The 288,358-nt window shown below is 34.1% G+C and overlaps 4 protein-coding genes and 1 long non-coding RNA gene across 9 annotated transcripts; 2 read left to right on the top strand and 3 right to left on the bottom strand.

Moving 5' to 3' along the window:
- The first annotated feature begins 83,052 nt into the window (after window positions 1-83,052).
- On the top strand, window positions 83,053-83,526 carry LOC129949087 (uncharacterized). Its single transcript, XR_008782003.1, has 2 exons — window positions 83,053-83,152; window positions 83,346-83,526. It is a non-coding gene; the product is annotated as an uncharacterized LOC129949087 (long non-coding RNA).
- A 32,656-nt stretch (window positions 83,527-116,182) lies between these two features.
- Window positions 116,183-117,271, bottom strand: LOC129947461 (uncharacterized). Its single transcript, XM_056058027.1, has one exon. The coding sequence runs from the start codon at window positions 117,269-117,271 to the stop codon at window positions 116,183-116,185; it is 1,089 nt and encodes a 362-aa protein (XP_055914002.1).
- An 810-nt stretch (window positions 117,272-118,081) lies between these two features.
- LOC129941246 (integumentary mucin C.1-like) lies at window positions 118,082-119,077 on the bottom strand. The gene has a single exon (XM_056049831.1). It carries the CDS (start codon window positions 119,035-119,037, stop codon window positions 118,141-118,143), a length of 897 nt encoding a protein of 298 aa, XP_055905806.1. The 5' UTR covers window positions 119,038-119,077; the 3' UTR covers window positions 118,082-118,140.
- Window positions 119,078-121,385: 2,308 nt separating this feature from the next.
- LOC129947452 (proline-rich proteoglycan 2-like) lies at window positions 121,386-121,814 on the bottom strand. Its single transcript, XM_056058016.1, has one exon. The coding sequence runs from the start codon at window positions 121,812-121,814 to the stop codon at window positions 121,386-121,388; it is 429 nt and encodes a 142-aa protein (XP_055913991.1).
- An 18,099-nt stretch (window positions 121,815-139,913) lies between these two features.
- LOC129939356 (putative uncharacterized protein DDB_G0282133) lies at window positions 139,914-287,909 on the top strand. 5 transcript variants are annotated; one of them, XM_056047338.1, is made up of 8 exons: window positions 139,914-140,906; window positions 171,006-171,158; window positions 261,349-261,452; window positions 267,031-267,127; window positions 284,442-284,579; window positions 284,895-285,450; window positions 285,521-286,063; window positions 287,559-287,909. In XM_056047338.1, exons 1-8 carry the CDS (start codon window positions 140,682-140,684, stop codon window positions 287,666-287,668), a joined length of 1,926 nt encoding a protein of 641 aa, XP_055903313.1. In that variant the 5' UTR covers window positions 139,914-140,681; the 3' UTR covers window positions 287,669-287,909. The 5 variants fall into 5 exon arrangements, with proteins under 5 accessions (XP_055903313.1, XP_055903314.1, XP_055903312.1 ...); XM_056047339.1 differs by having other exon boundaries at window positions 261,346-261,452; window positions 285,521-285,958; XM_056047337.1 differs by having other exon boundaries at window positions 261,346-261,452.
- The last annotated feature ends 449 nt before the right edge of the window (window positions 287,910-288,358 follow it).

Below are 288,358 nucleotides of genomic sequence, written 5' to 3'. Positions count from 1 at the left end.
AGAGTGCGATTGAGTACTACTCCTAGGTTTTTAGCAGTGCTAACATATTCAATGGTTTCGTCGTCAAGTTTCAACGGGCTTAAACCCGATATATCAAAATTCTTGCTATAGATGGGAGGTATGTTGATTTGACAGGGTTAAGGCGGCGATCGTTCTTTTTGGCCACAGTGAAGTGCGGAGTAAATCCTCGTTTATTAAAACTACGGCATCATTTTCAGCCCCAAAAGGTCGACTTATCAGGAGCTGCACATAATCAGCATAAAGATGAATTTAACAATGTTTAGCATGTTTTGGTAACTCATTTATGTAAAGTGAGAAGAGGATTGGTCAAAAAAATTATCCCTGTGGCACTTCACTTAAAACATTAAGAAATGTGGACGAGTATCCATTGGCTAACACGCATTGTTGAGTTTCCCTTAGATACGAAAGAACAATCTTACAAGACTCTAAAGAAAATCCAAAGTTAATTCGCAGCTTGAGTGGTTTACCAAAAGCCTTTGAATAATCTAACAGTGTTAGCAATGTAACATGATCAATGTCCATTGCCATTCTTATTTCATCAGTTACAAAATTGAAGGCGGATTTGCAGCTGCGCTTAGGACGAAAACCAGTCTGAGAGGTACCTAACAGGTTGTTGATTGTAAGATATTTTTGGATCTGCCCCAGAATAGTTTTTTAAACAACTTCGAAGGAAGCAGAATAATGGGAATCGGTCGAAATTCTGTAGCAGTATACCTGTTTGCTTTTTGGGTATGGGGATAATCTTAGCCTTCTTCCATTCTAAAGGAAACTCGGGAATAGTCAATATGCTGTTAAATTTGAAGATTATAGACCGCAGTATATATGGAAGCAGTAGTCTCAAGAACTTAGGGTCCATTTGGTCCAGGCCAATAGTATTAGATTTAATCGATATTATTGCCTCTACAATGTCTTCCTCTCGTATTCTTAAAAATTTGGAAAGCATAGCAGTTGGTTCCTCCTCAGTAGGGGAATGAAAGGGTGAAGCAAAGTTTAAGAAACGAAAGCTTTTTGCTGAGAGCATCACAATCAACGTCACCAGCAGGATTTTTAGATTGTTTGCCAAATCCGATTTATGCAGGTTATTCCATAATTTCCATCCAGATGTTAAAGAACAAAGTTTATTTTCATAATAAAGTCTTTTTGCCGATCTGACCATTAGACAACTTTATTACGCAGTCTGAAATACAATTTGTGGAAGTGCTCCAGTTTGTAACGTTTCCATTGAGTGCAGGCGGCATCTCGTCGTAACATCAGTGCGGAGATGTCGCTATTCAGTCAAGGTGGAGCCGTAGGCCTAACGAGAAGGGTTTTAAAAGGAACACGCCTCTCAATTCTCAAAAATCTGAAAGACGTTAAGCCGTAAAAACCTGACTTGATCATTTACATTTTGCATATGGAACAGTGAGTTCAATTCTTCGCAGTCAAAATCACGCACTAGATAAGATGTGTTTAAGTTTTTGAAGTCTCGGTATTGAACAATGATGTTCAAATGGTTACATGTGCATTTAAGAGGACACAAGCGTCGACAGGTTTTTCTCAAAATCCACCTCTGTCTATCAACTCTTACTCTCAACTCCCCGTTGTGAACATCGGGTGCCTAGTACCTCAACTGGAGATTGGGTTCCAACCCCAGTGGAAAGTTGTTGGGGGCAGCAAACGAAAGAGGGGAAGAGGTGTTTCCCCTAATGCACCTCCCAAGATGGAATCAACGGCGGCGCGCGTCTACAGTTTCAGTAAGGTCGACCTACTTAGTGGACACCTTATAGGGCTTCTACGAATTATTCAAAGCCCAGGCCTATAAGAAGCGGTTTTATCCAGCTCCCCGTCCTTGGAGTTATACTTAGGATCTGGCCCTCCAGGTTGGCGGTTGTGCTGTCGGGGTGACTTCATGGCACGGTAAAAACCCCATAGTTGCGAAGCACCAACAAGCCTCGAATAAGGACGGAGTTACTGGTGACAACCTACGCAAACGAATTAAGAACAACGAACTTCAGACATGCACGTGGAATGTTAGGTCCCTTAACAGACAACGTGCGGCGGAAGAACTAGGGAGGCCCTAGACTGCTATAAAGCAGACATCACCGCCATCTAGGAAATACGATGGGAAGGGCCAAGTAAAAAGAGGATGAAAAACTGCGATACATACTATTGTGACTGCTACCACGAAAATCAGCAGCGCTTATTTGGATGCGGCTTTGTCATTGGAGTATTGAGCTATAGGTGCAACAAATAGCGCCTCATCACTATCCGCATCAGGGCTTAATTAAGCAACATTAGTCTGATATGCGCTCATGCCCCCACAGAAGAGAAGAATGACAACCAAAGATATGTTCTGCGAGCTTTTAGACAAAACATATGAGCAGTGTCCTAGTTTCAATATTAATGCCAAGCTAGGAAGGGAAGACATCTTTGGTGGAATAAGGAAATAATCATGAAAAACAGCCTGCACGACAACACTTCCGACAACGGATTCAGGCTCATAGATTTTGCTGCGGGGCGAAACGTCATGGTAGCCAGTAAGCGTTTTCCACACCTCAACATCCACAAAGGAACTTGGAGATCTCCAGATAAATCTACGATCAACCAGATTGACTATATTGCGATCGACGCTGGACACGCTTTCAGCATCATGGATGTCCGAACTTTCCGAGGTGCTAAAATCGACTCGGACCACTACCTTGTTGTAGCCAAGGTAGCACTTCGAAAACAGAGAAATGTTGGGAGTACAAGTAACCTCTCTCGAAGTTCTCTGCCGCCAACACAATGTATCGAAAACCAGTAGCAATATTGCCAAGATGCAATCAGAGAAGCCGCCTCTGATGTGCTGGGTTTCAAGCAGCCACCAACAAGGAACCTCTGGTTTGATCAGGAATGTCGGCAGGCAAATGCAAATAAACAACAGGCACGCAAAGCGGCGCTGCTCATATGCTCTATGAGCAGAAGAGGTGAGAGAAACACCGACTTCTCAGAAGGAAAAAGAGAGGGTATGAGAAGCGTGCGGTCAAAAATGTTGAAAGGTTCAAAAGCAGGAATGAAACAAAACAATGTACATACTGTCTTCAAGAAAGGATCTCGGTCAAAACGTCACCATAGACAGACGTAACTTTGGGGTAGTCAAGGACTTTGTCTACCTAGGCTCCGTTATAAACACAGAAAACAACACCAGCGCTCAAATTAAGATCAATCGAATAATAACTCCTGCTAACAGCGGTTTTTTTGGGCTAAGAAAGCAATTGAGTGGCAAAGCCCTCTCTCATAGGACCAAAATGTCACTACATAAGTCCCTCATCATCTCCGTCGTGCTATACGGTGCAGAAGCATGGACTATGACAAAAGCGGATGAAAGCATATTTGGTTGTTTCGAGAGGAAAGTTCATCGTGTGATCTACGGTCCCGTATGCTGTACAGTGACTTAGACTTAGCCAGAAGGGTGAAAGAATATAAAGGCTAAGATGGATGGGTTCTGTAGACCACATGGAAACCAATGTTCCAGCCCGAAAGTCTTCGAATCCCCACCCACAGGACAGCACAGTGGAAAGTGACCTCACCGAACTAGTTAGGGACCGAGCTAGATGGAGAACTTTTTTGGGTGAGGCCCTAGTTCACACAGGACTATAGCGCCATCTTAAATAAGTATTTGATTTTAACATCAACACCTATAAGCTCAAACTCCTGTTGACCCACTTCCACGCCCACTTACAGTTATAAGTTTACATTTAAAAAAGATTTTAGGTTATACTTGTAGCTTGAATTAAGCGAAATAAATAGAAGAAGCTTTGGAATCGTTGCTATAGTTTACTGAAAAGTAGCTGAAAATTTGTTTTTTGTCTCCTGATTTAAAATTGAATTAAAATGTCAGATTTTTCTATTCGATGGGGGAATGACTACTAGAAAGAGACTGATTACAATTATTATATGAAATTTTGTGTAGACTGAAGATTCTAGTTCAATTAGACCATTTTTGCCATATTCGACATCGAAATAAAAAATTGATCTTAAATATCATATATTTAAAAAAAAATTGAATTTGTTCAGAAATAATCTAATCCCGTAAATGGCTCTTAAAATAATGTGTCCATAGCTGGACAAATTCACTTCTTCAAAAATACAAAAAAAAGGAAGATTTCAAAACGCAAATATCCTGTTCAGTGTCCATACTTCAAAATATAAACATAAAACATCAATCGAAATCCAATAGCAGTGGTCAATCAAATATTGACACTCAATTACCCAAACACATCAGACTCTTCAGAGTTTCTCAAGTGGATGGCCTATGGCTCTGTGCCTGTGAGAATGTGTGTGTTTGTGTGGCTGTATTTACTTGTTTAAACAAATCTTGGTTTTACCTGTCATTTGAGTTTGCTTTGGTTATAGAATTTCGAACTCGTATCTAGTATAGTATGTAAAACGATCCTAATAGTCGGGTTCCTATCCTATTGATCTTTCACACTCCTCTCGATGTGTAGAATCCAATATGCAAATTCATTATTTCGTCATAGCATCAATGCCTCTTTGAAAAAGACAAAAAGGATTTAAAGGACGGAAGAAATCCTATTAACCAAGCACACACCAAACCGCACATTCTCTTCTGGATCATCCTTCCGGTTGGTGTACAGTTATATCCTCAAAAGTCATGATGATGATTCAATTTTTTGATATCGACACCATGAATGGGATTTTGACACACCTTGCATCACACGGATGATCCAGAACACAGCTCTCACATCCGTAGGTAACTTTTCCTTTGGTTTTGTGCTACGAGTAAATGTGAAAGTGAATGTCTCAGGACATCTTCTTTATTGAAGTTTTTCCTTTCTTTATTTTTTGGAAATTTCTGCAACGTCAGCCTACACTAGCTGGTTTTTTATTCGTGTGCACTCTAAGAATGTCAATTGACTGTCTCTATCCGGAGCCGGAGGGGTTGACTTGACTTGACTGCCTGTCCAATAACCAACATCCTTTCGTGTCGACAATGACTACAGCATCAGCGTCTGAGATTGAATCGAAAGTATGTCTTTCGGCAGCAAAGAGAGAAGAAAGAAAAAAACTAAATAAAAATGGGTAATGGGTAAAGGATCCAGCAGAACCCGTTTTATATCGAGCAGACAACGGACGATTGCTGCCTGGCTGGCTGGCTGACTGTGTCGCCCTTTGCTCTTTGTCGAAATGACAAACAAAAATAAAACGAAAAAAGCAAACAAACAAAACGGGAGACTCCGCAATTTCTAGACAAAAGGATCAAATTTCGGTTCACTATGTTTTGCTTGGCAATTTACGGAACAAATTGTTGTAAGGTATAATAAGCGGGTGTGGGCTTCTCCTCGAATACCCTCTCAGTCAGCCAGCCACCTCACCGCCGTATACTACACCGAAGATTTCTTGTTCTCTTATTTTCGTTCGGTTCGAGAGGGGTGACTTTTCAATTTCAGACCAATTGACAAGCTCATTGAAAGGATAATCAAACGAGACATATACCAATTTGATAATTTGTGTTTTTGGGTTGGATGAAGGTGTAGGTATAAGGACTTAAATCGAGATGGTAAAACTTTGTCGTCTTAAGTGGGAATTTCCGTAGTTGTATAGCTGTTATGGCCGGTAGGGATGGATTTTTGTAGTGTGGTTACCATTTTAAGCTTTAAAAAAAGATAAAGGGTCAATATCGATATTAGTATCTTGATGGTCTAAAGTATGAACCCCATTAATGGCTCATTCAGTTCAAGGTCATCAAGGGAATGTTTTGGGTTATCTGTCGAAATATGTCTCGTCTAGTGGTTCGGAGTCACTGCAGTATGTTGTCCTTTTATATAGTTTTTTAAACATAATGCTTGGCCAACGCCCTTACAGGTCATTTTATTGGAACTGACAAGTTTAGGTTGTTCAAATGCATAAGTTGAATTAATAAGACTATGTTTCAAGAATATTTGAAATAGATTTTCAATGGATGCTTAATTTTCGTATGTTTTTGTATCTGATGGAAGATATTCTTGAAAAGATGCTCGATAAGAATCTGTAGGGAGTAGTTTGACACTCTTACCGTATACTTAAACCACCACTGGTTGATCAGGACCACTCTAAAAAAGATGGAGACATTATTTTTCTTTCTTAGTTTAAAATGTACTTTAAATTAAGTTTGTAGTTTTAATACTTTTACATACATAGTTTCTAGACCATTACCTCAAGAGGCTTGATTATTATTCTCCGAACATTGTCCCGTACATTTCAAATAGTTGTTGTGTACTTGCAGTCGCTGATTGTGTGTTACACCAAGTTTTTTTAACCGTTTCTGTAACCATTTCAATGTTAACGTCACGACGTAGATATAGGGGTTACTTGAATGGTTATATTCAACGAAACAAAGTTTAAGCTTGACAGATTATTTTAGCTTTGCAGCAATGACGGCAAATAAATAAGGTAGTACAAATCTCTGTTGATTTGGTCCTAGGTTCCAACGCTCGTTCACAATGAAACTTCCTAAGAAAGCCAATTTGCTTGCTTAATTTGACGCTTCCGGAACAAAGAGTGTCATGAGCCCTCCTGTTCTTAAGGAACAGTTATTTGGAAGACGTGTTCTTCAAAGGTAACAAAACCACTGCGCTTTTCCATCTTTCCTACTCTACAGGTCTCTTATAGAGCGGATTAAGAACAGTATTTGTCCAGCCTGTCTTTAATTTAATTTTCAGCTTAAGAAAGTAAGATTATTGGACTTGATATTTCAAAAGAAGTTTGTAGAGTTTGGCACCAAGGTCTCTAATCACAAATGCGTGCTTTTTGTATTGACGAATCTCTTCTTCCTTGAATAAGACACTATCTATCAAATCATTTAATACAAGTTGTATTGATAAGCTCGTTAAATTCCGATCTCGACAGCTTTGTCCAATTGGGAATTATTAGCCGTATAGAATTAAATGCTTCAAAAACACAACAATGTCCATAGAAATTGCAGCTTCAGTAATGTTTTTGTTACCTAAATTAAATTGCGTCAGTTAGGATTGATTGTTTGATACGTCAATATTTTTTGTTTTGGGAAGCCTTTTCTACTTTTGGATCTATTCGGCACCAATATTACAGCATTGTTAGCAATAGCAAAGGCAGTCATGATAGTATTGGAATTTATTTTGTATACAAAAGATAAAAGGTTGGTCAGAGAACACTTCCTTGCGGTACGCTGGCTTCAATTTTTTATTATTGGTCGTATCGTACTATAAAGACTTGATTCGTAACGTATCATTTCAGTATTTCATAACAGAGCCTGTAAAGGTCATTGTGCAGTTTGTACTTTTTACTACACCATATCCATAATTCGTTGTACTTGGTGTATCGTGAAATGTTTATCTCTAAATCAAATGTAATGGTTCGAAATTAGTTTGTCTTATTATTTTGCTGAACCTTTTCAATAGCAGTTTTTCGAAACTTTTGAGACCACTCATATAAGCGGTAAGCTTTCATGATATCATGATATGAACATCATGATATCCCAAATAAACGCGGAACCCACAGCATTTAGAACTATAAGTTAGTCAGTGATCTAAGCTAGTAGTCACGCTAGCGTCTGGTACAACAACCAGCTCGTAACCATAGGTTGGGATCTTGAAAAGATGGAAAGCAAATTAAATGAATGAAAGTACATTTTTCAATCGCATTATCTAATAGGAATTTGACAACTCTGAATTTAATTTGTGAACACATCCCTTTCACGAATTATCGAACTGGCATTAATAATTTATTAAGTGAACTCAGAATTTTCATCATAGTAAGAAAGTCACGGAACGAGCAACTTAAAATGATGAACATTTTCTACCGAAACAGGAATTCGGTGAGACTTACTTTGAGAAAGTTAACTCCAAATATCGGTCGTAATTATCGTCCCATTAGACAAGTAATATAAGTTTTAGTGCAAAAATGTTGTTCTTAGTATTATGTTACCGTATTATTAAGACGTGTTGGTCAAATTGTCGAAAATATTTCTGGGGTAGCAAACGTCCTAAATAAGTATCACGGCGTTTTTGAAAAAATTGGGCATTGCTCAGACTACATTATGGCATAATTTAGTTTAAATTAATATCTATAAGATCAAGTTTACTCAAGAGTTGAAGCCGATGTACCGTTTGAAAAGACAAAAGTTCTCTGACTAGGCAAGTCCGTTTTGGGAAACCATTTAATCTATGTAAACCAAATAAAACGAAAAGTCCAGTCAATGAACGATAAAAATTGGCTTCACATAAAAAAAAAATCCAACAGTTATGAAACTTTGCACTTCTACTCAGGGATGCCTGGTGATGACCCAAAAAAAAGTCCCCAAGAATACAACGTGAGCTCTAGCGGCATTTAAGAGAAACATGAAGTTTGTTTCAGTTTTTCACGTGTATCTCGAAAACTATTTGTTATATCAAAAAATTTTATTCTACAAAATTAAAGCTCATTACATTTTATAAAAAAAGCTTTCATGAATTTGTTCGTATCTCTTTTAGTTCATAAAATAACTCTAGCGGCAGTGAAGAGAAACATTCGGTATTTTTTAGGTTTTGTGTTTATCTTGAAAACTATTTGTAGTATCAAAAAATAATCCTCTTTAAAATTTCTACTTAAATTTCCGAAAGAAAAAACAGTTTTATGTTATAAATAACTCCATGCACAATTAAAGGAAAGAAGTATTTTTTTTTCATGCCGGAAACGGTTTCTTGTATCATTAGGTTTATTTTTCAAATATAAAGCAACATAATTTTCTAGAAGAACTATGTTTATAATCTTTATAGCAAAATCGAACTTGAAGCAAATTAAATTTATGAATGGCTGATGATGATGTATGATGTTAAGGTGGTGTCACTTCCACTGAACCCATGAAAGAATAGAATGGTTTTGAATAAATCTTCATTTTGCAAAACTTTACTTGAATAAAGTTTCCTTTCAACGTTGCCACGGCTTGGCTTGATGAAAATTGTTTCCTTATTTGGTGGTTTTAAAGCTATAATTAGATCTATCAGACAAGCATCTTCACCTATCATTGCAACGTTTGCAGTCTCCACAGATGTTTCTATTGGAGTTTGAATAATTAATAGGTCAGCATATTCAGGTGTTTCTCTCACCTCTATTTCTCGTTTCAGAAGTACAGTGGATAGAAAAGATATCAATTTTGACTTATTCTTTTTGTTGGAAAGAAAATTTATTTCTTTGATGATGAAGCCACCATCCACAATAATGTCAAAGTCAAGGAAATCAATATTTCTTGTGGATACTGTAAATATGTTGTATATATTTTGAGATCCAAATCATACTCCTTATAAGTGTTTAAGTCTTCATCGGACTGCTTACTTATACTTATTCTTTGGAATATCATCAAAGGATCTATTACCACAGTTTCACCTTGAATCCTTACAGAATTTGACATAAAGACGAAGGGAGTGCTCGATTTTTTGACAATTTTCTCATTGCCTGCATGCCAAGAGAATAAGCATTGTAGCAAGTTAACTTATCACCTTCAATGATGCCACACGCTATTTTTCATTTTCATTCATTCATTTATAGCTCAAAATGGATGATGACTTTCTAATTTAACGTGCCTCCCCAAAATCTTTATGTTGAAAGAAGAACGCCAGTGAATTCTTCGAGGGATGAGCAAATTACATGAGTAGTAGCCAGACCTAGAACTCATTTGCTAAGTACACTGTCAGTGATTCCACGGTCTCGTGTCAAGCCACCCATACTCTTCATTCCACGCATTGGCCAACGTTGGTTATTTCTTCTTATAGCAAAGTAACCCTCTTGCACAAAATTTTAAAATTAATCTGCAAATACAGGTGACATGACTTGGCATAAGAGAAATGTCCGGTGGCATGGAAATATGAAATCATATTCTTCACACAGTTAATATGACCATTCTTATTTCAAAACCGTTCAGCGTGAATAAAATCTTTAAGCAATGCAATCATATTTAACAATTGAATCCATAAGGCTTCTGTTGGTCCATTAGATTTAAGTTTCTTAAGATTTGTTTGTAGTTTCATAATAAATACTTGAGGAAGAGTCAAATACAGAAAATAAATTACTTATCATTTTCAATTTAGAGATTGTATTAATTTTTGATAAATTTTTAGATTTAGAAGTTAAAGGAAAATATACCAAATAAATTATTATATTAAATAAAATAAAAATAATTCTAAATAATAAAAATAATCATCTAATAGGAGCTATTTGAGGATGGATCAATTTCTTCTAATTCATGTTAGCTAATGTCGACTTTTTCCATTATTTTATTAGCTAAAGATGACTGTATTAGTATTAAATCACAAACTGCTCTATTGAAAGCTTATCCTTGCAGCATCTTTGAACGTTTCAACAGAAAACTCATTAACTCTTGCAGGCCACTTCCACTCATCGGAAATCCTATTGAACCAATATAGGACATTAAAAGGTGAAATCCACCCAATCCTTAAATGCCGATTTGGTTATTTTACAAACTAAAATAAGTGCAAGCAAATTAATATCATACTTCTTTAGGAAATTCAATAAGCTTTAATTTTGTAAATGATTATTTTTTAATAGTTTTCAAGATAAACCAGAAAACCCGAAAAAAACTGTTTGTTTCTTTTCATTGCCGCTAGAGTTTTTTTTATAAACTTTAAAAGATACGAACAAATTTATAAATCTTTTTTTTTATAAAATTTAATGAGCTTTAATTTTGTGGAACAACATTTTTTTGATACGAAAAATAGTTTTCGAGATAAAAATGAAAAACTAAAACAAACTCAATGGTTGTCTTAACTGCCGCTGGAGAGCTCACGTCGGATTCTTGGTTTTTTTTTGTTGGATTTTCTTGAAGTGAAAACCTTTATTAACTGGACTAAATCCACAAAATATTTGAAATTCTTAAAATTTAAGCTTGTCGTGAACATACATGTGAGCTTAATTTTCCAATTACATTCTTCCCAAAATTTTGAAACCACTCTTAAATATTTCCCTAAGGGTCATATAATTTACTTCCTGCAATTCAATTTAAATACATTACTTGAAAGTACAAGTGAACATATACCTTAAATCCATTTCTGATATTATAATTCACACTTGTGCATAAAAAACACGGTGGCTTATAGCTTTTTTGATATCTTACATATGTACTGTAAAGTGTACATTTACAATACATTTGCAAGTCTACACTGTTAAATTATTTTTCATTCTCATTTTACATCACCAACACGTAGAGTATAGGGATTTTATTATTCCCAATTCCAGACATAGCTTGATTTTATGTATGTACCGTCCAAACGAGGTGTTTACCACCATCAACACTTCACAAAAATATACATATATTCTGTCCGATGTCTAGCCCCAAGGAAAGAACCCAACTTATCTCCGAAAATAGAAGCATTCATCTATTTTGCATGAAGTTGAAAAGGAGATGAAGGTGAAGTAGAAGGATATAGCCGACTACTCTAACGCTGTTTCGTCAGTTGGATTAAATTGAAATTATTGTTTTATTCTGTTCTTTTTTTTCTCTCTAGAACCTAAGACTTCTTATATAGACATCCCTTGAAGGACATGTAAGAAAATGCAGTCCTTTAAAGTTCTCCCTATTGGAGCAAAGGATTATATATTTTCAAATTTATATAAAGGATCATAGTGTAAATGGCTTGTTGGTTCATTTTAAGAATTAAATTCAATTTAAGAAGACAATTTTCCCCAAAGACTTGAGTTTGGAACTTTAGAACAATGAAAAGTGTTTTTGTTGTAGCTGTTTCTTCTTTAGATATAAAAAGGTCTGAAAAGGCAAAAGATGAACAAAATTCAAATTTGAATCATAAAACAAAGTATTCAAAACATAACAAGCGAGACTTATTTCAAAATTTTAACGACGGAGGCATGTGATCGGCTTTAAAATTAAATAAACTAAGTGGCGAAGGAGTTCATATAGATCTAGTTTTTAGTGACTCACACCTTTCAATCATTTCTGTGTGTGAATAATTTCAGAGATGGAGGTGACCTAAAGTTTTGACGCCCAATCCATACGGCTTGGTTGCCGGTGTGATTGGCCTTATTGACAAAAAAAAGGAAGAACGCACCAGTTTTCTTTTGTGAGATTTCGATCTCAGCCAAGAAAGAAAGGAAAGCCGTAGATGGAAAGATGTTATCCTATAACAATTTGTTACATTTGTTATATTTTACCTCCTTGAATTCGATTGATAAAGTTATTGTTAAATAATACAATTTTCTTTGAATTAAATCTGCAAACGTAATCATCTGCAAATAAAATCTTTGATGAAATCCTATTCTTGTCTCTCTTTCTACCTTAATTGGTTGATACTTTTTGTCAAGACTTCTTTCGTTTCTCAATTTTCAATTATGAATTCTAATTAAATGTCAATCTTATTTTCTAATACAAATTATCAGTGTAGCCTCCATTTCCTTTCTGATTTCAACGCTTGTAATTATTGTTGAAGAGATGAAGTAATATTTCCATGATCAGATATTCTTACTTATACTTTACCAGAAGGTGTTGCTGGAATGTGCTTGGTTATGTTTTGGACGAATAAGTGGAACTTTAGCGTCATTCAAATGGTGACTTGTTGATATTTTCGGGCTGTACCTCGTAGATTTCTTGAATGATATTGGACTTAAAAGCTTAGACAATACTGCGTATTGTTGGAACAACATCTGTCCTTCAATTTGTTCACTGAACAAAATTTAACTTTGCAGTTCCGAAGCGATCAGCTTGCGCCTCCAATAGAGAAATGAATACGTTTTGACAATTGGGTGTCCGAAAAGTGGATTGTGTTATGAGCTAACGTATCATTCTACATGAATTAGATAAGATGAAAATAAGTGAATCCAGGTTTTAAAGAAGATTGAAAGAGGGCGAAACGCACACCAAACCGCAGAATATATTTGTCAGAGGTTAAATGCTAAGCCTATAGTACAGCTAAGAATAGCTAAACAAAATCGGACCTTCTAACCAACAGCATTCGTTTTATGTTTTTCAGGATATGATGTAAAAACCGTTTTATCTTCATCGAACCGTTGAAAAAAATATCAGTTAATAAAGACCTTACATTGAATGAACTATCTGAAAATTTCTATCTGCGTCATATGAAAAGAGTGCTGCAGATTGGGTAGCCTGCTTAAACTAGAGTTTAAGCATTGGACACTATCAGTTGATAAGCTTCAATATAAATGCAACAAGGATGGTATAACCACTTCATTTAAATGAAGCCGATAAGGCGTACTTGGATCATCTTTTAAGCAAAACCAACATGGACTATCCTGTCAATTATTTTAATTAGCAACGCATTGCCTGTCAGGTTTTGTAGAATTATGCAATTTCTTTAAATATATTTGCTATATATATTTTTTATATTTGTTATACATATATAATTTCAAACTTTCTTTTTATTCGAACTTTAAAAATTATGAAAAATACTTCGAAGGCTATAAATTTTAATGGATATCTGCTACAAAAACGCTCAAATTTAGAAGAGACATTGGGTGATGCCTGTTTGGGTATAAGAAAAGTATTGCACCCATATACCAACTAAAATTTGTAAAAACGAATGATACGATTATGCTGCAAGGATGTTTCGCAGGAGAACAACTAAATTTAATACCTTTTTACTTGAATTGTAGTCATTGGAATAGAGACTTAGACTTTGCACTTCTTAAAAACATTCTTTTCTGAGTTTGATTCCACCAATTTCATGCTCGGAGGGGATTTTTCAATGTGAGAACAGGCACAAGAGGAATAGTGAACTGCAACTTGATTTCTACATCTTATGGAAAGAATATATTCAAAAGGTTCTAACTGTGACAGTAACTGCACCAGATCTATTGAATTTCTAGATGATATTGGTGCATTTATTCTTAAAGGAAGAGGGTTTAGTGACAAAAATGGTGAATATACTTTTCTAAGTAGTAGAGGGGTTCTTCAGTAATTGACTACTGTTGCCCTTTGTACGCAATCTATAAATTGGTTAAAGTTTTTAGTGTAGATTGTGTTACCTTCTTAGATCGCATGCCATTAATTTGTTCCCCCAAAATCTTCAGTAACAGCAGAAAATACCAACCAAAGAGGTATCTCTACAGAAGAAAATTTCATGGCTGGGTGCGGCATGCTTTCCCATGCTCAACTTCTCAACGTTCTTAACGCCTACTGCTACTCAAACCTATATTACTCCTTAAAAGCGTTAATATCGCAATCTTATTATAAATAAATTTTCATAACATTTGTATGTAACTTAACCTACTTACTAAGGTTACATATTTTTAAATTTCATTTTTAACCTGACAAGTTACTGGCAAAACTAGTTATTTATTTTGTATCTATCTATCAAAATTGATCCGTAATACGCTCCGATACCAAAGCGGATGATAAATTGAATACGCGAATAATCCAAGTGCTTGAATGGTTGAGTTTTTGAGAACCATAGCGTGTTTATGTTTATGAATTGAGTCTCACACTCTAGGCAACCACAACATCACGAACTGTTGGTCATTAAATTACAAAACAACATGAGTTCTTTATTTTGTCCAAAACTCCTTTAAAAAAAAAGTTTTTTTTCGATTATTGTGTTATAATCATCATATCTTTACCATTTCAAGGTTTGTGGCTACTTATTAGCAATCAAAATTTGTCTGGGAGATTTTATTAAAATTTGGATAGCTAAAAGATCTAAAATATAATCATTTTACCGAAATGATATTACAATAATACTTAATGACACAACACCATCCCCCACTTGACATTTTTCTTGACTTAGGTGGTTATTTACTAATTCCCGTGAGTATTTGTATTCTATTGAATTTCGGAAAGCCTTTTTTCCATTAATTTAACTTTTTGTTAAACAATAACGGTAAAGTTTAATACTTTTACAATGTATTGGAATCCTGCATACTCAAATGCTTTCTCAAATTAGCCGTTCGGATTTGGCCTAAGATTGTAGGTCCCTTCCATTCCTGACAACAGTACTTGTACACAGGAATGGTTGAGAGTTGTAAGTCACTAGGCCCTGGTTTACATCGGACTGTTGCGCCACCCAATTTAATTTAATTTAACCTATAAAAATGTTTGAATGGCTTAAGACAAAATTGTACATTTCTAGGTCTTACCTTAAAACTATCATGCCCCTGGACCAGATGAAATTCTTTCAATTTTCCTCAAAAAAATGTAAGTCAGTAGTGGCATTTTCCCTTGTACGTATATTTGCACCAATCTCTACATTCCTTACCATATAGAAGAAATCATTTACTACAACAGTTTTTAAAAAGTGTACAGGTAACAAGTCTGACATAACTAATTACAGACCAATCTCTTAACTGATCGGTATTTCCAAACTATTTGAATCACCTGTTTGCGATAGGTTATATTTTAACTGCAATAATATTAAATGTAATCAATAAAATGTTTTTATGTGAAAACGTTTGACAATTATTAATCTACTTGCATTTTTTCATAATGACTTAATGCATTTAAACTGATTATTTTAAAGTTTTTGAACAACTTTCTCATGATATCATCACATTTAAGCTTATGGCAATCGGGTTTCCACCTCAGTTAATCGCATGTATTTCTTCTTATCTTCAAAACTGATCTAAGCAAGTTAAATTTCATTGTCAAATCAGGAATTCCCCAAGGTGGTCATTTAAGAACTCTACTTTTCACAGTAGATTTCAATAATGCACCCTTTAATGTACGATGACAATCTTCTAAAGCATTAAATCCTTAAACGATTGATCAAAACTCTAATTAGATATAAACAGTTTTTGTTCTTGATGGAAATAGAATGGGCAAAACCTTAACCCGTATACGTACTTCTAGTTTGATTGATTATAAAATATCGCAGCACTCTATACGCGTCCATAGTTTTTAAGATATTGAAGTGCTTTTTAATTTTAATCTTGATTTCACGGATCATATTAATTTTATCGTCAGTAAAAACAATTCTTTGTTAGTATTTGCTAAGAGTTGATCTAAAGAATTTCAGAATTCCTATTCTATTCTCGCTAGCATCTTGAGTACGCATCCCAGGTATGGACTCTTTTTTATGAGGACCACAAGAATAGGATGGAATTTGTTCAACGCAACTTCACACATTTCTCCTTAAGAGGGCTACCATGGTCTGCTCCTTATAACCTCCCTCCTTAATACTTGATTTATTAAATTGTATAAGTTAAAACTACCATGGAACAATTATAGCCGTAGTTTACAGTTTTGGCTCGCATATCTAAACTTTTAAATAATTTAAATGACTCAAACCTTTCTGATTTCAGCATGAGGAAGATTACTTTTAAAAATATAAAAAAGACTAGTAAACAGCTCACTTAAATGTTGTAAAGGGTGGTCAAACATCTTCAGTTTGGTCTATAATTTAACCCTGAATCACCTTACAAACGACAAACACTTGCAAATTATTGAACTTTATTATCAAAATGCGTGCTCTGTTGAGAAAGTTTAATGGCGCACTTCTTCCATTTTATTGTCAGTTTAAGCTCCATTGAAGCGGCTATTCGGGCTATTGTGACCAAATTTCGCACCAAATTTACATTGTTCGACATTAAAAAATTGAAATGAAAAAAATATCACAGCTGTATCGCCGAGTGTTAATGATAACCATCAATGATTTATTCATCGCAGTTCGGAGCAATCGGGCCTCTGCTACTCAACCACCGTAAAGTTTTTGAAGAATGGGCTCCTGGAAAGTTGGCCGAAGTTCCACTTTTTTACCGAAAAACTGTGTTCAGCGTAGCTCATTTTTGGCTCAATGGGTACGTAAATAAGCAGAATTATCGTTTTTGGAGTGAATATCAGCCCAGAAGCATTTCAAGAGCTACAAATGCATCCAGAAAAAGATACAGTTTGATGGTGTTTTTGGGCTGGTAGCATCATAGACCGTACTTCTTCAAAGATGATTAAATCGTAACGTAACTGTGAATGGTGAGCGCTACCGTGAGATGATATCCATTTTTTGTTTGCCCAAAATGCAAGAGATTGACATGTGGATTCAACAAGACGGGGCCACATGGCACACAACACGCGCAACAATGGACTTATTGAGAGGCGCGTTCGGTGAACATTTTATTTCACGTTCGGGACCGGACAAATAGCCGCCTCAATGGTGCGATTTAACGCCTTTGAACTGTTTTTTGTGGGGCTATGTTAAAGCTCATGTCTATACAGACAAGCTCGCTTCAATTGACGCTTTGAAAGACAACAAGTGGATGGGTTATATGGACTGTACTATCGATTCAAATAAAGATTTCATGCATTTTTTTTAATTGTATGTGCTTTTTTTTAAAACGTTCGTATAGGTTTTAAAAAATCACACTTTATCCATGTTAATATTTCGTACTAACAACTAACATTGCTCTAAATAATGACGTCCAGATGAGCACAATTTTTGTGTTGGCAATTCCTTGGTCGTTCGATATAGCTTTAAGTTTCCTTAAACAAAGAAATGATAGTGTAAACAAAAGACACCTGGGTGCATTTTTATATGCTACATGCTATTACTCTTATTCGTTGTCGTCGTTGTCTCTGAACTGTAAAATGCATATTTTCCTTAAAACTTTATTTGTGTCAGAAATATAAGTGACAGAAAGCCACCACCCATCTTAATAAACTTTATAAGCTCTAACATAACTTCTACAAATGTGAACACATCACATAACATCAAGAAAACAAAATTCAATCATCTACAAAGTTGTTTTTCCGAAGAAAAATTTCCCTCCTTCTTGCATCAAATTTCAAATAACATAAAATGCAATTTATTTTCCTTATTTTCATCTGCAATATTGCAGTGCAGTATTGTTTCAAAGAAAAGAAAATAAAAACAAGGAAAAATATCATCCCTTACGATTTTCTCTCTTCAAACAGGCACGAAAAGGATTCCAACAAAAATAAATAAAAAGAAAAATATGACAACATGAGAAAATATTTTTGCATTGGGTTTGGTTCTTGGTAGAAAAATTGTTTTCAAAAATGGTTTTTCCTTATTTTGTTCCTATTTTCTTTTTGTTTTTTTGTTTCTATCTTATTTATTCACCATCAACACCATCAATGATGCCTGAAAACAGAAAAAGGATTCGGATCACGTTCAGCCACTCAAATGTGTTACGTGTCAGTGAGTAGTTATCAAGGATAAAGGAAGTGAGTGATAGCACAAAATGTACCTACCTACATTTTTCTCCGTAGAATCAATACACACACACACACGATAAGAAAAGAAAATGAAGCCAAAACTTCATCGAAGCTTATTTGAGTTTTTTTTTTGATGTCGGTTGTCGGTCGGTATTGGAATTCAACCGAATCGAAGTGAAGTGAAGATGGGAAGGATCTCTCCTCTCATCGATGAAAAGATGAATGGAGATGGAATATTGAATCAAAAAAAGGAAAATTCATGCGGATATGGAGATGGTGAATAGATAGATGGATGCACGACTTTGTGATGGTTGTGACCACTTTTCATTGAATGTGTTGTTGATTGGATTTCTTTCTTTTTATCCTTATTTTTCGTTATACTATTTACATGGCTGAGTCCTGAACGAATTATGTTTAAGTCTTGCGAAAGAGGAAAACAAAATAAGAAGTTTGATGGTTTTTTGCACACTTTATTGGCCATTGAATTGATATTTAAGTTGATTCGATTTATCACTGTGTGAAAACACCAAAAGTGCCAGATAATTGTTGAGAAATATCTACATAAATACATTTTTGCAAATTTCGTTTCATTTGATGAGAAACTGACATCATGTGGCATTGAATGATCATTTAAATAAGCACGTATTTTATATGACCTGTGAACTGTGTATTTGGAAACACAAATTGTGGGTATTTTGAAAAATAAATAAAATAATGCTTTGAACTCAACTTTTAGTAAAGCTCATAGAATGAAACGTTTAAAGGAAATCTACCGTAAATATTTCTGGTTTCTGGTATCTTTCCGTTTGGATGGAAAACAGCATTTGGTCCTCTTCATTTAAATTTCCATCTGCGCTTATATCCCTTTCTATGAAGGTCATTGAAACGCTGATCAATCTGCTTAAGAAATATCTTGAAGAGTGAAAGCTTCTTAATGAAAAAAAAAATAGGATTATTACACTCGAATTTGAAATAAATTAATTCGACAGAGTTTATCGACAAGCTCTCTTATCGAAAATAAATTCAATTGGTATTGATGAATCTCTGCTCTGTTGAATTAGAAATTACCTATCGTTCAATTTTCGATTTTCGTTTTCGACGGGCTTAAATCTCATATCCACACAATGAATGCTGGCGTACCCCAGGGGTCCGTTTTTTCTCCGATACTCTTCCTTATTTTTATAAATGATCTCCTCGCTAATTATATCCTCCCTTTCTAATTGCTGGATTAATTGCTGTGTTTAATCATTATAAAGGTATTTAAACGCCCTTGAGTGCTCACGCAATATAAAAAAAGGCGTAATTTGGTTTCAAATCTAAAACTCAGAAACTAAAAAAGCGATAATCATCCTTGTCACTGTTTCACTGGTGACAGTACCCTTAGATTTTCGTATTTGTTTTCAGATCTACATCCTTGTTCTTCTCTTCAAATTTAAAACTTGAATTGTAGTTTATTAAATGTGGCTTAGACAAAATTATCTAACTGAGAAGATAATTACGGTGTTGAATGGTTCCAAAACTAAACGATACCAAACCAAGAAGCAATACGTCTCAAACACTACGGCGTTCTCAAAAGAGTGATGTATACACGCTATGGTTCTGGTTACGTTTAAGAGAGCGAAGAAGGAGAGACAATACACATCCACAACTATAAAACATTGAATACTACAACAGAGTTTGATGAAAAGACTGATGAATTTAGATTACTTTTTGAGGATTCGCAAATCGACGTGATATGTGTTTTCGAAACGTGGTTCTCTGCATTTGGGAAAGATGCAACATACTCTTTAAGCGGATATAGGATCTTCCGATCTGATAGGTGCAAACGCGGAGGAGGTGTTGCTATATATGGCAAGGAAAACCTTATCTGTAAGAAGGCTCTTCTTGCGAGTATTTGTTTTTGGAGGTAAAAGGCTTTGCAGTTAATCTTTTCTGGTTAACTATCTATAGACCAAATAGGTATATCGATTTGGAACAAATCTATAGGATTATAGAAGAAATGACTGCTTTCTCTTCAAACATTATAGTATGCGATGACTGACTTGAGATCCTTCGCTAGCATCCAGTCAACATTACTCAGCCAACCAATCTTTCTCAGTCATGTTGTATGCTATTAGATAATTGCTATGTGAGTGAAATAGATCGGGCACTGTTATATGATCAGCTCGAAACTTCAGTTTTTTTTCAGGCATGATCTTTTTTTTACCTATGATTTTGATTCAAGTGTAAACCAAGTGATTTCTACAATTCAGTTCAGAGATTTTAAGAATATCAATAATACACATCTTGAAAATGATATTTTCCTAATGCCTTCACCAAATGAACAAATTGAGTTTTAAATCACAAATCTTAGTATTTATCTTATTAACACGTTCCATTGCAAACACAAATAAGGATTCGCGAAAATAAGCAATGGTTTACTAGTAGAATTGAAGACCATATTATCGGCGTGATCTAGAATATCGACGCTAGAAACGCTTCCGTGTTAACGAGCTCAGTGAGTTGTACAAATCATTACGAAATAAAGTAGTTCAAGAGGTAAGACGCGCAAAAGTACAGTTCTACTTTTACTTTCTAGATTTAAGATTCGATGGTTGTAAACTATGGAACAACCTCCGCCAGCTAGAAATAGGTAAACAAAGAAATAATTTCGCAGCAATTAATATAAATGAGCTAACCAGTAAATTTGCTTATACTCCTTTGGTAACACCAAGAGATCATGTACCCTTCAATACCATACCACCACCTTCTTCAGACAATTTGTTCGGTTTCAAGTTGCATAAGTATAATCTGCAATACCACTGGTGCTGATGATTTGAATACAATTTTCATTAAAGCTATTCTTTCATTGCTGCTACCCTACTTTACACATGTAATAAATACAATCCTTACCACTGGCATTTTCCCACATCAATGGAAGAAAGCAAAAATAATTTTCTATCTAAAGTCTGCAAAAAACTTCATTAGCCACAACAACCATTTAGTCAATATTCTATTAGGTTTTCGTTCACACCATAGCTGTATAACGGCACTAACTAAAATAATCGACGACATAAGGACTGAACTCGATATTGATAAAGTAACTTTTTAAAGCCTACTAGACTTCTCAAAGGCATTCGAAATGGTGAACCACTCGATACTTCTGAATAAACTGCGCCACAGATTGAACATAAATGCAGAAGCTATTAAAATGCTTTTTTCCTTTTTAAATGATAAAAAGCAAGCCATTTTCATAAATGGAAATTTCTCCGATTTTCTTCCAATTCAACAAGGAGTTCCCCATGGATCAATTTTATCCCCCTTTTTTTTCATTATATGTAAATAGAATCAGTTGCAACATAAATGAAGTAGAAGTACCTAAATATCTTTATGCTGATGACATTAAAATTTACAAAAACAGTCCTTTGGCTTTAATTGAAGACGTTTTCACCCTGAATCAAGAACTATAAAAGATATCCTACTGGGCACCCTGCAATGGGTTGACTCTCAACGCAAGCAAATGCAAATGCCTGGTTACATCAAGATAATAATTAGATTCATCATACTTTGATTCCATAATTCTAAATAAGAACCCATTAGAATTCGTAAATTCCAGTAGAAAACCTAGGTATAACCTTCAATAGAACATTGACTTGGAATGATCACATCAACCAATTGATAGGTAAAACTAATGGAACGCTTAGAACGCTATGAACCGCCTAAAATATCACTCCATTTAAAACCAGGCTAACGCTAGCAAGGACCCTATAAATACCTATTCTCACTCATGGATGCGAAATATTTTACAACTGCGATTCCATCAGCAAAAATAAACTAATAGTATCATTCGATACATCTTTGGGTTATGAATTTACGACCATGTTCACATTTGCAAGAGATTTTCTTTAACATGCCGTCATGAAGCTTCGTACATTGATACTGTTTTTTAAAATCTTGGAAACACGTCAACCAGCGAGAAAAAAATCAGAATGTCAACATCAAACAGATCTACATCCGTAATTTTGCCCCGCTTTTTGTGCTTGACCTCGGAAAGGCAATTTTCATCGCTGTATGTCTCCTCTGAAATTCATTTCCTACTCATCTGCGGGATAAAAGTGATATGCACATTTTCCAAAAAAAGTTTTAAAATCTTTTTTTCTAACCAAAGTAACTAACTTAACTTAGCTAATCTTTTCTTCTAAACTGAAACTATCATTTCTCTTTTTTTCTTCTTCTATTCTCCCTTGTTTCTAGTCAACTAATATTTTATCGATGAATGTTTTGTTTTCTTTTTTTATTTAATTCTTTTTATTTTGAATTGTTACTTAAAGTTAAGTCATATGCTCTCACATATTTATAAGATATCTGTTATCTTACTGTGTAAGCTTTATAAATAAATAAACTGAAACTTATAACTAAAACGTCCGAACATTTTGACAAATTAAAAATATAAGTTCTATCGCAGGGAAATAAGTCCCAGTTTAATATGTAAGGACTTATGAGCCACATAATTGCGAGAACAATCTCGTAACCCACCGAAACAACATATTACGCAAAGGCAAGATATTGCAAGGGGCAGTATACTGCTCATATATCCGACTCTTGAGAAAATTTGTTGCCGTTCGCGAATAACTTTTTGCCCAATATTATCTATTATAAGATTTGGGAATTTTGTCCCACTAAAAAAAAATAATTTAAAACCTTTAACAAGTCCTCCTGCTTCTCCTTCATTATTTTCTGATAAAATTTACAGATGAATTACTTTAACAGTTCATAAAACACGTTCGGTCTTTTCGGTCCTAAGCTAAAAATGTTTGTTTCAACTTTATTTATTTCAACTAGTTTTTATTGTGTTTTAACTTTATAAGACCTTAAAACCTCAATCCTTCTTCAATTTCTTTTAGTGTTGCATAAACAACTATTTATCTTCATTTAATTTAAACATAGATATACTGTTAATCGCATTTCTTCATTAAATACTCATTTTTCTCAACCAATTATCATTTTAACCCTTGGTAGATGTCTTTCTTTGGAACTCAAACCATTCGAATCAAGTACTCCTCCCCCTCCCATCCATTTAACGAAATCCTTTTTGGTTCATATCAAATCAAAATAATTGCACAAAATTTATGGTCACGCATGAGAACACTCACTTTATACATCTGTGCAAGTTCGAGGGCAGATAATATTAGACCTTTCCTATTTACCTATTGCTCCCCCGTTTCATAAACATACCTTACAGAGCTACCTTCAAAAAGCTTTGCTTTTCTAACTCATCCCTTTCAAATAAAACCCAAACGATACATTTCTAAATGTGTGTGTGGCTGATGGTTTGATGGCGTCCTGGCTCCTGTCATGGCTTAATAGGAAAATGGGATTTTGTTGTCCTGATGGCACACGATGATAATAATGAGATATGCAACAAGGATGGAGTGGCAATATACGATAAATACACCAACAACAAGAACGTCACTTCTGCTATACCACTCTTCAGTACCTACATATAACACTAGGTATGCATATTGTGAAATAGCAAATCGAGACTTCATCCTTGCTATAACACCACCACCATCTGTATGTTTATTGGTAGGATGCAAGTGGATAGATATAACGTGTTTATATGGAATAAAAAAATTGTGCAATATGTAATCGCGCGTTTTAAGCCAAACAAAGTGTAGATATACCTTGGCTTACATTATTGTATGACAAGTGGCAATTTTCTAGCCATTTGACAGGACACTCCAGGGAAGGAGGACGAGAGTCTGGTCTAGCTGAGAGTACACAGCACACCCGCACATACATACACACATACTTCTATCATAGATGGTGCGTGCAGATAAACGACGGTAGCGACAACGACTACGACTACGACGCCAACCTACCGTCAACCGACAAAGTTCCACTGGAGCATGTTATATAAGTAATAGCTTTTATGAGGTGAATATTATCTAAATGACGGATGGTCACGCAAAGTGGTTTTTGTGGTTTTCGAAAAGACACACATACACGTATTTTGAAACTCGAAGAGGGGTTGTTAGAAAAGTCCTTCTACATAGTTAAATTAAATTGTATGTTGCTGTAAGGGTATTTTCTCTGCGAAGAGATGCTATAAGCGGTTTTAAATTGAGTTCATAATTTTTTTCTGTAAAATCAATTAAAAGTTTAAAAAGTATGAAAAAATGACTTAAAACAGGCAAAAAGTGGTGTGTGCGAGAGGATCCAAAACTAAGTATATCCTTACATTTTTACAACAAAACTAAATAAATTAAAAACAGTTATTGAACCCGTTTTGAGCTTTTAAATGAACACAAACAAATGTCTTATTTTTAAAAAGTCGATAATTTGTAACTCTTGTACTTGTTTTAATTTGAAGGATCTGCCCATATGTATTTTAAATTAATGTCTAATAAAACGTATAGTTCAATTTCAAAATTTTCGAAATCCTTAAAAACTTTAATAACTACTTATCTGGTTACTTATGAAGATATAAATGTCCAATGGATCTAAGAGATCACTTCTAAAGCAATAACTTTAATTTCTAGATTAAAAACCAGAAAAGCAGAATTTAGCAAAACACACACATTTTTCAATTTCTTACAGGAAGCAGTTAAATCTTTATAAACCACCTTACCACAATTAATGCCAAACTTTGAGATTACAGTACATTCTGAGTGAAGGGAAAGTCGATAATTTTCCAGCTTTCTGTTATATCAGTGCCTTCAGACAGCAAAAGTAGAAAAAAATCTCTAGTAAATACCTCAACAGTAATTTCGAATTAGAAAAGAAGAACTTGACAAGTGCACATCAACATAACTCAAAACTTAAGCCACATTTGAAACACGAAAGAACTGCAAACATTATCAATCAAAGAAAAAGGCATAAAAAGCTTCCCTCAAAACTTTATTTGTAACTAATTTCTCATCAACCACACCTTTCACCCAATAAATCCTAAGAAGTAAAATTAAAAAATTGTCTTTTAAAACGTTTGTTCTTCCCCCACTGACCCTGTTAAACTTCTTGATGAACTTTAGTGGCACAATGATTTTCTGGAATTAAATGTAGACAAATGTAAAAATATAACTTTTTTTCGAAAACGACCACCAAAAACCCCTAGAAATCATCTCTTTCTTTTAATGAAACAATACAAATAGTTGATTTTTTCTTAATTTTAATACCCACATTGATCATACTGTGACGTCAACCGATCTCTTGGTTTTATAAAACGTTGGTCTAAGGAATTTAATAACCCCTATGTAACTAAAACTCTTAACATCATTTTCGTAAGGCCTATTCTTGAATATGATTGGCAAGTGTGGACACTATATTATACGTTAATATAATTCCCGCCGAATTGAAAACGATCAAAGATTTATTTAATTTGATTTACGTGACATATCATGGGAAGATAGACTTTAAAAATCCTAAAAGAATCTTCTAAATCTTATAAGTCTCCAATCCCTAAACCAACGTTGCTAAATAGCTGACATTCGGTTTGCACCACAAATTGCTAGTAGGCATGATTGATTTTTCAAACCTGCTAAATTAATTTAACATTAATGCCTGCGTTCCTCAACAGTCCGTTGAGAACTAGGACCTGGTGACTAACAACTCTTAATCATTCCTGTGTGCGAGTACTGTTATCAGGGTTGGAGGGGACCTACAGTTTTGAGCCAAATTCGAATGGCTAATTTTAGAAAGCACTTTCCATGAAAAGGATTATTTTTGGAGAATTTGTCAATTCCTCGCAAGAGGCAGTACCCGTAAAAAAACTTTAGATGGCATAGGCAGGGATCGAACTCAAGTCCTCTGGCATGACCAATTATTTGCCATCATGCCTCGGGTGCTACAATATTAGATATTATGCATTTATTTGATTTTAATCTAAGTAAAAACTCACTTAAAACAGCAACAATAATTCCTTATCCTATTATCACTTTCTTAGTTTTGGGCCGTTGGGTCTAAGGTTAGCTTAAAACGTCTAGTTCATTTTAAGTTTATATTAGATTGCTAGCTCTAGGTCAAAGCTTGTACAAAATTTAATAAATAAAAGTGATAAATCTACTCAAAGTGGTGTTCCCCAGGGAAGTCTTATTGGTCCTTTCCTGTTAATTTTTTCTGTAAACTTGTCAACAACGTACCAACACGTATGCCATTCGTATTTTTGCTGATGACTTGAATAATAGATTCCATCCATGACCGTATACTTTTAGAGGCTGATATTGATTATTTTTATATTTTGGTGTAAGAGAAATACATTTTCCTTTAACCCTTCAAAATTCCAGAAGAAAGCTTTTACTAATTTTGAAGTAACGATGCAAAGGTGCCTGAGTACATTTTAATTTCTACATTGAAGCTCTTAATCGAGTCTTTATCGGCTGAATTAAATCTACATAAAGGGGGATTTTTGTTTGTTCAGTTTTTGTCTGAGTTATTTCACGTTTGATGTAAGTTCAAAAATGGTGTTCTTTTAAAAGCCGTGATTGCAAAGTTTAATTATTTCTTATGAAACCCTGAATAAGGCGAGGAAACTTCGTGTCCTGTACTCGTGGAATAACCATTGTCATTTAACGTTGAAATAATTAAAAGTTGCTCTCATAGAGCTTTTTGAAGATATTGATACATACCCCTTACGCAAAAAACGTGCCATGATTGAAACTCCATTAAAACACACATTAAAGGAGTTGCTAACCTTTGACAAGTTTAAATAAGAAAGGATTTAAAACGAGATACCGACACCAATTGGACTTAAGATTTTAAATTTCAAAACGAAAAAAATAATAGAGTTGCATAAAATCTTTCATATTCTTAATGTGCAGCTAAAAATTAGACTGTGTGAGTAGTTTAAAAACTAAATACAATTTTTTTAAACCATTCCTCACAATAAATTTAATAAAATATGGAACAAACAGACAAATTAATGTAAAATTTTTTGTTATGGGTCTATGGCTTCTCATTTTTAACTCAACTTTCTTAACTTGGCCTGTCGAATTGAAAATAATGACATTTATCGACATTAAAAGGTTCTTAGAACCGAAATAAAATGTTTTTGGAGATAGGTCTCTCTGTGTACGTGTGTACGTACATTCGTAAGTCCGTGTACCCTAATTCTTTAATTTATACAAATGGAGTTCAAAAATAGTTAGTGCGTTATTTTTATTAATTTTGTATAAATTAAATTTTTAACTTCATATAGAAAGTTATTGTAATTGGTCCGATTTGTCGAACTAAAAATTTTGACTTTTCTCGATTCGATAATCGCACGCCTTCAATCTTATATGCAGCTGTTTCTTCTTCAAGAAACCTCAAAACCTTATATATACCCATCGAAAAACAAACTCCGTGGTTGCTAACACCCAGTACCATCGACACTTCCTTGGAAAAATATCCAAAAAACAACACAACACTGACTCTTTAGCAAATATCCTGAAAGCAAATGAAATATTCTCTACACGGATGGCTCCAAGTGTGACGAAGGCTGTGGTTTCGCAGTTGTCAACAAGCTTGGTGACATTAAATCTGATGAAAAAGTTCCGGACTATTTCTCAAACTTTATTTCCGAAGAAAAGAAAATAATCGAAGCGAAAATCCTTGGAGAAAAATGATTTATAATTTTTTAAGAGAAGTATGTAAATACTTTTGAAAAATGGTACTAAAATTAAAAAAAATTATATTTCGAATAAAAGTGAACAGATATTGAAATCAAACTTATTTTTTCATATGCAAAATATTGTAATTGAATTCCTCAAGAAAAATCCCACTGACAACTTTTTTTTTGCAAAAACCGAAAAACTATAAAAACCGATAAGAAATGGATTGATGAGAAATGATTCATTTAGCTCGGAAACAATGAACAAATTTTGAAACTAAACTTTTTGTATCTGACACAAAATGTTAGTATTAACAATTTTAGAACTTCTCAAAAATATCGCAGGTCTTGGACTTATTTGAATACATCGGTATGCGTCGCATCTCAGCCTCTTTTTGTTTTCTGTCCATAAGACTAAAGTTTGTTATATTGACGTCTGGACGACTTTAATCTTTGTTTTAGGGAAAAAATGTTTTTTTTTTTTAAATCCCTTTTGAAGAAAGCCATTTTAATCAAATTTACATATGCACCAACCACTTTTTGTATTGTATAAACTTTTTCCCAAAAATTTAAACAAAATAAAGATTAAATAAATTTTGTTGAGCAAAATAACTTGTTGATCCTTTTTCTAACACCATCTTGACAGTAGTTGATATGCAGAACAAATTTTAAATCTCTTTCCAAAAACAAACAAAGCGAATCCGAATCCTATAACAACAGCAACAAAATCCTTCCCACAATATTATTTTAACAATATCACAACCGAATAAAAAAAGTTAGAAAATAAAGGAAAACAAAAAGAATAAAACTTCTTCTCCATTGAACAAAAAAGCTTTCAGCAAATTAAAATTTATTGCTATTTTCAAAAACTTTTGTTATCCTTTTCTTCCTGTTCTCTATATAGAGATACTATGTCCTATCCTTTCCTGGCGTCCTGTCTGCCACTCATTTTGTTTTGCCAGGAAACACAAATTGATGTTCAATAGTATTTACCTTTCACACTTCCAACTGTGACGATGAGGGTACAAATATCTCTTTCTATTTCTTCTCACTTTGCATCGACCCCAATTTCGATAAATTTTAATTCGATACACTTTCTCAAAATCAGTATCAGAATATTCATTCCATTTAGTGTTTATTTCCCACCTCGGTTTTGGGCGAAAAAGGACATTTTCTGAAAATTATCCTGCCACTTGCAAAATATTTCCCTCTCTTCTCGATTGCAAAGATATATAGAATTCCGCAAGCATCATTGTCACTTCATGGCAAGAAAGTGTGTATTTGGGAGGGCTCAAAAGTGGGGCGGCGGTAATGGAAATGGTATCTACTACGTCAGACCTTGTTGTGTAAATTTCCAACAATCTATGAGTATTGTGTATATTTACTGCTACTGGTTGACTATGTGTTTGGTATTCAAATCAGGACATTCGTCAGTCTCACCAAGGAATAAATATTCGAAGGAAGCACATTTTGTTTACTACCTCGCATGCATGTACCTTGGTTGGTATTTTGTAAGTAGCAAATGTGGAAAACTCAAACTCAGACCGACACACGACACGAGTGCTCCAGCAGACAAAGTTCGTAGGAAATGCGAACGACGCGACGATAGACGAATAATATCAATTCGAATGGAAGGAATTTCCAATTCAGAACTTCTCGCTGAATATTTCAAAGTGAATTATTTATTTCACAAGTATTTGGAGAAGGATGCATATTGGCAAATCAAATTTTTATATTTTGGAGAAATTCTAAAATTCAAAATATTCTATGACGTTGAAATGCATATTGCACACAAGTGTTACACTGGTTTTGAGACTTGAGATTGTGAGTATTGTTTGTCCAACACATGTGCTTCAGGAATAATTTAATACTAATAATTTGTAAGTTTTGAGGGTTTCTGGTTATATTTTATGGACTTTCTTGCTGAATGACTGGATTTTGCAACAAAGTATAAAATATTAAATTAGCATGCAGCTGTTCATGGTTATGATGACATTACATTTGATTGAAGAATTTTCTCATATTATTTCACACATATGGTGTATCTTGCTTGCCATTACAAAAATAACCAAAAGAATGTTTCAGTATTAAAACCTTTAAAAATTCAGCTTTTTCAAATAATGTTCTAGTATTTCAATTAATTATTTGGAGTGATATTGAAGCTGACTTACATAAATTGGTTCATAATAAAATTAATCAACATGTGAAGGAAAGCAATTTATATGTGTATCTATAAGAATATTTTATGGAGAACTTGCTCTTATTATACAAGCTTATGCAACTTCATTACTTTAAGCCGATTATCTATTTAAGCTCAAGAGTTACAAGACCGCGAAATAAGGTGTTATTATATAGAGAGGATACGTTATGATAAACTTTGAAATCAGATATAGGATGTTACATAATGTTTCTTAAGTAAAAAAGTTTTGTAATTAAGTATTTGTAAATATTAGAACAAGGAGGGTAATGAAATGCAGGGTCCTTCATTACCATGTCGTTGGTTAAGGCTGAACTTGACCGATTTCAAGTGATGGATATATTGAAAACTTTTGTGGTTTATTCGAAGAAATTTATGATGGGGTCAGATGGCACGACCTTGCCGGCCTGTTCATATAACATCTGTCTCTAATTTGGATGACAAATCATCAAATAGTTTGTTTAAAATTTGAAATGGATTTATAAATAGTGATCTTACGGTAAAAGGTAGGTGAAATTCAAAACTGCTGATGACCGTTTTCAGCCACTCGTCGGTTCAGTTTTGTAATTGTGCAGGCTCACGTAATGACACCGACGAACAATTGAGATCTTCAAAGGACGAGTTCTTGTGAACGACATAAAATCGCATGAATCGATTCTGCTTCAAACATGATTGGGTCCGGATAACTGCGATATTTTCATTAGATCTTGCATTTTTGCAGCAACACACAGGTAACAGAACGATAAAGTTTATATTATTAAGCTACAAGTTCCTTAAGTTTTAATTTCATTAAGAACAAATATTTAAATACATACATATCATTTAAAAATTTCAAACTTTATTCATAAATGATACCCATTCCTTAGCCAAGCCATTAAAGAAAGTCATATTAAAGCAAAGTTTCGACTTTAGTTTAAACATTGTTGAGCCATTTTAACCTCAGAACCAATAAAGGTAAACATTTTAGCTCTGAAATACAGCATGAATACAAAACGTAGTAAAGCCCTCTGTCGAGCATAAGTAAAGGTGCATGTCCATTTGAGAGTACTTCTGCTAGTTAACTCTCGAGAGCAAAAATATTGGGAGACTGTCTATTTGAGAGCTGGAATATTGAAAGTTTTCTTGCTTGAGGGTACTCTCATCATCGTGTCCACTTGATAGATTTCTTCTGCTTCCATATTATTAGTTGGCCATGTATTCTTACAAGCGAAGGTGTGGGGTCTGCTCTTTCAAGAGAACTTCAAATTGAGGATCTTCAACTGTTTCGAAATTTTTACGGTTTGTCCGTTAGTGTACGCGAGCGTATACTGTTAACACTTTGAGTTTTAGCATCCGGTAAGCATATGAGTCGCAAATCATTCTCGAAGGAAAAACTACAAGTTAATTGTATGGTCTGTGCAAGTGATTCATACGGCAGCCGTCTATAACTTCAATTGAAATACAATTCCTCCACAATAATTTTACTAATTCATATTTTTCAATAAGTTGATTGGTTTCCTCAAATGTCCACTTCTTTGCCATGTTTACTCTCGACAGCTACTCGCAAAATACGAACTGTATTGGTATTCTGCGAGCATATCTCGGATAGTGGTAAACACGTGTCCACTTGCGGTTGACTTTCAAAAGGATCGAATGTTGAGAGTACTTAATCAACTCTCCGCGAGTCCACTTGCGAGATCGTTCTCGATTACAGCTTAATAACGACTCGGGAACGTCCACTCCTTAATATGTAAATCTCTAATCCCTTTTAATACGGTGAAGACGCAAACTATGGCAAAAGCGAAAGAAGGTAATGGGATGACTACAATGCCTAAAATGGCTAGATCACGTAAAGTGCAGGGAAATCAAATCTCCAGCCGGAAAGTGTTTGAATTTACGCCCACACGACAGCGCAGTAGAGAAAGACAGCGGATCAGGTGGCGCGCACAAGTGGAAAGTAACCTCAGTTAACTGGAGGCATCTAGTTAGGGACCGAGCTATTTTTGATAAATAAGTAAGATACGGAAATCGAAAAACTGTTACTGATTGAACAACAATCAGAATTGGCAAACCATTTCAGAAATGTATGAATCTTGAAATTTCGTGTTTATGTGTTTAAAAGAAATGAATAAATCAAACAAATCGAGGTCTTGATATCCTCAAAACAATTTATACAATTCTAATCATTGCAGTTCTGAATCATTAATTATCTAAACTCATTATTTGTTAATCTTTTTACTTATTTTAAACTTCATTATTTAGAAATGCGTTAGTGTTCAACTCATAATTGTACTCTAAGTCTGGCGTAAGACATGGAAGTCACGTAGGACCTTTACTTGTAGTTGTGTATTTGTAGTTTCTATATTTCGTAAAAAATATTTAAAAAAAGTCTATGACCGCTCATTTGACAATTCAGAGTTTTAATAATTATATCTTACAACTTTTCTGTGGAGACTTAAGGTTAAATAATGCCAAGGAAGGTTTATCATCATTTTTAAAACCTTGTTTTCTGATAACAGTATTGCTTGGAATAAAACCTTGTCGAAGATTATCTTATTTTCATTTGTGAGGAGAGATTGTCGGTTAATAAAAGGGTAAAGCTTCTTGATAGCAATACTCATTTCTTTTAAAGTATTTGAATATGTTGGTTAAAAGTTAGTTTTGAATCGAGATAAACACCTAGGTACTTAACAGACTGCTTCCCTTCAATTGTGGTATCATTTCAATTTAGCTGATTGCTGGGAAGATTTTCTTGTTCGTGTAAAAAAGATGGCTTGCGTTTTTCCAACATTAAGCTTGATTTTCCTTTTTGTATTATATTTTTCAAGTACTTCAATCGCATGATTAAGATTTGTCTCAGTGTTGAGAGAAAAATAATGTGATGAAAATACTGCAGTGTCATGGGCAACAATAGGTGATTCACATTGTGGTAGACTTGAAAAATCCGAAGTATAAATATTTTACAAGGCCGGACCAAGTACTGACCCTGGGGTGACGCCGAAATCGACAAATAACAACTTAGAATATCATAATTGACATGAACTTGATAACTTCTATCAGATAAAAAACTCTGAAAAATTTAAAAAAAATTTAAAGGGTTGTCGAACTGTATTAAAACAAGTTTAAATCTCTTGGATATAATTCAAAAAAGGGCTTTAAAAATGATAGGCGAAAGAAGTATAATCGAAACATTTACATCGCTAGAAAAGCGTCGCAATGTTTCATGCCTTTCGTTATTTTATAGATATTTTTACAAACAATGTTCTGTCGAATTAGCCAGTTGCATTCCACCCCTTAAACAATTCAGCCGCAATACTCGCACTTCTAGGAATGCTCATCAGTTTACCCTTGAGCTCAATTTCGGGCAGTTACAGAGATTCTTTTTTAAATCGCACATCGAGAATGTGGAATGCTTTGGCCAACTCTGTTTTTCCCTCCCATTTTGATGTTCAGAACTTTAAGACCAATGTGCACCGGTATCTAATTTTAAATCCTACCCTATTTTCCTAACGCTCGCACGGAATCAAAAGCCTTTTCGATGTCATGCCCGTTGATTGACCACGGAACCGATGGTCTAGAACATGATTGAAAATTCATTTAATCAGGTGAGATGTGCTGTGAGATCTGAAAGCAAATTGTATATCGGGGAGAATGTCTTTATCTGAAATAACTTTTAAAATATGTTGTTGAAGTGTTTTTTCAAAAAATTTACTTATGCTGTTCAGTAAACTGATTGGTCTGTAGCTTTCAGGATTATCTGGAGCCTTTTCAGCCTTAAGCACAGGGACAACCATTGATTTTTTCCAATATTTAGGGATGCATTAATTATAAATGTTAAATACTTAGGCAGTTGCATTGAGTAACTATTTTTACTTTGTCCAGACCTTCTTTTTCGAGTATGCAATATCTTGATTACATTTTTTGTATTTACTTCTTCTACAATTAATTAAGAGGAGTTATTCCATTTTTAGTATCGAATCTTTTAATTATTTACTGACAAGTTCATTAGTTACGAAGTCCCCCAAATGCTGAGAAACTAAGTGATTTTTTGAAAAACTTGTACAAAATAGATTTGCTATCTCAAAACCTTAACAAAGGTTGTAGAAGAATCCTTGAAAAATTGTATTTTACGGTTTTTGTTATCTGTTCAACAATGTGTATATTAATGGAAAACCATTGATAGAGAAAAGGGATGAAGGTAATTTTGCCAAATTTTTCGATGAATGTTTCTAACTTTAATAAGTTCTTAGAAATGTATTGGAAGTTTTTCAAATTCTTCTTTTTTTTTCTTTTTTTGGGAAAAGATTCATCAACCGAAGAAGTGATTGCTTAAGTAAAGTTTTGTACTATAAAATCGACATCACCTTTACAAGCCACGATTTCAAAGTTTGTGGTACTATTTTGAAGGCTCATTTTAATTTTTGATTTGAATAATTTCCAATTAACGTTTTTTATGTCTGGGAAATATTGACTTTGTTTCTCAGCTAACCAAGAAAGATTGCAAAAAACTGAATTATGATCTGAACTGAGAGCACTTAACGAAACGGGTTCTGATTAAAGACCTGGGACATTTTGACACAAACAAATCGAGGACAGAAGGGACGTCACGAGAACCTGCGAGAAAATAAGTTGGACAATGTGTATACAAAATATTAATTTTTAGTGCCAATGAAAGAGCAGCTAGTATATTGACCCAAGTATTTGCTCTTAGACAACCCTAATCTATTTGTCGGCAGTTAGCAGGGCCTTTACTGTTTATTTCATAGAAAAGCGATTTACCTTCCATTATGAAACAATATTTCCTTTTAATTTACGCTGATGACATATACATTTCTAATCCCCTTTGCGACTGTTTATGTCTACAGGATGTTTTTAAGTTTTTGGGAATGGTGTTATATAAATAAGCTATAACATAGACAATGTAGGGCAATATGTTTTACATACAAACACAATGTTTTTACTTCCAAATCGGAACTGCTAATTTAAGAAATGATTTTTCATGACAAAAATTACTATTGAAAGATTGTTAAATGCCTCGAAAGAGGTAGTACCAGTGAAACAAACTTTATGTGGCACAGACAGGAATTGAACCCAAGACCTATGGCATGACAGTCTGCCTCAAAAATTGAAGCCGATTAAACATTTGATGCGAATTACGTTTTCCCATTAGGATCTGGAGGAGTTTCTCTAATATGCTGAATTTCATATTAAAATCGTGTTCAGTTCCGAAGCTCGTTTTTGGCTCAATGGGTTTGCCAATAAGCTAATTATGCGTTATTTCATAATTCAACACTTTATATACAAAATGCAACTGTTTAATGCGGTTTAAAAGTCCCAGTTGGATGAATATTTATTAATAATCTTTTTTCCTAAAATCGTACACTAAAGCGTATACGTATTTTTATGAAATTAAAACAAGATAAATAACAGAAACCAATATTTATATACTTGGGTTATAAAACTAAAAATTAACAAAATTTGTACAGCCAAATAGTTGTAACAGAGCAGAATCACAATTATTCTAACCTTTTTAAGGCGCTAAAACAATTTATATTCCTGTTTTGGATTCTTCTATTTTTTTTATAGCAACCTAATTTTCCCGATTTTAAATAAGAAAGAACTTTCACAATAGCTTCCCAAGTACTTAACCTATTAACCATTAAAAACTGGTCTAAAAAGCACAATAACTTGACTCATTAAAAATTCGTTAAAAATTACTTCAATAAGGTAGGTATTTCTTTTGAATTCAAAAAATTAAATAAAGAAACTTCACACCAAATTAGCTCATCGCTCCTTGGATGACAAATAAACTTAGAAAAACACCAATACTTCAAACAAATAACTAAAAGAAAACGAAAACTTCCCAATCAAGCCTCTGAAACTTTGTTCCTTTTGTATATCCTGTCCCCTATACCGTTTCTCGCATTCATGTCATTCAGTTGTTCTGTCTCAGAAAAAGGACACAAAAAATAAATCTCAAGAACAACGAAACCATTACTAACTAATTCATCTATTCCACCATCTGTCGCTTGTCTTCTGCTTCATTTGACTTCATTTTGAGTGTTCTATTCCCATTTTCCCACACCCAACTGCCCCAATACCCATCATAGCCACAACCAACACACTAACTTTTCTTATTTTCCTGCTGAGCTGTCAGTTTATGCTGCCTCCATTTATACTTCTTCGTATAAATAGAAAAGAACAAGAAGCAGAGAAAAGTTGTTCCTATTGTTATGTCCAAAACAGTATAGAAAATACAATTGAAAAGTTTTCTCATTGTAGACGTTAGACTAGAATGTTAAGAGTATAAATATACGCGAATCGGTATAGCCACATTCAGAGAAAGAACAAGAAGAAGAAAACTATTGTCATCCTTCAGGATGACGATGATGGCACTGAATCATTATTTTTGTGTCAAAAAACACAGAGACTCCGTTAAGTAAGAAAAAGAGATAAAATACAATGGAGAGGAGCCAATGGAAACCATTATTTTTATCTCGACATAATTAGAACCAGAGACTAGACTTTAGATGTCTTCACTGCCATTAAAGTATGCAATTTAATAGTAGGTTAGATAGATGAAATTTACTCCCTATAACTATGCAATGCATGCACCTAAAAGTATGCTCACTAAAATCTTATCTTAATTGTTAATAACATCAAATTTTCTTCTCTACTCTTGTAAAACGAGGAAAACATTCTCGCTCATTAATCATGAGAAGGTATGTCACAGCCACACTCAACAGGAAGGAGACTGTTTTCTAGCACTTGGATGTCTTCCTTTCTGAATGCTTGTTCGTGCACCTTTAAAATGGTGGCAGAGGCGCCGTAGACGAAGACTGTCGCCGCCACCACCGTTGTCGGTATAAATGTTTACATTTTCTAGCTCTCCACATTAACGTGAAGGATAATTACCTAGATAGATAAGCCATAGTCAACTTCAACACCTAAGATATTTGCTAAGGGTTTTCTTTCTTGTTGTAAACCAACACCGAGAGGAAGGATGTTAGAAATGTGGTTCATTTAGCATAAATTGGCTTCTTATTCTCATGTTTTTGTTTCGATGTAAGGTGCCGTTGTCGTAGTCTTTTGTTTGTTTGGTTAGTCGCAGAGGACATGGATATTGTCTTAACAAAATATCCTCATTTTTCATGTTATAAATGTCTTATTCCAGCTCTCTATCTTACTCTCTGTGTCCTTGGCGCATTAGAGATGTGGGATATCCTTTTCTAAAACTTAATTAGATTTTCAAAGGATTTTTGATGATACACATCAAAGAATTTGAAAGAAAACATTTGTTATAGAGGAGGTTTGTTTTTTTTTCAAGGATATATGGATGCATGGTGGTTATATAAACTTGGGAATTTTCCCAGGACCAAAAAGGAAATCATCTTAATGGGTCCTGAATATAAATATATATGCATGTTTATATAGAAATTCCTAAGGACATTCCTTAAATAGATGAAAATATTTTTGAAAATCCTCATCATACTATATACTACTCATAACATTCGTGTTATTACTTTTCATTCCCATAAGGATCCAAAATTATATTATATCCTTTTATCTATTGCTCGCTCTCTTTCTCTCACACTGTTATTTTTTCTCTCTCTGTCAACATATAACTCTATCTCTGTGTGACCAAATATATGAGATGATATGTCGTTCAACCCAATTTACAAAACTCCCTCCTCCTTCCAACTCCCCTCTAATATCAAATAAAATCGGAACCAATGACCAAATTCAAGTTGAATATTTCATTCATGCTGATCCTTTTTTCCGCCTGAATGTTTATTGCTTTTTCTGAACTGAACAGTGGACAGGGCACAAAACCATCATCAACATCACCACCAAAAGAAAAAAAAAATGGAAAGGATAAAAGCCGAAAAACTCATAAGATAAGAATCGGCAGTCGTCCGTTCAGCATCCCGCAACCAGCTTGAACCTTCCCACCCTCCAATACCATTTAACCCAATTTCATGTTGATGCATTCTTATATTGGCAAGAGGATAACCATCCACATATAGACAGAGAGTAACCTCATTGACACTTTCATTAAAAGGATAAACAGAGAGAGGTCCTGTATGTATTTTTTTCTTTTCTTTATTTCATCTATGATGCGATGAAGGGGGGGAGTGGTTGTTTATAGAAAGAGAATCTGCTAAAATAATGTGAGTCATTTAATTTTCTCAGCAAAATGATGTGTGTATGAATGAATGATCCAGATCCTTGAAGGTATTCCTGTCACATACTTATCATAAATGCTTTTTCCTTCAATCACACAGCGAGTCTATGCACAACCAACTACGAGTATAACCGCTTTTCCTACACATCCTATAGCTACCTTCATTTTTTTCATCCTTGTTTATTGGTTTCGTCAACAAGGACTATAAAAAACTCACAAGGATAAAAAAAGACAACAGAAAAAAAAACCTACGAACGAAAAAATCAAAAATTCTAAACACGGCTGTCCTGAAAAATAATTTCAGGATGTGAGAGAGGATCCTTTTTCACACCCTATCACCAGAGCACTTTTTACCACCCGCACATCCTTATTCAGTTAAAAACGAAAAAATGGTAGAATTTATACGCTCCATCCCATACCTATCCTGCTTCTCTGTATGCATCCCTATTAAGCCGGAACTATGGCATAAAGAGGCATTGCTCCGAGCGAAATTGAGACAATTTTTGGGTGATTTAATAAATTCGTATTGGCCTAGTTTTTGTGATGCCTTTAGCGGTAAAAGTGACAGTTTTTCCAGCTCATGTATGTTTAACACGCCATATACTCTTATGTACATATACGCTTTGTAGGTAAGGTACCTTACCTATAAGCATCATCAGTATAAGGATTTATATACGAAGGAGGTAGGTCGGTCTCTGTGTGTTATCCTTGAAGAAATTGATATAAATTTAAATTCCCAGCATGAAAGGTGTGTGATTTGATTTTCGTCCTTTTTTTACGTTTTCTCTATAGGCAGGCATGTCTCGATATACATACGTAGGTACCTTTTCTTTTTCTAATGACATCATAAAATAATGTTTGAACTGCGGCGATAACATCGTCCTTTGGGGAATTGAAGGACTATAAGAGAAAAATAAAAATCAGGACGAAAAAGCACCATCGCCTGATGATTCGTGTATATAGAGTGTAGGTGTATCGCTGGTGTATCATAGAATCGGTACTCTTATGTTATGTGATGTTGTTGTGTAATCTCTAGAAAATATATTGAGTCAATATAAAATGTCGCCAACATGGCCTCTTTGGAAAATATCCTTTTTAATGGATTGTTTTATGTTTTGTTTTTATTTTTGTTCTCGTTGTCGTTTTAAGTATTGTGAACAACATAATAAAAAGATATTTTTGTAGCGGTCAAGAAAATTGCTTGCACCAAAAGTGTGATGTGTGTTCGATATACAATAAGGAGCGAGATTGAGAGAATCGATATAGAAATGGCTTTTTTTGTGGCCTTCCCCTCTGACTCCGACTCTGACTCAAGGGATAGATTTCGTTTTATTAAATCCTTGAGAAATTAAAGGACATATAGTAAAAGGAGTAGATATGTGTGTATGGGAAATTATGATTTGGAAAATGATACAACCTCGTCGTGGGTATATAGACATTTGGAATGAAGACATTGAGTCGCCTTTTTTAAAGCTATGACTTTTTTCCTTGTGTTTTCTTGCTTTTTTGTTGAGTCTTCAGAAGTGATTAGAGTCAATGTTTGTCCTAAAAATATTACCTACTCGACAATAATCAGGAAATCTGATAAATTATTATTTGGAGAGTGTGTCCTTAAGTCCAGGGGATTATCTTTTTTAAGAAATGAATGATTGACTGAGCAATCAGAATGCGTGCTAATTTTTGTAACTTCAGCAGTCCCTGGGAGTTTGATAGATATTTCAAAAATTCATAAATTGTGAAAGTTTTGCTCTACTTGGACGATTTAGTTTTAATAGTTGACAAACCGTTCACGTTGCAGCTGCAAATCAACAAATTAAAATAATTTTGCAAGACAAGATGCTTTTATATAAATACAAACAGAACTAAAATAATGATCTTAAAAGCATCTCAAAAAAGAAAAGAATTGGTCACTGATGTAATGCAAGAGTTTAAATATCTCGGAGTTTTGCTAATGAATAATTTAAACTTTTCGAAGTACGCCAAACAAAAAAGCAATGATGCAAAGATAACTTTAATTTTGATGCGGACAAAGTTTTGTTGAAATCCAAAAATTAATCTAGTGTCTAAATACCACGTGTTTCAGGCGACTTTCAACCTCTCTCTCTCCAGGAGTTCGAAGCACTTCAAAGGCATTTTTTTAAACGCTTGGCGGATAGCACATCGGAAATCCAATACAAATTTTACAGAAAACCAGTACATGCAGTATAATCAGAGTTAAAAACGTTTATGGCTCAAAAAGAAAGAAAAACAAGCACGTCAGTTTGCAAGGCGTAACAAGTCGTCTGAATTTTTTTTAACCTGGTCAAAATCAAATGGATTTCAAACATATTTCAAGCAATTGTTAAACCCCGATGCGCCATGGAAGTTTCTGAATCAGTCAGCCAAACCTGACTTCAAAAATAATATTTTAGATGCACCAATTTCAAAGGAAGAATTCTTTATATCGATAAACAACCAAAAGGATGGAAAGGCTGCAGATGGTATACCCGCAGAATTCTACAGATATGGTACCAAACCTCTTGTTGTATCTGTCTCATTTTTGAACTCACGACTCTGCTCAGTCGTTTAAATGAATGGATAAATTTTAATAATCTACTCAGTGAGTTCCAAGCTGGCTTCAGATCGGGATACTCCACCTTTTAAGCTTCGCTCGATTTCTGACTCGTTTCTATCGAGAAATAAGAAACTATTTGCATTGTTCGTTGGTTAGAAATCTGATTTCGATACCGTATATTGCAATGCTCTATTTTACAAGCTTTTCCAGATGGGAATGTCGCTTAAGTTCGTTACAGTATTGCAAAATTATACAAAACTACCAAAGCGTCAGTGTGGAATGGTCAATGCTATACAAGGTACCAGGAGTTAGACAAGGCTCTGCACTCAGTCCAAGTTTTTTTTGCACTGCACATGGAAGATATAGTAGGAGCATTAACAGCAGAATAGAGTGCACGGGCGTTAAAATTAACGCTATTTTTTTCACTGACGACATTGTCCTCACGTATGCTGCACAGTCCCTTCAGCTAATGATAAATAAGCTTGCTGAATATTGTAAAAGGTGGGGAGGTCGGAAATATGAATAAATGAAAAACTGCTCAGATTTTACATAAAACGGATTTTCGACCTTCCTTCGGGTTCGCGAAACTACATGATCATGTTAGAAATGGGTTTATCAAGCTCTCGATATGCCAAGTTATCGTTTTCCAGGAAAGAAGTTCTTCAAGCAATTCAATCCCGAAGGGAATGGTTTAAAGACTGGATAAAACTAGCAGAGCTGGTTAGTATTGACCCGAACTATAGTAACCTTGCTTAATGAAAACCAACTTTATATCGCTTAATTGCTCGTCTGGATGAAGCCTTAAGAGTCCAATACACGGAACAAGCCTAAAGTTCACTGCATCATATGATTTACAGTAGAATAGACTACGATCTCCGGGAAGGAAACTACTTCCACAACAAATATACCATTGAACAAATTTCGTGCATGTTCAGGCTAAGAGGAGAAAGGCAGTGACTTTCTTTCAAATATTGAAATCATAAGCCTTTCATAGGATATGGATGTCACAAAGTTATTTGTCCAATTTTAAATGAAGCATTTTTATCTTACATTGTACTTTCTTTTCAAAATCTAATTAAAGCTTTATTTTTAGTTGTCAATCAGGTAGACGGCAATGCCATCATCATATTATTGTTTTAATCCAATAATTGTTAAAAATATATGGTTACATAAAATCAACCAAATCTAATCTAATCTAATCTACACGCAAGGCAAACAGATTTTGTCTCAAAATGCATCTCAGAGCTAAACTTGTAGGCGTGTCAAAGAATTCCTAAAACTTCGAACCATCCCATACAGAAAATTTTGAACAACAATTAAAACAACTTCCAAAAATATAGTTACCCTTTGCAGTTGCGAGTTGTGAACTCCTCATGACTTTTTTCAAGTGAATATCCTTACCTTGTTTAAACTTAAGAAGCCCCTTGCAAGTTTGTTTTGCTCTATTCAACCTGCATTGGTTGTTTGTCTGGAGGAAGGTGTATCACCAAAGAATATTTTTTATTTTTTTTTTGAAAAATAATTTGGGACCTAAGCATTCACACCACTCCGTCATCGCAGTCAGTTTCTTACTTTAAAGTGAGTTCGTCGGCTTTTTTGGCTCTAAATCCATGGATAAGGATGTGATATCAAATTAAGTGGCTAAATCTTTTATTTGCTCTGCTATAGTCTCATATAGGATGTATTGAAATTATGCAATCGACATTTTACCAACTTCCATCATATTTAAAAATGAATTTAAATTTGTTTTGTTGGGATGAAGTTTCGGTTATGCTCCTTTTAATGCCGATTATAGAGAAGTCCCATTTTACAAAATTAGTAAAAGTGATATTTTTCCTTAGCACAAAATAAATATGACGTGCAAATAATAAAATTTGAATTAAAAGTTCAATATTATATAAAACTAAAATGCTTTTCAGAGGCATACATTTTATTACAATTCTACTAATGGAAGTTAGAATGTGTGACTTCCCAGACCATGCTACGAAATACTAAAATCATTTATTACGAACCGATTCGTTCAAGATAGGCCCATCATTACTCGCAATTAAAGAAAATCAAAGACGGTGTACTGCAAGGAAGTGTCCCAGGACCAATCTTGTGTATTTTATATACAAATAATATTCCAAGAATTTCTTTTTTGATAAAACTTTGATAATATTTGGGCCAGATAGATCCAAAAGTAGCCAGCCTTATGAGCTTTAAACATCCCCTCAAGTAAGATTTGAATTGAGAAACCAAAATCATTTGTCAATCTTTCAATCAACCGGTGGTTTTAATACGATGTGCGAATGGTAGATCAACTATCAACTCCTACTCTCACCTCCCTTATGGTGAGCATCGTGTACATATGACCTCAACTGGAGATTGGATTCCAACTCCATTAGAAAGTTATTTAGGGTAGCAAACGAGATAGGAGGGAGAGGTGTGAACTCCTTACAGTCTACTCGACATATTCGAAGCCCATGCCTTTAAGGAGCGGCTATGCCGGCTTTCCCCTTGGAGTTATCAAGACCTGGTACTTCAGGTTACAGGTCGTGCCGTGGCGTCGGGGTGACTTCCTGGCCACGTAAAAACACCGTAGTTGCGAAGCACCAACAAGCCTCGGATATGGACGGATGAACAGTTGAAAAATCACGCAAACGAATTAAGGACAACGAATTTAAAACTGTCCTGGGAGATTTTAATGATAAGCGAGGAAGGGAAGATATCTTTGATGGAATAATCGGAAAAAACAGCCTGCACGACAACACTTTCGACAACGGATTCGGGCTCATAGATTTTTCTGCGAGTCGAAATGTCATGGCAGCCAGGACGGTTTTCCACACCTCAACTTCCACAAAGGAACTTGAAATTTTCTAGATCAATCTACGATCAATCTCGTACCGTTAACCAGAATGAAAAGAACCTTAGTATTGTTTGCCCGATTCTGAAAAAAGGAGAGATTCTAAAATGCACCAACTAAAGATTAATCAGTCTTCTTAACATCGCTTTCAAAATCTTCTCTGCCGTAATATGGCATCCCTGCCAAATTCGTCCGTTTCTGCAGCATGACTATTAAGAATTCACGCTGCTATATAAAGGTTGGAAACAACTTCACAGAACCTTTCGATGTCAAAAAAGGTTTTAGACAGGGTGATGCGCTCTCATCATACCCGTAGCATGATGGTTAGTGCGTTGGACTGTCATGCAAGGGGTCTTGGGTTCAATCCCTGACTGTGCCACCTTAATTCAAAAAAAAAATAATAATTTTCGCGGGTACTGCCTCTTGCGAGGAATTGACAAATCCTTCAAGATTAATTCTTGTCATGAAAAGTGCTTTCTCAAAACCAGCCGTTCGGATTCGGCCTGAAATTGTAGGTCCCTTCCATTCCTGACAACAGTACTCGCACACAGGAATGGTTGAGAGTTGTAAGTCACTAAGCCCTGGTTCACAGTGGACCGTTGCGCCACCCCATTTAATTTTATTTAACTTCCCATAGGAAGTTATTGTAATGGGTCCGATTTGTCAAATTGAAAATTTTGACATTTCTCGACGTTTCAAGGTCCCTAGAGTCGAAATAAAAGATTTTTAGAAAGATGTCTGTGCGTGCGTGTGTACTTACGTTTGTACGTTCGCGACGTTATTTTCATCCTCCATAGCTCAAGAACCAGAAGAGATATCAACTTCAAATAAATTTTGTTATACAGATAAGGCAGAAAGATGCAGTAAAGGCCCTCAAGAAAATTGCGTGGGTGGTTTTTTTACCACAGCAGTTTTAAAAAAAGGTGAAAATCTAAGTTAACCCTAAATATCTTACGAACCAAAAACGCTAAAGACTTGAATTAAATTTTTAATAATATATTGTAACGTGATACCAAACAGGTATATCTTCTGAAAAAAACAATATAACGGTTCTTTTTAAAGATCAATAAAACTGAAAAAAAAAATTTGTCACCCCTAAAATTTTACAACTGAAATATGATTTCATCTCTAAAACAATTTTGTGCAACGAAGAATAATGTTTTTGACATCTGATAAAATTTTGAGAAAAATCTAATTGACAGTTTTTTTATAAAAAATAAAAATCTAAAAAAAAACATTACTTAAAGTTGGTAAAAATTGAATATCGATTCAAATATCTTTTCAAAAACTTGAAATATGGGGTTCAATCTTATTTTATCTTATAAGAAATATTGTTTTCAACATTTTGAAAAATGTTAAAAAAAATCAAACAAAAATCAAATATCTTTTCAAAACTTTGAAATATTGGCTTTAACTTACTTTTATCTTTCAAAAAATCTTATTGTCAACATCCAGTTAAAGTTTGAAAAAAATCGAATTGAAAGTTTTTTTACAAAAAAAAAATAAAAACCGAAAAAAAATTAACAAAAGTTGGTAAAAAATGATTTTCGACTCAAATATCTTTAAAAAACTTTGAGATAATAGGTTGTAACTAATTTTTTCTTATAAGGAATATTGTTTTTAACATTAGGACAAATTTTGAGAAAAATCGAATTGATGGTTTTTTTTACAAAAAATAAAAGCCTAAAAAAATGTATACAAGTTGGTAAAAATTGATTTTCGACTCAAATATCTCTTTAAAATGTTTAAATATTGGCTTCAAACTAATTTTATCTTGTAAGAAATATTGTTTTCAACATTTGGTAAAATTTTTTAAAAATTCGAATTGACAGTTTTTTTTTACAAAATATAAAACACTAAAAAAAAACAATTCTAAAACTTTGTAAAAATTTACTTACGACTCAAATAGCTTTTCAAAAATTAAAAATATTTTCTTCAAACTTTTTTTATTTCACAGAAAATATTGTTTCCGATATTCAGTAATTTTTATTTAAAAATCCAACAGTCCGTTTTTTTCTTAAAAAATAAAATCTACAAAAAATAGTACGCAAATTTGGTAAAGATTGATACGACAAACTTTTAAGCAAGACAAATCGACAGACGGGATGGGAAGTTATCAGTGTGGGTCGCATCCCAGCCTCTTTTTTTTTTTTTGATGCGCTCTCATGCTATTGTTTCAACATTGTACTTGAAAGAGTAGTGCAGAGCTCACACGTCAAACATTTCAAAAGTCTGTCCAATTACTAGCATATTCTGATGACACTGACATATTCGGAAGAACTCAACGTGATATCAATGGGGCATTTATAAGTATTGATGCGGCAAAAAAGGGTTTACTGGTTAATGATGGCAAAACAGAGTACATTTTGTCGTCAAGAAAGGACTTGCAACACGAACGTATCGGTCAAAAAGTCAGCATTTAGAGACGCAAATTTGAGTAAGTCAAGGACTTCGTCATCATCCCCGTCCTGCAATACGGTGCAGAAGCATGGACTATGACAGAAGCGGATGAAAGCACCTTGGGTCGTTTCGAGAAAAAAGGACTGTAACGCCACTTTAAATAAGTAAGAAAGTTGAATACGATAATATTCCCAAATATTGCCACACAACTCGGTGGAGATTCATATCGAAGGACTTTTTTTGGTTGAAACGTTTCCGTCAGACAAAAATTATGTCGAACAAAACTAACTTTTGAGGAACCTCAAAAATGATTTTATGAACACCAGGACAAAATTACAGTTATTATCAAATACAATTTTCTTAAGATTGTTTATTTTTTTAGCATTTTGATTTTGTTTTATTTAAAACAAACCAAATAAATTTGTTCATAATATTTGTATAGATTATGTTCTACCGTTGCCTAGTTTTTTTCAACAAACTGAATAAACAAACAATTTTAACCTTAAACTTTATCAAGGTTAAACTACAATTTTGAATTACTTCTCTGAATGAATCTTTGATAGCTTATATTGTTTAAATTGCTATTTTTACATCTGTTCATAAAAATGTTCTTGTGTATATAAGAAGAGTTGACAATCAAACATGCGCCTCACTTAAGTATTGGCCAAATATGAAACTTGTGCAAATACAAATTTTGTTTTGAATACGAGTATTTTTAGTTTGTTATTGTTATTCTTATTTCATACGTAGATAATGATGAAATATTTATTAAAAAAACAAAGAGCTACCGCGTGCATTTTAGAGACGTGTGTTTCTAGCCACATGGTAAATAAACGTGTATCAACATTGGTAAATTTGCTTTCTATTAATATCTTATTATAAACAACATGCGGTTCGTGGGTTTAAATAAATGAAAAGCTGGCAAGTAAGCAAAAATTAATTTATCAATCAAAATGTGTTACGATTATTAAAAAGCGATTTATTAAATTAAATTTGACAAATTCGAATTTGTCATTTTAGGTTCATCAAAAAAGTTGAATAAGATCACTTTAAACATTCCTGATCCTAGATCTTCCTCTACAGTGCTGTTCAAAACCGCAGCGCCTTTTGCAAGCGCTCTACGTGATTCAACTATCTCAGTCGTTGGACTATTATCCTTCTGGCTAAGTCACTTTACAGACCGTACAACTCGTACAAATTCTATGCATACGAGACCGTAGATCACGCGAAGAACTTTTCTCTTGAAATGACCCAAGGTGCTGTCATCCCCTTTTTTCATAGTTCACTATAGTAGGAAACGGATGATGAGGGTAGGACGATGTTAAAACAATCGCATGAAAGCGTACCACCTTTTTCGAAAATTTGGTTGTTGTTTTCAATCTTTATCGTACAACCACAAAAGTTCGTCACCGAAAATGCTGTAATACGCTGCCTCGAAATCGTTCAAAAGATGGTGGTGGTCGATTTGATGTTCTTGGGTTTTTTTTACAGGAACTGTCGTAATGTGAATAATTGATCGGATGTGGACTTTCCTGGTCTAAAACAATACTGATAAGGACTTATAAGGTTGTTTAGGATGGGCTTTAGAGCTTCAGGTAAACACTTATTATGGCAGACAGATTCTATAAGCGATGTTTAGGAGACTTATTCTTCTATAATGGGTGCAGTTTTTTCAGTATGGTTTTAATTACGCTTAGGTTCTATGCTTTTGTCCGACCACGTTTTACAGATAAGTTATTACATAGTCCTAACCAAATTATCTCTAGTTGAGTTGAAAAGCTAAGCATTCAACTCACCTGCCTTTGTTAGATTTCAGCTTAAATATGGCGCTCTTTACTTTGACTAAGTCAGAAAGACGGGATTGCTGGCTTTTGTCGCCTATATTTAATGGACCATCAATTCATCATACCTGACAGTGGAATTCGGTTCGTCGTCGATGTTACGCATGCTGCAAGAGTGGTCCTTCCATATCCGCAGCGTTGACTGCGATTTCAATACGATGTTTTCACCATCGTTCTTGCAGCCTTTGGAGCTGTACAGCGACTTGCCACTGGTCAAAAAACTGCTTGAGATGGCTAGGGCATGTCGAGCGAATAAACATGGAAGCTTAAGCCCGTAAGGTATTCAACGCCAAGCCTGATGGATATATAGAGATATTTGGGGTCAACCAAAACTTAATTTTGTTTTAAGATTGCCAAAGTAGAAAAAAAAACGCACACAAAATTTGTAAAAACTGTAAAAAAAACAATGTATTTGAAGTCTTTATTACTGCCGGTTCCTGGGATATAGTAGACGAGACGAAATAAGGTACCCCGAACGCATAGGCCAACAAACGTACACAAAAATCCTCCTTTGTTTAAGATTCTAGCGACCTTGAAGTGTCAAAAAATGTCAAAATCGATAATTCAAAAAATCGGAATACATAAACTTCCTATGGAAATCTTAAAAGTCAAAATGAAGGAGTTTTTAACTACCTACCAAACCAGCAAAAAAAAAAAATTTAAATCCAAAATTTTCTTACGTCATTGAAATTTTTTTCGGAACACTGCACGAATGAATTTAGAAAAAAAAAACTTGAATTCATGAAGAGCTTCCTTAATTGTTCCCAAATCTATCGTCAGCCGGTGGCGGCGATGTTTTCAAGCGAAACAATTTGAAAAAGGCTGCTTCATATATACATACCTATACACATAGGTATTTCTCAGCATTTCTATGTGCTTCCCAAATTAGTCCTCAACCAGACAACCAACAACTCTCGAATAAACCTATTTATAGCCCTTTTTTTATAAAATTTTCCATTTCCATGCTAATATTTTGCGATTTGTAGTGAAAAAGCAGAAAATTCCTATATCTACTCATCTCGTCTAACTCAATCCCAGAGATCTCTTTGTCATCTAAATCCTTTCATAAAAATATACCCGTTTGTACAACACAACCAACATGGGTAGGTATGTACTAAACTACGAGTGTACAATCAAAGTCTTCTCGTACATTACCATAAATTTCTTCTTCGCAGAATATTTCCGCTTAGCTGGGCAACAAACAACAACCCGCATTATACAGTGAGAAAGAGTGAGAGACAGAGACAAACAAACCTACCTACGTAAAGTCCTTTTGATAAAAATTCAAATTAAATCCTTTCCAGAGGCGAGAATTGCACCCACACAGACGATGAGCACAAATCAGCTCAGCTCAACTCAGCTTAACCCATCCCTAGAACATAAAAAAATACCCTAGAAAACCTCTTCTAGCATGCGGACTCGGTTCGTCAATCAAATTATCCTCTATTCTGAGTACTGACGACGACGACCTCGAATGCCTTGGAAAAAAGCCACAAGGTTTGTGTTTGGTAGTTGCGTCTGATTTACACTTTTATTCTGCTTGGTTTCCCTGCAAAACTGCGTTAATCTTCTTTTCTTCGTCACTTTTCTTTAAACTATGGACAAAACTTGCAGATGCAGCAAGACACATAGTTTAAATTTAGTCATTTCCTAAAGGTCGCTTGTGTTCGCACAAAATATAAAACATTGAAAAATAAACGATTAACATGCAAATATCCTTTCTATAGTTTACTTTTCAGAGCTTCATCAGACAATGTGATGAAATTCCTTTCGTCCTTCCATTTTGAAAGGAGCAAACTTTCATTATCCTAATGAGAATGTCATCAAGCAAAATCATTTGTCACTCACCACTACCACACCATTCCATTAAATGTCATGAATTCTTTGACAAATGATTGAAAAAGGATACATAAATGTCCTTGTTCTTTTTTGTTTTCATTTTAATGAGAAAACTTCCGGGAAGCAGTAGCATCCAATTTTCCATAATTTGCCATCCAATCAAGCACACAAAAGCGACAATCCTTCCGCATTCTATGATTGTGATGAAGATGATTTTGCCACCAAAATATAATGCACACACATCCTTTCTCGGCATCAAGGATATTTTTGGCTTCATTTTGATTTCAGACTTCGAGAAAGATGCATGCGTATGTGAGTTTTGTTAAGATTATAAATGAGAATTGCTGTAAATCAACGGCAAAAACGTGCTAGAAAAGTTATATCCTTTGCTCTTCTTCACCTACGTTCTACATACATTGTATATGGCACCTTTCGCATCTTTTATAGCCAATTGTGTGTCCTTAAGCTGTTTACAGACATGGTTCTTCGTGTATATTTGGCTTGTTTTTTTTTGGTAAAAAGCAACAAACTTATACAACAAAACTGAAGGATCTTAAGAGGAGACAATTTTTGGCATTCACTTACAACACATCTTGTGTTCACACACACGCTCCTTGTTCTTCCTATCCTTTACTATATTATCCTTTCGATGTTTTGTTAAACACGAACATTTGAAATGATGCATCCAGGATAAGGCATCAGGTAGGATGCACCCTTCTAGTACAGAGAGGTTGACAAGATAACAAGACTTGAAGTAACAGAAGAGTTTTTAATGTAATTCCATACTTACAACAACGTTTAGATAGTTTCAAGTTTTTGAGGAAGAATAAAGGTTGGAATTTTGTATTATTTCTACCTCTTGGTTGAAAGTTTTTGGAGCACCTATGTATGTGTGGTGTGTTAAGTTTGTCACGTTTAATGTTAACATACAGAATTGGAAAGATTTAAGTTCACTAGAGAGTACTCTTAGAAATATTGTGGTCTTAATTTCTTGAACTTAAGCTAAATTGTTTTTCTGGTCATGTTTTTGAGTACATAGCTAGGACTTAAATACTTATTTCTGATCTGAGAACATTTACTTTAATTTCATGAAAAAAACACGAATATTTATTTTTTTCTTAGATTATTAGTTTGATAGTTTAGCAATTACCATTGTATGCTTTTTTCTTCACTCTCTTTTTTTCAGCAATCGCCAAAATATTAACGAAGAGTAATTATTCTATCTCTTTTTTTCAGCAGTCGCCAACATATTACGGAGAGTGTTTATGAACGCATAAAAGAGCATTTGAAATATTGGATTTGCTTGCTTTTAGGGTCTTTCATAAACCTGCGTTTTAAACACTGTGCATCAAAATTCTATATTATCTAAAACAAATTGTTTGTATACAATTCTTTAGTATAACATTCTATATTTCAAAATATTGGTTGGTCAACATTCTTTGAAATACAGAATTTACGAGATGCAAAATTATGTTTATGACCAAACAGTATCTTACAATATCAAACAGAATATCAAACAGACTGCTAAAGGCAGTTTTAATAGCAAACGGACGAATAAGATGGACTGAGTGACCACAAAACACCTAGGCAGCTATCCTACGTAGACGCTAACTATGTTGCTCTGTCATAGGAACATTAGTTTTTGTAAATGGTGAAAATATGGAGAGAGAAGTAGAAATCATATGGCTAAGGGCTAGAGATGTTTAGCGAATGTTTTATTGATCTTCTCAGATAAAAAATTCCCAACAATCAGTTGAGAAGGTAGATATGTTCCAAAATTTTGAAAGTATGGTATCTACCGAAGTCCAAAATCATATCGCCTGATGTATTATGAAATCAACGACTGTCTCTGGAAGAAGTGAAAACTAAGCTACTTCTGTTGGACTCAATCATCGATTCAATAATGTAAAGCAGATGAAACACCGATAAAATAACAGCATGTATCATTATCTGCAATTCTTCAATAATAGATATTTATGAAATAATTTATGGGTTTTTCAGCATAATTGTACTCCTAACGAAGAACTGTATAAGAAAATGACAATATTTTACAAGTGCCTGAAATGCTTGGACAAATACTTTTGAAAAGTTATAAATGTTGAATGTTAAAAAAAAAATAGAAGAAGAGTCTGGAGACCAAGAAGAACTTGGAGAAAAATAGTAGGGAGCAATAGAAAAGACTTCGGGAGAGATTATCATGACACTGCCAAGAAAATTTCTCTGTACTGAAGTTAATGATACATATCTTCTTACTTAGTAACTTAAGGGGCGCTATAGTCTTGTGTGAACAAAGGCCTCACCCAACAAACTTCTCCATTTAGCTCGGTCCCCAGCTAGATGTCTAGATCGCCAAACAACTCGTCGTTCCATCTTCTCCTCCACTCTCTTTCGATGCATACGAGACTGTAGATAGTACGAAGAACATTTCTCTCGAAACGACCCAAGGTGCTTTCATCCGCTTTTGCCATAGTCCATGCTTCTGCACTGTAGAACACGACGGGGATAATGAAGGTCTTATATAGCGACACTTAGGTCTTTTGAGAGCGAGCTTTGCCACTCAATTTCTTTCTAAGACCAAAGAAACAGCGGTTAGCAAGAGTTATTCTTCGTTTGATCTCAGCGCTTGTGTTGTTTTCTGCGTTAATAGAGAAGCCTAGTTAGAGAAAGTAAGTGACATAGTTACGTCTGTCGATGGTGACGTTTTGACCAAGAAGTCGGTGGTGTAAGTCCTTTCTTGATGACAGCATGTACTTTATTTTACCCTAATTAACCGTTGAAAACATTTTGGCCCTTTCTGCCTCAGTACTCACAAGACTAAGAACCCTAATGACATCACGCTGAGTTCTTCCAATTATATCAATGTCATTAGCATATAAGTAATTGGACAGAATTTTGAAAGATAGTGCCTCTAGTCTTGACGTGTGAGCTCTGCACTATTCTTTCCAGTACGATGTTACAAAAAAAAAACGCATGACAGCGCATTACCTTGTCTAAAACCTTTTTTGACATCGAAAGGTTCTCTTAAGCTTTTTCCAACATTTATCGAGCAGCGTGAATTCTCCATGGTCATCCTGCACAAACGGACGAGTTTGGCAGGGATGCCAAAACAAGATATGGCTCTAAACCGTTCGTTCGAGTAGATGATACATGTCATCTCTTGCTGCTAAATTACACAGACTGCAAAGTACTGGCAAGTCTTTGTGAAGTGGTATGAAGTTGAGTCTTATCAATTCTTCTAACAACTTTAACATTGCATATATTTTTTTCCCACTGTCAATATGCTCTAAGTTGTGCCACGAACAGAAAAAGTTGCCTTATCAGTACATTCTATACTATATTTTTCATCAACTTTAGAAACTTAGTCATGAAGGAAATCTTATACAACCTTTTTGTCAAATATCTGTTAGTTTTGATTCAAGTAAACGTTACGATAGTCTTCAATATTCATCATTTAGTTTGGTGTGTTGCTCTGTAGCTGGAATCATCTTTTTACATAATACCTCAACTATATCAATACGGATTCCGCAATTGCGATGAAAACATTTTATTAACTTCCCATAGGAAGTTATTGTAATGGGTCCGATTTGTCAAATTGAAAATTTTGACATTTCTCGACGTTTCAAGGTCCCTAGAGTCGAAATAAAAGATTTTTAGAAAGATGTCTGTGCGTGCGTGTGTACGTACGTTTGTACGTCCGTACGTCCGTACGTCCGTACGTCCGTACGTCCGTACGTTCGCGACGTTTTTTTCGTTGTCCATAGCTCAAGAACTAGAAGAGATATCGACTTCAAATAAATTTTGTTATACAGATAATAAAGCAGAAAGATGCAGAAAGGGCTCTCAAGAAAATTGCGTGGGTGGTTTTTTTTACCATAGCAGTTTGAAAAAAAGGTGAAAATTTTGGTTAACCCTAAATATCTTACGAACCAAAAACGCTAGAGACTTGAATTAAATTTTATATAATAACTTGTAACTTGATACCAAACAGGTATATTTTTTGAAAAAAATCAATATAACGGTTTTTTTTTTTAAATCAATAAAACTGAAAAAAAAAAATTTGTCACCTCCAAAATTTTACGACTGAAATATGATTTCATCTCTAAAACAATTTTGTGCAACGAAGTATAATGTTTTTGACATCTGATAAAATTTTGAGAAAAATCTAATTGACAGTTTTTTTTATAAAAAATAAAAATCTAAAAAAAACATTACTCAAAGTTCGTAAAAATTGAAAATCGATTCAAATATCTTTTCAAAAATTTGAAATTAAGGCTTCAAACTTATTTTATCTTATAAGAAATATTGTTTTCAACATTCTGAAAAATTTTGAGAAAAATCGAATTGACAGTTTTTTTTACAAAAAATAAAAACCTAAAAAAAAAATGTATAAAAGTTGGTAAAAATTGATTTTCGACTCGAATATCTTTTCAAAACTTTGAGATATTGGCTTTAATTTACTTTCATCTTTCAAAAAATTTTGTTGTCAACATTCAGTTAAAGTTTGAAAAAAATAGGATTGACAGTTTTTTTTATATAAAATAAAAACCTAAAAAAAAAAATTTATAAAAGTTGGTAAAAATTGATTTTCGACTCAAATATCTTTTCAAAAACTTGAAATTAAGGCTTCAAACTTATTTTATCTTATAAGAAATATTGTTTTCAATATTCTGAAAAATTTTGAGAAAAATCGAATTGACAGTTTTTTTTACATAAAATAAAAACCTAAAAAAAAAAATTATAAAAGTTGGTAAAAATTGATTTTCGACTCGAATATCTTTTCAAAACTTTAAGATATTGGCTTTAATTTACATTCATCTTTCAAAAAATTTTGTTGTCAACATACAATTAAAGTTTAAAAAAAATCGAATTGACAGTTTTTTTTACAAAAAATAAAAACCTAAAAAAAAAAATTTATTAAAGTTGGTAAAAATTGATTTTCGACTCAAATATCTTTTCAAAACTTTGAGATATTGGCTTTTATTTACTTTTATCTTTCAAAAAATCTTGTTGTCAACATTCAGTTAAAGTTTGAAAAAAATCGAATTGACAGTTTTTTTTACATAAAATAAAAACCTAAAAAAAAAATTATAAAAGTTGGTAAAAATTGATTTTCGACTCAAATATCTTTTCAAATCTTTAAGATATTGGCTTTAATTTACTTTTATCTTTCAAAAAATCTTGTTGTCAACATTCAGTTAAAGTTTGCAAAAAATCGAATTGACAGTTTTTTTACAAAAAATAAAAACCTAAAAAAAATAATTTATAAAAGTTGGTAAAAATTGATTTTCGACTCAAATATCTTTTCAAAACTTTGAGATATTGGCTTTAATTTACTTTTATCTTTCAAAAAATGTTGCTGTCAACATTCAATTAAAATTTGAGAAAAATCGAATTGACAGTTTTATTACAAAAAATAAAAACCTGAAAACAAATGTATAAAAGTTGGTAAAAATTGATTTTCGACTCAAATATCTCTTTAAAAATTTTAAGTATTGGCTTTAAAGTAATTTTATCTCATAAGAAATACTGTTGGTAAAATTTTTAAAAAATCGAATTGACAGTTTTTTTTTACAAAAAATAAAAACAATACTAATACTTCGTAAAAATTTACTTTCGACTCAAATAGCTTTTCAAAACTTAAAAATATTGGCTTGAAACTTATTTTATTTCACAGAAAATATTGTTTTCGATATTCAGTAATTTTTATATAAAAATCCAACAGTCCGTTTTTTCATATACAAAATAAAATCTACAAAAAGAGTACTCATATTTGGTAAAAATTGATACGAGTACATAAAGACAAACTTTTAAGCAAGACAAATCGACAGACGGGATGGGAAGTTATCAGTGTGGGTCGCATCCCAGCCTCTTTTTTCAATATAACATTGAAGTTCCCGAGCCATTTCTTCGGCATGTCATGCTAATAGCGCTTTTACCTTGTACATATAAGTTTAATTTGTAAATGGTCTGCTATGTTTACCTTCCAGTTTTTAAAAACACTAAAATATTTGTATGATCTTACAGCCTTTTATGGGTTATCTATATTTAAATGCGATTTCTCATTCCTGGACATTCTGTCAGACCACTTTTTAAATACAGTAATTTTTGATTTATTTAATTTTACCACCAAATCAACAATTTTCAGTACACACCAAGCTGTTTTATCAGTAAAATTGTAATTTTATAGACAAATATGGAAAAAGCACAATATCATTGGAAAACAGTAGTACTTTGATCACCATTCCAGCAATCTTTATCCCTCCTGATAAAATTTCAATAACATTGTCGTCTCCGAAGTTTCTTCACCGGTCCATAATGTATAATTTTCATCGAACTTTGATGTCATTTCGGCGCTGTTATAAAGTTTAGTGTCAAAGGCTGCTTAAAAATCATAACTTCTTTGTTTTTGGTCTAGAAAAGTTCCCACAATGATTCTTAAGATAAAGATGTTGTCGTTAGGTGGTAGCAGCTTTTAAATCTAGACTGAAACTTTTAAAGCTTCGAATTACGGTGACAACAAACTTCGTATTGAGAAATATTCCACTGTTCATTGATCTGACATGTCCCTTTTTATGAATAGGGAAAATATTTTGACTAACTAGACTGCAGCGGGTTGTTTCTAGTTTCTAAAACGTCATTGAAGAAATATGTGAGTTTGTTTTTCTAAAGGTGGGTGTCCATTTGGGAGTAAATGTGCTACGAATCGCTCTCAAGCTGCTCTCGAGAGCGATCTTGCAAGTGGACATTGTCTGGAGAGTAGCTCGCATAGAGTTGACTAATTAGTCTTGACATTCAATTCTTTTGAAAGTCACTCGCAAGTGAACACATGTGTTTACCACTATCCGAGATAAGCTCACAGAATATCAACCCAGTTCGTATTTTGCGAGTAGCTGTTGAGAATAAACATGGCAAAGCAGTAGAAATTAAAGGTAACCAATCAACTTATTGAAAATATGATTCCGTTGAATTATTGTTTAGAAATTGTACATAATGGAATCCGAAGAAGGTACTGAAGGCTGCCGTATAATTCACCTGCAAATATTATACAATTAACATTTAGTTTTTCCTTCGAAATGATAAAAATCTAGGTGTAACCAGTATACGCTCGTGTACTGGTATGGCTTTTCTTAATTGGGTATCTTTTTTAAAAATTATAGGTCCAACGTTTTGTATGAAAAATTCAATTTAACTATTTGACAAACGGCAAAAATTTGGGAACTGTTGAGGATCTTCAATTTGAAGCTTTCTTTAAAGAGCAGACCCCGCACCGAATTGGCTACGACAATCTACCCACGGTTTGACCCAATTTTTTTTTATTCTCTTTTCTTTTTTAAGAAAAGTGCCGATAATCAAAGCAGCGGCAGCACTTCGCTTGTAAGAATACATGGCTAGCTAGCAAAAGAAACTATCCAATGGACACGATTATGAGAGTACCCTCAGCAGGAAAATTTTCAATATTTTAACAGAGAGCTTTTGGTAACAAACTTTCTAAAATTTGGCAATCAAATGGACAGTCTCCCGAGTTGTTCTCGATAGTTAACTAGCGTGTCAAATGGAGGCACACCTTAAGGTCTATCATTCCATATTTCAGGAACTTTACTGTGATGCTATGAGACATATGTATGTAGGTATTTTCGGATCTTTAAGATTGCTGATTGTCAAACGTAACTTTTCATCATATGCAGGTGACTCCAGATAAGAGTCAGATAGAGAATGTTTTGTGTATAAACAGGCTGGTAAAACGAAGTTTGAATTTAAAGTCTTCTGGTAGTGCTTTTAGAAATGTTACCGTTAATTTTTTTTATTTTCCAAATTTTTTTGGTGTCTCTACATTGCGTCAATTGTAGGAACGTGATTTTTTAGTTTTTTGTTTTCTTTGTAGATTTCCTTATACAAATTTTTAAGTTCGATGTAGTGTTTTTTTTTATAACTGGAGACTTACATGTTCGAAATACTTCATATCATAGCACTCCTTCTTCGTTTTCTACGTTGGAGTATGTGATGGATTATAAATCGAATATGAAGATTTATTGAAGTTTTTAATATACGTTACACCATGTTTTGCTTTCTTATAAAGATTTTTATTTAAGTTCTGCTGAAATTCCGTTTTCTTAATAGTTTAGGAGGCAGATTAAGTTTCCTTTAAAAATCGTAAAGTAAATTAATTTGATTACAAGAAATGTTGATTCTTTTTTGGTTTTGTGCTTAGCTGACATATAAAATAAGGTTTAAGTGTCAATTCAAGCTAAATTAGGTAGCGCAACAGTCTGTTGAGAACTAGGGCCTAGTGTCTTACAACTCTCAACCATTCCTGTGTGCGGGTACTGTTGTTGTCAGGTATAGAGAAGTCTAAAAGATTTAAGCCGAATCCAAACGGATAATTTGAGAAAACACTTTTCATGGAAAGAATTACTCTTGGAGAATTTATCGATTCCTGGAAAGAGGCAGTACCTGTCTTTAGGTGGCACACGCAGGGATTAAACCCAAGACCTTTGGCATGATAGTCCAATGCATTAGGCATAATGCCATTGGTACTACCACGGGTCAAGTCAAGATATTGAATACAAATCAAAATATCATATTACTTTGACAAGATGTAGCACCTAGAATTTGAGTAAAAACTGCAATGGGACCTTCCCACTACGAAATACTATTATAAGTTAAGAACTGACTTTTAAGAGTACGGTATGAACAAAATTCCTCGGAACTAAAGAAAAAAGAAGCAGAAGTAATGCAAGGAAATGTCCTTTTACCAACATTGTATCTTTTATATTTACAAGAGATATTCCAGTGAATATCAAAACTATCTTAGCTACCTCTGCTGATGATACTACAATGTTGGTGCCATAGATCCAAAAATAATACAGGCTACACAAAAACTAGAAACGCAGTCTATAAAGTAAGTATTTGGACGCAAAAATGGCGTATGAATTAAACAAAATTGATGCATGTACATTTTACAAACAAAACCATACGTATTTTTCCAATTTTTATAAATTGTACAGAAGTAAACCTTACTCCAATACTGCCTAATAGCTGCAATGACTTTGCATGCAAATCTTAAATGGTAAAAGCATATCGAAAAGAAAAGAGAAGAGCTAAACTTGAATTACAGAAGAATGTACTGGTTAATAAGGAATAACTCTGGCCTATCTATCTTGAAGAAAGAAATGTTATATAAGCAACTATGGGACTGTACAAAGAAGATAAATGCTGAACCTATCCAACAATTCCAAAACTAACTCCGCCATAAATAAGAACATTCTTTTGGTATACAAGGAACAGCAATCTTCATCGTGAAGTTAACGAAATGGTTTTGAAATTATTACAGATGTGGTGTATCACTGATCACATAATCATAGAATTCAAAGTTATACCAACTACGAAATGGAGTCAATACTAAATGTACGAGACACGGTTTGAAGATTAAAAAGAACCAATACTCATGAACTTAAGAGAAATGCAAAAGTATTGTAGCTATATAGTTTACCTAAAGTGAATTTGATTTCTCATAGATTGGTCCGGAACTATTCGGTACCGATTCTTTCTGCAAATAAAAAATAACATACCCATAAGTTAGGCTTTTTTCAAGATCAGTTCTGAATCTTAAACTTGGCTTTTTTGTCAATTTTTCACCGTTTTTTGGCCTATTGCAATTTAAAAACTTCGAAGGAATTCTGATCCTGAACTCCATGTCTAAACTTATTGACTAATTGAGGTGACGTTTAATATAACATTTTTTTTATTGTATTGTTATAAGTTTTCAATCCAAAAACTATCTTAATGCCAAAACTTTTCAACCAAAATATTCTCGTATAAACCTCAACTGCCATCAATTGTTACCAACTCCAGACATACCTCTATAAAAGCTACAATATACAAGAAAGAACGAAATTAATCAATGCAACTCGAACAGGTGAAATACGTGCTCTGCCAACGGTTTCAGAATTGACTGACGGCGGTTGCTGTGGTTGGCGCCATTTGAACTACCGACAACGTCGACTACGAATACCAGCGACGCGACGTACTTTTGACCTTTTCAACGTTTATAAAAAAATCACTTTACGAGACGAGAATCTCGTTTTCGTCTGAGTTTTGACTCTGACACCTGAGGTTCCGTCCAAATTACAGTTTTAAACGATCCCCGCACGAAAGGCATATCGTCATTCACTCCCACAAAACACATCAACAGAAAAAAAGGAACTTTTCAAATATGCAAACTTTTGTGCTTTATACCTACCATCGTCGTCGCTTGGCAAGGACCACTTTAACAAAAGTTCGGTCCGTTTCTGGTTGAAACTGCTGCTAGATGGAAGCTAGTGCATCTCATCTCATCTCATCATCACTTCAGGACGACAACGAACGGAAGGATAGTGGGTGCATTCAGATTTATAAATGATTTTATTTTCTGTTGAAATTCTCGACCACGTTTTATCAAAAAGGTGGGTTGGTACTTTAAAGTACTTTTACGTGCTGGCACAGTGCACATGCACTTAAGAGCTTCTCCTCCGTTGGGTAAACTAATGAAATAGGCACACTATACTCTTCTCTTTTACATAGATATATAAAGTCTAGGTTATAGCTTATGTGTAGGTACCTTTTCGGGGTCCTTTTTGGGTCTTTTCAGAGAGCACAACCACTTGACAAGATACGATGGCAGACAAAACCACATTCAAGAACTCGATGGGCTCCTGGAACGTGCTTTCGTTTTAATTTCGCTAATCAGTGGAGTACTATTTGCATAAATATGACTTTCTTTTTTAAATTAAACCAAAAAAGTATAAAAAAAAACACCATCTTGTTATAATAACGCATCTCATTAAATATGGACCGTGTGAAGTCCGCTTGATTTCTTTTCTGATGTGTTATCGAAAAGGATAAAAGCCGATAAAGCTATTTATTTATGTTTTCAATTGAGAGCAGCATCAAATTTCACTTGATACTTAAAACACTTGAATAAAATATTGTCTCTTCGACTTATAAAAACTATAAATACTTTTGAAAGTGTGTTTTCTTCTTTTTCATCTTGAAGTTCAAAACTTGGGCATAGAAATAGCGCACATATACAAATCTAATACAAATCTTATACAAATCAAAGGTTTAGAAATTAAAACTTTTTTTTAACACAGTCTTTCTATTTACCTAGTAATACTTTGTGGACTGGCCACGCTTTTTTAAAGTAGCTTGGATCTTCTTGGTGAACTTTAAACTAATTTCCGGCATTTGCTCTGGGGAATTGAGTACCAAGCTTCCTGAATTTTTCCGAATTTTAGATTTTGTTTGCCTTAACTTTAACATCACTCCACAAGTTTTCAACTGGGTTAAGATCGAGATTTTGTGAAGGCGAGATTAAAACCTCAATATTTTCATGGGTAAACCAAACCTTGACCACCTTGAATGCATGTTTCTGATCATTATCATGCAATAAAATCCAGTTGACTGGCACTGACTCGAACGCGAATGGTTCCATTATGTTTTTTAATATGTTAAGGTATGAAAAATTATCCATCCGTCCATCTATTTTCACCACTGGACCCACCCCAGACCATCACACTTCGTCCAACATGTTTAACAGGTTTTAAAGTGTACTTTGAGTTGCAAGCCTGACCTTCTGGGCGATGAACAAAAGTTTTTCCATCTGATCTTATGCGGTTACACTTTGTCTCATCACTCCATAGCACTCTTTTCTAAAAGTTAAGGTCTTTGTTCAGATGGGTTCTGGCAAATGCCAAACGAGTCTTAATATTTTTTTTCGAAAGCAAAGGTTTTTTCTGCTAACGCGTCCATATAATTTAATATCTTACTAGTCTACTGGATACATTAATACCAAATTAATTTCGGCTGTAATCGATTGACAGAGCCATTTTCTGTCAACGCGTTCTGAAGTCTTGCGAGGGGTGGGCTTGCGTATTTTATTATTAATTTAACATAGGAAGTTATTTTAATGAGTCCGATTTGTCAAATAGAAAATTTTGACATTTCTCGACCTATCGAGGTCGATTTTTAGAAAGATGCCTGTGCGTGCGTGCGTACGTACGTTTGTACGTCCACGACCGTACGTTCGCGTTTTTTTCGTCGTCCATTGCTGAAGAACCAGTAGAGATATCGACTTCGAATAAATTTTATTATACAGATAATAATGCAGAAAGATGAACAAAGGGGTCTCAAGAAATTTGCGTTCGTGGTTTATTTTACCATAGCAGTTAAAAAAAAGGTGACCATTTTGGTTTACCCTAAATATCTTACGGTCGAGACTTGAATTAAATTGTATGTTATAAATTGTAACGTGATACCCAACAAGTATATTTTTGGAAAAAATTCCATAATAAACTGTTTTTTTTTAAATCAAAAAACTGAAAAAAAAATATGTCACATCGAAAATTTTAAGAATAAAAATAGTTTTATCTATAAACAAATTTTATGCAACGAAGATTAACGTTTTTGTTATCAGGAGCTAAACCGAAGTGACAGTTTTTTTATAAAAAATAAAAACCGAAAAAAAAGGAAAAATTGAATTACGACTAAAATATCTTTTTCAAAAATTTAAGATAGAAGCAAAGAAGTTTAAGATTTGACTCTTGTCTCGTTAAATCTCTCAAATAAAATATTGAATTGGAGAGTATCAAAGGAAGAATCGTTATCCGATCGTAGGTACTTCCAATTCACACTTATTGAAGGGACCCCAAAACCGATCCAATTCCGGAATTATAGGAAAACAGACTGGCCAAAATATAGGGCGACTCTGAAAAATCTGATTAAACCAGAAATGTCGGACCCGCCCTTGTGCGCTCTTGAACTCGATCAAAAAGTCGATGAGCTTACAGCAGCCCTCAACAAAGCCATGAAAACTGCCTGCCCCCTCACTACAGTGCGGGGAAAGAAGAAACCATATTGGTGGGGTGCTGAACTAGATATACTCAGGAAAGATTGTAGAGGGCTTTTCAATCGAGCAAAAAAGACTAGACATCCCCAAGCTAGGGAATCCTATAAAGAATCCCTCAAAAAGTATAAACTAGAATTGAGAATAGCCAAAAGATCCTCATGGAGATCCTTCTGTAACTCCATAGAAGAATCCTCGGAGGCATCAAGGATAACGAAGATTCTCTCGACAAATCCAACCATGCCTAGTTGTCTTAAAAACTCAGATGGTACATGGACTAACTCTTGCGAAGAAACGCTTAACTTGCTATTAGACACCCACTTCCCGGAAAGCTCCCAATCCGTTGATACAACAAACAGTCCTGGGTCGGGTATTAACTTAATCTTTCCTCAAGGTCTGGTTACAAAAGAAAAATTGAAATGGGCTCAGAATAGTTTCAAACCTTACAAATCTCCATGTCCAGATCAATTCGTACCAGCTGAGCTACAATATACCATTGATATAACTTCGCCCATCATTGAGATGATCTTCAAAAGTTGTATAAATCTGGTCTATATACCTCAGCGATGGAGTGATGTAAAGGTAGTTTTCATTCCCAAGGCGGGCAAATGCTCGCATGTCAACCCTAAACACCGAAGACCTATTAGCCTATCATCTTTCATTCTCAAAACTCTGGAACGATTGATCGATATCCAAATACGTTACAACATTGAGAAAAGACTATCAATGACTCAGCATGCTTACTGCGAAGGGAAATCGGTAGAAACAGCCTTGCACACTCTGGTAAGAACTATCGAATACTCCCTAGAGAAAAAGGAATATACTATGGTGGCCTTTAAACAATGTTGACACATCCGCTATCACTTCTGCTATGACGACCTTAAACGTCGAATACTCAATCTGTGAGTTGATTAATCTAATGCTAAAAAGCAGGATCATCAACTCTAGTTTGGGAGATTTTTGCACAAAAAGGTCTGTCAGTAGAGGCACTCCGCAAGGTGGTGTTCTGTCCCCTCTCCTGTGGAACATAGTGGTTAACCAACTACTAATATCTCTTGAGAGCGAAGGCTACAGAGTGGTTGCCTATGCCGATGATGTTGCTATCGCCGTTACAGGGGAACAACCTAATACACTGAGAGACCTCCTCCAAAACGCACCCAATATGCTCACTAGATGGGCTGATCACTGCGAACTTAGTATTAATCCTCAAAAAACAGACCTCGTCCTTTTCACACGGAAATACAAGATCCCAGTAATTTTACCTCCTTCAATAAAAGGTATACCACTAATTTTTACCAATGAAGCCAAATACCTTGGTCTGATATTGGACAAAAAATTAAGTTGGAAATCCAATATACAGGAAAGAGTTAAAAAAGCTACAGCAGCTCTTTTCCTTTGCAAGAAAGCTATAGGAAGCAAATGGGGTTTTCAACCTCGCATAACCTACTGGCTATACACATCGGTCATCCGAAATATACTTATGTACGGGGTTGCAGTATGGTGGACTGCACTGGAGAAAGTCACATACTACGACAAACTCAGCAGAGTCCAACGCACTGCATGTCTCTGCATAAGCGGGGCATTGAGAACCACACCCTCAGCAGCGTTAGACACTCTCCTCCATCTGACACCCATTGACATCTTCAAGAAACAAGTGGCAGCGAGTACAGCGATAAGACTCGACGCCTCATCTCAATGGACCAATAACAATGTGGGGCACTTCATCATTTTGAACCTCTTTGGTTCTATACCAAAGTACATAGACTACACTATACCTAAACCCCTATTTGGAAAAAACTTCCAGGTATCCATTCCATCCAGAGATGAATGGGAAGACAAAAAACACCTGGATAACAAAAGTATTCATTTTTATACAGATGGGTTCAAGACAAATGAGGGAGTTGGTAGTAGTGTGCACTCTGAAAAACTTAATCCAAGCATCTCATTCCGCCTCCTTAATCATTGTAGCGTCTTTCAAGCGGAAATTTAAGCGATCAAAGAGGTTCTCTTCTGGCTAAGAGAAAACGTGATATCAACTTCTGATATGCGCATCTTCTCTAACAGTCAGGCTGCTATCAAATCCATTGACGGTGTCTCAACCAAATCTCTAACGGCCCTCGATTGTCGATCGTCTCTTATGGAGATTGCGCAGCAATTTAACATTCACCTCTGTTGGGTGCCGGGCCACACAGACATCACAGGAAATTGTAGAGCCGATGAACTTGCTAAAAATGGAACCGTCGTACCTATTTTACCTGAAATGGAGAAGATAGGTGTACCAATAGCTACATGTAAACTTATGCTAAAAGAAACAGCTTTTGCGATAGCAAATTCTAGGTGGCACAACTTACCAACATGAGCAGCCACAAAAACTCATATGGCCTTCACTGGACCTAAAGCGCTCTAAAGACTTGTTATCTCAAAGCAAACTTCATATTAGCTCCCTAATAGGTGTCTCTACGGGACACTGTCTTATAGGCAGACACCCAATACGACTTGGTGTAGCCTCAAATGACTTCTGTAGGAGCTGTATGGACGAAGAAGAAGAGGAAACAATCTCTCATCTCCTCTGCACTTGCCTTGCTCTTTCACTCAGACGCAAAATTCATCTGGGGGACTACTCTTTTGATAATCCCAGTGAACTACCTAAAAAGGATGTCAAATATCTTCTTCGCTTTATAAAAAGCTCAAAATGGTTCGACTAGTAAGAAGTAATTCTCTAGATTCATGTGGTATCACAATGGGCCATTCTCTTGGCCTAAGTGTGTGGATTTTGAATCCGCAGCCACGTTAACCTAACCTAACCTAATCTATCATATGCAAAATATTGTTGGTAGTTTTTAAATTTTTTAGAATAATTTAACTGATAACTTTTTAAACAAAACTCGAAAACCTACAAACTTATTCAGCAAGACAAATTGATAGACGGGACGGAAAGTTATCAGTGTGGGTCGCATCCCAGCCTCTTTTTTTGTTTTAGATGGAAAACAGTGGCGGACTTTTGAAGCTACTTTAAGGGGAGGATGGAAAAAATATGATAATCCATCCAGATATTTGTTTTCAATTGAGAATGTCTTAAACCGGAAAGAAATTATTATTTTAAAACTTAAAATGAATACTGCAATCGTTGCTTTGCTTCAAGATATTTTAGGTTTTTAATCTTAAATACCTATCAGGACCGTCGGTCTTTGTTTGGACATTTATTCAAACAAATTTGTATGGCTTCACAACTAAATAAGATGTCGAAATTCTGGCAATACATTGCTTATTTTAATCACGCTTATTTTGAGATTCGTTGTCGATCGAAAATTATTTGAAGGCCGGATTTAGAGGTCCAGAGGCGTCGGGCAGTAAAGAAGCGGAGGCCCTCTCACCCCAAATTATTTTCAAAATACCCTTAAACCATTTTTTTCACTCGAGTTTTTCAATAAATAATTTATTTCTTTAGTATTGAACAAACACGTATAAATATACATCGATAAAAGATTTATCTAAAATTAAATTTTATGGTAAACGAACGGAAACTTTCGAGCTTTTTTCGCCGAAAAATCTTTGATGATTTCGTTGAAATTCAGTTCTCGGAGTAAAATCGCTTTCAATGCTAAGGAGAGAAAGCTTCGATAGATGGTTTTGTCCCATCGTGATTCGAAGTTTATTTTATATAATTTTCATTTTTGAAATAGAGCGCTCTCCAGTGCAATTTGTTACCATTAAAACCAATTACATTCTCAATGCAATTTCGAGATATGGGAATATAGTTTTGAAATTTGGATTTTCGAGAATTTGGTACTAAAACAGTTGCGGCGATTGATCTGTTCAATAGTCTTTTCCTTTATGTATAAGTCAATCAAAGACATAAATTGATCAAACTCATTACAAAGACTAGGCTCTGAATCATCCGAATACACTTTCACTAATGATTCTGTTGCAACGTGCAAATTTTCGGCATCCATCTTCTTGATGTGATTCAGAAATCCAAACTTCGAACGTAAAATCACTGCGATGAAGGCGGATACTTTGTATTTTTCCTTCGGTGACAGATTTGCGTCTTGTGCTTTCCCGTAATCGAGCGGATTCAACCTCACATTTCTCCTTCTGGTGCGGATGCGTGATTGAACATATTTTTCAGTATGGTATGTTTTTTGGCTGCTTCCTTGTATTTATCAAAATCATTTCGTTTGGATTCCACGAATGATTTCAATGATTCTAGTACACGCATTGTCGATTCAAGAATCATTTTCGGGTCTTGCAACATCTTGCTTGCAGCGTTGAATTGCTTCTAGATATCGTTCCAATGTAGCATACAAAGCGGTTTCGAGACCACTCATCTTCTGTAGAAGGTGCGTTGCTTCATTCCTCACGATGTCTTTTTGCTCTTTCAGTATTCGGTGCTGCTCTGTACTGGCTGTGAAAAACGTGTAGAAATTCTGCACGAAATCAAAAACTTGAACAACCGATGAACAAATTACCAATTAGTCAATAATAATTTATTTTTCCAAGAATTGAAGAACACCGATTCTCCATAGGTATACAACAATTAATTTATATTTACATATAAGAAAAAAAAAATTGTCGAGACACGGAATTGAATGCCTAACCTCTGAGGTTGTGGGGAAGTACCATTCCACTCAGACACTAAGCGATTGGGGTACTCCCTCAAGACGGGTTGTAAATTGGAAGTGCTTCCATTTGAAATTTTGATATTCACTGATGGCCTGATTGGAGTGAACAAATATTTACTCCTGATTTCAGTTATTTTAGATTAAATAATCATGAATGTACAAAGTACAGTAGGCTGTAGGTAAAGGTAAAAGATATTAGTTGGAATTTAAAACAAACATTTCCCGAAGTCACTGTTGTGGGAGCCCCTCTTTTGTGGAGGCCCCGGGGCTTCCGCATCAGTTTCCCTCCCCTAAATCCGGCCTGGTTATTCGAATTCGAGAAGATTTTATTTTGAGATTCGGTCGATTCGAAAATTCATTTAAAAAAAAAAATAAGTAAACTTTGACTTTCGAGTCAAATGGTATTTTTTGTGTCGTTCAGATATTTTCTGGTGAATAGCTAGAGAAATATGATAGTTTTAACAATTTTTATAAGATAATTAAACAAAATTGGATAAATTGACGAGTTTTTTTGTTGTGTTATTTTGTAAAGGGCAGAGTCACATTTTAATTGGGGCAATAGGGAGCAAAAAGAAGTCCTGATAAAGTTGACGGAATAGAATCTTGAGGTAGCAAAGGGATTTTCAGTAAACCGTGTAGATGCTGACCGGTTTTAGAGACATGCTGCCGTGAAGCTCAATAGCCATGGACCTCCATCTATAGACGGTGCTATATGGAAAAAGGTTTGTAAAAAAATAAGTGAAGTAAAAGATAAAAATGTTTGTGTTTAAGGTCTGGGATGATTTCAAAAATAAATCCATAAAGAAGTTGGTTGAAACAAAACACAAATGAAGATGTCAGGTTTCAACGATTATAACTCAAATCTATTATTCGAATTTGAACAACGTTAGAATTATATCGCTTAGACAATTTGTGAGTATAATCAAGGTATTTGGACTGAATTAAATTCGTATTGAGGAGTCTCATGTGGCAGAAACGGCATCAACATCAAACAATAACATATCAATGAGCTCTATTAATGAAGATGAAGAACATTTGGTGAAGGAACAGCGATCTGAACGAAGAAGGACACTCCGGTTCAACTGCTTCAAAAGCAAAACGAAGTCTTTGAAATTGTTGTTTACTTGTCCAAAATAAAAAAAAAAACTACACCGATTTAAAGTTTATAAACTTTTATTGTTTTTATTTCAATTGAAAGTGTGACCATGAGTGACGAAGTCTTTGAAATTGTACACAACATTTTAAACGGTATAAACACAACATGGACATTGTGTGGTCACACTAAATCAAATCATAATGTCAAATTATTTAGAACAGCTGATTTCCAAAAGAAGGTTAATTTCGGTTCATTTTCTGCAATGAATATTTTTCATTGAAATCTCAAAATAAACTAAATTCGTTCCAACAAATATTGATTGAATTAACGTTTGGTTCGAATCTCAATATAAGTATTAATGTTTAATGTTAAGTAACAACTTTAAAAATATTTAAAAAAAAAAATTATTTAACAAAAAATAAAATAATTTCAAGAAATGTCGTTGTTGACGTCACTGTCTTTAATTAAAAAATCAAAGATTCGACCATGAAGAAAGTTTCCGTTTCAACAGTTATCCAGATGTTCTACCATTCCTGATTCTCAATTGAATTCGAACAAATTTTCCAGATTCGATGAAAGCGTTTTGAGAAAATGAATATTTGTTTTGTTGAAAACATAAACCTTTTAATTCAAATCAAGCAAAATAAGTTTGATTGACTAAGGTTAAACTTTCATTAAGAAATTTTCTTCAAATTCACAACTTACTTACTTTACTTTAGTTGGCGCTACAGCGCATTGTGCTACTGGGCCTCAAGTAATAACTTTCGCCAGCTTACTCGATCTCTAGCTTGCTCCCTCCAGTTTCGAATACCAAGTTGACGTGCGTCGGCCTCAACTTGATCACTCCACCGGAGATGAGGCATGACTCTGCTTCTTGTTCCCTCAGCCTTAGCGTTGAATACCTTACGCGCTGGAGCTTCGATGTTCATTCGCTCGACATGCCCTAGCCATCTACCAGTGGTAAGTAGCTGTACAGCTCGTGTAGCTCATGATTATATCTTTTTCGCCTGATGTTACTTTGCCTGTCGACAAAAAACGGGACCATAGATCGTACGCAGAAACTTCCTCTCGAAGATACCAAGACATTTTTCGTCTGCCTGGGAGATGGTCTATGCTTCTGCACCATACAAGCAAGACTGGGATGATTAAAGTTTTCTCAACTGCTTGATTAGGCGATAAGCGAGGGTAATTGTAAGTTTGATCTCCGCGCTGATGTCATTTGCAGAATTAACAGCAGTGCCCAGGTAAACAAATTCGTTTACCACCTCAATTGTCACCTTTTGACCAAGTCTACGGTGTGAATCGACTTGATTTGACGACAGTAAATACTTCGTTTTATCCTCGTCAATGTTAAGACCCATTTTCTTAACCTTAGACTCTATATTACAGAAGTCTGCCTTACAGTTACCTGGAATGTCACTATATGGCCCGGAACCCAGCAAAGGTGAATATTTAACTGTTGTGTCATCTCCATTAGAGATGATTGACAGTTATAAAGTTTGTGGAGACAGAGTCCAGTGATTTGATAGCAGCCTAACTAATCTGAGAAGATACTGATACAGATGTTGATATCACGTTTTCTTTAAGCCAGGAAAAGCCATCTCTAACGCCAAAAGTAACGCCTGGAACACGCTACAATGATTGGGAAGGTGGAATAAGAGACTTCATTTCAGTCGTTCAGAGTACACACCTCCACCAACCCTTTCTTTTTTTATTGAACCATCTGTATAAAAATGGATTTAGTTGCCCACCATTCTTTCAAGAACAATATTGAAGCAGCTACAAGCCAGCGCATCGCTTTGTCGAAGTCCTCTGGTGGTTTCTAAGGTTTCGGTCTAGTGTCTTAAAATTTTGACGCAGCAACGAGCATTTTCCAGCATCCTGATAAGTCGTATCAGTTTGGTAGGGATAAAAAAACTCAACATGGCACGGTATAGTTCGATCCTGTCTACACTGTCAAAAGCTGCATTAAAATCGATGAAAAGATGGTGTGTTTCGATGTTATGTTCTTGGGTCTTTTCCAGGATTTGGCGTAGAGTGAAAATTTGGTGATGGTAGATTTTTCAGGCCTGAAGCTTAACTCGTAAGGGCAAATTAGTTCGTCAGTATATATCTTCAAGCGTTCACATAATACCCTTGTATGCGATGTTTAAAAGACTAATGACTCTGTAGTTGGGACAGAGAAGGCGGTCACCTGTTGTATGGATCGGGCACATGGTGCTTAGGTTCCACTCGTGGCGCGTGCTTTCTTCCGACCAAATTTTAGTAACTATCTGGTGCATGCTTCTTACCAGATCTGCTCCAGCGTACTTTAAAAGCTCTGCCAGCAGACTGTCATCACCGAACACTTTGTTCGACTTCAGCCTGGCGATGGATAGTTTGATCTCATTCTGGTCGGGGGGGTGGAACTCTCGCTGGTGGAATTTTCGACTTCATCACAATTAAGCAGCTGGTTGAAATGATCTCTCCAGATTATTAGCACTGACTGCGTCTCGACTACCCTGTCCCCCTCCTTATCTTTGCAGGCTCCAGTTCGGCTAGTAAATCCCGTTGTTTTCTTTTTGACTCTTCTATAAAAGCTTTGCACCTCTTTTCCTGTTGAAAAATCCCTGGATCTCCTCGACTTAACGTTGCTCATGGAGTTTTTCTTTCATCTGAGCAAGCGGTTTTCATCCCTTCTCTTTTCAACGTAGACGGAGAGCTGGCGGGAAGATCGTGTCCTCCTTTGCTGTCACAATCTGTATGCTTCCGTTTTGGCATTGTTTGCCTGAGCACATTCAGAGTCAAACCAGGGGTTCCTTGATGGGGGCTGTGAGAAACCTAGCACCTTTTCAGCAGCATTTCTGATGGATTGTTTGCAAAGCTGCCAGTGGGTCTCTGGGCACATCTCATCCGTTGTAGGGTTTCTCGCAAGCTCTACGGAGACTCGGTGTGCAAAGGCATTGGCGGTTTCCTAATACTGCCTAAGAGCTTCCATGGACACTCGTACGCGCAGTTTAGCACCAACTAAGTGAAGGTCGGAATCTTTGTTGGTTGATCTGTATGTACGAACGCCAAGTATGCTAGAGGAGCGTCTTCCGTCACTAGCAACATGATCGATTTGGTTGCATGTTCGATCATCGGGGGACCACCAAGTGGATATCTGGGCGAGGGAATCTGGTGCTACTCAGCACCATGTTTTTCTCGGCTAGGAAGTCAATAAGCCTGAGTCCGTTTACAAATGTGATGTCGTGTAGGCTGTCGTCCGATTGACCAAATTTATTTTCAAGGCCGGCTTGTGAGGCCTGCAAATCACTGAAATCGTTGGAGCTGGTTCTTCAGAGTGATATCTGGTCTTTTTCTTCTACTTCCTGAGAAGGTAACTCAGGTGTCAAAGCTCTAGATCCGATATTTAACGTTCGTCGTTTAAAAATTATTATATGAATCAAAAAACGTTGAATGGCTAAAAAAGATTCGCCAAGTCACTAAGTTTTGTTCGAATTCACAGCTGAATACAGTTGACTACCAAATATTCAAATTGAATAAACCAATCTAATCTTTTTGTGGTAGTGAATTAGCAGTCTTTGGGATTCTTGATTATGTGTTATTATTGATATTTTCAAATTGTGTATATACAAGTATTCATTAAATAGGGAAGTCAGGTATTTTTCGACATTGTTATAAAAGTTTTATTGAAAGAATAAGAGACGTCATAACTAATAGAAATAACGTTGACCTCGTTATGAATTTTGAATAATTCCAATTTTATATTGCTTGACTTTCGTAAAACCCTTTTAGAAATTATTTCTTAATGCTCATAATTATAATTATTCATGCACTACAATATTTCCAATTCTTAAAGAAAATAATTCATTTAAAACTATTAAATTATATTAATTTGATGATATAATCAAAAAATCTAAAAATAAATAAACATATCAAACAATGCTAAACTTATGAGAAAATAAAAACATCTTTGTTGAAAAGGTATCGCAAGGTATAGTAATTGTGGTACTTTTATAAATACTCATTAATTCAAATAAGGAGGCAGTGACCTGCGACGCGACGAAGAATGACGCGGAGGCTCACTTTCTTTCTTCAATCTTCACTAAAACCCAAATTAAAACAAAAAAAATAAGAAGATCAAAACCATAAATTCAAGTGAAAGTAAAATTTGTAAATTGTATTTCTTGGATGTCTAAAGTCTGACCGTATCTGTATCTTATTGTTTTCTTCTTGTTTTTCGCACATCTTTAATACACCTTTAATTATGAGATCTCTGATGGAGGTTTGATTCTCGTATGAATTGAATCTTAATTCGCTTTACTGAGATCTGAGATGTGACGGAAGAGGAAGCAAAATAATTAAAAATTTACTTTTTCACACACAATCTCAATTTAAAGAAAGAAGACTTATTTATATGTATTTTTATTTTTATTTATGATTCGCATGAAATGGAAAGGTTTAAATTTTCGATTTTATTGAGTTAATTAAAGACGTTATAATCGTCACGTTGCAGTTGGTGAGTATTTTGGTATTTTTAATATGTTTTTTAAAATTCACGTTGAATATTTTTTAATATGTTTTCTATTGTGATGTAACATCAACACATGAGCTTGATTTAATTAACCGTTTGAATATAAATTATATTAATTAAATACGTTTTGTTTTGGTTAATTAAGTGAAGATCAATGACTTATGTATTTTTTAACAATATTTGTTTCGTGAATAACAATAAGAAATAATATCTACATAAAGCCGAAAGACTATACCTAGCAAATAAATAGGCATTAGCAAAAATTTCAACTTAAAATCAATTTATTTTGGTTTTTATTGGAGCTTAAAGAAATTTTAGAGAAATTTATTAAGACCTAAAATTTCATGGAGTAAAATTGTTTACTTTCGATTCATAGATACGATTAAAATAGATTTATTTAGTATTTAATTTGTTGCGGGTAGAGGTTTAAAAGGGAATTATGTTAATATTGTATGAATTAAGAATCAAAGTATGTTTTTCACACTTTTATTAATTCAAAACCACAAGATGACTGCTTTAAATACAATGCAAACAATATTGGGAACTTTGACATTTAAACAAGAGAAGAGAGAAGTTTATGAACTATTTTAGAAGCGTTAAATTTGAGTTGACTTGAGATTCCATATTAAAAAATAATAATATGTATGGAACTTTAGTTGGCTCTATAACTCAGGGTGCTTTTGGGACCTCAAACAATAGGTTTCTCCAGATAGCTCGATCTCTAGCTTACTGTCTATACTTTGAAATTCCGAGACGTCCACTTAAACTCTTCTTCCTGAGAAGGGGAGACCGCGATGGAAATATTTGTAAAACGTCTCGTTGGTGCCTCGCAATAGGCCATTTTTTCTCAATTCCTTGCAAGTAATAAGAAACCGAGATTAACAAGAATTACTCTACGCTTGATTTAAGCACTGATGTCATTTGAAAACTTAACAGCAGTGCCCAGGTAGATCAATATTTTGATCAACTCGAAGTTATACCTATCAATAGTCACGTTGCGGCCAAGTTTTGTGCTTATTAATGGAAAACCCCATTTTGATCGCTTCAGACTTTGTACTCAAAAATACACCAATTACTGCTTTTCATACTTTTAAAGTCATCCAAGTATATATCAGAGATATTGTGAGGATTTTTGAACAATATTGAAACAATGACATGACAGGGTGTCGTATCTGTATCTACCAATTTGTCGTTTCTACCAATTTTGACGGAGCAGCAATAAGTATTATCAGCTTTACAGGCATTCCAAAACTTGGCATTTCAAGGAAGATATAGCTCGACACTGTTGACACTGTCATAAGCTGATTTGAAATCAATGAAGATGTGATGTATATCGATGTTGACATGTTAGGTCTTCTCCAGGACTTGGTCGATGGCAGATTTTATAGGCCTGAAGCCACAATCGAAAATGCCAATCGATTCGTGAGTAAATGGCTTCATCTTGTATGCGATGTTTAAAAAGTTAATACCTCTCTAGTTGGAGCAAAGTAGGCGACAACTTTTAAATTAACGACCACAAGCTGGCAACATCAGTCACCAGGAAAATAGAGTTCGTATTAGATTGATGTTCGTACTGAAGCAGGAAACGAAAAATGCACAATTGCAAATGATGCAACCGAAAAAAAAGCACGAGAGGTGTACATACCGTGAAAAGAAAAAAGACCAGCGGAGATCAAGTATCTTGAGAAGTCCAGCACCACTACCAACACAAGCTGAATCTATAGAACTGTCAAACAAATGACATCTAACTATAGAGCCCGCTCTTCGAAATAGTGAAGGAAACGTTGTCATTGAAATACAGGAAATAATAAACTGTTTAAGCAACACTTCCAGGAACTGCTTAATTGGCATCATGTAGAAAAAATAATTTAGGAGCAAAAAAGCCATCCACAAGCTTAAGAACTTAAGAAATCCGCCGGCTGAGATAGCCTTTCTGTGAAAGGTAAAGTCCTGGTAGTCCTATAGTGCATAAACCAGATCATCAACCAAGTTCAAGTTCAATCCAATCTACAAAATTTACAGAGGCCCATATCCCTGCTAAATGTTGCCTATACAAAATCTCTCTGCAAAACCATGATGGGCACTTAACAGTGTGGCTTCAAACCATGCCAACGAATTTCAATTCGAAACCCACCATCGACTTCAAAGCCAAACATGATAGCATGTGCAAATGGGTAATAACCCATCTGAACAATTCCAGACATATATACAAAGGGCTCCGGCAATTAGAAGCTATCATAGGAAAATTGGCATTAACCTGGTGTACACTATCTTTAACAGGCCTTAAAAACTTATTTTTCCAGTTGACACAAATCGGTACATAAATTGTATGTAGAGATTTTTACTCGAAAATACTAATAGAACCTTTATCATTGCTTGGCTAGGCGGATAGCATCGAAATCATCAGCAGCTCCAAATGAGCTGTTCTAGAAGCTTTCTCAGTAATATATGAACAGGCAAAGAGCGTTGGTCTTGAAGTAATCGAGGGCAAACAAATTTAATGTTATTAACAAACAAAGGTTCATCAATTCATCGCCTAGCAGAAAACTTAACTTTTGGTAGCAGCTATTTCGATGCATTCAAGAAGTTCCACTGCCTCAGAACAAACATCAATTCTAAGAACAACACTATAGTGGAAATCCAAATCGGCTTCGCCAAATAAATGAATTCAAAACTCCTTCCTCGAAAGACAAAGTGTACCTACATTATAGATAGCTCTTAACTTATAGTCGAATACTCTGAGTCCCGTAGAGTAGAACTGTTAAACTGGTAAAGAAAAATCCTTCAATATTTGGTCCTATATTCGAAGATAGCGAATGGACTAGAAGATTCAATCGTGAATTGTATAAAGCTATGAATAGAGTGAATCAGCCCTCAGGTTTGAGTTGACGAGGAAGATTGCTATAGGGACAAGGATTCAATTGACAAAAAGCGATTGAAGCGTGGAGGGATCTTCTCGGGTGGAGACCTTCCAAGGGATCGGTAGCCGGATAAGTAAACAAAATAAGGGATGTCTTGTCACCGAGTTTTGTACTCGAGACCAATTCTTACCAATTTAAGTAGCATTTTTTGACAGTTTTTATGTCTTATACCAATAGCATTTTTTAAGAACATTTTCTTAGGTTTAAAACAAATTTTTGCATCGAATTAAATAATACTGAAATCAATATCTTCATATCTTCTTGAGGTATTCGAATCAAACATCACTTTCTATTTTTTAGCAAAAACCTTCTTATTGAATTTTTCTTTATAAATGTTAAAACTGTTTTTATGGATTTAAATTAATTTCAAAAAAATGTAATCTTCAAAACGTACAAATCTATAATATACAGACCTTAAAAATTTGATAAACTGGTTTTCTAAATTAATCTTCAGGCAAATTAAGATGTTTAAGGTTTCAACTGTAACCGATAAGTGTGATTCTCTGATCCCTTATTTCAACATTGGCAGATACCTTAGAAAATTAACTATCCTAATATAAAACATCCTGTTTTCACTGAAACTAAATATAAATTCATATTTTTATTCCTAATCAATGCATACATTGAACAAAAACCACCCACAAATACCAAACCATCACTAAATACTTAGAAAATCGTAAGAAAACACTACTACCATCATAATTTGTCGTCGTCATCTACACCGGAAGACCTGCCTTAAAATTTAAATAAATATATAACTTAAAAAACTTATAATAATGTTAAACGCATTTCTTAGAACCACTTCATTTCCTTTATCTTATCAAGACAAACCAATAACACCCCTTCACTTTATATCTTAGTGGTTTTTGGTTATCCTGCAATGGTGCTTGTTTGCCTGCTGATGGTTTGGTGTTTTGTGGTTTTAAAACTGCGGTTGCATTACTTGTGGCACTTTCGTTCTTCGTCGTCCCTCCATTATTCTTGAATACTTTTAAGAAAAGCTTCTGACATTTGTAGAGGTGCATCTTATCTTAAACATTAATAATCCGAGATACAAAGTTGAATTTTCATAGTTTTGTAAAATATTCAATTTATGGTATAAACAGGTTAAATTAATTTCTTGACTTTCATTGTAATTAAAAAAAAAATGTATTTCTAAAAATAGGATTGGTTATGTTTTTCAGAAAAATGTTAAAATACCTTTTACAAAATTAATGCTGCTGGCGATGCTGATTTTGCAGATTCATTACATGTTGCAGAAGACCAATAAATATTGGTTATGTTGCTGATGTTTTCATAGTTATATTGCTGGATTTTTTAAAGATGCTTTTTTCGGTAATGTTGCTGTTGCTGGTGGTTCTAAAAATGCTACTTCAAACGATGCTAATGTTGGTATGGATTAAATTGCATCTATCTCTGGTGAGCGTTATGCTGCCAATGCTCTTCCATAAGTACCGAAGATACGTTTTTTGCACATCTCTCGACTAAAGAACACAATTACTGAATCAGACGCAATTAATTTTGTAGCATTCAAGCTTAACTTTCAAAAAACGAGCTTGATATGCTCTAAATTAATCAAAAAGGATGTAGACACAACATGTCTTTATTTTATAAATTTCAAAGTTGGTGCTCCTACTGCTTCTTTTGAAACAGCTCATTAAGCAATAGGAATTGTGGTTAAGCAGTTTTTAAGCCATCCAAAAAACGAATCGGTCCAACATCAACAAGTCCTGATTTCTGAATACCTAAAAAGAGGGAGAAGAGAGTCTTCCTCCACTACCCATGCCTGAAATCGATACCTCATCGCCCACGCATGAGAAATCATAATTATTCTTCTACCTTTACAATGGTGGACTTCGAACAAAACTTAATGAAACCTTAATATACTCCTCTTCTCAACAGAAACTTGGTGGAATTAAAATCATCATACTTTCGAGCTTATTAATAACGAAGAATATAATGTTTTCCGCAAAGATCGATGTCCCAAAACATCATAGGTTTTGAAAGATGTGGAGATGTTTTGTTAGCAGTCAGATCATCTTTTTCTTGTATCGAGATTGGTTTGTTATCAATAAGTATTAATGTAGCTTGTGTCGTGATTTATTTATTATTTTAAGTTATATTCCATTAAAAAGCTCCCTAGAATTGTATAAATAACTACTGCCAAGTACTTGAAAATGAAAATTTTATCAGTATGTACTTATTTAAGGAGATTTTAACTTGGCATCTTAATAATGGATTTATGTAAAGTTATTTCAATGATTATTGCCTTTTAATGTTAGGTACGATTGAGAAAGTTAAGTTGTTGATAGATAAGCTGAGTTTGATCTTAAGCATATGTCCAAAACTATCTTTCAATTTGTAAAATATCAGCTATCCCAAAACTATTTAAAAGGTTGATTTATAAGAAACTTATGCAACATGATTTTATAAGTGGTAGGTCTACTAACACAAATCTTATACTTTTTTCTAACATTGTGCTTACAACAATGGAGGAAGGTTTTCAGTGTGATGTGATCTATACTGATTTTGCCAAAGGATTCAATAGAGTTGATCATCATATCTTGCTTCGAAAGCTTCAGGGGTATGGTTTTCATATTAAGATATATTCCCAAAGCCTGGAGAATGGTAAAAGTAGGCTTCATTCCTAAAGCAGAGAAACCCTACCACATTAACCCTAAAGATCTACGACCAATCAGCCTATCATCCTTCTTTCTTAAAACCTAGGAAAGATTGATTGAAATTTACATCAGACATAACTTAAAACGCTCAACATGCTTACTCTAAGGAAAAATCAGTAGAATCAGCACTTCATTCGCTGGTACGTATTATTGAATATTCCCTTGAATACGAAGAATATAACTTAGTAGCGTTCCTTGATATTGAATGAGCTTTCAACAACGTCAGTTACCAGGCGATCACAACAGCAATGGATAAGCTGAAATTATAAGTCTCATGCTCAAAAGCAGGACAAAAACTTCTAGTATGAGAAGTTTTACTACCATTAGATCGGCTCTTAATTCGCCTCTTTTATGGAACATGGTAGTAAACGACCTACTAACATCATTGGAAGCAGAGGGTTTCAGAGTGATTTCCTATGCTGGCGACGTTGCAATATCTGTATCTGGGACACACCCCCAAGTTCTCTCGGAACTCCTACAAAATGCCTTAAATAGGCTAACAAAATATAATAAGCAATGTGGCTTGGTTGTCAATCCACATAAAACAGAACTAATACTCTTTTCGAGAAGGTATGAAATTCCTCACATTAGCCCACCCAAGATTAAAGGAATACCATTAAACTTTTCCGACCAAGCTAAATATTTAGGCCTCATTTTAGACAAAAAACTAAATTAGAAGGCAAATATTGATAAAAGATTAAAAAAGGCTACTGTAGCCCTTTTTACTTGTAAAAAGGCCATAGGATCAAAATGGGGCTTCTTCCAAAAAATAACAAACTGGCTATACACTAGACCGATAGACCGACACTCATTTATGGAGTTGTCGTATGGTGGACTGCACTGGACAAGATCTTAAATCTAAATAAGCTCATCAAAGTCCAGCGGTCAGCAGGTATGTGCATCACAGGAGCACTTCGCTCAACACCAACCGCGGCACTGGAAGTGCTTTTAAACCTAATACCTCTTGACATCTTCTCCAGAATGGTGGCAGCCAACTCATGTGTGAGGCATAGAGCCACCTCTCAATGGAACAGTAGCAATACTGGACATACTACTATTCTAGACAATTTCAGATCTATCCCAGATTGTTTAAAATAACTATTCAATTTATTTAAACTAAGCTCTAAATTTGCTCATTCGGATTCTTTCCTCTTCGGTATTTTAAGACTCATCTTAATTGCAAAAACTAATTGGTATAAAAAAAACTCAAAAGGTTAAATTATCTGCCGGACTATTTCTTAAGCAAAGTTGTATAATTCTGAAGTTTATTCAAAATGGTGCAGAACAAAAACAAAAGAAACAATAAAAACCAAAAAACAACGCTCTCTTATACTCCTTAAGACCTACATAAATGTAAAACGTAACGTAATACGCAACACAGGAAGCCGGCTCTAGCATCTCAATATCTCAAAAACGATAAACAAGCAATTTGTGTTTAGTTAGTTATAGTGCATCAGTACAACTACCTATAGCCAACGTAAGACACTCTACACTGAAAAAACAAACGTGCGTTAATATAAAAAACGGCGTTTATTAACTGCTTATTTATTGTCACAACAAACTTTTTCTCGTCAGAGTGAATGGTTTATTAAAACAAATTTCAGCGTTTGATAATCGTTTTTAATACTATTAACGGCCGTTTATTAAATGAAAAATAAAGCACTTAATCACAGTTTATTAAAATTAGTAACTATATTAATTGCCGCAAACATTTTAGTTATTGAAAATAATTAATCGTTTATTGCCACAATAAACGAAATGTGTGAAAGGGGACTGTTAAAGATTATATCCCAACCTTCATCTAATATCACAACCAATTCTTAAATTTACAAATAGTTTACTATTTTTTATAACCTTATTCACTGACACAATAAACTTTGGTAGTTGGAAAATATAGAACCATTTATTGTGACTATGAACAACATTATTGAGAGAATTGTTAAATATTATATCCCAACCTCCAAAAATAAAATTGATTCCTTGACTAAAAAAAATTTAAATCATAAAGATAACACTGCACTCAAACTCAGCAGAACTAAATTTCACGACGCGACGCGGAAAATCATTATTTGTATGAAATTGTATGAGGTACATATATCGCTAAACTTTATATCATTTTATACGAATTCTTGTGAATCGCAGAAACACTGCAGTCAAAATAAGTAAAATGTTCAGTATATTTATAACTCGTTCTACAAGAACAAAAGTCCTAGAGCTTAATTGATGTCTTTTATATTTGTTTTTAATTCTATATAGGTAATAGTTTTGGCTAAGTAATTTTATGTTTTATTTAAGCACACAATTTTTTGATAAAATCGATCTTCAACTTAATTTTTAATGTGAAATATTTGCATTTAATATTATATGATAAAGAATCATAAGAGATTAATAAAATAATAATGTAGAGTTTTTTTACTTTCATTTAAAGTCATTAAAATACGGAACAAAAACACAAGCCTTCATTCATAGTTGTTATATTCCATCGTTGGCATCTTTTGGGCTTTCTTACTATTTTGTAAATAATAGTAATGTAAGCTGGGTGTAACTAACATGTCTGTTGTAGATGGCTGTGTTTTTAATTAACAATTGTTATATATAATAAACTATTTATCAAAAATAATAAATCGTTTGTTGAAATTTAACGAAAAATTGTATTTTTTATCTAGATGCAGAGTTCACACTTTTTCCTAAAAATCCTTATAGTCGATATTTAAAATGTAATTGCTGGGTATCGAAATATGTCACACCTATAGAATACCCAGAAATGTGAACTCATAGTGTGAGAACAAGAGCAATAATTTTTTTATTTGTGAAATGTCCAACTTTAGTGCATTTCTCTTACTCAAACCTTTATAAAAAAAATGTCGAGTCACACATCTCATATCAACTTCTACTTTAACTTCTACCACCTCACATTAACCAGCCAAACCAAACTCATTTTAAGTTAAAACACATATATAATGGGTCAAAGGAAACTTTCAGCCCATTTCAGCACTCTAAAGAAAATGTAATAAGATATAGTAAGGTTTCGACTCCATTTCAATGACACTATAGGTTAACCATTGTAAATATACAAATCTACGTTCGTATTTAGGGAACGTAAGAAGGATTTGTATCTTTATAATGCTTTATCTTCTATGACTGACACTAAGTAAGCGTGATCGAATAAGGGTCTGATTACACGATTCGTATTTTGGTTGTTTCATCTTTTGGCCAGCACGAACGTTCATGATTACATCGTACGCGAATATGTAAATGTGTATTTTGTGAAGGGATCACACTAGCGATTATTTCATTATACATTTAATTCTGGCCATTGACTTTAATCCATACTACACTTCACAATAGCCAACCTATATTTTAATGTACTCTCATTCATTTCCTATTTTTAACTTCCCATAGGAAGTTATTGTAATGGGTCCGATTTGTCAAATTGAAAATTTTGACATTTCTCGACGTTTCAAGGTCCCTAGAGTCGAAATAAAAGATTTTTAGAAAGATGTCTGTGCGTGCGTGTGTACGTTTTAAGCGAATCGACAGACGGGATGGGAAGTTATCAGTGTGGGTCGCATCCCAGCCTCTTTTAAATAATGCACTCGCATTTCATTCATGGTCATGAGTATCAACCTCATGCACTAAATTATAATGTATAATAATATTAACAATAGTAATAATAATTTTTGTTTAGGTAAAGTGTTGTTAAAAATAAGGTTAGCCAAAATCAATGTAATTGATAGTCATTTAAATTTTTATTAAAACACTCAAATCTTAAATTTTCTAAGAATAACTATAGATTTTATCTTTTATGTTAGATTGACCAAGTTCTTACATTTTTAAAGTATGCTCGACCGCCATCTTTTTATATCTAGTTTTAATCCTACTAATGTGATGAGCTATTTTTTCAAATAAATGTTGATTTAAGTTTTCCTTTCTCCTATTTTTGCTTTCGTCCGAGTGAAAACGTGGTATAAGTCGGCAATATATTACAAAAGAAATAAATACCATATTCATATATTTTAACTAACCCAATTACTAATATGGCAATAAACAGTTTATTAATTTTCCTGGCGGTTGTTTACAAATTGAACGAAGCGTCTGATAAAAATAACGGAGTATAAATAAGAAACATCATGTTTATTAAAATCAATTAATCGTTAGTTGCGTTTATAAACCCGTTTATATAAATAAACATCTTGTTTATTAATTTAAATAAACCATTAATTAATTATCAAATTCCTAGCTAAAAAATATAAACATTTCTTTGAAATTTGGCAGTATAAACGGAGCTTAACAATACTTTAAATGTAAGAACCTTTTTTGACGATTTGAACGAACAAATGAAGTGCCGCCAAATTTCAACGAACAACAACGAATACAAATCATTTAGAAAAAGAAGCCACACGAAAAAGTGGTCTAAAGTGCATATAAAAAAAGAGAAGTGATTATTAAAAAAGTATATGTGCATCAGCTAACTAATCAGGTGAGTTATTTTTTAGTTATTATTATTAGTTATTATTATTAGTTATTATTATTAGTTGTTATTATTAGTTATTATTATTATAATTGCGAATCTCCTTACTGCAACGCGCAACACCAACAAAATGGTTTCGCCATCTGTTGATTGCATACCGCTATGAGCTACTCGGCGGCGGCGGAGCGCGTCAGTAAACTACACAAATTTTTCTTTTAATTCTCATCTCATTTCTTGAATATTTTTTAACTTAGTACCACAGTAATATATTTATTTATATCCATAAAATGTCACACGTTTGTACGTCCGTGCGTTCGTGACGTTTTTCGTAGCTCAAGAAACAGAAGAGAGACTTCAAATAAATTTTAGAAATGCAGATAATACAGCAGAAAGATGCAGAAAGGGTTCTCAAAAAAATTGGGTGAGTAGTGAACATTTTCGTTACTCCTACATATCTCACGAACTAATAACGCTAGAGACTTGAAATAAATTTTGTATTAGGTATGCATTTTAACATAATACCAAGCAAATACATATATTTTTAGAAAAAAAATCCAATCAACAATAATTTTTTTTATTAATCGATGATATGAAAAATGTTTTCTATTTCTCAGATTGTCAAGATGCAGCCTTACTCTGGGCCCTACATGGGTATTTTGTGCCTTTCCAAAAAGTTGTGAGAAAACACAAATAGGGAAAGAAACGTTCACGAGGTTTACTATCTTGATAAATTGCAATTAAATTACTTATTGATAAATGAACTAAACTACAAAAAATAAAAATTATAAAATTAAATTAACTTGATCTTTTTTATTAGTTCGGAATTCTTTATTTTCAGTTTTTTATAATTTTCAGCAAAGATTTCGATAGTGTTATCCAGGATGAAGTGACTCATTGGCGCTGTAAACAGGCTTGTTTGGAAGTTGTAAACTTTTTTTAAACAACATTAATATGAATGTTTTCTTTTATACGTTTTAGATCAATCTTATGCTGGACTTACACGGCTGAAAAAGTGTCATTATTTTTGCCATTACGTTACTATGTTTTGTCAAAACACACGCTTTGACGATAAATGGTAAAAGTATGGCAGAAGTAATAAGCTTTTGCAGTCATGTAAATCTTGCTGAAAAAAAGGATTTATTTTAACAATCCTGTTTGTTAATGTAACAAATGGGTTTAATAAACGCAGTGAACAAATTTATTGAAATCAATAAATTTTGTTTATTGTGGTTATAAACTTATTTGTTAATATTATAAACAGGATTGATAAATATATTGTTTATATTAATAAACGCGTTTATTAAAATCAATAAACTTTGTTCATTAAAGCTATAAACGAGTTTATTAATATTATAAACTAAAATAATAAACATTTGCTTATATTTATGAATGCATTTATTAAAATTAATAAATTCTGTTCCTTGGGATTATAAACAGGTTTATTATTATTATAAACGGAAATAATAAACGGTTGTTTATATTTATGAACGCATTTATTAAAATTAATAAACTGTGTTCATTAAGGCTATAAACGGGTTAATTAATACTATTAACGGAAATAATAAACGTTTGTTTATGTTTATTAATTGATTTATTAAAATCAATAAACTCAGTTTACTGTGGTTATAAACTAAAATTTTAAGTTGTTTGTAAAATTTTCACCCGGAAATGGAGAATAATAAACGATTGTTCACTGACACAATTAACATGTTTATTGGACAAATTCCATCACTATATTCACTGTCTCAACGAACTTTTTAATTATATTTACGTACCTTTTTGGTTCAGTGTAGCTAGAAACCAACATCGACACAGCACGAACATCAGAGTTTCAGATACCAGAGCAGAGGAGCTAAAGATGATGATTATGATATTATGAAGATGCAGACGTTCGGTTCTTCTCTGGTTCCAAAAGTGGCTCTGCTCTGTAGTCGAAGGTACTTGAATATAGGAAGGAAAATCTACCCTCTTTTTTGTGAATTTGATGTTGTGGCATCTCTGAAGCTGCTTCAGGTGCACGATTGCACACCTTGTGCGGTAAGTGTAATTCTATATCTTCATCATCTGACACCCTATAATATCCCTGGAGTGTAATAAGTATTTCAAGGTTTTGCGTACTGATGGAGCTACGGTGGGTTGAAGCTATGATGGTGCGAAAAAGAAAAGGATTCAAAGACTGGTGTTTAAAGGGGGTTCTGCGTGGAAATGAAAAAGGATACATTTAAAGGAGAGAAAGGATTTATTTTAAGTATTCCATAAAGAAAATGAATACAAAAAATGACAAAAAAAAAACAGGAAGAAGTTTAAAAATCCCTTCCAGCCGTCGAAATCCAGATGTTATACACTTTGTCTGTCATATCAGTCGTCTATCGGAGTTTTGTTTAAGTAAACATGAACTACACAATTCCACATCCAGTTCCTCATGCAACGAGACGGGACGATGGATGGCATCAGGCGACATCATCGTCATTCTGTTGCAACCAACTTTATCATATGATGACTGTCCAGAATTCAATCTGAGGATTGAATCTTTTTGTTTTTGGGTTTTTGTTGGAAATGTTTATCTGAACGTGACATGTGCACGATTAGCAAACATTTTGGCATTGTGGCATAAAAATCGAATGGTCTGTCTCTGCCTTCTTGGTTATGGACACAGCATGTTGCAATAAGGCGAAACTGATATAATGGTGTGATGTTTGGAAACAAATATGTAGTATATCGACTTTGGATGAGGGTGTGTAGTGCATCTATCTACAGCTACCCGGATGATGTTGACTTTTCAAAGAATTCGCAGATGATAAGTTTATTGGATAAATCTATGTCGAAAGTCAAAAATAACAGATAAAGGGATCAATAGAAGACAAATTTGACAAGTTGGCTACTTACTCAAATTTTCTAAATGAAAAAATTTAGGTAAGTGTGATGGCAGCTGTAATACATTAAAGTGGTGTTTTTAAACATTCCACAATTTCTGAAAACTCAAAATGAATACATCTATTATTGCAAGTTTCTCGTTTTTGAGATGGAGTCGATTCCGCCACCACCGCACTGGTCGTTGCTGTCTGGTTATACAGTTTTGTTATGAATCAAAACTCAACTACTGAAATATTCAGTTGCGTGCAATGAAAATGTTTAACTACTCATAAAAAATGGATACTTCTACATTTTTCAGACTTTGTTTCAGAATCCCACTTTTTTTGTTCTTTAATCGCTTTTACAATATGCGATGTGTGTTTTTTATCTTTACCCATGAACTGCATATTTGCGTGAATGAAAAATTGGATTGATATCAAAAAACTAAGGGAAGTCCATAGAGTTTTTTTTCGTTGTCGCTCTTTCATATTTGATTGGGAGTTCATATTTTATTTAAAAGTGAAGATTATAACTTATGGTATACTATGATGGAGATTTCATTTTTATCTGGGAAATTCTATTGCATTTAAACTCTAAAGTTCAGGATTAAAAACGACTGGGTTGTGCTAGACAATAAAACTTTTGTTTAAGACTTTGAACCATGAAGAAAGAAAATACTTAAAATTAAAGTCGAAGGTTTTTTGATGAAGAGAAAGATTACTTATGCATTTTTTTCTCAGTGCAAATTAAAGAATAATTCTAAAAGTTGCATTTAGTTAGAAAAGATATATTGTTTTATATACCCAAAGTTTTTGATGAAAAGTATTTTCTTGGTGTTTTTGTTTCTCTCGAAATAATTGTAAGGGTCTTCTTGCAAGTTTATATTTTTAGTTTTTTGAAATTTCTCAAGTATCAATAGCAGGTTTTTAGAGAGCAATCATGACCTGCTATGTTGGTAAGGTTTGGAGTTTTCCACAATTTGATGAAGTAGAAAAATTTTAAGGATACTTTTTCAAAAAGATATTCCGATTGCTAGAAAATATCGCCATTTTATATTTCCTCTCTCAGAATACATTTTAGTTACTACGTAAAACTCCGAAATCATCGACTTCCAAACACAATTACAAGAAAGAAACCTGATGCAGTGAAATTGTAAGTTTTTTTAGGAATTGTCAGGGATAGAACTTTAGAATAGCGTCGATCTATTGTAGGAAAGGAGATATTGTTGTCAATGATATGGGACAAATGTTTTAAAGAGTTTAAAAAGATGGCGAAACGAAGTGAAAAATATAATCTGGATGTTTATAATAAATATTTTAATCACAAATATTTCATTCACACAAATTCATCACTACAATCTTTAAAGGCAGAGGGGATCTACTTTGTCTGAAAAGCCGACTTTATGGCCCAGTGAGAAATAGAGAGTGTTCTATGAGCAACCTTAGATCACCAGACATCGCATAACACTTTCTACCCATCTGCTATATTCTAAAGAAATTAGACATGCTTATTGGGAAAAACTTACCTTTACTGTGAGTGAAGCTATTGAAGCCATAAAAGGTCAAGAGTTGACTGCGTTCTAGGATTATGCAAACCGTTTAAGATATCGAAGTTTTTGTAAAATTTAGTTCTTTTGTCTGGCTTAAATTTGTATCCGTTTCGTTTAAACTCAGAAAGGGCTTTACCGTTTTCGATTTTTTGTCTTATTAGTTATAGTTGAAGGATGGTTTAGAAACAAAATTTTGTGAAAACAAAAATTGGAAAAGTTACAAAATCGAAGAATATAAAAAAACATTCAAATATCGATTGCTGTAAGTAAATGTTTGTGCTCGAACATCATTCTAACATTCGTGAAACATGTCAACTCTAATGATTGCTTGAGAACGACTTGCATGCGATGATATGCTTAAAGATTCCGTCATATCCTTATCGCCGCATCAAATTCGAACAATGTTTGCTTTTCTACCTCGAATACAAATGATTTATGGGTGAAATTTTAGGACGACATGTCTGAAAATATTCCAAATTTTGGAATACCTGAAGAAATTCGCAATGAGGTATTAATTATGATAGTCGACATTTGTCTTATGATTTTAAATAAAGTGTTATCGTGTTTAGGGGTGACATCACCCAGTAGTTCTATGCTGATACACTTTATCAGGAACTGAAAATAAAACGCTGATATAATACAAAATTACTAGATAAAGTAGTTCTCATTAATGTTCCAAAATCGAATGTACAACAGATGATTCTTCATGACTCTTAGATAGAAGCTGTGATAAACGAAAATTGTTAATTGTATTTCTTAGATGCTCCTGGAGGAACTAGAAAAGCGTTGGTTTCATGTAGAAACAAGAAACATTTAGCAGCAGCAAAGATTGGACTTATGCACAGGCTGTCTCAATTTCTTTTTTCTATCAATACAAAATATCAATTTTTACCGAAGACACGAATGTGTCAGTTCCTCTTCGTTCGTAGGAATTAGGACTGTCTTATGGTACATGATGGCATCTTTTGTATTTGGATCTATACCTACATCCATATAAAGTACACAATATCTGAAGCCTGCTGACCATTGAAGACGTGTCGTAGATTCGTCGAATGGGTGCTTGAACAACAGACGGTGGACGGCAATTTTTCGAACAAAATTTTATTCAGCGCATTTTTCACTCGGTGGGTATGTTTATGAACAAAAATTGTCCAGTTCTGAGGTCCCCTTTTTGGTCCGGAAGTGTGATTAGACCTTAATTCTTTGAAAACGACGATAAAACGACTGTCACCGTCAATTCGAAGCATTATGGTCATATGAGAACCAACTTTTTTGACTGCTATTAAAGAATACGACTTGGAGAATGTGTGGTTTCAACAAGACGATGACATATGCCACACAACTCAAGCGAATATGGCTTTATTGCAAAATACATTTCCACTACGTGTAATTTCTCGACTTGGCGCTAATAACCGACCACCAAATCATGCGATTTGACATGTGAGGCTACGCGAAAGACTATATTTGTGCAGATACCCCTTTAACTCTTAAGCCCTTAGTCCAATACAAAATTTATAATAAAGAAATATCATAAAAAACAATATTTTATCTGAGTTTTATTTACGTTCATTATTATTATTATTATTATTATTATTATTATTATTATTATTATTATTATTATTATTATTATTATTATTATTATTATTATTATTATTATTATTATTATTACGTAGTTTAACCTGTCATCACAAGGTTAAGTTAGGTTAGGTTCAATGGGCTGACAGTTGATGTCTTTACCGTCACACTTAGTCTTAGATCAATACATCAGATACAGTGTGATCCCCGTAAGTATTGCTACTCAAGCTAATAAGACAAATATTTGTGTTCAGTTAGTCAAGCCATTTATAGGCTTTGACGAAGTTCAGAATGTAAGTACCTGGCCTACTAGAGAACTCTTCTAAATCCCAGAAGAAATAGTTGACAAGCAGTTTCTTCCTTTGATGGGAGACTGCGGGACAGTGACACAGAAAGTGCGAAGTATCTTCATGCAACTCCTCGTCACCGCATCGGTGATAATGCTCACAAGAGATCGAAGCGATCGTAGCTGCATGATTCTTTCCGTTCTTTGTTTCTTAAAACAGGGCCAGATCTTTCTTGTAGTGCCGCAGGTGTCCAGAAGGTTCCACATTTCATCGGCTTTGATAGTTATTCTTCTTGAGATTACTTACTTACTTACTTACTTAAGGTGGCGCTACAGTCCGGGGCGGACCTGGGCCTCAACCAACAAGCGTCTCCAGCCAGCTCGGTCCCTAGCTAGCTGTCTCCAGTTTCGCACGCCAAGTTGGTTGAGGTCCTCTCCCACCTGGGTGCGCCACCTGAGTCGCGGTCTTCCTCTACTGCGCCGTCCCTCGGGATTGGATTCGAAGACCTTCCGGGCTGGAGCGTTGATGTCCATCCGCTCTACATGACCTAGCCATCTAAGCCGTTGGACTTTGATTCTGCTAACTAGGTCAGTGTCGCTGTACAGCCCGTACAGCTCGTCGTTATATCTTCTCCTCCATTCTCCATCTATGCGTACGGGACCAAAAATCGCCCGAAGAATTTTTCTCTCGAAGCATCCTAAGACGCTCTCATCTTTCTTTGACAGGGTCCAGGCCTCAGCGCCATAAATGAGAACCGGGATGATGAGTGTCTTATAGATGGTGATTTTACATGCTCGAGAGAGGACTTTACTTCTCAATTGCCTTCTAAGTCCAAAGAAGCAGCGATTTGCAAGAGTTATTCTTCGTTTGATTTCAGCGCTGGTGTCGTTGTCTGCATTAATAGCGGTGCCTAGGTAGACAAAGTCCTTAACTACCTCAAAGTTATAGCTGTCCATGGTGACGTTTTGCCCAAGACGTCGTCGTTCAGTGTCCTTTTTTGATGACAGCATATACTTGGTCTTGCCCTCATTGACCACTAAACCCATCTTCTTCGCTTCCGTCGCAATGCTCAAAAACGCTCCACTGACATCACGCTTTGATCTTCCAATTATGTCAATATCATCTGCGTATCCGAGTAATTGGATGGATCTTTGGAAGATTGTGCCTCTAGTGTTGACGATTGAGTTTTGCACAATTCTTTCCAGAACGATGTTGAGATTTCTTGAGATTTCCTGTTTTAAATAACAGGTAGTGGAGTTAACTAGTTGAGCTTGGCTTACGTCAAGTATTGACCCTAATCTTTCAAATTCATCGTCTTTCTCATTGACTAGTATAACGTTGTGGCCTGGGACCCAGCAGAGTCTAATGTTGTGCAGTGCGCCAAGAACCGAAAGATCTTCAAGGCAGCAACTTTGAGTTTACCTCAGTTGCAGTAATCGCTTTTATTGCCGCGTGGCTATCAATGTAAAAGGTGATATCAGCTCATGGTATCGCTATCATTGATACCTTTTTAGCAGCTGTTGTCACTGCCAGGACCTCCACTTGTAAGACGCTATTGTAGTTTGGAAGCGTAAGCGAGGCGGCTAACTTGAGAAATTCAGAATAGATGCCTGCCCCTACACCAGTGTCCATTTTATAGATAGCTATTGACGACTCACTGGAGTATATATTCTATATATATTATATTATATCTCCATTCCTCTCTACTTGGGATGGCAGCCTGGAATGGTTTAGTACTATGACCCATAACTTTATAAAGGATCTGAGCATGTCCTATAGAACTGTTTATTTAGACTTTAGTTTGACTAAGTCCTAGGGCACTTTTGGCCGCAGATTCTTGAACATGGAGGTCTAAGGGATTAGATTGAGTATAACTTTCAGTCCCGCATTTGAAGTGGATCTTATTGCTCCCGTTATGCCAGTGCACGCAAGTCTTTGAACTTTTGTCAAAGTTTTTAGGTTCGTGCTCTTTTCTAAAGCTTTCCACCATACCAAATTACCATAGGTTAGTATTGGTCTAATTATTGCCGAATTCATTCATATGATAATTTTAGGGTTTGGTCCCCAGGTTTTCCCGAAAAATCTATTGCAGGAGTAAAAGACAATCGATGCCTTTTTGAGAGTATCTGTGGTGCTCAGGCACAGGATGTGGTTACTCTCACCCTTTCTTCCGCTAGCTCAGAACTTGCTCCACTGTTTCGTTCTTCACGTTATTGAAGGCTCCCGCAATATCAAATAACGTTGCAATTCCTTGTCATTCAGTGATTTTTCTATGACGCTGACAACACTGCAATGCTGTTTTAACGGTTTTTTTTTTAATGTAGGCGTTTTAAAATTCCGATATACAGTCCTGTTTCAGGGTTCCTCGGACGTGTATATCAATTAGCTTTTCAAAAGTTTTCAAAATAAACGATTTTAGACTAATGGGTCTATAGTCTTTGGCCTCCGTATGGCTAGGTTTACCAGCTTTAGGGATGAAAACTACCTTAACCTCACGCCACGATAAGGGAACATACCACCATTTAAGGCTATAATTGAAAATGCTAGCTATGTTTGGCATGATAAGGATTATGCTCTTCTGAGGCATCATAGCGAAAATTCCGTCTAGACCAGGGGATTTGTATGGGGAAAAGGAGCGAATGGCCCATTTTATCCTTTCTTCCGTTATAATATCCGATGGTCCTAGGGTTTCTGTATGAGACTCTGTTTCTGGACTGCTACGCAACCAGGAAAATGAGTAATCAAAAGGATCTCAAGCGTTTCGCCATCACAGTCATCATGAATCAAAAGCTGTAAAAACGATGTAGGTGATACGAAACTCACCGGGTCAGCTAGTTTTGTATGTAATCATACAGATACATGCTGACCGTAAGCTCCAACACATTTTTCATTGAATGGTGCAAAAAATTACATCTTTTTTTGGATATTCTTTTCCATATAGTTTCTTCAACTGATTCTGCATGTTTTTCAAATAAAAGGACTTCTAAGAATGGTCATTTTATATTAGCAATATTTTTCAGCTGAACCCAAATTTAAATTTGTCTATCTGTTCGCAAATAGAACCCTATCAACAACATATTCTTTAATCACATCCATATAGTATCAAATTAAACATACAAAAGTGGTGTCAATCTGTCTGCAATGTGGTGAAATAATAAAAATAAACTTTTTTTATTTCATCCACATTACTATACAATATTAGGCACTTAGCGTTAGATCATTGCATGGATACAAATGTGTCAACGGAAAAAGGATTTCCGTAAAATTTTAATCATAACACGCGGATATATAAAATAGAAATAGAATAAAAATCAAATAACCAAAACAACACACATGCTGCCAAGCTGTTAATTTCACCCACAAAAAAACAATGATGGCTATAATAATATCTGTGAATTTTAGTATTTGTTTGTACGCCGTTCCGCCGCCATGCCGCCTCAAAAAAAAAAAAAAAACAACCGAAATAATATTCCCTATTTAACTTTTATTATCCAATTACACAACTTCAATTACCATCTCATTACATAGCCGAGTCTCTGAGTCTATGAACATCATACATTCACATGAAATTGGTCCTACAACATTTAGTAATAAAACAAGATACTTATATGAGATGACAACTATTTCAAACCCTCCACCTCCTCCATATGAACCTTTATGCACTGCATAGCACATGGGTCTGGGTATATTTCTATGCTGGATACTCGTACCTATAGGAAGGTTATAAAAATTGAAATGATCGATATCCTGGGAAAATAATCCCTAAAAGAACACTTTACCTTTTATTAGGACTCATGGTGATGTATATAACATAGTGTCTATATAGGTAGACGTAGAAGTACTCAGTGTAGTCGTAGTGTGGACTATAAAATCGGTCGTCTATACGATACCTAGGCTATAACAATTCTGAGAGTTTGCTTTTCGTATTTGTATGCCAATTCACAGGTAATTGCAAATTTAGCCATTAACATCCTCTTAGACTCTTTTCTTGTACAACATAGCAAATAGGATAGAACAACTGTGATGATGGTTACGTTGACGATGACGATGACAATGACGAAAACTAACAACAATGACGACAAAAATGGCGAAATGAACAGGAACCAGAATGTCCTATTCATTTGCAATAAAATCGAATGTGAAAAGGTGAATTTTTTTCGGATAGATGTTTTATTTTTTTTTTCCTTACGATCTTTAAAAATGGATAAGGGACGTGGAAAATAACGCTGAAGAAATAAGAATCGTATATCCAGCGGACATCGTAATGGTGATGATTTCCCACACATATGTAACATACATAGGTATAGTAGTTTAGTTATTGGGTTTCCCACTCTTAATTGTGTCCTGCTTCAATGTTGACAAAAAACTGCAAAGGAACATCAAGACTTTGAATGCATTCCTTGGACATTCATTCATTCAATTGACAACTCTGTAGATCAAATAATTATTAGTGGCTGAATTGCAGGAATTGATGCAGACGACTTTTGGTTCCAGCCACACGCGCAGATGCCCAACAATCAACAAAAGAATCAATGTATTGAAGGAAAGTTTTGGTCAGCGCATTATTTTGCGTCCACGATCGTGCATTTTAACAAGATCGTTTGTACGTGTTTTATTATAGATGAGCCATATCTTCCTAGATATAATGCAGTTGGGTAAATTGCTCCGCCTTCAGTTTGATTCAGTTTGGAAGATAGAAAAGATTTTACCCTTCATAGCACCAAGAGGAATATTAACCATTTCCACAAGTGAGCTATCAAGAGCCGATCCTTGCCTGGCTAGCTCGTCAGCCCGTTCATTTCCCACGATACCACTATGGCCCGAAACACAGATCAGGGTGACAACGAGGTTAATATTCAGGCTCGCAAGCTCATCGCAACATTGCTGGACCAATTAAGATGAAGATGTGGGCCGAGTTAAGGGCTTTTACAGCTGCCTGACTGTTTGTGAATATAGCCGCATTTCGGTTTTGGTTTGGGCTTTGTTTAAGTATCTTACATGAATCCCTTATTGCCAGCAGTTCAATAAACTGATACATTAATAACATTTAATTATAAACATTTTATTTCCCTCCTAAACACACGTCTAAGAACCCACATTTTTTGTAAAAACCTCATTGTATCGGATTTGGACAAAATACTATGGAATTCACCTTCCCAGTTTGACCTATGCCGCATAATACACACCATTCACAGTTGCGTTACGATTCGCATCATCTTTGAAGAAGTACGGTCCAATGATGCCACCAGACTATAAACTGCACCAAACTGTGACTGTTTCTGGATATTCATTTGATATTCACTCCAAAATCGATAATTCTGCTTATTTATGTACCCATTGAGCCAAAGATGAGCTTCGTCGCTGAACACAATTTTTCGGTAAAAAAGTGGATCTTCGGCTTTAAACTTTCCACTTTCCAAGAGCCCATTCACCAAAAATGTAACGTTGCAGTAGGTCGTTCGGCTTCATTTTTGCAGCAGCATCACACCTAAATCCTTCCTCAAACATTTCCACGTTGTTGAGTAACAGAGGCATAATTGCTGCGAACGGAGACGAATCGATAATCGATGGTCATCATTAACAATGGCCGATATTTTCTTCAGTTCGCACTCTACGGAAGCGTGTTGGTGGTTTAATGTATAACAATGTAAATTTGTCGCGAAATTTAGGGTCCATTTAATTTAAACCGACCATAAAATGGAAGAAGTGATCGATGAATGATAAAATTCAATAATTTGCAAGCGTTGTTCGTTTGTAAGACGGTTCATGGTTAAATTATAGACCAAACTGAAGATTTTTGACAGTGAAAGAAAACCACAAAACCTGCATTACCTGTTTAAACCAGTGTTGCCAAAAAGGTAATAGATACAAAATTATCCTTCATGAGCCTTAGACTAATACCCAGCCTAGATTGAAATTTTTCAAATTTAATGAAATATTAGAAGTATTGGATGAGCTCAAACCTGATATCCATAAAATAAAAGCTGGTGTGCAACAGGGCTCCGTTTTGTCTCCGACACTCTTCTTTATTTTTATAAATTATCTTTTGTCTGAAACTTCTAACCTATTTAATTGTTTCGCTGATGACTTTGCCCTTGTTTCGAAGCCATTGACCAAAATTTCGGACGAACAGTTAAGTGCAGGGATATTTCCTTAGCCGCACTGCACGAATGTGAAACACTTTACAAGGCTCAATATTTCCTCTCACTTCAATGTGTAGACGATCAATATTGACGTTCAGACGGAGATATAGGATAATGGAGTTAGAAAGAGACATTTCGTGTGTAAGTTCATAGGATTGTAAGACACTAAAGGCAATTTCAAACAAACCTTTACACTTAGCTTAGTTAGCGAACCTGACAACAGAGGTATGAAATTCTATATCTGCAAATTGTCCACATACATAAGTAGCACGCGATCAATAAATTCGTCTTTTAATTTTTTTAAATTAAGTGTTAAAATAAAATATGTTGGTCTTAGGATCTATAAAGCTGCTCGTAACATTTCCTTATAAAAATATAATTACGTATATTAGTTCCTACTACAGGTCTAAGTTCTATGTTTCTGTTTTTCATTTCTTCTATTTTTGTGGTAATGTTTTCTTGCATGTCTGAATTCAATGTTTTTCCCGGTTTAATGTTTTCCAAGTGTAGTTATCGTTTTCCAACTTGGGTGGAAATTATATAAGTCACGTTTTATATCACTCTATCCTTTTTTCTCCTCTTTGGTGTTGGAGGCCAAGGGCGTAGTCAGGAAAATATAAGCAAGGGAATAATTTAAGAAATTATTATACATTAACATTAAGATAAATGCTGATGCTTTTTTATTAAATAAATAAACTTTGTGTGATTTGTTAATTCCTCGCAAGAGGCAGTACCCGTCAAAAAAACTAGACGGCACAGGCACCCAGGACCCGAAATACAAGTTGTTATGAACTCAAAAGAAGAAACATTGTGAAGCAGAGGTCAAACGATTGAGAAATTGCAGAAATGGAGCAGTTTTTAAAATTCAGTGAGGAAATTAAATGGCAAGTCCTATATGTAATTAACAAACATACTGTCCACACATTTTAAGGAGCTGTTCGCTTTGTAAATTACAGCGAGATCAGAAGGAATGAAAATTTCGTGCACTGTCAGAGAAATCCTTAGCATCTAGCAGCATTTTTGGCAATATCTAAGTTCTACACGGTTTTTGATTCCCTATTGTTCAATGCTGTCGAGATCAGAACTTAATGAGCTTATCGTAATCTGCCGTTGATTTTCCACATCTGAAGTTTGTGAATCTAGAAACCAATATAAAAGGCTGAGAGATAGAGTTTAATAGATTAGAAGTGGCAGACAAGAGATCGTTTATGAATATGAGGAAAATAGTCGGAGACAAAACGGAGCCCTATGGAACACCAGCATTTATTTTCTGGATTTCAGACTTGAAGCCATCGAATAAAATTTCTATTGAACGATTAGAAAAGTAATTTCTAATCCAACGAAGAAGGGATTTATGAAAACTACCTTATATCAAATGCTTTTTAAATATCAAGTGCAATAATCTTACTTTCTCCAAAGCAATGTTAAGATTTACTCCACTGTTCGGTGAGATGAACCATGAGATCACTAGAACACGTCTTCAGAACAATAGGGCAATACTATCCGGACCAGCTGATTTGTGTATGTTAAGATCTTTCAGTACTTCAGGACTTTACCAACTATTTGCAAACGTTGATCGCGCGCCGGAGCTGCGGTAAAGAGAAGGGTATTTAATTTAAGCAACAAGTTGGGTTCATAGAACACTGTACATCCGGCTGTCTAAAGTCTAGTCTCAATGAACGGAATTATTTTCGGGATGAATATATCTAATGTGAAAAATCTAAAAATCAAACAACTATGAGATTCAGCCATAGAACAGATAAACCATCCCCAAAAATCTGATACCTTTTTTTAGATACGCTCTTGTCTTTGGCCTGTTACCATTATAGGTATAGCTTCTTGACTATATCTGCTCCTTTTTTCCGTGAGAATGTTTAAGATTGCTAAAGTTTTGTTGTGTCCGACTGTCTTCCTGGTAAAGTACCAATACACATTCATCCATTAGAGGAAGTTGGTATTTACCAAAGCCAAAGCCAATCTGGTATATATCCAACCTAGTGGGTCTATTGGAAGAGGTAGCGGGTGGTCGTTGCATGATGGTGCTCTATAATGGGAATTAGATATCAAAATTATGGTTTGCCGGTCTAGTTAATTGCTGTTGTGTGTGGGTGGAAGTTGAAGTTGTTTAGTTGGAGTTTGAATTGAAGTTGAAACTGAACATGGATACACAAAAGTTATTATAATCTTCTAGAAATTGACCCAATCACAGTAATTGTTCGCTCCCTAGAGCCAATATACACAAAAGACGACGACGATGAGCGTCGACTGGGACTGGGACTTGGACTTCACTGCTTGCTTCTCTTTGGTTAATACGTATACCAATCTATCTAATATCTTAAGGATATAAACAGCATCTATACACAATAAGATGACGACGGTGGAGAGGAAGACGACGATGACGACGGTGAAGGTGATGGTGACGGTGACGGTTACGACGACGATGAACGACCACTAGATGACCAACGGACGTGGATGTCTATATCTTGTGGCAGAGAAGAAGAGGAGATAAATTACAACAACTGGCAACACACAGGGAATACAAATAAAATCATTATCCCTGAATGAGCTTTACCAACCCATGGAACAACTAACCAACGATGAACATGGACAAGCATCTAGCTCCATCAGCAGCGGTTTTGTTCCGAGGTTAGATGACTTTTGTCAGGTTCAACATGGTTCAATGGATGCAAGGAGGTTCAGTTATTTCTTTTGTTCTTCATTCTTCCCCTTCTTCTTCTTCCTCTTTCTAAACTCATGAATCTTTGAATTTTTTGCTGCCAGGACTTCTCTTTCCAAAAACTAACCAATGGCTATTATGATTTTTGTTGCGTTTTAGTAATTTATCAGGTTAACATTAGGATGATTGCACATAGCACATTTTGTTTTTATATTTTTTATGAGTTAACCAGTTGGTCTGTTGAATAATTCGGTGAGTGCCGCATGTGTGTGTATCACTTCAATCAATACCAAGACCATTCTTCGTACGTTTCTAACATTTTTCCATTACACCAGGAGTAAGCTGTTCAGATTTGGCATACAGTAAATGGGCCTCTTCCAATAATCATACTTTAGAGATCACACGCGAATGTTATAATTTTTTTTTTTAAATACAAAGTTAATGATTTGATAAACAAAATTTTTAGATGCCAGCTAATGTCACTTATACAAAATGGATAGAAAAAGGATTGAATAGTTCCAGTCAGGTAAAGTATTACGTGTTTTCAGGTAGGTTTTTTCAGATTTTGAATTTTGTGAGTACCTTTAAGATTATCAAAAATATCAAGTTGTTTTCAAAAGACAAACCGCTTTTTGGTGAATTGAATAACTAATAAATCTGCAGATAAAATCTTTGCTAACATTCAACTGTATAAGGACCCCCTGGTTCCTAGGTTTTCAATTCATATTGCAGTCGTGGTTCAGTCCTCAGTAACAAGAACCACTTTAAGCCATAAAGTGAAAAGCATTGAAATACAAATATTATTTTTATACATATATATATAATAAATAATTAATGCAATACGATTAGATTTGCATTCAAAGAAATTAATTCCTAAGAAAATTAAAAACAAATACTCTCCCGGGAGAAGGATCAGGTGTTATGAACCCTACGACCCCACCTGGATCCGCATTAGTTTGTTTAGATACATTACCATCATAGACTTATTTTCGAACGACACATGAGAACAAAGTATGGAGTATAAATTTAAAGACCTCTGGGAGCAACATTATGTTGAGAAAAGAACATTTGCATTACACTCGCATAACACATAAATATGTCGCATGTTTTTTGCACTCAAATGTTATAGCTTTATGATTAAGAGTAACCGTTGATGTCAATTTAAAGTCAATTTTGGTGTACCTCATGGAAGTCACTTTGTTCCATTGCTGTTTACATTACATTACATTACATACTACTCAGCACATAAATACACAGAGTAGAGAACACAGCACCTTGCATGACTAGACTATAAGGTGATAACAACACGAGATATCAATACAAGACAGAAAGACAGAAGAGAAAGAACACATGACAACAGTACGCAGTAGGTTTCGAGACGTTCCCCATCTGTCTAATAACCACGCTCAATGATGCTTGATTTCGGTGATCGATGTAAACCGAAGCTTTATCAGTGACTAGGCCGTTGCTGTTTATTGTATTTCTAGACGTTTCAAGGTCCCTAGAGTCGATCGTACATTCGTTCGTGTGATACAGCTGGTTCAAGAATTAAATCCGAACGACCTACTGCAACGTACAATTTTTGGTGAAGATCCGAAGATTTACTTTTTTACCGACCAATCTTTTAAACAAGACAAATCGACAGACGGGATTGGTATTTATTAGTGTGAGTCGCATTCCAATCTTTTGTTTTACTAATGAATTACTTACTTAATTACATAAGGTGGCGCTACAGTCCGGGGCGGACCTGGGCCTCAACCAACATGCATTTCCAGCCAGCTCGGTCCCTAGCTAGCTGTCTCCAGTTTCGCAACCCAAGTTGGTTGAGGTCCTCTCCCACCTGGGTGCGCCACCTGAGTCGCGGTCTTCCTCTACTGCGCCGTCCCTCGGGATTGGATTCGAAGACCTTCCGGGCTGGAGCGTTGACTTCCATCCGCTCTACATGACCTAGCCATCTAAGCCGTTGGACTTTAATTCTAACTAGGTCAGTGTCGCTGTACAGCCCGTAGAGTTCGTCATTATATCTTCTCCTCCATTCTCCATCTATGCGTACGGGACCAAAAATCACCCAAAGAGTTTTTCTCTCGAAGCATCCTAAGACTCTCTCATCTTTCTTTGACAGGGTCCAGGCCTCAGCGCCATAAATGGGAACCGGAATGATGAGTGTCTTATAGATGGTGATTTTAGATGCTCGAGAGAGGACTTTACTTCTCAATTGCCTTCTAAGTCCAAAGAAGCAGCGATTTGCAAGAGTTATTCTTCGTTTGATTTCAGCGCTGATGTCGTTGTCTGTATTAATAGCGGTGCCTAGGTAGACAAAGTCCTTAACTTCCTCAAAGTTATAGCTGTCCATGGTGATGTTTTGTCCAAGACGTCGTCGTTCAGTGTCCTTTTTTGATGACAACATTTACTTGGTCTTGCCTTCATTGACCACTAAACCCATCTTCTTCGCTTCTGTCGCAATGCTTAAAAACGCTCCTCTGACATCACGCTTTGATCTTCCAATTATGTCAATATCATCTGCGTATCCGAGTAATTGGATGGACCTTTGGAAGATTGTGCCTCTAGTGTTGACGGTTGAGTTTTGCACAATTCTTTCCAGAACGATGTTGAAGAAGTCGCATGACAGTGCATCGCCTTGTCTAAAACCTTTTTTGACAGCAAATGCATCGGTAAGATATTTTCCGATCTTGATAGAGCAGCGTGCATTCTCCATCGTCATTCTGCACAAACGGATAAGTTTGACAGGGATGCCAAAACTAGACATTGCTCGGTAGAGCTCTTCACTATAGATGCTGTCAAAATCGACAAAGAGATGGTGGGTATCGATTTGAAGCTCCTGGGTTTTTTCCAAGATCTGCCGTAGTGTGAATATTTGGTCGATAGTGGACTTTCCTGGTCTGAAGCCACACTGATAAGGACCAATAAGGTTGTTGACGAATAGCTTCAGACGTTCACATAATACGGCAGAGAGGATCTTATAAGCAATAATAAGGAGACTGTTGCCTCTGTTTAGAGGGTGTCCTTTCTTATGTATCGGGCATGCTTTCTTCCGACCATATTTTGCAGATGAGTTGGTGCATGCTCCGTACCAAGTCATCGCCTGCTGCTTTGAATAGTTTGGCAGCGATGCCGTCAGTTCCTGCAGCTTTGTTTGACTTAAGTTAAGATATAGCTATCTTCACTTCGTCAAGGTTGGATAGTTGATCTGCGTCACCGAGGTTGAGTTGTTCTATCTCCCTTACAGCGGAATTCGGTTCGTCATCGCCGTTATATAATTTGGAGAATTGATCTTTCCATATTCTCAGCATCGACTGCGGTTCTACTACGATGTTCCCCTGATCGTCTTTACAGGCTTCGGTTCGTGGCTGGTACCCTTGTGAGGTTTTTTTTTTACTTTTTGGTAAAATTAACGAACCTCATTCCTGTTGTGACATCCCTCTATCTCCTCGATCTTCCCATGCTCTCTTTTTTTCCATCTAAGAAGGCGGTGTTCTTCTCTCCTCTTCTGCTTGTAGAGCTCCCGAGCAGCTCTAGTCTAGCGATTGCCGGCATTCGTCGTCAAACCAGGGGTTTCGCTGTGGTGGCCGTCCACTTCAGAGTCAATGTTGCCACTGGTTTTCAATGCTTAAGGCAGCATAGGACACCTTAACAGGTTGTAAGAGAATTGATCGGAAAAGGACATGGCAGTCTCTTACGATTGTAGCCGTCTAACGTCGAATCTTCTTACAGTACTTCCTTGTTTTGGCTTGGATCCGGATATCCGTAGCCGTACCTTGGCTACAACGAGGTAGTGGTCCGAGTCAATGTTGGCCTCTCGGAATTTTGGGATATCCTGTATCTGGAGAAGTGTCGTGCATCAATCGCAATGTGGTCAATCTGGTTGACGGTTGATTGATCAGGAGATTTCCATGTCCCCTTGTGGATATTGAGACGTGTGAACAGCATACTAACTACCAGAACGTCTCGCCCCGCAGCGAAATCGACCAGCCTGAATCCGTTGTCGGTTGTATTGTCGTGCAGGCTGTATCTCCCTATTATTCCACCAAAGATGTCTTCTCTTCCTAGCTTGGCAATTAAATCTCCTAAGACAATTTTAATGTCACAGCAAGGGCACAGCTCATATGTCTTGTCCAAGAGCTCGAAGAATATGTCTTTGGTGTCTACATCTTTCTCCTCTGTTGGGTGCATGCGTGCATATTAGGATTATGTTGGCGAATTTAGCATTGATGCGGATTTTCGTGATGCGCTCGCTCACACTGTTAAAACTCAAGACTTTTTGCCTGAGCCTAGTTCCAACAACAAATCCACACCGAAATAGACGCTGTCTTTGTTCTCGGTAGCAGTCGCCGTAGTATGTTTCGCAGTCTTTTAGTTTGCGTTTGCCAGGTCCATCCCATCGCACTCTTCTCGTGTTTTTTGTTGTAACAAGTCTCATCTAGTTGCCAGTTCTAATTGATATCTTGAAAACTTTTAGAAAAGTTCAACTGACAGGAAACCAAGATTTTGGGCTGCCAGCAGCCTTTTTTTTAATGAGAGAATACATTTTGAAATAATTTTAAATATAGAACATGTCCTTAGATTAAATTTGTTAACCTTTAAAATTCAAGCCCAATTTCGATTGTATTTTTTATTTCAATAACGTTGTTATTAATATTTAATGAGTGACTAAGATTTTAATATTTTATTGTGAATTTCTGAATTGGTTATGCTATCAAAAGAATTCTTACCAGTGCAGCGCGGTGTCCTCTTGATCTCGACAAAGCCGAATATTTTATGTCATGTTGTCTTATTGTCGTTTATTTTCTCGTGGGCGGTATATTTTTTGTAATAGTTTTAAATCGTGATAAAAATGGTCCTTAGTTTTTCTTATTGAGCTCTTTTTCTTACGATTACCAAACATTTCGTCAGGTTAAGTTTATACTAATTTCGTCAAAATGTATAAAATAAAATGAAATTTAAATTCCTAGCATTAATGTTTCATTAAATATTTTGGGGTCAAACAAATTTTGTAGTACCAGTTGAATGATGGTTAGTGCTTTGGACTGTCATGCCAGTGGTCTTGAATGTGCCATTTAAAGCTTTTTCACGGGTTCTGACTCTTGCGAGGTGCTTCTTAAATTGTTCGTTCGCATTCGACTCAAAACTGTAGATCCACTTCATTCATGACAGCAGTACTCGTAGACACGAATGATTGAGAGTTGTAAATTTAAGGATATAGTTCTAGACGGACTGTTTAATTTATTTATTTTTAAACAAATTTTACACTTTTTTCGTGCTATTTTTAAACAACTTTTGAAATGTTTTTATTTTTGAAACTTGGAACATTGACGTTTAGAAGTTAAACTTAAATGTAGTATATTTTAGTTTCAAACCTTTTTGGTAATCTCATATTTAAAAAAAAATAGTTTAAATGGACACTTTTTTATAATACAAACAAAATGTATTTTGTTTGAGGAATCTTTAAAGTTAAGAGTTTTAAAAAATTCAATTGATAAAAATATAAATTTTCATCTTCTTCGACCTAGACTTTTGTCGTCTTATGACCTTATGAAGTCTTCTGTAATCTAAGCAAACAGCGGCATACCACCACCGTTATCAATTAATGTACTCTTGATACTCTCTCTTCCTTCATCAAATCATAAACCATATAAGCTCAACAAAGAATTAGACGACTTTCTTGAAATGTAAAGATATTCTTTGGAGAATTTTAAATAGGATTAAAACTGCTCGTATATATTTTTTGCTTTTTTATTTTGTATACCTTATTAAAACAGGAAGCTTTGGTCTTTAATGTACCGTACCATATATTTGCCTTAAGACATCTATAAAAGTCATCTTGATCATTTTTAAATCTTTTTGGTGTTGGTTTTCATATTATTTTATTCTTCGGTTTTATTAAGATAAATTTTCAAAGTAGGCAAATTTAATCAAAGAATATTTGTAAGGTCTCGCTCCAAAATGAATCATTCCCTTAAAGAAGATTTACAACGTATGGTTGTCATCATTTTAATGACTAAAACATTGCTGCAAACTAAGCAGCCAGTAGTGATGGGTGATGTAGACTTTTTGTACCGATTTCATTGAAGCTCTTTAATTGTTTTAAATGTTTTCTTCGTTTTCAATTGAAAAGATTCAAATTAATAACTTTGTCGTCTAAGGACGTCGTTTTAATTGTTTCTGATGATATCTACAATAACATACAGACATAAGATTGTCTGGTCTGTCTATTTATTGCATATTCAATTAAAAAAAAGTTTCTTCGTACGCGTATGAATCATGAATTCAAATCAAATTTCGCGCTTCAATGATTAGTCATACAACAATAATGGCGTCTATCTTATAACTGTCAATGCCATTGACCACACCACTACTTTTTTTTCAACACTAAACCACCACAACATTCTAGTGGTCTGGCCGCTACGTTGCGTTGGGCCCATTGGGTCTGGTTGGGGTACAAAAGTAATGGATATGACACAAAAACAAATGGTACGAGTATTTTTGCAAGGTTTTTTGTTTTTGTTATTTTGTTTTGCTTGACGCACCCGCTATCGAGATCATCCAGAGCTCCAATCTTCAACACAGAGGTAATGTGATCATAGACACTGAATCATTGGCAACAGAACTCCAACAGTCACACTAAAACCACGACCGTAGTCGGAAAATTAAGGTAAAGGCACAGCATTTCACAGTGATTTGATGTTTCCTTTTGTGGGTCATAAATCCAAAAGGTTAGTACGAATAAATAGGTTATTTTGATAAAATAAATCTACCAGAATATGACTCAATACTTCACTTTTTTGTTATCCTTGTTTGTATATAAAAACACAACTAAACAAAATAACTTCCAATGGGTAAAATTAAATGTGGACTTATGACCCATTAAGTTTCTTTTTCATTTTACCCAACCTATATCATTTTGTATGTGAGCTTCATTCAGCTGAGGAGTTAACTATCGATTTCAAAACTTATGACGGAGTCAAATGAAGCAGAACCTACATATTATATCATTTTGACTCCTGAAGTTTTGACCCTACGCCACTAAATGCCAAGTATTTTAAGAAAAAGTGAAATTACAAGTCATATTTGATGATAAATTTCCTCAAATAATATGGTATTCAGCAAACTGACCGAAATTTTCTAATGTTACTAGATTTGTTTACCCCCCCCCCCCCCTTTTTTCCAACAAGCTACGACTATGACCGCTTCAAAGTCATTAAGCCTCTGTGAGTCATCTCTTCTTTGGTAGACGGCTCAACAAGACTTCACTAAAATGGATGGTCGGTTGGTTGGGTGATGATAATTACACCAACAAAAATATTAAAAAGATGATCTACGATCACAAGACTCGATCTCGAGGGGATTCATTTCTTTTGTTGTCTCAAATTGCTGCTGAATTGATGAATTTGTTGCAGCACATTCCATTGAATATTGCCAGGGAAGTGATTCATTGTTACTACCTGAGTATTGGTACCTGAACCTGAATCTTAACCTGCCTGAACAACCTTTGATTTTGTTGTTTTTGTATCTTGTACATTTGTGAGGGCGTGGCGCATCATACAGATGCTCTTTAAAATTATGACAATTGGAAGGAATGTCTTTGAGAATCGTGGGAAATCGTTTTTTTCGTTTTGTTATGGTCGGAAACGGTTTGTGGGATTAATAAATATGTATGTGATTTTGTAGAGGAGAGAAGTCTTGAAGCAAAAAGGAGAAAAATACAAATTTTGTAAGGAATTTTTGAGTTATGTTCATTTGGAGACTTTTGTTCCTTCCTTAAATGTATGAAGAATTTTAGTCTGATTGTAGGTTATACTTAAAAGTGAGCATGGAATTTGCCCTTCGTTTTTGAGCGTTAGGTAAACTTATTTTTAAGAGTTTTTTTTTTGGATGATTTGGAATTAATTTTGAATTTTCTCGATGTATTTGTTTCTCTGAGGATTGAATTTTGCTAACAATAACAAATGTATGGTTTACGTTCACATTTTAGGATTAAAGTTTATAATGGTAGAAAAATTCATCAATTTAAAGTCCAGCTTGTGGACTTTTTTCACTTCAGAAGACCGAAGACGATCAGAGGCTCATTAGTGCATGTGTTAGTTATTAGCAAGAAAATGATACAATTATAGCCTAGCACATGCACAAAATACAAAACTTAAAGCTTCATTCTTTCCAATATGTATAAAATGAAATGAACGCAGGTGACGCGTTCTCTCAAATACACACAAGAAAGCAAATAGGGTGCATCGCCATTATTGAGTTGATGAAGAAATATATGAGTCGTTATTAAAACGCCTTTGATGGAGAGATTGCAGAAGAAGCTAAATACGATGTTCATAGGGAATGAAATTATTCTGAATTGATTCAATGCGTTTTCTATGAAGTTCGTAATATGTGGAGTCCATACTTGCAAAGCATATTCAAGATGAGGACGAACATTGCAATTGTACAAAGAAAGAGTGACATAGCAATCATTGAACTCCTTTCCGCCGCGTTTTATAAAACCAAGCATACAACTTGCTTTGTTAACAATAAAATTAATGTGATGTGTAAATTCTAAGTTGGAACAGAAATGAACTCCTAAATATTTAAATGTGGAAACGCTACAGAGTTTTTGCTGTGATATACAATAATCAAAAACACTTCGTTTTTTAGTAAAAGGTATCGTCTGGCATTTTAAAGGGTTATGGGCAAAGCTATTTTTCCCAGACCAACAGGTGAAACTATCAATATCGGCTTGAAATAGAGAACTTGGGAGAACTTTATTATTTTAAAAATCTTCATGCCGTCACCAAAAATTAGAACTTCAGTAAATCGTAGACATTTCTATTAATAGACAGGATGAACAGAAAAGGGCCAGGATGGTTTCCCTGAGGGACACCAGATTGAGCAACAAAAGATTCTGAATGACAACTTCTACATTTTACCTCATAGGATCTGTTCTCAAGAGCTTTAAGTTTAAATAAAATAATTTCGTGGGTAAGTCGGTTAAAAGCTTTAGAAAGTTCAGTGTATACACAATCAACTTCATAACCTTGTTCTAAAGCGTTTGAACATATGTTTGAGAATGTGAGGAGATTTGAAACGGTTGATCTTTTTTTCACAAAACCATGTTGCTGTTCGCAAATGAGATTCTTACTATACACTTTCACAAATCACTTGATCAAACAATTTAGGAATGCAACAAAGCTTTGCAATGGGCCTGTAGTTTGCTATATCCGCCTTGTTACCTTTCTTGAAAATTGATGTCAGAAATGACTTCTTCCATAAACTATAAAATTTTTCTGTGAGCTTGACCGGCACTCAAGAACTTTCTTTGCTATCTCTATAGTAAATGACTTTCTCGGTGCCCATATCACACTGTTTAAGCTTAACAAACCACGTCTCAAGGTTAATCTTTCTGGTGTCTTTCTTGTTCATTCGTAAAATTCCTACACTAATTTGTAATCAAATATTACAATACGGTGATGAATAAACGATTCAGAAAATTAAGATTTCAAGCAAATTTTTCAAGATCAAAAATACCAAATAAAACCAAAAATTCGAATTTTCTCAAAAACGGCACTATAGATTTTTATGAAACGTTCTTCATAAATTTAAATTTTTTATTTCAATTTTCACAGGAATTAGGAACCGATTTAAATTTTTCTTTTTTTGAACAGTATTTTATGATCGAAAATGTCTAGTTCTTCGTCTGGATTTTAAAATATATTAAAATTATTTTTTTCTAATGCATTGTCTAAAAACCAGGTGAACATTTTTTACTGAAAAAAATTTAACATTTTTTGTATATATAAAAAATTAATTTAAAAAAAAACATTGTAACGAATTTCGAAAACAAAAATTAATAAATTTAAGTATTTTAATATAACAATATGGTTTCCATACTTCTTTATCAAACCTTTTCAAAACTTCTGCAACAAAATTTTCAATAAAGCCAAATGCGGTTCCAAAATTAATTTGCTCATCTTATGAGTTTTCAATTGTCATGGTTGGCAAGCTGACTATAAGGAAATTATTTATTGATTATAGAATTAAGTATAAGTTTTCAAAAAGCGATACACAACCGTATCACTCAACATTTCTCTTAAAAATCCCTAAACACAATAAGAAGTCTGCAAACTTTTGTTAAGATTTTATATATATGTTTTTTTTTGTCAAAAAACAAAAAAAAAACTCTTATAACGTGCAACAAAAACATCAGAAGTCAATAAAAATTCAAATTTATTACGAACAAACTTTAAGTGAAAAACAAAACAAAACAATCACCATATATTCCGTAAAATATGTACATATACAAAAAAAAGGGCAAAACTTAGTTCAGTTATATCCCTTGCAAAATTACTATTATAGCCTTAGTCCTTTTGTTGCGAAAATATGACAAACACGTTCTTTAAGCGTTCGTTACACTCAAACAGCAAATAGCTGTGTGTAAGAGGTACAGGGTGTTTCATTATGTTTAAACTAAATTTGACGTAGAATGTACCGAGTTACAATAACTTTATTACAATAAGACTATTACATGCGATTTTTCTATTGGCAATGGCTGTAAATTTCAGGGTAGATAAAAATAATATTCATGGCTTTATTGGCACTATGTAAAACCCAAGCACGTGAGGATTCCGATCCCACCAAATTCTTTATTGAAGGGTATAACTTGGTGCCATTATTCTTTTCCCACCATGGTCTCGCCATATACATTAGGAGTGATGTTCCTTATCAGGTCTTACCTCAATATAGTCTTTGCACCAATTCTTTTTTGAATTTCATTTGGTTTGAATTTTGCATAAATCAGCAAATCATTCACTATTACTTCCTTTATGGAAGCCTCAGAGTGTCAACTTCTGGTGAATTTGATGCTTTGTCTGATTCCATTCAAAGAATTGTTTCGTTCTATCCTGGCACTGAAATTTTTATTGCTGGCGATTTCAATGTATAAAATTCTTCATGGCTTTAACATTCGGTCAACACCAGAAAGAGTATTTGTTGAGATTTTCTAACTCAACTGGTCAACGAGCATACGAGAATATCGGACGTAGTAGGTCAAGCAGAAAACACTCTTGACTTGCTTTTTACCTCTGACCCTGGTAAGTACACTATTAGTGTTCTATCTCCTCTATCTGGTCCGGATGGTATCCCCGCTATTGTTCTGCAAAGGTGTTTTTCAACGCTGGCAAAACCACTGCGTAAGCTTTTTTATCTGTTCTACTCCTCAGATGTCGTTCCGAGCGGATGGAAAACAGCATTTGTCCAGCCTATTCCCAAAAAATGGCGAATCTTCCTCATCCTTTTAAATGCCGACCGATTACACTTACGTCTCTTCTTTCCAAGCTTATGGAAACGCTGATTAATTATCAGCTCAAGAAATATCTTGAAGATCAAAATCTTTTTAATGCCAGTACGGCTTTCGAAACAATAGGTCCACTGGTGATCACATGATACATCCCACCGTGATCTCCCTTTATGTTCTGGCTGTTATCTACAAGACTTTTATACGTCCAAAGCTTGAGTATAACTCCCATCTTTGGGCTGGTGCTCCTACAACTTACTTAAGCCTCTTGGACAGTATTGAGCGTAAAACATTTAGATTGATTGCTGATATTACCATCATAAGAACAGCTACGTTGCTTCAAGGTCGTCGAAATGTTTCTTGTCTCACAGTCTTTTACCGTCATTTAAGGCGTTTATGCTCTAGAGAATGCCAATTGCATTCCCCCTCTTAAACAGTTCAACCGTAGCACTCGTGTTTCTAGAAATGGGTATTAATATACCCTAGAGCTCAACTTCGGTCGTACTGTCAAGTACAGAGATCCGTTCTTTAGCCGTACTACGCGAATGTGGAATGCCTTACCACACTTCGTTTTTCCAAGTCATTGCAATATTCAGGAATTCAACATCGTATTTTCTATACTTTAAAAATCCTGTCAACTTTTTGATTACTTACATAACCCATCAAAATATCAAAGTATATAAAAACACCCTGTTTACAGAGATGCTTGCAGTATTGTTGTATAAAATATCGAAACAACAAGTATAAGCATAACAACAACAAAAAAAAACATGAGAACTTTGGGATTGGGTTCATACACAAAGAGGAGAGGAGCATAAGCTATCATAACACCCCCTTTGACAATTGCTTTGACAAACCAACAACAAAAAACACAGAAAAACTTCAAGGGTGCAGCCGACTAGCTGGCGCCATCACAACGACACAACAACATCTCAAAAAAAAAAACAAGTACAAAATACCCTGCTTAACAATAAAGTCATTTTGATCGGTAGTTGACTTAAACGCAACCCCCCTTATTCATGTCAACAAACCAACCTAACCTAGCCACCTCCCCAACTCTTTTGTTAAGCATAGAAGGATTCACAGATACAGACAGAGAGAGATTTTGTGTCGTAAATTTCACGCGTTGGCAATTATTATTGTTTCTTTTTTTAAGGAAGTTCTATTTTTTTTCTACGAAACGACTACGAGTAACGAGGACGAATATGAAATAGAGAAATGTGATTTGTTATTGTGAAAATCATAATTGCAAAGACAATTACGGAAAATGAGGAAACGAAAAGTTTCATCCTTCATTGGTGGTGTTGGGTAAAAACAGGGCTGGATCTATAGAAGCTACAAAATTGATGAGTGGAGACTATTTTAAGGTTAAAATTTTTATTAGAGCACAGGAAAAGCAGAAACACAAAGGATTTTTTAACTGGCGGCGATTTTGTCAGCTGTCAAGTAATTTACTTTAAGTTTGGTTTGACATTACAACATAGTGATGACAATCCTCTATGTTTGTGTTCAGAAAAGGACCACAAAAACTGATTGTTTCATGTGGTTTATATAATTGGTGAGTACTTCTATAGAAACAATGCTGGTCAGAAAGCAACATTGTGGTGACCGCTATAGATCCTTGATTACTGACTTTTCTGTTTATAAATTGAACAACTACATGAGCTGTGGATTCAACAAGACCTTAAAACATGTAGCACATTTAGTACCACATTTGATTTATTGAAGGATACTTTAAGTAACAGCATAGTTTCGTTACGCCGCCGCTTGACTACTTTCTAATGGGATATTTAAAAGTCACCAGTATATGCTGATAACCTATAAGTAATTGACCACTTGGAGAGCGTTATTAATTTTTTTTTAAAAATCACTTTTTATTTATTGCAAAACAAAATTACTTTACTACATCACCCTAACAAATAGGGATATTAAAGTCTTACTTACTTACTTAAGGTGGCCCTACAGTCCTGTGTGAAGTACAACAACTTCTCCATCTAACTCGGTCCCTATCTAGATTTCTCTAATTTCGCGCTCCAAGTTGGATGAGGTCACTTTCCACTTGTGCGCGCCACCTGACTCGCTATCTTTCTCAACTGCGCTGTCCTATGGGTGTAGATTCGAAGACTTTCCAGGCCGGAGCACAGGATCACACGATGAACTTTTTTTCGAAACGACCCAAGGTGTTTTCATCCATTTTTTGTGATAGTCCATGCTTCTCTATCCTTATGCAGGACAGGGATGATAAAGGTCTTATATAGCGACACTTTGGTCCCTCGACAGTGGGCTTTGCTACTCAATTGCTTTCTTAGTCCAAAGAAACAGCGGTTAGCAAGAGTTATTCTTCGTTTGATCTCGGTTGACGACGTCAAAGTTACGTCTGTCGATTAACCGTTAAACCCATTTTTCCCGCCTCTTCCTCGATGCTCACAAAATTCCAATTAATGTCACGCTGAGTTCTTCCAAATATGCTAGTGTCATCAGCATTTGCTAGTAATTCTACAGACTTTTGAAAGATAGTGCCTCTAGTGTTGACGAGTGAGCTCTGCACTATTCTTTCAAGTGCGATGTTAAAAAAATCGCATGATAGTGCATCACCTTGTCTAAAACCCTTCTTTCTGAAATCGAAAGGTTCTGTTAAGTTATTTCCAACCTTTATGGAGTAGCATGAATTCTCCCTGCACAAACGGACGAGTTTGGCAGGAAAGCCAAAACTAGACATTGCTCTATACAGCTGTCATATGCAACTGTGGACTTTCCTGGTCTAAAACCACACTGATAAGGACCTATCAGGTTGTTGACGATGGGCTTAAGACGTTGACATATTTTGGCAGAGAAGATTTTGGAAGCGATATTAAGTAGACTGATGCATCTATAGTTGGAGCAGTTTAGAGGGTCTCCTTTGTTCAGGAACAATACTGAGGTTCCATTCATCGGGCATGTTTTCTTCCGACCATATCTTACAGATAAGTTGGTGCATGCTCTCAACCGAACTATCTCCAACTGCTTTAAAGAACTCGGCTTTCAAACCATATACTCCAGCGGCTTTATTAGACTTCAGATTAGATATGGCAACCTTTACTTCGTCAAAGTCGGGAGGACTTGTTGGCTTTTGTCGTCTATGTTGAATAGATCATTCTGCCTGACAGCGGAATTCGGTTCGTCGTCACCGTTATACATTCTGCAGAAGTGGTCCTGCCATTTCCACTATGATGTTTCCCCTTTCGTCTTTGATGCCTTCGGTTCTAGGTTTATGGACTTGGGAATTCCGTTTCACCTGCTCATACAACTATCGAACTTCATTCGTGCTTTTAAACATCTCAACATTTTCGACCGCACGCTTCTTATGCTCTCTCTTTTTCCTTCTGAGATGTCGGTATTCCTCTCGCCTCTTCTGCTCATGAGCAGACCTCCTCCCTCTATGATATTACACCAAAAAGATGATTTGTTTAAGATTGCAAATGCATCGAAAATGACAACTTGTACAACTTCAATTGGTCAAAATAAAAAATTAAAGGAACCAATAATCAAACTTGGAAAACAAAACGAAAGAACATTGTACAATGAATACAAAGGAACTTCCCTAGTGGCACTATTTCTTGAGCAAATTTTCAATAGCTGGCTTTTTCTGGTCCACAATTTTTTGGTATGGAGAAATGTGAAAGTTGTTTTCATACTTAAAGCAGGAAAATACTTCCAAGTAAACCATAAAGATCTAAGATCCATAAGTCTATCGTCATTCCTCCTCAAAACCTAAGAAAGACTGATTGATACATTTAAAAGCTAGTAGTAGGTACAAGTCAAAAGAAAAGGCGTAACATCGAATACTTCATCCATCATAAAGAGCTTCAGGAAAGCATCTGAACACCCTTAAACTCTTACATTAATTGTTAGCTTATTAAGAAACCGCTCAGTTTATTTTAAGATGTGAAAATTAAATACTTCCATGAGTTTGTTATTAGAGGGATTGTCCTATAGATGACAAGTTGGATTCTTTTCTCCATCGGAAGAAGATACAATAACGTTTTTTTATAAATACGAACCTGCCTTTTCTGCAAATTTAAGTCATATACAGAACTTTTGCTTCAATATCACTATTTCTCTTCTACAAAAGATCTCCGATTTACTTATTGACCAAGATAAGGAGAACTTATCAATAGATAGATAAGCGGGAAGTATTGATAATAATAAAGCGTTACTCATTCGTGTAGTTCAGATAAATAAAAAAACTCTGTGCTTAAAAATACTTTCAAAATCAGGATCTAGGGTAAACTGATGATCTATCCTAGAAGTATGGGTATTACGATTGAATAATTGGACGTGCAACTGGCTATTTCACTAGAGCATTGTTTATGAAAAAAGCAATAAAACTATGATAACCATGAGACTTTGTAGTTTGCTACTAAATTAGTAGCAGAAAGATCGCCTATAATTCTTAGAGCTCTTTTTTTTCAATTCTAGTTAAAAGATTTAAAGTATCTTATTAGGTCACCAACCTAAATATGAGAACTATAATGAGTCTTTTACGAATAAAAGCGTTTGTAAATTAGAGCTGGATTAGAAGGCATATAAAACTTTTTGTATCTTCGTAGAATACCCAAACACTAACCATTATTTTTGAAGATGTCAAATATTGCATCACTTCACAAAAAAAGCTGTTTAGTCTCCTCAGTTCAAGTACCTAAGTCCCATTTGGGACAGTAGACAGCATACAATTCTCGAAGCACTTAATTCTACACGGCTAATGAATTATTATGCTTAACGATTCTGTCAAGATCAGAATTTAATGATCTTATCATACGCCGTTGCTAGGAGTCCACATCCGAAGGAAAGGATGAGAACCTAAAAACGAATATGAAAATCTAAGGGTATTGCCATCAGTGAAAGAACTAAGTGGATTCAAGGTTAAAGACAAAAGATCAAATATAAAAAATGAAAGGTTTGGGAGACAAAACGGAACCCTGGGGCACACAAGCGTTTATTTTATGGAAATCAGATTTGAACCCGTCCAATACTAGTTGATAAGAGAACTTGATGCCAAACTGTATTAAATGCCATTGAAATTTCAAAAGCAATAATCTAACTTTCTCCAAAACGATGTAAAAATTTGTTCCACCATTCGGCAAGATAAAGGATAAGATAACCAGTCAACCTATTGCAAGAAAAGCCATACTACCAGTCAATAAAAAGTTTTCGTTCTGAAAGATATTTTTCAAGCTTAAAATTAATCAACGTTTAAATGGCTTTAGAAAGAAGGGACATCAGTATGCTGAGATGATTCCATTGCAAAAACCAGTTCAACCTTTAATATAACTTTTGGAAGAATGGGGTTTGAATATTGGTGAGAATTCTAAGCTGTATCCCTTTTTTTATCTTTTGCACTTTGCTCTTTTTCGTATTACTTCTTCTCATTTATGCTTGTATGCGTTGACAAGTTAAATTCTTAGAAGTTTCAAGATTTCATCACTATCAATGTTATCCAAGAAAAATAAATATTGATATACTTTTTTGCTGTGCGAACACAAGATTCTATTTTTAAGAACGCTCATAAAACTTAGCGCCCGAATGACGCCTCTAAAACACTAAACTTAAGTTTGCTTATGGTTAAATCTATCACTGATGATGATGATGATGGTTTATTGTGTTTTTGTTTTCTTGTGTCAGATTACAAGTTTTGAGTTGTTTTCAAACTCTTTTGATGTTAAGCTTATTTCTCTGGTTGACTTTCTATTTGGATAAGGGTAGATTTCTAGAAATATATTGGTAACAAAAACAAAACAAGATGAAGAAGAATGACGTGCCAAAACACCTTAAGGCTTGTCTATTGATTTTTAATGAGGAGTGCGTATTGTTTCTAGAATTGTTGTTTACGATTATTGTACTGTAATTAAAATGAAGTGTTTGTGTTTCAAAAAACCCCCATTACCTCAACTAGTTATGAATGATATTGATGTAGACTGCCTTTTTCTTTCCCTTCGGTAAGACAAAAATTATGGAAAAATTGGAAGAAGAAGTTGTTGCATGAATACCATAAGTTATGCCACGAAGAAGATGGGAATTGTTTTAAAGAGATGGGGTTATTTAAGTTGTAGTACGAAAAACACTGTATATCCATTTCCAATGAGGTATAGACGAACAGATTATTATTACAGACAAAATCTAAAGAAAATTGGATTGATATCAGTTTGGCATTTATTTTATAATGAGAATAGAAGTTAAAATTAAAGCACTCAGAGAACAAGGAACAACCTCAAAATATTTAAATATAATTACAAATGAAGTTGGATGGATTGGAGAGATAAAATATGTATAATATTTTTTTGACTTTTTGCTTGATTGGGTAAAATAGGAATAGAATTTATTTTTCTATTCCCATCTGTCTGAATTCTCAAGGAAGAAATTATTATTTTGCTTTTACGGATCAATCAAACAAATTGAAATGGAAGAAGACCAGAATAAAATTATTCTTAGGTCAAGATATTTCTTAAAGAAATAGGTTCTTTTTATAAACATGCTTCTAAAATTCCATCAACGAACGAAATCGAAAAGATTTTTGGATCCTGTTCAGAAATCGTAGTAAAATTATTTCTTTAGACACTTTTGTTTAATAGGAAAATATTTAGTGAAATGTTTTTAATAGTATCGAAATAAATCTTAATTCTAAGACTAAAGTGACTGTTCTTTCAAAAGTAAGTTCGGTTTTTTATTATTGGTGCTTTCAAAAAAATCAACATCAGTTGACTTTTGATATGGTTGAAGTTTCAGTTGTTGTAGCTTCAGTTTATGTAGTTGTTTTGGTAGCAGGAGCTTCAGTTGAAGGCGATGGTGTTGACGTCGAAGTTGGTTCAATTGTTTGCATTGGTGTTGTTGATGATGCTGTAAATGCTTCTGTTGTAGTTATTGATGTTCCTTCAGTTGTTGGCGTTGGTGTTGATGTATTTTTTATGACGATGTTGTTGATGTTGGTGTTGTTGATGATGTTGTTGAAGGTTCTGTTGTCGTTTTTGTTGTCGATGTTGAAGTTGCTTCAGTTGATGACGTTATAGAAGCTTCTGTTGTTGTTGTTGGTGGTGTTGATGTTTATATTGCTTCAGTTATTTGTGTTGTTGATGATGTCGTAGAAGTTTCTGTTGTCGTTGTTGGTGGTGATGTTGAAGTTGCTTCAGTTGATGACGTTATAGAAGCTGCTGTTGTTGCTATTGGTGGTGGTGTTGATGTTGATATTGCTTCAGTTATTGGTGTTGTTGATGTTGATGAAGAAGTTGCTACAGTTGTTGATGGTGGTGTTGTTGATGATGTTGTAGAAGTTTCTGTTGTCGTTGTTGGTGGTGATGTTGAAGTCGCTTCAGTTGTTGATGATGTTGTAGTTGTTGGTGTTGGTGTTGTTGATGATGTTGTAGAAGCTTCTGTTGTCGTTGTTGATGTTGATGTTGAAGTTGCTTCAGTTGATGACGTTATAGAAGCTGCTGTTGTTGCTGTTGGTGGTGGTGTTGATGTTGATATTGCTTCAGTAATTGGTGTTGTTGATGTTGTTGTAGTAGATGGAGGTATTGTTGTTGTTGGTGTTGATGTTGATGAAGAAGTTGATACAGTTGTTGATAATGATGGCGTTGGTGTAGTTGATGATGTTGTAGAAGTTTTTGTTGTTGTTGTTGATGTTGTTGTTTTAGTTGTTGGCGTTGGTGTTGTTGAAGTTCTTGTAGAAGCTTGAGGTGTTGATGTCGTTGTTGATGCTGTTGTTGTAGTTGTTTTAGTTGTTGGTGTTTGTGTTGTACTCAATGTTTTGGAAGGATTTTTGGTTGTTTTTCGAGGGACTTTAGTCGTTCTTTTTGTTGGTTCATCTTCATCGCTTTCTGAACTATCCTCACGGAAATATGGATGATGGGGTCTGCGTCTTTTTTCTGGCTTCCAATGTGGTTTTTTATTATTATGTTTCCATATTGGTCTTTCATATATTGGTGACCCTTGAAATCTGTTTGGATGTTTATGGCCTGAAAGCTCTATATCTCTACCTCTTGGTTTTTTTTGTTCTAATTGTTCTCTTCGTTCATTTCTTCGATGATCTCTAAATCGTAAATGTCTTTTATTCCTCGATTGTTGTGTTTCAGAGCAAACAATTACTGTGAAAAGCAATACTAGACCCAACGATAAAATAAGACGTCTTGACATATCTTACTCTATTTGCGAGGATACTGGTTGTGTGTCGAAAATGATTAAATATTCATCTTTTATATAATTCGAAAAGGCAACGTTTTAAATTTTTGTTGAAGCATCACTTGTATAGATTCAGGTGATTTGCAATTTTTTTAAAACACATATGAAGTCTCTTTCTTGGAAAAGAATATCTAAGTAGAATGTTTTGGTAAAGTTCGATGGCATTAAAAACAAAGAAAAAAACATATTCTGAAAACAAAAAACAGCCTTTTAAATGACGTTGTTTTGTTACAGTGAATGGCTTTTCTGGCGATTGTTCATTCATTTGATTGTAGTTAAAAAAATTGAAAGAAAACATATTGCAAGATTGATTCAAATAAATTTAGCAGTCTTAACTTTGAACTTCGTATGGCAGAAAACCACAGAATCATCAGAATTTTAACATCGAAAAATTTGTTAAGATGAAATTAATAATCAGAGTCTTTAAAAACTGATCAGTTACTTTTTATATTAAATTCAATTAATTTTTTCACTGAAACCGTTTAGTCTAAACTTTCCGAGTTTTTGGTTTTTAATGATTCTTTGAAAGATCATCGTTTTTGGTTGTATGTAGTTTATTTTTATCGCGAAACTCAAATTCTCTCTGTTGAAAGCCTTGAAAATTAAAAATTAGAAATAGGAATTTCCAGATCCTGAGATACGTGAAGAATGGTTTACATAAATATTAGAAACTGTTGCCTTGTTTTGGCCATCTGAATAAGACCTAATGCGAACAGTCTCAATTTCAGGTAAATGTCTCTAACGAACTTGTAAAAGACTGGTCTCTAACGTTGCAAACATTTATTTTGTATTCATTTATTTCACCAATGAGCTTAACTTGTTTATTATATATCCACTGATATAAGAGGATTTGATGTTGTAGTAGAAGCTTCAGTTGATGTTGATGAAGTTGTTGTTGTTGTAGGAGCTTCTGTTGTTGTTGTAGGAGCTTCTGTTGTAGTTGTAGTAGTTGTTGATGTTGTTGTAGGAGCTTCTGTTGTAGTTGATGTTGTTGTAGGAGCTTCTGTTGTTGTTGTAGTTGATGTTGTTGTTGGAGCTTCTGTTGTTGTTGTAGTTGATGTTGTTGTAGGAGCTTGTGTTGTAGTTGTTGTTGATGTTGTTGTAGGAGCTTCTGTTGTTGTTGAAGATGTTGTTGTAGTTGTTGGTGTGGTTGGGGCCTGTGTTGTTGTAGTAGTTGTTGTTGTGGTTGGGGCTTGTGTCGTTGACGTTGTAGTTGTTGGTGTTGTTTGAACTACAGTGGTTGGGGCCATTGTTGAAGTTGTTGGTGCAACAGTTGTAGTTCTTCTGTTTGGACCATTTCCACATGGAGGTTTTCCGCCACCATGTCCTCCAGGTCGTTGTCCCCCAGGTCCACCATTACCTGGTCTACCTTTACCTGGTCCACCCATACCTGGTCCACCCATTCCTGGTCTACCCATACCTGGTCCACCTGGTCTGCTTGGTCTCCCCGGTCCACCTTCACCTGGTCTGCCAGGTCCATCTCCGTCTCTACCTGGTCCCCCCGGACCACCTCTACCTGGTCCCCCAGGGCCACCTCTACCTGGTCCCCCAGGACCACCTCTGCCTGGTCCTCCAGGACCACCTCTGCCTGGTCCCCCAGGACCACCTCTACCTGTTCCTCCAGGACCACCTCTACCTCCGCCTGGTCGTCCTTGGGACTGAACAAGTACTGCCATCATCAGCACAACTAGCACCAAACTTAATCGAAGTTTTGCAGCCATCTTATTCTTTTGGTGAGAAGATTGACTGTGCCGAAAAACACTCAAACTTCAGTCTTTTTATACTCTAGAAATATCTCGAATTTAATTGATTCTATTTTCTATTTCTGTTAAATCAAATATATTAACAATTGATTATTTTCTGTTCAAATAACAAAAATTTATGGTGGGATACCACATACGCCGTAGATTTTTCTTTGATTGACATCTGCAAATTTCTTAAATGTAAATACATATAGAATTATCTAAGATTAGTTATGAAATAAAGTTAATGAGAAGATGGATACTTATTTAGCTTGAAATTCTCTTAAATGCGGCATAACTGATCTTTTTAGCTCCAGCTGTTTATAGTCCGGGATTAAAACCAAATTAAAGAGGTTCACATTAATTTTTGAAGTGATGCCACTTTGATAAGAAAACAAAATTTCAGATTTCAAGAACCAATGAACTAAGTTTCATGGATTTAGCTGATCAGCCAATTTTGATGATTAGATACATAAAATCTTAAATATAACCCATTCCAAAGAAATAAGATATTAATGGATAAGGAACTTTTTATATTTTACAAAGAATCTATGAAGTAAGTGAACTCAAGGTATAGTAATCCCATTAACCCAAGAATCATTTTTCAGACCTCCTTGGATTCGGAAATGTAAAAAATAGTTTTGAAGTTTTTTCTTAAAAGACTGAACTGAAATACAGGTTCACTTATATATCTAACAAAATACCTGTATCCTGTAGAGGCCACTGCACCTCCTTAAAGCTCTTAAGATTCACACAAAAAGTATTGTATTATTCATTACAATATTAAACCTTTCGTATGGCCATAAATTGGAGCTTAGGCTGGAAAACTGTTTGAGGCTAGAAAGAAGTATTCTCAGTTTTAAAAAGCTATGGTTACAGTTAATATATCCTGCTTGGTTAACAGTTTTCGAAAACTGTTTTTAAGTTTTGTTCCAAAAACCGAAATTCGAATAAAAACATGATTTCAGGAGCACATTTAAAGCCTTTTCTTGTAGTTTAACATCATCATCTAACTTTGAAGACTTAGAAACGTTGTGGGATATTTGCTATAAAGTAAAAAAGACAGTACTGAAGTGGTTTAAAAATGGTTAATTGATTTCGGTACGAACTAAAAAAATACTTAAGGGCTTAAGTTGACAAATAGAATTAACAACCTTAAGCATCTGATGTGTAGGAATGTATAAGCTTTAGGTACATTTTGTTCTATGACACAGGGTCCATCGTAGAAGTTTAAAGGATTTTCGGAAAATCATAAGTTAATTGAACAATTCTTCCACCGTTAGAGAAAATAAAATAAGCACTATTTTATTTAAATATGTTTATTCTGAAAACTTGTGAGTTATAAAAATAGGTGACTGGCCGTCGAAAATATATGGAAATTGTAACGTTCGGCGAATTTAGAAGCTTATCTTAATATGGCTAAAAAACCAAAGCGAACTATTTAACAGACAAGTCATCCATGCTGGTTCGTTATATACGTGTTTGCCTATTTCCGCTACTACAAGATGCGTTTGTTTTACTCAAATATAAATGTCATTCGGATTTTAAAAATATTTTCCATTTCTGCATCAGACCCTGAAAAAATAGTTCTGATTTAATCAAGTTTTCAAAACCCCATTTGACTTTCAGCATCTTATTAATGGGATTGTAGATATAACCACAAATTTTGATTTTTTCATTTCAGAAGAAATTCTTTAAAAATAATCTGAGATATTGAAAATAAAAAAGATCAAAAGGTTTTTCAAAAAGCACACTTTTGTGCCAATATCTAATAACAGTTTAAATATCTACCGGAAATCTACGACAGATATAAACATACATTTCTGAAAGCTGAATCTGTTTAGCATCTTTTAAGGATTCAGTGGCATTTTAGTAAATGGCATACTTTGTTATGAAGATCCCACCTGAGATGTCTTGAGAAAAATCCTTAAGTAAATATTGGCGACGACGTTCCTTGTCAAATCAATGACTTTTCAGATCGTATAGATTTATATTTTTTGAATGACCCACAAAAATGTCAGAATTAGTCAATTTCTGAAAGTATTGAACTGCATCCTTTAAAAAATTTCTGATTACTAAGATGATTAAAATGTCTAATGTATGAGGACATTTCTTTCCAACACCCACTTAATGTTAAAAAAAACTGTTATGTTTTTAAATCACAATCAATTAGATAAAATAATTTATTTTAAGTAATTTCACTTAAAGTGAAGATACACAAGCTATTATAATGTGCAACCATTTTTATTTAACTATGGTATTAATTGAGTTTTAAAAAGCTCTTGTCATCAATTTAGATACAAAGCTGTCTATGATGATTCGGTTGTTTATAAAAGTGCAGCTTCTGTTGTTGATGATGTCACAGCTTCTGTTGTTGATGATATTACAGCTTCTGTTGTTGATATTGTTGCAGCTTCTGTTGTTGACGATGAAGGGGCTTCAGTTGTTGATCTTGCTGGTCCTTCTAGTGGTCTACGTTGTGGTCCACAATCTTTATCTCCTTCAGGTCCACCAGGTCCACGAGGTCTATTAGGTCCATTAGGTCCACCAGGTCCACTAGGTCCACCAGGTCCACCAGGTCTACCAGGTCCAAATCCTTCTGGAGGTCCACGTCCTCTTCCTTGTCCTGGTGCACCCCATGGTGGTCCTGGTTGATCCCTTGGTGGCCCACGTCCACCCCTTGGTGGCCCTTGGGAAGCAACAATTACTGCCATAAGCACTAACAATACCAACATCAAATTAAGTTTTCCTGCCATCTTATTCTTCTTGTGAACAAATTGATTGTGTCGAAAAACACCCTATTTCCATCCTTTTATACTCTGCCAAAGCTTAAACTGAATTAAAATTTAAGACACAAATGTTGATTCTATTCTTTACTTTATTATAGAAACAGGTGAATATAAGCCTATACAAATGTTTATATTTGACAATAAAATCAGTTTTAGCTGAAGAAACATTTTATTATTTTTGGTATTTTTGGTCGTACAATTTCATGCGCCTGAACCAATAAAAAATTGTTTAAACAACTTTTATTTTTAACTCAAATTTGTTTATAAATTAGTGGCACATTTTTGTATTTATTGTTTTATATGTCTGTTAATGTGCTATCAGGCAAAGTGTGAGTATTTTTTTAACCTTGAAAAAGGTTGAAAATGTCATGGCATGGCTGTTGAAACAATCTCTATTTGAGATTGACGCAGATGGTTTCGAGGAGCTTTGTTTGCAATGTCAATGTGATCCCTGTTTTATCAGTGAGGTGTGCCCAAAACAAATATATACTATAATAATAGAAAACTTAAAGGTGAACCACAAGATGGACCAAAAGGACCTCAAAGACAGTACACAATTAAATGAGGGAATAAATATAGCTTTAAGTTATTTAAATGCTTTAATAGATTACAAAAACTACTAACGTCCCCTTGCGGAAATTAAGGTAGACCAAAATTTGTTAAAAAGTTTAGGATTAATTTTATATATGAAGCTAAAGCCTTTTATAAAGTTACAGAACTGATTCTATGGAAACACTAGCTGCTTTTAACATTTTCACTTTTCAGGCTGTGAAAACCAGAAAATTACCATTCTAGTGGTCCTTAGTACTTTAAAAAGCATATTTAATTTTTCTCTTAGGATTATGAGGCTATGAGGGATCCCTAAGGTATGGATTACTTACATAAACATTCCGAATGGTAGCTTATTCTATAACAGCTCATAACATAGAACTCATCCCAAAAAGTATGAAATACTGGGAAACTAACCTATCGAAAGCAATGGTTTGTGCATTCAATAAGTTCATTCGAATACACAAACCATTTCTATTGATGTCTTACTTTCCCAGTATTTCACATTTTTATTTTAATAATAAGTTAAATTTTTCAACAATTCATTAAAAAAAAAACAATTCGCACAATTTTGACACCTTATTTATTAAAATTGATTCATAGGTAAGTTGAGATGGGAGTCACTGCCCTTGCTGCACTACTCAAATAGCACTGAAAAGCTTAGTTTTAATACCATAAACTTTTAAGGTCTATGTACTTCAAAAGGATGGTTTTCATCTCGGAATGTTCATCAAGATCTTTAAGGAATGCCCTTCCGAACCTTAACATTCGGGAAAAGGAGAAAAATGATTGATTATTTTGTTTAAATTTAAAAATCATTAATTTAATAGCTTAATAGATAATCCTACAAATTACATGCTAAAAGTCTATGGTGTTGAGTTGAAAACTATAAACAAAATATTTATTGAATTTTTCCAATTCCAAGGAACTACCAAATATCTAGAATAAAACTCAAGTTTTCAACCACCATAGGTCTTGTGTTCAATCCCTGCCTGTGCCATCTAAAGTTTTTTATTTGTCACGGGACAAATCCTCCATGAGTAATTATTGTCATGAAAAGTGTTTTTTTTTTCAAACTAGCCGCTCGGATTCGGCTTTAAGCTGTAGGTCCCCTTCATCCCTAAAAACATTACTGACACACAGGAATGGTTGAGAGTTACAAGGTCTCAACGGAACGTTGCTCTACTTAATATATTTATTTATTCTTCAAACAGCAAAACCCACATGATCCAATTTATTATCCAACGGAAAGAAAGCTTCTGTCAAAAAAGAGAAACATTGCAAGTCGTAAGGTATTTTTTTTCAATATCAGTAAGTAGATTATTAGCTTAATACTTATTCATTTGAAATATTTCTATATTAAAAATTTGAACTTTTAAATGATGCTACTCTAAAATTAAAGCTTTTACTCAACTCCTAACGAGCAGTCATAAATTATTGATAAAATAATTTAAATTTGCATACTTCTAGCGATAAGACAAAGAAAAATTTTGACTTATCAGATGTTTTTAAACAGTGGTGCGTGGTCTTAACAACCAATGGATTATATAGAAGAATTAAAAAAAGCTACATGTTGCTAAAAAGCTACAATAGGAATTTTTATGATTACTCTGTTGATTGTAGACTTGTTGTTTTATCAATAATTTGTAAGTTACGAGTATTTAACTAGGGAAAGATCATATTAGAACTAATAGTAATATTGATGGGAAGCTTAACAGAAATGTAACAGAAGAATATGTCAAGTTCTAGAAACTTATATACCAGAAAAAAATAACGTCAAGCTTACAAATGACGAATTTATCAAAAGAATATATGGTCCATTAAACAATATTCGTCGCATGAATATTCATAATCTCGTAAGGTCACTAGGCCCTAGTTCTATACGGACTGTTGCGCCACCTATTTATTTTTTATGTTGCAAGTCACATGAAAACAAATCCACACCATTGCCATTATCTTCCAAATTTATTTAAAGAGTACATAATTAGAGCCTTTTTTTCTAAGAAAAGTGCTGACTTTTATATCTAAAGGCTGTTGAATTTAGTACTTGCAAAATGTATACTTAACATATATATAACTTATATTAACTTAAAGGGGGAACACTTTTTACATATATATTCTTTGAGTAATGTTCTTATATATAAATGGAATGAAATGAAATGAAATCAAATGCTAATTTAGTTGTCGAATTAAACATTTAAAGCAAACTTGAATTTGTTTCATTTATTCCCAACAAAGTCTTTCTCCCCGAAATCCAATTAGGACTTTTTGGATGGCTTTTTCAAAGTCACTTGAGGTGGCGCTACAGTTCTCTGTGTATTTTCTAGATGTCTCCATGGCCTCTTTTCGGACAGGACGTCCAGGGTGGTTTTGAAAACTTTTTGGACAGAGCTCGTAAAACTTCTTGCGTAATAATTTGGTTAATATTTCGCCAAAACGTGCATTTGTATGAATTTATCATGTAAGTTAAAACATTTAACTTACAATTACATAAAAGACAGAAAATAGAAAATTCGATGTTTCTTTCTACACCTAAAGCCTTAACTATAAGTGGTGTTAATATGGTTTTGAATAGGTATTGAAAACATAATTTAGAACGTCTATGTTCAACGTCCATGTTTTTCATACAAATTTCAGCTTGACAAAAGCTTACACATACTAAAACGATACAGAACGTTACCCTGCTTCGTTTCTATTGTAACTTATACATCACTGTATAAAAAATAATTAAAAAACGCGCTGAAGGTCATGCAGAATAATCTAAAGCACTCTAAGTGTGCTTCAGATAATCTAAGAGTTTTCCTTAGGGAGGAAAACTTCGACATTGGCGTTATCCAAGAACCGAGGATAAACGGCCTCAAGGTGTGAGGCCTCCAAGACAACCAATGCAACCCCTTTTATAAAACCGCAGATCAAGACCAACGTAATCGCAGAAATTGTATTTTAGCTAAGAAACATTTAAAAGGTTTCTTATGTCCAAATTTTAGCACTCCCAATCTGACAGTTGTCAGATTTGAAGATAAGAATACACAGGGTTTGCTGTTGGCCTCTTTTTACTCTTCCCATAATGCACCATCACCTCCGGAGGAGGTGTGCAAAATCATAACCGAAGCTAACATCAAAAAGGCAAACCTTCTGATCGGAGGCGACGCAAATGCTCGGCATACCCTTCGGGGAAGTTCTGAGATCAAGAACGAGGTGAGTCACTTTTTGATTTTATTATTGGAAATAATATGACCATTTGTAACAGAGGCAATACTACCACTTTCGGCTTTCGGAGCTCGAAAAATTATGATGGATGGAAGGATGTGCTTGATGTTACTTTAGTTAACAACCGTAATTTATAAGTTGAGAATTGGAGAGTTTTCCCTTTGAATTCGTTTTCGGATCACAAGTGAATTCTTTTTCAAATTAATTTCAAGTCGAAAAACCCTCTACCTCATCCCAAAAGAACTAACTGGACAAAATTCAGTCAAATTGCTAATTCCAAACTAAGCAACTTACTGAATCTCACTGAATCGATAGGAGACCTTGAATCAAAGCTGAAACCTTTGAAACTTCTATAGGTAAAGCTTTTAGAGTCTCTTGCTCAGTTAAATATAGCCTCAAAATCCTTCCTTCTTGGTGGAATGAAGGACTTACTAGTCTTAGGAAAATGACGAGGACAATTTTTAATATCTGCCACAAACATAAGTTTTACCAAACGTATAAAGTCTCTTTTAAAATTTACACGCAAGCCCTGTCATCAGCCAAAAGACAAGGCTGGAGAGAATACTGTCAATCAATCGAAGACATTAAAGCTCCGCAAGGCTGAGCAAAGTTTTATCGAAGGAACATTGATGGAACCTGGACAGCCTCTCCAGCCGAATCTCTTGAGCTACTGATGAAGACGCACTTTCCGGGTTGCGAGAGTGATAACCCCGAACCGCTTGAAATCACAGAGCTAAACGTAGCTCATGTGGAGCAAGTCAATTGCGTTATAACCAGAGAAAATATTTTGTGGACCATCAATACTTTTTCTCCATATAAATCCCCAGGAACGGATGGCATACTGCCAGTTATGCTTCAAAAGTTGCATGATATGGCAGCTCCATGGCTGGAACAAATTTTCAAAGGATGTTCTCCTTCTCTCATGTGCCCATGTGATGGAGACAGGTCAAAGAAGTTTTTATCCCGAAAGTGGGTAGGCGAGGTCACGAATCCGCGAAGGATTTTAGACCAATAAGCTTAACATCTTTTGTGCTTAAAACCTTGGACCGCATTCTTGATTACCATATTAAAAATATCCTAGTTGGACGACCTCTCGAAAGCTCTCAGCATGCTAATCTTAAGGGCAAATCTACGGAGACTGCCCTTCATGAAGTAGTGCGTGCTGTAGAACAAACAATCCATTATAAAGAATTTACTCTTGCCACCTTCCTAGACATAGAAGGTGCTGTGGACTTGGAGTTAACCAAAGTAACACTGAACTGTTGCTCTTTAATACCAAAACTAAAGTACCGCCCTTCACGCTACCTCGACTCAACGGTCAAATCCTGTCATTGTCTTCCAGTGCAAAATATTTGGGAGTTATACACGACCCTAAACTAAACTAGAAACTTAATATTATACGGGTTAAGAAGGCCTGTGTTGCCTTCTACGCCTGCAGCAAAAAGTGGGGACTTCAGTCGAGGACGATTTTATGGACGCACACAGCCGTAGTACGCACAATCTTAACATATGGTTCGATTGTGTGGTGGCCTGCTGTGAGCAAAGCTTATAATATTAATAAGCTAAAGAAGGTTCAGAGAACAGCTTGCGTGGGCACCACAGGAGCCATGCGTACTTGCCCAACGGATGCCTTAAACGTTATTTTGGATCTTCTACCAAGCGACCTTTTTATTAAATACATAGTTTTCTGCAGCGCTATTAGGCTGAAGGAATCAAACAGCTGGTTGTCAAAACCTTATGGTCACAGCAACACAACGAAATTGATTCCCTCAGATATTATCTCGGTAGACACTGACTACTGCATTCCTACTTTGAGCCTAGTAAGGGTTTTAAGGTTATTTTCCCATCCAGAGAAGATTGGGAGGATGACATCGTATCGATAGGTTTCGACACAACCATCTTTACTGAAGGCTCAAAGATGGAGTGTGGAGTTGGTTGTGGGATCTTTTCCGAGTCCCTAAATGAAGCTTAATCTTTTAGGCTTCCTGACTTTGCTAGCGTTTTTTCAGGCTGAACTGCTGGCAATAAGGGAGGCATCTTAAACAAAGCCCAAACCAAAACCGAAATGCGGCTATCTTTACAGACAGTCAGGCAGCTGTCAAAGCCATTAACTCGGTCATATCCTCATCTAAATTGGTCCAGCAATGTCGCGATGAGCTTGCGAGCCTGAATATTAACCTCGTTGTCACCCTGATCTGGGTTCCGGGCCATAGTGGTATCGTGGGAAATGAACGGGCTGACGAGCTAGCCAGGCAAGGATCGGCCCTTCATAGCTCACTTGCGGAAATGGTTAACATTCCTCTTGATGCTATGAAGGGTAAAATCTTTTCTATCTACCAAACTGAATCAAACCGAAGGTGGAGCAATTAACCCAACTGCATTATATCTAGGAATATATGCCCCACCTATAACAAAACCCGTACAAACGATCTTCTATGAAGGCCAAGACAAGACATAGCCAGGATTGTTGCGGTTCGTACCGGACATTGGCCTATAGGAGTTCATGCGGGGAAGTTTGGTATCTCCTACAACACCTTTTGCCGTAGTTGTAGTCACCAAAGAGAAAGTGAAACGATAATCCATTTCCTGCATTTTCTGCAAACGTCCTGCTTCGGCAAACACTAGAATGAAATACTTTAGAAAAGCATTCTTTCACGAACTTGATGAGCTATCTGAGACAAAGATTAGAGACCTAATCTTTTTTCTCAATGCGACAAAATGGCTCTTACATAATCGCTATAAAGCTTTTCTATAAATCTTTCCCTTTCTATCACAGTTCAAACGAGTTTTTGGTATCAAAACGGAGCACTACAGCCCTAATTGGATCTCAGGCTAGGTTGCCTTGAGATCGCCATTTCTACCTACCTTTACATCACTGCCATACAATATGTTAAATGGAATTGCGCTCAAGACCTGTAACATCGATACAATCTTCTACACGTCCAATACTCTGAACGTCTAACAAGAGAATTGTTTTTGGTAGACTCTGTAGCCAAAGTAATTTTCCAAAGTAATTATTTGGTTGAATGAGTCAATCCCAACACCTAGGAACTTTGAGGCATTGAGGGTGATACTAAGAAAAGCACTCCATAAAGATTCTGACAGACCTCTAACAGAGAGAATGTTGTAGTTTAAAAGGTCCTTGTTAATTGGTTATAACCCCGTTTTGTAAGAAGTTTTTTATTTTTTTTTATGAATTCTTTCTGTTTATTGTAAAGACATAGCTAAAAAATTGACAATTAACAAACCTATGCTTATGGTTTTTAGAACTTTTTAACTTATGAGAATATATTTGGCACTTAGTATTTCAATTCATAAAGTTCAACTTTATATGATTTTTTCCAAAAAAAAATTGTGTAGACACAGCAAAAATTTTTAAATTTCAAAAATGTGACAGTCGATCAATAATCCACTTATTTACTTCTTTTTGACACTTTAAGATGATTTCAGAGACATTTCAATAGTACCTACGACGCAAATCACGTTTTTTGTTTCAAACATTTGTTGTGGTAAAGTTTATACTTTAACAAATCTCACTTTTCTCTTCATTTTATTGTTCCTTTTTCAACCCTTGGTCAGAGCGAATTGGAACCATCAACCAGAGGATTGCCGTCAAAATTTCTTGGAAATGCAGCTTAAGCAAGTCTTCTACGATCGGGTGAAAACAAGCAACCCGTATGTATGATGATTCCTGTTTAACAAAAAAAGATCCACATACTACTTGAATTGGTACACGGCTTCGAGCGAAATGTAAAAGAACGGCGGGAACCCAAACAAGAAACGTCTACTTTAAATTCTTAGAACGAATATTTGGAGTTTTCCACACCAATTAAAAATTGATAATTCACTAGGTAGATTCTTCAAAGATACTTTTTGTCAATCTCAGTCTACGCCGGTTTTGGAAGGAGACCTTTAACGCTCCAATATAATTTTTCAATTCACGAAATATTGAACAGAGGTACATCGAATACGTCCATTGTGTTAACTTCACTGTAAATGATAACTTTTAAAAGGATTTTATAAATTGAGAGAAAGTGAAATTGGGTTAAAAAAACAGAGCTTAGTAAATAGCTTCGCACCAGACTTAATACCACCATTACAAGTTATGTAAAGAAATGAGGCGTACAGGGTGGAGGATGAAGCATTTTTTGAGAGATCTTCAACTTGGAAGGATCGTTTTGAAAAGGAAATCAATAAATCACTTCGCGAAAAAAATCGTTCTTTGTGAATTTGTTTAAAAATGTCTATAGGAACTGTGGTTGGATTTTTAAGACAAAAAAAACTCTGGTAAAATCAGACCTCCCAGGGGGGTTTAATAGCTCATTAAGCTCATATAGTTTTGTTGCCTCAGGAAAGTTTTCATCTACAGATTTGTTAGTATTTTAAAACAAAAAAGTGGTTTGTCCGTCAAAACAACCAAAATCTTTGGTTTCAAAAAATTTAAAATTTGGAAAAACTTAAGTACTGCTTTAAATTATTTTCATATAAGATCATTTCTAAGAGAAAAAGCGAATATTGAGGTTCGTAAGAAAACTTGAAAAAAAAAAGACCGATACTTCGATATTAAGTTACCCAGTTCCTTAAATTCGTCTTTAGGTCCATCTCATTTTATTTGACGCACATATAAAGAGTGTAAGGCTTTCCAAAAAATTGATTATCTATAAAATACAGAAACTTTTAAAACTTAAATAAATTGTAGAAATGTTCTTTTTGAGGTGAATTTGCTTTCGATGTTCTAGAATTGAGATTAAAACATTAATTTCAAAAGAATAAGTGTTCCAAAAACAGAAAAATTGACGGTTTTGTAAAACTAATAACTAATTGAAATAAATAATGCACGTGTCATCTCTACCAATTTAACACAAAAGCTTTGAATTTCTCGAGAATTGAACTGAGAAGACATTATGTAATGTTTAATTTGTGGGTGCAACAATATAGTTCTTTCCATTGTTTACCTTAATTTGTTTTATTTTATTTGTTTTGGTTCCCAAATCCCACCATTTCCATAAAATTCAAGAACTAAACATTTTTTGACTAATTGGAAAAAGAAGTTTTCTTGATTTTTTTTTATCAAAATAAATTTGCAAAAGTTTTTTTTAAATTTTTCTTCTAGGATCAGCTGCAATCTACTTGTTAGCGGACTGAAAATGATACTAATAACAGACTCCTGGAAATTACGTCAAAAGAAAATACGCTAAAAAAAATGTCTTTACATTAGATTCTGTTTTATTTTCCTAGGAAAAATTATCAAAATTTTCTGGGAAACTTTCTCATTTTCTGGCTTTTTCGAACAAGGATTTATGTAGCAACATTTTTTCATAAAGGTATCAATAGCAACAAGAACGGAATATACTCGTTTTGGGAAAAAGCAACGTTTGAACACAATTTCTAACATTTCTGCATGACACGCACACAAAACCCCTCTTAACTATTGTATGTTAGCTCTTTAACAGGGCATGTTTAAAAAACCATTGGAACCTTGGAATTCTTCCATATATAAGGAGTCATCGAAATTTAATAGTTAGACCATCCCTTGGTAGAAAGAATCAAATAACAAAAATTGTCACATTATGTTATTGTAATACTTTGTCAGCCTCCTTTACAGAATATCAAAGAACATTTTTAAGCGGTGCTCAAAAACTCTTTATGTAAAGTTCGTGGAACCCCCCTCCCTCCTAATAAAAATTCTGGACTACCGAACTGCCTAATGCAAATTATTTTAATTCGTTCTATTATTCAATTGAGTTTTTTTTCGATTCGAAGATCAAAAGTTATATTGTTTTTGTACAATAATTCATCCTAAAGTTTCTTCCGCGTAATAAAATTGAAACACATAGTTTGTAGCTTACAGTTTTTTCAAAGTTCTTCAAATTTATTTCAAATCTTATGAATCTCAATTTCCTTTATGATCTTCCTTCATCTTTCGAGACTTTCATCATCCTCAAGAAGAAAAAAAAAACAAGTTTTATGCGGGATCAACGGAACTTTAACATCGAATAAAAAATTAATTTTTATGAATGAAAATATTTATAAAACAACGCAATATCTTTTTTTTTTGAGGAAAATTTATAAATCAACAATTTAAAAATAAATCCAGGCAGAATCATCGTGAAATTAAAAATATCAAAAATCGCTGAAGAATATCGTCTCTTCTCATCACTTCCTATAATTATTCACAATAATAATAACATGACTCATTTTTCTGTTGCTGTTTAATTTGCTCTTGAATCTTTAATTCAAATCCGAAATTAAAAAAAAACACCTAATGAATATCAAAACATATGCCAAAAGCCTCCCTGACCAATTGACTCGTCATGACACACAGTCACCCCACAGCAGAAGCAGAAACAGAAGCAAAAGTGGGCCAATTGCCAACGAAAAAGTAAGAACAACCGGGAAATAAATGTATTTGACACTTGAGATCAAGCAGCAAGCACGTCTGCCCGTGGTGCTGGTGGTTGGGTGTTGAATCACCCAGTTTTCTCTTAAGCTAATATACCGCGAAACTTTTCATCAAACCGCCATCACATCATTACATCACCATCAGTCTTGAATAAGCAGTAAAAAAAAGAAATGTCATTACCGTCAATTGACACATTGATGGTGCGACTCCATTGAAGAAGCGGTCGGTGGTGCCAAACCAAACCAAAAACAACACTCCATCATGAATCACATAGGCTCCAATCCATTCCATGTATTCAATTGACTTGGAGCGGTGGAAAAAGGTGGCGCGACATCAACGACGCAAACGGCCCTAACGGCCACTGGCATCCGCCTTCGTCTTTGCTTGCTCCTCTTAGGGCAGCAAACAGCAAAATTACATTTTATACACAGACTTCTCTGGCCTCTGTGCCAATATTTAAATTTTTTGTTTTAAACGATTGCAGCGCCAAAGTTAAAACCGACCAGCGCAAGTGTCAAGAAAATGACAGCAACGATGACTCTGATTCTGACAGTTGACACTACCGGCTTCACTTCGTTGCTGCCGGCGGCGGCGTATGGAGGAAACTCAAACACTTGAAGAAGTTTGAAAAAATGAAAATCAATGGCGCCAATATGTCGTGCAAGTGCAACATTCAAACTAGATACGGTTTCTAGCACCATAAACACACTATCACTTTAATAGCACCAGTCACTATATTTATGCATCTCTAAGATATCTGGTTGTTATTTATTTTGTGTTCTAGTTGGATCCCAGAGTTGGAAGAAGAGCCAAGACTAAGAGCCAACAGGCAGCCAAGACCAAGACAAAAATATTTTTCCTGCTCTCAGAAGTGGAACCGCATAAATTCAAGGTTCTGCTTTGCCATCAGTCCACAGTCCCGCGCAATCCCATCTGCATACGCTACGCTACGTTGCTGCTGCTATGTTGTGTAGTGTAGTGTGTCTCGCTAGAAGATTATGCTACGTGTTGGCTTGACTGGTTGGTCGTCGCGTCGTGCATCGGTCGTAGCGGTGTATGGCGGTGCGGTCGGTGTTCAATGTACAAGTGCAATGCTCGTACAGGAGTCGCCAATGGCAGAGGCATTGACATAGGTTCATTTTTTAGAGTAAACAAATCCTGACACTGAAAGATAAGAAAGAGAACGAGAGCTATAGAGTCACTCCATAAGGAAGGCAAGTGCGATGTAAGCTATTGAATGACAGTTCGCATTGAACGCGTCTATGTCGTATGTGCAATGCACACGGCACAGCACACACTTCTATGCACCATTCACCGTCACTACTCGTTTATGTACTGGCCGCTGGCCCTGATATATGGCGGGCAGGGAACACTTTAAACAGGTTGGTACCAGATACCTATAAGAATATTCATTTGAAAATCGTTTGATTTCAAGGAATTCAAATAATTTTAGATTTTGGATGGACAAGGAGAAGGCAGGTGAAGTGTAAAAAGAAACCTATTCTATTCGGCCAGTTAGACAAAGGAAAATTCATTTTGCAGCTTAAGCAAGGTGGTCTTAGATTACCTTGCTGATGGAAGACTGACATTTAGAAATTTTATTGGAATTTGGATTCACATGTTTATGAAGATAAGTTAAAAGAGCAAGACTGGAGAAATTAATTTATGCATGCTAACCTTTCGAAAGGAACCGTTTCACTGATGGTTTTTTGACTTTAAATACTCTTTAATACTTAGTCGATCTTAAGAGTTAAAGATGGGAAAAATTTGTTTTAACTCTGCTTTAACCAGTGCCTTCAAAACTTAAACATTTTCCTGAATATATACTTACTTTAGACCTCAGACCTATTAAGTCCGTTGGGCACCCCTTAAGGGGCTTGCGAAGACATCTATTCACGAAGGTTTGCAGCTTCTTTGTATTGGCTGAAGTAACCATGCAGGTCCTGCACCCATAAAGAAGCACAGATCCGATATTGAAATAGTCGTAGCTTTGTTGTGATAGAGTTATTCCTCCAATTCTTTGACACCATAAGGAACGCCGATTTTGCTTTGTCGATGCGGCAGATGACGACTTATTCGATCCCGCCTTCGATGGAGACGATACTTCCAATATTGAAAGCTCTCCACATTTCAGGCCATCCTTTTATTTGAAAGGATGGTCGAGTTCCGAGGCTGATCATTTTCGTTTTGCCGGAATTAATTTTCAGCCCCACGACTTCTTGATCTTTCTCCACACTTGTTGTTATTTGATGGAGATCCATGATCCTATGAGAGAGTAAGCATACATCGTCCGCGTAATCCAAGTGCTTTAAATTTGATTGCAAAGTCCATTGGCTCCCTCCGCTGCCTAACAAAGCTGCGCGCAGTACATCGCTTAACAAAAACAATATTGGCGCCAGAATACATCTGACAACCTACTATCGTGCAGATCGTGACACTTGGATTCATCACATGTTGCTTTAATAATAGCCATTTGTTTTTCTGGGATGCCTCTCCTCCGTAAAGCTAACTAAATATACTCCCTGTTAACGTTATCAAAGGGCTTATCGAAGTCGATGAACAGCAGGTGTAGTAGTGATCCAGTTTTCACACTATGTTAGATCTCCTTTTTGGGAGCTTGTCGATAGTTCCCTTATTCCACTTATCGGGGAAGCTTTCGATGGTCCAGGCTTCTTTCATGAGCGGATGAAGCAGTTCGCTTGATGACGTTGGCGCTGCTTGTAAAAGCTCTGCGGGAATTCCATCAAGTCCTACCGCTTTATTCTTCTTAAGTGCTTCGGTTGCGGCAACTTTACTGGGAGGTGCGGTGCGGATTGGGGGATTAGTTTGCTCAGGCGCTTCAGAAGGCATCGGCTGGAAAAGTGTTCTTTCCACCTTCTAACTTGCTCATCAACCGAACTTATCACAATGCCGTCTACTTCTTTCACCAGGTGTTGCTTTGAGCTGTGTGAACCGGTCAGCTCTTTGGTAATTCTGTAAACGGCTCTGCTCTCGCACCTGTTTGCAGCTTCTTCTGCTTCTTGCGCCAATGCGTTAATTTAGTTACGTTTGTCACGGCGCGGCGTAGCGCACACTGCGGTGAACCTCTCTCTTCCTGCATATGATTTTTGTAAACCCTTTTTGGAATTGAAGGCGTCTGGTCTTATGAAGAAGTCATTTTTGTTATCATGGTTTTAATGTAATATTTTGAGACACAAAATACACACAGATGAAAAAAATATTTCAGTAAAAATGATATAACTCATAGCTTAAAACAAGATCGTGCTAGGTTACAAAAATACTTTTAAACAAAGTTGTTTTTCAGGTAAAAAGTCTTACAATTTAAATTTTTGCCTGGCTTGGATTCATGTAAACTATTTTTATTTAGAATAAAGCTTGCATAAGTAATTGCATATTTTAAACATTTGAAGAAGGTTTCAGCAACATTCCCAGTTCAACATATTGAGAAAAGATATGTGTGATATATCGTCTCTGCCCCTAAAAATGATTTTAGTTACGTTTTCAAAATAAGCCCAATAAACGAGAGAAAATCTGTCACGTGCTATAATTAAAAAATGCATTTTATGAACCACTTTCAATATGTACTACATAATTTGGATTTTTTTCAGAATGGTTAGAATTATCTTTTGACGAAGAACCATAAATCTGTGGACAGTAATACATTATTGATCTAGTTGCCACAATTAGTACAATAAACTTGGATGATTGCGAGACACATTTATAAGAATTTAGTCTAAAGAGGGATCTATAGCGTTCAATTTAATTTTTTAATATTTATGGGGGCAAAACCTGATAAATTCAACTTAACCTAAGATTTTTGAGTGGGGCAACTCAGAGGACGGAGTGTTATGGAAGGAGTACTAAAGTTATGATGAAAAAAGTCTATTTCGAAGCATACGAAATACAGGTTTGTTGGAGTCATGAAAGACTCGAGGAATAAGGGTATTACGAGGATAAGTGTTAAAAGAAATAGAGTCTTTGAGGAAAATGCAATCAATGGAAACAAAAAGGAATCGATGAATAGTTAAAATGTCTGAAATTTTCCAACGTTCTTCCAAAGGGCTTCAAATTGAAATGTTTCAGGTGGTCACATACTGAGGAAGAATAAAAGTAGTGTACCAAAGTAAACCACGAAAAGCAAAGCGAGGGAAACGACTTTGGACGCTCTTGATTCTGGAATATGAATACTTTGGAAAGGGGACCACACTTGAGACTCATATTCGAGGATTAGTCGAACAAAGGTTTTATATAGGGACCGTGTAACATAGAGTTCAAAAAATTTTAGAACCAACGTTTAACGAAACTGAATTATGATTTGATTTTGAGAAAGGTGTCAAGACCGGTCATTGTAAGAATGACTAAAAAAGGGGGTAGGTTGCTTTCTTGGGGAAGACCAAAGGTATATGACTGATCTGAAACAAACGCTGTAATGTCGATTTTCCAAGTAAAAGGAAAATCATTTTATAAAACCCAAGAATGGACAGATTTAAGAGTAAAGGTCAATTGGAGACTTTGTCAAATGATTAAAATCTGTTGGAAAAATATTGACTTCGTAACTTTTTTCTAAGGCAGAGAGGTTGAAAGATACAAATTCCACGAGGTTACTGGTTGTGGGCCTGATGCATTTAAGAAAAACCATGCTAGGAGACTTAAGTGATTTGCAGTGGAAGCTCAACTTTTCATACAAAATACTTTCAAAAACCTTAGGTATACGATATATGGGTTAAGTCCTTCTTGTGTACTGCGATTATTGAGTAGGAGTTTCAAATTGGAAGAAATTCACCTTGGCTGATTGATAGACTGAAGATTTTTGGAGAGAAGGAAAAGGGTGAAAAGCATTTTTTTTTGTAAAATCAGGACCAGGACTAATCATTAGACTTTTAATTTTTAAATTAAAATACGCTTCGCTAAAATTAAATGAAGAACACACAATTTATTTATAATTTATGAACTTACCCTCGTAACATAGTTTTTGGTTTGTCTGAAAATAAAAAAAAAATTGTGATTAGTTTTAAGAAACATTTTTTTTCAATTTTGTTTAAGAATACAATTAATCGATGCAAATATGTTTTTGAAAAACTGAATAACATGGTCATAAATAAATTGAACTTTTGAAGTTTTAGAAAAATTGATGTGCAACTTCACAAAAAAACAGCCAGGATAGTATCTGGATATATTTTAATTTCGGAACGGTATGATATTAAAATCAAGACGTTAGCTTAAACATCCTACATTTAGATTTATTTTCAAAAAAGCAATATTTTGTACACATTTCGGACACATCCCTACTGATCCGAAGGAGCTCTGCTTCGCCTTGTGCCATGACGTCCCACTTGTACAGGAGTCGCCTATCCACGATTCGTCGTCTGACGTGGTAGATAAGCGGAAATGCCAATCTATCCTGTATCAGTCCGCATCTATCTAGGAGGAATGCCTCTGGTGGAATGAAGCCGCTAAAGCGTGCACTCTCAAAATACTTGTCGTTCGGATAGAGCGCCCCGAAAATTAAATTGTTGGTCGAAGACATAGCCCTTTCAATGTGACATCGAACAAGTTTTATCATTAAATGGTCAATTCTGTTGATTCGAGCCCCGTTGTATAGGAATAGTAGTGCAATTATAAGAAGATTCCACTGTTCAATATAAGCTGGTACAAAGTCGCAAACTCTGCCGCTCGAACACCTGAAACTTAACCATCTGGGAAGGGGCAACTCTGAACCACACAAGAAAACCATAAACGATCATCGGCCGTATAAGGGCCATGTAGCAAATTACCTTTACTCTGGGGTCTAGCCGACTGCTGTAAAACAGACGTTTAGTCAGAGCCCTCTGGCCCTGGTCAGAAATATAAATACTGATCTAAATAGAAACCGAGGTACTTCACTACACTTTTGCTCGCTAACCGCTGCTTGTGAAGATCAACAATGATCATCTTGCACCAATTCTTGCAAGTATTCCTCATGGAATACTAGCCCTAGCCAACGGAGTCGAAAACAGAATTGTGTCCGACTTTTGAACATTTATTTTTAGTTTCCAGTCGTCGCAATATCGCTGAATCTTGTAGAAATCACGCTGCAAGAGAATTCTAATAACCTCAACCTTTCGGGTTCTGTACGCAATAAGATGGTCGGCAATAAGATGGTGTTAATGCTGAAAAGAATTGGCGAATTCACCGCTCCCTGTTGAAGACCATTTTTGATTAGGAATATTGTGGTTAAAGCTACATTGCCACTTTTGACAACAAATTTTCTACCGTAAAGCATATCATACAGTATATACAACAACGGTTTGCTTATGCCAAGCCTGCTCAGTTTTAGGTAAAGACCCTCTAATTATACGGTGTCAAAGGCATTTTCCAGATCAACCAGAAGAGCACCTGTGCATTGTTGTTTTGCTTTATTCCATTGGATATCAGAAACGAGTTTAGCCGCAGCATGAATTGTGTCATGACCCGCCCTAAGCCCCAACTGTTCATCCGGAATAATTTTGTTGTCCGCAGCCCACTTAGTCAGAGCTCTATTAATGATCTTTTTGAAAACTTTGCTGATGCTCGGAAGAAGACTTATCGATCGAAAATTGAACGAGTTGGAGTTGTCATTTCCCTTTTTCGGGAGAGGATGACCCACAGCGGTCTTCCAATGCACTGGATATGAAGATGAGTCACATTAGAGTAATAACTGACAGTCCAACGCACTACCCATCATCCCACGGGTACTATTTGTCCTTTAAAATCAAATAATTTCCAAAAGCCATTTTAAAGAATTCATAATTATTGAAGACAATTCAGGTTCTACTTCAAATTCGTTAACTAAATTATTTTATAGGTCTCAACTGAGTGTCTCCTAAACTTTACTTTATTGATAACTTCTTCCCATATAAAAAATAAGATATTTTATTAAAGATAAACAACAAACAATTAAAAGAAAATGACAGAAAAAGAGGTAAATCACCTTCTTTAACTTATCACCACCACAGTTAACAAGCCAACAAAAAAAAACACCTCCAACCGTTACATCAGCAGAATGTCATTCCACTCGTTTATTAACCTTTTGTATATAGTAACGCCATCGCCATTTCGAAATTTTTTTAACAATCTTCCAAACCAGTTTCCGGTAAAACGTTAATCCATCTTTAAAATGTTTGCCGTATCCCAAAATAATTCTTCTTATAACTGTCAGCAAAAAGACAAAAAATCTTTTATACTGACCCTCATCTTACAACGAATTTCCATATCTCAATTTGTCTTTTATTTTATCATCACAAAAACAACATCATGATAAAAATTTTAGGCCTAAATATGCAAAAGTTTTATGTTACCCTATTTCTTTCTCATCTACTGTTGGTCTTATTTTATATAATATTTAATTGTTGAATGTTGACCTATTTTAAGAACAACAGCTAACAGAAAATAGAAGACATTCAGTAAGTTGTAATAGAAAAGGAACAAAACAAAAAGATTGGTAGATATTCGTAGTACATCTTCCAAGCCATCATTTGCTTTTTACACACATCTACAACTAGAAACTTCAATTCAATTCAAGATTCAAGTTTTTAAAGAACAAAAGTTAAACTTCTTCTTGCAAGCCATTTAACACAAAACACAAGAATACTCGAATTTGAAACTCGAATAACAACACAAAAAGATACTTCTTGTTCTTCATCATCGCCAGTCAAACAAAAACAATCAAACCACAACAAAATATCAACCAAAAGATACTCTATCTCAAACATGTTTGATGTTAAATCAATTCAGCTGTATTATCAGCAATTCAGCCAAAGGAAATCCCATGTTTCTGATATGAATAACTGTAAAGGGGAATTTGTATGAGTTGTAAGCTGACGTCATTTTTATCGGCACAACCAAAACCAACCACGATGCACGGTAGATACTTTTCACAGCTGATGAGATTGTTTTAGTCCGAAAATAACTCGACGTGGTAACGGTTCGGTCACGGTGTGGATACTTTTTTATGAAATTCAACGTTTGTTCCTTTAGTTTTCAAAAATTCATCAGCTAAAAAAATATTTTAAAGGAAAAATCGTTTTTCAAGAAAAAAAAATTCAAAATATTGTTATCAAAATTTCTTTGAAATTCCTTCGTGTACAAAATCTATCCTCTCAATCCTTTTCTGTTTTTTATTTTTTCGGGAGAAAAATCAAACAGGATGTTAGACGCCAAAAATACCAACAAGAAACGCCAGTTGAATATTAAATTAGCTACATTCTTCTTCTGAGACTAATCGAATTTTGGGTAAAAACAAAACGAAAACAAAAATTACATCGAAACTTTTTCGTCGAAATCAAGTCCTTTTTCTGTTTATTTGTAAAAGAAAGAAAAAAAAAATATAAAGAGGATTAAAGGAAACAAATTTATAGATTTCCTTTATGTGCTAGTGGATTACCAGTGTTGTGTTCAATAGTGTAAAGTGTGATATCCGGAGTAATTCAATTGAAAGAAGTCCTTTTTCGAAAACATCATCAAAGGATTTAAAGAAAAAGATAAAAAAAAGTCAAAGTTGAGAAATAGTTTTGAGAGTTTTATTTGTTTTGTAATTTCTTGAGTTGAGAAAAAGAAAATAAAACAGCACAATCATTATTAGCACATCGAGTAGTAGTTTTGCTAGTGGTAGCCGTACCAGTAGCACCAGTAGAAGCAGGAGTAGCAGCATCAAAATGCTAGTTACTCCTACAGAACCCAATAATGGCCAAACGCCGCCACCGCCACCACAACATCAACCATCGACACCAAGTCGCACACCATCGATACTTGATAGTCCAACTTTGGCACGCGTCGAACGTGCCCGATTAAGATTGGAGGCAAGTAATCAACAGCAACAGCATCAAGGCAATGGCAGCAAGCGGGAGGATAGTCTAGAGCGAAGCATTTTAGATCCAAAGGTGAGTTTAATTGATTGTTTCTTAAATAAGTCCCCTTTCCCCCCTCTTTTTCTATCAGACTGGTTATGCGATATCTGTATGACTAATCTTATCAAACAATGACGAAGATTTCAAGAAGTATCAGAGAAGTACCTAGCTACTTTCGCTTCATGAGAATGTGATGATAAATATTTCATATTTACTGCAAATTCGAGGGAATAAAATGTGTTGTTCATATCCATTTGTATTATTTGTTGATATTATTTCAAGTATACATACGTCAGTAAATCAGCAAGTGTTTTGAGAATTGATTTATAATGAATTGAAAAAGAAAAAAAAACAAGATCATTAGTGGGGGTGTGATTGGATTAAAATTAGATAGAAGGTGTTATTTTTGTGTTTGAACACTAGTTACGTGTTCATGGTGTTTCGGGCTAGTGAACAAGCTATTAGAACATTTTTTGATGTAGACAAGGTTTGATTTTTTTAATTCTCTTTGATCAATACTCTAAGTTTGAATCTTAAATTCGAAATATTATAACCAAATTGACAAAATAAGAATTCCCTAGGCTTCACATTCTAGACTTTTCATATAGAATTTTGCGAATTTTTTTCTGATTTTTCTTGTAAAAGAAATCTGCTTCCAATACCGTGAACACAGAAGGTTTTCAGTGAGCAAGCTTTGCCATAAACAAAATTTTATGTGTGGTAAAAATTGTTTAAAGAAATTAATTTTAATTGACCATTTAGGCCTTAGAAAAGTCAATTCCTAATTATTCCACTACAAATTCACCCATATCGATCTGCTAGTAGCGTAGTAGCTAGTCAGTCAAGACTTAGCAAAATAATAGTTTTGACTATTTGATGAACTTAAGATCAAAAAAGAATCTATAGAAAAGATGAAAACAAAATTAAAGGCTATACTGGAAAAGTGCCTTGCAACAAAATTGGCAAAAATGTGTTACACTGTTTAGTGGGATGAAATAAGCACCAAAATATTACTGGATTTATTAGACAGTTTTCGGGTTATTTTTTAGGTTTGTGAACAAAGTTTGAAAACATTTAATTTTAAGATAAAACATAAGAATAGGGGCTTAATTTTGTTTACCAAATTTGAATTTGTGATTTGAAACTAAAGTTATAACTTTGAGTGGGTTCAAGAAAACTATTACAGTGTTTTAGCTGAACTTCGATACCCAGTTTAATGTGTTTTTCAACAAACCAAATAAATAACGATTAAAGAAAGTGCTTGTAAATGTTCTGAAATTGTTCGTAAAATTTAAACTTCACTTTTGCCACGCTCACTCAGGTTACGTTAGAAGGAGATTATTTGCTACAGAATTTTTGGAAAATCAGTCGAATATAGAAAATTGAAATATTAAGATATCTTTCAGGATAAGGTTTCAATATAAGAACTTGGTCAGTGCCTAGAAATTTATATTTGAAAATTTTTCATTAAGGTAAAAAAATGTATTCCTGTGAATCAAAATTTAAAAAGACTTAAAAATTACCAATGAAACCCACACGCACTTGCAACTTTTTGGTGGCAGCCTTTGCACTCGGAAGTTATTATTTAGGTATATCTAGAACTTTGTGAGAGTCCTCTGTTAAACCATAAGTCATGTCACTTAAAAAGTGCAACTTCCTACATTTTTGTTTCCATCACTTTAAATGTAAAAGGTATGTTAATTAATGTGACCTACATTTTCTGTTGCACAAGAGCAGGTACCTACAGAGGTAGGTAAACAACATACATACAAGTAGGTAAGGTACAAGTACATGGAAACATCTCCTTTTTCCATAAAATTGGTTTTGCGTGGAAGGAAGGACATGAAAATTATAAAAAGGTCAACATGTTGAGTGTTGACTTAAATCAAAACGAAGGTAGATAGAAAGGGTACCTTCATCCTATGTACTGTACATCTAGATGCTGTTGGTGTTCTCATTTATGTTGGACATTGAGTTTCAAAACCTACGCACCACGTGGATATAACTTGAGTATAGAGGAGTAAAGTAGGTATGCATATAACTACTTTGTGTACACAATGACATCGTTAAAAGGATGTCTTGTTGTTTTTCTGGAATTCGTTGAGGAAGGCTAAATATATATACACACTCATTTATGTATGTAGAATTGTCAGAGCAAAAATATGGTGATGATGACTTCCATAAGGATCCTCGCCTCACACTCCTCACCCCTCACAACCAACACAACATTAGCAACACGAAGTAACAATAAAATAAATTTTCATTTTTCTCCATTTACCTAATTCTGTTTTGATTATATGTGTGGTTTCACATAAAAAAACAAAACAAAGTAAAGAACAAATAAGAAAAGGGTTGGTTATCCTTTGTCTCCATTAATACTTGTTTATTTTTAAAAGGTTAAAAATAAAAGAAAGGAAAGCTTTTTGCAGTACCTAGTTGAAGAAGGAAAATGAGAGGATTTGTGTTAGGAAATATTTTAGAATTTCTAAATTGAAATGGATTATTTTCTTAAAATGAAACAAACACAAATCATTTCACGCAAAAGATTAGGTTACTTAATGGAAAGCTATTAAAAGAGGCAAAAAACCCTATCTTTAAGTTGAGAAAGAGATTTCTAAAAGTGGGGTTTGTTTGTTAGAAATCTACGTCCTTCCAAAGTAAAAGGTCTTTGAAGCGAGTTTTAAATCTTGAAATTAAAAAGAGGTGCCACGAAAATTTAAGTCCCAAGTAAAAACCTTAAGTTTTATGAAGAAATTTAAACTTTTTTTCTGAGTAGTGTAGGACTCTAACCACACTAAATCAGGACCCATCTATGAAAGATCGACCGATGATTTTTCTTTATTAATTTATCATTAGCTTTAGAAGAAGTTTTTAATTTCCATAGGTTTTAGACCATCAGCTCATAAGGCCTGGCTCTTCTTAATATCCGAACTTTGTCTTGCACATTTAAGACAATCTACTTTTTGAAGTTGGTATGACGTTTAAGTCGCTGAGAAGTGATGGAGCTTGTTTTTAAGTCACTGCCAATATAACTTGAAGGCAGACGATCTTTGGAACTTTTGGATAGCTTCAGCCCTTTATTCGCCATCCAAAGTCATTTAAAGGTTTTTAGCAGTATTGGAGTACCTAAGGTACGGCATTGTTTTTCTTAATTTAAACAGATGCGTCAATTTTGTTTAAAACGCCATTTTTTCAGCAAAATACTTACATTATCGACAGCATATTGCAATTTTTGTGTAGCCTTTGCATCGTATCTGTCTGGCCCCAATATTGCAGCATTATTAGTAAAGGTGCCATAATAGTAATGGTGTCCACAAGAAAATTCCTTGAATATAAAAAAAAAAAATATTGGTCCTAGCACACTTCCTTGTGGTAAACTTGCTTCTATTTTCTTGTATTCCAAATAATTTTAGTTGTACCGAACTCTAAGGAGTAACATATGATTCCAAAATTTTGTAGTACTGCCTGGGAAGGTACCTATGCAGTTTGTACGTCCCAAGTGCCAAACCTTTTCTTAATCTTGACCAACATTTCAGTATTTATCCAAATATACTTTCTTCAAGTGCCTTTTTCACCACATCCGTAATTCGATGTACTTGGCTTAGCTTGGAATGTCTAATTCTAAATTCAAACTGATGGTTTCGAAATCAGTCTTTTTTTCTTTTATTTTGCTGAGCCTTTTTAGTAGCAATATTTTGAAAACTTTTGCCATGATTAGTGTAAAAGACATTTAAGATTTTGCGTCTGATACAAGTTTACAAGTTGAGGTAAAACAATGACTTCTGCAATTAATATTTTTGAAATAAATGCAAAAATTGAATTCGAAGTAACAATGGTTGAATTATGAAAAAAGAAAACTTAGGAGCAAAGACTTTTAAAAACCAGTAGGAATATGTTTCAAGCTTAAAAAGAAATTCAGAATAATATTCACACACTAAATTTATTATCTTCATTGATATAAAGTGGAAAACTTTTGAAAAACAAGTTATAAGTTATAAGTCAATAGACTCTAATTCCTCACAAATGTTGACACCATTAAATTAAATGTAAATGTTTTTAATTAATGATGAGTAGTCGTGTGTGTTTTGGTGAAAGCCATTATATTATTGTTGGTATGCTTCTGGTTTTTGGCGTTTTTTTCTTGCCAGATGATGGAAAGCATAAGTATATCGACTTGAATATTATGAAACTGGTTCATAGGAAGTATTTGCAAGTCTAAATTACCTAGAATTTCTAGCTTTATATAATGTTGGTTGCTGCTAAAAAAATAAAAACAATATGATAAAATATACAATAACAAATATTAGTTATGATTCATATTTAGAGAACATTTTTGGACAAAAGTCTTATGTGAATTTCTACAAAAAAAAAATATCACCAACATTATTTTTACATGCTAAATTTTACACATCAAAGCTACGGCGAATGCGAAATAATTTCGCAAACCAGATAAAAAAAGTCACTATAAGCTTTTACTTTTTATCGTGTGAACATAACCACTTTAATCTACCTTAGCAATTTATTACATAAAATAATGGCAAAAAAAAGAACTTTTTCAATTTAAAAGAAATCCCATTAGTATCTTTTACTTAAAATAGAAATCAATTTAGATACAAAAAAAAAAGAAGTTTAAATTGAAATTGGCTTAGAATAAAATAAAAAAGTCAATTTCTATGCATTGTCGATTTACATAGAACTGCAATAAATTTCATCAACTACCTTCATGTTCCACGATTAGAAAACAGAGCACATTTATAGCCAATAAATAACTAATGCTAATGCATTAAGTTGTTTAAATCCTTAAATACAAAATAAAAGAAGGAAACAATAAATATATAGATTGAATTTCATGAACGAAGGTCATATTTGACATTATTTGAGTAAATAAGGAAACAATGCCCTATGCTTGCAAATAAATAAATGACAATTTTTTTTTCTTTGGTTCGTGTGTTTGTTTAATTTCAAATATCGGAGTTTAAGCCATCAAGAGGGTATAGACGTTAGTGAAGAAGCGAATGTACGAGTACAAACTTTATAAATATTTCGTTGATAAGATCTTAAGATAGTACTAATCTTAACTAGCTTTCAACGATTCAAAAATATACATGTTCTGAATTAAGACATCTCCTTTTAATTATTCAATTGAATCACCTTTTTGAAATATGCCTTCCTTACGCATGTCAAGAAAATTTATCTTTTTAGAGCAAAAGTTGGGAAAGTCATAGTTGGTAAAAAAACAATTGTGTGCAGAATTTGCAAATCCCAAATCTTAATATTTTAGATACATTTAAACCATTTATGTATCTCCAGAAGTTCTCATCAGTTAAAAGATGAAGTATAAGCCTTTATTTGACATTAATTGAAGTTTTGGCAAACTTTTAGTCTTTGAAGTTTTGGTGATTTTAAGAAGCACTTTGATTTTAACTATCTGGTAAAATTTACAAAACACATATTCTCAACAATATATTTCTCTCAAAAACCTTGATATAATAGATTTGTTACCACAACAAATTAGGAAATAAAGTTATCAAAAGCTATCAGAAAACAAGAAGTACCCGTGGCATGATGGTTAGTGCGTTAGACTGTCATGGAAGGGGTCTTGGGTTCAATCCCTGCCTTCCATTCCTGGCAACAGTACTTGCACACAGAAATGGTTGAGAGTTGTAAGTCTAGGCCTTGGTTCCCAACGGACTGTTGCGCCAACCAATTTATTTATTTTATCAGAAAACAAGAATGAAACTTTGTCAACAGTCGTATTATAAAGGTTTTTTTTATGGCAAAAGAAACAGGCTGGGATGCAATTCAATAACTTCCCATTAACACAGAGCCGCACCATTTTCTGTCGGTATTTTTAACAGTTTTACAAAATATATATAACAAATGTTTTTTTAAAGTCAAAATTTGTCTCTACTTTAAGATATTTGAGGCGAAATCCAATTAGTTTTTAGTTGTTTTTGTTTGTAATTTTCATTTTTTTTAAATAACTTAAAGTTGACTTGACAATTATGTCTTGCATACGATTGAATAAGCTTTATTTGAATTTCTGTTTTTCCGCAATAATTTTATTTAAAACCAATTTTTAAGAGCAGTTTTTGAAGGTTTTAGTTTCTTACAAACAATATCCATTAAACTTTTCAAAGGTAATTACCTTATGCAGTGTTGGCCAAAACAAAAGAAGCTTTTAAAAAATACATATAACTTTTAGTCTGACTAAAATATTGATAGTATTTGGTAGCAAAGCCCTTGTTTTTAATCACTTAAGCACTGATTTGGAAATTGAATATTTTCCAAATATTTTAATTTGACTCATTCCACTTTTATATTCTATTATTATAAACTTCTTATATGAAGTTATTGTAATGGGTCTTATTTGTCAAATTGAAAATTTTGACATTTCTCGACGTTTTAAAGTCCCTAGAGTCAAAATAAAAGGATTTTAGAAAGATGTCTGTGCGTGCGTGTGTACGTACGTTCGTTACCTTTTTCCTTTATCCATAGCTCAAGAACCAGAAGAGATACCTTCTAATAAATTTTGTATTCATATTAAAGTGCAAAAAGATGCAGAAAAGGAAAAATCAAATTGATAGTTTTTTTGTTTTAAATAAAAACCTAAACAAAAAACATAACTCAAAGTTGGTAAAAATGGATTTTCGACTCAAATATCTTTTAAGAAACTTGAGATTATGGCTTCAAATTTATTGTTTCTTACAAGAGTAATTGCATTCAACATTCAGTAAAATTCTGAGAAAAATCGAATTAACAGTTTTTCTAAAAAAAATTAAAACCTAAGGGAAAAACTAATAAAAGTAATGAAAAACTGATTTTCGATTCAAATAACTTTTCAAAACTTTGAGACACTGGCCTTAATATTATTTAATTTTTTTTAATAAATATTTTTGTCAAAATTGAGTACCATTTAAAGAAAAATCGAATCGACAGTTTTTTTACAAAAAATTAAAAACCTTAAAAATAATTATCAAAAGTAGGTTAAAATGATTTTCGACTTAAATGTCTTTTCAAAACTATGAGATTTTGGCTTGAATCTAATGTAATCTTATGAGAAATATTTTATTGAACATTCGATAAATTTGTTTGAAAAATCACATTGAGAGTTTTACAAAAAATAAAAACCTTAAAAAATCATTTTTCGAAGTTGGTAAAAATGGGTTTTCGACTCAAATATCTTTTTAAAAACTTGAGATTATGGCTTCCAATTTATTGTATTTTACAAGAAATATTGCACTCAACATTCAGTAAAATTTTGAGAAAAATCGAATTAACAGTTTTTCTACAAAAAATAAAAACCTATGAGAAAAATTAACAAAAGTAAGTAAAAACTGATTTTCCACTCAAATAACTATTCAAAACTTTGAGAAGTTGGCTCTAAACTTATATTATTTTTTTAAAATATTTTTGTCAAAATTGAGCATCATTTTGAGAAAAATCGAATTGACAGTTTTTTACAAAAAATTAAAAACCTTAAAAATAATTATCGAAAGTAGGTTAAAAATCATTTTCGACTTAAGAATCATTCAAAACTTATAGGTTTTGGCTTGAATCTAATGTAATCTTATGAGAAATATTGAAAGTTTTACAAAAAATAAAAACCTTAAAAAATCATTTCTCTAAGTTGGTAGAAATTTATTTTCGACTCAAATGCCTATTCAATAATTAAAAACATTGTTTTCGAACTTATTTCATCTCACAAGAAATATTGTTTACGGCATTCAGTAAAATTTTGATAAAAATTTAACAGTCCGTTTTTTTTAAAAGAAAAAAACTCTAAAAAACGCGAAAATTTTGTAAAAATGATGTTCGATTCGCGATATCACGTGAATGATAAAAGTTATTGACTTCAAATTAATTTCATTCATCCAATTTCTTTTTGATAATATGAGAAATAAGAAAAACTACTTAAATTGTTAAAAATTGCTTAACAACTAAAAAAACTCGTTAACCAAAATAGATTTTGGAATCAAACTATTTTATCATATGCAAAAAATTGTTATCAATTTTTAAACTTTTAAGAATAATTCAATTGACAACTTTTTTAACAAAACACGAAAACCTACAAACTTTTTAGGAAAGACAAATCGACAAACAGGATGGGAAGTAAAAGTGTGGGACGCCTGTTTTTATTCTCATATTTTCCTTTAACGGGCTAAATTTTCTCTATTAGTAAAAAAAAGATAGTTGCGTTTGTTTTGTCCAACAAAAAAATTGGTCTTACTGTTCTACTTACGTCATATTTAATAAACCGTTTTGAAAACTATTTTCTTTTGTGGTTTATTCAGAAGAACATACATACGAAGGTGAAACCATCAACGCCAAATCCTACGCTTCCCTTTTGCATAATTTGCGGGAGGAAATTAAAAAGAAAAGACGGGGTAAACTCGCAGCGGGTGTGTTGCTTCTTAATGACAACGCTCCTGTTCACACAACGTGAGTTTCCAAGGCTGCTGTGCGAGATTGTGGTTTTGAAGAAATTCAACATTCACCCTATAGTCCAGACCTTGCCCCTAGTGATTACTTCCTTTTTCCGGATTTGAAAAAATGTCTTCGTGGAAAAAGATTTTCGGATGATGAAGAACTCAAGTCGGCAATAAATGGGTATTTTGCAGGGAAAGAGGAAACTTATTTTTTTGAGGGTTTAAAAAAGCTTATCTCAAGATGTAACAAATGCATTGATGTTAGGGGAGATTATATTGAAAAATAAAAACAATTTAAATTGAATTCGCATTTTCCTTCATATCGATACCGAGAATATATTGAACGCCCTTCGTAATTTATAAAATTTTAGAAAACGAAAATTTACTTATTAGTTAAAGTTATTAATTTGTTGACGACATACAGATTAGTTTCTAATATTTTGGCCAAAACTGTAAGTGAAAAACAATATTTCCTATAGAATCAAATTTTATCCTTAAGATCATCGAATTCAAAATAAATTTTACACATTTTGTTTTGTATTTGTTTTATGTTTATATTTTTTATAAAAAAATCCTGACACTTGGATTTTTCTAAAAATCTTACTGAATTCCAAAAACGATGTTTTTATAATAAACAAATAATTTGAAGCTTACATTTTTAAGTGTTGTAAATATATTCGTGTCGAAAATCAATTTTTAACAACTTCAAGAAGTATTTCTTAAATTATTTATTGTTTGCGAAAAAATTGTCACTTCTTATGTACAAAAATTTGGCACATGTGAAAAATATTCATTTTTTGTTCGAAAATTATTTGACCTGACAAATTTTTGACGGTTTATTTCATTTCCTTGTTATTTTTTTAATTTCATAGCGATTATGTGTGAAATTTTAATTTGTAAAACAAAATTTAATTAAATTCGATAACATTAAATTAAGATATTTTCCACTTTTTTAAATTTTGCAATAGTAAAAAACCGTGCACCACCAAATCTCTCTTAAAACCTAGTTACCTTGAAAAGCCGAAAAATGTCAAAATTTTCAATTCTCATGCCGGACCTATTACAATATCGTCCGATGGAAAAATGTTGCAACACTTCCGACAAAATACTAAAACAAAATAAGCAAAAATAGAAAACATACATTTATAAACAATAAATCAAAAACTATTTCTTAAAGTTAAAAATAATTAAACAATTAATACAAAAATTAATAAAAAAATATAATTACAATTTTTCAAGAAAAATACTATTCAAATAAAATGTAATTTACAAAATTGTTGTTTAAATTGTCAATTAAGATTTTCTCCGTCTACCAAATGTAGACCATTTTAAGTAAAACGTTTTTTGCAGGCTCATGTCGAGTTAAAATTCATTTGTCTAATTTCAAAACTTTTTAATATAGGATCTTTAAAACTTAAACAGTAAAAATGTATGTAAAAATAAACAAAATTTGTTCAAAAAATAGACGTTGTTTTATCTAATTCATTTAAATAAAAAAAAAATGCGTATACGCCCCAGTTTACCATATTATACTACCGCTGTTAATTTACAAATCAATTCAACAAACTATAAGTGCTACCTAAATGTATTAAGTTTTAACGTTTATTTTTAATAATCTTCCATATTATTCATCATATTCGTGCAAAAATCAATTAAATCTTTCCGAATTATTATTGCAGACTCCGATTTGTTAGTCAAAAATTTCATTCAAAAAGAACTTACTAACTTAACTAACATCAAAATTCCAAAAAAAATAAAACGTTATATATACAAAAATCTATCATAAGTACAAATAATACAAAATTCCGTTCAAAACTTTCAGAAGGGTTTCCTAACTCAACACAAAAACAACTAAAAATTTAAGCGTGAAACTTTAATAAAATCATAGATTTTAACGAACTTTTAAATTGCTTCCGTTTTTTATTTGAAATTGACTAAAAATAAAATCTCTCTATCTATAGACTCACACTTTTCAATATCGAGTATCTCGATACAAATCTATAACCATCATAACCCTATTTATACCCGAAGTCATTGAAAATATGTACACTGGCTGAAAAACAATTGAGCTTGATTGATTTTCTGCATAATAATTTCCTCTCGTGACCCAGTTTCTTTTTTTGTTTTCATTTATATTTTTTCAACTTTTTTGTTTTTGTTTATATATTTTTAAAAATCAGCACGATATAAAATAATTAAACCTCCTTCCAACACTTAAATCAATCAATCTTCATAAAGTATAAAACTATCTCTGGTTTATGCCCCGTATAGTCCGAACGCCTTTTATTATAAACATACTTAAATCCTCCGCACTTGTGTGCTCGGTTGTATATGTGTTGTTGTTGTTGGTGTTACAAGCTTATGAAGCTATAGGTAGGGTACTGTAACACTGTATATAGTGTTACTATGGGGATGATAGTAATGACTCTCTTTTAACTATCTATCTGCCTCCAATCAATTTAAAAGTACACACAATTAACCGCACAATTTACGTGCAGGTCGGTGGTTAAGCGCTGCCTGATGCAGTCTGTCAAATTACATCTTCCCTCTCTCCTCATCCTCACTTTTAATTGTCAATTGCTATTAAGCTATTCATGTGTTGTTTTACAAAAAAAAGAAACCAACCAAGTGTAAAGTGGCGGTCCGGTCGATGGTGGAAGGGGTTGCAATCTAACACTACACACAACACAAATAATCATAATCGAATGTCAAGTGGTATTAATCTAAAAACAAAATGTGCATCAACGACAACGACAATCCTAGGCACCGACCATCTAAGAGGTTTTATTTATGTAAATTCGAAATTGATACGTTAACAAATAATAGACGAAGGGGGCTTAGAATCCGTCCTATAGTCGTTCCGATTATAATCCATTTGAAAAGCAATTTACCATAATAAAAACAATTCCAATCAGTTCAATCCAATTAAAACAAAAACAAAGAAGGGAAAAAGTGGAAATACTTAAATATTCATGCAACATGAAAACAAAAACAATAAAAGAAATTATATTGAAACTTAAACATAAAAATTAATATAACAAAAAACCACAACTTTTTCAAGTTTTTATTGCGTACCGCATTTTTCTTGAAGCCAAACACCATCAGATTTATCTGATTTTTGTTTCGTTATAGGATTGCCAGGTTTGCTTCTTTGATTTTGAAAAAAAAAACATAGAAAATACAACATACATCTCTTTGCTAGGCAGTTCGCCGCCAATTCTACGCTGGCAGTGAGTGTTATGACTGCGCCTTTTATGGGACCAATCTTGTTTTGCACTCTTGCTGTGGTCCTTAGAAGTCTAAACACACATAAATCCGTTGGTCAAGATGGTATCCCCGCTATTGTTCTGAAGAGGTGTTCTTCAACGCTGGCAAAACCACTGCGTAAGCTTTTTCATCTGTCCTACTTTTCAGGTCAGGTTCCAAGCGGATGGAAACCTGCATTTGTCCCGCCTATTCCCAAAAACAGCGAATCTTCCTCAACCTCTAATTACGGACCGATTATACTTACGTCCCTTCTTTCCAAGCTTATGTAAACGCTGATTAATTATCAACTCAAGAAATATCTCGAAGATCGAAAGCTTCTTAATGACCGACAATACGGGTTCATCTTACCGAACAGTGAGTCAAATCTTTGCATCGCTTTGGAGAAAGTAAGATTATTGCACTCGATATTTCAAAAGTATTTGATAAGGTTTGGCATCAGGGTCTCTTATCGAAAATGCGTGTTCTCGGTTTTCATGAATCCCTGCTTTCTTGCATTAGTAATTACCTTTCGGATCGTTCAATACAAGTAGTATTGGATGGATTCAAGTCTGAAAACCGTAAAATAAAAGCTGGTGTGCCCCAGGGCTCTGTTTTATCTCCAACACTCTTTCTCATTTTTATTAATGATCTCCAGTCTCCTACTTCTAATCCAATACATTGTTTCACTGACGAAAGCACTCTTAGCTTTTCATATTCGTTTTCAGACTCACATCCCTCTCCTTCGTATGTGGACAACAAAATATGACAAGCTCATTAAATTCCGACCTAAACAGCATTGTACAGTGGGAAATAAGAAACCGCGTGGAATTTTATGCTTCGAAAACTCAATGCTGTCTTGTATCGTTAATCCCCATTGCCATTATCCATGGATGGAATTTACATCAAAAAAACTGATCACCTCGATATTATCGGTATGTGTACCACCAACCATCTTTTGTGGAACGATCACATTCGCCATGTCGTCAAATATGCCGGAAGTTTTTTGGGTTTTCTAAGGCAAAGCAAGAAATATTTCACCACTTCTGATCTGGCTGTTATCTACAAGACTTATATACGTCCAAAGCTTGAGTATAACTCCCATCTCTGAGTTGGTGCTCCTATAACTAACTTAAGCCTCTTGTATAGTATTGGACGTAGAGCATTTAGACTGACTGGTGATATTACCATCATTAATTCATTTTAACAGTTTATGCTCTAGTAAAATAGCCAGCTCCATTTTCCCCTTTAAACAGTTCAACCGTAATACTCGCGCTTCTAGGACTGCTCATCAGTATACCCTCGAGTCCAACTTCGGCTGTGTTGTCAAATAAAGAGATTTGTTCATTAGCCGTGCTACGTGAATGCGGAATTCCTTACCACACTCTGTTTTTCCCAGCCATTTCAATATTCAGGAATTCAAAACCAATGTGCACCGACATCTCCTTTCAAGTCCTCTCTCCTTTTCCTAGTGCTCACACTGTGTCTGCATAAAAAGGATAGTAATGTCGCCTTGAGTTTGTGCTTATTATAAAAAAAAGTTATCAGCTTTGGAGGATAATTTTTACAAAGTTAGAAAAAATAACCAAAAACATAGAAAACATAGCATTATATCAAATTGTATCGTACCTCATTTTCTTCAGCAAAATACCTTTCAAACATAGACGGAACTGCACACCAATTACACACAGCATCTGCCTATTCCATGACTAATAAACTATTTCATGCACAACTTGCCTAAAAAAGTATGCAATTAAAGCACTTATCTTGCCACCCTGATCATTGTAGCTTGCTTTTGTTTTAGGTAGAACTTTTGAAGATTAAATAAGTCATATCCTGGCTGAAATAAAACGTGATATCAATTTTTGCTATTCGGATCTTCTCAGGTGGTCAGGAATATTTTTTTTTTTTCATAAACTAAAAGGCTTTGAAGAATGCCAAAGACACAGTGTAAGCATTGGGAAAAGAAAAGAAGATTTTGAATTCTTAAGCATTTAAATGACAGAGAAAGACAGAATAGTAAGGTAAGGCATTTTACATTCACGTTGTGCGGCTGAAGAACATTTATCTAAACTTCAAAGCTAGACGAAAGTTGGACTCAAGGGTAAACTAATAGGCATTCCTAGACTAGGCTGTAGCGCCACCAAATGTATATATGAAATTGTTTTTAAAGATACCAGAGGTTGGAAAGGAGATTTCAATAAACATAGGTTTTAAATTGTTGCACATTTAAATGACACGAAACGGCATAATGGGGAAATTTACACACTAAAAAGTTGTGAAGAATGCCAATTCTTAAAAATTTAAATGACGTCAAAATACAGAATGTGGAAAGGCATTACAAATTCGCTTTGTACGGCCAACAAATGAATATCTGTATTTTACAACATGACCGAAGTTTGACTCAAATATAAACTGATGTGCATTCCTAGAATGGCGAGTATTATGGTTAAACTGCTTTAGATGAGAAATGCAACTGGCTTAAGATAAAAAAGGATGAGTTGAGCAACATTCCAAAAATTTCAGAGCATCGTTATTGAGTTAGCGATGCTATTACTTTCCAAGAGGCTTAAATAAGTTATTTGAGCCAAGTCTTCATACCGTCTCGAAATATTCTCTTACAGTTTTTTTGTTGTGTATTAAGGATATGGAAATTGAGATGCCATAAATAGAAGAAATATCAGGGGGAATAATTAAATCGTACCAGCCGCAGCCTAAAAAAGAAACAGATTTGGCTTACTCTGCATCTTAAACGTTCAAAGTGTTTGTATACAACCTCGTTTATTTATTGTGTCATTTTCTCTTTCTTAAAATTCCTGATACAAAAGCACGTCAGGTGAATTGGCGTATTTTGAAATTATTTCTACAGTATGGACAAGAAATATGATGAAACAATAGCTTAAAAACGTACGATTCAACCTTTGCTTTTAAAGCTCTGACTATAGGCCTAACTTGATAGCCACTTCAATCATACCCTAACCTATCCTATGTTAGAAGTCTTACTACGATTTGCTTAGTTGATACTAACTCAGCGAAACAGTAACAACAAATGAAAATATCGAACGACTTTATCATAACGATTATTAAAGGACTAATGAAGTACCCGTGGCGTAATGGCTATACGGCGTAGGGCCATCTTGGTAGATATCTTAGGTTCAATCCTTGCCTGTGCTACCTACAGTTTTTTTTTATGTTTACTGATTCTTCCGAGGAATTGAGAAATTCTCGAATAATAATTTTTGTCATGAAGAGTGCTTTTTCAAATTAGTAGTCGTGTGGATTCTACATACAAATTGTAGGTCCCTTCCATCCCTGAAATTACTCTCACACGGGAATAATACACTACATCGTAGTTCTGTATGGCCTGTTGTGGCACCTTATTTATGTGCTTTTAGCACACTATTAAAAATTCCATCTTTCGATATGCTGAATGTTATTTTTCCAACAAAGTAGATTTCTTAAAATCGACAATAAAACATCTGGCAACACTGTTTTTTCATGACCGGCTTCAAATTATTTTGGTTTGTGTATTTTATGTATGAATATTTTTGTTTATTTTAAAGCTGGCACTTATGCAATTTGTGCGAGAGATGTGAAAAAATGCTGTGCCATATATTTTATTTGGAATTGAGGTTGGAAATGTTTCAAAAAACGCAGCTAAATAAATTTGCATGCACTTTTTTGTATGTAGGTTTTTTATGTTGGTTTATTATTTACATGCAGAGTGCAACATACGTCCCGCATCACTTCACGTCGTCGTCTCAACGTGTCGGTCGTCGTCTAAGTCTGCGTAGTTAAGAATGACTAAAAAGTTGGTGTAGGGCCGCACGGCATATCTTTAGTTTTAAGTTTGACTTCGAGAGATGCATAAGATGGAAATTTTCTTGTTTGCAGTGTGATAAAGTTTAAAGCGAGGGTTTTTTCGCCTTTCTACTTCATTTATGATGGAATTCGAAGAAACAAAACAAAACAAAACACCACATCATACATATACATATGTTATGTATGTACATAATTTCAAAGTAATTGCAATTTCCGGTGGACATTGTTTGAGAAATAATACTTGCCGCCACCAACCGCAGCGCAGCATAATATGTGTTGAGTATATTTTGAATGAATATTGCATTTTATATGCATTTATGGTGGCGATATTGTGCGCTAGATTAAAATGAGTAATCCCCTATATCATGTGGTCTGATGGTCTGGTATATATGTAGACTGTATATAGTATGCGTAAGATATCAAATTTTTAGAGGGAAGCAATCTAGTGAAAGAGGGGGAATAAAAAAACATATGGGCTATCAGAAAAGGCATGTTGTATGCGCTTAAGCATGTTTTATACTTTGATTCCAACATCCTTTTCCGTTTGAATGGCACAGTTTTCGATACTTTGTGAGGGGATTGAGAAATTTTTCAAATGAATTGAGGCAGTCATTTGCTTGGGTTGCAACAATTTGTACGCGATAATTGGTGAATTAAAAATCTAATATAAATCACTGTATGCCCATACATGTTATTATAACCAACGTTGACTTTTATGAACTGCTCCAGAAGACATTGAATGAACACGCATCTTTGGCTGTGTTTACCTTTAGCTCCTTGGTCAGTTGAATTTTGTACACATGCAGGCCAAAGGCGCTTTCACAGTTCGTAAATAATTGGTTAACAACTTGGATGGAGTATATTTAACTTTAGGTTTAAAGAATTAACCATAATGAATAAAAGTCAAATAGACTGATCAGTTTACCCTTGAGAATAGTTTTGGATTTCTTTAGCCGCACTACACGAATGTGGTTCGATTTCATTCAAAACTAATGCCCATTGGTGCCTTATCATCCTACCAAGTATGTGTAAGATAAATAATAGATTAGATTAGGTTAATAAGGTTAGAATTAGGAAGGTTGGATGTGTAGATCTATTGTGAAACCCTATGACAGGGCCCTCCAAATGCTTGGTGTAGATTCTGCGAGTTGTAGCACAAATTTTTTTGTAAGTGTCTGTTAGCATATTCACTTGGGTGAGGCAAACTTACACCACCAGTTGCTTGGGCATATTCTCCTAATTTATCCCCACAAGGTAGACCATTCACATCATTACAGCCTTTGCATAAATCCTCCGTAGTGAATTCCATTTTCTTATTGTGGTAAAGTGAGTTCAATTTTTTAATAGCTAGGTCACGAATTTTATTATCTATTACCTTTTTTAAATTTCATGGCAAGATATAAACGGCTGATTTAGGCGAATTGAGATAGTTAGATAGTTTCTTTATTTTAACATATAAATTATTATCAAATGTTTTTCTTTAAGAATGTGGCAACTCTGCCGGCTGCCTGATCGATATTTCATAACAAAAACACAATTTAAATGTAAAAAAGTTAAAATTCAAATAATAAACATAAGTTCATTCATACAAATAAAGAGAAAATAGTTTGTTAAAGCATCAAGTGCGAATTCAACAATTTTGAGATGATTTTGAAATAAAAAATTATATCAACTTTTACATTATTTGAAACACAAAATATCATCATAACACGATCAGATCATTGGACATGGTGTGCCATTGATTCAAATTGGACTCCAAAAAGAATAGATTACTGCCATTTGAAGAAGCTATCTGGTTCCATTCCTTAAACGGGGAGGCATTTATTTGCATAAGCCTTGGATGGATTTGTGAAGGCTTATTTCATCCCTTCTTATAACTTTCAAAATCTATTCTGAGTTGATTTTAAAGTTTGTTATGTAAAGAGGTGTTATGCCACACTCTACATATAAAGCATAATTGTGCGTTGAAGAAGGCAATCTGAACAAGCGTTTGAAGAAATACCTTTACACGGCTTCAAGATCCTCCAGTTGTAAAAATCCAAAAACTTGGGTACCGTAGCACATGCAGCAGTTAACAGTTGATTGAAAAACACGAAACTTGGATTTAAGATCGTATTTTTTTTTTGGTTAGAGTAAAACTTAGGCCACATCAAGTTTAGAGCTGCTTTGGCTTAGTTGCTTTTTTCTTTCATTTCTATTTACCTTGCCAAAGGCTGCTTTAAAATCCACAAAACACGCATATAAGTTCTTTTTCTGAAAACTAAAATCGAAATCCTGACTGGAACACGATTGATGTTCTCAATAAATTCCACCAACCCTTCATATGGAATTGTAGTTAGAATCCTTCTTAGCAAGTTGAGAATCGAGATTCCTCTATAGTTCTCTGGCTGATTGGTATCTCCTTTTTTGAAGATTGCGAAATTTTTTGGAATTCGTAAAGTTTGTTCAAATATGCTAGAAGATGATTTTCGAACGGTTTCGTACTATTCTTGTAGAGTTCAATGGGAATGCCATCTATGCCATTAGCCTTATTATTTTTCATTTTACTCAGAGCAGTTTTAAGCTCAAGTTGCGTAATAGTATTATCAAGTTCGCAGATAGTATTGAACCTATTCTTTCCAGTTCATTAGTTTTTTTCATTTTTTGGAACACCATTTCGTCTCTGCCTAGACCTCAGCTTTGAAGACACAGAACTTGCTAGTCCAAGAGTTTCTAAATAGAAACAAGTTCCAAGTCAGTATCCATCTTTAAGTCACTGTGTGTTAAGTCTAAACGTGTGTTAAGCAGTTAGTGTATACTTTGTTAGCCGTGACGAACTTCTATTCACCGGGTTAATAATGGAGCTGGATTCTCGGCAATCAGTTTGGCTTAGACCCAATGCGCTATTAGTCGCTGATTCTTGTGCAAACAGATCCAGACATTTTGGGTCGAACATTGCTTCTAGTCGGTGTTGTGTAGAGTCCTCATGGCGTCCTTTGAACTTACAATATATAACCATTTTTTTATACATATATACAAGATAGATAACAAACTTTTTTGTATTGACTTCAAAGAACCAAGTTTTAAACAAACTTCTAGAACTTTTTTCTGAAATTGACCCCAAAAAATGATCACCGCATAAGTATATCGCTTTTCTTTAAAAATGTAGCCAAAACTTGTTTTCACCACGTTTAATTATCCCTTTAAATATCCAAAATCTATTCATAATAAAAATAAAATCAATACAAACCCCTTTGATTTTATGAAACTTCAAAAGAGACCAAGAATGTCAATCGGCCTAATCCCCTTTTAAATCAAATCCTTTTACGAGTAGTTAGATCCAGGAATTCAAAGAGCTCGATCTAGCAAAAAAAAAAAGAAAATCAAAACAAACCTCTCAATCAAAAAAAGAACTTAAGAAAACCCCCTTCAAAAAACACATCTTATTGTCAAAAACCCTTTCGTGCAACACAACAACAAAAAAAAGAAAGTGACTCAAAGTAACAACCCTCTTTAGTTTTTATTTTTCATTTGTATATCAAAGCAAAATCAACAACAACAACTTGAGTTGATATCTAAAAATCAGAAAGACTTGAAATACATAAAGTCTTGAAATACAACTCCCCCCCTCCCTTCCTCTGCCGAACCGAATCAACATCATCGTGTCCATCATTTTCTAATCACAACCAAAATGATTGATTACCCATCACCTATCCTTTTTTTCCACTAAGAATTTCAATTCAAGAGTTTACCCTACTTCGTGTCAGTCGGTTGTCGTTGTGGGTTTATGCTCAGGACCAAGCCCATAAAGTTAAGAGGAATCTACAAACATAAAAAATAAGGACTATAGAATCCCATCCCAGTTTTTAGCCATCACCACAAACACGATTTGGCTCTTAAGATAAGAGGCCAAGAAGTGAAACCGATTAGACATTAGACCTCTTACTCGCTTCGTCTTCTTCAGTTTTTTAGCTATATAGCTTCAGAGTCATCTTTTTCCCTATATGTCTGTCTTGTCTGCAGAAGTTCGTTCTTTTTTTTTCTGTCTTCAAGGATTTTTCGTGTTATCTTTTTGGTCTTGCACAAAACACAATTTCTTGGTTTGAACTTATGTAAGAATGGATACTCCAAGCCCCGACAGAAAAATAAAATAAAAATGTTTTCGATGTATTTTATTTTTGCATAACAGAGGAAACAACAACATCTCTGTCTCGTCCTCATTCGTCCGTCTGTCCGTCCGTTGCGTCAAGGAGTCAAAAAGGAAGAAGAATTTAATTTTTGTCTTCCTGCAACAAGAATGCCACACGAAATGCCCCATGTTACTCCCCTTGTTAACCCATCTTCCTTCCAGTTAAACCCCAAAGGGTGGTTTGATTATAGGAATGTGAACCTTTTTTCTCCTCGTTCAGACGATAGGTTGTGCCAGTGCCAGAGCCTTGACTGTGCGTTGGATGTGCAAATTTGGCAGTTTTCGTTATTCGTGAGAATTTTATTGTACCTCAGATATTTGGACATTTGAAAAAGGAACAACAAAATAAGTTTAACATCTCTTTTTGGGGGGCATCTCTTTTCATGTGCAAAATACCCTAACCTTTAGTCAACCACCACCATCCCTCTGCCTATCATCATTGCATGCAAATAAAAAAAAAATAAGAAAAACCTTACCCGAGGGAAGGAGGGGATTGTATATAAGATGGAATAAAATAAAGTCAAAGAATTCAAGATGATGGTCTTATGAATGAAAGTCTCTGTTTAGGAATACAAGTATTTCAGTTTTTTTTTCGTTTTTTTTTTTTATTTCATTCTTCGTTTTCGGTCTATTTTTATTTTTATTATTATTTTTATTTTTATTACTTTTCAACTTTGAGTGTTAGAATATGATAAACACGTGTGCGGCTGTGGAATGGGGTTTTAATAATACCTCAGGAAATGTTCAAAAAAGAAAACTAAACCTATATTTCGACCAAATATTTGTTTTCTAACGAATTTGTTTGCAAATGTTTTTTTTTACCCCAAATGCAAAATTTTATTAAATTTAATTTTTGTTGTTCTTTTTTTTGATAATGGGGCGATGAACGAAGAGGAAGGTTTGATGGGAACAAATAATAATATCTATAAAATAATTATTGTTAGAAAGGAATTTTGTTGTTGTTGTTTGTTTTTCATTGATATACAATTATGTATGCGAATCTTAATGGCCGGAAGTTATCGTACGAATATAGTGTGTCACATTAGTGAAAGACAGACAAACAGACAGACAGGACAGACACAGCAAATATACTCAGACTCACCTTTGGCAAAAAGCCCCAATTTATGGGAATATTATTTTTATGCAAAGCTTGTGTCATCAACAGGAAATTCGGGTTCTTGTAGAGAATTTGAATAATAATTTGAAGTGACAATGACAATGAGAAACAAATATTTTTGGTATTTAAGTTTTATTAGTTTTTTTTTTGTTTATTGTTAAAACTTGTTAATTAGGTGATTTGTGGAAATTTGTTTAAATGAGACATTTTGGGACTTTAAAAATTTAACATGATTTTTATTTCTGTTAATTGTGAAAGAAGTTCCATCACGGAAATGAGCTAAGACTAAAGATGAAGCTATCAATCAAATTTTCTTATGTCATAAACCAAAATTTTAATTTTAATAAAATGATATTTCATTTGAAAGTCGAATTATTAAATGCATAAACTTTAAGACAATTCAAATTTGAGGCATTAATAAATCATAGCATCTTAGAGATATTTTGAATTAAAATGGTATTTTTCCAATGAGTTTTGATGGCCTTAATTTAAAGAGCCGACTTCAAAATTAATGTATCAAAATGGTTTTTGAGATATTGTTTTTTGAAATTCAAAAAAAACACCTATGTATGTATATATAAGGCCTTTTGAGGTTGTATGAATTTATGAAGTAGCTTTTTTTCAAAAAATTCGTGGTGGTTTTACAAATCTAAAAACCTTTTCTTCAATATTCAGTAAGTACAAAAAGTTTTAGATTTTCTTGGATTGAGTGCTAGGTTGTGTTTGAGAAGCTACTGTTTTATAACTGCTAGATCCTCATTAACATAGTTAATAGCATTTCTTATTAGGGAAGTGAAAAAAGTTAGTAAAGTGAAAATAATAGAGGTCCAAGAAAAGAACCCTGAGGGACCCCTGCTCGGACAGTCAGAAATGAAGATGACTGATTTCCTACAGCAACGCATTGTTGTCGATTAGATAAGTAAGAGTGTAGAAGTTTCACCGCAAAACGAGAGAATTTGAAATCATAATTAACTTCTTGGCACAGCACAAAGTGATCGACAGTGTCAAACACTTTTAAAAATCTAGAAATGTTAAGAATGTAGCACGATTCATGTCCATCGCTCTAAGTATATCATCAACAAAAAGTAAAACCGCCGTCTTACAGCTTCTTTATGCATGAATCAGGGATTGGTTTGTTTCTAGCAGGCTATTGTATGTTATGTGTCCTTGACTCTATTTTAAAAGTAGTTTTTCGAAGACTTTAGATAGGAATGACAGGATAGAAATAGGGCTATATTTTGGGTTAGCACATTTTAAACTCTTAGGAATAGGAAGTATCTTACCATATTTCCATATTCTCGGATACTCAAAGCTGTTTAATATAGAATTAAATGAATTTTCAAGAACTTCGGATTGATCCCATCTGTTGCCTCGACGATATCTTCACCCGTGAAACGAGTAAAGTTAAAAGTTTTTTCAGGGTCTTCAATTTCATTACGTCTTGAATTACGTGGTTTGTGAACAGATAAAGTCACAAATTGGGCATTGAGTTGGTTGCAGTCTACGTTAGCATTAGGTTCTGAAATTCGTTTACCATTGCCAATTTACCCAAGTTTTTCCAAAGGTTTTTTCCAGATTGGTTATCTGGGTTCAATAAATTTTCATAGTAGCGACTCTTAGCCATATTTGCATTTAACCAAGGCAAAGAACTACTTTTAACTACCTTATATTTCATGGTCAAAAAGGTTGTTTAGATTTGTTTGCATTGTGTACTTTGTACATCATAACTTAAAATTTTATATAACAGATTCGAAAAATCTTCATAAGTTGTTACATTTCACTTGTTTTATAAAAATCTGAAAGAAACACTAAACCATTATGGTAAAACTGGTTTCAACAGTAAAAAGTAATACGGTTTGAAAGTTAGTTTTTTTCTTATAATGAGTTTTTGTCTTAGCAATTTGTAATTATAAAGGTTTTTGAAATACATACATGGAAACATATAAAAATTAATAAATGGTATTTTTAAAACCTGAGCAAATAGTAAAATATATATGTCCGAAACGTATCTAATGGCTATGAAAATATAAGGCAAAAAAAAGTTATTTTAATCACTTATAAAGGGGCATATTTTAAAAACCTCATTGGGTACAAAAAATTGAAGGCGAGATTCTAATTATTTGGTGTGTTCGTACGTTTGTAACACTGAAAATGTTTTAGTTGGATCAGTTTACAGACCATACAACCATATAAGCATAACACCATTGATTACGACGTTAGAGACAATATCTTCTTGCTTTTCTTGCTGTGTGGTGATTTCAACTGTAATCTGTTGGATAAGCGTTTAGCTAAAAATTTCCTTAATGTATTTCAGGCACTGAATCTGAGTCTCTTTTACTGCTTCACTACTACTCACTTCACCAAAGAGTCTAGTTCGCTACCACACCTGTTTCTTGCCAGTGATATTGGTAAGGTTATGCTTTACAGCCAACTTTTAGCACCTCGTTTTTCCAAGCACGATTTACTTTTTGTATGTTTTGATGTAGTTTTTTAGGTTAATCAACAATTTTTTCAATACCTAGACTTCAAAAACTTAAACACATCTAACTTAGGGCGTGATTTTGACTGCGTAGAATGAAACTCACTGTACTATATGCAAAATGTATAATCTACATATTTAACAGCATATTGACTATTTCCGAGATTCATTTAGAATGGCAGAAGGCTTAGATTATTCCCATACCCAAAAAGCAAACAGGTACTGCTACAGAATTAAGGCCGATTGCCTTTCTTCCGTTTCTTCGAAGGTGTTTGAAAAAACTATCCTGATCCAAATATATCTTACAATCAACAACCTGCTAAGTACCTCTCAGTCTGGTTTTTGACCTAAGTCCAGCTGCAAATCCCCCTTACTTTTTGTAGCTGATGAAATAAGAATGTCAATTTACAGTGATCATGTTACATTGCTAACACAGTTAGATTATTCAAAGGCTTTTGATACTGCTAACCACTCAATTCTTTTTAGAAAGCTGCGAATTAATTTTGGGTTTTCTTTAGAGTCTTGTAAGCTTGTTCTTTCGTATCTCAGCGGGAGGCAACAATGCGTGGTGGGCAATGGACATTTCTCAATGTTTTGAGTGGAGTGCCACAGGGATCTATCCTTGGACCAATCCTCTTCTCACCTTACATAAATGAGTTACCACAAGTTGCTAAACATTGTTAAATTCATCTTTATGCTGATGATGAGCAGCTCTTGATAAGTCGACCTCTTTGGGGCTAAAAATGATGCCGTAGCTTTAATGAACGAGGACCTGCTCCGCATTTCACAGTGGTCTTAAAAAAGAACGATATTTGCCTTAACCCTGCCAAATCAACATCCCTTCCCATCTATAGCAAAAAACTTCGATCTATCGGGTCTAAAAATGTTGAAACTAGAAGACGAAACCATTGAATATGTTAGCACTGCTAGAAACCTACTAGCATTATTAAATCACACTCTCACTTAGGATGACCAAATTAATATTTCCAAGTCTATGGAAGCCTCCGCCTTCTTCAAGTCAATCGAAATTTTATCCCGATCATTTGTTTAAACTTTAAAAACATAGACAGACGGGCACGAGTTGGATGTTATCAGTTTTAGTCTCATCCCAGCCTCGTTTAAAAAAAATGAAAGGTCTTGTGAAAATTAATTATTCAAATTAATCAATTTAATTTTTGCTAAGGTTGAGGACCATAATAATAAAAATAGCTTTTAAATTTCAAAAAAAAAGATTCTAAATATTGTTTTCAAACATTTGATATTTGTTTAATGAATTGGATGAGAATACAACACTAGATTACTCTTGTTAAAAATCAAAATTAGAAATGTCAGGACCTAAATTAAATAAATTATTCAAACAAATTTGGTTAATGTTTCAAATGTTCATACGAGGAAAATTTGATTTATTTTAGTGGTAATAACGATCTTTTGAGAACCCTCTTTCAAATGTATGTGCTTTTGAAGTAGTTTAATAAACTGAATCCTTAAACTTTCCAATTATTACAATTTAGTACCAGCTTTTTTGTTATCTTAGTTTAGACAAAGAATTTAAAAAAACTTTAAATATCCAAAAATATAAAATAATAAACTATTAAATTTTAAGTAACTGTTTTATCACAAGCAAATAATTACTAGACAAAACTTGAGTGTGTTTTTGAAACAGTGAAATATATGTTGGTCTCCTCAGAAGGCGCTATCAAGATACTGAAATATATCTACCATGGTTTCTAAGAAGTAAGCTGGACAAATGTTTTCGAGAACTCATATTTTCAAATACGAAATTTGATTGTGAACTTAAGTCACCACTTCTTCCCCTTCTGGAATTGATCTTCCGAAACTGGAAATAGAATTTTAAAATTAAGAAATTTATCAGTTTTGACCCCAACTCTTTAAAAAACCTTATTTTATTTGAGGAATTTACCGAAGATTGTCTTCAAAGTGGAGGCGAAGTTAATTCAAAAGATTACGGAAGTTTATATATTTGATTAAATATCAAACATTTTTTATAACGATGGAAGAACAACTTGTTTGTAGGCAAACTCGAAATCCCTTTAAAACTAGTTTTGCCGTAAAACTAATTTTGAAGAAACCCAAAAATGGGAGTCAAATTCATTTGTTCATAGGATCAGGCGTTTCAAACAAAAAGTTTCTTCTATCCAATTATTTTGCTTAAAGTTCATTCAAGAAACACATTTGTATCTTTTAATAAAGAGAGAAATTAGTCTGAAAATTTAATGAATTTCCTTAAAGCTTATAAGAGTTTTAATCAACAATCATTTGATTTTTCCGTTTGAAGCAGACCAACAAAGAGAAACCTTAAACTAATGGTCATAATATGCGTGTATCTAAAGAAAACTCGTGTAATAGATACACGTAGCAGATACTTTTACAACTCAAAGTCTATCTGTAGATAATATCTTTCATACCGTGGACTCTATAGGAAGCATAAAGTGAAAAGAATAGCTTTTGCCGTTACGTACCTTACCTTATCTTTTACGTTTATCTACAACAGAAGTCTTTCTTCTAATGCACTCTCTTGAAACAATACAAAGCAAAAAGCTAAACCTATCTATCTATCTGTCTTCTTTTATCTAAAACAAAAGAGTCTTGGCATTCAAATCATAATCAAATTTCTTGTACGCCATCATCTTCATAATGATGACCTTTATACACTGGTCCTGATGCTGATTTCTATCATCATCATGATCTTGTTTTTTATACTCTTACCTATCTAATGTACAAGATCTCTAGACATCAGACTTCTTGCACTCGCATTTCTATCGCAATTTTCAAATCCGGTAATTGGAGATACAAAATATTACTTTTTTTTCTTATTTCATTTCTTCGTCAAGTTTCTTGCATTTTTTTTATTTTGTTTAAAAGAAAATTTAAAGAAAAATCTATAAAATATAAAAAAAGTGATTCAAAGTCGTTTCTCGTTTTTATATTACTTTAAGATACTTTTCACATCTTTTACTGCTATAAAAGTATCTACTTAAATATTGTATCTTTTTTTTCTTGTATTTTATTTCACTCTTGTTATGTGTGTTATATGCTATACGCCATACGGAGATATGTGTCAGCTTTTAAATATAGGTTGGCATTAACGTTTTGATGCGTTTTGCACACACAGGTGGATAGGTCATACACTCTGCGTGACTCGATTGAGGATACAATAATTTTTGTTTATGAATTTTATTAACACATTTTTTTTTGTAATTTCATTTTTCAAAGTCAAGAGGTTAACCTTCTTTTCAACTAAAATATGATTCTTATTGCTCAAATGTATCTGTAAGGCAATATGTATTTAACTGTTTGGACATTTTAGGTTAAGTCATAACAATTAAATTGGGAGAAATCACTTATTCTCACCGAGCAAGAATTGAAGACTTACACAACTCAGTTGGTGTGGTGCGGAGCATTTTTTCGAGGATTTTAATGGAATAAACTTTCTAAAAGCTTTTAATTAGAAATCTTTTTTTATTAAGACACATGCTCATAGTCTGCATTTTCTTTGTTCTCAAAAATTATAAGTGATTTTGGAATAGAGATGTGATCATTTTTAATGTTTGCTCAAAATGAAACCTGAGAAGTTCGAAAACCATTAAAAAAAAAACAAAAAAAGAAGCCTGAAAACGTGCCAAACTGTCCATATTTTTTAAAGTCCTACAAAAAATTAATAACAATATTGTAATCCAAAAAATTTTGAAATCAATATCAATCTTTGCTGCTATAAATCTTAAATCGAAAACCATTTCTTGTAAGTTTTGAGTTGTTTTTGTAGGTTTTCGTCTTTCGTCGTAACTTATCAGTTGGATTTTTTTAATTTTAAATAAATATTAAGAGTCATGTTTTTTATTACAATATACATAAGTTTGAAGGGAATTTTTTATTTCTTGACAAGATATTTGAGCCAAACATCTCCACCCATTTAATTTGTTTGAAGACCTTTCCTCATCTTTCAGTGATTTTATCTGTTAATAAAAATTTCTTCTGATTTTTGCGATATGACCAACTACAAAAGTTTCCAGTACGTACACAAGAAAATACAGATATCTCTTATACCACCTTTGGTTCACATTTTAGGGATCCTGAAATTTCGACAAATCGAAAGTATTACAATATTTCCAATGTGATGTTAATAAATAATACCGTTTAAAATTTGAACTGTTTGTGAATTGTAGTTTTTTAAAGGTGTGATTTTCAAGAAGAAATTTATTATTATTATCGAGAATCAAGCTCGAATAAATTTCATCTGAGAGTTCAAAATTGTGCAACACTTGGGTCAACAATAACGCATCGAATATTTTCTTCTAGAGCGTCAATTGACTTGGACTTATCTGCGTGGACAAGTCACTTTACATGATACCACAAAAAATAGTCAATCGGCTGTAAATCGTACAATTTTGTAGGACACGTTTCAGAATCAAAAGTTTCCAACACTAAAAGATTTTTTAGTTGTTATTACGGTAACCTATACAACATTTTGGAAACATATGTCCACGATTTGCAAACGTATTTCAAAAGTAAATTTATTCATTATGAAACTCTAAGCCAAACTGAGTATGAATCAAGTAACAGCTGTAAAATGACAGATTCCAAAAAAAGTATTGACGTCTAAAAACACACCCGTAATATTACCGTTTTAAATGTACATTTTCTGAACAGCAATTTTTACGATTTCACGAGTACTGCCTTTGCGAGGAATTGACAAATATTCCAAGAGTAATTTTTGTCTTGAAAAGTGCTTTTTCAGATAAACCTTTTGAATGCGACTTCATACCTAACAACTAGTTCGCAATGGAGTGTTGCGCCACCTAATTTATTTATTTCAATTTTTACCCTTATTCTGACGAACGCTTAGATACAATGAATAGGATGAAGTAATATTGTTTAATTTAGTTCAATTTCAAATGTTTTCTTAATTCAAAGAGGAAGAATTGAATAGTCATTCTTTGTCTAGGGTCTTCAAGCAAGCAAGTCCTTGCGCCATTTAGTTATTTTTTTCGGGTTATTCTTGGAGCTCCTGTGTATTGTTCTGTTACCAAATTCGAGAATCGTATTTTTTGACATACACATTTTAATCAGAAATAGACTTAAAATGAACTTGCCTCGAATTTCGCTGCACAATCTCTTAAACAGCTGCAGAGGCTGCGATTTTTGCGTCAAAGTACGGTTGCTTAGTTAACTTTGTATTAAACCAATTAATTTTAGGTAGAACGACTAAGAACAGTGTAAAAGAGGTGAATAACCCTTAACCCATTCTGATAAAATAAGTTATTTACTATGGCACACTTATCTATTTATGGTGATTTTTGAAAACCTTGAAAAGTTCAAAATTTCAAAATAAATGTTTTGGAAAAAAAAACAATTACTATAAGAATACTGTCTCGATTTTTTTCGGATAAAATCTCTGATTTTATTTTAGTTTGCAAACGACTACCATCTGAGTTAGAAGATGTTACAAAAAGGTATACAACTGACCTCAATAAAGTGACCCAGAGTGTAGTTACACATAATAATAATAACATATTCGAATAAAAAGACATAGGTATAGATACTTTATACCTACTTTGATACATATACATATGATAGGAATCAAGAATGAACATTTGAATCTGAATAGGGATTTACTTAAAAGAACCAAAGGAAATAAAAGAAAAAACCATCTGATTTACTGACATTATACTTTAAGAACAGCATCAGCGGCAGTGGTGGTTGCGGAGCGGCAGCGATGGCGATGGCGATGGTATTATCTTAAAGATTCAACCATCGTATCGGTATGCTTATTCTGCTGGCTGACTCTAACGACCGACGACGACGAAGAACGCCTCGCCTGTTTTTTAAATCTTGTCTTTTTATTTCCTCAGTCAAGAGCCAGAGTCAAAGTTTCGGCTGAGAACATTTCTGGGTTAAAAAAATTCACGATGGAAAAGAAAATATATATATAAAAATTTACTACCCGTATGTGTGATATGCTTATGCTATAAAGACACACAGTACAGGTGGGTGGAAGTCTTATAATAAAAATTGAAAAACCTTTAAACCATCTCCACTCTTGATATTTGTTTTTGTTATCTTAAAGAACACTCAACAAAGAAAATTCTGTAAAATTGTATCTTTAAGTAGGCGCGCTTGGTGTATCTTTTAGTATATATTCAAGAACTTTTCGAAAATCTAAAAGAAATTATATGAAAGATGCATTTAGCCTTATGCTGCACAGCCACACTGATTACAAATGAATAATGACCCTTACACGCCAACGCCCGGCCCTTGCGCTGTTAACCTTCTACACGCCAAAAAGATTGATAGAATTTGTTCCGTCTGATTGCGTTGTCATCTTTGTCAGTTTAGGCTGCCGTTGAAGGGACATTTCCGGTTTGTTTGTTTGTTAATTTAGTCAGACTTTTGAAGCTTGAATATTTTCGTTGTGTGTGATGTCTTTTAATTGATAAATTAAGTGGTCCCTAATTGAAATGACTTATGTAACCCTTTGGTGTAGATATTTAATTTTCAATATTTTCAAAGAGATAAAACATTAATATATTTTTACGACTATTTTTCCCTTTTGTCAACAATCATCAATCATTTTATTTTTTCTAATTGTATCTGTATCTTTTCTATTGGAATTTTATTTTAAGAAGTGTTTTTTATTTTTATAGATAATGAATTTGCCACTTATTGTCAAGTACTCACTTTCTTATCAAATTTTATTCTTGAACCTAAACAAATCGACTTATTTTAGGAAACAAAATTTTAAAATAAAATAAATGTAATTTTATTATTTCCAATTGGATATTTTAAGAATGGTTCTTTATTTGATTTTATTTTATTCCTCTTTTTTCCACCCTCTCTGTGTCTCTCTTATTTATAGAAAGAAGTACCATGGCATCAAGTTTGGACACATATGAAGCGTTTCTCCAGTCATGGTAAAGTCAATACAAGTACATTGACCAAACCAGAGCAGGGAAATTTAACCAATTGCAAGGATAGCCTTACGAAAGTTTGTTTTCAACCAGAAATTATGGTAGGCATTATTTTAAAAATTAGATTTTTCAAATTCAAAATTTTTCTAAAAATTAATAATAAATTTTTAGTTACATTTTCATTTTCATTTTGTTTTTTTCTTTTTTTCTTCAAAATATTGATATGTGGAATTGGTTTTAATATAAATTAAACATTTTTGTGGTAGATTTTATTTTTTTTTAAGTTTAGTTTAGTTTAATTTGGAATGGTTAATAAATTAATTAAATTCAATTCAATTTTTAAAATAAAATATAAAATGTGGTCATGTATGGTCATTATGAATTTATTTTGGTAGCTCTTAAATTTGGTTATGGTAGCAATAGCAATACATTAAAAAATACATTTCGATTAAGGTTATTCATAATTTACATATAGTTTGCAAGGTAGTTTGTTTCATATTGTTTTTTCTTTTCTTTGTATTTGGAGAATGGGAAGTATTTCATTTATGCACATTTTAACAGAATTTTTTAAAAATATTCAAATCAAAAGTAAGTATAAAATATTCATTTTCTAAGACTTAATGCACATTTTATTTAAATTAGAATAATTATCGTCTTTTTGACGATCTACAACAAATATGGTTTAAAATATTTTTAAATTAAAAAAAAAAAACATTTCAAACATTCCCTATAAATTTTGGAGACATACGAATTTTATTAAATAAGTATATTTAATTAAGAGTATTTAAGTTCAGTTGATAAAAAAATATGATTTAAAAATAGCTTTCATCATTTTGAATGATAAATTTTAAGGGCCGATGTTGATTTTGAATAAAACACAAATTATTTAGGAAAGTAGTGCCATTTCTTTTTATTATGATAATATTTGTATAGTTCTATTATGTATGGAACAATATATCTACCAAATGGCCGCCGCAACCTCAGCGGCACACCTCATGATTAAGGATCTATGTCGTTAATGTGCCGAATTATCTTATCATTTAGCTTTAAGTTGGTGCTGGCTTATCAATGTTTACCTTTTTTCGAAATAACTCCAAAGAAAGATGTCCAAAGGTGTCGCATCACATGATCTTTGCGTCTCTCTTTGTGATTGAATTAGTTTTATGACAATCTCTACTGGATTATCATTCGCCCGAATCCAACATGTCTATTCTGCTTATTGACGAATTTGCTAAGATGAAAATGTGCCTCATCACTGAAGATGAATTTCTTTTTACACTGATAAAATTCCCATATCTTGCTACCATTCTGAAAAATTGACGACGCTTGAAATGGTCAAAAGGATTTTGTTCTTTAGTCAATTGCATATTGTAATCATTTAAAGGCAAGTTTTTGTACATAATATTCATCAAAGATGAGCGTGAGAGGTGTAATTGTTAATCTTGATGACAAGTTGAGGTGAACGGCTCTTCAGCCACACTATTACCAACTTACTTACTTACTTACTTACTTAAGGTGGCTTTACAGTCCGGGGCGGACCTGGGCCTCAACCAACAAGCGTCTCCAGCCAGCTCAGTCCCTAGCTAGCTGTCTCTAGTTTCGCACGCCAAGTTGGCTGAGGTCCTCTTCCACCTGGGTGCGCCACCTGAGTTGCCGTCTTCCTCTACTGCGCCGTCCCTCGGGATTGGATTGACTCTACATGACCTAGCCATCTAAGCCGTTGGACTTTTATTCTGCTAACTAGGTGTCGCTGTTCGTCGTTATATCTTCTCCTCTATTCTCCATCTATGCGTACGGGACCAAAATCACCCGAAGAATTTTCTCGAAGCATCCTAAGACGCTCTCACCTTTCTTTGACAGGGTCCAGGCCTCAGCGCCATAAATGAGAACCGGGATGTTGAGTGTCTTTTAAATGGTGATTTTAGATGCTCGAGAGAGGACTTTACTTCTCAATTGCCTTTTAAGTCCAAAGAAGCAGCGATTTGCAATAGTTATTTTTCGTTGGATTTCAGCGGTTGAAGGTTATAAAGAAATGGTGGGTATCGATTTGAAGTTCCTGGGTTTTTCCAAGATCTGCCGTAGTGTTAATATGTGATCAATAGTGGACTTTCCTGGTCTGAAGCCACAATGATAAGGACGGTTGATTGATCAGGAGATTTCCATGTCCCCTTGTGGATATTGAGATGTGTGAACTGCGTACTAGCTACCAAAACGTCTCGCCCCGCAGCGAAATCGACCAGCCTGAATCCGTTGTCGGAGGTGGTGTGCAGGCTGTATCTCCCGAAGATGTCTTCTCTTCCTAGCTTGGCATTAATGTCATAGCCAGGGCACTGCTCATATGTCTTGTCCAAGAGCTCGAAGAATATGTCTTTGGTGTCTACATCTTTCTCCTCTGTTGGGTACATGCGTGCATATTAGGCTTATGTTGGCGAATTTAACCTTGATGCGGATTGTCGTGATGCGCTCATTCACACTGTTGAAACTTAAGACTTTTTGCCTAAATCTAGTTCCAACAACAAATCCACACCCAAAAAGACGCTGTCTTTGTTTTCGGTAGCAGTCGCCGTAGTAGATATCGCAGTCTTTTAGTTTGCGTTTGCCAGGTCCATCCCATCGCACTTCTTGGATGCCTATAATATGTGCCTTGCAGCAGTTTAGGGCTTCCGCTAATTGTTCGGCTGCACGTAGTCTGTTAAGGGACCTAACATTCCACGTACAGATCCGAAGTTCGTTGTCCTAATTTCGTTTGCGTGGGCTGTCAACAGTGAATCCGTCCGTATCCGTGCTACAAGGAAGGGAGCCGGATAAACCGGTCCTTACAGGCCTGGGCTCCGAATATGTCGAAGAAGCCCTATAAGGTTTTCACTAAGTAGTCCAACTTTACTGGAACTGTAGACGCCACCGTTATTCCATCTCGAGAATTCTTCCGCTGCCGCCTGGATAAGGAGAGATCCCTTAATACTTTATTTCATTTGTTTGTCATGCATAGATAGGTCTACATTCTTTTGTACTTCAAGTTTAGCTCATTTGTTTTGCATATACTCTTTCCATTAAAACTGTTCATCCAAAGCCATTCCAAGATATTTGACAGTATTTTAGTAACGTTAATCTGTACTATTCACAGAAAATGGAGAATTGTTATGTTCTTTTGCAATATGCGTCCATTTTTAGTTTGATACGCCATTTCCATCTAAATACTTCCTTTATTGACAAAATATTGCAATTTTGGTAGCTTATACAACGAATTTATGTGGCACACATATTGCAGTATTTTAATATATATAAAAGATACAAGCCTGGTAGTAATACACTTCCTTGCGGTACACCAGCTTTGATTTGCTTTAGTTATGAGTAGTTCTTGGTCGTTCCCTACTTTAAGAAGTCATTTAATCTCAGGATTTCGTAGCACTGCCTGGCAAAATCTTTATGAAGTTATTGCTCAAGTACCAAATGCCAGACCTCTTCAAATGCCTTAAGCTACTCAAATCTGTAACGCAATGTTCTTGGTCTATTGTGGAACGTTTACTTCTAAGTCTAAAATGTCTTTTTTTTTCCTGCTGTTTTACTGAGTTTTTTAAGTAGCAGGTTTTCTAAAAGCGATATGGGTCTGTAAGCTTTAAAGGAGTTAAAATTTAAAAAACATAGCATTGGAGCACATTTCACGTTAAGTTTGAACGATTCTTGTAATTAACTTTATAGATATTCTTTTTTTGGAGAATTTTGTGCATAATCTTAAAATGAAATGAATTCTTTAGATTTAGATTTTGCCAGTCTTTAAGAATAAAGTACAAATTTATTGCTTCATTGCTGCAAAGAGCTTGACAGAAATCAATTATTTTTAGTAGTGCCTAAATGACTCAAAGTATGTGTAAGCATGTTTCATCGGAACAAATCTCATAGAAATGATTTTCTCATTTCAAACGTTATCTCTTATGCCATTAAAATCAAGTAAAGTCATAAAAAAGTTTCCATTGTGTTTTATTTAATAATTCCTCACATTTATTTGAACTTCCTTTAAGAAATATATACAATACACCTAAACAAGAAGAAGATAGATAGCACACCATATCAGACTTTTTACTTCCACAATGCATTCATTCTTAGGTATACCTCTATAACTTACCTTACCTTTATCTACCTAATAAAGGTGGCTTTCTATCTTCGTTTGGTCGTTCTTTTAAAAAAAAAAAAAGAAATATATTTTCCCATTTGATTAAAATATTATATGACTATGGCAATACAACAATAATTGTCCTTTGTTATTATTGTCTTGAGCATTCTCTCAATGACTTAAAAGTTTGTTGACCTACTAGCTTTAACTATACGAGTATATAAAACTCAAATATCGTCATTCCATTTTATGAATAATACCGTGCTAATTAGTTTTACCAACAACAACGACAAAAACAGAAACAACTGAAGAAAAAATAATAAAACAACAAATTCCACTCTCGCTTTTTTAACTTGCAATAAAACCTAAGTATGCATACCTGAGGTAAAAATTCTAAGGGATATGTCTCGTATTCAGGGTAGAAAATGTTATCAACACATATTTTTAATGTGATGGAAGACTTTTAGGTTGAACCACAAAAAATCAGTGAATATCGCTTACAGAAAAGTCATAGTTTAAAAGATTGGTTAAATTGAGAAAGTTACGCAAGAATCGAGCATAGAAATGTGGGAGACAACGAATCTTTACATTCCAGAGAAAGTGTAAAGTTCAAACTAATTGGGCTAAAGTCACTTGAGCACACATTTTAATTAGCAGATACAAACTTAATGAAGGGTTTTAATAGGAATTTGGAACATGGTTACCTATCACCGGACACTTATTGACAATTCATTCAGTAAACAACATACGCATCATGGTAAGGTACATGCTAAAGGTCTGCAAATTATAAAATTACAAAAATTAGAAATTCGGTACCGTGACTGCATTAGCTCCAGTTTTCAGAATTTGACATCAATCAGGTCAAAATACAAGCTTTTATTTGTCAAAAAGCAATAATTCAGTATTTGTATTTTTTGTTCAATTGTCACATTGTAAGCAGTCATTTTGATGAAACTGATAAAAACTTAAATTTTTGACAACTTGCGTTCTTTAAATTTCTATAACTTTTGCAGGCTTTTGGTGTAGCATGGTAATATGGGCACCATTATGCCTTTTTTAATAGAAATCATTTGTAAAAAAAAACATGGCGAACTTTACCAGTTATAACAATGAAATTAAGATTTACGAACGAAGACAGAAACATTAAAACTGGTATTGGCAAAAGCTACATTTTCGGTTGGAGATTAACTAATGTGCACCGAGTGTTGTCGTTGGAGTCGTGTGGTTGATAATTTAAACGCAACAATTCCCCTCAGGTTTTGAAAATTAAGGCTATTGTACTGATAGGATATCGATTGTCGAAATAATTGTTCACACCCATGTCGTAATTTAATTGTCCATATAGGATTGGGGGCTCACTTTGTTGAACTGACTCTCCAATTTTTTGAAAAGAGGATGATTCAATTTTTCCAAGCAATAGTGGGCATAATTCTCTATACCTGATTCTAGAAACTGGATGTCATGTTGAAGATCAAGTTGGGACTACTTTTCAAAGAATTGGGAATTCCTAGAAAGGAGATGTCTAACGATTATGTTAGGTAGCTCATGGTTTGATAGCTTGTAGGTCTATTTTCTGGGAGCCAGAACATTTTTTAATAAAGTATATTAAAAGTTTTTCTATTTTTCTACCTCTTCATACAGCTAAAGTCCCCATACCTGGCCAGCAAAGCATAATATCGATTGCATTACGGCCTCAAATAGTTTAAACTTTGTGCTTGGGGCAATATGCTTCTCGCTTAAGACTTCTTTCCAGTTGCCGTTTGATAGATTTTGTTTTTACTTCGATTTGCCTAGCCTTCAGGTGTTTTCGTAGAGAATATTTATACTCCCTCACCACCTCAAGATCTACATATTAACATCTCCATTTTTTGTTCTCTTGCATATTGTCCTGTTCCGTTGCGAAAAATCATTGCCTTCGATTTATTGGTATTAACAGTCAGATTCCATGGGTTACAATATTGTTGCAGTTTGTTTAACACTATTTGCAACATATTTGGAGTCTCTGCAAATATGACAACATCATCTGCATATAACAGTGCTTTAATTGTGGCGCCGCAAAAAATAATACCACCAGGTTAAAATGTATTGAGATCATCTAGGAATAGATAAAATAGAACTTGGCTCAGAAGAAAGCCTTGTTTAACATCTGAAGTCGTGTGGAACCATTCTGATCTTTCTGTTTTATTCCATACCGTTGTTTTGTTGCTCGCGCAGGGTCCTTTCAGCGTATTCAACATTTTTTGTGGATATACCTAAGCAGCTTAGCTTGTAAAACAATGCATTCCGATCAATAGAATGGAAGGCTGACTTTTGAAGTCCATTAAGAAAGTGTATAACTTCTTTCCTTTCGTTAGGAATGATTTTCCGATACCCGTCAAAGAAAATATATTGCCCACCGTTGAGTATTTTTTTCTGAAACCAGCCTAGAATTCGGTTAGCAGATTGTTATCTTGATACCATATCTTAAGTCTGTCCAGAATAACACCTGTAAAGATTTTCATAACAGATCTCATAAAAGATATGCCACGAAAGCTTGTTGGTTCGTTTACGTCACCTTTTTTTAATATTGGGAAAATGATATTCTTTCGGAAGCTTTCCGGAAAATCATCGCTCATGAAGATATAGTTGTATGCATCTGTTAAATTAGTTAAGAAGTTTTCTGAAGCATATTCATAGAATTCATAGGGAACGCGATGGTCTCCTAGAGCTTTGTTGTTTTTGCATCTATGAAGGATAGTCGCTACTTCTTGAATTGTGAATGTGTTACCCAGAATTTCGTTTTTTATCCAACGATAAGCAAACTGAACTTGGAATGGTCTTTCTGGGCTTCCTAGTAATCGTCGAAAACAATGTGCTAAAAGTCCCGTACAATTTTCGGTTTTCCTAACTAAAGGTATCACATTTCGTTCTTGCGCTAGTTTCCAAAAAGAGCTGCTATCTCTAACTGCGTTCAGCCTTACCATGAGGGAAAGGAAATATTCCTTGCAGAGATTTTTGTAAGTGTTTTTATACATCATTTTTGTTGAGTTTGAATTGATTGCTCTGACTAGCTTAAGCAGCCTGAACGATTTTTTCCTAGATGCTTCCATATTCTGCAACAAACCATAGGTCTCTCCAGTTTTTTTTTGCCTACAGTTTGCTTGAAATGGTTGTTCGACACACGTAACCAATAACTCAACACCACTTATCGATTGAATTTGATCGTTGTTTACAAGGCTAAGACTTATGTCAAGGCTTGTTTGGTATGACAACAAGGAGTTTCAGTAAGAGCTTCGCCTGACGTTTACGAGTTCAGCCAAAGTAATTTAATGCATGCTATCACAATGAAGCTTCGACCTCACATTTGACAATCGTAAGGAAAAGAACGTAGTGTGACTCCAAACGGAAGCTCTAGTTCAAATTTTCTGAACATTTCCTCTGTCTGACCACTCAACAGCTGTAAAAAAGTCAACAAACAAAATACATTTGCTTTTGGAAGGATTCCCATTGGTTATCATAGGCTATGTAAGCTAAATTAATTTTTTTCTATTTCAAAACTAATACTTTTTTTTTTTGAGAAAAATTACAGCTGCTAATGATAGTAGTGTCATTTTAGAAATGTTATATTGGAAGTGTCATTCAAAGCAACCTCGAAGCAGGCCCAACGTAACGCAAACGAAACCGAAGCTGAAGCGTGTTTGTGTTTTAGCCATTAAGCTTTTGGTGGGTTGTTCTGAGTCTTTGGTGAATTCGCAAGAAATTACCACTGGAAGATGGTCTGAGTATACCAGTTGTTCGTTACGTCTCTTGAGTACTCGAGCCACATTCAACGAAAAAGACAGTAGTCTATTGTGGAGTTGGCAGTTCCTGTCCTATCCATTCTTTAAAAAAAAGCAATTTCTTCAAAGATTTTCTGATTCCGTAAAGAGATCCTTCACGTGCTTTTCCATGAGTGTGAGTTCTCGTGCTGGGTTGCGATTCATAACGAATTCAGGGAAAAGGAACTCATAATTTTCTTTCGGGTCTCAAATAACATAAAAATATCGTTTTGTCTAACTTTATCAATTGTTAAGTGTATTTTCAGTCACTTTTGCCACTTCTTAAAAAGTACATTTCAATTTTGTCCAAAATCCAAAAGCAAGTTCATACAACACATTATCCTGAATTAAAATAACTTTCCCATCCTACACGATCATATGATGAAGGTAGGTTCAAAAAAGTAGAAGGAAATGCCTTATAGTTCACATCAAAGTGAATAATATTTTTTTCTTTATTTCGCTTGAAAAACAGCTTAAGTTAATTTCATTAAAGTTTGAGCCAATTTTTTTCTTTCTGCACAAAACAAAAAGTTGGGAATGGGAAAAAGCCTACAATCGCACCATACACCTCTTTGCAGTGTACGACAAGTCATACTAATTTAATTTATACTTATGTTTGTTTTTTTATTTGTAACTTAATTATTGAAGCGAGATCTTAAAATATACGAAGCACGATAGGCAGGTATAGCTAGGGAAGGTACTACACTAGAGGTACAAATATTGCGAACGTTGGCGATTTAAGTGAGTTAAAGTTGAATTCTTTGTTTGCGAATATAAAAAATACCATCAACTACCTTCCATAACGGTAGGTAGGAATGACGGCATATAAAAATTTCCCAAGCATGAGGAAATAAGAAAAGTTAAAAAAAAAAATAAACTTTCTCAACGTTATGGGTATAAAGTTGCCAATATACGAATCTATGGACTCTCTACGACTTTGCCGACAAATAAAACGAACGACCAACCGACATCATGACGGAACGGTGGCGGCGGCGACAAAAAAAGTCATTACACATTTTTTATAATGAATAACCGTATCCGGAGGGTGCACCCATAATAGGCATTAGGGAAATTAGTTCGAAGTTAGTTAGATTACCAGTAAAAGATACGAACAAAACATATACCGCTCTGACGGTGCTGCTGTTATTATTGGTATGCTCTAGGTAGGTTATAGGAACAAAGAGTTCTATAACAGGTAGATGCATTTTTGGAATCTTTGTATCTTTAAAATTACAATGCGATAAGGTAGAAATAAAAGTGCACTCCTCTTTTCTAGATTACCTGTAGAAAGAATTTAAATAATTAAAAGATTACTACGAACAAAGTTGCCAATGTTAAGGGAAACTTCTTAAAAACCTAAGAGTTATACATTTCTCAAAAGGAACAATGTTAACTCTTCTCTAACTTACCTAAAAAGAACAATAATGCAAAAGATTGTTTAGATTGTTTAGTGCTTAAAAAAATTGTTTAAATAATAAAAATTAAAGAATTGCCAAAACTTATTAGACAACGTGACATAGTTTATCTCAGGCAATTGTTTGGTTTTTGATTTCTAGATTTTTAAAAAGGTATAATTTAGTTTTCACTTAATAACTCGTTAATATACCTATACTTCAATTAATTATAAGAATGTACTGGTCTTGCCAAGAATGTATTTGAAATTATATTTGATTCTTGATATCTTTTATTAATAGAAACCTTGGCCTGATTTTGTTTCTTGAAAATAAGATATTGGTTTAAAAATTTTCTACCATTTGTAACAGTGAATTTTTTTTCGTATTTCCTAACAAGTTCGTTGTTTTTCTTAGAGAATTTACATTTTTTTTGTTTTGGAAAATAAAACTTATGTAAGGCAATTATCTTAATGCATTTCGAACTAAGAAAACTTCCTTTAATGTATAAAATGTAAAAGAATTAAGAATTGTGAACCAATACTTTTACAAATGGTATGTTAAGACTCACGGTAAAGTTTATTGGACTGCCTAAACACTGTTCACATCTTAAAAGGAACTTAAGCAAGCTGGAAATGATGTAATTTATTTACATGTACACAATCTGTATTCAGAAGATAGAAAAGGCTTTAAACTAAGATGAAAACTGGTATACACTGGTTTTTGAAAACAAGATGTGAAAAAACAAAACGTGCCAATAAAACTACACTCACGCAAAATTTGAAGGCTTTATTAGTTACGTTTTAAAATTTGAAATCAGACCTATCTTAGAACCTTAAGGACTAGGAACTAAAGCTAGACTTAATTGTTTTTAGTTTTATTGATCAAAAAGCTTTGAACGAGTTGTAAAGATTGTTGAAGTCAAAAGTCTTAAACACTTTGCTAGCTATTAGCAGCGTTCTTGTGACAGTTTCAGAAGAGCCATAATTTGTATGGTGTTGAGGAAGGCAAAAAAAGAGGGGCATGTCTCACGTTCCGTAGATTAGTATAAATGGTAATCTTTTCTAGAAGAAATTGTGAGTATGCTGCTAAAAACTATTGTCGAACAAGAATATAAGCGACTTCTTTCCGTTTTTGGGGGTTTTGAAGATCTATAAAACAATCTTCATAAGATGGTAAGAATAGATAATTACCTCAAGGAAGACCACGGAGTGCAAATCGAAGAAATCTTCAATTCTTTGAGAATGAGAGTTCTGATGGGGACACCATGATTGATTAGAATTTTAGAGGTTTTACAAAGTTGGTATATAGAGATTTCATTTTAGGAAACCAATGGATGAGTTGGCCTTTTTAATAATGTAATCAAAATAACTTCTAGCTCGCGAAAATATTAGACTTAAAGAAGGGAAGATGGGATCTCTTACGCGTGAATGTTATGAGTTGAAATGAGTCAAGATTCATTTGGAGTAAGGCAGAATCACATGAAGTCAAAATAACCTCTGTTTTTTTCGTGTTTCAGTGTAAATAGAGGCAGTTTATTTAGCAATGACATTAATAACGTCTATGTTAGTTAAGACAGATAATAAAGGACCAAAGTGACTCCCTTGAGGAACTCTTGAGTTTGCATAAATAACATCGAAGTTTGAGAACCCGAAAATAACTGCAAAATAAAAATGGGTGGGAAATCAAGAGTTAAAGATTTAAGATAAATAATTTGGTGACTAATTTAATCATAGGCCAGAAATGACTTTTGTTCTTTTCATGTCATCAGCGTAAATAAAGACAGTTGACTTACCAATGACATTATTAAAGTCACTGATAGTTCAGACAAATAGCAAAGGACCAATGTGGCTCCCTGGAGGAACTCCTGACTTTGCTTAAATGGATCTAAGTTTTTAGAACTTAAAAACAATTATGAAATAAAATGGGTGGGAAATCAAGGGCTTTAAGTTAATGATAAATAATTTGGTGACTAATTTTATCAAAGGCTTTACTAAAGTCTGTAGTGACAACTTTCGCTTGATTTGATCTCTCTAGTTCATTTAGAGTTTTTGACACAAATTCAATAAGATTGGTTGTAGTGGATTTGCCTTTTAAGAAGCCATATTATTGTAAGGACAAAATAGATCTACAATAAAAATAGTGAGAATCGTAGACAATGCTTTCGAAAAGCTTGCGAATTGAATCAAACTTAAATATGGACCAGTCATAGCACCAATTTGTGCTCCTTTTTTATGAACAGGGAAAAACAGACATTTTTCCAAACCTTGTCATAGCTTGAGAAATACGAAAAAGTGATGAAAAAGGTTTGCATAGGGAGCAAGAAAACTTTTCTAGTATCAAAGTAGTTAATATTTTTTTTAATATTCTTATTATTCGGCAAGACTCAGGCAAACGCCTTAAGAATCAGAATTTTATATAGTGTCGATACCAATCAACATTGTCTAAAATTAAATCTAATTATTAAATTGATGCGTCTTAGAAAAACTCGGCAACATCTAACTGTTGAGTCCAACTGTCGTAGTTAGACGGAAAACATAGACTAAATGTGGCAAAATACCCATTTAATAGGCTTTATCTTCAGCGCCAAAACCTCCTAAGACAAAAATCTTCTTGCCGAAATTTCCGACACAAAAACGTTCAAGAAGTCAATCATGCAAATAAAAAAAGATATTTTGGCAGTGAAAGTTGATTCCTTGGAGATTTAGTTTTTGAAGGTTTCGAACGCCTTTCTAATTCGAGTTATACAAAAAAAAACAATAAAAACAAAACAACTGACCATAAAAACCCTACGATTTAAACATCAAAAACCAATTCATTGATGTCGGCATTTCCAAATACCAACACTCAAAGAAGCAACAACAAAATAAGTTGTATATTTTCCCACGAGCATTATAAAATATCCACATATTTCGAATGGTTTTTTCATTTGATGTGGAACATATTGCTGCACCTGTCACTATGACGAATTACTATTTTTATACGAGCACCTACACACAAAAGACCAACGTTCTACCTGATTCGTTGTCTACAAACACATGTTTCATGTATAGTTCGATAGTCCCATAGAGACTCCGATTTTTAGGAGTAAATGGAAAATTTTATTGGAAACTTGATTTTTTTGTTAAATTCTTTTCCAAAAATGCATTCACCCATAAACGTCATGGAATTTGGGTTTCCTTAAAAATTCTTATCGTTAGATTTCAGGTAGGACACAACAAATGACTTCTTTTGCCGGTTTTTAATTAATTCAGAATTCCAAAAAAATAATAATACAATACTGAATGTAGGCATTCATATCTCACAGATAGGTTACAGAACAGACATACAGGTAAAACCGGTAACTAGAAATTTCCATTTAAAACATTTTTTCTTGATATTTTTCGTGATACGTAATACTTAAAGGTCTTCTACACGGTCTACCAACATTTATTTTTTTAATAGGGTAAATTGATTTGAATGGTAGTTTCTTTTTAATAAATTAAAAAATGTCGAACAAAATCAAAGTTAGTTTTGATTCCTTAAAGGAATTAATTTCAATTTTTCAATTTTTGTGAAGCCTTTACAACGGATCTATCTTGCTCCAATACTTCAGTATCAGCAGCAAACGTGACCATGATAGCGTAGAAATCTCCTGGAGTATCCCTTGTATGAAAAAGATACACGATTGGTCCTAGGACACTTCCTTGTGGTATACCGCCTTCTGTTTTTCTAAGCTCCGATTGATTTCAGTTGTACCGTACCTCAGGAGAGTCCCGGTAAGATCCCTATACAGTTTTTACTGAAGTCATAAGAGCCAAACTTTGTTAATAGCTTGAACAACGTCTAGGAATAAAGCCCAGCATACTTGATTTTCTTTAGGAACCCTAATTAAATGAACTTGGTTTATTGTGAGATGTTAATTTCTAAATCCAAACTGATGGTTTGGAACTATTTTACTAAGCCTTTTCAGTAGCAGTTCTTCAAAAAAAATTGTCCATGATTGGTATCATTGATATTGGTCTATAAAATGTTAATTATGTGGCTTACCTCATTGAGGTATAACAATTACTTCTGTAATTTTACAATGATGGTGTCCATATCTTAGTTCAAGGCTTGAGTTTATTATAAATTGGAGTTTTTGAAGACATTTCTTTCAAAACTCTAGAAAAAAGAGAGTGAGGCTATACAACATGTTGAAACTTACTTATCTATCTATCGATAAGAAAACTTTACTCCAGAACTATTGATTCCAATCAACTTCCTAAGGTAAATACGTATACTCAATTATATCCAGTAGCTTTGCAATATGTTTTAATAAAACGTTTATTTTATTTTCATGCCCATCAGGTTTCAGTGACAGTGAATGAAACAAAATGAAAAGAAAAAAATGTGACAAAAAAGAAATTTACGACCAACAACGCTTGAACCGGTCACACTCGATATATTCGAATATTTCTGCCCTTACACCCTCCGCCGGGGTTATAATCTGAAAATAGGTAGTCTCACGATATGACGGTGACTCTTTGCACCACCGATATAGGTACCTGTAAAATCCCTGGTACCAGAAATATTCGGTATACCTACGTAACAAATTCAGTGCAAAAGTCTGGTCTCTGCTCTCTGAACGGACATCTACGGCTATAGCTATCCAAGCTGAGGTATTGTACACTGAACGAACAAAACCAAACCAGACATAGAGAGACCCTTGAACGCGTTAACAACGACTTAGTTACAATTTCATGATTCACCGGTTATGATAATCGGCATTATGGATACCAAAGTGAATAAATATTATCAGAGCCGCACCAAGCCGGCTAGGGTAGCCCTAAGTTACTACAAGCTCAACACTTACCGAAACAAGGTTTTTGCATTTTCATACAAACAAATTGACTTCGATTCAAAATTCCCGTACTTGTGGGCAAACCAGATACGACGACGCGAAGCGACGCATACAGTTTGGGGCACACACGTTACACACCTAGCAGGTTAAAGTAGAATATCATAATGAAGGAGGGTATAAGAGGGTGAAATGAAATCAATTATTTTTATGTGAATTAATGAACGACATGGAAATTTATTTTCCAAGTAGGTACTTTTTGAAGGGGTGTTGGAATGTTGTGTGTGTTTAGATTGGGAATTTAGTTAAAAGCAAAAATTACTCATTTGTGACAAAGTTTTTAGGGTTGTATTTTTGTGTTTGCTAAAAAACAAACGGGTAAATTCAAATCGGGGATGATTTGTTTTGCTAATTTGTTTTCAAATTGTTTTGAGTTATGTTTGGGAATTTTATCATTGAGTGTTTGGAAAGTACTTTGTTTCCGGCAGAAAAGGAAATGAGGTCCAACTTTTGAATAACACAAATTCACAGACAATCTCGAACAATATTTTTTAAAATGTTCTTAAAAACAAATCATTAATTTGAAAGGGACTTAGTTTTGACAAGTATTTAAAAAAATGTTTTGCAAAGAGGAGCTAATGAAAGATCTTTACGTTAAATTATTTAAAAAAATAATTGTTTTAAAAACTCTGTACTTTGAAAAATTGTAAATGGGCTTAAAGAAAAACTAAAAAACGATTTTGCTTTTTCACGCTATTTACAGCAATTTGAGGTACAGAATTTTTACCAACCAGAATTTTGAAATAAAGAATTCTTACTGTAAACATTTCATAACACAACATTTTCACATGATGTATTCTAAACTCAGACTTATGACCCCATACAATATGTCGACCACAAACAATTTTGAAAAGCAATAATCTGTAAGCTCATTTTATTCTAAGCCAGGTTTGCAAATCTTTGAATACAAAAGGAAAAAGTGAAAAAGGACAAAAATAAAAAGTTAACTATGATTATTTATCTTGGAACATACTCCAAAGCAAAACTGTATTAAAAGCAGTACTTCTGTTCGACATTAAGGATCTTGAAATTTCAATATAAAAATAGCGAAGCTTGATGAAAAAAACAAAATTCAAATGTCTCCTCATTTTTTTGCAGATTTTTTCAGATTAATAAAAGAAACAGTGTTCAAATGATAAGTATTAAGACTTTCACATTTATGTGCACTTAATTAAATGCACCAAAAGACCCTTGAATATGTCTTTTCGTTCCAAAAGCAACTTCCTAGTTAGGTATGCATACATTTGTATGTAAGCATCCACACTACTACCGGCCGCCAGTTCAGTTTAAAAAAAAAACACAATACAACGAAGTATGTCCTTTGATAATTACTATCAACTGACCGCACCCAATGACAGACACTAATACAGTATTTTCATATGTGTTTGTGTGGTGCATTCTTAAGCACATTAGCTTCATTTTGCCAAGCCGAAACAATCCATATTCGATTCGAAGGCCAGCTTGGCGTTTCTTTAACAATAAAGCGCCTCAAAAGTAATCTTTATTCATTAGCAGAAATGCTTACGCACATTATTCAAACATTTATAGTCTGAGAGTGTTGATTGTGACTTTTCATAGATTTGTTAAATTTTAAGAGGCTTAATATTAATGTTAATGTTAATGTTAATGTTAATGTTAATGTTAATGTTAATGTTAATGTTAATGTTAATGTTAATGTTAATGTTAATGTTAATGTTAATGTTAATGTTAATGTTAATGTTAATGTTAATGTTAATGTTAATGTTAATGTTAATGTTAATGTTAATGTTAATGTTAATGTTAATGTTAATGTTAATGTTAATGTTAATGTTAATGTTAATGTTAATGTTAATGTTAATGTTAATGTTAATGTTAATGTTAATGTTAATGTTAATGTTAATGTTAATGTTAATGTTAATGTTAATGTTAATGTTAATGTTAATGTTAATGTTAATGTTAATGTTAATGTTAATGTTAATGTTAATGTTAATGTTAATGTTAATGTTAATGTTAATGTTAATGTTAATGTTAATGTTAATGTTAATGTTAATGTTAATGTTAATGTTAATGTTAATGTTAATGTTAATGTTAATGTTAATGTTAATGTTAATGTTAATGTTAATGTTAATGTTAATGTTAATGTTAATGTTAATGTTAATGTTAATGTTAATGTTAATGTTAATGTTAATGTTAATGTTAATGTTAATGTTAATGTTAATGTTAATGTTAATGTTAATGTTAATGTTAATGTTAATGTTAATGTTAATGTTAATGTTAATGTTAATGTTAATGTTAATGTTAATGTTAATGTTAATGTTAATGTTAATGTTAATGTTAATGTTAATGTTAATGTTAATGTTAATGTTAATGTTAATGTTAATGTTAATGTTAATGTTAATGTTAATGTTAATGTTAAATGTTAATGGAGAGAGTTGGTTAAAAATATGTTCAAATCGTTTTAAAATTGTTGCCTCTTAAATATTTTTAAAAAGAACTTGTGAGGTATGAGCACTGTTAACATAAACATTATAAGTACAATATAAATAATGAAAAAACTCAACTTTCTAGACTATAAAATACAAAAAAGAAAACAACAAGGATACAACTTGCAACGTTAAAAAATACTCCGAATAAACAAAGATACACAACAAAGCCACAGCTGCATGCGGCATTGTTTAATTAACCACGCACCATATCCACAATACTCTAAAGTCTAACTCATACACAAAACACTATACTCATAGTCATAGGAGACAATTTTGATTATTAAAAACCCAACAATATGAAAAAATATGAGTTATATGGCAACAAGTCATGTGCATCTTATTTGTATACGACTATGACTATGCAAGCCATGTAAGGCGCGTCGCGTCGTCGTTGTGAATTGTCTTCATTGTCATTTTGTGTCAGTGGCTCCCTCTAGTTTATGGATGATTTTTCTTTTATATCATTTTCATCCATTCTCGCTATCTAAAAATATTTCTCCATATTTTTTGTGTTGTTATAAGTTTCCTATCAACTCCCTGACCTCCATATAAATATTGGCACTCACTCATTCACTTAGGGGCTATAAAGGGAAAGAGCATTAACATTAAGAGGCAGACTCGTCGCCGTCGGGCTTGTCCATATCGACTCGACTTGACTCGACATCCACATCCAAATCCAATCTGTTTATTCATTCACTCACTCATCCATCCGTTGCTTTTGGTGTGCTTTTGTTGCTGCCCAATGTGTGATAAAGATAAGCAACAACAGAGAACAGAGAAGGGATTGACAGCACCATGAAAAAGAGTGATTGACATTGATATGCCACAAGGGTGGCAGATTGCATCTTTACTATTTATTTGTTATTATTTCGAAAGGCTTTTCTCTTCTTCTGGCTTTTTCATGATGATGATGGTCGTTGGGACTTGTCGGCTACTAATTAGTGGTTTTTCTTTTTATGTATAATTTCTTAATGTGTGATGTTGGATTTTATTTATAAAAGATCATAGATAGGAGAGAGGTGAAGTGACCTTTTAATCGACATATCACATCATTTGCGTACATTGAAGATGCCAAGATGGAACATGGGAAGAAAGTTTAATGACCAATGTTTTCAGATTAAAACATCTCAAGACAATCTCTTCTCTATACGTGTATAATCTTCTATGGTTATTCGTTGGGATTGAAGGAAGCTCATCCTGTCTCCGGCTTGAATTCGATTTTCCATAAAAAGATTCACAGAGCCTTGTCGTTGCCGTAGCGTCGTTATCGTATTTTCGGTAAGAGAGAAAAGCAAAATATTGGTTTTACTTTTTTCCATTTTTTGTTCTTCTTCGTCTTCTTTTTATTATTTTTATTTTACTGACTCTGATCGGATATTTCATTCAATTGCAGTAATGGCATTTCCCCCCTTTTCATACCAAGTTGGTCGTTTTCGTTCAATCATTTTTGTTTTGTGTTTTTCTGCCTCCACCATTGAATGGCATCTTCTTTCGTTTTTGGTTGTTGTGAGTTTCTGGGGACTACCGATTTGCCGATGCCAAAAAGAACCCCGGAGCCCAAAGCTACACAGCCGAGCCGGTAACCAGTTTCCTTTCTTGGTCTTGACATGGCTTGGCTTAGCTTCGCTAAGAAAGAGGAACAACAACGACTACGAAGACGATGACGACGACGCAACTTTTGTCGAATTTGTATATAAATGGGCATCAAGTTGAATTCATATTTTTTCTCTTAAAACTTTTATTTTTATTTAGTTGGTTTGAGGAATCATTTTTGCTATTTTATTTTTCGTCTTTCCTCCGTATTTTTCATTTCATTTATTTATATTTTTTGCAGAGGAAATATAGGTGCGGTAGAGATTGTATATTGTTGTTGTATAGTCTATAGGTGTTCTATGTCGAACTCAAACCGGTGTGGCTGGATGGGATGACTGTTTTTACTTTTATTGGAAAGTGTTTGCTATAAAAACCCAAAAAAAAAATATTTTCATTGCAAATGTTGACTTTTTGTTTAATGAATAATTTATAAATTGGAAAATTGAAGGTGGAACGGTGCTATGAGGTTTGCATCAGTCAGTGTACGAGTGGAGTATATCGATGATTGAGCCTGAGTTATAGGCTGGCTTGATTGAAAAATGAAAACATAGGTTGGGTTTGAGTTTGTAGCTTAATTGGTTTCTCTTATTTTATCTTTTTGATGACTTTGATTACTTCACAAAAAAAATTTAAAAATTAAAGTCAAGGTGAAAGGGGTGTGTATGGTTATGAGATAGAGTTAAAAGGTCAAGACTTACGGCACAGCAAAATGGGTTTTTTGAGAATGACCTAGAAACAAAGTTTTGAATGTGTTATGAGAGAGAAAGTTATACTTTGTTTGTCTTTTATTGATACTCTTTTTTTTCAAACCGAATTCTAAGACCAATTAGAACATTCGGTAAGAATCGGTACTGATAACCGAGTAGTATCAGACTCTTACCGCACTAAAACCACATGTTTGTCAGGACCAATCTGTGAAAGATCGAAAAACTATTTTTCTTTCTTGGTTTATATTTCACTTTAAGGGGAATGTATAGTTCTAATACTTTCCCATAGCTTTTGGACCATCAGTTTATGAGGATTGGTTCATTGTAACCTCCGAACATTGTAGCATACATTTTAAACGGTTCTGACTTTGCAGTCTATGATTTTGTTATACAGAATTTTTTGTATCCACCATTTCAATTTTGTATAGGATCAGAATTAATTTTATTTTTAAAGACCCATAGTTGGATGTCATAATTTTCAATAGTTTTCAGTATACAAAAGTAACAAGTTTGGTCCTAGGACACTTCCCTGTGGTACACCGTCTTCTATTTTCTTTAATTCGAAGTAATTTTGGTTGTAGCTTACCCTAAAGAGTCGGTGCGTAACTTATGATTTCAGTATATTGGTAGCACTACCTAGAAAGGTTCTTAACTGCGTAACTAGTCATTCGCACTCAAATCCCAAGTAACAAACCTTGGACAAATGTTTGAGCAACACCTGCGAATTAAGTCGAACATAATTAATTCAAATGCCACATCCACCACATCCTCTTATTTGAAGTCGAATTTCTAGATTCGAACTGATGGTTCCTCATATTATTCTTTTGGGTCCATTCATTTGGTGAACGTTTTAAGTGGCAGTTTTTCGAAAACGTTTGCTATTTTGAGCCCTGATTAAGCTTTTGAATGAACAAAATTATAGCAAATTTAGTAAGAAAATCAGTCGAAAACCTATACTTTCTGCATTGTAAGTCGAAGAAAGAAGATGAATTAATCATAAAACACCTAAAGCCATTTTTTAAGAAACCAAATTGAATCTTTCCCAAAGTTATAGAAGGACTTTTAAAAATGTTGCTGTCAATTTTTGTATTATGAAAAATCAACCATTTTTTCAAGCTTAAAAAAGCTATAAAAAGAACACAACTCTAACAAATGATTGAAAAATTATAATTTCAAAATTTAAAATAGTCAAATTATTCAAAAACTATTCATTCTAATCTGTTCAAAATAAAAGAGGGCCGTTATGGGGTCGTTAGAGTCGTAAAGTTGTTATAAGCCATAACCATAATTTTCATAAGCTTTCTTTTTAATGTATTCATATTTGTCAGTATTGTAAATTCTGTTGGCTCTCGTTATCTCTTTTTTTATTTGTAATATTTTAATATTATTCATATTGCATGCATAATTATAATATTGAATAATAAAAATGATAATAAATACCATTGTCAAGATATATTAAAAAATATATTCAACAAACACAAATTTTTGAAGAATTTTATGATTGATTTATTTAATTAATCTTTTTCTTCTTTTGTTTTTCTTTTCCAGGTGAGTGTCTGCTTAAGTATGTTATGCATCATGAATATTAATTTTGATTTTTGAAAAACTAATTCATGAAAACGCGTGAGTATAAAATTAATAATTTGATATTTTTAAATCAAAAGATACTTGAAAACTTTGAAAAATAATTTTCAAAAAATTCAAAGTTTAGAATTTATCTATTTTGTAGGAAGTTTCAGAAAGAAAACAAAATCGAGGGAATTTATGTGACAACAAATTCCAAACAGTTGTCAACCTATGAAAAATAGAGAAGAAATACTTTGACTTTTTTGTTGTTGTGGGATTTATGGGATAGAAGTTTTTATTTAAATCATTTTGTTAATTACTTGTTGAGAAATGTGACAAAATGGTGAAGAGTTTTTGGCCTGCTATTAAATCCGATATCATAATTTTACGTTAAAATTTAGTATCGAGAACTTCTTTTTAAACTAACCATAAGGCCATAAGCTTCATTGATTCAGGGTCTTTTCAAAAATGTACTTTTACATTCATTTAGAAGAACCGAATTGATTAAATCTTTCATAGGTAAGAAATCTGCAGTTTTGTCTATTAGAAGAATTTTTGATGAAATTCTGCTTTTCTATAAAATCAAGAGAGACACAAAATTTTTCGTGACTGTTTCGCTTAATTGCTTCATTCTATAAATAAAATCTTACAAGACATTTTATCTTCTCAAATTAGGTATATTTCTTTATAAAAGTTGAGAAACTCTTCATATCGATGACAAACGAGTTGATAGAAGTCAAGAACTTAAATAAATCATTCAAAAAGCACATATATGTATACTGGTCTTAATAAATTAATATTGTGTCTGTTGACAAAGTTCCTCAGTTAGCAACCAGATGATTCCATATGTGTCCGAACGGAGGAGAGATTAGTTTTTGATTTCTTAATACAGAGTTTCGGACAGGGGGCCACAAACAAAGAAATATTTCCAAAAAAATTTAAAAGGAAAATTTGGTAATTTTTTTTAATTTTAAGATCAAGAACTTTGTGATATATATTTCAATGGAAGCTAAAACGTTTGGGATTAAATGAGGCGAAAAAATATTGAAAAGTGAGAAAGACTGTAGCAAGAAGAAGTATATGTCTCCTGTTGTTTTAAAGTAGAACCTGTAAGAAACTCATTAAACAAAATCCTAGTCATGTTAGGTTTCTCAAAAAACAAAGACTGTTTTCTAAGGCCCACTTCTCAAAGTGAATATTCACTGTACGTAATGGTATAAACAATTATTTCTGAAATGCTAATCTCATGAGTCTTTTTAACATAATAGATATGAAAATCTTGTAGGTGGAGTTCAAAAAAATGAGATTCTCGTGATTAATAAATTGGAGAGATAAATGTTTCATTAAACTGTCGTTCCTATTTAAGATCAACTATTGAATTGTCAGGTTGACAATCTTTGATTGGTGAATCCAACGTTATGTTTAGGAATATCAGTTGGACATAATGAGTCACGCATTTGACTGTATCATCTGTTGTTAGCAACTGTTTCACATTTGATCATATATTCATGCTTCTCTCGATTGACTCATTTATATTGAAGAACAAAGAATTGTTTGCAATTGTCATAGATTTCAAGGCTGCTTTCAATAACGTTATTAGAGATGCACTATTTAATAAGCCTTTCCAAAAAGGAATTTCCCTTTAACTTGGAAGATTAATACAACGTCTATACAAAACTACGACCCAAGCCGCATGTTGGAAACGGGTTTATCCCAATCATTCCTCAAAACTTTAAAACTGCAGGCGTGAAATATGATTAGCCAACATCTCTCAAGAAAAGTGGTTCTTCGAACCATTTAATCGTGAAAACGATGATTCAAATATTGGATTAATTTAACTGAGCAGGTAGTTGTTGATCCAAGCTAAAGAAACCCTGTTTAATGGAAACAAATCTAATATTGTTTGATTGTTCGTCTTGATGAAGCTTCTAGAAAGCGGTATAAGAAGCAAGCCAAAAATTCAATGCACCGTACTATCTATTATAGTAGGCTGCATTACGACCTATGCATGATAGCTACAATGTAAAACAAATTTCAAGCATCTTTCAACTACGAGGAAGGTTTCTTAATTGGACTTATATACCTAGCCAAGAAGATCTGCCTATTTTATGCAACCCTTGTGATATTTATGAGCGAAGACGTTTTTTTCTTTGTGGAGCATTTTACAACATGACAAATAATTTGCTTGGATATCATCTAACCTTACTGATAGACATTATAGTGTTGTCTTCATAAACAATCATTCTAATTTTGGTGTACCTCAAGGAAGCCACCTTTGGCCGTTGTTATTTGGTCTGTTACCTTCCTCTATCTTAAACAAAAATCGAAAAAATCAATATACGCATATGAAGTAAAAATATTTCAACCAGTTAATTTTGAATATAGACAACTAATTAAAAACACTAATTATTTGTTTAACTTTAGTTCTCTGATCTAGATGTCATTTTCGACTCTAAGTTAAATTTTACTGATACTTATATTAATATATGTAATTGAAAAATAGCTAGCTAATAAAACTCTAGGCTTTTTAAAAAGATTTAGTAAGAAATTCCAAGACAAGTATGTTCTATAGAATCTATGTATATTGTATGAATTGAGTTCTTTATTACTCCACTTGAAGATTTACGTTTTCTCCCATCTTACTTACTTAGGTCCTCAGACCTGTTAAGTCCGATGGGAACTTCTTAAGGGGCATAGCGCCTCTACTACGCCTTCGCGCCATCGTGTACAGTTTCTGCAGATGTGTTTCAGCTATCTTCAACTCTTGCCTAGTGACTCTGATTCCGCCTCGACTGTCCTCCGCCATGTGCTTGCCGGTCGTCCAGGTCTTCTTCCTCCTTGTGCGAGTGGATTCCACTGCAATGATTGGCCTGCAATGCAGTCGTTAAACTTCGAAGCGTATGTCCAATCCATTGCCACTTATGTCTTCGTATTATAGGTTTTATAGGTTCCGGACCTGTCCTTCAATGCAGGACCTCATTTGATATACGGTTTGACCAGCAAATCCTAAGGATGTTACGAAGACATCTATTCACGAAGGTTTGCAGCTTTTTTGTAATGGCTGAATTAACCTTCTAAGTGCTGCACCCATAAAGAAGCACAGATTCGACATTTGTGCGAAACAGTCGCAGCTTGTTCTTAAGCTGATAGAGTTATTCTTTAATTTTTGACAGCATACCGAACGCCGCTTTTGCTTTGCCGATGCGGCAGATGACGTCTTGCTCGGTCCCGCCCTCTATGGAAACGATACTTCCAAGGTATTGAAAGCTCTCCACTTTTTCCACCGGTTGCGAGGAAATACTTATCTGAGAGGATGGTCAGGTTCCGAGGCTGATCATTTTTGTTTTGCCGGAATTAATTTTCGGCCCCACAACTTCTGCTTCTCTCTTCACACTTGTTGTCATTTGATGAAGATATATGATCCTATGAGAGAGTAAGCAAACATCGTTCGCGTCATATCCATCTGGATAGGCTAAAACTAATAGATTTTTCATCCCTAACTAAACACCGATAGTATTTTCAACTTTTCTTTATTTTAAAATTCTAAGTGAATCCATTCCATCTTCATCAGTTTTGTGTCGATTCCACTTTAATGTTAGACGAAATGATTCATGATTTTGAATGTATGTTCTCTTGAAGATACTCGGCCAGACAATTTTGTATATTTCACAAGACATTTGTTAGATAATATTATAAAAAAACTCAATAAAACACTGACCTTATGCAAACAAACATCACAATAACGACTTAGTCACACAAATTGTCGTTGAATGCATCTGCGAAAGCATTCAAAGTCATAACAATAAAATGTCATTTTTGGTTTTGTTCACATTAATAGAATTACCTTTTCATTACAAAGTAAACAAATAAAATATCTTATTAACATGCTGAAACAATAAAGCGTTCTCTATAGCATTTACTTACTCAATCTATATTCGGCATTGAACGATTCCATTTTTGGTTCTTCAGACATGAGACTAAAAGTTTTCATTTTCAATTAACAATAAAAAGACGAACAAAAAACTAAATGCATTTTCCTTTCTGAAAAATTAATTATACAGCTCTTCCGTGCATTACTGTCAGGGAAAAATCGTAAACAATTAATAAACAAAAAAAGAAACAAAAATGACTTCGAACGCACTCACAATAAGTCGTCAGTGCATATAACGAGGTTATAAAAATACATATGGTGTATGTTATTTATACTCGACTCGTACGTGTAAAACAGTTAGTTTTTTTTTGATACTTCCTGAAACGCAAGCATTTAATTAATTACTCAACTTAGCGCACATAATTTTAACATAAAATACCATAAAAGTCTAATTATTCTATTCTACACCAGATACTGATGGCCATTTTTCTAATAGCTTGTCTGTTATTTTTCGCATATTTATGGTAGCTGCTACTGATACACAATTGACACACTGTCCAGTCCAGACTGCGCCACTCATTGTTGTGCTGTGAGTCTCACTTTAACCCGGATTCTGCCTTTAAATGTCTAATTGTAGGTTTTTCGTTTTTGTTTTAAAGTTTAAATTGAAATTTATTCCCTCTCATGGTGTAACATTAACATCACTATTTTTGGCGTGAATTACTGCCGCATTTGTTTTGTCTATCTGTCTGTTGTGTTTTTTGTTGTATTGTGTTGTATCTTTTCTGTGATGTATTTCATAGATAAGTTTTGGGATGCTGTTGAAATGTAACCATTTTTTTGAGGGTCGTTGATGTACAGTAGATTTGTATACTCATATATTGAGTTTGTGAGGCAGCAATGTGTATATTGTTTTTAATGTAAGCCATTTATTTAGTGCTGTTTCGTTGAAATGATGAAATACTACATAACATTCATTTCAACTTTACATTCATATAATTAGGCAGAAAATAAGCATGAGTAATCTTCTTTCAACAACAAAAGCGCTCTGTTTAAAATTATGAGTTGAATTATGATCGAAAGGGGGATAATTAAACTGAGAGTGTTCATAATTTTAGAAACATTTAAGTATAATATTTGTTGATAATTTGATTCAAATTAATTCTTTTTCATGAAATCGATTTAAATGAAAGATTGATATCTTTTGCTAACGCGTTTCAAGGAAATCAGACTTAACTCTAAGAAATGTCAACAAAGAATAGCTGCAATCGAAAGAATTTTAAGACATCACAACAGAAAACAAAAGACCACAAAAACTTTGGTCGATTTTTTCGGAATTACAAGTTCACAAAATCACTTTTTAACTTTAAGAGGAAGTAGGTTGGTTAAAATTAACTCAGAAGGTTGGTTAGTATTAAGTTAGCAGGTTGGTCAGTTCCAACAGATATTTTTGATTAATTGAAACCGATTTAGTTAGTAACTATCAGATAAGTAAATTGGCAAATTTCAATAAAGCATGTTGGTGAATTTATACAGAGGAGGCTAGTTAGTAAAAACCAAGTACTAGCTTACTTAAGGTGGCGCTACAGTCCCATGTGAACTAGGGCCTTACCCAACAAACTTCTCCATCTGGCTCGATCTCTAGCTAGATGTCTTTATTCGCGCTCCAAGTTGGGTGAGGTCACTTTCCACTTGTGCGAGCCACCTGATTCGCAGTCTTTCGCGTAGATCACACGCAGAACTTTTCTCTCGAAACGACCTACACTTACATCCGCTTTTGTCATAGCTTCTACACCGTATAGCAGGACGAGGATGATAAGGGTCTTATATACAACACTTTGGTCCTTCGAGAGAGGATTTTGCCACTCAATTGCTTTCTTAGCCCAAAGAAGCAGCGATTAGCAAGAGTTTGATCTCAGCGCTGGTGTTGTTTGCTGTGTTTATAGCGAAGCCTATGTAATCGAAGTCCTTGGCTACCTCAAAGTTACGTCTAACGATGGTGAAGTTTTCACGGAGTAGTCGGTGTTGTAAATCTCTTATTGACGACAGCATGTACTTTGTTATGTCCTCATTAACCGTAAAACCCATTTTTGCCGCATCTGCCTTACTACTCACAAAAGTCCCATTGACATCACGCTGAGTTCTTTCGATTATGTCAATGTCATCAGCATATGCTAGTAGTTGGACAGACTTTTGAAAGATAGTGAATCTAGTCTGTACTATTGTTTTAAGTACGATGTTAAAAATAAACGCATGACAGCGCATCACTTTGTCTAAAACCTTTTTTGACATCGAAAGGTTCTCTTAAATTGTTTCCAATCTTTAAGGAGCAGCGTGAATTCTCCATGGTCATCCTGCACAAACAGACGAGTTTGGAAGGGATGCCAAAACTAAACATGGATCTATATAGCTCGTCCCTGTAGATGCTGTCATATAAGGCCTTGAAATCAATGAAAAGATGGTGGGTGTCAATTTGGTGTTCTTGGGTTTTTCCAGAATCTGCCGTGATGTGAATATTTGGTCGACTGTGGCCTTTTCTGGTCAAAGACCTCACTAAGAAGGACCAATCAGGTTGTTGACGATGGGTTTTAGACGCTCACATATTGCGGCAGAGAAGATTTTGTAAGCGATGTTAAGTTGAATGTTTTCCTATAGTTCGTGTAGTTTAGAGGGTCTCCTTTTTTCAGGATCAGGCAAACAATACTGAGGTTCAATTCATTGGGCATGCTTTCTTCCGAACATATCTTACAAATAAGTTGTTGCATGCTCCTAACCAGCTTATCTCCAGCTGCTTTAAAGAGCTCGACATTCAAGCCATCCGCTCCAGCGGCTTTGTTAGACTTCAGCTAAGATTTGGCAATCTTTACTTATTCTAAGTCGGAAGGACGGAATTGTTGGCTTTCGTCGTCTATTATGAATGCATCATCCTATCTGAGCCGCTCTCGTCCTTCTTTGCAGCACCGCTTTGCATGACTGTTGTTTGGCTGCATTTGCCTGCCGCCATTACTCATCAAAATAGGGGTTCCTTGTTGGTGGCTGCTTGAAACCCAGCACATCAGAGGCGGCTTCTCTGATTGCAATGTTGACAATGGTTTTCGAAGCATTGTGTTGGCGGAAGAGAACGTCAAGAGAGGTTACTTGTAACTCGGTCGGAGAAAGATTTGGCGATCTCTTGCGATAGATGTTGTACCTCCGTCCAGCATCTCGCTTTTTAGCCTTGGGTCTGGAAACCTGAAGCGCTCATTGATGCACCTATAGCTCAAGACTTGTTTCCTAAGTCTCAAATTAGAGAGAACAATACCTTGCAAAAAGGGAGCTTTGTATATTCTGCTCCGAGTTAAAAAGTAACAACCTTCACTGGGGTACTCACAAGTTAATAGAAAAGTTTAAAAGATGAACTACTGATCCGTTTTTGGTCGACTTTTCTATCATTTGTATACATAAAAAAAAAACAAAGATTTGAAAAAATTAAGATAATGTTTAATAATGTTACTTCGTTCTTAATAAAGTTGAGTAATTCTTTTATATGTGGTTTTTCACACTCCTTAACTTCTATTGCAAATTATAATATCAAAACGCAAATTCAGAAAAGAAAGCACTCGACCAAAACTTCGAGTATTATTTCTGATGAAATTGTCAAACTTTACAAAAATTCTGAGGCTTTATCTATAATTGGTACAACACTATAAATTCAACCTAATTCAAAAACCCATAATTATATCTTTATCAATACCGTGTTCTATTGCTACTAAAAGAAAAAAAGTGGCAAAACTCTTACTAACCTCATTTTTGTCTACATTAAGTTATTACCATTTTGTATTGCCTTAAAAGCCATTTTTTCTATAAACGTACTCTCTGGTGTCGTTATTCTTTTATTATTATTTTTCGTAACTGTTCCCATAACCCCATAGAAAAAAATGCAAAACGCATGCTGCTATATACTTACACCAACTGAACCATCTTCAAATGAAGAAAAGAAAAAGAAAACCTCACACATTTGCCCCCGGGGTTATGCTAGCTAGCTGGCTTGAGCTTGCCAACGAGGGTGTTCTAGAAAGAAAAAAAATGACAAAACTAGTTCTGCTTGCTTAAGGCTAATACGAGTATGTGAGGTGAGTGCAATGCATTTCTTTTTTAACTGAATATAAAACTGTACCTACCTTATTCTACTTGTTAATGTGTCAATCTTTGTGTTTTTTTGCTTCTTCATTTGCTTTGTATTAAGAATGTTTTCTTTTTTGCATCACAACAAGTGCCACAGAAAGATGTTAAGAAAAACGAAATGAAATTAAAGAAAAAACAAAGAAAAAAAGACGAAAAGAACAGTACCATCATACTCTTCCACTAACTACTTAACTTGGATTCATTTAAATGTCAACAAGATCTTGTTGACCCTAAGTGTTTTTTAGATGTCTTATGACTAGGCCTATACCTGGTGTTAATGACACAAACGTATTCATTCAAGACTAAGACGTTTTTCATTAATGTTTACTCATGTTAGGCCTACTTCAGGCCATACGTCATATTAAAAGACGTTTTTAGTATACGATCAGGCTCCATTAAGTCTTCTGTTGTGTTTTTACTGCTTTTTGATACCAAAATTGTATTGTTAATGAATTTAAAGATGCTACTTTACGAGTCTGCCAACTTAACAAGTGCAAAAGCGAAAATAAAATAAAAAAAGTACGTATACGCCACAGTGTACCGAAAATGGTTTATCATCATTTTCAGAGAGTAGAACACAGCGAAGCTCCAAGCAAACATTTTTTTGTATAGATTTCAAAATTTTGAATACATTTTGCTAGATCGATTTCTCTACCGAACTCTTTTTCTTAGGCCAAGTCTCTTACTGCTACTTTATACCTGAGATAAACACTCATACAAAAATAACGCAAATGATTATTACGTACGAATTTTTCTTTTTGTCCATGTGCCTACAATATTCAGTTTACTTATATTTAATTATACAAGTTCATTGCTTCTATTTTATGGTTATTTAATTATTTTCCCGCATTTAAAACGATACTTCACATTTAACAAACAAAAATCAACGCATTTTATTTTATTACGCAATCAACAAGTTATTTTATTTTTTGTCTTTTTGTTAATATTAAATTTCAAATTCACACTTTAGAGCAAATTTCTATCAGAAACATTTTTATGTCAACATAAATCTTTAATGAAAATAAAATTGAAAAAAAAAATATTCATTTATGTATTTATAAAAGATATAATGTTGTTATTCTGTTTATGGTAACAAAAATAAAGTTACAACCTGTTGCCCACGTCTTATAAATAAATTTACTTTATTGACGACTATTATAAACATTAGTGATTTATTATTTTTCTTATATATTTAAGATATCTTACGATAAAAGTTGAACAAACTATAAAGCTATAAAAAGATAGAAAAATGTTTCCCATGAAATTTGCTATGGATAGAGGTATGAAAATTTCAAATATTTTTTTCCTCTCACAAAAATACAAATATTTCATAGGTATTTGTTTTTAATGCAGAAAAACCTTGAATGTTGTCCATTTACGGACATCAAACAAACGAATGCAGCGATATGACAGCATCCAACGCATGTGAATTGAATTAAAAATAAAATAAACAAAATATAAAATAAAATAAGGAAAATCCAAACTACTTTAACTAACTGCAGAGGTATCGATTTTGACAGGCGCGTCATCAATTGAATCCTGAAAGGTGAACTTTTATATTTGAATGAAGTAAAAAACTACACAATCTGAAAAAAGCAGACAATTAAGTTAATGGGCCTATTTTGAAATTGCAAAAGTTTACAATTTCGCTATAAACTTCAAACCTTTTTTTCTAGCCTTAACATTAAAGTCACATAGTTACTCCTGAGTTGTTATAAAGCTAGAACTGAAATGAACAATTTTGAAGACATACATATATTTTTCTTCAATTTTTTGGAATGAGGAACTGTTAACTTAAGGATTAAAACTTTTGGGGATGCCGAAAAATCTTCTAAGAAAGCTTTTCAGTATTGTGTGTCTATTTATTTCATAGAAGAATGAACATTTTAATTGAGTTCATAACTTCCAAGAAGACAAATTTTAAGAAAACTAACACTTCAGTCTTTAAAGAAAAACTGCATTATGCATATCTTAATGAAATCATTGAAAGAACAATACCGGTGGAATGTAGAATGAGTAATCCTACCACCATCAACTTGAAATAAGAATGGTTCGATAAACAATGTATGAAAGCATGAATAAGATTGTTTGCCTGGCTAGGATTGATAAGAAGTTATGCAAAAAACTTCACTTTCAAAGAACAAAACCTTACCGCTAATAAAAGCTTCGAAGAGCTATTAAAGAGTAAGAGACAAACTTAGTCAAGGAGCAATGTTTGAGACCGTACGGGCTGTAGAAAGACATGTGACTTCTGGAAGCTTGTTCGAGAAATGACAAACAAACATGTCACTCCACTAGTCGATATCAATGACTAAGTGGAACATTTTCGAATACTGGCGGAAGATAACTTTCGTTGCTAAATTCATCGATGAAAGTTCTAGCAAAACTACTGTACAGGAGTCTTCATTATTGGTTAGAGGAAACTTACTTGGAAAAAACCTAGGAGTTTCAAATCGATACCCACCATCCCTTTATCGACTTTAAAGCCGCGTATGACAGTATCTATAGGTAAAAGCTCTACCGAGCAATGTCTAGTTTTGGCATCCCTGTCAAACTTATCCGTTTGTGCAGAATGACCATGTAGAATGCACGCTGCTCTATCAAGGTCGGAAAACATCTTACCTATGCATTTGATGTCAAAAAAGGTTTCAGACAAAGCGATGCACTGTCATGCGACTTCTTCAACATCGTTCTTGAAAGAATTGTGCAAAACTCAACCGTCAACACTAGAGGCACAATCTTCCAAAGGTCCATCCAATTACTGGGATACGCAGATGATATTGACATAATTGGAAAATCAAAGCGTGATGTCAGTGGAGCGTTTTTGAGCATTGCGACGGAAGCGAAGAAGATGGGTTTAGTGGTCAATAAGGGCAAGACCAAGTATATGCTGTCATCAAAAAGGACACTGAACGACGACGTCTTGGACAAAACATCACCATGGTCAGCTATTACTTTGAGGTAGTTAAGGACTTTGTCTACCTAGGCACCGCTATTAATGCAGACAACGACACCAGCGCTGAAATCAAACGAAGAATAACTTTTGTAAATCGCTGCTTCTTTGGACTTAGAAGGCAATTGAGAAGTAAAGTCCTCTCTCGACATCTAAAATCACCATCTATAAGACACTCATCATCCCAGTTCTCATTTATGGCGCTGAGGCCTGGACCCTATCAAAGAAAGATGAGAGCGTTTAGGATGATTCGAGAGACAAATTCTTCGGGTGATTTTTGGTCCCGTACACATAGATGGAGAATGGAGGAGAAGATATAACGACGAACTGTACGGGCTATACAGCGACACTGACCTAGTTAGCAGAATTAAAAACCAACGGCTTAGATGGCTAGGTCATGTAGAGCGGATGGACATCATCAATCAAGCCCGGAAGGTCTTCGAATCAAATCCCGAGGGACGGAGCAGTAAGGAAAGACCGCGACTCAGGTGGCGCACCCAAGTGGGAGAGGCCCTCAACCAACTTGGCGTGCGAAACTGGAGACAGCTAGCTAGGGATCGAGCTGGCTGGAGACGCATGTTGGTTAAGGCCCAGGTCCACCCCGGACTGAAGCACCACCTTAAGTAAGTAAGTAAGTAAGTAAGTGAGTGAAAACTACTTTATATAGTTGATCAAAATAGTTAGATATTTATGGGATCGAAAAAGAAACTCTACGCTTTATTTTATTTACTTCAGGGCAGCATTTGAGGCTATAGACAAAAAAACACTAATGTTGAAGCTCTATAACAAAGAAATGTCAACAACTTATGTAGTAACCCTTGGAAGCAAGGTATCAGAATAGTTTCTAGTAGAGAAATGGCTGAGACAAAGCTGTTTTCTAAGTCCTCTACTTTTTGCCTTGTTTGTCGACGATATCAAAGAAATTTTACAAGAAGGAGTTCGAGTTTCCACAGACCTTCTAAAATAAAAGTGCTTTTGTTCGCAGATGATATCGCTTGTTGAGTCAACTAAAAGTCTTCAATTTATGATAAATAATGAATCTCGACAAACCAATAATTACGATTTTTCGCAACTGGGAAGGACACAATTGTGGCAGTGAAAAATTGAAATTTGAAGACCATCCAAATCTTGAATGAATATTTCTAAAAATCTTAACTTGAAGAACCGCATGACAGATAAACTAGCTAAGTCTGAAAATGCATGGAATAAGAGAGTTTCACAGCAGAGATATTCAGCCCTATCATGAATTCCATCGTAATCGGACATTTTTACGAATCCCGATAAACTGTACCATGAAATCCGTTCTTAAGGCAAAATTGTATGGGATTTTTCACTACGAACGGATTTCATGATACAATTTTTCGGGATTCGTAATAATTTTCGATTACGATAGAATTCATGATACGGCTGATTAAAAACGCAGAAAAATATCAAATTTTTATAACAACTTCCAAAGCGATTATGTTCTACGCTGCACAAGGTTGGGGACACAAAGAATTTGTAGAAGTGGATCACATTGTCAGATCCTTTTTGAAGCTCGATTTGAAACTAACCAACAGTACAGCTAACCATATCCTTTTGCAGGACACATGCCTATCCCCGTAGTTTATTTCAACTCTTAAAGTGCAGGTTAACTAAATACTTAAGACAACTAAAATGGGCGATAGACGATTCACTAAGTATAATAATGCCGGTGATTAGAAAGAATGGTCTAAGTCTTCGATTAATCTAGCCCAATACTATTTGATAAAACAAACTCGATTTACAGAAATATTTATCAGCATTTTGACTAACAATTAGCAGCTAATAACTTTTTCAAGGTGGATTTTTCTACCGACTTCATGTCACTTGTTTTAATAAACAAGAAGAGAGTTACTCTTCCTGAATCATAACTGTACCTCACAGGAGTGATTACCAGAAAACCTGCGACTTCTGCAACTTTAGAAAAACGGAGACCGTGTTTAATTTTATGGGTAGGTGTCCTATACTTGTAGAAACTATGGGAAGCTTTTTTGGAAAGAACTATCTGAATGATGCTAAAATATGTTCCATATTTTTAAGGAAAAAACTGACTTCGAGAATTTTAACCGATACGTCAAAACAGCACTCACTAAACTTTTCAACAAAAACTTATTATACAAAAATGTTAAACTTTACAATAATTTAACTATTATTTGTCAAATGGCAGGCGGTGTAGAATTTGTCATATAATGAAAGATAAACAAAACGTTTGTAAAAGGGGGTTTAGTCCCCTTCCTCTACCAAAGAGAAAGTAACAGTGTGAAAATTGACAAGGAGAGGCAGAGTGTGATAAGGCATTCAACATTCGTTGAGTACGGCAAAAAACCGAATCTCTGTACTTGACAGTACTAATGAACTAAAGGGTATACTGTCACTTTAAAGCTTAAAATATGGTCATGAAACCACCTCAATTCCTGTATAAAATAAAATTCAATTTTTTTTTTTAAATATCCGCACCTGACATGCTTCGGCTGTGATACAAAATTAAAGTGATTTTAGTTGTTTTGTTTCTTTTTGGTTATCGTATATAAAATCGAAACTGGTTGCATCAATTTATTTCCATAAAAATTAAATTAAAACAAAAAATTTGTGTGAGAGAAAAATAAAATACAAAAAAAAAGAAAAGAAGTACACCGATAAAGTGGAGGCATTCAGGACTTTGATTGGAATTTTATTTCATCGGTTTGTCAAATGGATCACTTTCGCTTTGCTCTTGTGATGCGTGTGCTTGTGCTTATGCTTGCAAGAGTGTTTTTCATTTGGTCGTACAAACGTACCGTCGCCATCGTCGCGTCAGTTGTCGTCGTTCAGTGTGTCTATTTATTTAGCACAATTTTATTTAAACTCTATACAGTTACATAGCCATAGTCGTTAAAAGTTTTTTTTTTTGTTGTATATCCTCTCGACTCGGCTTAGAAGCTTGAAGCTGATTGAAACGAGTAAATCGAGTTGGATGGGGATATTCCTCCCTCTTCCACTTCTGATTGAATTGTAATGCAATTTCCTTTTGCAATTTTTGTATGGTTTGCTTTTTGCTTCTGTATTTTGTTTTTCGTTTGTGTGGGTTATTTTTTGAAGTTGTTATTTTTCGATGGATACGGTTGAGTGGAATTCCCGGACATAACTACAGGTACTTTTCAATAACGACAGCAAAAGCCTCCTCTTTTCATCACAGTAAATGGCTCGGGCCCCCCTACACTTATAGTTGGTCGAGAATGGTTGAATGGTAATTCAATATATGGGTCTTCATTGTGCGCAGAGGGAATTATGTACTTAGAACTACCGCATTACCGTACCGTAACATTGTAACATAAGGAAATTAAGTTTAGCTGGAAGACAACATTATTTTTTTTTTTCGTTGTTAGCAGCACGTTCGTGCCTTTTGGTTTTGCCTTTTCGATGACAGTAACTAGCACACATGTTGACATGCCAGCAAAAAGAAACTCTCTATAAGTTAAAAGGCACATAACACAGTATAAGGGTCTTTGGAAAGGGTATAGGAATATGTGAAAAAAGTTGGCAAAAGACACACTAACAGAAAAAAAATATACAAAAGTTGGAAAGAGGAAGTCTTATTTATTTCCTGTGTGCCTGACGTGTCTTCTCTGTATGTCATTATGCGAGGCGAGGGTGGCAATTGAAACGAAACCAAACGAAAGACCCTTTAAAGCTTAGGCATAAGACTTACTCAGGAATAAGCTAAACAGAATCAAAATACAAAGGAAAACTTTTCTTACGAACAGAGAGACTTTTTTATTCTAAATTTTGTGTCAAGGATTGAAAAATTAAACAGGAAAATCGAGTTTCGTTTGTGTCCTTTCTTGAGTTCCTTTTGTATTATGTATTTGCTGTTTGTTTTAAACACATCGAGCGGGGAGAAGGAACCCATTGATGGAAGGAAATTAAAAGCAAGATTGAGTTTTGAACTTGCATGTTACGAGCATGCTTATTATATGTAAGGTAAATTGGTATTTGACACGAAACGATGATGTAAAGAATCATCATCATCATGATAAAAATAATCCCTGTACGGGAAAAGGATACGAATTATATACCCTAAAATAAGGGTCAAATTTTGATTTACATACATACATATATAATGTATATCAAAATTTTGTGTAACTTATACCGGCAGAGAGGCTTATTCAAAGTGGGAATTGAATTTTAAACAATTTTAATCGGATTTCGAAAAAGGAAACGCTTAGTTGTTTTTTGGTTTATTTATGTAAAGGAATTTCTTCGACACAAATACTTTAAGTCTTAAATGCGGAGAAAAAGGTGCTTTTTGTGTGTCGAATTGCAAAATCAAAAATAAAACTTTTTACATTTTTAACGCTAAGTTCTTTTTCTCCATTCCAAATTTGTCATCTTATACCTTATAAGAAGATTTAAAATTGTAAACAATTCAGACAAGACTTTTTTGGGAAGACACAGACTTTCAATTTTTTTAAGAAAAAAACTTTGTTCTTGGGAAAATTTATACAAGAATAGTGTTTATTCGTTTAATGGTACCACTTTTGTATAATTTGTTTTAGTCTTATCTTGGGTTTAATATAAACAATATTAAAACTTTTGAAAAATGCAGGATCAGTAATTTTATAATGAAGTTAAGTTATTTAAACTTTAAACTTAAAAATATGGCTTCCAACCTATCCCAAAAAAATCAATCAATTTCATTCTAATTTCTATTCAAAGTGATGTTTAATTTATTCTCAACAACAAGTTTTGAAGAAAATTTTACATAGTTTGTGCATAAAAGATGTTAAGTGTTTGTATTCAATTCATTATAAGGCGTGTTTTTTTGATATTCCATATATATTGAATATTTTTCAGAATAATTTATCAAAAAATTCCAAATAAAAAGCGATATTCAAACCAGGGGTGACATCGGGGAAACTGATTTTTGATAGTTAACTATTAAAATCAAGAAAATATGTCTGTGTTATGTGATAGTCGATTTCAAAGTTTTAACCAAACAATTTGACATAAAGTAAAAAATCAAGAAAGGGGTTTGTTCGTAGACTACAACATTAACATGTGGTATTGAAGCGAGCTTGACGCTCGCCTTAATTCTCTATGTACATGAATCAAGTTGAAATAAGATTGATTCGCCTCAATTCCAGTCGGGGATCGGAGTGGAGTCAAAATTTGCAAAGAAAAACCTGTGTGGAGCAGTTAGTTTTACCTATAATGAGTTATGGTCTGTTAAATTAAAATTAAACATCGGGAACATAGCACATTCTTATATGGTGCTGAACTATTCAGTTTTTCATTGTTTAACACGAATCAAACTATCTCACTTGCACTTCATGAGAAACATCTAAACACCATTTGAATTTTAGAAAGCGCTGTCAAACTCAATCATTTTTAAATCTTCTTGTGTGGTTTAAATACCAAAAAGATTTATTTAATCTAAACTAAAATAAACCTTTGGTGGAAACGTAGCAAAACTTAAGTATCCCAGTTATTCTAATTTCATAAACAAAACTAAAAATAATATCAACAGTAACAGATCGATTTTTCCACCCAATGGAAAACACATGATTCCAAATGCACAACTACTCAACGAACACAGCCATCGAGATACAAATGCAATATCAATCGTACCAACATTAGAGAATGAAATCACATAAGATCCATTCGAGACTCGTATAAATGTCAAAAACCCATCCGAAGTACGATTCTATGTACTTTAACTTTTATCGGTAGTATTCATACTGCGGATATTGTTTTTCTGTTCGCGTAAGATCCTACTATACTATTGATAGATTTTCCAACAAAACACGGGTATTGTTGAAGTATTTTTAACAGTGGGTATTGTAACTTTTTGTTTTATGCAAGTAAGAAAACAAAACAATCCCTATGAAACACGAGCTTAGGAAGATTTTAAATAATATAACAAAACTTACTAAATAAAATCTATCTTTTTAATAAACAGACTTTTTCGACATTTAATTAATTTTTATTTTTATTTTATTTCAGGTAAGCAAAGTCTTGATCCATGTTAGCTTAAAAGGTAGTATACAAACTTGAAAATGACTAATATGACATCTTTAATCATTAGTAACAAGATTGAACATTATCAAGAATTAGGTACTTTAGATATATCAAGAATTAAAAGAATTTAAACAAATCAAAGAGAATATATATGTTTCCCTACATTAAACATGGTGTTAAAAAAAATGCAACAGTTTAACAGTTTTTACATAAGACTATTAAAAAATATAACAAATTCAGTATATATCATTTTACAAGTTTACTAAATTTTTAATTTCAACAAAAAACATACCAAAATATCCCAAAGTAATTAAACCAAATACAAAATATAATAAGACTTACATATATTGTGTAAATGATGAAATTAATAAAAATATCGCTATAATCTTTTCATAAAAATTCAAAACTTCAATATTCATTCATTTAATCGTGATGTCTTTATTTAGGAAAAAAAACTGTCTCCAATTGTCCTTAAAAGGATCATACATTTTTTTCACATCCCGTGAATCATTCATTTAAAAAACGTTAAGCAAGAAGTCCGCTTGAAACTAGTTTGGCGTATTTTTTGGCAAATGGAATATTCTTTTTATAAAGTGCGTTAGGAGTTTTTCAACCGAATTGTCCTCTTTACATCCCCCTACCAACGATCCATATAAAAGTATGCGCTTAGCTACTGCTTTAAATACTTTAAACTTGGTATTATGTTCTATACACTTATTCATGAAGCATTCTTTCCTGGTCATAGTAATAGCAGTTTTCGCCTTAACCAATTTCTCCTTCAAGTGTTTTGCCACATTTAAATTATTTGTAACAGTAATGCCGCACACATTCAATATATTCGCGATTAAAGCACCATTTTTCATTTGATGCATTACGTGATTCGCCACTTTTAGTAACCATAACCTTCGATTTATTTATATTTACAATTAAATTCCATAGCTGACAATACTGGTAAAACCTGTTAGAGTTTCTGGTGAATGCGCAAACATGACTATATCGTCTGTGAACATCCCTGAAAAATCCACTCTACCTGACAGGTAGTCTAAAAGGTCATCAATGATTAATGCAAACAAGGTAGGGCTTAATGTACAACCTTGTCTCACTCCCGAAGAGGTTTCAAACCAGTCTGAGAGTTCTTCAACTGTCCACACAGCCGACCTTGTTCCTTTATGTATATGCTGAAGAACGCGACCAAATTTCAATGATATCCCAAGACTATACAGCTTATAAAATAGTGCACCTCGATCGATTGTATCAAAAGCTGCTTTAAAATCTATAGAAAATCAAAACAACTTTTTCCTTTGTTTCAAGAAATTCTCTACCAAACTCCTGAATACATAAATATTATCTATTCCTGAATATCCTGGTCTAAATGCACTGGAACTTCCAAGTTTCCGGTCTCAATCCAACTAACAAGAAGCTATGCATCATCGTTGTAAGTATCTTGAAAGATACATTTAAATAAATAATTTGTTATAAATGAAAAAACAAACCACCGATTCTATTAACTTTATGCCTTAATCTAAGTTTCGCAACAATATTATGCCTTGAAACAGATATGTCTCATTGAAAGTCTCAATAATAATAATCAATGAAGTTTCCTTAAAGTAATACACAAATTAAACTAAAAGCATTAACCTACCCACAATTCTGTCTGTCCCAAACTGTCCCAAAAATTACTCCCAACATTTATTTTGTTTACCATTTATCTAAAGAATGGCATCAGTTCAAAGTTTAAACTTCAATTAAACTAAACTATTCTTGTGTCTATTAAATACAAAAATATGTATGTTGTAGAAAATTGTCGTTTCATCCAAGGTTCAATGAATTTCCGGCTTGTTTGACATTGTTCCCATTAAGAAACTTCTTTCTCATATGGAATACAATTACAATCCATACACAAAATAATTGAACGTTTCTCTACAGGACCTTCATACAATACAATTTTCCATATCCATTCCCTTTATCCCTATTTTCTTTTCTCAAACTACAATTGCCGCAAGATATTTTCAAAACTTCTTGACAATCATTATTCGGATAAAAAGGAAGAATATGAGTTTAAATTGCAATAATGAACTCTACCAAAGTCCTTTTCACAAACGAACAAGCAAACAAAAGCAGGTAGACGCGTGTGGACTGTGTGGGTGTATAGGTGACTTCAAAGAGACAGAAGAAAAAACGCATGCAATTGCATTTAACTAATAAAAAATGCAAAAATAGTTTCCAAAGAAAATGACAATGACAATAGAACTTCCAATTATCTTGGTGTTCTTGTTGTAGGAATTTTCCTATGCAAAAACCTAGTAAACGAGGACATCCAAACGAGATAAAGACAACAGATAAGAAAAGAAGAATAAGTATATAAAAAGGAAAGAAAAACCCAATTCGTATTCTAAGAAAATGCACACATTTAAATGCGAAAAAAAATATACACTTCTATATACAAAAAATAACCTGGGTTCCCGGTGTGTCCTTGTTGCGCAGAATGTTGTTGTTCTTTCTTCATTTAGCATGTTTTGACAATGAAAGGACTAACCACATTTTCCATACCTATTTATATCCAACTCTATCCTGGTATCCTGTGTATGACAGGACATCAGACACATTAGACATGCAGGCGACTTGACTTGACTTGACTTTTGTGTGTGTCCTTTTTTAAAACACATTTTTTTAAGAAAGAAGAAAAAAGAAAAAAAAATAAATTCAACACTAAGGAGACTAAAGCCTCTTAAGATAAAAGTGTACAGAACATTTGCGATGTGTGTGGGAAAAATAAACTGCACCATAACGCGAACCGAATAATCCTCTAAAACATTTTTTTTTTTTGAGGAGGGGGGGAGAGTGAAGTTTAACAGTGGTGTGAAATTATTTTGTCAAAAATCTTTTGGCCAACTCCTTATATGGTGTGGAATCAGACAATTGTAGAGAAGACTCTTCGATAATTTGGTAATTTTGATCGACGGGACTTAAATTTGGATCCGACGAAAATATCAGAGGATAAGTTGATACTTCAATACTTTGAAACGAGTTTGCCATAAGTACAGTCAATACAAATTTGAATAAAAAACTTAGAAGTTTTGTTATGAATTAATTTTTCTCTTAATTTTCGAGCTACCAACTTAGACTTAGATTTAGTTAAAAATTTGATTTAAGGGATTTTCAACTAGATTTAATTTAAATCCTCCAACCCAGTTACCCACTAGAGTTCTTAATCTGGTACAAATTATACAAAAACAGCTTCGCCAAACTTCAACCAAATGCTTGGAGGATTTTCTCAGAAACAAGTTATTAAAAGTAAGATTTCCAAATATGACTTCTACATTCCCATTTAATGAGTGATTTCTTACAAGCTATCGGAACTTTTATCCTAAGAAAAAAAAGTGGACAGGCAACAATGGGATTATTGCTATAAACATGAGCCTCAAAAAAGTCTCACCAGAAATAGTCTAAAAGCGTTTAATCGCAAGATCTAAGCCGCCAATTGACTAGTTCCGAACGTGAAATAAACTGTTCACCGAACTTGCCTCTCGATTGGTTCATTGCTACACGTCACCGAACTTGCCTCTCGATTGGTTCATTGCTACACGTGCAATGTGGCATCGTTTAATTGAAACCAAATTTCATGCAAGTGCAGCTCTTCTATTTTACATTCACATCAGAAACGTTGGTTCATTCACGTCATCTTTGAAGAAATAGGCCCAATGATTCCGCCAGCCCATAATCCGCACCAAACCGTAACTTTTTCTGGATGAATTGATAGGTCTTGCACTGCTTCTGGCTGCTCTTTTCTCCAAATATTGAAGTTTTGCAGTTTGCCCAACTTGAAACCAATTTTTTCAATGAAAAAAAATGCGGATCTTCGGAAAACTTTCAAGAGCCCAAAACAAAATTCGGAGTGTTTGTAAGTTGTTCAACTTCATTTCTTGTACTAGTTATATTTTTAAAGGCTTCACACCTAAATTCTTCAGCAAAGTTAAAAAGAGGCCTAATTACTGCAAATGGTGCCAAATAAATAATTTAGTCACAACAGTCCACAGCGTTGTTTGATTGTATGACTTTTAGTGTTTAAATATTTTAGACACAAACTGAAGATGTTTGACAGTCATACAAAACACGCAACTTGAGCGATCTGTCAAACCCAGTGCTGCTAAATAGAAAATATGTATATCAAAAAAGCCACACATTACAACAATCAAAACTTTTAAAGTGGCAAAAAAGTTCTACGAACCAGGATCTAGTAACTTACAACCGTTAACCATTCCTGTGTTCCAGTTATATCAGAAATGGAGGGGACCTACAATTCGTATATCGATTCCGAACGTCTAATTTGAGGAAACACTTTTCATGACAAGAATTAGTCTTGAAGGATTTGTCAATTCCTCACATAGACTTTACCATTGAAACAAACAGGAATTAAATCCAAGAACCATGGCAACACAGTCTTCTACAAAATAACCATGCCACGGGTACTACTTTACTATTTGTAGAATCTTCTTGTCACTATCAAAAATAAGGATCTTACAAACATAAAGTTACATGGTTAATAGAGGTGATTAATGGAAAAGGCTAAAATGGCTTCTTTTGGGGAACACCAGATTAAACAACAAAAGGTTGCAGAAGACAATTTCTTAATTTAACTTGGTTAAATCTATTTTCAAGGTAAGATTTGATCCAAGCTGAAACCCCAGAACTTAGAGTTTAAATAAAATAAATCCATGGCTAAACTGGTCAAAAGCTTTAGAAAACTTCATAACCTTGTTCTAAAGCAAAAAAGTCAAACATTATTTAAATTAAAAGACTCAAAGCTTTTAAAGTGGCAAAACAGTTTTAAAACTCAGGACCTAGTGAACAACTGTTAACAATTCCTGTGTTTCAGTTATATCAGGAATGGAGGGGACCTACAATTTGCATACCGATTTCAAACGTCTCATTTGAGAAAACACTTTTCATGACAAGAATTTTTCTTGGAGGATTTGTCAATTCCTCACAAGAGACTTTACCCTTAAAACAAACAGATATTAAACCGAAGAACTCTGGCAACACAGTCTTCTACGAAATAACCATCATGTCACGGGTACTACTAATGATAGAATCTTCTTGTTACTATCAAAAATGAGGATCTTACAAACATGAAGATACATAGTTTATAGACATGATTAATGGAAAAGGCTAAAATGGCTTCTATTGGGGAACACCAGATTAAACAACAAAAGGTTGCATAAGACAATTTCTAAATTTAACTTGGTTAAATCTATTTTCAAGGCAAGATTTCATACAAGCTGAAAACCTATAACCTAAAGTTTAATATAGTTTAGTTTCTTTACTAAGAAATTACTTTTTCACAACACTGTAAGATGTCAACGATTTTGATTCTCAACAAACAGTTGTAGCTTTTAGGTATGTTCCACATACAATCTCACCAAAATCCATGTATAACTCCGAGGAGAGTCAGGATATTACAAAACACGACATAACATCATCATGGTCGTAAAACAGTCTTTTCTTACGCCATCCACACACAACAGAATACCGCATCAGTTCAGTTTTGTTTTTGTGATTTTGTTCGTCGTCGTTGTCGTTGTCGTTGTTGTCTCTTCATGCTGAATGATTTATGAGCGAAAAACTAAGCAAATCTGACCTTCGAGACCTAACATAGTGCAGCATCACAATCACAAGTCACAACTTTACCCACAGATCTATGCCGCAGATTGATACCTACTCCCTGCTTCTGCAAAAAACAAAAAAGATTGATATTTCCATAGGGTACCCCTCATCGTACACAGGATATGTACCATAAAGTACTGCAACAAAAGAAACAAAACATTTCCGCGCCATATGCGTTTTAGTAGACGAAGGAATTTCCATTCCAATTCAAATGTGCGAAAAAGATTTGCGACTTTTGCAAGGAAAACCAAGGAACTGTGAAACTGAAAGTACAAGAACAAAAATGGCGGAAATCACAGATATTCCTTCAAGAGTCTCTACGAAGAACAACAAACAAAGATACGTTAATTCTCATGAGTTGTGTTTATTAATATTTATTTTTATGTTTTTATTTCTCGTTCCTTTTCAAATTACGATAAATATTTTCCTGCAATTTCGAGCCTCTGCTGTTTTTGATGCTTTTGATGTATTTGATCAAATCATCTAGAACGGGGTGATATTTTTCATATAAATTTTCACGCTAGGACGCAGATTTTTATGGCGTACTGCGTGCCTCTCTCTGCTTTGCCGGGGCTGCTGGGCTTGCCTTTACAAATCTCCACCTAATCTATCTCATCCGATCCACGAAAAGAACACTGAGGATGAGGAGCTGAGCTAACAGACAGGAGGCGGGGCGGGACGGATACAATAAGAAGAAATACATTTTATGGGTAGACAAGGCAGTCAGTCGTACAGTGTAGGTAATTAAGTGGCGCTATTTAGTAGAGATTGTTTTGTTGTTGCTGTTGTTCATTTTCCATTTCCACGTATTGTTGTCGTCTCGTCGCGTCGTCGTCGTTACTTGACGGACGTTTGGCCGTCTCTATCGTTTATGTTCGGCGATATTTTCCGGTGCTTTGTGTTGCTGTTGCTATGTTGGCCGCCTTTTCTGAGTTTGTAATATAATTTTTCCTCTTTTAAATTCTTCTGAGGAAAAATGTTTGTGTCTTGTTTCTTGTCCACCAGAACAACCACCACAAGTTTTGCTTGTTCTTTTTTTTTGTTGGCGTCAGATTACTTGTTGTTCATATAGTAATTGCCGGGCCCGTTTTTCTTTTGTGCGGTGCGTGGGAGAGTGTAAAAATGATGTAATCATTTGATGAAAATAAAAAAAAAATAATTAGAAGAAAAAAAGAGGAAAATGTATTTTTCCACTTTGAAAATGATGTAATAAAATTTGAGATTAGGTTAAAATGGTTTAGAGTTCTAAACTGATTATAAGAATAATAATTGAAAAGAAGAGACACCTGTTTTGAGAAAATGGAAAAATAGAAGAATTATTAGGAAGTTGATAGTGAGAAGAAAATCATTTGGTTTTCAGAAGAGAATTCAATATCGACAAAATGTCAGATTCAGTTTTATGGAGACTAAGCCAAAAAAGAAAGATTTTGAACACTTACATTGGGCTTTTTGAATAAAAACAAAAGGTAAAGCAATTTTTGAACCAAGACAAAAAGTATATAGTTCAAGCTTTTACTAGTAGCTTAAGCTAGATCGTTCTAACTTAAACTTTGTTTCATGTAAAATAAAATAAAGATTACATATTCTAGTTAATACTTAATATTTCTAGCTGCATCTTGTTTATTCACATGTTTTGGCTTAAAAGCTTAAGCTTAAAGTGTCACTGTCACTGTCATTTTCGTTACCGTTAAGCTTCAAATTTGTTGCAAGTACAGAACATTCAAATGGCATACCCTTAAAATTGCACTGTTGTTCTAGCTTTAATAGGACTTATAGGTACATGCTTCCAATACTGGATATGAAAAAACAAATAAATAAGGGCCTAGTTCCTTATAACTATCAACCAATCTTATGTGCTCGAAATGTTGTGAGGGATTGAGGGGACCTACAGTTAAGAAAACACTTTTCATGACAAGAATTACTCTTGGAGGATTTGTCAATTTCTCGCAATAGGCAGCACTTGTTAAAGAAACAAAAATTTAGATGGCACAGGCACGGATTGCACCCAAGACAGTCTTACGCACTTACTACGACGCGACGCCCCGGGTAAAAAAGCTACTTGTGAGGTTGTTGTCAAAGAAATCCCAAAATTCTAAAAAAGCCTTAAAGTTTTAGTTTAAGAAAATTGTTATATTTTTTATTCGTTTCTGCGTATTTCAATTCTTTGCTGCTGCCCTCGTTTACCAAGTTTTAAAGGGTGTTTTTTTAGCTATTATCTTTTTGGCAACATTGGTTTAAACAGCTGACGCACGGTTTGTGTTTTGTTTCACTGTCAAATATCCTCAGTTTAGTCTATAATTTGACCATGAATCGTCTTACAAAACGAACAACGCTTGTAAATTACAAAATTTTGTCATCAAAAAGCTTGCTCTGTTAAGAAAGTTTAGCGCGCTCTTCTTCCATTTTTTCGTGAGCAAATTTCACACCAAATTTACATTTTTGTACATTAAACAACCAAAACGCTTACGTAGAGTGCGAACTGAAGAAAATATCACATCTGTATCGCCGAGTGTTAATGATGACCATCTATTATCGATTCGTCACCGTTAGCAGCAATTGTGCCTCTGTTACTCAACAACGTGGTTTGATGCCTTTTAAAATACAGCTGGTGCAAGAATTGAAGCCAAACGACCTACTGCAACGTAAAATTTTTGGTGAATAGGCTCTTGGAAAGTTGGCCGAAGAAGATCCACTTTTTTACCGAAAAATTGTGTTCAGCGACGAAGTTCATTTTTGGCTCAATGGGTCTGTAAATAAGCAGAATTTCAGATTTTGGAGTGAATATCAGACATCAGACAGAAGCATTGCAAGAGCTACCAATGCATGCAGAGAAAGTCACAGTTTGGTGCGGTTTATGGGCTGGTAGCATCATTGGACCATACTTCTTAGTAATTTAAATGTTTTGCCAAATGATAAGAATGACAAAATGTTGCAACATTCATTTGGTATTTAAGACACGAAACCATCTGCTTATATAATTGCTCAAACATCGCTCTATAATAAGGCTCTGTTGTCAGATTATTTCACTGAATTTCATTTCTGCATCTGTTTGACTATTTCTGTAAGGCCTTTGAGGACAAGGTCCAATATCATATCCATAATCTACCAGAATGATATAATTTTCCTACATATTCTCGTTCATTAATGAATATACTGTTTATCTTTTCAAGGCTCACGAGTCATACAAACTTAGCCTGGTCAAAGGGCTGTCCTCACAGCTGTATTTTAAGGTTAAAGAAACCCTTCTGGTTAATGTATTTATCTTTAAGGTTCGGAGATTGCATAAAGCTAGAGGAAATGTGTATTTTTCTGACAAGTTTGCCATTTCTGCTTCCAATTCCCTACGAAGTTTGATTGATAGAATAATGAATAATAGGACACTTGGCAGTATTCGACACCAAGTAGTGTGGGACTCTTAACCACTAAAACCACCTTTTCATCAGTACCAATCTTGAACGATCGACTTCCGATTTTTCTTTCTTACTTTTGTACAATCACTTTGGGGGATTATGGGACCATAGTTCATGAAGCTTGGTTCTTCCTAATCTCCGAACATGGTTTCTTATATTCAAGACGAACTCCATTTCAGGATTAGTATGACTTTGCAGTCTCTGGTTGTGGGATACAGCGTATTTTTTTAACAACTTCTGTAACCATTTCTATTTGTAAGTCGCGATGTAGATCGGTATTTCTTATGTACCAAGGTGCATTAACTATTCCACGAAGGACTTTGTTTTGGAATTTTTGGATGACTTTGGTATTTGTTCTCTTTGTACAGCCCCAAACAGGCTTTAGTACTTGATTATACAGCATTATTTTGTTTTGCATTGATAAATCAGAGTTGTTACCAAGTAACGAGTACATTTTTCTATGTTTCAAATTTAGTTTTCCTCTTTTTGATGTGCTCTTTCCACTTAAGCTTTGCATTAAAAGTCATTCCAAGGTATTTGGCCGTATCGGCGTAAGGTACAGCTTGATTATTAATGATTATTGGAATATTGTTTATCTTTTTATTTGTAAAGTTTATATGTGAAGATTTTGTTTCATTGAGTTTGATACGCCATTTTTTGGTCCAAGCTCCCACTGTGTCGATATCATTTTGTAGTTTTACTGCTGCCTTAGAGACGCATTTGTCGGGTACCAAAATTGCGGTATCATCTCCAAAAGTAGCCATTATGGTGTGATTACCAACTGGAATATCCCTTGTGTATAGTAAATACAGGGTAGGACCTAGGACACTTCCTTGTGGTACACCTGGCTTCTATTTTCTTCAATTCCGAAAATTTCTTGATCGTACCTTACTCTAAACACTCGGTCTGAGATGTACGATTTTAATATTTCAAAGTACTGCCTGGGAAGATCCCTTTGCAGTTTGTACTCAAGTCCCTCATTCCAAACTTTGTCAAAAGCTTGCTCAACATCTAAGAAAAAATTTGTACCCGCTCTAAAAACATCCTAAGGCCATTATAGCTATTACAAAAAAATATATTTTAGATTCTACCTAAAGCTTATTTTTAATCACTCAAAACCTAACTTTTACTTAAAAATCCTATTATTAGCCTTAGTTTTCTTCGATTCACAATGGTCGTCATTTCCCGATAGTATTGTCGATCAATTCTCGACAATACTATCGAAGACCTTTTCAACGTGTTTCTTGTTAAAGTGTTGTCTTTGGATTTTTAAATTCTGACATTTTTTACGAAAAAACTTGTGAATTATCTCAGTGATCACCTAACTCAATGGCCTAAAATGTGAAGTTTAATAAGATTTAAATGACAATAACATTCGAAAGTTATAGGGTTATGATGTTCAAACTAAAGATTTCACTTTTTTGTTTTCTAACTTTAAATTAAAACAGATCGAAAACATTCCCTAGTACTTAAGAAGAAGAGTAAAAATTCTCGTTTGCCCTTTAAATAAATTATATTTGTAAGAAACGACTAATTTTTAAGCTTTGCAAATATTCAAAAAATTTGTAGAAAAAAATTCAAAATTTATTTAAAACCAAAAATTCTGCTTTTAAAACAAAGAGTTTTCAAGATTTTCAATTCATAAACACGAGTTGAGAAAAAAACCCAATTGTTTTATTGTAAAATTGTTCAAACCCATGGTAGGAATTCACATGAAGTTTACCACCAGCTTAAAAATTGCAGAATCTTAACTTCATAGTTCTAGAAAATATTAAATTACAAAGGATAATTAATTTCTGTTCTAACTCAATTGCGGTGTTAGTTTTTTTTTAACGAATTAACTCTTTTTTTCGTGATTTCAACTTAAATGGATTTTCCACTTCTGAGCTCTTGTAATTCTATTTTATCTTCCCAAACAAAGACTTTTTTGAAATCGTTTATTTTCTCATTTATTCTTCTAAACTTCATTCTGAAAGATTAAATGAAAAGAGAGACATTTTGGTATTAATCCAGTCGAATGGATTTGTAAAATACCACTCCCCATGCCTTGAGAAACGAAAGTGTAGGGACTCTGTTATAGTTTGATCATTTCCTTAGTTTCGACCACACTATGATATACATGAATATATGTGCAACAAGACTTGTGAACCTGATTTTTTATCTTTTCCAAATAAGATTAATTGACAAACTCTAAAAAAAAAACCTATACAATCCCTTTAAAAGTCCCAAGCTCCCAAGAAGCCATTTTTCATAGCAATGTTTTGCCATTAAGTTGTCACTTGTGTTCGTGTAGATTGTGACTTGTTCCTTCTTTTGGTTTCGTTTCGTTCGTTGCTTCCCTTTTTGCGTGTTGCATTAACAAATTAGTACCGCTCCCACTGTTCCACATACATATAAATAAAACTCCAACTATAAAGTTTGTCAACTTTATCAACAACAACACTATACAAGAATAAGTTATAAGTTCAGCGAACCACGCGAAATAAAGCCCTACCTACACCAGCTACTCATACCCTACCCGATGGTGCGCTTTAACGTTTAAGGCAAAAATAAAGTTACATAATGCAGTTCAGTTCGTGTGCGAAGTGTCACTTTAGGTTTTCTTCGATTTTGACATTTATTTTCGGGATCAGATGTGACATTATACAATACTCGTAACTCGTAGTCGTTAGATTTGCCATCAGTTGTGTGGATGGAATTTTAGTTTTAAAAGTTTCTCAACGAAACTTTTGAAAACGCGATGATGATGATGACACAATTAACGACACTATAATTGGCTTCACGAACGCGCTAGACAAAATTAATCGGCAGAATAATTGGATTTTCTTTCGTTGCCTTTTTGCTATAGAAGTACAAGTACCTATACAGACTTCATCTACACATTGAAGATAATAAAGATAGAAAGAAGATGATGTTCCTTAAAAAGCTGAATTAAAAATAAAAGTCTATGATGCTTCTACTGCTGCTGCTTCTTCTGGTTCTTCTGGAACTGCTATGAACTAAGGCACTTATGTTCGAGTTGAGTTGTTGGTATGGTTGGTGAGACGATGCGGGATTTTGGATGAAAGGCAAGAAAGTTTCTTTCTGCCAGAGCCTATTTTTCAGCCATTTTCATTGCTCATAGTCTTGGGTACATGTAGAAGATAGAAAGCATACAATTCTCTCAAGAGAACACTTCATTTGCTGACGCGTCAACACTCTTTACAGCACTTTGAAATTTCAGAACCCATGACGAGGCAATGAGCCATGTGAATAATTGTTGTGTATGACGATGTACACATACATATATAAGCATGAATGTGTGTGTAGTGTAATTGTGTATTTGTAAATTATCATTTCAAAGTGCCGGGCTGACAAGTTGAGTTTATTTTATTTGTTAGAAAGCTACGTTCCCTAGTGACAAAATTCTTAAGTGCTTCATTTTGCGTCTTTGGGATTGAGGACTTCAGTGTAGAGATTTCAAGGTAGTTATAATTACCAGCAGTCATGAGTTAATGCCATTAACTTTAGTGTATCAATGTGACCTATCTATCTTGTTCTTTTTTACTGGCTCTTTCTGTGAAATGTTTCTGGGGTAATTATAGTTGACAGATGGAATGTCTGAGCTCAAGTTTGTATGGACTGTCATCGCATCAGAGTTCTATTTTTAATCCTGACCTTCACAACCTTAATTTTGTTTATAGGCGAAGAATTGAAAAGTCATCTCACTCTAATTCATTTCGAATAAAAATTCGACATAAAATTGTGGGTCTCCTTCGCTGATAGCATATTTTGTGCACTTGATATCTATTTGTTGAAATGATATTGCCTTCCTGTATGGTAATTATTCTGTTTTGAAAATGATAAACAAATCTACCAACGTTATAACTCCTGTTTTGTTTTTTAGACCTGTGGTTTTCAATTTGGCATTACTGTCTTCCGCTGAGTCAGTTTTTGACATGTGGTGTCCTTGATTTTTAATCAGTTTGATTTGTCATTTTATAATGAATATACTTACTCCTGAACTACGTTTGCATATAGTTAAATTAGTTTACCAAAATAATGGTTCAGTTTGCGCGACATTCAATTTCATGCATTTTATTTCTTTTTGAAAACCACACGTCTTAAAAACATGGAGGAAGTGTTTTGATAAACCGCATGCACCAGGTCATCACCAAAGTGTGGGAGGAAGAAGCATACCCACTGACTGGTCTATAAGCTCCATATGGCCCATCTACAAAAAAGGCGACCCGATGTTATGCAAAACCTACCGTGGCATATCCCTGCTTAATGTTGCATTTAAAATCCTATCCAAAGTACTGTGTGAGCGTCTTAAACCTTTATGCAACACAAATATTGGCACGTATCAGTGTGGCTTTAGGCCAGGCAGAACAACGATAGACCAAATATTCACACTGAGTCAGATCCTGGAAAATATCAACGAATTTCAAGTCGAAATCCACCATATTTTCATCGACTTTAAAGCTGCTTATGATAGCATCCACCGCCAAGAGCTTATGATGGCGATGTCTGAATTCGGCATCCAGAACAAACTGATCCAGCTGTTACGCTAAACAATACGCAATGCAGTGTGGAAATGGGTAACAGCTCATCCGAGTTATTCAAAACTTGAGCAGGGATTAGACAAGGAGATGCGTTGTCATGTGACTTCTTCAACATAGTCCTGGAGCAGATAGTGCGTAAGGCAGGTGTGAGCACGGAGGGCACTATCTTCAACAAATCCACCCAGCTCCTAAGCTATGCGGACGACATAGACATAATCGGTCGATCCAAGAGAGCTGTGCTTGAAGCCTTCACAGCGATTGAAGAACAGGCGAAACTAGTTGGTCTTGAAGTGAATGAAGACACAACAAAGTACATGTTATCAACAAACAAAGCAACATCTGTCCACCGCCTAGGACAAAACGTCACTGTTGGTAGCAGCAGTTTCGAGGTAGTTAAGAAGTTCACACTTCACCTACCTTGGAACAAACATCAATCCCACGAACGACACTGGGTTCAAAACTCCTCACTCGAAAGACAAAGTGTCTTCTATACAAAACTTTGATTTTACAAGTCCTACTCTACGGCACCGAATGCGGGACGATAAGTAACAAAGGGGAATTGATACTGGGCACTTTCGAAAGAAAAATTCTTAGATGGATTTTTGGTCCCATTTCTGGCGAATGGAGAAGAAGATACAACCTAGAGCTGTATGAGCTGTACCAAGATGTGGATGTAGTCCAGAAGGCCAAGAAAAGACGACTGCATTGGCTCGGCTACATCGAGCAAATGGACGACAACGCTCCCGCCAAGAAAGTCTTCTCAGCCCAGCCCTCATGTTCAAGATGACAAGGAAGACCGAACCTACGGTACAAGGACCAAGTGACTGCGGATGCCAGAGCGCTTGGTCTCGGCGACTGGAGAGTGAATGCGAGGGATCGTTCACGATGGAAAACTGCAGTATCTTAGGCTGTGACAAATTTATCAATTTGTTCAGAAAATAAGCCAAAACCTAAAAACATTCAATTGAAAGTTCTAAAAAAAGTAATCAATCTCTTAAATATTATTAAAACTCTATTCTAAATATTCGTATAACATCAATAACTTTTAGAAAGTGTAGCTACTTTGTTTAAACACTTTCAAAAATGTTTAAAATTTCTAAATAAAATAAAACAGCTTTATTTTTTTTATGTGATGCAAATATTTTGCAAATACGTATTTAAATTTTTGTTATTTACTTTTTAATATTGTTTTGTTTAATAGATATCAAAAAAGAGATTAAGAAAAAATTTAAGATAAATATTGGTTTATTGAATTATGAGAAATATTTCAACATCCATAAAAATACACACAAAAAAAAGTTGTGTTGTCTGTCATAAAACTGTTCAAGGTTCTATAAAGTTTATATTGATTTTGCATTATATTCGTATTTGAGTTTCTACCTGCCTACACTTTTTGATTTTTAAAGGTTATGTCTATAATAATAATTTTGGATCTGAAATATTTGTGTGTTTTGTGTTTTTCTTTTCTTTTCATTCCTTGTTTTTAATTTTGTGTAGTTAGTGATTTATTTGTTTCTGGTAAATTTATAACCTTGCTAAAACTTCTGTATAGTAAATTAATAAGACTAAACAAGATTATGGCTTTGTTTAAGTTATGTTAATTGTTGAACAAGATTATTTGTACAAAAATTGTTTGTTAAAGTTTACAGAAGCAGACGAAATTGAAACTCACATTAAAGATGACAGTGTTTCGACTTAAACTCCATTGCCATTTTATTTTCAAACACAATCCAATATTCAATTAAATAAAGAAGAACTTATCAATGTTTTAAAAGAAAATAGATATATTATATATATATATATATATATTACAGTCATAGTATGAGAAAACTAAATGACCTCACACATTTTTGATGTATTCGAAAAAAATGGTACTGGAAACAAAACGGAACCCTGAGGCACACTTGATTGAAATTTAGTATGGATATATTTTGATACCCGAGAAAGGACATAGGCTACTTTTTACCCCGACAAAATGACGCATTCCTATGGAAAAATTTAGGTGGGCCGATCGCTTGTACGCCTAAATTACTGAACAGATTTCAATGCGATTTGGTAGGGAGATACTTTTGACCTCGGGAAAACAACGCATTCCAATAGGAAAAATTACTTTTGGGGGAGTCTGATCACTTTCACTCCTAAATTACCAAAGATTTGAATAATATTTGGATAAAATTGGTATTACGGAAAAACAACGCATTCCCAAAGTTTATAAAAGAAGTTGTCGAACATGTTAAACTAATCATTCACGTATAATAACGCGAGCTTCACGCGAAACGTGCCTCAACGTTAGACCCAAATCGTGGCTCCGCGTTCAAGGATTGCAAGTTCAAAATTGACCTGTTGTCAAATCCGCAGATGCCTTAGGGTGAGTATACACGGTTCATGTAACTAACATGGAATATTTCTGTTTGAGAACGCAGTTACATCATGATCGTGGGCCAACCTCTTTTAATGATCTAAAAAAGCATAATGATCAAGAATTTACAGCATTTCAAGAGACGTGTCAGGCCAGAGGATTATTAGAAAACGACAACCAGTTTGGGCTTACTCTAGATGTACCTTAGACAGAGCGTGCCAGTAATTACTAGAGGTACACCGGCAGATGAAATAAATGCATGTTTGAAAGCATCTGTGTTATGGGTACGTGTAAAAAAGTTGTTTCTGACTAGGAATATGCGAGTACAGCTACACAATGATTCTCAAGCAGGACAATATGCTGCTGCTCTTCCAAAAATCGGAGAAGATTGTTAGCCAACAGACTCTAACGGCTCGATTACGTTGAGTCATGAATTCTGTAAAATTATCTGTAGCACAGATAATTAAAAAGTATTTGTTATGCAAACCTGCATTAAAATATGGGTAATTGGGAGTGGTTGTGTGAGAGGGCAATTTAAGCTCCAACTAATAAGATAGTTAGATAAACGAACAAATTATGTTGGACGTGAAGGAAAATATCGTCGAGTACCTCTCAGCAGACATTGTTATGGACACGGAGGAAGTAACATCATACCCCATAGAGTTTCTTGATTCTTTTAAATTATCAGGGGTGTTCCAGTCCTGTTAATGAAAAATCTTGACGCACCAAAGTTATGTAATGATACACGGCTACAGATTACTCACCTAGCAAGAAATATTATAAAAGCTATAATCATGACTGGAATAGCAAAAGGAAAAAATGTTTTAATTTCACGTATTTCGATAATTCCAACCTATTTGCCGTTTGACTTTAATAATATGTAACGTGCTCACAAGTCTCAAACCCACAAAATCTTCGAAAATTTTAGTGTAAAATCAAAGATTTCATTTGTATTTTAAGAACTACTAGCATCGGAAATGAAGTGAAAATTGTAGAATTTAATTTTGAATGTAATGAAAATCTGATTTTTTCGAACAAAACTAAATAGTTTCAAACAACCTAAAAATTTGGCAGTCAAATCAATGTTCAAGAACTTTGATTTTTTGATTTTGGTTGTCATCTAAGATATTGATCAAATCATTACCGAGATTGCAATACTTAGTTTTGGTTCGTTCACAAATTAAAACTCAAAATGAAAAAAAAAAAAAACAGGTGTAAAATGGGTTAATAGAACTGATTTGTTTAAAGTTCCCAGTTTCGGAAGAAGAAATTTAAAATTTCATTATTTCATTATTTCGCTAATGAATTCTTTTTTTTTCACGTGAATTTCACATGTGTGAAATGATCTTAAAATAGGTTTATAGAATTGATTTGTTTAAAGTTCCCAGTTTCGGAAGAAGAAATTTAAAATTTCATTATTTCGCTAATGAATTCTTTTTTTTCACGTGAAATTTTTGTTGAAACATAACTTAAATTCATTGTCATTTTTAAAAAACTCATACTCACACTCTCTTTAACGCTATCGAAAAATTAAATTTATGATCTAAAAATATTGTTAAATTCATAAATTTTTCACTACAGACGGAGAAAGGGAAATGTTAAATGCATAAATTGCCACCTTTAACTTTTGTTATAATAAAAGCTGAACAAAAAAGTCAATTTCTATTAAAGCTTTCAACTCGATTACGTGTAAATATTTTATTTATTCCACCCATCCTCACGACATGCCCGCCGCGCTCCCCGCACCGTCATTGCAATGTGAACTGTCATGTGTGTGTCTGATGCATGTGCCAGTTGTCAACTCCCTACGGATTGAATTTAAAATTCAGTTTAATAAAAGTTTTTCTTTTTGTATGACTTTCCTTAATTTAGTGTTTACTTTCTTTCCTTTGGAAATCAATAGTATAAAATAATACACAGAAAAAATATCAAGACATCCCAAAAAATTACCTCATCTTGTCACTTTAGTTTTATGATTTGGAGCACGTTTTTCGTTTACTTATACTTGTAAATATCTCATACTGAGAACTGACTTCACTACTGCAGAAAGTCATTCATATACCTATACTCCGACGGACGACTGGTACAAGATGAAATAGAAATCCCAAAAGTGAAATGAAACCTGACACCTTTCGTTTTCATGCGAAAGGATGTTCTCAATTTTCAACTTCAATGTAGAAATATCCTAAATATACATTTGTTAGTATGTATATCTTCATAGAGAACAGAAGATTCTGACTTCGTCTAGCCTTTTGATTATTGCTCGTACCTCATTCTGTAGCAATCCCCCTAAAAAAGGATTAAAACAATCAAAGGCAAACATATCAGACGATCGATTTTATATGAATTCATCTCAACCAGTTTTCAAGTGTCATTATACACCGAGCTATGTATCTAGTTTGAATCTAGGTATGCCGTATGTCTAGGCAAGTCGTCGTCGTAAGGAATGCTGCAGCTTTTCTTCTACAAGTATACATTTATACTAGTTCATGTCTCCTTCTTCATCATCTTGGGTATACCTTGGTCTTTATTGAAGATTTCCCCTTTGATTTTGCAGTAGTAGAATGAAAGCAAATTAAATTGAAAGTTCAAATCAGCACGTACTACTGCCGACAACCGCTCAAACAGGATTATATACTTTCTATCTCTATATCGGATGACGATGATGCTGATGGTAGCGATAATGATAATGATGATGATGATAGGGGCAAACCAACCATCACCATTCACACGAAAGTTTAGCTTCTTATGATGATGGATGATACAACTTCACCTCTCAACCAGAAAAAAAAAACAAAAAAGAACCATTCGACAGACATATTTGACAGATAGACAGATAGCAACAGCAGCAGCACCCTCTGGTGATTGATATTGACGCATCCATTCAGTCGTGTAATTCTTGCACCAAAAGAAGAACTTCGATGGTGTGTTTGTGTGTCTTCCATGTTCCATGATGTGCGCCACCCATATTACGTGACATTAGACACCATGTCACAAAACCGCTAGGTGTCATCTATTGTTACATCGCACAAGATGGTTAGTTCTCATAGTTACCGTACCGTGGCGTGGTGTATAGCATGACGTTCCTTTACGTTCTTAACGTAAAGTAATGTGGTTTTTTAGGTGAAACTTTGAAAGGGTACATTTTTACACCACAACTCTTTCAAGTGTGTGTGTTTGGTTTTTCTCACTGCGACAGGTGTGAGTGTGGTGTTTTTTTTTTACTTGAAAACCACAATTTCATGTGCTGTCAAACTCGCAGAATACGATGTACACGAATAATGGCGTTGACATTTACCGCACACTAATGCTATTTATTCTTCACAGACTGCACACCACCACCGCACCATCACCTGTCATTTTAGTGGTGAACTTTAATGATTTTGTCTTTGACTGCATAATCTTTTGTGACTTTTTTTCTTTTATTTTTGACAGCGAGCAAAGGTTAGATCTATAGGTGATAATTTTTGATATTTTTGTGGAGAGATGGTTTAGAGGAAAAGTTCAAGTGTGATTTATGATTTATCGGGAGTTTATCCTTTTTTCAATCAACTCATGTTGCATATGATGCATTTTATGGAGGAAAAGAGTTGTTAACATTTTGACAGAAAGGCAAATGTCAGATGTGTGTTATTTGTTTTTTGTCTAAGGTTCGTTTGTAAATATTTAAAAAGAAATCTGTTTTCTGTTTTTAAAGATAACACTTTCTCAAACTGTTTTTCTTAATTTTTTTCTTATTTTTTGAAGTCAGAGAAAGATAAGAAACCGCACATTTTCGTCTTGTTTAACTTTCGCAAAAAAACATAATAAAAGAAAAGAAGCATGAAGCCACCATAATTATTTTTTGTTGGCGATTAATAAATCACTGTTGGAATTGGGATAATGGTGAAAAGGCTTGATACGTTACGTACGTTAGTAAAACGCCCGTATCTCATAACCCGAGTCAAGTCTACATCATGACGCGACGCAATGAAGTTGTTTGTGTTTTTCTTAGTTTTGTTGTTGTTGGATTTATTTTTGTGTTTTTATCTTTCCGATGACTTAGGGTCACGCACCAAACATTTGTTTTCATGATTACGTGACGTGATTTCTGCTTCTGTGTGTGAATTGGTTAAATATGGATAGAACGCACCTTAAAGTTGACAGTAAGAAGCTTGAGAGCAACAAAAACAAAAACTTTATTAAAGTATCATGGAATTTGATGATATTTCCTCGCTTTTGTATGTCGAAGCTATGTGTGACAAGACAATAATCTACTGACAGTGTTAGCTGTTGGTTGGTTTTTGGCTTCTCTTGATGGCATTGAATGAAGGGATTGCGTTTGTTGGATTGATAAATAAAAATAAAAGCTTTATGCAATTAACTGATGTGTGTTAATTTGATTTTGGTTTGGTTGAATTGAGTTGTGTTGGGGTTGTCAAGGATGTCACGATATTTGTTCTTGTTGTTATGTTTGTTGAATGTTAACACAAATGTCAAACACACATTTTTCATTATCACTTAGGGGGAAGTTTCTTAATTAATTGGAAGGCTATTTTTAAAACTTTGTGACTTGGGGATTTATTGGATATTTGTATGTGTTTTTTTGAGATAAATGTCAAAGGTGAGAATTATTGGTATTTAATGAAAAGAAGATATCGTCTTGCGTGCAATTTTATAGGTTATACAAAAAGACATAATTTGTTTATGGGCCATCAATTTTGACTCAATCTGGGGATCTTTAATCTTTATATAATTTTAAAAATATAAAATGTCAAGACATATTTAGGCTTTTAAACACACCCATGATTCATGAACAGAACAGTTTTGTTACGTAACGAAAAGTGTTCAACTCTTCAGGTAAGATTGCCTTAGTTTGGAACTTTTCTGGTTGCTGTAAAGGATTTGATTCGTTAATTTTTGTAAAAAGAATTTTGTTCTCTAAAAATTATATTCGCAAAACAAGTGCGAGTGCTTCCAAGAAACTATTCTAAGGTCATATTTTCAAAAATAATTCTTGAAGAACCATCCAACTGTTAATAAATTTATTTATCATCAATCATCATTCACTTTAGCAGTTTTGTTAATTTCATTAAAAAAATGTGTTAAATGGATCGTGTGCTGGGGTGTAATTGCTGACATTATGGGTTAATTCTAGTGTGAAAGATGAAACTGTGGATTGATTGATAGATGTTTTTCTTAATCACTATAATAAACGTATTATTGACCCCCAAATGTCACACGCCAAAAATTCATCAAAATAATTTTGAAAAAAATAATACTCATCATACAAATTATGACAATAAGACAACCCTTACACATTAAAGCCGAAAATATGTACATTAAACGATTAATTTGGGTAAGATCATGAAGTGAAATGGTGTCATCAAGAGCTGAAATTTATACATTACAAATGTGTATGGAAGATTTTCAGTAATATGAAGTATGAAGATTAAATTAAGGAGATATTTAGGTTGGGTAAGAATTTGGTCCTCCAAATACCTCCAAATCATGGCAAAAGTTCATGGGAAAAGTTCTGTTTGAAACACAAGAATAATATAGGTTCAACTGAATTGTCCAAAAGAGTCAAAGTTTTACAAATAATGTGGCTTGGCTTGAAGCTAAGATGCGACCCACACTAATAACTTTCCAACTTTTCTAACAAATTTACCAGAAGTCAGTTAGAGGTAGTTCCATTTCCAGGCTCTGTTATCGAAAATGTGTGCTTTCGGTTTTCATGAATCCCTCCTTCATTGGATTACGAATTGCTTTTCGAATCGTTCAATACAAGTTGTAGTGGATGGATTCAAGTCTGAAAACCACAAAATAAATGCTGGTGTGCGCCAGGGCTCTGCTCTATCTCCAACACTCTTTCTCATTTTTATTAATGATCTCCTGTCTGCAACTTTTAATTCAATACATTGTTTCGCTGACGATAGAACTCTTAGCTTTTTATATTTTCAGATTCACGTCCCTCTTCTTCGGATTTGGAACTGCAACGACAAAATATGATAAGCTCATTAAATTCCGACCTAAACAGCTCCCATATCTAGGCTGGTGCTCCTGCACTTTACTTAAGCTTCTTGGACAGTATTGAACATAGAGCATTTAGATTGATTGGTGATATTACCATCATAAGATCATTTTAGTCGCTTGACTATCGTCTAAATGTTTATTGTCTCACCCTCTTTTAGCGTTATTTTAACGGTTTATACTCGCTCTTCTAGGAATGCTCATCAATATACCCTAGAGCCTAACTTCGGTCGCACTGTCAATTACGGAGATTAGTTCTTTATAGCCGTACTACGCGAATATGGAATGCCTTGTCACACTCTGTCTTTTCCAGCCATTGCAATATTCAGGAATTCGAACCCAATGTGCACCGACACCTCCTTTCAAACCCTCTCTCCTTTTTCTAGTCCTCACACTGTGTCAACATAATAAGGGTAGTCTTATCCCCTTGAGTGCGCGCTTATTATAAAAAAAACATCACAACGTTTGACATAGGTTAGGTTAAAGTGGATGTTCGTGATGGAGTAGGACACACTAAGACCAGTTGTTGGCCCATTGTAATGCCACATGCGAAACTTGAAAGAATGTTTAACATTGTATATATATGTCGTTATAGAAAAATTCTTCTAGGTGGGTTTTTCGTTTTTGGGCTAGAGCAGGAGGTGTACAGAGAAGATGAAGAATTGTTTCTTTCGCAGCGTGATTTGCTTTTCTATTATCAGTGTACGGTCATTACACCAATTATCTAACTTATATGAAATCTGTTAAAAAAATTTAAGCACCTTGAGCGGTTTTAATCCAGAATAGGCCAGATATTTTATATGTGACCCGACAGGTTGTGATGTTATTCCACCTGATGTTGGTGTTCTTTGTAGAGTCTTGTTTTGGTAAAAGTTTTCACGCAGCGACGAGTATGCCAGGGTTACCCAAAAATGGAGAGTGTGTAGTACTATACCATTTCGAGTTCATCTGCCTTACAAATTCCTGCATTCTATTGCCCGCCACCTATCCAAGGTGAATTTCAAACTTCTATGCCATATACAATAGAGACGATCGCCAATTCTGTACTGTTATAGAGTTTTTAGAGACAGAGTCAAAAGGTCTTATGGAAGCGTGACTGTCTAAGAAAATCCTGATATCAGATATTGATATCACTTTTTTTTAAAGCTATAGAACAATACTTCTTTTATGGTCATAAGTTCTGCCTGCAACACGCTAAATAGATTGGGAAAACGGAATTAGAGACTTAATTTTAGTCGTTCAGATTACACGTCTCCAACAACCCTCTCATTACTTTTTGATCCATCTGTATAGAAGTTGATGGAATTCCATGAATTCCCTGTCCTATGTTCGATATAAAATTTTATTAAAATTGCTAGCGTTATCAGTTTGATAGATAGTTGGGATTGGGTTGATCTCTTAGACCTTAATTAGTATAGTTAAAGAAAAGTTGAAATATATTTGAAGTTCTTGGAATATGGATCATGAAATAAGGTTTTCCGAACGTACGGGTGTACTAAAATACGAACGTACGTACAAACGCACACGCAGACAGCACTCTGAAAACCTTTGATATTTATTGTGGGAACTTTAAACGTCGGCAAATGTCAGAACTCACAGTTCATCTTATTTGAATGATTACTTGTAATTTCCAATGGAAGTTAAAAAAGTCTTAAATTTGTTAAACTCATGAAATGCAAGAAAATTCAATGTCTTTTTTTTGGTAAAATAGTTGTGAAAGAAAAAATTGCACTCCAGAGTGTTAAATTGAGGCTAGTCTTTAGCTTTTACATAAGTACTTATTTTTAAATATTTTTGCAAGTTTCTATCCCAACTGTTTATGGAAAAACAAATAAATATCTTCCATTTATGGCATCTCAATTCGATTTCCATACCATACTCAATAATCTCCAAGATTCTAATCTATAGAAATCAATTAATGTTAATTAAGTAGATACTAAAGCCATTATAAGTAAGATCAATTAAAAATATGTTGATATTTCCACCACCATCGTTATACCAGCTCATCGACCTGCCTGTTAAGTTTCAAGGCGTGAATATATTCCATTCAAATTCAATCAGCTAATTTACTACTTAAGCATTCAAGTTTCCATAAACTAATTTATATTGAACTAAAATTTACTTAATCTGCTTTGCTAAATGCCTCAGGTAAAACTTTGCATTCATTCCTATGTGTACCATTTATGTGCTGCAAGTTGCAAGTAGCTTACATTTATGTACCTATACCTAACTGCGAATTAATATACCCGATTGCATTTTCCAAACAACAGACTGCATGGCATAGTATGACTTGACTTGATGTGATGTTAAACCAGTCACATTGCCGCCATCACATTCATAACATGCCAAACAACAACTGGTGTAACTGACATACAATTTTGAAAACCACACATCTCGTCGCTGACTGTGATTGTAGCTGAAATGAAACAAGAGCACATTCAGAATTCACCAACTGCATGCAGTATGCATTATATGCAATGCAAAACAATGCACCCCCACGGTTAATGTGTTACTACTTAATATTTTAATAACAACAACTGTTTTGAATGTTTGATTTAGTTCTCGTAGTTGTTGTTAATTTCAATCGTCGCATATAATAACAACAATTGCAAACAATATTCGCATAATATCAGCATTCAATTATAGCAAACCTGCTCTCTGCATATTATAACTTCCATGATATTGGTACACAAGTTTCAATTGTTTCATGGTAAATATTTATAATTTAAAAACAAAGAATTTTGTTGTTAATAATAATAGAGACAAGGATGTCGCCGCAAGTGTCAAATTTTGTGACATTTCTTCCCACACACAAATGAAGCGGGTTGAGCAACTTCTTTGTTATTATGGAAGTTAAAAATATGCACATATTTGATTAATTACTGAACAATTCTACAGTAAAACCCAATTAGGAGATTGTTTCATATATAGATTGAGTTTTTGAACTTATTCACCAAGAAGTTTAATTTTGTATCCGATAGAAATCTTAAAAAGACACTAGATAAGGATCAGTACCAAATAATGTGAGACTTTTGCCGCACTTAAAACCCCGGTTATACTTACTTACTTAAGGTGGCGCTACAGTCCTGTGTGAACTAGGGCCTCACCCAACAAACTTCTCCATCCAGCTCGGTCTATAGCTAGATGTCACCAGTTTCACGCTCCAAGTTTGGTAAGGTCACTTTCCAATTGTGCGCGCCACCTGATTCGCGGTCTTCTTCTACTACGCTGTAATGTGGGTGAGGATTCGAAGACTTTCCGGGCCGGAGCATTGGTTTCCATGTGCTTACGTGACTCAGCCATCTAAGTCGTTGGACTTTTACCCATCTGGCTAAATCTACGTCGCTGTACCGACCGTACAGTCGTCGTTCCATCTTCTCCGTAAATCACACCACGAACTTTTCCTGCGGAACAGTCCAAGGTGCTTTCATCCCTTTTTGTCACAGTCCATGCTTCTGCAACGTATAGCAGGACGGGAATGATTAGGGTCTTATATACATACAACACCTTGGTCCCTCGAGAGAGGACTTTTCCACTCAATTTCTTTCTTATCACAAAAAAACAGTGGTTAGCAAGAGTTATGCTTCGTTCGATTTAACGGTGGTGTTGTTTTCTGCGTGTATAGCGGAGCCTAGGTAGAAGAAGTCCTTGACGTCTTTTTGGATGAGAGGTCGGTGTTGTAAGTTTTACTCTCATTAACCGTTAAACCTGCCTCTGCCTCCATACTTACAAAAGCCCCTTCGACATCACGCTGAGTTCTTCCGATTATGTCAATGTCATCAGCATATGCTAGAAATTGGACAGACTTTTGAAAGATAAAGCCTCGGGTGTTGACGAAGGGCTCTGCACTATTCTTTCAGTACGATGTTAAAATTTGCATGACAGCGCATCACTTTTCCTAAAACCTTTTTTGACATCGAAAGGTTCTATTAAGTTGTTTCCAACCCTTATGGAGCAGCGTGAATTCCCCATGGTCATCCTGCACAAACGGACGAGTTTGACAGGAATGACAAAACTAGACATGGCTCTATACAGGTCGTCCCTGTAGATGCTGTCATATGCGGCCTTGAAATCGATGAAAAGATGGTGGGTGTCGATTTGGTGTTCTTGTGTTTTTTCCAGGTTCTGCCGTAATGTGAACATTTGATCAACTGTGGACTTTCCTGGTCTAAAACCACACTGACCTATCAGGTTGTTGACGATGAACATTCACATATTATGGCAGAGAAGATTTTGTAACCGGTGTTAAGAAGACTGATCCCTCTATAGTTGGTGCAGTTAAGAGGGCCTCCTATTTTCAGAATCGGGCAAACAATACTGAGGTTCCATTAATCGGGAATTCTTTCTTTCGACAATATTTAACAGAAGTTGGTACATGCTCCTAAGCAACTTATCTCTAGCTATTTTGAAGAGCTCGGCATTCAACCAGCGGCTTTGTTAGACTTCAGGGAATGAATCATCCTGCCTGATAGCGGAATTCGGTTCATCGTCGCCGTAATAGAGTCTGCAGAAGTGATCCTTTCATTTCCTCGGCGTTGACTGGGGTGCCACTATAATGTTCCCACTTTCGTTTTTGCAGCCTTCGGTTCTATCTTTATATCGTTGTGAATTTCGTTTCACCTGTTCATAAAACTTTCGAACTTCATTCCTGCTTTTAAACCTCTCAACAGCTTCTACCGCATGCTTTTCATGCTTTTTCTTTTTCCTTATGAGAAGTCACTGTTCCTCTCGCCTCTTCTGCTCAAAGCGCTCATGAGCAGCTCTCGTCTTTTTATGCAGCGCTGCTTATACGGACAGATGCCTTTTCCTTCTTAAGGTAAAGTCTCTTCCGAGGAGGATTTGGCTTAAATCTGCATGTCCCTTCCATTCCTAACAACATTACTCGCACAGGAATGGTTGAGAGTTGTAAGTTACTAGGCCCTACTTCTTAACTTTTGTGCCTACTTATTTATTTATTTTTGATTTAAAATTCACTTTGGGATATATAAGTTCTAACACTTTCCCATAACTTGTAGATCATTAGATCATCTAGCTTAGTTCTTCTTTATTTCCGAAAATTGTCTCGTACATGAGTTTTTTCAAGAAAGATAGGTCAGAGTTCTTCCTTGTGCATTCTTCTGTACTTCAGGCTTAGCTCATTTCTGTTTGATGTGATCTTTCCATTTAAACTTTGTATCCAAAGTCATTATAAAGTATTTGGCGGTATTGGAGTAAGCAACTTCTAAACTATTTATAAAATGTATATCCATCTTTTCAGTATCATCAGCAAAAGTGATCATGACCATACCATGGGGTATTTCCTTTAAAATAATAAGTTGCGTCCCCTTCTAATTTTGTCATTAGAAAACTTATATTAACACATAGTTCCTACTTCTTTAAGTTTGACAAAAAAAAGTTAACCAAGAAATGAAAAACGATAAACAAAACCTTAGTTTCTGTTGAATATCAAATATCAAATAAAACTATCATCATATAAGAAAAAAAATATTCCACATACGCCTCAGTAGCCCTTTTTAAAAAAATGTATTGTTTTTTAAATACCTATCTTCAGAAAGATGAAATGAGTGAAAAAAAATGTATACAGCCAAAGGATTCCACATTAGTGTAGTGTGGCAAAAGAATAAAAATCTCTGATGATAAACTGATGGACATTGCAAAAAAGAACAAGTATTTTGGTTGAATTGTCTGAAGGGAGGACATCGGAAAAAATAGCTTCAAAGTCATGACAGACATGAAGTATTGAAGAATGGTGCTTAAGAGAGACTATTGGAATGCATTTTGTTAAAATTTTTAGTTAGAAGTCGGAGGTCGATACAAAAGCTAAATTGTACATACCAAAAAGATAAAACATGTTTTGCATCCACTTTAATTTGAACTTGAACTTGTCATAATTCAAATGTTTTCTAAAGGTTATAAAACACATCCTCTAACAAATTATACCTTTTTTTACAACTATGTGATTATGTGTCTCACTTTATTTCTTTAAAGGTTTAAATCAACAACCTTTGAGAAAGTCAAGACCTCTCTTGAAAGAAATTCAAACAAAAAAAGAAAACATCAAGCTTATCATATTTACTACATCACCCTCAATTTACGATCCAACGAGACAAAAAGATTCAATGATGTCTCTCTATAAAACATTCACCCTGTTTACATATGTATACAAAAATATTTACGACAATGTTGTTTTTTATATAATTCTATACACAACACACATACTATTACTCATTTTTGTTTTATCCTTATTTAATGACCATACATTATCCTTTCAACATGTGATACCCTTAGCGCAATTTGCATTTATATATTTTAACTAACTAAAAATCGTTACAAGGATTGATGCCCATTTTTACTACAGCCATATATTTTGTTTATGAAAGGAAGGCATAGGGTGTCTATAGGAGAACGTATGGATTCAATAAAAATCATAGACAGAAAGCTAATGAAGTTCGATTCGAACCTTGACTTAGCTTGTTTCAAGATCTGAAGCATTCGTGCATCGGTTAAAATTGTAAATTTTTTCATACCCTCTAACTTAATTGAAACAAAATTAATTAATTACATTTATTACTCTCGGTACACCCCTTCCCTGGAAGTTTATTACTAGGGCAAATACATGCGACCCGAAATTGAACTTTATGTTTATTACTTCTCTTATTTTAGAGAGCACGTTCATTTTGTTTCTGTTCGTAACGCCTTCCGCATATTTTTTCACATTTGAAGGATGTTTTGTGCTTTTTTGCTTTTATATTTATTTTTGTTTTCTTTGCGAATTACTGCGCCTCCATCCTTTTATGGATAAATAAATGAGCCTCGAGTACATAGCAATCTGTGGCATGTGGAATGGGTACGGGTGAGGGTACGGGTATGTATTATCCTTCTCCTCTTCTCTGGAATGGATTTTTTTAGCGTTTGTTGTTTAAACATTTTAAAGCACCGCGTGCTGTTTTATATACCAAGCAAACATATATTATACGAGTCCTAACATTATGCCACTAGAACCAGGAAGCAGATACAAAAATTTGTATAAGCAAAACAATAGAAAGCCTAGCTGAAAGGATATAAGAAAGTTCATTTTGGTCGTCCGCGTTCGTCGTCGTCGTTTGTTGTTGTGTTGCCCGCGTGTAGATGAATATAAATTATCTTTTTGCCAAGGTTTCCGGTCGTTCATTTCATTTCGTTTCATTGTTTTGGTTTTTTTCTGTTTGCTTTTGTTGTTTTTTTTTTTTAAATATTTATTCCGTTTTTGACCTACACAACTACACAACAGAATACGATATTTAAATATGTGTAGAAAAAAAAAACCTCTCTTTAGAAAGTTCATGGCCTGCTGCAGGATCCAGGATGCTACTTTCAAGGATTTATAAAGGATTTGCTGAAACAAGCAAAACAACCGCTCGCTACCACATACAAATCTTTTCGTTTTGTGTTTGGTTTAAAAAATATTTACATCCTTGGGAGCTGCTACACTCTTAGATGGCCTCATATATGACTTTAGCGCTGCTGATGGGCGTTCTAGAAAAATCAAGTTCTATGTAAACGTATTAGAGTTGAAATTTTATTGCTGGTGTTGTGAAAAAAAAATATAGAACTAAAGGACGAAGAAGATGATGATGGTGATGATGCTGATGAGAATATGTTATGTATGCGGCAATAATAAAACAGGAAAGCAGATAATTTTGATTTGCAAAAAAGGGTGACATGGTATTGAAAATTATTTGTATTACTCTACATTTGATTTTAAGTTCATTTTGCTGCGGTAGGAATAAAAAGTAGGTTTACTATGTTTTAAGATATTATTTTAAGAAACATTTTCATATTTGACATAATTAAACGCAAATTTTTTAGACACTTGGAGGTTTTTATAGATTATTCCTTTCACCTTTTAAACCAAATTCGAGCTAAATTTACACAATTGTGACCTTTGCTTTCATTTTGGACCATTTTTAAATATTTATTCATAGTCTTGAAGTCTTCCTTGGTTGGAAAAAGTTTTATTGAGAAACTATGCAAACAGAAATTATTGCTATTCACCTCCGTAGAATGTGTTTTTAAATACCAAATGTTATTAACTTCCCATAGGAAGTTATTGTAATGGGTCCGATTTGTCAAATTGAAAATGTTGACATTTCTCGACGGTTCAAGGTCCCTAGAGTCGAAATAAAAGATTTTTAGAAAGATGTCTGTGCGTGCGTGTGTACGTACGTTTGTACGTCCGTACGTTCCCCACGTTTTTTTCGTCCTCCAATAGCTTAACAGCATTCAGTCAACATTCAGTTAAAGTTTAAGAAATAAACGAAATGACAGTTTTTTTACAAAAAATTAAAAACCGAAAAAAAAAATTAACAAAAGTTGGTAAAAAATGATTTTTGACTCAAATATCTTTTAAAAACTTTGAGATAATAGCTTCTAACTAATTTTTTCTTATGAAAAATATTGTTTTCAACATTAGGACAAATTTTGAGAAGAATCGAATTTCCAGTTTTTTTACAAAAAATAAAAACCTGAAAAAAAGGAATAAAAGTTGCTAAAAATTGATTTTCGACTCAAATATCTTTTCAAAACTTTGAGATATTGGCTTTAATTTACTTTTATCTTTCAAAAAATCTTGTTATCAATATTCAGTTAAAGTTTGAGAAAAATCTAATTGACATTTTTTTTACAAAAAATTAAAAACCAAAGAAAAATTAACAAAAGTTGCTAAAAATTGATTTTCGACTCAAATATCTCTTTAAAAATTTTAAATATTGGCTTCACACTAATTTTATCTCATAAGAAATATTGTTTTCAACATTTGGTAAAATTTTAAAAAAAATTCGAATTGAAAGTTTTTTTACAAAAAATAAAAACCTTAAAAAAATGTATAAAAGTTGGTAAAAATTGATTTTCGACTCAAATATCTTTTCAAAACTTTGAGATATTGACTTTATTTTACTTTTATCTTTCAAAAAATCCTGTTGTCAACATTCAGTTAAAGTTTGATAAAAATCGAATTGATAGTTTTTTTACAAAAAATTATAAACCAAAAAAAAAATTAACAAAAGTTGGTAAAAATTTACTTTCGGCTCAAATAGCTTTTCAAAAATTAAAAATATTAGCTTCAAACTTATTCAATATTCAGTAATTTTTATATAAAAATCCAACAGTCCGGTTTTTCATAAAAAATAAAATCTACAAAAAATAGTACGCAAATTTGGTAAAAATTGATACGAGTACATATCGCTCACCGCCTGCAATAATGGCACAATTCAATTTTTTCACTTTTGAGATATAAGAGATTTAAAATAATGCCTTTTTTCAATTAAGATTTCTGTTCTTATAAATTAGGCTATCCTGATACGGATTTGCTATTTTGACGTTAGAATCATTACCTTCATAATAACATTTATCCGAGATTAAAAAGTGGGCGGCAACCGCCCTATTTTGGGAAAGTGTCATTATTGCATTAAGCAGAGTATATCGAAAGTCTTCAAGTGCCATTTCAAAGAATAATGGCATATTACAAAATTCCTCAACTATTTAAGAAAAACTTGATGTAATAATTGAAAAAAACTAAATCACGTTAGCTCTCCAAATAATGTTTTTTATTCAGCCAATACAAAATTCATTTCTTATTCATATAAACTTAAAAATAAAAAGTTAAATAAATTTCTTTCTTATAAATTTATAATTAATTTTGAGTGTATTTTCAAAATACGTAATGGCACAAATAATTATAATCATAATGTTTTCATAATGCACTTTGATGCAATAGCGGCACAAATCAAAATGTGCCGCTCTTTCCAGATGTAAATATTGAATTCGTTACCATAAGCGGCGTAATAGTGGCACAACTCGATATATGCCATTATTGCTTTAAAAACTAAACAATTTACTTACCTCGATCCTGGCACAACTGTAATGTGCCAAATTTGCTTTAAGAAGGAGACGCGAACACACTCACGATCAAGAGAATACTGAGAGAAGTGCCAGTATTGATTTAAAGAGAAAGCACAAAAGCTTTGAAAGTTTGATGGCACTATCTCCATCTTTTGGAATTGAGAGGAAGTATCAATGTGCCGATTTTACAGAAATGTAAGGCGTTAAATTTTAACCATAATGGCGTTCACAGTTCAAATTTCAATTTTTTTGAGTTGTGCCATTATTGCAGGCGGTGAGCGATATAGACAAACTTTTAAGCAAGACAAATCCTACAGACGGTATGGGAAGTTATCAGTGTGGGTCGCATCCCAGCCTCTTTTTTGTATGTGTTTTGCATAGAAAGGAATGTTGGTAATGTTTTATGATACAATGTTTGAAGATAGAAAAAAGGCGTCTATGTTTTCAAGCTTGTAGCAAGGAAATTCTAAAACATTAATAATGAAAAAAAATAGGAATTTCAAATATTTCTTTACTACTCCCACTTTTGCTGTTCTTTGCTTTCTTAATCTAAATCAAACATCATTAAACTCGATAATTATCTTTGAACTAAAGACTGGAAAACTGAACCTAAACTTAAAGAATATGCTTAACCGTTCCACGGGTATCTTAAATACAGCTTTTAACTTATTTGTACCTTATAGATGACAAACATTCATTTTGAAAAGTTCGTAAAGAATTCATGGTCCTCAGCAAATTCATGCACAGGAATTATATTTCGAACATTGAGCTTAATTTGAAGAGTGATCCGAAACGATTCTGTAGTTTTACTAATTCTAAAATGAAATCCATTGGCATTCCAACTACGATGACATTAATAAAACTCTTGATTTTTTGCTCAATTTTTGAATAAGTTTACTCAACTTCACAAGGAAACTTGGATTTTATTTCAGATATTACCCCCAAAGTAGATAGTGGCTCAATACACTTTTATCTGATGTATTAAATGGTCTTCAGAATCTTTAACCCAATCACATTCCTGATATCGATGGCATTCCTGCTAACGCTTTAAAAACTGCTCTAGTTCTGTGTGCTCTCCATCGCTAATTATACTCAACTTATCTTTATCGTCCGGAATATTTTTGGACGAATGGAAATCTTCTTTTCTGATCCATATTTTTAGGTCTGATTCAAATAATAATGTTGAAAATTACAGAGGCCTTTTTAAGCACAATTTCTAAATTGCTCGAAAGTTTAGTAAAGACCAAACTGGTCGTTTTCGTAAAAGAACATGTAAGTGTTGCCCAGCATGGGTTTATATCGGGTCACTAATGTCGCATGTTTTTCCTCTTTCGTTATTAATTGTATAGAAAGTCAAAGCCTAGTAGACGCCATCCACACGGATTTGATTCTGTATGTCACAACATACTGCTTCGTAAACTTCACTTTTTCTTTAACTGAACTTCTTTTTTAACTGATAAGGTACAAAAAGTAAAACTTCACAATCAAACCTCGAGATCTATTAAATGTACCTGAGGAGTTCCCCAGGGCAGTCATCTTGGCCCACTTTTATTTATAATCTTTGTTAATGATTTTTGCAAAAACATACAATTCAGCCAATATCTCGTATATGCTGATGCTCTTAAATTATTTTTAAAAGTGAATTCCATTTAAGATTGCTTTAATCTCCAATTGAACCTCGATAATTTATCAAACAGGTGTTTCATTAACTGTCTTAAACTTAATTTCAAGAAATGCTTCGCTATATCTGTCCCTAGGAAACTTTCAACTAATGAATTTGAGTATTTTCTTGATCGTATCCCTCTTCAGAGAACTGATACAGTAAAGGATGTGGATGCCTTCTTTGATTCCAAGTTTACATTTGTTCCGCACATGGATGCTGTTATCGCTAAAGCCAACTCTACTTACATCTCTATATATGTAACCCATTAGTTAGATCATTACTTGAGTATGCTGATGTCATATGGAATCCTTTCCAACAAACATTTTGGGATAGAATTGGGAAAGTCTAGAATCGTTTCATAAAATATGTGTTTTGTAAAATGTGCTGGAATTTTGGTCCAGATTCTCAAGCTCGACGTAATCTTCTGGGTCTGAAATCTCTCAAATCTCAAAGAACTGTTCATGATATAATATTAGCGACATATTTTATGTTACCATATAAAGTGTCCTAACCTTCTATCGTTAATTTGTATTTATGCCCCGATTAGACCATTGAGAGAAAGATACCTTCTTTTTTCCTACGCCCACTCATATCAATAGAAGCAGTCCTTTTATAAACGGATAACATTTTTAGATATTCATAGTTTCATGGACATTTCTTACTTAATTAAAGTGGCACTGCAGTCCTGTGTGAACTAGAGCACCAAAAAAACAAACTTCTCCGTCTAGCTCAGTCCCTAGCTCGGTGTATAGTGTTTCGCACTTCCAGCTGGGTGAGGTCACTTTCGATATGAAGACCGTACAGCTTGTCGTTCAATCTTCTCCTCCATTCACATTCTTTGCATACGGGACTGTAGATCACACGAATCGACCCAAGTTGTTTTCATCTATTCACCTTGTCTTAAGCCTTTTTTGAAATCTAAACGTTGGGTTAAGCTGTTTACTTACTAAGGGTGGAGCTACAGTCTTATGGGTGTAGATTCGAAGACTTTCCGGGACGGAGCATTGGTTTCTGTCTTTGAACTTTTACATTTCTGGCTAAGTTTAAGTCTCCTACACTCCATTTCTATGCATACGGGACCGTAGATCACTCGAAGAACTTTTCTTTCCAAACGAACCAAGGTGCTTTCATCCGTTTTTGTCATAGTCCATGCTTCTGCACTGTTTAGCAAGGCTGGAATGATTAGGGTCTTATACACTTTGTTAAATCGAAAGAAAGCTTTGCTACTCAAAGCCCAAAGAAACAGCAGTTCGCAAGAGTTTTGCTTCGTTTAATCTTAGCGCTGGGGTTGTTTTCTGCTTTTAAAGCGGAGCCTAGGTAGACGAAGTCCTTGACTACCTTTTGACCAAGACGTCTGTGTTGTAAGTCGTTCCTTGATGGCAGAATGTACTTTGTTTTGCCCTCATTAACAGTTAAACCCATTTTTGCCGCCTCTGCCTCAATAATCACAAAAGCCCTATTGACTTAACGCTGAGTTCCCATTATGTCAATGTCATCAGCATATGCTACAAATTGGACAGCCTTTTGAAAGATAGTGCCTTCAGTTTTGACGTGGGAGTCTGCACTATTCTTTCAAGTGCGATGTTAAAACATTCGCATAACAGTGCATCGCCTTGTCTAAAACCTTTTTTGACACCGAAAGGTTCTGTTAAGTTGCTTCCAACCTGAACGGAGCAGCGTGAATTCTAGATAGTCATCTTGTATAAAGGGACAAGCTTTGCAGAGACTATCACTAAAAATGTACATTTTCAGTTCTTCCCTGAAGAAGCTGTCATATGCGGCATTGAAATCTATGAACAAAATGGTGGATATCGGTTTGCCGTAATGTAAATAATTGATCAATTGTAAATTTTCCTGGAATAAGGCCACACTGATAAGGACCTACCAAATTCTTTTTGTTTTTTTTTTGTATGCGATATTAAGTAGACTGATTCCTCTATAGCTTGGAGCAGTTTAGAGGGTCTCCTTTTTAAGATTCTATTTACCGGGTGTGCTTTCTTCCGACCATATTGTACTGGTAAGTTGGTGCTTTCTCCTAACCAAAGTATCTACAGCTGCTTCGAAAATCTTAGCATTGATAACATTTGCTTTAGAGGTTTTAATAGACCGCCGCTAAGATATGGAAACCTCTACATCATTTAAGTCGGTAAGACGGGATTATAAGCGTTTGCAGAAGTGATGTTTTCATATCCTCATGTTTCTACTCTCATCTTTGCAGGTTTGAAATGTATGCAGTTTTTAATTTCGTTTCAACTGCTCATTAAATTTTAGAGCTTCATTTTTTCATTTCTTGATGGGGATTGGAAGATTTAAAAAATCTGGATACTATTTGGTTGAGTTCTAAAACGCTGTTTTGTTGCATCAATTTCAGTAATTATAATCAGTTGTGTAGTACTTTTAATGAACTTATTTAGTTTTAGGTTTTTTTTTGGAATAATTTTGTTGTTACAATCCGCAGTTTCATGGGCTTTTCTCACCTTTCAAAACAATGTTATTCAAACTAAGTTAATTGTTTAATTCATTCACTTGAATAAAACCGCTTTAAAATTTACAACCACAAAATTGTGTATGAAAATTTTGTATCTAACAATAAACAAAACAGTTACTCAATTATGTATTCCCCAATGCAATTAGTACCTACCTAGTTAACGATAGGTAAGGTAGTTTCTTTTTATTGTGGTGGGTAGCTGTGAAGTGGTAGAGGTTACTGAAATTCCATTCAAATGTAATCGTTAAAAAAATTGCATTTCTTTACCACAAACCATAATCATTCTACAATCCATAAGGCATTGTCCATATTTTTATGAGTAGGTACGTGATTTAATAAAATTCCATCAAAGAGTTACAAAGATACAATAAAAGGATGTATGATTCATTGTAGTTTTACAAAACGAAAAATTATGATAATGATTATGGGTGAATGAATTCACTTTATGTAAAAAAAAACACACATACAAACATATAACCGTGCATATTTTGGATTTTTAATAATTTTCATATTATAAATTTTTCTTTATCATCAGAGATTCAAAAACCAAGATAAAATTTAAATGCATTCCACTCAACTAGTAATAATAATTGCTCAAAAAAAATTAATAAACGTAAAACGTCACATAAAAATTAAAAATACATATACATATATATGTAAAGAAAATATACTATAGGCCAGAGCTAGAGTAGGCCTACAAGAAAAAAGTTAAAAAAGAAAAATCAAAGCTTATACAAAATTATTAAACCAAACGCATCCAACTGGAATTTATTGTGCGAAAAATGTATTATTATTATTTTTTAAACCCCCACATTAAATTGTTGAGGTAGAAGGAAAAATCTTAATAAAAACAATAAGCAACAACGATATTGTTGTGAGAAATATTTATATAAAAAAATAAAAATAAACGGGGCAGAAATATTTGGGTGATGACGATGATGATGATGGTTTTTATGAGGAGGCTATATGATGACGCCATATGACGATGACGAAAACGAACCCAAAAACGACTTGATGGTTAATAAAAGGCACTATGCTTGGGTGTAGGTCACATCAGGTTATTGTTATGCGGTTCAATTATTACGTTTCCTTTTCCGTATTGTTTTCCTATTATCCTTGAAAGATTAAAGTTGAAAACAATAAGAAAAAAAACCTATATGGAATAAGCCACAAACAGCTTAAAAAGTAAAACCATCTCAAAGCTTGTTTTATGATATGAGAAATCCTCTTAAATTGTAACAAGTTTAAGTAGTGCCCGAGGTATGATGGTTAGTTTTTTGGACTGTCATGTTAGAGGTACTGGGTTTAATTTCTGTGCAATCTAAAGTTTTTTTCACGGGTAATGCCTCTTGCGAGGAATTGACAAATTCTCTAAGAATAATTCTTGTCATGAAAAGTGCTTTCTCAAATTAGCCGTTCGGATTCAGCTTAAAACTGTAGGTCCCCTTCATTCCAATAATCTACAGTTAATAATTTACAACAACTCTTTATTTTTTGTAAGGACGTATTCGAAAAAAACTCTCAAGTCTATTCCATCTTTACAGAATTATATTAAATTGAGTTATATTGGACTTAACGAACTTTTCCCTATGTGTATTTTGTCATATCTTAAAGATAGATAATATAGTATCATTTTCAGAAGTATCCCTTTATGCCAATTTAAAGTCAATTATGGTGTACCTCAAGGGAGTCACCTTGGTCCATTGCTGTTTATTTTATATTTTTATTATTTTTCTTTAACAAATTCTCTTTTTGACAGGGTCCAGGCCTCAGCGCCACAAATGAGAACCGGGATAATGAGTGTCTTAGATGGTGATTTTAGATGCTCTAGAGAGTACTTTACTACTCAATTCCCTTCTAAGTCCAAAGAAGCAGCGATTTGCAAGAATTATTTGTCGTTTGATTTCAGCAGTTTGATTGTGCGGTGCCTAAGTAGACAAATTCCTTAACTATCTCAAAGTAATAGCTTTCCATGGCGACGTTTTGTCCAAGACCTCGTTGTTAAATGTCCTTTTTTGATGACAGCATTTACTTCTTCTTGCCCTCATTGACCACTAAACCCATCTTCTTCGCTTCCGTCGCAATGTTCAAAAACGCTCCACTGACATCACGCTTTGATCTTCCAAAAATGCCAATATCATCTGTGTATCAGAGCAATAGGATGGACCTTTGGAAGATTGTGCCTCTAGTGTTGACGGTTGAGTTTTGCACAATTCTTTCCAGAACGACATTTAAGAAGTTGCATGACAGTGCATCGACTTGTCTAAAACCTTTTCTGACATCAAATGAATCGGTGAAATCTTTTCCGACGACCTTGATAAAACGTGCGTTCTCCATTGTCATTCTACACAAACGGATAAGTTTAACAGGGATGCCAAAACTAGACATTGGTCTCTAGAGCTCTTACCTATAGATGCTCTCCTACTCGGCTTTAAAATCGATAAAAAGATGATGGGTATCGATTTGAAGCTCCTGGGTTTTTTCCAAGATCTGCCGTAGTGTGAATATTTGGTCGATAGTGGACTTTCCTGGTCTGAAGCCACACTGATAAGGACCAATCAGGTTGTTGACGAATGGCTTCAGACGTTCACATAATACGGCAGAGAGGATCTTATACGCAATGTTAAGGAGACTGATGCCTCTGTAGTTGGCGCAGTTTAGAGGGTCTCCTTTTTTATGTATCGGGCACACTATGCTGAGATTCCACTCATCGGGCATGCTTTCTTCCGACCAAATTATGCAGATGAGTTGGTGCATGCTCCCTACCAAGTCATCGCCTGCTGCTTTGAATAGTTCGGTGGTGATGCCGTCAGCTCCAGCAGCTTTGTTTGACTTAAGTTTAGATATAGCTATCTTCACTTCGTCGAGGTCGGGTAGGCGGAATTGTTGATCTGCGTCGCCGAGGTTGAGTGGTTCTATCTCCCTTACAGCGGAATTCGGTTCGTCATCGACGTTATATAATTTGGCGAAGTGATCTATCCATATTCTCAGCATCAACTGCGGTTCTACTACGATGCTCCCCTGATCGTCTTTACAGGCTTCGGTTCGTGGCTAGTACCCATGAGAGTTTTTTTTGCCTTTTGGTAAAATTTACGAACCTCATTCCTGTTGAGACATCCCTCTATCTCCTCGATCGCGCTTCTCATGCTCTTTTTTTTTCGTCTAAGAAGCCGGTGTTCCTCTCTCCTCTCCTGCTCAAAGAGCTCGCGAGCAGCTGTAGTCCTTTTGTGCAGCGCTGTTTTGTATGCCTCTTGTTTCGCTGCGTGCGCTTGCCGGCATTCGTCGTCAAACCAGGGGTTTCGCTGTGGTGGCCGTGTGAAACCTAGCACTTCAGAGGCGGCATCTCTGATGGCTGCCAGTTAATGTTGCCACTAGTTTTTAATGCTTAATGCAAGCAGCATAGGACTCCTCTAGGATGAAATAAAACTAAAAACTAAAACTAAAACTTAAGAAGTTATTAGAGACTCGATCGGAAAAGGACATGGCAGCCTCTTGCGATTAAAGCCGTCTAACGTCGAATCTTCTCACAGTATACTTCCTTGTTTTGGCTTGGATCGGGATATCCGTAGCCGTACCTTGGCTACAACGAGGTAGTGCTCCGAGTCAATGTTGGCCCCTCGGAATGTTCGGACATTCTGTATACTGGAGAAGTGTCGTGCGTCGATCGCAATGTGGTCAATCTGGTTGACAGTTTGACAGATTGATCAGGAGATTTCCATGTCCCCTTTTGGATATTGAGATTTGTGAACTGCGTACTAGCTACCAGTTAGCCCCGCAGCGAAATCGATCAGCCTGAATCCCTTGTCAGAGGTGGTGTCGTGCAGGCTGTATCTCCCGATTGTGCCACCAAGAATGTCTTCTCTTCCTAGCTTGGTGTTCAAGTCTTCTAAGACAATTTTAATGTCATAGCCAGAGTATTGCTCATATGTCTTGTCCAAGAGCTCGAAGAATATGTCTTTGGTGTCTTCAACTTTCTCCTCTGTTGGGGCATGAGCGCATATTAGGCTTATGTTGTCGAATTTAGCCTTGATGAAACTCAAGACTTTTTGCCTGAATCTAATTCCAACAACAAATCCAAACCCAAATAGACGCTATCTTTATTCAAATCTGCTAGCTTAACATTAAGTTTATTTGCTTTCGATAGTTGTTAGTTTTAAGTTTAGATTAACATAAATATTGCAAACTTATTGTTAGTATAATATACTGTTGAATGGCACCCTGCTGCTAATTAAAGATTGACTTTATTCGAATATCAAAATCCATTTTAGAGACTTTCAATTTTAGAGCAGGGTACAAAAAGTACATCCCTGAGACTCGAAATGGATGTGTTCGTAGGGTTGTGCCCAACATATAATACACTGGGACGTCTTTGATATCTCAAATGAACTTCTTTTCATTTATATCAACATTTTAGCATTTGGAAATGCAATGTATAGGAAAGACTAAAAAAATGAGAATTTAAACGACACCATTGGGAAGTTATCAGTTTGGATGACACCCTATCCCGTTTTATTCTTTTTCAACACTTTTATTTTTTTAATATTTATAATTTAATTGAAATGATGTGATCAACGCAGTCAAAGTTCATAGCTTTATTAAACGAATTAATCAGATTAATAAATAATTGCCATATTGATTTTTATCAAAAATTGAGCACCTGCAAAAAAACAAAAAAAAAACAACATTGCCAATTAATCACTCCAACTTCAATTATTCCCACATAAATAATTATCATATGTACTGAAAAAAGGCAAAATAATTCAGTTGAACAAACTCAACGAATAGTTTTACTGTTTTTTTTTATCGTCATATAGTATCTCTTTATATAATACAACATTATTATTTATATTAGTTGATTCAACCATAACAATCAATAAGTTCGGATTTCCATTAAATCTATCGTTGATTGATTTTGATTTGTGCGATAAATTAACCAGACATACACAACACCCATACGTATACATAGACTGATTGAACTTTTGCTTATAGGCGAGTAGATATCAAAAAGTTTATGAGCTAGGCATATTAAGTAGGCTTGATTAATCTGAAAAATAAAAACATAAATTACAAAAAATAGTCTGAGAGGTACGGTTTCAAATATTTTGTGAAGTACTTTGGTGTCTCAGAGGCTGAGGTGAAGTACAGAAGCTTTAGTTTAAAGGTCGTTATTAACAACTCATAGTTCTTAGGTTACAATTTTGTATTAATATGAATGATTAGACAACTTATTTATTGGCTTTTTCTTCGAAAATAGGTCCTGTCCTATTTTGGATTTTTGGAGCCATGGTTCATTCTTTCGTTCACTGACTTCGTTTATTTCCCGCTCTGTTGTACTTTGGATTCTTCTGGATTTCTACAGTTTCGCTTAATATCAAGAGCTTTTAAGGGTTATCAACGGCTTCCACCAGCTATCAACGGTTTTCACCACAATTAACAGCTTTTATCCACTAAAGTATTTGCTTCACGGGCTCATTTAATCTGTGATAAATGTTTATGGGGTTGGGTTGTTGTGGCGTCCAGATCTTCTAGTGGACTTAAACTAAATATCTTTTTAGCTTGTTCATTGCTTTGGCCTGTCATGCCAGAGGTCTTGAGTTCGATCCCTGCCTTTTCCATCTAAAGTTTTTTTTACGGGTACTGCCTCTTGCGTGGAATTGCCAAATTCTCTAAGAGTAATTCTTGTCATGAAAAGTGCTTTCTCAAATTAGCTGTCTGGATTCGGCTCAAATCTTTAGGTCCCATCTATTCCTGACAACAGTACTCGCACACAGGAATGTTTGAGAGTTGTAAGTCACAAGACCCTAGTTCTTAAGGGATTATTGCGCCATCCAATTAAGTTATTTTCGTGTTTCAAAATGCTGTCAAATATAATATCAATTTGACATTTCTCTAGAAGTATTTCGACTAGTCTAAAAGTCAACTGGCCTTAAAAGTTTAATTTTTTTACAACACAAATTTGCAACTTAATCTCTGTTATTAAATTCTTGTTTAAGTATTCGTATGGACAAAGTTATAGATGAGAATTTTCCCACTGTCAACTATTCTTCATACTTTTGAAACTCTCCACTCCTCCCATCCTGTTCCTCTCTTACCTTTCAACAAAGCTAATCTATCTATATAAAGTTGACTTTTACTCAGCAAATCATTCATCAATTAAAAAACAATTTAGTATTCGTAACTGCATCTCTATATAACTTTGACATCTCCTCTTTAGTTTTCCATCACCCTTTATTTTTTCTTTTCACTATCTCTCTCTCTTTCCCTCACTCTTTTCTGATGATAAGTATTTGTTAAACGTGTCACAAAATGAAAATTTGCATAATTAATTAACTATTCCCTTATTCGAATGGTGGTTACATGTCAGAAAATTTCTATTACACCTCTCACTCATTCTTTATTTCCCTCAATTTCCCTCTCTCTCTCTCTCTCTCTATGTCTATGCTAATCCTAAATTGTAAGTTAAAATTCACAATCACAACCAATAGTGAAATCAAACACATGTTAGAATGACTATTCTATTAAATATGACAAATTGTCGAAGCTCTATAAGAACCTACTCGTATGCAAAGGGATTACCTCATCGATTGATGATTAAAGCAGACGCCTCATGTCACAAAACCCACAGAAACACCTTGACACATAGCTCTAGACATCATCTACAACACACGACTGGATATTATGATACCTACACACCATAAGTGAGCGTTTATTCACCTCCCACCTGTCATTCCATCATATACAAATCATTATGGGGTCATTCATTCTTCGTCTACCTATGTTTTCTGTCGATTCTGATGATTGATTTTATGTAGCTACCAATATTTGTGTGTAATGTTTTTTATATTAAAGTGCGTAGACATGAGGGTTTTGATTTCCGTCAAGAACCTTTTTCAGAAACAGAACAGAACCTTGGGCATGGCTAACATCATCAAAAAGCTTTGTCCCAATTTTGGGACACACACTTTGACAGCTTTGGTTGTGGTAGTTTCGACTTCCGATGGTAAGTTTACTGTACTGAGTACGTTTATTTTCATAAGAGGGTCATTTCAATTCAAGTCCATCAGCCTTAACACCATCACATCAGTGCACAATCTTTAGGCCAAAAGAATGAAAAATAATAACAATAGCCTTTTTTTCTGGCAAAGATACTTTCTTAATGGCGTCATTGTTTCTTCAATGCAAAGGAATATACAAGTTGTTGTTGTTATTGTTACATAGTTGGTGGCTGTTTCCTCCGCCGCCAAGACAAGACGTTTTTATTTTATGGCCCGCGGCAAACCTCTATTTTTTGTCTATAATATCCACTTCTTTCGCCACCAGTTAGTTAAATAGCTACGTGATAGTTTGCCGCCATTGCCATGCCAATGCCGGTTGGCCGTCGTTCGTCGTTTAGTTGGCATTTAAATGTAACTAAGATACACTGCCAAAGATAGCCTCCATTTTCAGAAAAGCCATAGATAGATGAAGGCATATATAAGAAGTGCTATAGAAGCTAGACTGGACTGGGAAAGGTAAGGTCTTTATGATCACGTTTGTTTTTTTTTTGTTTATTGTTTGCTTCTCTCGTTTTCATTTACGTACTCGTATTTATGTACTTTTGTTATGTATGATTCTACTATATACATAAGTCCACAAATATATGTTTGCTGTGCATATTCATCCTCGGAAATAGTAAAATAAATGGTAATAGGCTTTCAGCTTATGTTTAGAGATATGAAGGTATAGGAATGGGGATTTTCAACATTTATTAGAACAAAAAGCATACATGGCACTGGTATAAATACATGTGGTTGAGAAGGTTGTGGGGAGGTGGTTTAGCTATTAAAAACGTGACCAGAGATTTTCGATTGTCTATTTTGATATCCCAAACCTGCTACCGCCGCCAACCCCAGGATGACCCTGCATCTTTTAAGCACACATAACTTCTACTTGGCACAAATCCATATCCATATAAATTTTTTTTGGTTTTGTGGTTTTTGAAAGGTTATTTGTGTGCCTAATTAAGTCGGAACATGTTCCTCGCTGCTGCTTAACTGAGATTTAGGACATTAAACTTTAAACAAAACATGTGTTTTTTTTCTATAATTTTTTTGAATTTGAGCATCTCGAGATGGAGAGGTGTTGCGTCATAAGAAGGAAAAAAAAAACATTTCAAATTGCAGCACCTTCTGTTGTTAGCTATGAAAATAGAGGTGTGATTGTTAAACACCATCACTGCTAAAAGTCTATTATTCAATCGCTATTCAAATGTGCAGGCTTGAGTGAATGCAAACTTTACATTTACAAAAAAAAGCAAGAAAACCTCAAACACTCTTTTGATATTGTTTACTTTCTGTAAACAAATCAAATATAACGTGTAACTTGAAAAGCACAAAGCAAATCAATTGAATAAAACTTTCAAAGAAAATGTATACGTCTTCAAAATCACCTTACGTCAATTTTGTGGGGGTCAAGAAACTAATAAAATAGGAAATACTAACAAAAAATTAACAAAATTTCGAGATAGCTTAACTACAAAGAAAATAATTTAAGACTTGATTTTATTACAAAGTCACACTAGGCTAATAAAAAAAGTTGTAATTTGGAGTATTTGGATTACATTTCGGACAGCTTTAGTTGAAATCGATTATTATAGAAAGCCTTAGAACCAACAACAAACTCAATTTATTTTGAGATAAACTGTGCATAGAATTATTGGCTCTGAAACCTCAATATCAAGTTTTATGTTTTTTTCAAAATTGGGACACTTTTTGGACAACATTTTAAAAGAAATTAACCAACTTTGAATGTTCTTGACGATTGTTTAAAACTAGTGACGCACCGCGTACAGCTTAAGTCAAATTTTATTGACGGTTATTTTAAGTTACCTGACTCAAATCTCAGTGTCTAGTTTTATGTTTTTTCAAAATTGTGACAATTTTTGGACAACATTTTAAAAGAAATTAGCCAACTTTGAATGATATTGACAATAATTTAAAATTAGTGACGCACAGCTTTCCGCTTGAGTCAAATTGTATTGATGGTTATTTTAAGTTACCTGACTTGAACCTCAATGTCAAGTTTTGTATATTTTTTTCAATTGGGACACTTTTTGGACAACATTTTAAAATAAATTAACCAATTTGAATGTTATTGACAATTATTTAAAACTTGTGATACACCGTTTACAGCTAGGTCAAATTTTATTAACGGTTATTTAAAGTTACCTGACTCGAACCTCAATGTCAAGTTTTTTACTTTTTTCAAAATTAGGACACTCTTTGGACAACATTTTAAAAGAAATTAACCAACTTTGAGTGTTATTAAAGATTATTTAAAACTAGTGACGCAAACCTCACCGCTTAAGTCACGTTTTGTAGTTTTTTTGTTAATTAGGCCACTTTCTGGACAACCTTTTTTAAAGAAATTAATCAGCTTTGAATGTTAATAACAGTTATATTAAATTATATGACTCTAACTTTGCCATTCAAATCAAATTTTGTGTTTTTTGTTTAAATTAGGACACTTTTGGGACAACTTTTTATAACGAAATTAGTCAACTTTGAATTTTAGTGACAATTTTATTTACGTAAATTTCTATAAAATCACCATTTAAGTCCAGTTTTGTCCTTTTTTCTAATTTGGGACAACTTTTTTTAAAGATTTCTTCATATGTTCATAACAAGTGTAAATACAAATTTCATTAAATGAATGCAAATTGCAATATTTCATTTAGATTTCGACTGTTTGCTTAAAAAATTGTGTTTAATGCAGAACTTATTTTGCTTTTGCTATGATTTATAATACATGGTGGTGACAAGAAGTGTTGGGCTTAAATATTGGGACAGCTATAAGTGGTATTATTATTTGAATATAAAATCAAACTAATGGAACAAAGAAGTGAATAAAATATGTGTTATGTACGCGTTTATAGTTGTTTATGAAAAGCGATACTGCCAATGCATACCTATACATATTTATAATATTGGGACAGTTTTGGGACAGTTTTTTAGTAACGATATTTTCATAGAAGACTTTAGCTCGAGTAATGATATACATAAATACTTGGGAGCTAACTCTGGAAGATAATGTTTTCAGATACCTAAGAGTTTTAAAAAGAAGTGTTTGTATTTTGTAACAATGTTTCTTTGAACTGAAAATCTAAGCTAATTTTTAGAAGGGGAATAAATTCAGGTTTTTAAAAATCTTCCATTTATTAAGTGTAAGTCTTTAAAAGCTCCGTTTTCACATTTTCAATAGTTGCTCTGAAATGTATTTACATTTTTATTTTAAAAAATCATCTTTCTAAAAATTGAATTTCAAAAGAATTCTGTGTGGAAGTATTTTAAGTTGGCATCTGCTTTGACAACATTTTTTGTTGAATGCATCTTCATCTTAAGTTTAATACATAAACAATTTTGTTGCACATTTCACATTAATTGTTTAAACTTAGAAATTATTGTTAAGTGAAATCTATAACAGAGCTAATGTTCTTAGTTTTCTCTACCAACTTGAAAGTATTGGATACAACCTCTTGACAACCCATGACTTTAAGTTAAGGACCAAGACTTTGCTTCCTGACAAAAACCAGACACAAACAAAGACGATTTATTCCTCACTCAAACACTCTTTTTAATAACAGATAACGTATTTACACATTTGACATCGAAAATCTTTTAAGCTCTGCAGCCTCATTCTAAGTCTTTTCATACATTTTTAAAATCCATTTACCAACCTTACTGCCTATAATATTTATATCCCACCAAAGCATGTTATAAATTATTGAAGATTAATTCATAACTTTTGGAGAAAACCCTCCTCAAACAAATACTCGCCAGGTATACTTCTTCCATTTCCGTGCGTTCGTTAGGGGGGAATTTCTATACCTTCTTTATCAAAAATTGATTCTTTCTTCCTTCATATGTCTGCTTCAAAAAAAAATTAAACACAAGAAGTTACAATCCTCAAGAGATTACATAACATGGCCTTGTTCCTACAACTCAAGACCTTTTCCCCGATTGGATTTCCACAATTGTTCTTTTCTCAATTATTAATAATCTATACAATAGGGCCCTTGAAAAACAATTTTAACTAACTTCTCTTTATCAGTCAAACTATTTTTAGTTGCATGATAACACCAATTCGTAATCTTTTCCAAATTTTACCTTTAAGACACAATAAAGCAACTTTATTAATCAGACACAAAAATATCTATACGAAAGAACCTCTTTGGCTATAGCAACAATCTATTATCAGCTCTTTTCATTGCCAACTAGCACACTATCAGCTTAGTGTCTTTTTCTAACTCATTTCGTAACACCTAATAATTTATGGTTTTCACAATCTCAAAACAAACAACTTTCCTCTCAGACTAAATCGTTACAAAAATAAACCAATTCTCAAACCGTGAGTCCGTCGCATCGTCTGTGTTTGGTATAAATTCGCAGAGGTATGCGAAATATCTTAAATTTATTGCAAAAATGCACCCCCTCCTCATAATAATAATAATTAATAAAATCGCAACGATGTAGAATAATTTATTTGCCATGAACTAATTTTCATAATCAAATTCGTAAACATACACAATAAAGAACTAGAATAAGAATAAGAGGAGCAGTGTAAACCTCAGCAAAGTAGGTTCGAACACTTTTGTGTCCCAAAAAACACTCACTGTGTGTCTATCTAAATATTTAGCAAAAATATTTCATACGAAATGAGAACAAACATACTTAGAAATACCGAGAACAGTCAGTCTCAGTATACTTTTCAACACAAACAATTATAATTATTATTATTTTCGCAGCGCTGGTTGCTGCTAAAAACTAAAAACTAAGTCGCAAGAAAGACAAAAACGAGGACGACCGAACCGATCTGAAAAAGCGACCGACAGACCAACCGACCGACTTAGAGAAGAAGAAAATTTGCTAAAGAAATTAATTATTATTCATCATAAATTATTATGCCAGATGAAAAACAAGAAAAGAAAAAGCCTCCCAAATGGACGATGACGACTGTGTGAGGACCGACGATTTGTTGGGAGGAGGCTATAGAGGGGTTGATAGGAAGATAGCACAGTGGCAGGTCTTAAAGAAGTTCTATATGGAAGAATTAACTTCTGTGGAGAGGAGGAAGGCTTCCTGCATCTGGCTGGTTGTTGGGTGTTAGTACACATTTAGATAGTTGTCAGTTCTTTGTTTTTCTGGGTCCAAGTAAACAATGAATCTTCCGCAACTTTTCTTATCGCTTTCAATTAACATGAATTCTTATCTGAAAGTTTATTACATTTTGTGTTTTTTGTTTCTTTTCTTTTTGTTTTTGTTCTTGTGTATTTCTTCAAATGCAAATTGTTTGTACGGAGTGAAACAGAAGTCGTTTTGTCAGTTCCAAGTTGCCACAGAATGTTGCCACTTTAGCGTTTTTTGTTTGTTAATAGTTGAGATATAGCGAGGCTTTAGGGTAAGATGTGGAGGAATTGTTTGCATGTTTAAAGGTTTTGTACTTAGTTTGGAACATTTTTTAAAATTTGCTTTTATCAAATTCTCGAAAGTACCTACCTGATTATTCAACCAAGAAGAAAATAGCAGAAGATCTACTTAAGATGATGTCCCAATATTATTAGAGGTTACATGTACCAAAGATTTTTTTCAGCACAGAAAAGCTATCAAACGTTTCAAAACTTCTGCAAAATTTTAAATCTATAAGCATTTTACGGAATCAGGATGGATAAATTAGTGGCCCAACAGTCAGTTGAGAACTAGAGCCTAGTGACTTACGACTCTCAACCATTCCTTTGTGTGAGTAATGGTGTCAGGAATGGAAGGGACCTACAGTTTTAAGCCAAATCCGAACGGAAAATTTGAGATATCATAAGACATGACAAGAATTACTCTTGGAGAATTTGTCAATTCCTTGCAGAAGGCAATACCGGTAAAAAAACTTAATATGAGACAGGCAGGGTTTAAACCCGAGCCCTCTGGCATATCTGTCCAACGCACTAACCATCATGCCACGGGTACTAAAAGGAATCAGTGATAAAAATTTCAGTGTTTGATAAAGATATTTTTTTTAATATTGTGCGCTCACCAAAAGGGTTTTGAATACCCTTACAATGATTAAGCACAGTGCGAGCAATTAGGAAAGGAGCATAGGATTAGAATTGGAGAAACCGATGCACATAAGTTTTAAATTTCTGCACATTGTGATGAGTGGAAAATATTGAGTCAGGTAAACCATTCCACATTCGCGTAGTGCGGCTACAGAAAGAATCTTTGTACTTAACACTACGTCCGAAATTGGGCTCAAGGGCGTTCCTAGCAGTACGAGTATTACGGTTGAATTTTTTAAGGGGAAAAATGCAACGAGCATTGTTTATTAAAATAACGATAAGACAATGACAGGCATGAGACCTTGCGGCGGTGTTCAAGAGAAGCAGAGCTCTTTTTTCAATTCTATCCAGAAGACTCAAGTACGTTATTTGGGTTCTTAGCCATATACGAGAGTTATACTCGAGTCTAAGACAAATAAAAGCTTTGTAAATTATAGCCAGATCAGAAGGTTTAAAAAACTTCTTGCACCGTCGAAGAAAACCTAAACACTTAGCAGCATTTTTAGTGATGTCAAATATGTGATCACTCCACAAAAAGTGATTTGTGATGCACATACCTAGGACTGATAGTTGTTCAGTCTTTTCGATGCAAGTACCACTCATGGATAGTAGCATTGGGGAAGGGTTACGCCTTTTCGACAGAAGACAGCATTGAGTTTTCGAAGCATTAAATTCAACACGGTTTTTGATTCCTCATTGAACAATGCTGTCAAGATCAGAATTTAATGAACTTATCATACGCTGCCGTTGGTAGTCCACATCTGAAGAACAAGGATGAGTATCTAAAAACGAATATGAAAAGCATAAGGTACTCTCTTCAGCGAAACAATTTAGTGGGTTAGAAGTTTCAGAAGAGGAAGAGAGTTGGAGACAAAACGGAGCCATGGGGCACACCAGCAGCGTTTATTTTGTGGATATCAGATTTAAAAACATCCAATACTGCTTAAATTAAACGGTTCGAAAGATAACTTCTAACCCAACAAAGAAGAGATTCATCAATACCAAAATCACGTATTTTCGATAAGAGAGCTTGATGCCAAATTATTTCAAATGCCTTTGAAATATCAAATGCAATAATCCTAATTTCTCTAAAATAATGTAAAGATTTCTTCCATGAGATAAACCATAAGATCACCAGCGGACCTATTGCAGCGAAAGCCATACGGCCGGTCATTAAGAAGCTTCCGTTCTTCAGAAATGTCTTAGGCTGACAATTGGTCAGTGTTTCCATGATCTTGGAAAGAAGGGACGGAAGAACAATTGGACGATATTTAGAGGGGACAAGGATTTGCATTTTTAAAGGACAGGCTGGACAAATGCATCCACTCGGAAAGAGACCAGTAGAATAGAACAGATGGAAAAGTGTACGAAGTGGTTTGACAGCGTTGAAGAACACCTCTTCAGAAGAAAAGTTGGGATACTATCCGGGCCATCGGATTTGTGAATGCCAATTTTTTTAGTACTCTAGCAACTGTATGAGTGCGAAAGACGATTCGTCCCATGAAATGTCACTCATAGGCAGCCTATAAGACAATTATTAGCTTTTGGGTCAGAAGTAAAACCAAAATATCAAACTGAGCAAATTCGACTAATGGTTCAATTGAAAGATATTTAACAGTTTCATTATCTTCTATTGAAAACATTTCTTTGCGACTATGCAGTCTTCCTTATTTTCGTCCTGTTGCAGAGAAATACGAGAACACTCCAGAAATATAACATTTTCTTTTCCTTCAAGGTAGGTGGAAGCAATATCTGCTTTGGTAAATTTAAGATATTCTTCTCTTAAGTCTCATAGGGTGGACTTATCTTATGATGATGTTTAGTTTTTGCTTATAAAATCTCCAAGAAAGCGTTTTTATAGTGTTGCCTTTTTCTAGAATCATAGAGATGGTACAGCTACTTTTATGGTTGGAAATAGATATTGTATCTTTTGCCTTAATGAGTTGTTGTGTTCTGTAATGTGTGTGTTTTAAAACAACTTTCATTTTGTTTACCTTTCAGAGGTTTGTGCTTTATACAACAAGTCAGATCATTTTTTGGATAGTGTCTTTTGTTGATTTAAGGTTTTACTATCAAATTTTCAAGGGGTGGTGGTTAGTTTTCTTATTTTTCTTTCCTTTGAACTTTTTTTGTAGAATGTGTTTTGTATTTCATAAGGATAAATATTTAGCAAGCAAGTGGTGCGCATATTTATTCAATGGCACGAAATATACACACTGTGATAAGAGTTAATTAAGATACGAAAAGCTGTATGGCAGCAGCACTTCAAGGTCGAAAAGGTCTTAAACAAGACTACAATAGATAAGATTTCTTATTATTTTTTTTTGTATTTAACTACATGCTCGTATTTGCTCGTAGTCGCTTAAAATGAAAGTTAAAATCAGAAGTGGGATTATCAAAAAATAAACAACTTGTTAAAACACTTTAATAGTAGAAACAGGATTTAAGTCTTATCAAAGCAAATATTTTAATATGGGTCCTCTATATTTAATTTCATTTAAAACTAAAATACTGGTGGTTTTTGTTTTAAATTTATTTTGGCTTTCGTATAAAAATAATATTCATCGAGATTTTTATTGAATTTTCCATATTTCAGAGTAATTCCATTAAGTAAGATTGTCCCAAACATGTCCCAATGTTGATTCTTTGCATGGAACAGATTTTAAAAAAATCTAAAATTTATACATAAGTTGAAAAAATAGTTTCGTAAAACAAAAAAGCTTGTCCCAATAATGTCCCAAATATATAAAATTATTGTTTAGAATAAACTATGAAGAGATAAGCAGTATTAGCGACCTGAATATAAAAATAAAATAAAAAGGAGGCACAGTAAGTTCAAAAATTCAACAAAATAAAAGGTAAAGCAATTTGTTAAAAAAGTAAAACACAACAAGATTTACTCTTGGAGAATCTGTCAATTCCTCGGAAGAGGCAATAGCCGTGAAAAAAAACACACGCAGGGTTTGAACCCAAGACCTCTAGTATAACTGGAATTATTTTTTATCTAACATTTTTAACGCATCTATCTTCACTAGAAAATCACCGAAATAGCATGATATGTAAAATATGCGGAAATTAAAATTTCCTATTCAAATTTTCCTGCGCTAGTTCTATTTTGCATTCAAGGACATTCAAGTTAAATTTATGACAACATTCTTTCCTTCAAAAGAAACGAACTACAACATCAACAAAAGTCCTTTTATAGACTAGAATATTTATCACCCATAACATAAACATAAACAACTTTATTATTCAACCTCAAGAATATCCTGGCGGAAGCTCACATTTTCACGGTACATAATAAAATTACATACAAAATATAATTTTTGTATCCCAATAAAATTAATAACATCCTCTTCTCGTCCTTATACAGTTGAGATATTTTTTGACGTGACATGACATCATTATTATCATCAACGTCATCGTTGTCAACATCGACACCAAATAGAGTACGCTTCCTTTTTTATTTATACGACGACACACGACGAGCTCAAAAAAAAAAATAAAAACAAAAAGAAACTTTAACGTTTCAATCAAAAACTGTTTTTATTTTAATTTCTTTTGCACATGAAAAATTAATTTTAAATTGAATTTCGATTTTTATTTATCTTTTAATTTATAAATAAATATTAACTTTATTCATTGTTGTTGTTGTTCTCTTTTTTTACAGCAGTCACTATTGGCAGGACGTATTCCAGTTGCATCGATGACAGGACCCATTAAACGCGGCCTATTGTGGCAGCAACGTGATCGGTTATTTTCACGATGGAAAGAAAGGTAGGTGTAATAAAGTGAGAATAAGGAGGGCAAGGAGACCGAGGGATGAGGATGAAACGTAAAAACTGTATAAAATAAAGTTGATGAAAATTGCCAACGACAGGAACCATTGATGAGGATGGTTTTTAATTGTATATAGTTCGTTTGACGTAATTAGTACTGAAGGTAGCTGAATAAAAGTTCGATTTTATTTTTTGGTTGTATACAGGAACGTAGTCGAAAAAACTTAATTTTCAGAGGGAGTGTTTTTCTTTTTGTTTCTTGTGTTAGGACAGTGTTTAACATGCATTAAGCTTGATAAGAGTAGATAAAGTGAAGATTTGAATTTTGTATAGATTTTATGAATATTAAATACAAGACTTATTTTATCCTTAGCCCCTTCTTGAACAAATTTTCGTCTACATCCCTGTCTCAGGAATGGGGAAACTTTTTTCAGATTTTTATTTGTATTATACCCATCGAAAGGATAATGTTTTAAAGCATTTTACTACTCCTGTTTTATATATGTATGGAGGTAAGCTAGGTAAGGTACTGCACTGCACTGTTGCTTGGGGAGAAGAACGATTTTTAATTGCAAACGGAATTTTAATTTAATGAGATGGAATTTTATAATTGGAGTGAATTCAACTTTTATTTAATCTGCCGTATTGATTGAGTGGTAGAATTTTATTACTTTTTTTCCTTTTGAATGATGTTGATGATAATGATGATGATGAGAAACTAGGATACTCCTTAGAGGAGTGACTATACTTTAGAGACTGATATAACTTTTTGAATTGACAAAATTACAACCTTACACGATAGAGGTTGCGACGAGATTTTCAGTTTTTTGGTATTTGACATTAAAAAGTGGGGAACTCTCTTTCTCCCTTGTAAATACCTTAGTTAAAATGTTGAAACTATATTTTAATTATCAAAATGGAATCGCACACTTTGTCATTAATATAATTTTATAAATGAACTTAAATTAATGAAAGGACTCTGAATGGTAAGAAGAACCTTTTGATCAAAGCAATAGTAAATAGTAGGGTTGTTTTTTGAGTGTTCGTAGTTCGAGTTTAGTTTTATGTCAATGAAATATTTTAAGTGATGGTTCTGAATTAATTATTAAGACAACCTAACTTGACTTGAGAAATCTTCAATGAAAAACAATCAATACTTCACAAAATGTGTAGCTGTAGTAGATGCTTACAAATTAGAAAACCTTAACAATAAAAATGAGAAAATGTTTGTATTCCCAAAACTCATTTCTTCTTTTGCCTTCTTCACTCTGTAATACCCAAAAACTCATCATTACAAAGAATATTTTGTTACAATTTAAAGACTCTTGATTCTTTGCTATCAAAAATGTATGAAATATGCCAACCAAGTCTTAAACGTTGTTTATAGTCCTTTAATTAAAATAATAATCCAAAAAAATCTTCAAGTTTGTTTATTAAATTATTTCATCAAGCTTATTAGGCTTTTATAAATTAAAAAAAGCTAATCTCAAAAGATTGGGGTGTGGAGTTCAACAATATTACAACTTTCTCAATTATTACAGAATCCTCTTGATGAAAAATCAAGGAAACCACATAACTCATCATAATTTTTTAACAACATCGTGCCTGTCTTATTTTAAACCAGCCACCAATACATATCAACATCATGCTTGAAATCTAATTTCAAAGCAAAAAAAAAATAATAACTCAAAAATTCTGTGATGGATTTTTCCTAACCGCTGTCCAATTTTTGGTTTATTTCTTGTATTTCCTCTCATTTTGTCGTCGACCACCACCAAACAAAAAAAAAAAGTTAAAAAAAAGAAAAACGAAAAACATACTATGCCACATCTGTTTAAGCCCCAAAAAGCCTTGCTGTAATCTCTAGTGATGGAATAAATAATGAACGACTCTTTTGGCCATCTAGAAGAGGAGAGGGATGATATGATGACGAAAGCTGGATGTGAATTTTTTTGATTTTCTTTTCTGTGACGGAAGAGATTTTTCAAATAATTCGACAAGAGCTCCTGAGGTGTGAAGATGAATAAAGGAGAACAACAACAAAAAAGAAACAAACTTAATCCATCCACACAACAAGCTTCTAATCTACCATAACCTCAAGCCACCGTAACTCTAACACCTCCCATAGAATCGTGAATGGCACTCCCGCAACCATAACTTAACTAACACCCAACATCACCACCACCACATCGCCTATAACAACTATCTTTCACCCTTGATGGATGCGATTCTATCGTACCTAACGGCAAGAGAAAAAAATTTGACGAGGTTGGATTAAGGTTGCGGAGTGCGGTTAAGGCGATTTAGTTCTGCTTACTGCTGGAGTGTTTTCTCGATTTATGTCCTAAAAAAACTTACCTTTGAAGGGTTCGAAAGTTCAAAATGATGCCAGTAGAGAAGATGTTTACATTTGAATATATGTAGTCAAAATATTCAAAACTCTTGAAAAATATTAAATATGTAACAATCTTTTGTTGGAAGCATTTTTCGTCTTAAACTATAAATGATTAAGTTATTTAATGAAAAAAATATCCTTAAAATATGGCACCCAACACATTAAAAGATTTTTAAAAACAAATTGTTCTAAAGCTTAAAATGGCGCCCAACAGATATACAAATATTAAGTTAAATTTTGTTTATCTCTTAAGTTGCTTTATAGAAAATTCAATTCTAAAAAATGGCGCCCAATGCAAGTACACACACTTCTTTTTGTCCGTGATTTTCAACTGGAGCTTGTAGTAGTTTTAATGATTCAAAAACACAAATTCTAACTTCAGGTTTTCATCTCTAAAGTAGTTTTATTTAAATTCAATTCTAAAAAATGGCGCCCAACGCAAGTACACAAACTTCTTTTTTTTTTGTGATTTTCAACAGGAATTTGTAATAGTTTTAATTATTCTTAAATGTCGGCCAAAACACAATATTCTAACTTCAGGTTTTTTATCTCTTAAGTAGTTTTATTTAAAATTTTCCAGAGATGGCGCCCAACTCAAGTACACAAACTTCTTTTTTCCGTGATTTTCAACTGGAATTTGAAGAAGTTTGATTCTAACATGTAGGCAAAAACAAAAATTCTAACTTCAGTTTTTTTATCCCTAAAGTAGTTTTATTTAAAATTCAATTCTAAAAAATGGCGCCCAACGCAAGTACACAAACTTCATTTTTTCCTTGATTTTCAACTGGAATTTGAAGAAGTTTTAATGATTCTTACATGTAGACCAAAATACAAAATTCTTACTCCAGGTTTTTAGCTCTAAAGTAGTTTTATTTAAATTCCATTCTAAAATATGGCGCCCAACGCAAGTATACAAACTTCTTTTTTTCCGTGGTTTTCAACAGGAATTTGTAGTAGTTTTAATGATTCTTACATGTAAGCCAAAACACAAAATTCTAACAAGAGATTTTTGTTTTTCTTACAAAAATAAATTTGTCAAAAGCTAAAACTGGCGCCCAACAGATATAAAAATATTAAGTAAAACTTTGTTTCCTGAAAAGAACATTTGTTTGAAATTAAGTTCTAAAAAAGTGGCGCCCAACGAGAGTACAAACAATTCTTTTTTTCCGTGATTTTTAACTGAAATTTGCAGTAGTTTCAATGATTCTGATCTGTAGGCCAATACACACTTACTTTAAGTTTTTATTTTTTCTTTTAAATATCCAAATTCAATAATTAACAAATCATTGTACTAGAACACATTTGACAAAAGATAAAAATGGTGCCCAATAGAAATACAAATATTAATTAAATTTATATTTTGTAAGAAATTTAATTCTGACAAATGGCGCCCAACGAGGATAGACATCTGCCTGTGTGATTTTCAACTGTAATTTGTAAGAGATGCAGTGATTCTTATCTGAAAACCAATATACACAATTCTTAATAAGCAAATAAATTTTTAAAAATAAAACTGTCAAAAGCTAAAAATGGCGCCCAACAGAAAAAAAATATTAAGTTAAACTTTGTTTTGTATGAAATTCAATTCTGAAACACAAACACAAACATCCTTTTGCGTGTGATTTTTAATTGGAATTTGTCAGAGTTTCAATGATTCTGATTTGTGGGCCAATACACAAAATTCTTACTTTAATTTTTTTGTATTTCTTTTAAATGTTCAAGTTCAATACTAAGCAAATCATTGTAATAGAACACATTTAACAAAAGCTAATAATGGTGCCCAATAGAAAATATTAATCAAATTTTGATTCGTAGGAAATTCAATTCTAACAAATGGCGCCCAACGCGCACAAACATCTTTCTGTTTGATTTTCAACTGAAATTTGTAAAAATTGCAATGATTCTTATCTGAAAGCCAATACACGCAATTCTTAATAAGAAAATAATTTTTCAAAAATAAAACTGTCATAAGCTAAAAATGGCGCCCAACAGAAAAAAAAATATTAAATTTAACTTTGCTTTGTCTGAAATTCAATTCTGAAAAATGGCGCCCAACAAAAACATATTTTTGCGTGTGATTTTCAATTGGAATTTGTCAGAATTTCAATGATTCTTATCTGTAGGCCTCCACTGCTCAAACAAATAAATTCCGCCCTGATATCGTTTGCAGTTTTCCGAGTCCAATGCATTTAGCCTTTCGAGGAAAACTTCTATCCATATTTTGTCTTTTTTGTTTGAAAATCTTGTTGAGTGTAAATTTTTTGCTGTGCAATCTTCATTGTCTCTAGAGACTTCTCTATACTATATAGATAGTAAGATGATATAGAACGTTCAGAATTACGGTAAAAAATAAACGATAATAACAACACTGATGATGTTAGGTAGGAGATATACACACCTCCATACCTCCCCACAAGTTTCTCCCTGCATATGATAATCCTTCTTCTACTCGTATCGTCGTGGTATACTGCTCCTTTGAACAAAACGGTGATGTGTTGGTGTTGGATGCACAAGACAAGAGATAATGCACGAATCATATGTTATGGGATGAAAAGTTATATAAAAGAGTAGAAAACAAGTTCTGCGCGAGGATGTTGTTGGCAATATGATTATGTGTGTTATGAGAATGTTTAGTTGCAACATAAACTTGCATATAAGTTGATATGACTTAGCTTATACCTTTTATAACAGATAACACATACATCACATGCTATGATGATGCTGTTACTGACTTTTCTATCCTCTCGGGACAATAATTGTATGAGAGGGAATTTATCTCATTTTATTATTATCTCATTTCTTATGGTTGTGTATATGCGGAAAAAAACCAAGCTTATAGACGAGGAAACAACAAGAAATAGAAAAAAACGGTATATTAATAAGAGAATTCTATTTATGCGGTAGCGTAACTTCTATAGTTGCGCGGGGGAGAGATTGTGGTGTGGGGATAAAAGTTTCCAACTTTTCTTAAATTTTATTATTATCTACTGATTTGTGGTTGAAAGGAAAACTTTAAATCGAATTAAATTGTTTTAAAAGAATTATGGAATTATACGATAGAAGATTTATATTTAATTAAAGAAAGATTAATGGCAGCACATTAAGAAGTGGCAACTCAAATTGGGTTCCCACTTAATCTATTTAAAATTGTTTGACTTAAATTCTGTTTTTGTTTTTTTAGGTATTTCGTTCTTACTCGTGACTACCTGCATTGCTTTAAACGTGCTTCGGGATCAGCAAACGAACGGGCCTCTGACATGGGACAATTTATTTTTAAGGTAAGAAACACCATCAATCATCTTTTTTTTTTTCGTTATCTTACTGAGAGTTGAATACTTCTTCTTGAGTGTTGACTTAAGTCATCTTAAGCGTGTACTTGTGATACCAGCAACGATATGAAACATTAACAACAACAATAACTGCTAATCCAATTACCCATAACTGATTTTTTTTGTACAGCTACAAAACAAAGGTAAAACAATTAATTAACCTTTTATAAAAAAAAGTGGTCACACTGGACATAGAATTAAGTGTAGTAAGTACCAATCTTTTGTTAGACAAATGCTCCAGACCAGGTGCGGTCAAGCTTTTTTGTTTCTGTTTTTATTTTAATCCATGTTATTGAAGTGGTTGAAATGCTTTTGGCATTTTGTAGCACCCAGAGAGACGAGAAGTTGTTGGTTTGTGGACATTGTTCAAGTTATGGCCACTTTAATGCTAGTTAATGGTTTGATTGCCATGTTGGAAAAATGTGTAAAAGGAAAAAAAATCAAAAACACTCTAGTTTCAAGTATACGGACAATGAAAAGTGTTTGGGTAACGAATTAAGTTCATGTTGCTTTTGTTTATAGTTATTGTTGAGGGGGTTTTTGTACTATGACCTTAAGGTTACATAAAATGACAAGAAAATTTAGGTTACGAGTGTGAATATTGTTTTTTTTTCTTCGTTTGTATCAAGAGGTTGTTCTTAAGACTTTGACACCGGTTTGAATGTTTTTTGCAATAAATTGCTGATGTATATTGAATGTTTTGTGGTTGTGGATATTGTTGGGATTTGGGGTAAATTTTGTGGAATCTAATAAGAGTTATTGTAATTTTTGATAATTAGGAAAATAAATGTAGGTTTTATTTTTCTAAATTGATATTTTCAGGGTCTTATGCATAAATATAAATACAAATTTGGTTGTGTGAAAACTCATAAAGAAGAGAACCTAAGTGACAAAAATAGTATAGGTATACAAAAACGAACGGTTTTTTTTATAATAAGCATACATTCAAGGGGATTTTACTACCCTTATTATGCAGACACATTTTTAGCACCATGAAAAGGAGAGAGGGTTTGAAAGGAGATGTCGGTGCACATTGGTTTTTCATTTCTGAATATTGCAAAGACTAGAAAAAACAGAGTGTGGTAAGGCATTCCACATTCGTGTAGTACCGCTAAAGAACGAATCTCTGTATTTGACAGTACGACCGAAGTTGGAGTCGAGGGTATACTGATGAGCATTCCTAGAAGCGCGAGTACTACCGTTAAATGTCTTAGTGGAAGAATGCAGCTGGCTATTTCTCTAGAGAATAAACTGTTAATATAAAGGTTCAGACAAGAAACCTAACGACGATGTTCAAGCGAAGTAAATAAACTTATGATGATATTATCATCTATTAATTTAAATGCTCTACGTTCAATACTATCCAAGAGGCTTAAGTTAGTTGCAGGAGCACCAGCCCAGAGATTGGAGTTAAACTCAAGTTTTGGACGTATATAAGTCTTGTAGATAACAGCCAAATCAGTAGGGGTGAAATATTTCTTACATCGCCTAAGGAAACCCAAATATCTTGTTGCATTTTTGGCCACATGGCGTTCCACAAAAGGTAGTTGGTGATGCACATAGCGTGAATATCGAGATCTTCAGTCTCCTCGATGCAAGTACCATCTATGGATAATGACAATGGGGGTATATTCCGCTTTAACGATACAAGACAGCATTGGGCTTTCGAAGCATTAAATTCCAAGCGGTTTTTTAATCCCCATTGAACGATGCTGTTTAGGTCGGAATTTAATGAGCTTATCATATTTTGTCGTTGCAGTTCCACATCCGAAAAAGAGAGATATGAATGTTAAAGCGAATATCAAAATCTAAGAGTACTATCGTCAACGAAACAATGTATTGAATTAAAAGTTGCAGACAGGATATAATTAATAAAAATGAGAAAGAGTGTTAGAGATAGAACAGAGCCCTGGGGCACACCAGCATTTATTTTGTGGTTTTCAGACTTAAATCTCTCTAATACTATTTGTATTGAATGATCCAAAAGGTAATTACTAATCCATAGGATTAATGAAAACCGAAAGTACGCATTTTCGATAAGAGGGCCTGATGCCAAACCCTATCACATGCTTTTGAAATATCAAGTGCAATAATCTGACTTTCTCCAAAGCGATGTAAAGATTTGCTCCACTGTTCGGTGATATGACCCATGAAATCAATAGTGGACCTATTGCTTCAAAATCCATATTGCCGGTCATTAAGAAGTTTTCGATCTTCGAGATATTTCTTGAGCTGATAATAATTCAGTATTTCCATGACCTTGAACAGAAGGGACGTAAGTTCAATCGGTCGGTAATTGGAGGGTGAGAAAGATTCGCCCTTTTTGGGGATATTAATATTAAAATATTTAAGAATTCTTGATGTATCCCTGTTAGACCCTTAAAAGAGACAAAAGCAGGAAGAACTTCAGAATGAACTTCAAAATTCGCGAAAGGCATTATTTTAAATATAAATCAGCAAACAAATGACTAATTTCATATTTTCACAAAAAAGACAATTTTCAATTACGGTAGTCTAGTTAAAAATGAGCTTAGATCAAAACAAAAAATAAAAATGGCGCCCAACACTTACAAAAAGTGTATTTTTAGTGGTATAGAAGTTTGAAATGGAATAATACAAAGATGATTTTTATAAAAAAATTTTTTTTTTGAAAGATAATCTTCTGATATTATAATTTAAATACGATTTCTGCCATATTATTGCAGGACTGCCTTGAACGAAGTCTTATCTGATAGTCCAATTTTCGATAGTTTGTTAAAATATTTGTGATTGGATATCGACAGATGTTGTCCACCAAGTGACTAACGTTCACATGATATCTCTATAGAAAAATAGCTAAGAGGTTTCAAATCGCACGATTTTGGTGACCAACTCACAGGTCAGTTCAGTTAATAAACATTTGCTGACATATTGCGCCTTCGCGCCGTCATGATAGTTGTTTAACTGATGAGTCAGCAAATATGGTTCTATAGTGGTTTCACAGAATTACGTATCAATTATTTCACCAACTCACAAAGCACCACCAAACAGACAGAACTATGATTTTAAAATTAAATTTTCAAGAATTTGATATGGTTTTTTAGGCGCCAATCTATTTATGTTTAGAAGCCCAACCAAACGCCAGTTAAAATAGCTTAAGTTTGTATACCTCTTGAAAAATATACCTTATTTCGGGTCACCTAACGCATACACCAAATTTTTTTTTTTGAAGTTTCTCACTGATATTTAGGAATGTTAAGTTTTGAAGTTTTCTGCTGCTAAAAAATACAGCTTGCAATAGTTTGAGCCTAAAATTTCACTAATCAATGCTCATATTGTTATTTTATCTGTTTTTGCGAGTTTGGATGAAAATTCTGCCTTAGGTTCCCGTGCACTCCATCAGTACTTAATTTCACATAATTCCATCAATTGTGAAATCAAATTTAAGTTCAAAATCAAACGTATCATCAAAAGCAACCAAACTCATATCACCTCATTTTCTAGCCCCTTTTCAAGTAGTAGGTCTTCTAAAAAAAAAAAACAATTTATGGGCATACCAAAGCTTACCACACAAGTCCTTGCTAAGATATCAATTTCTTGTTTTCTCACTTCACCATTAAGTCTCATGAGGATTTATGAACACTACTACTAGCTCTTCTAAAAATTCTGAAATTAAGAACACGCAAACAAAAAGCTTTAAAAAAATTACACAAACTTTAACATTAAAAAGCCAAAAAAGAAAATTCAAATCAGTTGCGCGCAATCAAGTAAAATAGGTATGAATACGAGAGTTTTCGGGTCGAGTGTATGCTTGTTGCTCTGTGGCACGTACTCTCGGGAAATTTGCCGCCAGTACAAAGATTTAATATGACCCAAGATTCTCAACATTAAGCATAGAAATTATTTTATGAATTTTCGTGCGTAAGTTGGTTTTTCATTTTGTTGTTGTTGTTTTAAGCGATTTACCTACGTGTACTCTTTTTTTTAAGTTGTTTCTTTCATACGCATATTAAAGAATGGGATATAACCAAGCAAAGGAAACAAAACTAATAACAGTTATAATAATAATAATAATACAAAAAAGAACAGTGTGAAATTGAATGCTGCCATTCGAATTTAACGGTAACAACCATTAAAGACACATCAGAAAAAGGGAAGAAAAACCAACAAAAGTATAAATAATAATGATAGCACCAAAGCAAAAACCCAAAACGCAAAATGAGTGCCTATAGAAGAAAAGTGCGTAGGTTCGTATGCCTACAAAAAGACGATGGAATACAAAATTTAAATATTCAGATTCACTAACTGAGAAGAAGAAAAATTAAATTAAAAAGAAAGAAACTCATTAGGAAGCATATTTGAACAGTTTTTGAAGAAAAGTTAAAGTTTAATGGGGTTTCGTCTTGTCTTAATTATTATTATAACAAAGACCAAAGAATCATGAATTAACATTAAAATAATGTTGTCAAATTAAATAAGTTAGAAGCAGCTGTTGCTTCTTTTGTTGAAGATGAGATGGCCAGATGTTTTGAACTACATATTATGGGATCTTTCGCATTTGAACCATCTATTAACCACTATTCATCAGGACTAGTATAATTAACAATTTAACAAATTGTCAACAACCATCTGCAGGAATAATATTTTATATCTAACACGGTGCTCCATAGTAACATTTATATTTAATTGGAAGGGGGTAAAAAACTTAGTTTTAAGCTACACAAAATAAACTTCTAGTTCAAAGAAGGAATTGAAAGACCTTCATTTACTCCCATTTGTAAATTTTGACTGCTTTCAAGACAACAAACCCAAAATTGACTTAGATCTTCTTGAAGCTCTAAATCAATCATTTAATTACTCATAATAATTAATAATAATAACTTTAACTTCATCTCATAGATCCACAAATCATTTATAAACAAAATAAAAACCAATGGACCCAGGTGCCTTCCTTGAGGTACACCAGAATTAAAACGTTTGTTTTAAAAATTGATTAAATTTGACTTTGTAACTTCTCATAGGAAGTTATTGTAATGGGTCCGATTTGTCAAATTGAAAATTTTGACATTTCTAGACGTTTCAAGGTCCCTAGAGTCGAAACAATAGATTTTTAAGATAAGTGTCTGTTACTGCGTGCGTACTTACGTTCACGACGTTTTTTTCGTCGTCCATAGCTCAAAAACCAGAAGAGTCTTCAAATAATTTTTTTTACAGACAATAGTGCAGAAAGAGTTCTCAAGAAAATTGTGTAGGTGCTTTTTTTACCATAGAAGTTTTAAAAAAAGTGAAAATTTTGGATAACCCTAAATATCTCACGAACCAATGACGCTAGGCACTTGAATTAAAAATTATATTATGTGTCGTAACGTGATAGGAAACAAATCTATTTTTGGAAAAAAATCCAATGAACGGTTGTTTTTTTTTTAAATCAAAAAACTGAAAAAAAAAGTTTTTTATCTCGAAAATTTTAGGAATAAGAAATGGTTTTATCTCTAAAACAATTGTGTGCAAAGAAAAATAACGTTTTTAACGTTTGGTAAAATTTTGAGTAAAATCGAAGTGACAGTTTTTTTTATAAAAAAAAAAAAAAAACATTCCTAAAAGTTGGTAAAAATTGATTTTGGACTCAAATATCTTTTCAAAAATTTAAGATTATGGCTTCCAACTTATTTTGTCTTACAAGAAATATTGTTGTCAACATGCAGTAACATTTTGAGAAAAATCAAATTGACAATTTTCTTACAAAAAATTAACAAAAGTTTGTAAAATTTGATTTTCGACAATAATTATTATGTGGTTTAAAAAAATTCTTCGTGAATAAGCAAATTATTCACTACTGCTCCCTTTATCGAAGCCCAAATTTAGACAGAGTATCGACTTCTCGTGAATTTGATGCTTTGTCTGATTCCATCCAAAGAATTGTTTCATCCTATCCTCGCATTGAAATCGTTGTTACGGGCGATTTCAATGTACACAATTCTTCATGGCTTCAACATTCAGGCCAGACAACACCTGATGGAGTGTTGATAGAAATCTTCGCTGAGTTGAACCACCTACCTCAGATTGTCAACGAGCCCACCCGAATATCGGACGTTGAAGGTCGAGCAGAAAACACTCTTGACTTGTTTCTTACCTCTGACCCTGATAAGTACACTGTTAGTGTTCTATATCCTCTAGGCACATCTGACCATTGTGTTATATCAGCAAATTTCTCGTGTCAATACTGTTCAGTTAAAGAAAGAGCTCCTAAGAGAACCGTTTGGCAATACGAGAAAGCCAACTGGGACGGTCTCAATAATTACTTCAGGATCTCTAACTAGTCACTATGGTTCCTCGATAGTGACGTTGACGCCAGCGCTGATATGATCACAAGTTTAATTCTCCTGGGAATGAGATCCTTTATACCAAACAGGGTTAAAAGTATCAGACCCAAGGAAAACGCTTGGTTTGATGAGAGCTGTAAAGAGGTTATTAGGGCCAAAGAGATAAGTTTCCGTTGCTATAAAGCCAACCGTACTGAGGAAAGCCGGAAAAAGTTCAAACAAGCCAGGAAGGCCTGCAACGCCCATATTTGTACATGACCAAAATTTACGGCAAAAAATACTGCAATGTCCCAAAAGCAGTAAAAAAACATGAGAAATTCTTCCTCTTTTTCGGTTTTTACGCTCGTTGTCAATGACACTCCTTTTGTTAGCTCTTTAGAGAAAGCAAATCTCTTTGCTAGGCAGTTCGCCGCCAATTCTACATGGCTCCGCCTGTACTTGAGCGAGTTAGTGATTCTATGGGACCAATCTTTTTTCGCACTCGTACTGTGGCAAGAGTCCTAAGAGATCTAAACACACATAAATCCGCTAGTCCGGATGGTATCCTCGATATTGTTCTAAAGAGGTGTTCTTCAACGCTGGCAAAACCACTTCGTAAGCTTTTTCATCTGTCCTACTCCTCAGGTCTCGTTCCGAGCGGATTCCCAAAAAAGGCGAATCTTCCTCACCCTCTAACTACCGACCGATTGCACTTACGTCCCTTCTTTCCAAGGTCATGGAAACGCTGATTGATTGTCAGCTCAAGAAATATCTTGAAGATCGAAAGCTTCTTAATGACCGACAATACGGCTTTCGTAGCAATAGGTCCACTTATGAACTCATGGTTCATCTCACCCAACAGTGGAAAGATTGCACTTGATACTTCAAAAGCATTTGATAAGGTTTGGCATCAGGCTCTCTTATCGATAATGCGGGCTTTAGGTTTTCATGAATCCCTGCTTTCATTGGATTAGTAATAACCTTTCGAATCATTCAATTAGTATTGGATGGATTCAAGTCTGAAAAATATAAAATAAATGCTGGTGTGCCCCAGGGCTCTGTTTTATCTCCAACACTCTTTCTCATTTTTATTAATGATCTTCTGTCTGCAACATCTTATCCGATACATTGTTTCGCTGACGATAGTACTCTTAGCTTTTCATATTCGTTTTCAGACTCATATCCCTATTCTTCGGATGTGGTACTATAACGACAAAATATGATAAGTTCATTAAATTCCGACCTAAACAGCATTGTTCAATGGGGATAAAAAAAACCGCATGGAATTTAATGCTTCGAAAACCCAATGCTCTCTTGCATCGTTAAAGCGAGATATACCCCCGTTCTCATTATCCATGGATGGCACTTGCATCAATGAGACTGAACATCTCGATATTCTCGGTATGTGTGTCACCAACCACCTCTTGTCGAATGATCACATACGCGATTTTGCCAAAAATGTGTTTGGGTTTCCTTAAGCGATGCAATTAATATTTCACCCCTTCTGATCTGGCTGTTATCTACAAGACTTACATACGCGCAAAGCTTGAGTATAACTCCCATCTATGGGCCGGTGCTCCTGCAACTTACTTAAGCCTCTTGGATAGTATAGAACGTAGAGCATTTAAATTGATAGATGATAATATCATCATAAGTTCATTTACTTCGCTTGAACATCGTCGTAAGGTCTCTTGTCTGACTCTTTTTTACCGTTTTTTTTAACGGCTTATGCTCTAGTTAAATAGCCAGTTGCATTCCTTCCCTTAAACAGTTCAACCGTAATACTCGCGCTTCTAGGAATGCTCATCAGTATACCCTCGAGCCCAACTTCAGTCGTACTGTCAAAAACAGAGATTCGTTCTTTAGGCGTACTACGTGAATGTGGAATGCTTTACCACACTCTGTCTTTCCTAGTCATTGCAATATTCAGGAATTCAAAACCAATGTGCACCGGCATCTCCTTTTAAACCATCTCTCCTCTTCCTAGTGCTCACACTGTGCCTCTGCATAATTAGGGTAGTAATATCCCCTTGAGTGTATGTTTATTATAAAAAAAAATATATTTTTAAAACTTTGACATATTGGCTTTAAAATAATTTGATCTTATGAAATTTTGAGAAAAATCGAATTGACAATTTTTTTACAAAAAATAAAAACCTTAAAAAAAACAATGCTAAAACTTAGTACAAATTTACTTTCGACTCAAATATCTTTTCAAAACCTCAAAATAGTGGCTCCAAGCTAATTTTATCTAACAGAAAATATTCTTTTCGACATTCAGTAATTTTTTTTATAAAAATTCAACAGTCCGTAAAAATAACATCCACAAAAAATAGTACGCAAATTTGGTAAAAATTGATGTTTGATTCTCGATATCTCGTGAACAATAGAAGAAGATAATGACTTCAAATTAATTTAATTCATCCAATTTGTATTTGTTTATATAAGACATAAAGACTTTTAAGAAATGTTACTAAAATTGGTAAAAATTGGTTTTCGACTAAAAATCTCGTTAAAAAAAATACATATTTTTGGTAATTTTTAATTTGTTTAAACAATTTAACTGACAACTTTTTTAACAAAACACGAAAACCTACAAATCTTTTAAGCAAAGACAAATCGACAGACGGGATAGGAAGTTATCAGTGTGGCTTGCATCCCAGCCTCATTTTTTAGGCCCTGCCAATTATGTGGGTAGATAAACCTATCTAAATCCTCTACGAAATCTACTTTCACCACTCTTCTATATTAACAAAACAATCATTTCAACCATTTTCAGCAAAGTGTTTCACACTTCCTGAAGCGCTCAATGGTGATGGTCGTTGGTTTCACTGTTTCACACTTACACACTTAGGCACACACTAAATAATATGCTATCCTATGACGTTGAGTTTGGTCGCGGTTAACGATGCTGAAATTGATTTCATGTCTTTTCGGGAAGAAAAATCTCTCAACCATGCTAAATATAATTACCATCAAAAAATTATTAATTTCAACTATGAAACTTGCACCCCATCAACCACTTACGTCATACCTGTCAAAAAAATAAAAAAATTAAATTAAAATAGATGAGAGCTTGTATCCGGCACATGCCTGCTGTGGAGGCAAGATAATCCTTTTAATTATAACTTTTAACAAAAGCACCTACTTAATTCTCGATGTAGTAATGTGATTTTATTATTTTGCAATATTTATTGAATTACGCATTTATGGACCATATTTTAATGATGCTACATAAAAATGCCAATAAGTTCCACAAATATGCCATAAATATCAATAAATCGGATAAAAGTATCTACCAAATCCCAAAGGCAGCAAGGTAACTTTTCACATTGTTAACAAATTCGGAAACGACAAATTTCCTATGAAAACCTAAGTAAACGCGTTGCATGTATATTTTTCCACCTCGAAGCCATATTCAAATGAAAATTGTATTTTTTGAAACCAGCACAATCGTTATACCGACATTGATTCACAACAGCACACAATCGACACCGTCCGACTGTCGTCCGTTAGGGACCTGCTCGACGGAGCGGCGTCAGTAGTCAGTATCGTCGACGTACGTTTATGTTCTATAAACCAATAAATGGTTTATGGCAAAATTTACCGTTTGTTGTTATTCGAATGAAAAATCAATTAATTTTCGGTGGTCGCTTGGTTAAAATTAGAAATGTTTCGCGTGTGTTCAAAATTCTCATACACTGGGGCTATAATGTACATATCTACGAATGTGTGTCTGTGTACCGAATGAGATTAGAAAATAAATATACAAAAATAAAATTGAAATTCGAAAAACGAAAAAGGAAGTGAAACGATGAAAACTTAATTATTGTTTGCCGAAGAGGCTTCATTGGTTTTGGGTGTTGAATTTGTATCGTTCGAGGCGATATTTAAATTCAATTGGATAAATAAAAAAGAATATGAGATATTTGCAACTTTATATAAGCATATTAATTACGTGTAAATTTGTTTTTGGAGTACTTAACTTCTTTTAAGTAGTTTTAAAAAAGAATGACACTTTATTTGGTACTAAAAAAGCAAGTTTAACTAATTCAATTAAGTTTTTAGTTCTTTTGTACTAAAAATCTTTAACCAATATCTAAAATCCTTAAGACAAGCTAAGATATATTTTTGAATTCTATATTTTGAGAAAAAAAGACGAACTTCAATACTTTCAAAATTTGGTAAAAAGGTAAATGTGGAAACTAACTTTTTTCAATGTTACCACTTTGGTTTTTACATTTATTCCTGGTACGGAGACTTTTTGAACTAAGCTCATATTTATAACATAATGAATGTTTGTGAATATCAAATTTATTAAATTCGGTTACAATTTTTAATGAATTGACTTTTAATACCTCTGAGCTGGACTTAAGTTCTTAAATAAACACATTTGAGGAACACGATTTAAAGGAAAGGGGAACTATAAAAATATTGATTTCAGTACTAAAAACACCTTTGAATATCTAAAATTAAGATTTTTATTTTATGAAAGCTTTTATGTGATTTGTATTTACAAAGAATGCAGTAAGTATTTTTTTTAAGTTATGTTTTTAGTATTGAATATATTATTAAAATCTGTACTAAAAAGACAAACTGTTAAAAAAAAAATTTGAAGAGTGGTAACTATGGTTTATGCATAATAAATTTAAATTATACATATTTTAGATAGATAGATAGATAAATAAATATTTATTCATTAAAAACGATGTATAATAATTTACAAACAAAAAAAACATTTATAAATAATATTTCAAAAATGTTATCAAATTTTTAAATGTTGTTTTGTTAAACTGGCAAAGTTATTTAAAAAAAAAAAGAATAGTTAACAATAAATATGTGTTACTATGAAAAAAGATAACCATTAACAATAATTTACTTTAAATGATTGTTCAAAATATTTAAGTTTAATTTTATTGTTTAACTAAAAAACCGAAGATGGCGAAGAAGTGGAAATGTTTCGGAGAACATGGACTTTTAGTTTAGTTAAAACGGAAAAAGGTGAACTCTAAGAGGTTCAAGTTATGGAATATTCGGGCTTTTAGTTTAGCTAAAACAAAACTTTTTTCTTTTTGTATTTAAGTAGATACTTCAAAACAGACTCAAATACGAATTTCTGTAATGATTAGCACGGGAGACTTAGCTTACCAGCAATTTCCAACCATACTCCCCTTTCGGGAGTTAATTCATTTAATGCTTAGTAGCAGAATAATTAAACCAAAACTGGGCAACTCTTCTAGTAGACGATTCGTTAGTAGAGGGACACCGCAAGGTGGTGTTCTATCCCCTCTCCTCTGGAACCTAGTGGTGAATGAAATCCTAACAAGTCTGGATGCGGAGGGTTTTAGAGTGATAGCCTTTGCGGACGACGTTGCTATAGCTGTTTCAGGAAAGCATCTTAATATCCTAAAAGAACTCTTACAAAATGCCTTGGACAGACTAATACTTTGGGTTGATCGGTGTGGACTGGCTGTTAACCCACACAAAACCGATCTGGTCTTATTTTCGAGATTCCATTTGTCAACCCTCCCTATATTAAAGGAATCCAATTAAAATTTTCAGACGAGCCTAAATTCCTGGGCCTTGTCTTAGAAAAAAGCTAAATTGGAAACGCAACGTACAGGAAAGAGTCAAAAAAGCTACTGTAGCTATCTTTTCTTGCAAAAATTTGCAGTAAATGGGGTTTACAACCCAGAATCACGCATTGGCTATACACATCGGTAATCAGACCGATTTTAACTTACGGTGTGGCGGTATGGTGGACTGCTTTAGAGAAAGGTATAAACAGGGATAAGTTAAATAAGGTCCAACGTTCAGCTTGCCTATGTATAAGCGGATCGCTTCGCACGACCCTGTCTGCTGCACTGGACACCTTACAACTCTTGACATATTTAGCAAACGAATAGCTGCAAGCTCTGTTATTCGCCTCAATGCTTCGTCGCAGGGGACGAACAACAACATTGGCCACTTCGTTATTCTAAGGTACTTAGAATCAATTCCAAAGCACACAGTCTACACCATCCCCCAACTACAATTCGATCCAGATCTTTTTGGGAGGATAGGACTTTTTTTGGAGGATGAGTCAATCCATTTTTACACAGATGGGTCAAAAACAAAAGGAGGGGTTGGTGGAATTGTGTACTCTGAACGACTGAAATTAAGTCTCTCATTCCGCCTTCCCAATCATTGTAGCGTGTTCCAGGCGGAACTTTTGACGATAAAAGAAGTCTTGTCTTGGCTCAAAGAAAACGTGATGTCAACATAGGTATTTTATCTGATAGCCAGGCCGCTATCAAATCTCTGGACTTTCTCTACAAACTCTATTACAGTCTATAACTGTCGATCATCTCTAATAGAGATGGCGCAACAGTTTAATATTCACCTTTGCTGGGTGCCGGGCCATAGAGACATTCCAGGTAACTGTAAGGCAGATGAACTCGCCAGGAACGGTACAGTACAGCCCATCCTACCACGTTTGGCAAGTACTGGCATACCAATCGCTACTTGTAAACTGTTGCTAATGCAAGACGCTGTGAGAAGGGCAGGCACCAGGTGGAACAACATCACCACGTGTCAAGCCACAAAAAACATCTGGCCAACACTGGATTCAAAACGTTCAAGGTGCTTGCTCTCTCTAAGCAGATCGCATATAAGCTAGATAATATGTGTCATAACCGGACACTATCTAATAGAAAAGCACGCCACGAGACTAGTCGTATTCTCAAATGACTTTTGCAAAAGCTGTATGGACGAGGAAGAGGAAGAAACGGTTCTTCATCTTCTCTGCACATGCCCTGCTCTAGCTCGAAAACTCAAGAATTACCTAGGAGAATTCTTCTTAAACGATCTAAACGATCTAAATCATATCGGGATAATCAGCCTCTCACGTTTCGTAAAAGACTCAAGCTGGTTCCATTGAGCTTAGTAGGAAGCCTCAAGATTCATGTGGTATCACAATGGGCCATTAAACTGGCTTAAGTGTGTCAGTTTCCATCTTGGACAGCCACTATAACCTAACCTAACCTAACCCCTTTCAAAACAAGTAAACTTTCTTCCGACGAAAAGAATCTTTTATCAAAATGAAGTCTACGGATTTCTTGTGAAATAGGACAAGTTGCTAAAAAATGGTAAACATCTTCGTTTTGGTTTGAGTTGCAGAGTGACAAAAATGGAATCTAAGTCAGTGCTATGTAGCCTGTAGTTGAGCTCAAGAATTTCAGTCCGTATTTTGAATATTAAACTTGTATCAGAAGCAGAAAGGTTCTCACAGAAATAATTATAATCACCCAAAAAGGGAAATATTTACAATGGAGTGATATAAGCAGGATTTGTTTGTGCTGATTACTATCAGGCCTTTAAATTTCTAACATATTTTTCGGAAGCCCGGACTCAACATAATAAGGCGAGCTACGCTGCAGCCGGAAGATTCTTTTGAAAAAGTATTTTCGAAAAACTTCCATATCCTCTAGAAATTGCTATCCATACACTTGATTCCCATAACAAAAGAAACTGTTCACGGTAGCCTCAAAAACCTTAAATATCGGTGTAGGGTCCACGGAGCTTCTTGAAGCTTCTAGTAGAAGTTTCTCTTTAATACGGTTTTTGCCGTTCAAATTATGAGTGATGCTAAAACCAAAATATTTATACAAATATTTATACAACTACAATAGTGAAACCATCTGATGTGAAATTTCGTACATCTGAACGGTGTTGAGGTTTAAAAATCATAATTTTAGATTTAAAAATGTTAATTTTGAGATCCCACGAATTGCAATATTGTTTAAGTTTATTTATCTGAAGCTGCAATGTCACTTGGTTATCAGAGAATACCACCAGGTCATCAGCATAGAGCATAATCTTCAAAGATAAATCACCATAGTTGACGCCACCCGGTAATTAATTTTCAATATCATTGATAAAAAAAAGCGAACATCAGCGGACTCAATATACAGCCTTGTGGAACACCTGTTTTGGTATTAAGGGATTTTGACATAGATAAGATATACCATTACAAACCATTGCAGACGTGTTTAATAAGAGTTGTGCATAAATCCGAATAAATTTGGTTGAAATACCAATAACTGCTAGCTTATATAAAAGTGATCTTCTGTTCATGGTATCAAAAGCAGCTTTAAAATCAACGAAAAAGTGTATAGGTAAAAATTTGATCAATCATAGAAAAGCCCGCGCGGAAACCAGCCTGATATCGACTTATCAAATTATTTCTATTAATTCAGTTTACAAGCCTAACATACAACATTTGAGCAAACAGTTTCCTGAGTAAGTTCAGAACTGAAATGCCTCTATAATTTCCTGGTGAACTCGGATAACCCTTTTTAAATATAGGAAATATTGTAGCCAAACGAAAATAGGTCGAAATTTATCTTCTGTAAACATTTTGTTTAATAACCCCAACACACGCTCCAGAAATTCAGGAGTTGAATTCTTATAGAATTCGATAGGAATACCATCCAAACCCACTGCTTTGTTATTTTTCATTCTACTTAGAGATGCCAACATCTCAACTATGGTAAAAGGAGAGTCTAGCTCATCGATTGAAACATTTTGCATGGCAAAACTGATGGAATTCTGGTAAGGATGTGGCAGTAGTAAACCTTCAAAGTACGTAACCAGGTCGTCAACACTAATACTTAAAGAAGATGACTTGCTGCGACCTCCCAAAATCCGTAAATAGTACCAGCATGACTTTGAGTCCTTACAGTCTAGAAGTTTCCCAGCCGCTTTGATAAAATATAAAAGCTTTTTTCTTCTACACAAATCTTTAAATATTTTATTCTGTTCAAGGTAATTTCCTCTGTCAGTTTCGTTGTTAGATTGTCTAAACAATCTTAGGTAAGTGACAGACTTTTCCCTACATTTCTAACATTCATCGTCATACCACTTCGGTTTTGCCATCAGTGTTGTAGGACGAAATCTGTGCGTTATTGATTATCTTATTAGTTAAAAAATTTCGTCTATACACACCAGCCTTGTTTTCAACCCATCTTAATTTATTGCTAATTGGATATTCTTCAACTTCTTTATTATTTGTTTTTTTTTTTAAAGAAGTCACATGACACTAATATTGGTAAATGATTTGAAAAGTTTGCTGGGTGTACTTCAAAGCTTTTGACTAAATCGATCCAATCTCCCTTTACTACGTACAAATCTATAACATAGCATCCAACCAAAATCTTCAACCATTTCTAACAGCAACTTTCCGTTACCGTTAAGACATTCAACTAGTGAATTTCTCGTGGAGAAAAACCTCCCATCGTTCTGAAGCTGAGAGTTTTGAGAACTACTATTTTTTTTTAATTTGGCTTTAAACTAATTTTAGAACTTTTGTACTAAAAGGTGATATTACAGTTAAACAATGAGCAAAAAACTCCGGTATTACGGCAAGAACTGACAAACTTTGTTTAAAGCCTCATAATCTTTAAATACGAACTCTGTGTACCTAACATCTGTGAAAAAGATTAAACAACAATAACCAATCCACGCACACAAAAAAGTTAAAACCACCCAGACCGTTGAGTTGTGGCATCCGTTTCGAAGAGATAAACTCTTTTTATTTTTAATTTCATTTAATGATGATTTTTCTTCTTCTATTTTACATTAATGCCATTTTAATTGCAACAAACACACAAAAAGTAAAAAGAAGTAAAATAGAAAATTTCCTGTATCTCTTACAGTTGTTTGGTTTTCTGTTGTTGTCGGTTTTGTAAATTCCACTATTATTTACTGCCATTACTATGTACTTCATCAACTTATACTTTAAAGAGTATATTTTGTTTAAGTTTTTTTGATTAAAACTCATCATCATCTTTGAATCTGGAATTAACAATCAATGACTAGACCGAGAACGGAAATTTTCATCTTCTATAACAAAATAGTATCAGTACAATAAAAAATATTGTCGACTTTATTTTGATAGCTATTATCTCACTACTTCGGTATAACAATAATTTCCAACATTTCTTTACAAGTAAAGAATGTAAATGAATAGGAAGGATTGATTTTTTTTTGTTGTCAGTTTTAATTTAAATATTTTTCTTATTTCTTGTTTTTCAATTAAGGAATTTTATTTCCTACAGCAATTTGATAAAAATGATTGATTTTTCTCGTATTTGATTGATTGCCTTTGGTTTGTTTGAACTTAAGTTTAAAGTTCATTCACACTTATCACTGTTTTTTCGCATGATTAATTTGCTACTTTAAGAACTAGACTCTTTCACATGTGTCATGATTTAATAAATGATTTCTGATAAATGACTTGAATACTAAAATGTAAGCGGAAAATGTGATTGAACACTTTTGTTGTAAGAACTTTTGTACTAAAAACATAAAACAGCTCAACTATTTAATTCATATAGTATTTTTTGTTTAACTCTGTATTATTATTCAAGTAAAAATAAATATTAATCATCATCCTAATCCAATTTAAATATTAATTTAGAACATAAGTACTAAATAAGGTGAAATTAAACGGAAGCTTATTAAAATTAAAAATTCCCGATAGAAAAAGCAGCTAAATATATTTAAAAATTATTAGCATTCAAAATGAAACCATTTAGAAAATCATAAGTCTTTGTTGAGACATTGAAAAGTTTAGAACTAGATTTTTTCGAAATTTAAACAAATTTTAATTTTTTTTTAATAATAAGCACACACTCAAGGGGATATTACTACCCTTATTATGTAAAGACACAGTGTGAGCACTAAGAATAAGAGATAGAGGTTGGTTATTAGTCTCCTATCTGAATTGTTCTTTGAACCTGAGTTCTAAAATATCAGAAATTAACTTTGCATTTAAACAACGGAATTTTTCTTCAAATAATTGTACTAAAAAATCATAATTGGATCAAAAGCTGACTTTTAACTAAGATAATAAAACATGTCAACTCTCATTTTCTTAGCCTATTTAAAGATTAACTTTAGTACAAACAATTTCATAATTCAAATACCATTTTTCATTACAGGTTAAACTCGTAGATGTTGAAAAAGTTGAATGGCTCAATCGTCGTTCGTACAGTGCAATCGGTTTGCTTCTCGGTCGTGAGGGTCGTGTACTCCTACGTTGCGACGAAGGTCTAGAAGATTGGTTTGAATTGCTTGAGGTAAGTTCGTTACTCTTAAAAATTTTAGCAACTAAGTTCACTTCACTAAACCGAAGAGGAATTCCTACATCATATCATCAAATTATCCAAAAGTACCTGCGCATAATTACATGGAATCACATCTCAGTTACAAAACACGCAGACAAAAACGCATGTCATGATCTCTTCCTATATAGTCCTATCTCTAATAAGCCTATACCGAACATCGTCTATATGATGGTCGTTAATTAACTTCATCTTCATTGTTGTGTACATTTTCTTCTACTTTTTTTTAGTTTTTTTCTCATCATTTTTAATGTAATTTGTCTTTCTTAGGAATGTACAGTAACATCGAAAGAACGCCGGCGTGCACTTAAAATCACGCAAGGTCCAAGATCGCGTGCATCGCTTGCGGCTCCAGTTTCACATGCATCGCTACAGGCACATCACTTTGGTCTGGGCGGCACATATTCTAGCGCCCTAGACGACTGGCGGCATTACAAGTTGAATGGCAATTCAGCCAATCAGTTCCTCTTCTCTGATTCTGTGCCTGATTTGAGTGCGTTGAATAATGAGAATCATAATAGTGGCATGTCAACTAACCACTCAACCCCGCAAAAGATTCCCTATTCGAATAACTTGAATCTCAGTCGATACTCAAACGGGTATGCTAGCCAGAATAGTTCCTTCTCGAATGGACTCTATGGTTCTCCCAGGAGGATTTTCATCAATAGCAGTTTTGGAAGCAACCATGTTGTGGATGAAGAAGACGAGGAAGTTCAGCTTAGACGTCCAAGGATGTTCAGGAATAACAATGAAAATGGCAACGAACTGGATAAAGACTGGTTATACCGGAAGCCCAGAGCTCCTACAACCGACACAAGGCACTCAGGTAAGTTTCATAGAAACCATAACGTTTTCTCAAAGAGAAAGAAAACAAATTATAGCGATTTTATTTGCAGTTCAAACAACCGACCTCGATTACACGGCTAATGACAGTGGTCTAGATACTCCGCCCTCAACTCATCGTCCGTCCAGTTACCGTGATGTCAACCATGCCAGTCCACGTGATTCAACCGAAACCACTGTTAGTTCATCGCGAGGCACCCTCTTGCACTCGCCTGGTGGGAGCTTCCGTTCAAAACACCTCAACCACATCACAAACCTTAATCAGGCAAACACCCTAAACGGCTCGCGGTACAGTGTCCAAGAACGCGTTCTCAAAATACGCAACGAAGAAGATCGTTGTTCATCTATCAAATCAGTTAACCGTCTCAATCACAATGAACTTTATGATCCAAATCAGAATCGTTACTACAAGATGAATGGAAACCAATCCCTGACACCACAACATTCACCAGCAACAGCTGGCGGAATTGGAGGAAATGGTAATGGCAATGGTAATACATCTACGACAAACAGTGGTTCGGGTATCTTTCGTGAAAGATACCAGCACCCTGCTTTGGCTGCAATCATAAATGAATCGCAAGGCATTAAGTTTAGAGGTAGGAATTTTTTGTAGAGAATTTTTGTTTCCTTATTTTTGTGTTGGAACAAAATTAAATATGAAACTATTCGGTGTTGTTCGTTAAAATATTGAATGAATGTTTATGAAATGTGACTAGACAGAGAAATGGACACCCCATTTCCATATATTGGTGCACTCAACTATACTATAGAAGGAATGTTAAATGGTATACAATACTTTATTTGCACTGCATGTTAATTTTTTGTTTAACTACTTTTTATTGGAAAATGTAAAGGTGGACAAAAAACCAATCGTTGTAGAAAAATTCCTTTTACTTCAAATATTGAAAGCTATTGTGCTTACATAATATTAACGAAATTCAGCTATTCAGCACAAAAAAAAATCCACAGAAAATTAAATGTCTTACATGTTTTTTGATTTTACTTTAATATTAAATTGTTCTTTTAACAGAGAGTCTAAAAAATACATATCTTAGTTAAAAAAAGGAACCTAAACATTATAAATATCAACTTTGAAGTCGAAACACAAGTGCTTACAAAGTAAAATAGGATATTCAGCTTATACCGAATATTTTCTGAAATTGTTTTCAGTTGTTGCTTACATGTTTTTTACAAAAAATATATGAATACAATTTGTGTAAGAAAAGCTTTGAAGTAAAAAAACTATGTGTGCTTGTGCATACAAAATTCGAAGAACATTCAGCTATTCAGCATGATATTCCACAAGCAAAATTTACTCATAAAAATAAAGAAAGCAAGAAAGTTTTCCAAAGTGATCACTTTTGTACTTCAATTTTCAAATTTAAAACTTAAGTGTTTAAGAGGACGGTCAATTCAGCTATTCAGCAAAGTTAATTTCCAATGAATTACATTTCCTGAAACATTTTTGTCTTTTTAAATGTATTGCAGAGTCGAAAAAATCAATGCTTACAAATTGAATACAATAACAAAAGTAATACAAACAAATGAATGTGATCTTCGAAGAAAAAAATTTAAAACTTAAGTGTTTAAGAGGACGGTCAATTCAGCTATTCAGCAAAGTTAATTTTCTATGAATTACATTTCCTGAAACATTTTTGTCTTTTTAAATGTATTGCAGAGTCAAAAATATCAATGCTTACAAATTGAATGAAAAAACAAATGTAATACAAGCAAATAAATGCGATCTTCGAAGAAAAAAAAATATGCTTACAAAATAAACAAAAAAATTAAGTATTTGTCCCTACATTTGCCATAAAATTTAAGTTAAACATCTGATTCATCCGAAATCGTTTAAAAAAAACCATTAATAAATGTTTGTAATTTAAATATTTTAAAATTTGTATATAAATAATAAATTAACTTAATTTATGCCTTGCTTGTTCATTTTTGTCAATATATTGCATGTTATTTATTTATTTAAACTTTATTTTTGCACGTTTCTATTCAATGTTGTAATATTTCTCTCTTTTCTATTTCTTACAAAAAAACTCTCTTTTGTAAATTAAAGAGTGTCTTGCATTTTTATTTTAGATCGTTCCTATTCTGATTGTCAGCAAGGTCCACCAAGACGTTCTGTAAATAATAATCCATCACCAACACCACGTCGTGCTCCCATATTTGGTACACCAACTCGTGTATAGCGATTAAAGATTTAATTATTATTTAATAATTTATTTTCACATCGCAAATTATGAATTCGAACAACAATGAAAATGTATTAAATAATAATAATTTATGTAGTTTAAGAGCTAAACAACAACAACAGTTGCGTGTAAATAAAATTATAAATTTTTTCTTTTTATTTTTGAAAAATTAAACTTGTAGAAAAAATTGGACTAAAACAGGATATTTTAGAAAGCATTATTATGATATATAAAATAATTAAAATATAATAAGAACTTAATTGGTATAGTAGTATTTACAAAATATACGTAATATTCAATAAAACGATGACAAACGTAATAATTTTAAACAAATAACTGTGAAATATAAAATTTAAAAAATATATACAAATAAGCTTTTGGCTTATAATTACGTATGTAGTTATTTTTAAAAGAAGATTAAACTTCGAATAAATTGAAAACAATTTCAAAATAAGAAAAATTATTAATTAAATACCTAAAATACCCTTAAATTTACATAAAAGAAAAACTCACTAGTAGAATTTATTTAAAAATTAACAACAAAAAAGAAAATAGCTCCAAAGAATTTTTACAACGATTTGTACGTAAAATATAAATTTAAATAAATCTTAAACTTAAAAACATATATTATTATATTGCTAAATAAGTTATACTCATATTTAAATAAAATTATAAAATAAATCTTAA

Source organism: Eupeodes corollae, chromosome 1, assembly GCF_945859685.1.
Source record: "Eupeodes corollae chromosome 1, idEupCoro1.1, whole genome shotgun sequence".
In the NCBI taxonomy this organism is placed as follows: Eukaryota; Metazoa; Arthropoda; class Insecta; order Diptera; family Syrphidae; genus Eupeodes; species Eupeodes corollae.
This window is presented reverse-complemented; position numbering and strand designations above follow the sequence as displayed.

Excerpts from the sequence above, each read along its gene's own strand:
- LOC129947461 (XM_056058027.1), bottom strand. The coding sequence starts at position 117,271 with ATGTCAAGACGTCTTATTTTATCGTTGGGTCTAGTATTGCTTTTCACA.
- LOC129941246 (XM_056049831.1), bottom strand. The coding sequence starts at position 119,037 with ATGGCTGCAAAACTTCGATTAAGTTTGGTGCTAGTTGTGCTGATGATG.
- LOC129947452 (XM_056058016.1), bottom strand. The coding sequence starts at position 121,814 with ATGGCAGGAAAACTTAATTTGATGTTGGTATTGTTAGTGCTTATGGCA.
- LOC129939356 (XM_056047337.1), top strand. The coding sequence starts at position 140,682 with ATGCTAGTTACTCCTACAGAACCCAATAATGGCCAAACGCCGCCACCG. Across the intron at positions 171,159-261,345 it reads GTTTTCAACCAGAAATTATG|CAGTCACTATTGGCAGGACG; the intron begins GTAGGCATTATT and ends CTTTTTTTACAG. Across the intron at positions 285,451-285,520 it reads AACCGACACAAGGCACTCAG|TTCAAACAACCGACCTCGAT; the intron begins GTAAGTTTCATA and ends TTTTATTTGCAG.